The sequence below is a fragment of the Rhinolophus sinicus genome, chromosome 2 (genome assembly GCF_057876585.1).
Source record: "Rhinolophus sinicus isolate RSI-liver-muscle chromosome 2, RSI-T2T, whole genome shotgun sequence".
NCBI lineage: Eukaryota > Metazoa > Chordata > Mammalia > Chiroptera > Rhinolophidae > Rhinolophus > Rhinolophus sinicus.
Window position 1 is genome coordinate 72,058,931 of NC_142502.1, and position 288,358 is coordinate 72,347,288.

Below are 288,358 nucleotides of genomic sequence, written 5' to 3' on the forward strand. Positions count from 1 at the left end.
GGAATACACTCTGTAAATTATGATATGTAAAGAGTTAAATTCCAGACTCTAGGCTACTTCCAAGGCCCACTACTATTTCAGTTGTGTTCACGAATTTTCTGCTAAAACAACTCTGGTTTATTTACTGTCCAACACATTTCCTGTCCTCTGTTTACTTTTTTTTCAACTTGTCATTTTGAGTCTTGTGCTTAGAATGCTCACTCCTAGTCCTTTAAAGTCTTCCTCCTCTAGAAATTCTTCAGGTACCCCTTCAACATACTTGCTTTCTCCCTCCCATGAATTCCCAACAGTTCTTATTGTTGGGAGACGTTTCTCCACGGGTCACTCATGTTTCTGCATGTCTTTTGAGCAGACACTTACTGCTTTTGTTCCAGATGATCTCTTCTAGGGTGCTTGTATACTAGCAGCCTTGGAACACAGAGATAATTCCTCCCTCCAGAGCAAAGGGCAAACTTGTTTACTGTCCACTATAACAAAGATAATGTTTCCTTTCAGGGCAAAAGTCAGGCAGGCTTACTGTCCTTATACAAGACTTGGGTTCCCCAAGCTCAGATTCCATTCCTATAATGCAACTCACTGCTTATGCAAAGGTCATTGGGCCCTCTCTGTGTCACGTTGTGGGAACTGGGGTTTGGGGAACAGGCCAAATGATGATACTCTGGCTACTGCTATTGCTGTAAGGAATAGAGACCTGTCTCTGGTTCATTGGGTGTTCTGCAAGCATCCATGAAACTGTAGCAGGTTAACTTGCTATCTTACAAGTAGGATAAAATTTCAGACCCTTCACGGTTCTTGACAACCATTATTATTGTTGTGATTATTATTTTGTTGTTATGGCCCCTAAATATGTTTCATAACAATCTCCTCTTTCCCCACCTTTTCCTTGTCATTGGTTTGTGGAATGATTGGTTTATAGAGAAATTGGTTTGTAGAGAAATTACCGTTTTTGTCTGTGGAATATTCTGAATGGTGGATTGAGCTGATTTCTTCCTGTGCTGTCATGTAGCTTGTTTCCATAGACCATATATTTCCTCTCAAATTATTTTTCACATTGGTCTTTTGGCTTTGAATCACACACTGTTTCCGTGCCTCTTTTGAATTATTAGACTTTTTCTTATGTTTATTTCTGGCCTCTGTTACTACATTTAACTGTTTTATGGACAGAGCTTCTTTAGATTTGCCTTTAAAAATAACCTCCCAACTTTCCTAAGGAACATCATGACTTGAGTAACAGATTTTGTTGAATGAATGTTCAAGATAAAAAATGGTTTAATGAGTCTGATTAGACAATGGTCATCCTTTTCCTTTTTATCCACCAGTGGGCGCACTTCACACTGGATTTAGGAGCATTCCAAAGTCTGGGATCTTATCTGCTTTGAATACGTGGGTGTTAGTTAGTGCTCCGTAAATGTAGCTGAATTAATTAGTAAGTGTATAAAAATGCATTATCGAGTAGAGGCTTGGTCTGGTTACACTTCATCCTACAGGAGCTCCAACTGAGACCCATGAAACCTCTTTTCATAGTTCCTATGACTATGATTTCATCATTACTGCATTTCAGTACACTAAGTAGTAAGTTTAAAGTTCAAGAACTAATCTTGAAAAATAAATTCTTATGAATTTTCATACTTTCCACCAACCTGAAAGGGTATGTCAGTGTACACATAGCAACTGTTGACACACAGAGCAGTGGCTTTACTAGAAATTCTGGACCTTGTGCTAGTTTGATAGTTACAAAATAAATAGGTTCCAAGTCCCCTGCAGTGCTAAGAATGACTTGAAAAGTACTGAATTTTATAGAAATGAAGGAAGAAATGGCAGAGGGTTGCTTTCTTAACTCTTAAGTGAAATTTCCTTTTATCTTTTATACTTTGCTCAAGGAAGTCGGAGGTAACTGAATAATCAGCTCCCAGCAGCAATGGACTTTCATTAAATCTAAATAGCTTATGCTAAGAAGATATTGTATTTAGATGCAGTTTTTTTTTTTGAAGCTTCATAGCTTCCCATGCAACCACAACTTTTCGAGGTCACATAAGATTTGAGCTAGCCACCTTGTGTAGTAGAATAAACATGACATAGTTATTGTTTTCTACCCTGAAGTTGATCCCACTCTGATGGGGGAGCTTGTATCAGTGCAGGTGAGAAGGTCTGGGTGAAGTGCCCACAAAGCCTGTGGGTGTCACTGAAATAGCCCTTTTTTGAAGAAGCAAAATCAGTCAAGACTGCAGCTGGAGGAGTGCAGTGCATCCCTCTTCCTTCCTTAGGTATGGTTTTGGTGTTCCACATTCCTCAGCTTTGCTAGTGCAGAGAGGGTAGTTGTCTACTTTTAATGTGAAAACATTTTGAAGGCATAATCTCTTGGGAGATTTAAGTGGCCCATGTGAAGTTGCTTCAGGTGCCCTACCTGTTACCTGACAGAGTTTGGAGGGCAAGGCCTCATCTTAACTATCTTTGTATCCCTGCTCTGAGCTTGGCACTGTACGGGGCACATAGAAGTTGTTCATTAAATGTGTTCTGATTTGCCTAGCGCACAGGGATCTAAAGGAGAGGATTCACATACCGTTTCTGACTCTTGCGGGTCACTGCCTCTCTGCTTCTGAGAATCAGTGCAGGTGGAGCACCGTCTCCTCCCTTCACACCCATATTCCAAAGCAATAGTGAGAGCTGTCTTCACCCAAGGTCCTTAAAGCCCATTCTGGGTACAGCCCACGTGCAGCCCCAACATTGGACAATCAGTGCACGTTCAGCCCAGGTTTCTTTTTCCCTCCTCCCCATAAGGTAAATCAGCAAGAACTCGCAGGGGAAACGCTCTCACCTGTCCTGAGGAACGCTGGCTAAACTTAACTTCAGGCAAATCAATAAGGAGGATGATTTTGCCTTTTTGGAGGTTGAGGGCGGTGCTGTAATCCGACCTTCTTCCTGAAATCAGCACCTCTTCCTTTGTCTACCCTTGACCAGAACCTCCCAGGAGCCTTGGGACAAGAATTTCTATAGGCGGCTAATTAACGGGCGCAAAAAAAAAAAAAAAAAAAAAAAGAAAAATGTTGATGCCACCGCCCCACTTGTTCTTCCATTCTGACACCTCTCAGGCAGTCCTGGAAATCAGATAAATGAATGACACACTTTTCAAAAACTTAACCTAAAACTGTTAACTTCTAGGCTCTACGTCTATAATTTTGACCCCGGATGTCAGGGCTCACGCTGACCACTAGGCTGCGCTGTGGGACAAGAAATCTGAAGCTCTGGAACCGCCAGGAACCCAGGAGTCGGAGGGAGAAGAGGTGGGAGTAGTAGCTGGAGAGAGTGGAGAGGGAGGTCCTGGGATATAACCTGAGTAATAAAAGACACAAAAATCAGTCAAGCTGAATAAATTCAACCAACTCTGCCTCAGTCGATAAACACCATTTATTTGGTGCAAACATTAAAGGATTCCAAGGGGTATTAAGAACTGGACGCACTACTGAAGGGCGCAGGTTAGAAGAGGGCTTACACGTTTTCTACCGGTTTGTTCGTTTATGGAACTAGGTGTTTAGCGTTAAGGGCTCAGGAGGACGAACAATGCAGACGTCACGCCGAGAGGCCCCCCGAGGCACCCCTTTGAATACTTTTGAGTTGCACTTGTGTCTCCTGGGAATGGATGTGCTTGGATTAGCTTGTGGATATGCGTCTGTGTACTCCCCTATCTGGGTGTCCCCTCTTTCCTTCTCCTCTCATCCTACTTTGGAAGTTCTGTGTAGGGATCCTTTTTCTGAGGGACACTGGTGGCCAGTGGTTTATATTACTTACATTCCTTTGCAGCGACTATTTTCAAATACATTCAATCTAAGTATGCGAGCGTGAATGCCGTGAGCAAGAGAGGATGGCCACGCGGGTCCCCAGCACGCTCGGCTCTGGGTTGCAGAGAAGCGCAAAGCACGTGGTTTCGGGGCCCGGGGTGGGTGTTGGGGGTGTGTGTGTTGGGATTAGGGTGGGTTGGGGATAGGTGGGGAGGGCAGACGCCTCTTCCACCCAGTCTGCGGCCTCCAGCCTCAGGACCAGGAAGCCTGCCACCGCGCTCGGCTGCTCCAGTCCGGGCTGAAAGATGCATTTGCAGCTCTCAGCCAAATAAACAGCAGAGAATTCTTTTTAAACCAAGAATACCAACATCCAGAGTTACAGTGCTTCCGAGTCAACAACACTGCCATCAGAAATTAAATAATAAAAAATATGCATAAAGAAAAAGCGGCGCGCACACGCGTACACCACCCGCTTCCCCCCCCTCCCCCACACTCTCACACCCCACACGGGCGAAATGTAAATCCCAGCTAGCCTGGGCTGGCGTGCAAGGCAGCAGTTGTCCTTTTCCAGACAGGGCCGTTTCAGGCCGCGGTGCCTGCCAGAGCGTCCGCGGGTGTGGCACATATTGTACTGGGTGCCCGGAGGGCTACTGCCTGGACTTCTCTGTTCTTGAGGCTGCCACCCGCTCACGTGCCTCTGTGAGAGGGGAGGAGAGTGGGGGTGCGGAGGCTGTCTCTCTACAGTCTGGGGTAGCGGCTCACTCGCACTGCGGTGATGACCGCACTGCGTTGTGCACCGCGGGTTATTCACGCCCAGGACGCGTTCGCACGCTGAGTTTGTGCCAGACACCCGTTTGTGAGAGTTTGAAGAGGAAAAAGCCTGTGCACTGTGTATGTGTGGGCTCTTTGTGCGAGCTGCCCAGCTAGACTTCGAGTGGGCAGTGTGTACTCGGGGAATGTGCAAAGGTGGCTTGTTCCATTTCTCTCCATTCCAGTCTTCTCTCTGGCTTTAGCTGGAGGCAGCTGCTCTGCAAGTTCTTGTTATGCTAAAAGCAAGTTAGGAGGCTATCACTCTTGGTGGAGGGAAGGCAAAGTTAGCAGACGTCAGATCAAATAGAGAAGAGAGGTTTACTTTGGCGGCAAGACCTCCACTTTATTGCAGGAGATTAATTCCAGTGAACGCTCCCGCGTTCCCCTCGGCGCCACCTCCTCCATCCCCGGTGGATTAATCTTGCAGGGGTAACCCCTGGGCTCCAAGAGGCCAAAAGGCGCAGGGCTTGTGCTGAGCGCACAGACGTGTGTAATCTGAACCTTTCCTGAAGCGCTTTTCTGATGCCACAGTGTACCTCGCACTTCCTCCCGTGCGTCTAGTACAATTTGGCAACCCTGATTGCCAGGCTTCCAGCTCTCGGCCAAGGGTAGAGCGGAGGGGGGAGGCGGCGGCAAAGAGAGATGATGCTGGCAGAATGTCAGCCCCAGATTTGGCCTCCAGCTCCCCAGCAGCGGGGGGGAAAACTTAAACCCTTCGTTGCCTTGACCCCACGGGGCTTCAAGGGCAGAGCTTTTGTCCGAACCCTCCACTCGGGGCCAGGGTTTGCTCTGGCCGGGGTGAGAAATGTCTACAGTGGATGGAACTTGTTCCTGAGCGCTTCGTGTTAGGATCCCTAGGTTTCACAGCGTTCGCCACCATCTCATTTGGCTCAAACTAAGCCTCCCAGTTCGGTCCCGAAACATCAGGGGAGAGAGACAGGACTGGGAAAGCCATCCCACCTCTGAGCCCCGAGCGGATGGCTGTCCGGGTTTCCAATCGTCGCTCGGAGATTGAAAAAGACAGAAGGCGCGCCGCGTGCACAGACAGTTAGTTAATGGAAACCCTGTAAATCGGTTTTAAGTGCACCCAGGACGAAGGGGGAGGAAGGTGTAGGTGGTGATGATGAGGGATGGGGGGCTAGGATGGGGTGGGTTCGGTCACACTTTTGCAGTTTTGAAAATGAGAGTCGCTTTCCTTCCTCCTATTGTTCTTAATTTAGAAAAATAAATTCATTAAAGAAAATCACACGAATAGGGAAACCCGAGCTCCCTAGCACGCCCCAAGCGGAGGAGTGCACGGCTTCCCTTGGCAGCGTACTCGGCTGCGGCTGTCCCCCTCCTGGCTTCCTCCGCCCCCCTTCCCTGTACCCCTCCCCCGCTCTCCGGCGGGGCTCTACTACCGCGATCGCCACCTCACGCCGAAGGAATGTTCGAAGTATGCACACGTTCCCAAAAGTAGACCTCCTTCACCGCCGGAGGAGCATACATCACCCCGTGGCAGCCGTCCACCTTCTCAGGCGTTTCGTAACCGAGTAAACTGAGAGCTGGGAACAGCCCTCTATTAAGTAGCCCGGGGCACGGAGCCTCTTCCCACTCGACTAAGGCGAGCCGCCCCAGACGCGTCCGCGCGCTGGCAGCTGCGGTCCCCGGCCGTCTCCATCCGTTGGGCTGCTCTTGCCTCTCGTCCTGGGATCCATCTTTTTCTCCTCCTTCTCCTCTCCGGTGGCCCTGCTGCAGCCCATCTCCCGGCAACTGCCAGGTGCTCCTGGAGCGCAGCGCCAATTGCCGGGACGTGCCGGGGTCGCACAGAGCGCCAGCTTCTACTACGCCGGGAAGCCGCAGCCGCCGCCGCTACCTGGATCACAGCCGCCTCAGGTCCGTCCGGCTTCTAGACCCTTTACTTCACCCCATCCCTCCCAAAGACCACTAGGGAAACTTGCTTCTAGCCGCTTCCTTGCTCCGCCCTAAGCAATTAAGGATCCCGGGCGAGGACCGTTTGGACTTGTAAGTGTGGAGATGTGTCTGAGATTTGCCAGGTGTACTGGAGTTTTGTGATTCATTTGTATCTTTGAGGGAGACTAAACTGTAGCTTTTCTTAAGAGCTGATGCAGGCGGCTGTGTGAGCGTAAAATCATCCCGTTCAATGTTTCTGTATGCAGGGGAATTTCATCTATAGATGCGGTCGATTTCAGTGAAGGATGCGCCCGGTTTTGTGGCCACTGGTCCTTCATTGTCTCGCGACTGTAGCTTTGCGGGTGGTGCAGTAGTGCAGCGCCCGCGCAGGGAAGGTATTTTTGTGACGCATGGTGCGGAATTCTTTGGAGGGCCGGCTGAGTGCTCTGCAGCTCGTCTGGGCTGCGCGGGTGTGTGTGGCATCTCGAGACAGATTCCTGGTGGAGTGTTCTGGCTCGTTCCTCTGCTTTACAAAGCATCCGAGATGGCGGGTTAATCGAGCTCTGGGGGATTCAATTCTGGCGGACTTTCTCTAGCTTCTGGAGAAAGCTTCCTCTCTCGACTTCTTCGCGTGTGCACTAGTCGAGGCCCTGATCGAGGTCGGTGGAACCTCTTAGGTAGTTTCCATCCCAAATCCTAGAAAGCATAGGGATCAGAGAGTGGGGGCGCCAGGTTCATTTACCGCACCGAAACCCGCAGCCAAGGAACAGAAGTACTGCAAATCGAGCATCCTCAGGGACCCTCCGGTGTCCATTTCGGGGCTTTCTGGGACCCCCGTCCCCCACTTCAACCCGCACTATGTGGCCTTCTAAAGTATGCTGGTATGCTGGGGGGTGAGATGGAGCGGGAAAGGAAATGAGAGCTGAACTCGCTCTTGGCCAACTAATACTAAGGCCGCGGATGGTTAGGAGAGGAGGTAGGTGACGAGTGCAGGATCTAGAGGGACCCCGTGGGGTGGAGGGTAGTCATTTCCCTTTTTAACTTTAAGTTAAGGAATTGGCCTCTTCCATAAGGGTGGTGAGGGGGAGAGCTGGCGGAAGGAGACGAATCCCTTAAGACTCCCATCCAACTTCCCCCTTAGCCTCCCCCCCCCCCCCCCCCGCAACTGACTCATTTTCATTCATGAGGGTGAAGTGAGGGAATTCTCGCTGCCACGTAGGGGCGGCCGCTTTCAGACATTTATGTCTGAGAATGCTCAATGAAGTGTTGCTAAGCATTCAGATAAATGTTTTGGCTAAAAGGAGAGAAAACTTAAAAACAAACAAACAAAACAAACATATGGATGGAATGCCTGGCTGACTGGATGAACTAATTCAATGTTCAGATACCCGGACACGACATGATTCATTGTTGCCGCTGAATCAGGAAACCGATAGGTGGCGCTCTAGACCCAGACAAAAGCGCTTCTACTGTTCAGGCTTTTGTGGAGACTGGAGGATTTAAAAAATACCTGCACACAGCTTTTCGGTGGGTAGATTGTCAGCCTTTAACTTTTCGCGAGCACGACTGCCAACAGAATTGGAAATTATTATAGCGAAGTTAAGGCCGGATGATGGGAACAATAGGCCCTCTAACCTCTATTTTTCACGGATATAGAAGAGGGTTAGAAATGTCAAATAGTTGTTAATTAGGAAGAAAGAAATTGCTAGAGCCCCTTGGATCTCCAAAGCAGTGCCAAAATTTTAATCTTGGCTTCATAAAAAAGAGCTCCGGGCAAATTTGGCACATCTGCTCATCAGACATTTAAAATGCAATTTACACTTAGGCTGAGGAAAGCTGCCCTAATACATTGTGCCAATAATTTGGAAAGACATGGTTGGAGCTTGTCAGGTTATTTTCTCAAAGAGGGCTCAACCTTTGGCTCATGTTTGGATTCCCCAGAACGACTCCGTTTTTCATGAGGCCTAGTCTGTTGCCTTACAACAATTTATGTACCCCAGAGCAACTCTCTTTTTATGTTTTACCTCTGGCAGCTTCCCAGTTCAGTTCATTGCGAGCAGCTTTTGTCTCTGGATTGGACCTTAGAATATTTTAGAAGATTCCCTTTTGCCAACGTGGATTAAGAACCTACTATGTGCTGGGAACTGCAAAAAGTGAATAAGACGCTGTGTCTAGAATTAATAATCTAGATACAGAGTCAGGAAAAATGAGAATAGAACATATTCTCTTATGGAGCCACAAACCTGCAATCTTCTGGGATAAATGGACAATTAAATGAAAAGATGAATTGTTACTGAGAATTTTAATAAGAAATATCTTGGGGAAACAGACAAGAGTGTTTTGTCTCTTCTATTGCTTGTCCCTTTTTCATTAAATATTTTAGAGCTGTTTTCCCCTCACTTTGGGTAAAGGATTTATCAGATGTGAAGACAACACAGCTAGCCTCAGGGTCAGATTTCAGTTGGGCCTTACATATTTCTGTATAACCCATTTCAGACCTAAAGAGCTGCATATTTGTAGGCAGAACAAAATGAAGAAAAAAGAGAATAAAAGAGGTTTATTATACTTTTCCAAATTACCCTGAGACCACTAAAGTACAGTTACAGAAAGAATTCAGCAGCTAGGAAAAAGTGGCCGGCCAAATAAAATCCCCAGCTGGAAGAGACATTTAGTCCAGTCAGGGATAAAATGACCTCTGAATTAGCCATCACCCAGGCAGGATGAAGTCATGTAGGGCCTGGTAAGGCCTTCACCCTGGATACTAAGCAGGATCAGCCTCCAGGAAAACAGGACCCTCTTTAAACTTGAACTCCCTCTTAGTGCCATGGTTAAACTGCTATAGATGAACTTGACTTCCACTGCCCCACAATAGGCCCATTATATGTGGGCTGGGCCCTGTGGTTTTCAAGGAAGATCTGGTTGGGCCCTGGTCCGCGACCAGGCTTTAGTTCTAACCTGGTTGCAGGCTTGCCTGGACGCGGCTCTGATGCGGTTACTGCTTCCTTCCGCAGATCTCTTCATGTGGCTGTGAGCTCGGAGGCCGAGGCCCAACATGCGGACCAGGCTTTCCCCGGCGCTTGCCGTCCTGGGCGTGGCCCTGCTCCTGTCTTTCATTGAGGCAGAAGGTAAAAAGCTCTTCCTTCCCCCTCTTCCAGTGACACCGCAGAATTGTAGGAAAAAAACAACAAACAAACAAAAACCCCCACCAAATCAACCTTGCCTCTATTGCTTGCTCTGTTTCTCCGCACTTCATGTTTTCTCCGGAGGTTTCTCTTCTGTAGAGAAACACTCCCTTCTCCAGAGGTTTGTCCGTTTCCCAGCTCTCAGGTCGCGCTCTTTCATCTTCTGCTTAATTCATTGCGTACAGTGCTGTATGGTCTCCTTGCGCTTGTCTCTGCGGTGTGCTGTCCACACTGCCACCGACGCTGCCGCCTTCCAAGAGGACCAGCTGTCCAAGAGGGGGCGACGGCTACTCGCACCTCTACGAACAGGATACCTCCGGGTGACACTCAGGAGTCCTGGTGAGCTGGCGGGCTAGCTCGTGTGGCTGGTAACCATCTGGCTCGGGGCTGCGACCTCGGTGACTGCACGAAATAAAAGACTCTAACAGCGCTGGCTCTGCGCGTCTGTGTGTTTTGTGGGAAGCTCAGTCGGCCAGGCGGACGGTGTAGACAAATGAGGTAGCAGCCAAACCGCCCAGGGAATGGGTGGCGAAGCAGAGATCCGGGACCTCGGGTTTGTTCGCGTGACCCAGGGTTGCCGCTGTCTCTGTTGGGTTCGCGGGGCTCGGAGGCGCGGTGGCCCAGGCCCAGCCCAGCGCAGACAGGCTGGGTATGGGCCAAAGATCCCAACCCAGGAAGCAGGGAGCAGCCAGACAAGCCCAGCATCACCTTCCCTTCCTTCCTTGCCTCCAACATCAGACCTGAACCCTGAGCAGGTCAGGGGCTGGGAGATGGGTAGTTGTGACCGCAACGTCTGCAGAGTGGCTCAATGTCATCCCACCCTCTGGAAATTGAAGGATTTTTGCTAGATTTTCAATGTCACTTCTTTTTCTTGTGAGCACTTAATGACTTAATTTCTAAGTATTTACTAAACAAGCCATTTCTATATGTGAACCCATTGGAGACCCGACAAACTAGATTTATTGTTCTGCAAGGTAAATGGGGTAATACCCTAACAGACATCTTCCCCCCCCCTCCCCCAGTAAAGAAATACCCCTATGGAGTTAAGGGAGAAAAGAAATAGTTCTGCATGCGATGGATGCCTGTGGAAGTTGGGGTGAAAGGTGGAGGGATGAGTACCTTTTTTTAGAGGTTGTGGGAAAATAATGCTGTTTCATGACAACACCGAGATTTTCGAAACCTTTCTATTGTGTTTGATTTTCTATTTCAAGATTGCGGGTACAAAACATTAAGATTAGGAAAAGCAGAGAGTCTCTAAAATGTATGGCATGTTTAGAAAAGTGACAGAAACTTGCTGGCTCTTCTTATATGATTAATATTTTGTGAATGTAGAAACTTTTCAGAGTGGCCTGTGTGAAGGAATGTTCAGATGAGGTGGCCTTTAATGCTCCTTCCTCTGTCGTTGATAGGAAGGAATTTTATTTGAGGAGCTGTGGAAGCCCAACGGAAGATATTTTTAGATAGTTCACTGAAGTGGCCTGTTGACTGCTTGTTAAGAAAATAGTTATTTGAAAATCAGTAAGATTTGAGAATTCTTAAGAAAAGAATTAGATTGGAAATGATGTAAGTGGAAAAAAGTCAATTCTGAATTGGACCATGGCTGGTTAGCAAAGTAAAATTAAAAAGAACATTTTACTATCTACGTTACTGGTTATTTCCATATTTTACACATTTTATCTTTTTAATTTGTATTTATTTCCACATTATAGCTCTTTCTTTTGCTTTCTTAAGCTATGTCTTTTATTGTCTCTCATCCTCTTACATCAGCATTTAATAATTATATGTTAATAGGATTTCTTTTTTGGCCTTATTCTCTAGTTCGGAACTGTCAAATAGAAATATAGATATTATGAGCCACTATTGCAAGCCACGAATGTAAGTTAAAATTTTCTGGTTGTCACATTAAAAAAGGAAAGAAAAACAGTAGAAATTAATCTTTATAATATATTTTACTTGACCCAATATGTCCTAATAATATATCCTAATATGACCCAATAATATCACAATACTATCATTTCAGTATGTAGTGAATATAAAAATTATTAGTGAGATGTTTTACATTTTTTGTACTAAGTCTTTGAAGCTCAGTGTGGTTTTTATGCTCACAGCACATTTCATTTTGGACTGGCCACAGTTCAAGTACTTGATAGCCACATGTGGCTGATGGCAATAGCACAGCTTGGGTGTTAACTACCAACTAAATGGTCTCAGGAGCCTGTGAAGCGCTAACAAAATTTGTGACCAAGGCCTTTCTGGGTACAATGGGCTGGAAACAGAATTTCTTTGAACTATTTCTTTTGAAGGCATTTCAGAATTTTAGCTTGTACTGCTGTTTCCTGCTATATCATTTTAGTTTTAGTTCTAAAGTAGCCATAGTTACTTTTCTTTCCTTTTTGCAGTTCATATTTGTACTCTTGTATCCATATTGTTTTCCAACCAGTTTCTATTTACTTATTTACTTATTTTTTTATATGTTGAAAAGCCAATATATTTTTTTGATATTATTTAAAACATCTTGGCATTCACTTTTTGCATTTCTCCTTTTTTATAGTGGTACCACCTTTATCTTGTTGTTTTTCTTCTACTTACTTATACAAGAAACTTAATCTTTCATATTATAGTAGTTTGTCCTATAGAAATAGGGTGAAAATAATTTTTTTTTGTCTTTAGTATTTGTAATTTTTAGCCACAGCATAGACTTTGTTAACCTTGTCACTTGGCCAGTGCTCTATATGATCTAGAATTATAATATACAATACATAACTGGATATTATCAATTCATCAGTGATTTGAGGCCATAAGCTTTAATTATCTTGTCTTTAGGTTAAGAGGCTAATTAACATACATTTCTATAATCCTATGTCAAACTTCAGACTAGAGGAGAATTTACAGATCATTTATTTGAATTCTCTCCTTTTCCGCATGAGAAAATGAGGAGCAGAGAGGCTGAACAATTCAGTCAACTAATGTGGTTACTTAGCAACAAGGCTCAGCTAAGACCAAGGTCTTCTAGTTCTGATTTAGTGCTAGTTTGCCCATACTGTGCATCTTTCTTGCTTGAAAACTGGTCAACCCAGTCAGTTTAATGAGAGAACACATTTTATAATGTGTAGAAATAATCCATTACTTGTCTGAAATATTAACTTTTCAATTGGTTATTTTTGGTATCTCACAAACACAAATGAAATGAATATATCACGGCAAAGATCATTACATTTATACTAGCTTTGAATGGAATTTAAATCAATGCCTATTGGATATAGTAAAACCACTCTTTGCACACTGCTGAAATTTTCTACCATTAAGGTGCTATCCTTTTCAGTGTTGTTATCACAAAGATTGTACTAAAGGTCTTACTGGTTCATCAAGATGATATTTTAGTAGTATGTTCTAAGTTTTTATTTACCTTTAACATATTTTGTATACTAACCCAAACTTATTAGACTATTCTCCTCTCACCTGTCCATCCATCCATCCATCCATCCATCCATCCATCCATCCATCCATCCATTTATCTCTGCATAGTTGGTAAATTCTTGGACCTACCTTTCTTTTGGGTGCCATGATGAAAAAAATTGTTTTTTAAATGATGTATCAAAATAGACACTTTAGTTTTAAAATTGCTTGAACAAGTGCATAAAATTAATATGCCAAATTCTGGTTCTGAATGGGCGATATCTGAATGCCATATATTTGTTACTGACGAAGCATCACATAATTTTTTTTTTAATAGAGTAGAGAAACATATACAGATATTAATAGTCAACTATGTAAAAATATTGGTTTCTAAAGTTAATCTCTCACTCAAATATTTCTTATTCTTTACATTTAACTGATTGTGGCAGAAAACTGCATGCACTGAGTCAGACGATGGGATCAAAGTTTTGTTGCTTATTAGCTGTGTTAACCCCTCTGAATTTCACAGACTGATCTGTGAAACTGGAATAATACGGCCTACTATGCTAGGTTGTTATGGGAAGAAAAAGAGAATTATAAGTGATTTAGGGAACATAAAATGCTGTTTGTGACAACACAATGGCAGTTGTGAATTACTTTTATGTAAAAGAAAAGATTTTCAAAATTGATAAAAATACATTTCGCATTGATTTAAGTCAACAGGGCTCCATACTCATATCTACTTTGTTATCTTTTTTCATGAAACAAACAAAAAATGTATAAATAGAATGATGATCCTCAAAGTCTTTATACGTGATGGATGAAAGTGGCAAAAAAAAACACGTGGACTGGGCTCTATGTTGTACATATGCTGGTCAGCCATTCTTTCCTTCTTTTGATTCCCAAGTACCACATCTGAGTTTCTATGAACATCTTACAATCCTCTGAAATGTTAAAGACTTTTCCCAACAGTCAATTTTTCAGTTTTTCTGGAATCCTGGTCATTTGGAAATCAACAAGGTGGGCCGCTGCTGCCTTTCAGCAGTTTTAACCTAATGTCTGCTGCTTCAGGTCAATTTCCTTACAAGGTTGGTGGTACTGTTTTTCCATGTACTGATTTTTTTTTTTAAAGCATGCTCAGGCCAGTTGTGTCTGCCTTTGCATTAAATTTGTCCTGAGCCATTTGCTACTGGAACAATATTTTATAATGATATTCTTAATACTTATTGTCCTATTAACATTTGTTGCATGCTTGTTACACTAAGTGATGATGACAGCTAAACCTTGCAATATGGGTACAGACAGCCGAATGTTGAATAATTCAACTATGCATGTAGATTAATAGTCTAATCTCACTGCCTGTGTATGGATAGTAAGAAAATAACCTTCATTACATTACTAGTATATCCAATAAAAAAATAAAAAGCCATCTCCTATAGTTGTAAGCAGCAGTTTATTAATATTAAAGCAAATGTTTGCTTAGTTTGTTTTATTTCCATTAAAACATATTAATATTACATAAGTCTCTAACCCCAGTTAAATTCTATGACTCATGTCTCAAAGCTACTGCTGTGTTTCAATTGACCTCTGTGAAAATCGACAAAGAGATATTAATCTCTCAAAACAGATGTGAAAATTCTGACTCACAAGGAATACTTTCAGACTTAGACACTTAAGAAGAGTATGGCTGAAAGTTTTACTTTATTGACCTGCTTCAGAGTAATAATTTTTAATGCACCGACCATGCACTGACAGTGAGTCAGTACAATGCTGCATGATGAGGCATGAACATTGCAGAGAGAATATCATTATAAAATATTTCTAAAACGTCTTTGTGTAATGACTATTGTACATGGAGGCTTTTGTTCATTGTAGGAAACTAAAAACAAGTCAACATTTCATTGACACATGCATGATGCTGTACAGTTTTGTATGTAAACTCTTTCTGTACTTTTCGATTATTCCTTTCATTGACTTCTCCAAGTTTTTATGCGCAGTCATGTCTCCAGATCGCTGATCCTTCTTCACTGTTTTCTTTAAGTTCTGTAAATAAATGTCCATAAATATACATTGATGTTGTCTTTTCATAATTAACCATTGTTTTGTAAAGGACCATACTGGCATTTTAATTTAAAATGCCATTTCTAGTATGGAGTATACCTGCTGCAAAGGAAAAGAACAGTGTTGGTTTACGCCTTGCAAACATATAGCAAATTGGTGTAAACAAGCAGAATATTCATTTGATAAACATCTCTTTATTACTGTTCACATATTTCTAAATTATTAACACCTTTATTACTATTTGAGTATTTGTTTATATGAATATGAATATATATTAAGTATATATTTCCTTGTGAAACTACCACAGTGCTAAGTTTCCCATGATTCTTCCTTTTCATTGAAATACATTTTCATTTCTGCCACAGATTGAGATTTATCAAACAAAAACTAGTAGCAAAACTTCAATGCAGAGAATGAACCAAAACCATCATTAGTTCTTTTCCACATTATGGAAAAAAAGTATTATGTTAATGTTCTAAATGAACTTCTATGGTTGTAAGCAGGTTGTGATTTGGCATGCTTATTCAAAATGCACTCAGCATGTATTGAAATTCTTTTAATTGCTATGTGAATTGTTTGCATATGTGGTTATTACATGTGATTTCATTGTACTTGTATGTACTTGTATCAAAATATGTTTCTATTATGCTTGATTTTGCTGGCCATTCTTGGATGACCTAGCAACTCAAGAATCAAAAGTGTTTTGTGCTGTCTTCTGTAATATGTATACTCTCTGATGTTTTGTCATATCTTGTCAGCTTTTAGTTTTATTCTTATCCAACAAGATATTTTTTATATTTGTTGGAAACAAATTTATGCAAAGACAATTTTAGTAAGCTTTGCTCAACATATTATTTATTAATAAAATTGACCATTTCCTGATGTTGGAAAATGTGACTGATACCAATTCTCTTTTTTGCAGTTGATCCACCTTCAGACTTGAATTTTAAAATTGTAGATGAAAATACTGTTCATATGTCATGGGCAAGATCAGTGGATCCAATTGTGGGTTACAGAATAACAGTGGACCCTACGACGGGTAAGTTTGTTTCTAGGAACTTCAAAGATGGTATAATCCACTTTTCTCCCTTCCTTTCATTTCATTATGAGGAAACTGAGATTTTGAAAACCTGAGGGACTTAGTTAATGTCACCAGATATTTGGTGGAGTTAGGTCTCCAGGTTTCCAGCCTAGTACCCACTGTTACATTTTTAGTGTTGAGCTTTATTAACATGGTTTGTTATGCTAAGCTGTTGTTATTTAAAAATGGACTTTTTTTTTTACCTGATCAGAATATTGCTGGTAATCTTTGATTTTATAAAATAGATTTCTTACTTCTTGAACTACGTAATATTTCTGACATGTAAAGTGTCAAGTGATGAAGTTGTTATGTCTTACCCTGTATTCTACATACTTCAGTACTCAGGAAACATTGTTCTGGGATAATGGTGTGCTACCGTGATGAAAGACAAGAATTTACTTTGGCTACGTGGATTCTGTAGATCCCAAGCTAAGAGTCTTTGAAAAACTTGTTTTGGTTGTTCTCAAGAGTCGTCTTTAGTATTCAGGATGTTGCCCAAGTGTGGAGAACTAATCTCTGTTGATTAACTTTTAGTTCTAACATGAAATGGGAAAATAACCATTTTTATTAACACTGGCCAAGTGGTAGGAAGAAGTCTTAATAGGCTGATAGTAGAGATGAATGATGTTAACATAACTTATCATTAGAGCTGTGTTTAAATATTTATGGCCTTTAAAAATTCCAATGATTTTAAATGCTGATTTATCAGGGAATTGGGAAGCTATTTTTAAATATGATACGAGAACTTAAAAAGGGGTCAAGAATTTACTTTTTCAATTTTGAATCTTTTCTCTTCATATATATTTGCAGTCAAGTAATTCATACATTCCAAAGCAGAAAAGCAATTGAAAAAAAGTCCATTCCATTTCCAGGTGTTGGAAATTCCTCATTCATGTACTCCCTAAACTGGCACTGGGACCATTCAACCCAACAGAACTCTGGTGTCTTGCTGTCCTGTCCCATGGGGGCCCTGGGTGGGTGTGCAATGCTCTACATGTAAACCAAGAGCATTGCTCAGAGTTCTATTATATCTGTAAACTTTTTGATTATTCATGTTTTGATGAAAATTTAATATAATTTAAAATCTTAACAGGGGATGGCTGGTTAGCTCAGTTTGTTAGACCGAGGTGCTAATAACACCAAGGTTGCCAGTTTCATCCCCACATTGGCCGTTGTGAGCTGTGCCCTCCTTAAAAAAAAAATCTTAACAGGCACTTAGTCCTTAGGAACAACTGTGTTTCCTGGTTGACTTGAGATTTAGCACAATCTGCCAGGAAGTATATAATTGTTAATATAGAAGTAAACATTCTGTCCATTGTACCTTGAAATGTTTCCTACCTAGTTAAGTGAGCATGGTTACCCATTAAAGTGTGCACCCATCTGAGTATGGAGGATGCATTGCTTCTGCACCAATTGTTTCCCAGTAGAGGTAATTGTAGCCTATGGGGTTTATTTTCCTGGAGCTGCTTTTCATCCCTTTTCTTTTTCTTTGTTCTCCTTTAATACCTAATTTTAAATTAAATCATTTTCTGTTTTATGTCTCATTTATAAAACAAAAAATTTTTTTTGACCTACCATTAAGTCTTTAAAAGCAATAAGAGATTTTTGGTTTGACAATCCGGTATTTGATTTATTTATTTATTTAAAATTAGAGTTGACATTCAATATTATTTTATATTAATTTAAGGTGTACAACTTAGTGGTTAGACATTTATGTAATTTAAGAAATGATTCCTCCTGATTAGTCTAGTACCCATCTGGCACTATACATAGTTATTACAATATTTTTGACTATATTCCTTTTGCTGTACTTTCTGGCATATCTTTAATCTAGAAGGATCCTTGAGTCCTCGAACAACTATTGAATGTGATTGTGACAAGCAAAGGCATCGCCAGTCCATTTACTGAATTTTTAGACTTCAGAGTTTTGGTTTTGAAGGACAGTAAAACAATGTTTGTGGACGTTCTGAAAAATAATGTATATTGAAGTTCCTAGATTTTGACTGTATCTGGGAATTACATTATATTATGTTATATGTCAAAATATTTTATTGCACTCATATTTTCCTTTTCATATTTCCAGATGGGCCCACTAAAGAATTTACTCTTGCAGCTAGTACCACTGAAACTTTATTATCAGACCTCACACCTGAAATAGAATATGTGGTGACAATCACTTCATATGATGAAGTAGAAGAAAGTGTACCAGTTATAGGCCAACTAACAAGTAAGCACACATATAAAGTACTTTTGTTCTTTTTATTTTTGCAGATGATTCTTCCAACCTTCAGACTTAATCTGTTATTACGCAGGGTTAGTTTGTATCAGTATTAACTGTTCTTTTTAGAATAGTCATTTTTATGATCCTAGTTATTAGTGGATGTGAATAATTCATTCCTGATTTATAGCCCTGATCTCTGGAAGCAGCATGAATATTATGAATGAAAACTATTAAAAACATTAAACTTTGCTAGGCAACAATGTTAATGTCTTTTTGAAATGTATGTAAAATCTCACTGAAAAGAATTTATTTGCAAGGAAATGCTTATTTGGCTGTATTCTGTGATGATGCATTTGGAAAACAGTGGTGAAAGACAATATATTTGTTTTCTTTTAAGGAAGTATTTGTAAAGGTTCATGTCCTTTTGTAGTAATCAGGTTTTGACTTCAGTTCAAACAGGTGGTCCAACACAGCCAGGGGAGAAGAAACCTGAAAAACCAGAGATACAAAGTCAGTATTCCTTTAATATTTTTCTTAGATTTGTAGAAGTCATAAATGTAATACGAAGATGTTCTAATTATATACATAGTTTGATCTTATTCCCACATTATTTCCTATAAGCTTTATCGAAAAGAAGTATAGACAATATAATTGTAATGTATGACTTAGCAGTTATAATACCTGTGTTCTGACATGCTAACCAATTTTTCACTTTATTTACTAAATATTCTATTTACTAGGAGTGTTTTGAATCTGTGTGTGTCCACATTTTCATGCAGTATTTTGACAGTTGGTTAAAAACAAACCTCATCACTGGATTTAACTCATACCTCAAAGACAAACTGATAGAAATAGGTGGTAGCGTAGGGATATAGGAGAAAGCTAACGCTGGGACACAGGGAGATGCTCTTATAGTGTTTTAAGCAATTCAATTATCATAAAAATACATTTGCAGGTCTGTGTATATGTTATGCTCATATCTAGCATATTTACATGGCCTTAGTTGATGGCAGTTGTAGCCTTTTTCATTCTCTGTAAGACATCACTGGTATGTTGATACATTTGTAATCAAATGAAAGCAATTTTATTTAGTCTACGTTTTGCAGTTTCTCGCCTCCTTTTGTCTTATACTGCATTGTCTGATTTAGTGGAATGGACCCTTAAAGGGTTTCTTGGGCTTCTAATTTTGCCACCTTGTAAAAGTTAGATTTATGACCCAGGATGACAATAAAAAGATCATGAACACAAAGTCTCCTTTATCTGGAATTTTTCTCTCCAGATCACTGTTTCTCATTCTTTCTGATGTCTAATAAACTGAAATGAAGTTTATAGCATGCAGTTATAATGCTAACATTTTCCCTGAACCATCAATATTTATTCTAGATCAAAGCATTATGCCAAATATTGACTTTTCAATAGACTTAAATTGGCCCATTAAACAGTGTGCAAAATTATTTAGGCATGCAACTTGTATTTTGCTTGCAAAATTTTCCAGGACCCTTTCCTCCTCTTCCTAGCCAAATACTTCTTTTATTATCCACTAACTGACTGCAAGGACAAAAACATCTTTAGAAAATACACTCAGTGTTGCTTTATGAATACAGATTTTCATGAAAACCAACCTGTTGCCCCAAACACAGAGTGAAAGGAAAATATTATATAGTTATAAAAGCGAGTCATTGCATTTTAGTAATTTAAGGAAACCATGTCTATTTTTACTTTTGAATTAAAATGTCTTTCCCCCTCTTTGTTTCGTAAAAGGAGGTTTTAGTTATCAAATATAAATACATTGGTAATTAGGACAACAAGATATTCTGGCTATTTTGCATCATACTTATGCTTGTTTTTACTTCTGTTAGAGTTCATTAACCTTCTAGACTAATCCAGTGCAACCTTATACTGTAAAATGCAGGAGAATGTTAAAAGATTTGTTCATTTCTTCCACTCAACTGCATTTGCTTGAACAGTACAGTGATTGTTTTGTGTTTATTTACTGCTAAATACCAAGGAATAAAAACACTTTGCTTACATTTCTTTTTTATGCTTGCCAGATGTTTTATATAATTTTTACTCGGAAAAAGAGTAAGAATGTAGTTTATAAAAATAGGTTGATAGGATAAATACTTGGGACACATGATCTTGAAGATTTGGTCATCTATCTCTTCTTGCATAATGTTTTATGTGGCAATTTAAAGACATAGTTCCATAAATATGTTTTCATGAAGGCACTGAAAATCTTCTAATACAATTTTACATTCTTTTGTTCATGCCTGTTGTGGGTGAAGAACAGTATGAATATGTTTTAATGAACAAAATGATTTAAAGAGCCAACCTGTTTGCAGTGTTAATTTGTATTCCTCAATGGTGGAGATTTAATAATGCATCATTTAAAAATGTATTTCAGAATGCTCTGTCAGTGCCTGGACTGATTTAGTGTTCCTCGTGGATGGCTCATGGAGTGTGGGAAGAAATAATTTCAAGTACATTTTAGACTTTATTGCTGCTCTTGTGTCTGCTTTTGATGTCGGGGAAGAGAAGACAAGGGTTGGAGTCGTTCAGTACAGCTCTGACACCAGGACTGAATTTAACTTAAACCAGTACTTCCAGAGGGATGAGCTTCTTGCTGCAATTAAAAAAATCCCATACAAAGGTGGCAACACAATGACAGGTATGTTTTACAACTTTTGTTATTGTTTTAAATAAATGAAATACCTGTTTGGGAAAGAAATTAAGCATTGCACAATTATCCTATGTTAAATAATTTTGAAATTAATCACATAGTCTTTGACTTTGGCGAAACTGTGGAGTGTGGAGTGAATGAATATAGTTGTTTCTTTTCTCTTCAGGGGATGCTGTTGATTACTTAATTAAGAATACCTTCACGGAATCTGCTGGAGCAAGGGTTGGTTTTCCTAAAGTGGCAATTATTATTACCGATGGCAAATCTCAGGATGAAGTGGAAATTCCAGCGAGAGAGCTTCGTGGTATTGGAGTTGAAGTTTTCTCTTTGGGTAGGTCAGATTTGGTTGTTTTCATTTTAGGACTTTTCAATACTTAACGTTTAGGAAGATGAAGGGTTGGGTCCTCAGGGAAGGCCACTATTAGAAGTGTTATTGCAATTTACATGTCGCATCAAGCCAAATCATCTTTGAGTAAAAATTCAGCTTCTCTAGTCTCATGAAACTCCCTTAGTAATGCATTAAATGAGGTCGTATTCACGTTCTTTGCCAGCCCTCTACTTTTCTAAGAGTGCTGGGCCAATGATTCTAATAAAGATTCTCCTTGTATTATCATTAAGTGTTTTTTATGTGTTTCCTATATTATGTAATCCTTGAAGAATTCAGAGGGCTCCAGCTCATTCAAGACTCTGGAAGAAAAAAGTATTATCTTTACAGATAGCAGGGACAAATGATGGCATAGTTGTGATGAGGGCTCACTCTGTTTTACTAACCATGTGTTTTCCTCTCTGGCTGGCCACTTTATGTGAAATTATAAAATGCTTCTGTCATTTGAACAGTTGTACATTCGTTATGAAGCAAAGCAATTCTGGTTTATGACTGAATAAGGATTTGAAACTGTCTTCACTTGTGAATGACTGAGAAAACAAAGAACTTACCCAATTTAGCATGTTTCCCTTTTCATTATCTGCTTTTTTATTTTGTTTTTAAGGCATTAAAGCTGCAGATGCAAAAGAACTCAAACAAATTGCCTCCACACCTTCACTAAACCATGTTTTCAATGTAGCCAACTTTGATGCAATTGTGGATATTCAGAATGAGATCATCTCCCAGGTGTGCTCAGGTGTTGATGAACAACTTGGTGAATTGGTTAGTGGAGAAGAAGGTGAGTGGACTGTTGAGTGTTCCATGTGTTAGCCTTTTCCATTATTTGATAGCATTATAACTTCATAGGTGTCCTAAGAGTAGACACATTTACTCAACCATATACTCTAGTGATTCTTTAACTGTATACTCTACTTGTATTATTTTTTAGTGACAAAGCTTGTTGATATCATTTGTACAGTTTTTCCCCCTTATTTAATAATAAGATACTTATATCATTGTAAAGTTCTTAAAAATCTTTTTTGGACAAGTTTCACTTGCTCTTTTTCTCAAAGACCATTTTGTGCATGTTGAGTGTTTGTCCATAATCATGCCTTTTTCTGGCTGTGTCTTGCTTTAATTATCTTACACTCTGATTTAAACATTGACAGCCTTGAAAGACATTTATTTTAGCAACTTAAACTAATAACAACACTTTCTATTAAATGGTGAAGAAAAAGGGTTTTCTATCATCATACTCTGTATAATGTTTTCAAAGCGATCCTGCCACATCTGGAAAATTTTCCAATTTTTATCAGTTATTGTTTCTAAATACATGGTAGAGAGAAAAGACATTTCAGGAGACATTTATTTCATGAGCATCCTTTTGGGCATTAAAAAGTCACAATTTCCATGATTGTTCTCTTCTTAGCCTGAGAATTGATAGGTGATTAAAGATTACATCTTCAATCACATATGTGATTCTTTAATCTCCAAACCTCAAGTATTTTGGCAGTGTTCATTGGCCCTAATTCTGTTTCAGAACTCCTTCTTACTTCATGGGCTCCAAATCTTTTTCTTGGCTTTACTGCCTAATGTAGGATTTTTTGATTGGTATTACTACAAAACCCACCCCACCCCACTTTTCTCTAGTTAACCTTTCTTTATTCAGTATTTTACTGTTATTTTTTAAAAAGATTTTCATTAAAAAATATAGCTAACATACAATGTTATACCAGTTTCAGGTGTACACCATAGTTGCTCAACATTTATATACCTAAAGAAGTGATCACCATAAGTCCAGCAACCACGTGACACCTACCACACTATCACACTATTATTGCCTATATTCCCTGTGCTGTACATTACATCCCCATGACTTATTTGTTTTATACCTGGAAATTTGAACCTCTTATTTTCCTTCACCTTCCCCCACCCCCCTTTTAAAATTTTTCAATTACAGTTAACATTCAATATTATTTTATGTTAATTTCAGGTGTACAGCATAGTGGTTAGATATTTGTATAATTTAAGCAGTGATCCCCCTGGCACTATACATAATTATTACCATATTATTGACTATATTCACTATGCTTTACTTTACATCCCTGTGACTATTTTGTAACTACCAACTTGTACTTCTCAATCCCTTCAACTTTTTCACCCCGTCCCCTAACCCCCTCCCAACAATCACCCTAACAAATCTAGCACCCATGTGACATCATACATAGTTATTATAATAGTATTGACTATATTCCTTATGCTATACACTGTATCCTATGACTACCCTATGACTACTTTGTAACAACCAATTTGTACTTCTTAATCCCTTCCCCTTTTTTACCCTCTCTCTCAATCTCCCTCCCATCTGGCAAACATCAAAATGTTCTCTGTATGTATAAGTGTCTTTCTGTTTTGTTTGTTTGTTTATTTTGATCTTTAGAGTCCACATATAAGCCAGATCACATTGCATCTGTCTTTCACTGTTTAATATACTCCACTAAGCATAATACTCTCTATTTCCTAGAGTACTTTGTTTAGTGGAGTATATTGTGTCTAGAGTATTGTGCCATATTGTGCCATGCTGCCACAGATGTCAAGAGCCCATTCCCTTCCCTGGCTGAGCAATATTCTATTGTATACATGTACCACCTCCTCTTTATCCATTCTTCTATCGACAGACACCCAGGCTGCCTCAGCATCTTGACCATTGTAAACAATGTTGCAATGAAAATATGGATGCACACATCCCTTCGAAGTGGTGTTTTGGGTTCTTTGGATAAATATCCAGTAGTGGGATTACTGGGTCCTTCTTTGTCTCTTGTTTTAAAGTCTATTATGTCTGATATAAGTATTGTTACCCCAGCTTTTTTTTTTTTCCATTTCCATTCTCATGAAATAACTTTTTCCATCCCTTTACTTTCAGTCTGTGTGTGTCTTTCAATCTGAAATGAGTTTCCTGTAGGCAACATATGTAAGGGTTTTGCTTTCTTATCAATTCAGCCACCCTATGTTTTGATTGGAGCATTCAATCCATTTATATTTAAAGTAATTATTGATAGGTATGCAGTTATTGCCATTTTATTTTTCATATTTTTAATTTTTTTTTCTGTCTTAAAGAAGTCCCTCTAACATTCCTTTGTAACATTGGTTTTGTGGTTATTAACTACTTTAACTATTTCTTGTCTGAGAAGCTCTTTACCTGCGCAATTCTAAATGATAGCTTTGCAGGGTAGAGTACCCTTGGTTATAGGGCTTTGCTTTTCATCACTTTGAATATTTCATGCCAATCCTTTCTGGCCTGCAAAGTTCCTGTTGAGAAATCAGCTAAGGATCTTATGGGAGGTTTACAAGTTGGCTTTTTCTTGCTGATTTTAGGATTATCTCTTTGTCTTTAACTTTTTCCATTTTAATTATAATGTGTCTTGGTGTGGGACTCTTCCTGTTCAGTTTGGGTTCATCCTGTTTGGGACTCTCTGAACTTCCTGGGCTTGTATGTCTATTTCTTTCACCAAGTTAGGTAAGTTTTCAGTCACTATTTCTTCAAATAGGTTCTCAATCCCTTGCTTTCTGTTTTCTCTTTCGGGTACCCATATGATGCGAATGTTGTCACATTTGATGTTGTCCCAGAGATCTCTTAAACTATCCTCATATTTTTGGATTCTTTTTTCCTTTTGCTGTTCTGATTGAGTGTTTTCTGTTATGTTGTCTTCCAAATCACTGATTTGATCCTCTGCTTCATCTAGTCTGCTGGTGATTCCTTCTAGTGCATTTATTTCTGTTATTGTATCCTTCACTTCTGACTTGTCCTTTGTTATGTTTTCTATGTCTTTTTTTGTTAAAGTTCTCACTAAGTTCCTTGAGCATCCTTATAACCATTGTTTTGAACTCTGTCTCTGGTAGGTTGCTTGCCTCCATTTCATTTAGTTCTTTTTCTAGAGTTTCCTCCTGTTCTTTCATTTAGGATATATTTCTTTGTTTCCTCATTTTGGCCGCCTTTATTTTGTTTGTTTGTTTCTGGGTTACGTCTCCCAGTCTTGCTAGGTGGCCTTATGTAGTAGGTGCCCATGGAGCCCATTCTCCTTGGTCACCTGCACTGGGTGCTCCAAGAGTGTCCCTTGTGTGGGTTGTGTGTGCCCTCCTGTTATACTTGAACCTTGATTGCTATTGGCACATCAGGGGGTGGGATTGACCCTCAGGCTGACTGGCTGTGGGGTTTAGCCACATGCACTGTTTATGGGCTGCGGTGCAGGGGGCTTTACTTATGGAGTGGGATTTGCCCCAGTGGGCTCTGGTGCCTCCAGAGACCACCCTCTGTGTATGCCACTAGTGGGGCTAATTGGGTGGTGCTCTGCTCTGGTTTGAAACCAACCTCCAAGTTTGTTGGTTCTGGGACCTCTTGGGAAGGGCTCCAGTACAGGTCCAGGTCAGTCACTGCCTGTGACTGGCCGAGTAGTACCTCATCAGATCTACAAAGCAATCCATGGTTGGTCATTGCCTGTGCTGGTCCTGGAGACACATGGGAGAGGCCATGTTGTCAATCAAGGATGGCTGTCACCAGTACCGGGTTTGGGATAGCTCCAGTAGCTCCACAAAAAGCCTGGACACTCCAAGGCCTGCTGTCAGCTGCAAGCTGCCAGGTCCCATAAGGTTCAGCTGCAGATAAAACCTCCTGTTGTAAGGAGTTGGGTGTGTGTGTGGGGGGTCTCAGTGAGTCACCAGGGTGGAGCAAGTGGAGCTCACCAGAAAAATTCAGATTCAGATTGTCCATGGGTGTAGGGAGGGTTCAACATGGGAAAGATTGCGCCCGCCTGCTGGCTGCATGGGAGGAGGACTTTCATGGGAGAAGGACCCCACACAGGGAAAATGGCAACTGTCCCTCCAGTCATCTTACTGAAGCCACAGAACTCAGTTTTTCCCCGTATGTCTCTGACACCCCTCGAGTCACTGTCCCTCTGCTGCAGCCCCGTGTTAGTGAGTCTGTGTGGGTGCTTTAAGAGGATGTCTGGGTTTCTTGCAGCCTTCTGTCCCACCCCAATGGTCTGAATCTCCACTGTTTCTAACAGCCAGATGTTGTGGGGGCTCCTCTTCCCAGTACCAGTACTCCTGGCTAGGGAGCCTGGTGTAAGGCTGGGGTCCCTTGCTCCTCTGTGAGAAACATCTGTGGCCAAGATATCCCTCCCAATTTCCATCCACCAAGATGAGGTTTGTGGCCAGCCCCTTTCACGTCTCTGCCCCTCCTACCAGTCTTGACATGGCTTCTTCTTTATATCCTTAGCTATAAAACTTCTGTTCAGGTAGACTTCAGATGGTTCTCCAGATTGGTTGTTTTATAATTTAGTTGTAATTTTAATGTATTCATGGGATGAGGCAAGCACAGCATTTATCTACTCTGCCATCTTGGATCTACTCAGTCTTTTAAAGCATTCAAATTCTTTATCTACACTGGGATGTGTGTACAACAGATACTAAACTTTTGTGCTGCCACTGTTTGAACATTTGGAGTTTGGGGCATGGGGATGCTTTGCAGGTATTGACACTGTTCTTCACAGCGTTCTCTCTTTTGCTGGCTTTTGCCTACAACTTCTGTTCCCTGTACTATTTCCAAATCACTGAAAAGGTTTGGCTGAGCATCCAGCTGGCACATCCATTGCTTCCCTCCCACTACTTCTTTAGACATCATTGTTATGTGCTACATCTGATTGCTTCTCTGAGGGGATGATGAGGAAACCTGTACTTATTTTATCACCCACTTCTTGCAGGCTGACATAAAAAAATAGAACTATATCTTCTGGGAAATTGATTCCATTGACAAATGTAAAATTTTGAAGATTTTTTCTGAAATATCTTAAAATTGTTTTCTGTTAAGTACATGGTTATATTCTACATTGAATAAAGATAGACTATTTTTAGATTTCAATATTTGCTCATTGTAAATCATTGTTTCACCTCTCTTTGGTGGCATTATGAACATTGTTGAACTCTTTTTTTCTTACCTTGAAATAAGTGGGAATAAAATGATTTAAAATTAGAAAAAAACCTGTCATTTTGGAATTACTGAATTCTTTAGCCTTCTTGGCATATTAAAAAGTGTCTTTTAAATATTGTATTTTTATTCTTGTAGTATTATTAAAAGAGAAAAAGTTTCTAAAGAATTGAGTAACTCAATGATTTGACAAATATTTATCAAGTGCCTACTTTAGTACCTGAGAATAAAGGCAATGAGTAAAATACTAAAACCAGAATGGAAATCTTGGTCCCAGAGAAGAATTAGGCCTCAGATGTCCTATTACTCATATCTTCCAAGGACTTTCTTTTTTCCTACACGTCTCAGCTCCCTAAAGGAAAATTTGGCACTTAGTTTCTTTTTGTTTCATGGGTACACGTCGAAGTGGAAGATTAGGGTTTGACAACTCTCTGATGAATTCATTATTAATTTGAATAAAGACAATTGAAGGTCCAAACCTAAAAACCTCATTACTAGGGTTGCATCTTGTTGTTTTAAATCACTGTTCTGCTTGTTACTTTTCAGTTATTGAACCTCCTTCAAATTTGATTGCCACGGAAGTTTCATCAAAATACATTAAGTTAAGTTGGACTCCATCTCCTAGCCCGGTGACTGGCTATAAAGTCCTCCTTACACCAATGACCACCGGCAGCCGACAGCATGCTCTGAGTGTGGGGCCTCAGACGACCACACTCAGTGTTCGTGACCTCTCAGCAGACACAGAATACCAGATCAGTATTTTTGCCATGAAGGGATTGACATCCAGTGAACCTGTTTCAATAATGGAGAAGACTCAGCCAATGAAAGTTCAAGTGGGTAAGTTAATAGGTGTATCATTGGGTTTGGAATATGTGAAGGTCCATTTTATAGTATGTGTTACTGGTTCAGATTTAGTTTTAAACAAAATATTTGCAATAGTTTTCTTTAAAGAAGCATGCTTCCTAAGAAAACCAAATAGCTATATTTCAATGATGAATGTATAGTTGTTGAATCTTAATGGGCCTTCTTTCTTTTTACAGAATGCTCACGTGGTGTGGATATAAAAGCTGATATTGTGTTTTTGGTTGATGGTTCCTATAGCATCGGGATTGCCAACTTTGTTAAAGTGAGAGCCTTTTTGGAAGTTCTCATAAAAAGTTTTGAGATTTCACCAAATAGGGTACAGATAAGTCTTGTTCAGTACAGCCGGGATCCTCATACTGAATTCACTTTGGAAAAATTCACCAAAGTTGAAGATATAATTGAAGCAATAAACACCTTCCCCTACAGAGGAGGATCTACAAACACTGGAAAAGCAATGACTTATGTCAGAGAGAAAATATTTGTGCCTAGCAAGGGCTCAAGAAGCAATGTCCCAAAGGTCATGATTCTTATCACTGATGGGAAATCTTCAGATGCTTTCAGAGATCCTGCTATAAAACTCAGGAATTCAGATGTTGAAATCTTTGCAGTTGGTGTGAAAGATGCTGTTCGCTCAGAATTAGAAGCCATTGCCTCTCCTCCTGCTGAAACCCATGTGTTTACAGTGGAAGATTTTGATGCTTTTCAGAGGATATCTTTTGAACTCACACAGTCCATCTGCCTTAGAATTGAGCAAGAATTGGCAGCTATAAAGAAAAAAGGTTAGTAGTCTTTGTAGAGTAAAAGTTATCTCTTCACAAACAAAGAATTTCTAGTTCTAAAATTGTGGCTAGTATGTTTCTTCAGTTCTTTTTATATATAGGAAAAAGTAACTTTCCTATGTTATTGAAAGCTATGAAACTTAGATTATTTAGCTCTGAGATAAAACTTTCTCCTAGACATTTTTGCTTTACAGCGTCATGAGCTGTTTCTGATATGAGATCTTCAAGCAGGGCTAGGAACCAGCTTTATCACACTTATTTGTCATATGCAACTGTGCAACCATTAATGGAGTGCTTACTGTGTGCTGGATGCTGAGCCAGGTCCTTTGAATCAAAGGCAACTAGAACATAATCCTGGACCTTTGAATTCTCTTATGTATTCCCTTTCCGGGATCATTTTTGGGCATCATTCCTTACATCTGGAATTCCTTATCCTTCTTTTTATTTTGATTTTATTTGTCCAAATTCTTTTTTTCAACATTCAGTTACACATCTCATCTTTTTCATCAAGACTTTTTTATTATTCTGGTGCTATAACACTTACCACTTTCAGTCATTTGGCATTCATATATACTGCTTTGTTTTGTTAATAACTTCATACTATCTTGTCTCTTCAATTCCATTGTATGTCCCCTGAGGACCAGCTGTATGCCTTAAACATTGTCTCTTCCTATGTCTTAGTTTAATACATATTCTTTGGTTAGGAAAAATTCCTTAATTATTACTTTGAAATACCTGTCTACCACCAAAGATTAATATCCGATTGTTGGGGATGAATGGGAACATTTTGATAGTTCATTTTAGGTCTGTTACTATTTAAAATTCCAGTTGTAGGCAGGACCATTCCATTACTACTTTGTCTTAAGAAGCTCAAAATTCAAATTCAATTTTAGTTAGGCACTTAAACAACATAACTTAGTATTATGAATGGTCAAGACAAATGATCAGGACCTCCTTGTAGGGCTGTAATTGAGAGGCCGTCTCTCAATGGTCATGTGCGGAATATTTACTCAGTACATTGGTCTCGATGACCACTCTCCCAAATGACTGTAAGTCATTTCAGAAACATGTAGTCATTCAGTCTATTTTTGCTTTACAGATCTAAAAATTTAAACTATGTCCTTCTTTTTTTTCAAATAGCATATGTGCCTCCAAGCGATCTTAGTTTTTCTGAGGTGACTTCTTACAGTTTCAAAACCAACTGGTCACCCGCTGGAGAAAATGTTTTTTCCTACCACATCACCTATAAGGAAGCTACTGGGGATGATGAGGTCACAGTGGTGGAGCCAGCGTCCAGCACCAGTGTCATTCTCAACAACCTGAAGCCAGAGACCCTGTACTTGGTCAATGTGACTGCGGAGTACGAGGACGGCTTCAGCATTCCCGTAGCTGGAGAGGAGACCACTGAAGAAGGTGTGATGAGGTTTCTGCCACCGTTTTCCCAAAACTAGCAATTTATTGTAGAACAAAGTTGCCATTTAGTTTATCCATGTTCAGTATGTGTCAGAATATCCTTTCTTCTTACTGTTGAATGATATTTCATTGTATGTATATTACATGCTGTGTTTATCCATTCACTCGTGGATGGATACTTGGGTTGCTTCCACCCTTTTGCTATTGTAAATAATGGGTGTACACATTTTGCCAAATGTTTTAAGCAGTATTTGTTTAGATGTGTTCTCTTTTCTGGACAGAGTAGAATACTTTCTGATCCATTTCACTACATTTGACATGAACCTGGTTAGGAGGACTAAGACCCGGCAGTTATTCTTTAAGATAAATATAGTGAATATTATGAGATGTCAACGGTTCTTTGTTTTTACTGGGGATAAGAGAAGAGGCTGAAACAGCACTGAGAAATTCAAGATAACTACAAGAAATATTTACTGACAGGGAAGGTACATATTGGCATACCTTGCTGATAAAGGCTTTTTTCTCTGAAATACTTTTTTAAATAAGATTGATTTTTCCTTTTATGCATGGTTTAGGTATATTTTTACCCGAAGATCAGAAAATAAACTAAATGGCCTAAGGTGTCTTCATCTTATGATTTTTGTGATTGTATAACCTAGAAGTCTATCTTTAGGTATTTCTCATTTTCTGATAACTTCTCTGTAATGCCTACATTGCTGCTTCATGAGCCTGGCCCTTTTGCTTCAGCATTTTGGGATGGGGGTGGGAATATGTCTCAAGAAGAAATTTAAGTCTGAAGGGTTTTTTGGGTAGAGGTAACTACATTCATATACACTCTGGTTTTTGGTTATTGAGCTACCATGATAGAATTTGGTAATATCTTTCCAATTCGATTTGTCTGTAGTGAAATCTGGGATTTAATTTTCTTTAATCAATAAGGAAGTTTCTGATTCAATACCTTTATTAAACTAGCAATTATAGCGCTCCTGCCATGTGTCAGGTACTAAGACAATTGTTTTCCATGAATTATCTCATTTAACCACTTCAATGATCCCTTAAGTAGTCACAGTTTTACCGCAGGATAATCTGAGGCTCCAAATTACACATTTATTAAGTTTCAGAGCCAGTATTCAAACCCGTCAGTTTTTTTTGCCTCATTTGTTTTGACTAATTTAGTCTTTCATTATCATATAAAATGAATCATGGGTGCAAGTCTGCCCACTACCATTTCTTTCTTTCCTTGAGAGATATAATTGCTTTCTCCCTGGAGTGATCTATTGATGAGTTGGATATTTAGGTAAACTTTTAATTGTATGCGAGGGGCATGCAGGCATATTGCAGTGCAATCTACCCCAGTAGATTGAAAAGATAATAACCTTTAGTTCATTTTCTGAATGTGTTGTCCCTATGGACAAATTTCCTATTAAACAAATAGGTCATTTAAACATGTTTACTAACCACGAAGCCAAATGATATTCTCATTTGGATTTAATCAAAATTTTATTTAAGACTCACATGAGTCTATGGGTGTTACCCACATTGCAATTTAGCCTCAAGATTTAGACCTCACTTGCATTCATTAATTACCTATAATGTGTTTGGTCCAACACATGTATGGCCTAATTATCTCCAACTCAAATGACTACATAGATAAAAAGTTAGTTGTGGGACTGACTGGATAAGACAGTTCATTCAAGAGGGTAAATATGGTAGACCTGGGTGTTAGGTATTATTTTCTTACTTTCCTGAAAAAAATCTAGTAAGAGTGAAAGCCTTGGTTACTTATATTTGAAGAATCAAGTTGTTTTTATTCTTGAATTTTATATCAATATGAATTAACCATTTGATAGACTATTTATGATTCTAAAAGTTTACTGTTACATACTTATTTACTCAATTAAAAACTATCAATACTTAATCTCTTTCTGGATATTTTACTGTTTGCTGTTTTAGAATCTGGTTAATGTCTGGCTAAATGAATGCAGTAACCAGGATGTTTGTCAAAAAACTGCATGGGTTTATTTAGAGAAATGCTATAATTTAGTGATCAAAATCTAGTTTTGTGTTTGTCATATAAAATCAACTTTTTTTTTTTTTTAATTTTAGTAAAAGGAGCACCTCGAAACCTAAAAGTGACAGATGAGACTACAGATAGCTTTAAAATTACCTGGACTCAAGCTCCAGGGAGAGTTTTAAGGTACCGCATTATATATAGACCAGTTGCTGGTGGAGAAAGCAAAGAAGTTACTACTCCAGCCAATCAGAGGAGGAGAACGTTGGAGAACCTGACTCCAGACACAAAATATGAAGTCTCTGTAATTCCTGAATATTTCTCAGGACCTGGCTCTCCGTTGACTGGAAATGCAGCCACTGAGGAAGGTAGCAGAAATATGCTGATCATATGGCAACAACCAAAATCTTAGACTGTAAGGGAGACTTTGGACAACTATCCAGATACTACAAGCCGTGAGACATTTGGTCTCAATTATCTGAGTCATTTTAGACTGTAGTCCTTTCAGACTTGAGTTACTCAAATTTTTGACTTGCTTATGACAGCATTTATTTGTGTCAATAGAACCTGAATGCTATGGTTTGGTCTAAATATTCTTTTAAAAATAATGTTATTAAATATTCTAATATAAATTTAAGGATACCTAGGGATTAAAAAATCAAATTACTCTGCACCATTGAAACAGATTATATATTACTTCTTCAGGAAGATTTTAAAATATTAGCCTGTTTTTAATTTAAATGGTTTGGTTAGGCTCCTAGGATAGATTCTGATATTTGTGGCAAATTATTATTTAATATGTTATTCATTGAGAAAATTAAGATATTCATATCTTTCATTTTATTCCCTATTTTCAAAGTTTTAAAAAATATAACAATAATAGCAGCATATTAGCAATAATGAACAGTTATTGAGCACCTATTTGTTTCAGGTTCTGTGCAAAGAGCTTTTCATATAGTGTCTCATTTAATCCCTGCATAGAGTCTATGCAGTTATTATTATTCCATTTAACAAAGAAATTGAGGGTAAGCAAACTACATAACAACTCAGACACATGTTGCTAATGAATGGTGAACCTGTTTGTGGACTTTGTTGTCCTTGTGCATTCATAAGAAATGCTCATTTTAGCTGAGCCTGCATCACTACTTCCCTCTCGCTGTAGTCTAGCTAATTAGACTTTCCTACACAGACCCTTCCTGTTTTCACCTGCTTTCTTTCTGCTCGCTTCCCATTGGGAAGTCACTACTTCCCTTTTTTTCTTTCTCTTTGGGGATCTAGGGTTCTTTGTGCTGGGCACCAAAAAAGACCCAGTAACGCTTCATCTTTCTGTTTTCTGGAGTAAACGTGGCTGGCTGTTACGTGCCCAGTGGAGAGCGTCGTAGGGTTGGCTGCCTTGAGATCCTTTAGAGATGACATGGCCACTCTATCAGGAAAGTCAGGAAACGCCAAATGTCATAGTTGCAAAGGGATGGGCAGCCCGAGTTTTACCCAAGCCTAGGCCTCACATAGGCTGTTTCCTCTCTGACATATTTTTTCTACGAACAGCATTATTTTTATAATCTGTCATTTTATTACATCAGTGTATTTCCTGGCCCTTACATTTAGATGTTCTTAGCATTGTGCCAATAAACCCTTTTTATTGAAAATTTCTTACAGGAGTTAATATCTACATTGTGATAGTAATCAATGTATGGGCATTTTATAGTGCTTTGTTCCACTTTTAGAGAAAACCTTGTAGGTTTTTACATGACAGATTCTCACATGAAAGGTTTTAACTGTGTAAACACAGGAGAACAATTGGATGTCTTTTGCTTTCTTTCTTCTGACATATAAGGCCCAACTTAGAAATGTTTAAACTCTGTTGGCTACTTAACATTTACAATGGTCATAATATCACCCAGGACATACATTTCATTTCAAACACAGATATGCATATAAAACAATGAAGTGTTTTTCAAGTCATTTTATTAAATAATGAGTTTTTTTGTTTTCTGTTTTTTTTTAATGAAGTTAGAGGGAACCCAAGAGACTTAAGAGTTTCTGACCCTACAACATCAACTATGAAATTATCTTGGAGTGCAGCACCAGGAAAAGTGAAACAGTATCTCATCACATATACCCCAGTGGCAGGAGGTGAAACTCAAGAGGTCACTGTCAGAGGAGATACAACCAATACCATGCTGAGAGGATTAAATGAAGGGACACAATATGCCTTATCTGTGACGGCCTTGTATGCGTCTGGGGCTGGAGACGCCCTTTTTGGAGAAGGAACAACACTTGAAGGTAATTACTGTCATATTTTATAGAAATCTCTGAACCTGTTGGTGATTGCATTTAGGGAGCTTAAAATGTTTTCAGAGAATGAAATCTAGAAATGTGCAATACTTTCTCTTATAAGAAATTTGTATTGAAAAATAAGTAACTATAAAACTGCCTCTTATTATGAGATGTAGAATGTGAGCAACTGAAACATTTAACTTGACTAGGGAGAAGTGTATTGGGGAGCTCAGTGCATAATAAGGCCCTAGAAATATGTCTATAATGTCATGAGTCGGTTAAGCGGAGAATAGGTGTGTGACACTCCGAGTGGGAAGGGACGTTGGGAAACACCTGTGGATGAAAAGGGTTTGAATTGCCCAAGGTAACAACAGCTGCTTCCATCACCCAGGAGGGCATAGGAACCCTATTTTGACTCTGTGTCTCTTCACTCACCATGCATAAAAACATTCATAACAGCTTGAGAAATATGAGAATCCAAGTTTCCATTTGTTTGTTTTCCAAATAACCGCCAAAATTCAGTTCCGTATTAAAAGTTCAAAGTTAATGCAGTACTTAGTAAGAACCACCAACAAGACTGGAGCCTTTCCTTGGTTCTCTAGAGTTCATTATCAGAAGACTTCACATCTTTTTGGATCTTTTGAAACATAATGGCAGCTTAGAGTTACCTCACCACAACTATAAAGTAAGTCATGTAAGAGAGAGAAAATACAAATTTAACTTAACCACAATGAGAATGGAATATAATATGAAAAAGAAATACTGGTGGATGGTTACAGTGATGAGTTAGTACCATAGTTGGGGGCCTAAATGGAAAATCAGGCATAGCTGTCCTCTTATTATCACCATCTTTCATATGACTTATTTTAAATGACCATAGGAAGAAAATGAATCTGAAATATCTTTTGTGATGTGAAGTCACAGTGATATTAGAAAAAATATCCATCAAATTAGGTGGATCCAGGAGTTTGGAAGATTACAGATGATTTAATTAGCAGGGACAAGGCCTACAGCAGGCAGTTTTGGATAAAACTTCAAAACGTAGTCAAGAATTAACAACAAATAAATAAAATCATTCTAATTAAAATTCTATCTCTAATAGTGATCTAGGAGTTTAATTCCAATAGTCCATGAAATTTATTTTTAGAAGAGGATTTAAATGAAAGATTAAGCACCTGTATGTAAAATACTGATTACCAGAAGGGTCCTGGTTTGGCTACTTAGCCATGTGACCTTGAAATAAATAATTCCTTAACCTCTCTGAACCTCAGTTTACCCATCTATAAAGAGGGGATGACTATTGTTACTCCTTCCCCCCAGACCTACTGTGGAGATCAAATGGGAGAATGCAATTAACACTTGTACTATATGTCTATAAAATTTATCAAAAGGAAATAACATTAACTTTAGAACTGATATCAAAACATAAAGCTTTTGTAAGTATTTCAGAGATATTGATTGGCTACACTAAAGTTGTGAAAATAATTAGAGGTAGAAATGGAAATTGCCTTAATCACAGAGATATAATCCAAACAATAAAAGCATGTGATCTTTATATCTGGAGCAAAATCTAAAATTTCTGAGAAGTTTGTACTTTTCTTTTGACGTTTTGAAGTTTTCTTTCTCATGTGCTTTCCTCAATCTTTCAACATAGATTGTTCATAGGATTATTTTGAGAATAAACTTTTGAGCTTTTATTTTTTTATAGAATAGTTGTATATTATTTATACTTGTAAAAATTTCTACCTTATAAGGAATATCTTGGAAATTGTTTAACTCCTACTTGTATCTTTCAACCCTCTGTTTTTTCTTACTTTCAAAAATATATTAATACACAATCAAAATCTTCTTGATTCTAAAACTTATGGAATTTTTGCTAAGAATGATGTATAAATAATCTTTAGAAAACAAAATACACATTTTAAATGAACAGGAAACACATTCTCTTGGGCTGTGAATTTTTTTCTATGCTAGCTGTACAGTTAAATTGTTTATAATTTTGTAGCTTCGCACAAGTGGTATAGAACATCTATCAACTTGTGTGCTTGTGTGAGTGTGTGCTCTCACATGTATTTGATCAGAAGTTACCTCTAAGAGAGATACATGGGTAGTAAAATAAATTTTGAAAATAACTTCTCATTTCCTGAGAAGGAGAGCTAGATGATTTACAAGTTTACTTTAAAAATAGAGTTAATTCATAACTACATTGTAATTATAATTTTATTTTTCTGTTTACACCAAGCTCTTTACTATGGTGAAGGGTTACATGAAATGCTGCCAGCCTGATTTTATTAACATATTTATCCCATTGCATCATGTGTGGTAAACTTGACAAATATGTGAAAGCATAGTTGTGACTAAATTAAAATAAGAGAAGATTTTTGCCCCTGGTTATTCCATTTCATTTTATTGTATTAACTCAGCCAAACCCACATACCATATACAGGAATAGGATATGATGGTAAATGCAGGGAATGGAAAGCCCAGAAACAGAGCCAGGCAACTGCTTTTGAGGGCTGCTGTTTTTCTAATCTGTTTTTCTCTTGGGAGTGGAGGTGGTAAGAGCCTACCTTAAAGGAATGTTTCTTCGATCCAGAGGCATGGCTTAGTGGGCAAAAGCATTCTGTAAGTTGAACATTTTATAGATTGCCTGAAGTGCATTCGATTCAATTCAAAAAGAATTGAAAAAATATTTAGTGTGGTCTACAACCATCCCTAACTTGAATCTGTTTTCTAGTGCCTTGTTGAAGTGCAGCCAATGATCAGAAAATTCCCCTGTCCCTGGAAGAGAGATTTATTAGCATTGGCATTGGGGAAGTTCATGGTTGGCTCTCGTACTTAATGAAATAGAATCACAAAGGCAGAGTTTATTACTATTTCAGATCCAAACTTCAGAGGAATCTGAGCACAAACCATTAGGGTTGATTTACATTGTTTTTTTTTTTTTCTCCTGTTGTTGTTGTTAAAGTAAATTTAATGTGATTACTAAAACACTGTTGTACATGGAAATGCACTTTACGTTTTTGTAGAACTTGTCACTGTTAGTGTTTAGAGAAAGGAAAACTGTTCTTATAAACCTTGAGATGAATAATGCCCATTTTAATTCAGAGTTTTACCACAAATGAATTAAAATTTCAGTTTGGGAATAATATGGTTCTTTTTATTTTTAATTAAAAATTTTTAAATTAAATTTACTGGAGTGACATTGGGTAATAAAATTATATAAGTTTCAAATGTACAATTCTGTAACACATCATCTATGTATTGCATTGTGTGTTCACCATCCAAAGTCAAATCTCCTTCCATCACCATATATGGGATGCTCTTTACCCTCTTCGGACTCTCTCCCTCCGTGCTTATCCTCTGGTAACCACTGAACTATTGTACGTGTCTATGAGTTTTTGCTTGTTTGTTTGTCTTGTACTTGTTTATTCTTTCAGTTTTATATCCTATATATGAGTGAAATCATATGGTTCTTGACTCTTTCTGACTTATTTTGATGCTTTTTAATTTTGAGTGTTGTTTTTGGCTATAGAAAAGATGACTTCAGAATTTCCTTTGTTTCAGTTGCTATAGCAACCTGCCAATGTCCTAGACATGAATGGCTTCCTGTACATCAAACCAAGCTAACTCAGCTGACATTTTGTTACAATGAGGTTTTTAGCACATCAAGGAATTCTTCTGCATGCTGTTGAGTAACATGGGGCCTCTCCAAGATGGACTAAACAAGGCTTCTATGTTTTCCTAGATTTATTGCTGTCATATAATTTGAAAAATCATGCATTCTGGGTATAACAACTCTGATGTTTCCAGGGAACTTTAGCACAATCACCAAACAGTAATTAATATTTCCTTTTCTGTGAATTAATGACTCATCATAAAAAAATCTAAATCAAATTGAACAGGTAATAATTATGAAATAAACCTCACACAGGCCTTGAGGTCGAAGGCTGATTTAGTTGTTAAGAGGTTTTTAAGAAATACGTATTGCCTAAGGTGATTAACTTATCAGTAGTGAACTTTGTCCTTTTGAATGGTGGCTCTAATTCATTGGTAGTAAATCAAGTGTGTTTCCATATGAACATTATCCAGAAGCAGGTCTTCTGTATTCTGCTATGGAAAGTTGGATGACTTTTTAGCTGAGCTCTAACGGAAAAGACAAATTGATTTAGAAGAGGGTTTACATTACATTTTCAATTTAACTTCTATTTTTGAAAGTGGTATGTGAAACTCAATGAAAACTGGCTGGAACAATCTATAAGATGAAACACAGTTTCATTTCATTATGATTAATTTTTCAGTTATCATCATTGGCTAATTTCTATTATAATTATATTTGAATTGGACGATGATTTGCTTTTCAGAAAGCAAATGGAAAAGGGCTAAGGAGACGTAGGAAAGTTACTTAAATGAGGCATTAATTCTTTGGCCTCATATGTGGAAAAAAGTAGAAATCAACCCCTTGTGGATGTTCAGCTCATGAGAAATGCACCTGTCTGAGTCACATCCCGCAGCAGCAGCACAAAGATGCATGCCAGCAGGCACGAGAAAAATGCCTTTTGAACACATGTGAATACGTTTTATAATCGGAGTGGAAATGTATAAACATTAAAAAAAACTGGTGAATTTTGCATGTTTAAATTTATGACAGAAAAGCATTATTATTCCTTATATCTGTACTGGTACTATACCGAGGAGAATAGGGTAGAAGGGAAAACTTTTGAGAAGAAGTCAAAGGAATAAAGATGAAGGCATACCATCACTAAAGAAGAGGACTTATTTGAAATGATTGCCAGAAATTCTGTTATCAGAGATAAAAGTAATATACAAAGCACAGACATATAGTCCAGAACCATGAGATTAAATATTATTAAAAACAATGTCACTTCGGTAAAAAAACTGAACAAGCCAAAACATCATAAAACATACATTTGTATCTTGTGGCAGAGGGAAAGGAGGACCTCAAGGAGGGAGGGAGCCTTTGCTAGAGCAGAAGTGGATCCAGGTTCAGGGAAATGAAATGACAAAATTGCAAAAAATCTACTGGAGCTGATTTTTGTTCACTGCCGCCATTGCTTTGCCTTTCCTGGAGAGAGGCTACAGGCTGGTCTTCTGACATCTTTCCTTTCTTATTCCTCTCTTTCCTCTTCCCTCTCAGGTATGCTAACAAGAGACTTTCCCAAACCCCATCTAACCAAACCAAGCCATATAATCTCTTCCTGCAGTTACTGATGTCTGAAGTTTCTTAGATTGAGAACAAAGCCTACAATTCAATATATTAAACCAAACCAAATGCTTGGCTGGGTAACACTTGGATTGAACCTCAGTCACAGGAAAATGTGATCAACTCTTGAATAAGAAGCATGTGTAGAGAACCATTTCTTTTTTAGACAGGCTGCAGGGGAGTCGAGAGCACTGAACATCCCACATGTGTTTAGGATGGAAAGGATGTGATGAGAAGCTTCAAACAACTTCTTACTTCTCTGAGGGTCAGCCTTTCGCCTAGTCTAAAGGGTGATTTGTCGTGCACGGCCACAGACCCAAACAATATATAAACCATCCAGCAGTCCTACATAGCATCACTGTGTTCAACAGTTTTGAAGGGTTTTGCTTTCACCACACCTGTCTTTAGTTTGAAGGAGCCCCATTTCAGAGAAAAAGCAAGTATGAGGATTCCTTCAGACATTAAGCAAGCACACCTTCAAAATAAATGCCTCTCGAGGCCTCAGAGAGAAGCAGCAGGAAGAAGGGAAAAGAAATGAGAAGAAAATAAAGAATTGTAGAGCCTTTAGAATCACAGAAGAGATTTAAACAATTTAGAAAGCATCAGTGCTGAGGCATATCTCCAGATATTCCAGTTGAATTGATCTGGGCATGGTCTAGTCTTTGTCTCTGCAGGTGATTCTATATATCCGACTAGGTCCAGTCCAGTTATTTTGCTGCTGAGGGCCCCAGGGCCTCAGGAGGTGATATAGATTGCTGGTGACCTGCTCAGCTTGTTGCACATCTAATTCCAAGACCAGCTGGGCCACTTGGCAGCCTGCCAATTATATCATAGGGTACAATCCACTAGCTTCATCTTTTGATTTAATACTTGGCCAAGCCAAGATTCCATTTAAGAAAAAAAACAAAACTTCAAGGGTTATAGGATCTATTAAAATTTACTTGTCATGATTATATCATATTTTCAAAATCCCTGGGACTCATGCAACAGCTAGAATACCCAACCCTCCTCCTTTTTTCAGAAAAAAAGTTTCTCAATTGTTTGACAATAGTATAAACTTAATATTTAGGCATAATTTTATCAAACTGGATGATTGACATAGAAGCCCATTAGAGTGGTTTATCTTTTCAATTTTGGCTACTGGATTGAGGTGTCTTTCTTCTGTTTTGGATTCCTTATTTCTTTGTCATTATCATGGAATGTTGCAATGCCAGTGTCTGCAAGTCATGCGTTTATGTGACACAGGCAGAAACTACAGTTCTTTGAGCCTTTTTTGTTTGAGTAGTAGGGAACTTAGCGTTCACTCAACTTAGTGTTGTTATGCCATTAATTAGAACTCAGGAATATCTTTCAGTTGATATTTTATTTGTATCTTTACAGATTCTTTTCAGGACATTGATAAACATTACAAAGATCTTTATTGCAATTTTACTAGTATTTTGTTCTTACTTCATAAGTCTTGAGAGTGTTAAAATAATTGATTGAAATTCATGGGAAATTCATGTCTAGTGATCTGGGCTCCTTTTGTTTGGAGCCCAGAAATGTTTTTGTGGATGTATTTTTGCTTCAAACACAGTTCTCTTCCTATTATTTTTCTCACAGCAAAATCACTAGCCTGTGTTTGTGACATTGATAGCTGTTGTCATGGAAATAAACAATGTCACAAATGCAGTGCTGTAGAAAGTAGAAAGGAAAACAGGCTGAGAAGCACAACCTTTGAGGAGACTAGAAGTTAAAATATTGTTTGTACATTACTCCAGTGTTAATTTGGAAGATAATGCCCACATTCTCCTAACTTTATTTTTGTCTTATATATTTTTTGGAATGTCATTAATGCAGTTGTTTTTTTAGCTCATTTAAATACAAAGTCAGTTTTAAGTACAATTATTTCACACCAGCTGTTTCTAACTGCAATTTAGGTAATTTAGGAGAAAAGAAGCCTAGGAAAAAAGGCTGCATTTCAAGCAATAGAAATATGTGTGCACATGTAAAACTTAGAGACCATTTGTGGGGGTATCAATGATCAATCAATCAATCGATCAATCAATAAAAAAGCAACGAAATCAAACCAAACCATAGAAACAATTTGTTTGTATTCCAGCAAGTAGAGAAAATATAAAGATGTGTGGCCATTTAAGTAGCAAATACAGGTAAAGAAGAGCTTTAGTTGAGAATTAGTCTCAAGCACTTAGGGAAAAAAAGTCAACATGTTCTTGAAAATAAGTATTCTTGGTTACAGTGAAATATGTAACTAATTTCCCTCTAGAGATGAAATGTCTTGTCAGCAGTTAGAGTTATTTATAATGGATTAGAATTTTCCATTTGGGCTTGGGGTCTGGTAGGATGCCCAGCTCCTGTTTTGTTTATTTTTCCCCTCTAAATTCTAGCATGTATGATAGGTTTTTGTTCACCCAGATATCTTTTTCATTTGTTGTTATCTTTACTTTTTGTACTGAAATTTAATTGTTTAATTATGAGTATCTTTAAGGTATTCATTTTTTTCTTTGATTCAAGTAAAATAATAGCCTTCAAAATTCTTGTAACAGCATTGTATATCATTCGCTTGAATATATAATTACTGGTAAAATGTATGCTGTAGAAGCAGATAGTTTTATATTTATGTCACACTGTGGCATAAACCCTAGTAAAGGTGGCCAATATAAAGTGACCTGTATATTTAACTTACATTTAAATTATGGAAAGTGAGGGTTTTATTGGAAGGCATCTGTGCCTCCTATTAAGTTGAGGTTTCTATATTTTTCCACTTGGGTTGTATTTTTTTTTTTTTTTTTTGTATGAAAGAGCCAAAATTTAGTAGCAGACATTTTCAATCAGCTAAAACAAGTAGTGTTTTATTTTGATGACTAATCGCTTTTAAGCTTTCCAGAAGAATTGGTGGTTTTTGGTTTCATTAGGGGTAAGCTGTATTGAAAGTTTGCACTTCTACTTTTTTAACTGATTGAACAAATAAAGTTTCCACCAAAAAATGATTGTTGGAATTGAGATTTGTAAGTGATAGGAAATTGTTGAAGTTATTGTAAATCATACATTAAAATTGAGCTTATTTAAATTAGATCAGAGAGGAAAATATGACGGTAAAGAAATAAAGATCTTTGTGAACAATGGGCTATGTCATAAGGTGGACTGAAATGTCGTAACATTTTTGGATTTAGATGCATTTTTTTCTTTGGAAATTTTCTGTTAGGTGTATAATCCTTCATTCTTGGATGTTGTGCTTGCGCGGAAGTACCTTACAATCTGACTGGATATATAGGGGGCAGGGTGATAGACTGGAAGCAGATATAACTCTAAAGTTTTATTCCATCAATCTGTTCCACTGACAGAACAGGACAGAGAACTCAGAAAGAAGAAATGAGCAACTTTAGACAAGCTGAATTTGAGTCCAGCAAGTTAGGATGTCTCCCAGGAAGTAGGGATATTTACATATCTAGTAGACATTAGACAATGATTCTCCTTTAATTTCTATTCTAGAACGTGGTTCACCTCGGGATTTAATTACTAAAGATATCACTGACACATCAGTTGGGGCTTATTGGACGTCTGCTCCAGGAATGGTTCGTGGTTACAGGGTCTCGTGGAAATCGCTTTATGATGACGTTGAGGCTGGAGAGAAAAGTCTTCCTGGAGATGCAATTCATACTGTGATAGAAAATCTGCAGCCGGAGACCAAATACAAACTTTCAGTATTTGCAGTTTACAGCAGTGGAGAAGGAGAACCTTTGAATGGAGAAGCCACAACTGAATGTAGGTAACATTACAAGTGTGTTTGGGTGTGTATTGGTGCTACGTAACTCAAGTGACATGAAGCTGAACCACTTGCAGTTTTTTTGATATGATCATCGAGTACTAAAACATTAGGACCTATAAAAAATGTGGTTTAAATTCAGGTTTGTTTAGTATCTAAAGTTTTTAACAAATTGTGAAATATTGAATTCCTTCCCACTATCTATTTCCCTCTCTCTCTCTCACTCTCAGAATGATCAACTAGATAAGAAACTGAACTAATAAATAGATCAGGAGCCATGAAGACAAAGAGAATTTGGCACATTTATAGCTGTGTGACCTTCAGCAAATTACTTAATGTTTGAGCCTCAGTGTCCTAATTTGTAGAATGCAGTCTCTTACAGTTCTGAGGATTGAAATAACAATGTGCAAAGTACCAAGCATAGTGCCTCGCCACTGACAGATAACTGATAAGTGATAGTGGCTATTGAGACTATGATTTTTATACACTAATTCTAGATTCTTTACTTTATTCCGACTGTAGTTGGTAAGGTTAAATCAAAAGTCTCAATTTTCTGGTGGCAATGATTTACCTTAATCTTATTAATATTCTTCTTTGTAAATGATTTTGAATGATGTATCATCATTCATTATTAGCTGTCTGGTGAAATATATGTCAACATTTCTTAATTATCTTTCCTAAAAAGTCATTTGTTAATCATGGGCATTTCTCAAAATTTATAAGAGAAAAATGTATTCCTTCTGTTTTGGGAAAAATTTTAGGAAAAGAAGACAGAATAGGGAATCCTTGCATTTTCTTTTATTAGAAAGAAGTGGAGGAATTGGGTGATTTTTCTGGCAATGAACAATTTCAATTAAGTCCTATGTCTTGATTTTAAGTTATCCTTAAAATCTTTTCATCTGAGTTGTCTGAAGAAGTCATCTTTTCTTTTTAATCACTGGAAAACTCAGTTGGCTATGACTAAGCTTAAATTTGTGTCAAAATCAATGATATTGAAAAAAAAATCAAAATCCTTATAGGAAATTTAAATACATGAAAAGACATATTTCTCAAATATGCATATGATTGGTTTACATAGTATTAATAGTAAATGAAATCTTCTGTCTGAATAATATATTCAGATGTTTAAGAAGTTGGCAGAAATTCATCTCTATTTCTGGCAGAAGTTCATTTGCTATAGAGAGAAGTAATGTTGTAAACTTAGGCCAGATATGACACATATAACTAAATTTATTTGTAGGAGTAAAGATACAATTTATGTGGCTGAGAAATTATAAAAGTATATGTATTTAGAGTAAAGGGACGCTTGTTCAAAAACTCTCCTCCACTGAGTCTTCTTCTAAATAGACTGAGTCTTCTGATATTTATTTAGAATTGTAAATTTCTACAAAGGATGTTTTAGCCAAAAGCAAGTATGTAAGCAGAAATCCTAAATAATCTTTCAGTTCTAAGTAGCTGGGCTTCTAACAAATTTTCAGTGGCTAATTGATTCATTTAAAGGTGTGTGAACAGAAAGGCCTCTTTTGAACTAGGAGCAGATTAGGCAGGAATGAAACATACATTTTTTAGAGTATAGGCAAACTGCTCAAACATCTAAGCAAATGTGAGAGAAGCCAGGAACTTTTCTTTGTTCTAGTACCATTTCGTTGTTGTGTTTTACTTTGCTTTCTCTGTGGAAAGTAAAGCAGTTTAGAAAGTACTTTGAGCAAGCTGAGTCAGATGTGGTATTTAGGTGGTGGATGAATACTAAAGTGTGGATAACTGGGCAGAGTCACTAGGTCAGGCTGTTAGAGTTTCTGATAAACGTCCAAGGGGACATTTTGTAAATATTTTCAGGATCGCTTTCAACTCAGAGACATGTTATGCAGACTGCTGATAGTATGAAAACCGTGAACTGTGGCTACAAAGCCAGCAGATGAGAAACTTTCTATTGGCCCTCCAATTTATGGCAGCTGGTTTAGCAGAGGTACAGTGGGTGTTGGAAAGCATTTTGTGAGAGTTCCTAAAACATGGAAAGAACTTACAATGTGAGTGTTACAGCATTTTATATCATGTGGCATGCTTATCAATGAAGTTAAAAAGCTTGCTTTCTACTTGTGGGAAGCCAACAAGGCTTTTAAAAATTTCGCCCTAAAATCCAGAGTTTTTCTTTAAGACTAGGATAAGGTATATTGTACCTTATTTAACTTCAATTCCTTTATCTAAAGAATCAAAGGCAGGAATATAATTGAAATCTTTGAAGCACTTCAAGGTATGAAGTACAACATTTGACTGTTTATTAACATATTTAGTTTGGGAATATTTTAAAGTTTGGGATGCCATTCTTTTGGGAACATAGGTTTCTTTTCAGACCAACACTTATAAGATTTAAATGGTAATTTTCCTCAATTCTGAATTGTGTGAAATTCGGAATTTTGTGTAAGAAGTGTCTTCTTCCACTGAATAAAAATTTAAGATAGAAACAAGAGATCAGAAATCATTTAGCACAATATTTTTTAGAAACGTATTAGATACACATCAAATTATTCGATATTTGTGAACATTTGTAATAATACAAATAAATTGTTCTGTATACCATTCTTTTCCATACTATCTTCAAAACCCTACATAAAGTCTTTACATCTTTTGTTTGAAAATATACATATATTTGTTTTCTTTTAATAGTTCACTCACCTGGAGAATAGTAATAGATAATTGAAGATTAATCTGAATAAATTTTAATATTTCCAGAAAGTAAGAGACTTGGCTGAGAATTCTTTTAGCTTTTTTAAACCCTAAAATAAAAAAAACCGAACCAATTTATTCTTAGTTGAAATTATACTTTTACATTTCTCAGAAACATAACTCATAATCATACATTGAATTTCTTTACCTATTTTATTATTCTCATTTTTGTCCTCTATACATAATGTATCTTTTGTTTATATGGCTACTTTCAAGAGTTTCTTTTTAACAATGATTTCAAAGCAATTTACTTAAGGTATGTTTTGGTGTAGTTTGCTTTGTTTCCTGTGCATACAGTTCATTGAGCTTCTTGGATCTGTGGGTTTATACTTTTGTAAAATTTAAAAATATTTAGGCCATTAGTTATTTAAATATTTTATTTATTACACACCCACTTTCTTCAGGTACTCCAATTATATGTACATTAGTCTTCTTGAGGTTATCACATTGCTCACTGTTGTACTGTTCTGTTTTTCAATCTTATTTTCTTGGGTTTCATTTTGGGTAGTTTCTACTATCATGTCATCAAGTTCACTAATCTCATTTCTACAATTTCTAATCTGCTGTTAATGCCACTCTGCATTTTTCAGCTACAGAAGTTTTGAGTCTTTTGTATGTTCTATGTCTTTACTTACCATGCTTAATATTTCTTCTATCATCATTAGCATATGAAATATAATTTTAATATCCATTTTGAGTAATTCAGTTATATATGTTATTTCTAATTCTGTTTTTATTTGTTGATTTTTGTTCTTATTATGGATTTTCTTAGTCAATTCCAACTACCATAACAAGATACCATTGACTGTAGGCTTAAAGAAGAGAAATTAATTTTCTCAAAGTTTTGGAGATTGGAAGTTCAAGATCAAAGTTCTGTCAGAATTTGGTTTCTGGTGAGACTCTCTTCCTGGCTTGCAGATGACAATCTTTTGCTATGTCCTTACATGGCCTTTTCTTGGTCTATGTTTGCAGGGAGGGAGATAGAGATAGAGATAGAGAGATAGAGAGGGAGAGAGAGAGACAGAGAGAGAGGGAGAGGGAGAGGGAGAGGGAGAGGGAGAGAGAGAATGAGAGGGAGCACTCTGGCATCTTCTCTTTCTCTTACAAATCCTATCAGACTAGGGCCCTACCCTTATGACCTCATTTAATCTTAATTACCTCTCCAAAGGTTCTATTTCCAAATATCATCCCATTAAAGCTATAATATATGCATTTTGGGGAGACACAATCATTCAGTCTATAACATGGGTCATATTTTTTTCCTTCTTTGAATACCTGGTAATTTTTATTAGATGCCAGACATAGTGTATTTTACTTTTTTGGGTGCCAGATATTTTTATATTCTTATAAACATTCCTAAGCTTTGTTCTGGAAGCAGTTAAGTTACTTAAAAATAGTTTGATCTTTTTGAAGCTTTCTTTTATGCTCTATTAAAGTCAGACTTGAGAAACTTTTAGTTTAGGCCTAATTTTGCCCTATTACTGAGAAAATAACCTCCTGAGTACATCATGCTCTGAGAATTTTGAGGTTTTCTGCTTTGGTTAGGGGGAACATTTCTGGCCCTGCGGGAAGTCACAATTGCTCTCTCTCTTCCTTTTGGGTGGTTCTTTCCCTGGTTTCCAGTAGTTTTCTCATATGCGGTCAGACAAGTTCGCAAACTCATCCTAGGAAAAGTGCTACATATTTGTTGCTGAATATCATTATGATCACCTTCAAATTACTCCCCTTGGGAAGTTATGCACCAACGCCAGTGCCTAGTCTACCCTTCAAAGAAATTTTGGAACTCTTTCTGGAATGGCCATCAGAGCTGTCATCGTATTATCCTGGATGTCCTGAATGTCATCAAAATGTCTTCCTTTTAGTATTTCCTTTATCTTTGGGTAAAGAAAGAAGTCATTGGGAGCCAGATCAGGTGAGTAGGGAGGGTGTTCCAATACAGTTATTTGTTTACTGGCTAAAACCTCCCTCACAAACAGTGCTGTGTGAGCTGGTGCATTTTTGTGATGCAAGAGCCATGAATTGTTGGTGAAAAGTTCAGGTCATTTTTGTCTAACTTTTACATGCAGCCTTTTCAGCACTTCCAAATAGTAAACTTGGTTAACTGTCTGTCCAGTTGGTACAAACTCATAATGGGTAATCCCTCTGATATCAAAAAAGGTTAGCAACATTGTTACAACAAGTTTGCCAACTTATTTGTCAGACCCCATATCTATGTACTGATTAGTACTGGGTTGAAGCCTCAAGGAGGACTTTTTGGAGCTTCTTCTCTGCACCCGTATAACACCATCTCCTCTACAGTTCTCCGCTTTGCAAGTTCTAGGTGCCTTGGGCTCTCCAGACTTACAAAACTACCTCCTCAAATAAGGAAGACTACCAGGCTCCATAGGGGTCCCTCCTTGCTGTACTGAGGTTGGAAACCCTCTCCAGCAATAAGCTAGGGCAATCATAACGCGCACATTCGTTTGCTTCCCATCTCTCAGGGATCACTGTTCTGTGCTGCTTGATGTCTAATGTCTGAAAAATGTTTATCTGTATATGTACATTTTAGTTTTCTCAGATTTTTGGTTGCTTCAAGTGGTCCCTGCCCATTTGAACACGAACATTTCTCTTAGAATCAAGAAAGATTCTTTGCAGTGTTTCTTTCAGCTTAGTTTCTTCCTATAGAAAATGCTGATGGATTTTGAAGGCTAAGATTATTGAACTGAACGAAATGATCCTGCTTATAAATCCTAATTATGTATAAGAAAAGGGATATGTTGGCTATTTGTGGATATTTGATGACCTGTTTCTGATATAATTATTAATAATTGTGAAATATTAGTAAAAGATAATTTAATAAATAATATTGATTACATATTATTAAACACTTTTTACATATAGTGCTTCCTAAAACACTCAGTGTTTACCAATTTATCTTTAGAGCCCTTGAGATATTTTTATGTGTTAAAGTTCCCTACTCCTTTGATTTCATAGTCTCACATGTTCGTGGCAATCACAAAAAATAGTGTGAACTATAGTCATTCTGGCTAGTCCTTTGTACCTTTTTGTGAAAAGATCCAAGTGATACTTCTGATCTCACATTCATGACTTTTAGTATTCCCCACAGCATGATTGCTGCAGGAATTCTTTACAGATGGTAACATAATAAAAATTCTAAAAATTTATCTCCAGAAATGGATATTTTCTTTACTAAGATCTCTAGAATGCAAATAGGAAATCCGCAATATGAACTTCTATTTTTTATTTACTAGCCAGTTAAAGAAAAACATCTTACTGTGATCTCCCTGAGATTAAGCTCACACGCCATCATGAATTTACGGGCGATCACGATGCTATGCAAGAGAATAGTGTACATATTTAAGAAACCACAGATAGTTTCTTTTCACATGAGTGGGGATATGTATATTTTCTTTCAACATGGTAAACCATCCTTTTATCTAACAGTATCACAAGATTCAAAAACCTTGAAAGTGGATGAAGAAACAGAAAACACAATGAGAGTTACCTGGAAACCAGCACCGGGGAAAGTCATCAACTATCGTGTTGTATATCGGCCCCGTGGGGGAGGAAGACAAATGGTTGCTAAAGTGCCACCCACAGTTACCTCAACAGTGTTAAAGCGACTTAAACCCCAGACCACATATGACATCACAGTTCTTCCAATTTACAAGACAGGAGAAGGAAAGCTTAGGCAAGGATCAGGAACAACAGGTACAAAATAATTTTTTTGGGGGAAAGTATGTCATATTTTAAAGGGAGACTTTAATACATCTACTTTATTTGTAAATGTCTAAAATTAATTCTGCAGTAAATTAAATTAGAATAATTAAATAGGATGCCTAATTAGCATATTATTTTTGCCAGTCTAGTTCCTGGTAAAATGATTGTACATATTAATATTCTAATGCTAATCTAATCTTCTGAACTGTGAGAATTATTTACACCTCCACTTGGGTAGCATTCTACTAATCAGGATTTTTATTGGGTAATATATGTCGTGCTACCAGACTTAATCTTTTTATAAATACACATTTTGAAGTGTTATGTTTGTGATGATTCTCATGTATGTGACTTAGATATTTCTAATTTATTATTGTAGGGGCTAATAAAAAACAAAACCCAAAGCGTAATCTTATGGATAATACTTTAACATCTTTTTATCTTACAGCTTCTCGATTTAAGTCACCCAGAAACCTCAAAACATCTGACCCAACCATGTCAAGCTTCCGAGTGACTTGGGAGCCTGCCCCTGGGGAAGTGAAGGGTTATAAAGTTACATTCCACCCTACAGGGGATGACAGAAGACTGGGGGAGTTAGTGGTTGGACCATATGACAATACAGTTGTTTTGGAGGAACTTAGGTAGGAACGAACTATATTTGGTTTGTGTTTAAAGATTGACTAACTTATGTGAATCAATAGGCCTTACACAAATAATCAGTTATGTGTCTGTTTGCCAGCAGAGTTTTTAAAATCAGTTGAAGTTGCCTTCTTATTCTTAATGCTGCTAAAGTTAAGGATTCAGAATCTAGCATCAGAATTTAGGCCTATGCAGATTTTTAAAAAATGTTTTAAAGATTTTTGTTATTAAGTGGTCAGGAATGTCATTTTTTTCAATAACACCCTGACTTAAAAAAATTAACATCCATATTACATGATTTTACCAAAAGCAGCTTGTTCCTAGCCAGCCCTGTGGAATTGTGGGGTATCCTATGCCTTCTGGAAAGGCCCAGGTGACTCACGCTAGGATTCCAAGTGTGAATCCTCTTCCAGGGTGGGCCATGGGAGAGAAAAGGCAGAACTTTGTGCTTGGTGCCAGCTGGCAGGATTGGGGAAGGGTGGGCTGATTAAAAGTCTTGCTTCAGGCTGTGCAGTGGAAAACAAGGAAATTTGAGTTTGAACAGCACCCTACATTCATTACAGTAAAAAGAATGGCTTACTGTGCAATGCCTTTTGGACAGTTCGTTTGTTTCAACCATTCGTTTAATGATATTGAAATCTGTATAAATGCTTGCTATTTACTTTTATCAGAATAAGGAGGATGAAATTTGTTGAACCTACCATGTGCCGAGCATTGTGCTCAAAGCTTTATGTTACCTTGCAAGGTACAACATTTACATTATTTTCTTATAGACCATTGCTTAGCAGCAGTAAGAATAAAGAGCCTGATCTTTCCCTGACATGCTCAGTGACATGGAGACGATTCTGCATCTGATGGAAAGTCAAGACAGAAACTGGCTCTGTGAAGCCCTAGTATTCTCTAGAATGCTTGCTGGCTAGTTTCCCTTAATGCCTCACTTGTAAGCTTAAACTACAATGAAACAGAACTTATTTTTCTTCTCTTGTAATGTTATACATTATAACTTCCTTTGTGTGAAAGTTTATAAATTAACAAAGCAAAAAACAAAGCAAAAAATGATACCATTTGAGCCAATTATACGTACAGACTATATATTTTAACATTTCAGGGCAGGTACCACGTATAAAGTGAATGTTTTTGGAATGTTTGATGGAGGAGAAAGTTCACCACTTGTTGGACAAGAAATGACAACCCTTTCTGACACAACTGTAATGCCAATTTTATCTTCTGGTAAGAAATTGAGTTACATTTACCTAGGAGACCTTAATATTATGAAACTACTTTAAATATGAGTTGTTAGGTTAATCATGCAGTGAAAAACGACTATAAAAACTTAATAAAATTTATTTAAATAATTTATATGCTTAAATTTTTTTAAAAATATCCAGCTAAGCATACTTTTGACAATATATTTTTAAGGCTTTTCTTATCAGCATTGCATTGATTACACAGTACTGTATTATTTAAAGATGAATTTTTACAATAGGTAGATAATATGTATACATTTTCTCTCTTTTTTATGACTAAAATGAAGTTTTGTTTTGTTAAAGTAATGGCAGAAATAATTTACTTGGGCTGAGCAGCAGAGTTGCATTACATAAATAGGTGGGCAACCACAACTTGGGAAGCAAAATGGTGACATAAATCTTAAGTTCTTTTGCTCCTGCTATGATTACAACTTTGATGTACACGAAGCTAGTTTTGAACATTTTTACAAGTTTAAGTTGTGGATAGAATTTATTTCTAAATGTTTTCCATTACTAATTGCTAAAAAAGAGTAGGTGTAGGCAGAGCAAGAGCAGGCTTGCAAAGACTTAGGTGTTTGGAGCAGTATCTGGGAATCCTCAATCCTGATTTAATATGTAATACACGAATGATGCCTTTGTTGTGTGATGAGCATCACATAATTTTTCTCCATGAATTTCTTTTTTTTGTAACATAAAGATCAAATGCTAGCATGGCAACAGCTTGGAAAATTCATAACTGGTAACATACGCTTCTGGGAAATGCAGCATTTGAAAATATGGATGTAGATAAAATAAAGTGTCAAATCTTGCTGTTTTGCATTAATGTTTTATTGTTTCTCCTATGATGATATTAACTGACTTATATTTTTATTTTGTAGCCTGTGCACTGAGGATATTGGGATTGTTCTCTCTTTCCAAAGCACCCTAGCTTTGTGTCAATGTTTGTGCTTGTTGTCTCTATAGCTCTCAATTTGTATATTTGTTTGCATACTTTTTCCAAATTGTCTTCCTTCTCTCTTGATTTTTAAATGTGCAGACTTCACCATCTGTATTTACATAATTGTTATACACAATAGATGATTAAGTAGTTTATAACTAAATAATATAATAGCTATCAGGTTTTAAAACATGCATTTTTACTTTGAAAGGGTCTAATTTTAAGAGTCATGTGTCTGATCCTTCATAATTTATGTAATAGTTACCCAGGAGTTTAATTATTTTAAAAGATATTTTTGGCTCACTAAAACCTTTTCTAGCTTACACATTTTATCAGTTCCTCTCATACTTGTCTGCTAATGACCACTGAATATTACAAAAAAAACAAACAAACCCACAAATCTAGTTGTTAGATCACATTAAAATTTTATTAAAATTATTAATGCCTTATAGTTAGATGGCTGTACATTCTCACTTATTTATTTCAGCCCTTGGGTTTGTGAGCCGATTCAAACTTATAGTGATGGTTTTATTTAACTCTTCAGGGTCTATGACTGTGGCCAGGAAATTTAGTCAAAGATGAAGGAAAGATTTGCCACTGAAATAATCATTGGAGGAATTGATGATATTTATGACTGTTATTTGAGATTAACAAATCATATGGACATATTTTCAGAGTCTTGAAGTCCAAAGCTACAGAACTCAAATAGTTAGGCAACAGTGAGCATCTAGGGATGGCAGAGGCATGGCTAGGAAGTAACACTGCTAAGAACTTGCTGCTTACTCTGCCCTGTCTCACAATTGTCATGTCAGGGATGGAGTGCATCACCAGAGCTGAAGCAGACATTGTGTTGCTGGTGGATGGATCATGGAGCATCGGCCGGGCAAATTTTAGAACAGTGAGGAATTTCATTTCTCGTATTGTGGAAATCTTTGATATTGGCCCTAACAGAGTACAAATTGGTAGGTCTGACAACATTGAAGACATTTAGACATTTTTATTATGCTCTTTTATATACGCTAATGCCAATGGTGTTACTTTAGGCCTTGTTCAGTATAGCGGGGACCCCAGAACGGAGTGGCAGTTAAATACTCATAAAGACAAGAAGAGCTTGCTGCAAGCTGTGGCAAACTTACCATACAAGGGAGGCAATACTCTCACAGGTGAGGAAGGATGGTCTGGTGCAATTTCATTTCCTGCTTTTGGTCAAACTTTGTAGCTAAATACTGATGTGATTGATTCTCTTTTAAAAATCCCCTAGGCATGGCTTTGAATTTCCTTCGCCAACAGAGCTTCAGAACCCAAGCTGGCATGAGGTCTAGAGCTCGAAAAATTGGTGTTCTTATCACTGATGGAAAGTCACAGGATGATGTTGAGGGGCCTTCGAGGAAACTTAAGGATGAAAGCGTAGAGCTGTTTGCTATTGGTAAGTACTGAAAAGGCTAGTAATGTTCCCTGCATTACAAAAGGTGAGGATAGTTTTGTAGTTAAAAATATTTTCTGAAGTGTGAAAAAAAACCAAATTTTTCCTATCACATAATTTGTCAACATGATATGCCAGAAAGTTAATTCATTTTCTCCTTTTTTCCTTGTAATGAGACAAAATGACATGTCTTCTTGGAAGAAGGTAATGGATCAAGAGGGCAAATTTGCTATTAGTAGGATTCAGGAAAATTCCTGTTTGGTTTCCCATGGCACCATGTTCATTTTTGATATCCATTATTTTACTTTCCAGAAAGAACACTGAAGAGACACTTTTTGGTGGGAAATTGGTGCTAGAAGCATATAGAAGAAGACAATTCAAAGTAGCCTTTGGTTTATATTATTTTTTATTTGTTTCTATTTTGTAAGTAAAGATAGGTAATCATTTTATTATTGAGGAAAATCATGTGTTCTAGCTAACATTGAACATATAAGGGTAGCCCGTAAAATATTTGCTTCATTCCATTGTTTTTCTTCTGAGAAGTGCTTTTAATTTCTATATATCCATTTTTCTGAGGTATTAAAAACGCTGATGAGATTGAATTAAAGGTGATTGCAACGGATCCTGATGAAATCCATGCATACAACGTGGCAGACTTTGAGTCACTAGCCAAGATTGTGGGTGACCTCACCCTTAACTTGTGCAACAGTGTCAAAGGTCCAGGTAAGGGTAGCCCAGAATGTTCACCCTCAGCACTGTTGATATTTTGGGCCAGATCATTCTTTTTTGGATGGGGGAGGTGACTCTTTTGTGCACTGTGGGATGTTTAGTAGCATTCTTGGGATCTGCCCACTGGATGCCAGTAGCATCCCCTGATTTATGACAACTAAAAATATCTTCAGAATTTTCCAAATGTCTGCTGTGGAGAATACTGCCCCTAACTGAGAATTATTGGTTTAGTCCCTGATTTTTTTTTCTGATGGCATCAAACTAGAAATGACTTCTAGCTTATTGGAGGATACTTTTAGTTTATATGTGCCTGCACACCACACTCACTCACACACACACACGCACACACGCACGCATGCACACACGCACGTATAAATGGAGGCTGGAGAAGAGAAAGAGAGATGCTTTTCTATATATATATATATATATATATATATATATATATATATATATATATTCACTCGTATAAAGCCTCTTAGACTATAAAGCCTATTAGACTTTTGTTTTCTAAAGTTTGTTAACTTTTTTTTGTGATTAGGAATGAAAGAGGGTTTTTTTTTTTTTTTTTTTTTTTTTTTTAAAGATTTTATTGGGGAAGGGGAACAGAACTGTATTGGGGAACAGTGTGTACTTCCAGGACTTTTTTCCAAGTCAATCTTAGTTGTTCTTTCAATCTTAGTTGTGGAGGGTGCCGTTCAGCTTCAAGTTGTTGTCCTTTCAGTCTTAGTTGTGGAGGGTGCAGCTCAGCTCCAGGTCCAGTTGCCGTTGCTAGTTGCAGGGGCATAGCCCACCATCCCTTGTGGGATTCAAGGAATCAAACTGGTAACCTTGTGGTTGAGAGCCTGCACTCCAACCATCTGAGCCATCCAGGAGCTCAGTGGCAGCTCAGCTCAAGGTGCCGTGTTCAATCTTAGTTGCAGGGGGCGGAGCCCACCATCCCTTGCAGGACTCCAGGAATTGAACTGGCAACCTTGTGGTTGAGAGCCCCAGTGGCCCATATGGGAATGGAACCGGCAGCCTTTGGAGTTAGGAGCATGGAGATCTTCCTGCCTGAGCCACCGGGCCGGCCCCGAAAGAGGGGTCTTATATCTGATTTGTTTTGTCTCAACTATAGATGACCAAATTTAATACTTTGCACTTGTAACCCTTAAATATTCAGAGAAATTACAATTTTAGAGTTTAGACTTTTAGAAATGACACAATCTTCTTCACCTGTGAGGAAACTGAGATTTAGGGAAGTTAAATTACTTACTCAGAGTCAGATGGTTAAAGATGTTTTTTAGAGGTCTTTGAAAAAAGTAGCTACTGATAAGTAATTAAAATTTAGAAATAAAATGATGGAACTGAATTTGTAGCGACAAAGGGTAGTACAGCATGGTTACTATCTATAAAAATAAGAGGACAAAACACCGTAAGCACCAAAATGAAAGGTTTTTGAAAATTAATGACAAAATTTAATTATCATTATAATATGATAAAAGTTTCTTTTAAGTACTTATAGATTATGGAAAAGACTGTCTTTTCTTAATTTATTCTGGTTTTGGAAAAATTGGAATGAACTTAACAAATAATGTGGTAGAAATGTTTCACATGCTTTGCGTACTGGGGATGCATTTATTTGACTGCTCCTTCTTGAGTTTCTCTCTCCAAACTTTTGCAGATTTTCTTTTTTGGATTTTGAACAACAGACTGACCTTTTCCCTAGAGAAATAGGCCAGCCAGGAAGCCAGAATTTGTAGGCTTCTGGCTCTGGATTAGCTGAGAGAGTTGTAGTTTTATTTAGTTGGAGAGAACTTTGAGTGGGGATGAAAACATCTTTTATTTATTTTCCTTTATTTTTTTATTTTTCATCAGCTATGTAATAGTTGCATTCATTCTGGTTTCCCAGACAGTTAAATTGCTTGATAATTTTGTAGGTTTGATTATGACCCAAGTATAATAAAGGTTAGGATACTAAGAATGGAAATCCTTTCCCCAACTTTGGCTTACAAAGAAAGTAGGAAGAATTTATATGAGAATGATTTGCCATGCTTGTCGAGTCACTGGATTAATTTTCTTTCCATTTTTATTTGGACATCTTTCTAGTGGTCATACTGAACTTAATAATTTCATTTTCATTGATATTTATTCTAGGTCTTCTGTGTTAGTCATTTCACCTATCTCTACCTACAGAGAGCACAATCACAGACAGTATGATACTACCAAATTTTTAAAAACTTATTTGTTTTTCCTCTCCCTCGAGTACAAAAGTGGTTAGCTTCTCTTACCACTGACCTAGATTCTGTAGGGGAACTTATCATGAATAAGGTGCCAATTCTGTTCTCACAGGGTGCAAACTATAGTTAGGGAGATAAGCTATGAATATAAATAATCAAAATGATAATTAGTGCAGTGAACTTAGGTGGTGCCAGCAGTGATAGAGACAGTGGAATTGTCAGGTCCCAAATCCTTATTTATTGATTATTAATTAGTATTTACATTGATTATAAATTATTACATTTATTAGATTATAAATTGATTACAAGCAAGAGAGAAGAGAAAGTATCCAAATAATGATTCAGAGGTTTTGAGTCTAGGTGACTGGTAAACTGGTGGTCCCATAAGAAAGAATGGGATCAAGTTTTAATGAAATACAATGAACTCAGGTTTGAATTTTCTGAGGCTGAAAAACCCTTTGGCCACCCATTCAGAGAGGTCTTATGGGCAATGGGCCACTATACTGATTTACTGCAGTGACTTCATGTGTGAAAGAATGTGTGTACAATCTTAATATGGAAAGTAATACTGTTTCAATGTAATTTCAAACTTCATCACCTTGATGTAATAATGAAAAAAGTGTATGTACTTTATTTCCATATGTAGGTGACTTGGAAGCACCTTCTAACCTAGTTATTTCTGAGAGAACCCATCGTTCTTTTAGAGTGAGCTGGACACCTCCTACTGACAGTGTGGATAGATATAAAGTGGAATACTACCCAGTTTCTGGAGGGAAACGCCAAGAAGTGAGTAGACAACCTACAACCCACTCCTTCTTGATGTTGAGATTGGGTCCTCCTCATTAGGGCTCTGAGAAAAATGTTGGGTTAAGAGAGCAAGAGGGATACAGAGCACTACAGAACTGAGTCAACAATATGCTTTTTATTCCTTGCTAGGCAAGCACTTCCATTTGGTCTTAATTAAAGGCAAAGCACTTTGCTTGGATTCTTATGGTTTCTAAGAATTGAAGAATACCAATATGATTTTTAATTAAAACTTAATTATAGGATGCTTGATTTGTTCATTAGTTCATAGTAGAATCATAAAGTTGTAAGGGAAGAAGAAGATGATCTAGTTTTACCCACTCCTTTTACAAATAAGGAAGCAACAGCTGCGAGAATAAATTATATGACTTGTTCAAGATCTCACTGTAATCTGGTAGTATCTAAAAACAAAAGACAATGGCTTCATTGAAATATAATTTCTAAGTCATTGTAGTTAACTGCTTGGTAATTGTAGTAGAAAAGGGGAAAGTGATTATAACATAAGTTGTTATTATTTTTAAATATTCCTCCCTTAGTTTTATGTGAGCCGACTGGAAAGTAGCACAGTACTGAAAAATCTGAAGCCTGAAACTGAATATGATGTGAATGTGTATTCTGTGGTAGAAGATGAATATAGCGAGCCTCTGAAGGGCACAGAAAAAACCTGTAAGTCAAGATTAAAACAAAGTCTTCTTGTTTTGTTTTTTAAGATAAAGAGATGACAGCCCATGTGGGATTTTGTCAGTCTCCCAAATCATTCATTTATTCAATACTCACTCAACAAATATTTACCGAATGCATTCTTTGTGCAGGTGCTCAATAAATACTCAATGGTTTTCTGCTCTTACTGGCTATTCCTGCCATCATCATGGGACCCCACTGGTGGAATGAGTCGTCATAGCCACAGATAACTTAGAGAGAAAAGTACTTTTCATAGAGTTATTCATGTCTTAAGGAAAAGTGCCATGTGGGGAGTGGAACTAAGATTAGGAAGAGGAGCTGTGCAGAGATGATCTATTTCAGTTCTGTTGATGGCCAGATCTTTCTGCTGTAAATGAGGTTTCCCATATTTTTCTGGCCTTGGACCTCTGGTCTTTACTAGAGAAGTTCTACGGCTTTGACTTTGAATAGAGCTTTTAGGAGAGATGTTCCTCGCTTCTATCCCCGGTAGTATTTCTGAGGCCCTATGAAAATACTCTTTCCTTCTCCTATGTTCTTGGCTGGGCTCCAGGAGGAAAGGAGGCCACTTATAAGAGAAAGGAGTGAGTATCATTCTCTCCAAGGCAAGAATTGATCCTACTTACTGCTCAGTTCCTCAGGTCTTTATCTCTTCTCTCATTTCCCTTCATATTAGACAACAGGAGGTGGGAAGGTGGGAAATAAAGTATTTCATAATAGGCAGGATTCAGCTGATAATTCCTTAAACCTTTAAACTCGATTTCTGGACAGAAAATAGAAAGCTATATGGGTGTTGAGTGAAAAGGAGGCTGCAAACCAACCTTTTACTCTGTCACATGGGCTTGACTGCAGAAAGCCCGTAAATTGCCTACGTTCCAGATATTTATGTGTGGCACTCTCAGTTAAAAACATTTTTAAAAGAAAGAGGAAATAAAATACTGTGTTGATTACTTATCTATGAAATTCTGTGATTGAAGAATGAAAATAGTCAAATAGAGATGTTTCAGAAAAAGAGATTGAAATCTCAGGAAGTGGGTATGTATTTTGGCTTCCATATAGACTCACTGGAATCTCATTTGAAATTTAAACTTTTTCTCCCTATCAAATAGTTGTAACATACAGCCCTGAATATGAGGTAGCAACAAACAATGGGCTTGGGTTTTTGCAGGAAGAGGAAAGGATTATAGTAACTCTCACTGATTTTTCACAGCAACCTCTTCTCTATTCAGCATATACAAATATAAATAACTAAGTAGAAAACAACAATTAAAAAATGAGTAGAATGAAAAGAATTAGACTGATATCTGCTTTTATATTCCAACAGTGCCTGTCCCTGTAGTCAGCCTGAATATTTATGACATTGGCCCTACCACCATGCACGTGCAGTGGCAGCCAGTGGGAGGGGCTACTGGCTACACCTTGTCATATGAACCCATCAATGCCACAAAACCGACAAAACCCAAAGAGGTGGGAGACATTTGTTTCTTTTTCCTTGGATCTTCCAGAGACTTTACAGTTTAGCGTCCTCATTAAAATGTAGTTATTATGAACTCATTTATACATTTATACACAAAACAGAAAAATAGGAAATTAGATTTGTGACCTGTGACACATTTTAGAAAACATTGGCATGAAAAAGGAAATGCAGTTCAGAGAAATGATAAATAAAATTCGTGTTATAATCTAGTGGTTACAAGTGGGCTGTAATTGGCTGTCCCTAATTACTGGAAACATTTGATTTGAACATCTCATTTCCTCTTCGCTTGTCCATATGCAGATGCGTGTGGGGCCCACGGTGAACGACGTGCAGCTGACTGACCTCTTTCCCAACACTGAGTATATAGTCAAGGTCCAGGCCGCCCTGCATGACATCACTAGTGACCCTGTCACTGCTCGGGAAGTCACCTGTAAGACATCGCAAGCTTTCTTTCTTTCCTTGTTGCTACAAACATAACATTATTGGAACTTTTCTTTTACCTAATGATGCTAACAATGATTTGATAATATGTGCATAAGTTGCAGGGTTACTTATAGCAATCAAATTTGAGAATTAAGATTAATTCTAGACTTATGACAGCACCTTAAATTGATTTTAGGATTTGCATTTTTTTTTTCCACATTTAACATGCCTGATATTGAGAGGTATCTTACAATCCATGTTATCCTACAACTGTTCTTGGCCAGATGTCAATCAGGGCATAGAACATAAAATAGTGGCACATTTAACAACTGATCTTGTTGGAGGGATCTCCAGCATTGATGTAGGGTATACAGCATTGGTGAGAAGGGAAGTTGGCTGAGTGTGATTTTGGAGGAAAATATTAGGTTTAAGATCAAGATGTTCCAAGTTCCTGTTGAAATAGTAACTCTATAGCACATATGAATAAGTCTGTTTCAATTAAATGAATCAATCAGTTAAGTCAATTCAAAAACATATTGATCAACTATTATACTCCAGTCACGATGCTAAGCGTTGGGAAAGCACCGATAAATAATACAAAGCAGGGTAAAGTTTATGGATTCCTTTGTGGTTTGCATGTCTCTTGTGTGTGTTGATCAGCCCCCTTTGTGTTTCCTGTTTGTTTCACTAGCATTTAGGTATTTTTGCTTAAAAAGTGACAATGACTGCACTTAGGATACTTGCCTTTCCTAGCTGGTAGTTTGGTCTCATGCTGTTGAGGTGGGCATGCTGAGATAGATGACTTGCCTTAAATTTGGTGAGTCTCAGCTCACAATTCTAAGGAAATGAAGAAGTTGGCAGAAATCTTCAAGGGGGAAAGGGGACTGAGACAGAAGCATGATGGGGCAGAAAAGAGAAAGAACGCTGCAAGGTGGAACAGTATAAATTCATGAACAACAAATAATCATCTTTTATATGTTAGAACCTGTCTGGCATTGTTGGCTAGTGGCAGGTGGAAAGAGTGCGGAGCCATCCAGGGATGGAGACGTGTTCTGAGAGTGCTGGGAGAGAAGATCCATAGTGGGATGAAAGATAAAATGTGGTTACGGATTTGGATATAGGGCTGGACTGCAACAGAGGAGGAAGGAAACACAGAGAGATGCAGAGAGATGAAAACATTGAAGGGATGGAGGTGCAGAAACATGGAGTTAGAGAGAGAGACTCAGAAAGACAGATGTACAGAGTTGAAATGAGAGACAAAGGAAATTGGTCAAATGGGCAGCTAGAAAGAGTGAAATGTATCTCATGCAACAAAAGAAAACCTCTTCATTAGTTATCCTTCTCTCTGTTCTTTTTTAGGTAAAGCTTTGTTTGGCTTGTTAAAAATTTATGATTTTTATTTTCTTCTTTTTTGTTGTTAAATTTATTGGGGTAACATTGGTTAGTAAAATTATATAGGTTTCAAGTGTACAATTCCGTAATACATCACTTATATATTGTAATGTATGCTTACCACCCAGAGTCAGTTCTCCACCTAAAGTGAAATCCCCTTCCATCACCACATATTTGACCCTCCTTATCCTCCTATAACATCCTTCTGCCACTCACCCTCTGGTAACCACTAAACTGTTTTCTGTGTCTATGAGTTTTTGTTTGTTTGTCTTGTTCATTTGTTGCCTTCAGTTTTATATCCCACGTATGAGTGACATCATATGTTTCTCAATATTTTCTGTCTGTCTTATTTTGCTCAGCATGATAATCTCAAGATCCATCCACGTTGTTGCAAATGGTAGTATTTCAGCTTTTATTATGGCTGAATAATGTTCCATTGTATATATGTACCACATGTTCTTTATCCAATCATCTACTGACCAACACATTTTTATTATCTTCTAACCATTTAGGCTTCTGTAAATTTTCTTATAGACTTATTGGATGGTTAAATTTTGTCGATCTTCATTCTTCACTCTCATAACCATTTTTTCCCCAATCATATTCTTAGGGACACTTACCTCTATTGATTTTGTTTACTGTCTTAACCAATTTAAATATATGGTAAAGAAACATGAGTAATACATTTATGGTAGATTATGATTTATTATAGCTCAATAGCAAGTAAGAGCATATGTAAATAGAGTGAAAGAAGTTAACATAAATGAGAAGTAGAGTTGTCATAAAAATTTTAATTTATCCTATTTTTAAAAAACCTTCTTGGCTTTTTAAAGTCAACTGGTAGACTTTACCTGGTAGAATCATAGTACTTTTATCATCATAACCATTTTTTTTTAGTTATTTGCTGCACACCTTTAAGTTTTCTCCAAACAACTTCTTGAAAGTTTGTGTGGATTCTTTAGAGCTTTGTGGTTGAGAATCACATCTGGACCTAATTTCTCATGCATCTCCAGTGCCTTTACCCAAACCTCAAGATTTGAAACTCAGGGATGTAACCCATAGCACCATGAATGTCATTTGGGATCCTGCACCTGGAAAAGTTCGTAAATATATTGTTCGCTACAGAGCACCAGAAGAGGGTATCAAAGAGGTAGGTTGGAGATTAGAGTGAGTTTGAAATTATTCATTTTCCTGTAGGTTTAATACAAAAAGAAACTAAACACGTATAGTTGATAGCATGTTTTGAATGCTGTCAGTTTATTAATATAGTGTTGAAACTTTGTTATATTCATAAAGCATTTTTTGAATATCAATAATATATTGGACTGTCTTGAATTTAGTTTAAAAATGTTTTGCTGTATGATAATAATCTCAAAAACATCATCCCTTAGGTGTAGAATCTAGATGGTATTTTCTTTTCATCCAGACGCTTTATATGATGCTCTGCAGTCCATGAATTATTAAAAAATATCAATTATGTTTCTAAAAATAAAAGCTAGCAAGGGGATGTGGAGGAGTTTGTCAGATAATAGGAAGATAGGATAGTTGAAAGGGACAGAAAGAAGGGACGAATATGTTGTTAGAGGAATGTCCCTTCAACAGTGAATATTTGTGAGATGATACTGGGGTGGAGAGTTGTTTCCATTACAACCTAATTCAAAGTGAGAGTAAATTGAGGGGCTTCACCAGTGAATGGGTTTAAAACTTGTGTATGTTTGGGGGTCATTAATATCATCTTAGGGGCATTTTTAGAATATAGAAATAGTTCCTCTAAGCACCCAGTTACTGACTATGTTGGTCATTTGGATTATACAAAAGATAATTTATACATGTGTACACATTCATTTTATTCTGGGTTTAAATTTCAAAACAGGTACAATGACTAGTGGGTCTCACAGGGTTCTTGTGAATAGCAAATGAGATAATGCACAGGAGAGCATTTCTGAAAAGAATACGGCAGTGCTACAAAGGGGGAAAACAGGTGAAAAACGATTAAGTTGTTTGAATCCAGAGGCAGTCATCATTTACCAAACAATAGTGCCCCGTATGGCTCTAGTACATACTTTTTTTTTCCTGTTCAGAAACATATAAACTGTCTTCAGTTCCTGGACTCTATGCAAATTGGAAAACATTGCTTATTTCTGGTGCCATCTTGTGTTGAGAGGTACAATAAACAACAGACAGATGTCACAACTAAACCCTTTGTAAAAATAGTTCCACTGCTCTGTTTTAGGTAGAAGTGGACAAGTCACGGACCAACATGCATCTCAAAGAGCTCGTCTCACAAACCCTGTACACAGTCAGTGTTTCTGCCGTGTATGATGAAGGAGAATCTCCCCCAGTGACTGCTCAAGAAACTACCCGTGAGTTGTGCAAATGCTTAATTGGTAGTTGAGAAACAATACTACATGCACGCATAAGTAACCTTACTGGGTCATTTTGTTTCTTAATGCTATTTTTTTTTGTCAGTGTTTAATATGTTTGGATTGATAGATTGTTTTTCACTTATTTTCTTCCCCTCTTCTACTTTTATGTCCATTTCTTTTATAATATTTTCTATCCTCCTGTTATTCTACCAGCCACTGTCACTAATTCATCTTCTAGATGCTTAACTGGTAGGTGTGTGGGGTAGGGTGGGGTGGGGTGGGGTGGGGTGGGGTGGGGGGAAGAAAGTACACTCGTGGTGTAGGTTGGATATTTTCTCTGGAAAAGTTGCATTAGTTATCAAATATTTTTTGACATCTCACTATAGGTAAATGACTATCAGGGGTAACAAAATATAAGTATCTTTGCTCTCGATAGTTTATGATTTCATTGTGGAGATAAGACAATGAATTAAGAATACATGGGATCATGTAAGGAAGGTGAGGTATATGGCACTCAGATTGTATGCTGTTGGATTTCAGAGGAAGGGCAGACTTCCACAGTGGAAAGGTAGGGAGATGCAGAGCAACCTGCCTTGCCCCTCCTTCCCTGCTCCATTCTGTTGCCTCTTTGAGGGACTTCAGTTTCTCTCCCTCTCATGGTACTTCCATAGCATTCAACTCAATTATGTTTGCCTCTTGGTCTTTTTTTTTAAAGAAATCTATTCTACTTTCTCCTCGCTCCCTACTAATGTAGGCAGAGACATATTTATTTTGTTCAATTTTGTATCTCCAGTGCCTGACACTGCACTCAGCCCATAATATCCTAGTTAAATAGTAGTTAAGAAATCGAGGTCTAGAGCCAGCAGGATTCCAGAGAAATATAATGGGAGCCACATATGTAATTCCAAATGTTCTAGTAGCCACAATACAAAAGGTAAAAAGAGACAGATCAAGTTAATTTTAAAAATGTGTTTTGTTGAACCCAATATATCTAAAAGATTATTATTTCAACATGCATCAGTATAATTTTTAAAGAGATAGTTCACTTTTTTCATCATAATTCTTTGAAATCCAGTGTGTATTAATTTTACACTGACAGTGTATCTTAGTTTGGACTTGCCACATTTCAATAGCCACATGTAGCTAGTGCTCGCATAGTGGGCAGCACAGGTGTAGAGAATTTAAATGATTTGACTAACCTCATCCAGTAAGCTAGCGGTGGGATCAGACCATGGCCTGGAACTTTTAATTCCTGTCCAGTAACTCCATCAGCAGAGGCTCAAAAGCTTCCCCATTAGTGCTCAGCTGTCTGTACATCTTGTCAAATGTCACAGCCTGTGCCTTAACATCAGGCAGTATCCACGTCTGCTATTTTCTTACCATGTGACATCTCTTAGCAATTTCAGTTGCCTTCTTGACCTCAGGACTTTCCCGGTAAGGGTAGTGGTTAGAGATAAAAATTGATACATATGAGTAGACTGACAGCTTTACATAAACATAACGTGCAGTAAAGAGAAAAAGAAGTCGAGGGAAAAAAGGCTAGTGAAAGCCGGTAATTTAGTATACTAAATTCATACTTTCAATATATGTTTTTAATTCTTAAGATTTCCTGATAACTTTTAGATACACCCAGAGTTCATCTTTAACAGATGGTTTGATGGCAGTTGTGCTTGTGAAAGTGGTATTATATCTCAATGAGCTTTTTCATTGTAATTATAAGAAACAACTTTTTGATGGCTCTAGGTATTGTGTAGTTGGCTTTGGTTACCAGGAGATAAAGAAATGCTTAACAATGAAAGCTCAAAACTGGTGGCAGACACTTCCAGCTGCTTGTGCTGCAAACTAGAGTGCCTGTGTAATGGAGGACCTTTTAATTGGGATTTCAGCAGTCATCAGCACTCCGGGGTTATTCCTCTCTCTGGGTAGAGTCAGTACAGTCTGTTTCACATTGTGTTTAAGTTTAGTGAGTATAGGAAAAGCTTACGCATGGATCACTTAGATTATAACATTTCATGGACCATTGAAGGTTCATGCACTCTCCGATATTACATGCCAAAGTTTCTGCTTAGTGTACTGCTGCGTGAAAGAGTCTGTGATTTTCATTAGATTTTCAAAAAGTTTGAGATGCAAAATGATTAGGAACCACTGAGTTAGAAAAGTATTACTAATGGTACCTTTTTAAAAAATACATCACCATTTTAATAGAACATAAATAATCCCCTCTTATAGCCATACAGAGCTTCCCGCTTTCAGAGCTCTTATTTATCTTTCAAATGAGCTGATTTGGTGACATATTTGGTTCTGAGCAATGTTTTCAGCCAGCTTCTCCATGTCCATTAAAATAAAACAAGGCAGTTGTATTATTACTAACTTTGTAGATCACATTAAAGAACTTAATCCTGCCTTTTCTTATGATAGGCAAGGTGCCGGCACCAAAAAACCTGAAGATTACTGAAGTAACACCAGAGAGTTTCAGAGGAACTTGGGATCATGGAGCTTCCGATGTTTCTCTCTACAGAATAACCTGGGCACCTTCTGGAAGCTCGGATAAGATGGAGGTAGTGTTAACTCTCATTCTTTCTTTTTTCCCCCTTTGTTTTCTTTCTTTTTTAAAAAAAATCCCATTTAATTATAGAAAATCTTTTTGAAATATGTATTAACTCTGTTGTCAGAAAAGCATCCTTTCCTACGAGTGACATTTGAGCTCATGGCATGAATCAAAGCAGGAGAAACATCTGAGTAAATAATGTCAGCAAACTGCCATTGAGTATATGATGTATGTGGTGACTTAATTTCGTGTGGGTTTGTTTTTTTCTTTCTCTTTTCCTAAGACCATTTTAAATGGAGATGAAAATAGTTTGGTGTTTGAAAACCTGAACCCAAACACTCTCTATGAAATTTCTATCACTGGCATCTATCCTGATGAGTCAGAAAGCGATGACCTGACTGGCAGTGAGCGCACACGTAGGTGTTCATCCTTCAGGACATAGTTATTTTAAAATTAATTTAAAAAATAGAGCTTTAGCTATATTAGTAATATTCTCCCAAATTCTCTCTATTTTTCTAGTGCGTTTGGTACCCTTAACAACACAAGGTAAGAATTTAATTTGCTGAATTATATGAATGTCCAGATAATGAATGAATAGATGAATGAATGAATGAAAGAAAAATACCACAAAATCTGTTGCAAACAGGCCTTCTGCTTTTAAATTGTAAGGTGTTGATTGGAACCTTTTAAAAACAGGCCTTCTTTTCTTGAAAAACTTTGCTTTGCTGCTATTTGTTAGAGTCATTTAAGACTTGATAACCATGATTTATCATGGGTCTAATTTAGTGCTAAACCTATAAGTATATGGTTCTATTGATTTCCTTGGGAACAGTGCATATTTTGGAGGGAGGCCTTGTTCCACATTCTTATTCTGTTTCTCAACATTCTTCTTTCAGCTCCAAAAAGCGGGCCACGGAACCTTCAGGTGTACAATGCAACATCTAACAGCCTGACGGTTAAGTGGGATCCTGCTAGTGGGCGTGTGCAGAAATACAGAATCACTTACCAGCCTTCAACAGGCGAAGGCAATGAACAAACGGTAATTTGTTTTGAAAAAACTATTAGACCAATTCTACCCTTTCCTCTTCAAAATTCTTCACTGCAGTATTTGGTTAGTCATACTTATTATTTTGAGAGATGTAAGATTTACTATATTGGATGGAATTATTTGACTCCATCCCTGATGGAAACTCAGTAGATGTCCTCATGGGAGACAAGAGTTGCTCTTCATGGTTGTCTCACAGCATCAGGAAAGTGTCTCAACGTGTCCACATTTCCCTTAAAAAGCTATCACAATTGGATTATCCACGAAGATATCTAGATTTTTGAGTCTATTTAAATTTTCAATCTATATCTCCCTAGCTTAATCAGTGCTGAAAAGTTCCTAAATTTCCATTATTTGATTTTCTTTTGTTCGTTTTTTGCATGACATAGGGTATCTCCTAGATCTGGTGTTTTCAGATATGGGCACCTGTTATCGTAATTCATACTTTTTTAAAATTCTTTTTATATTTACTCAAATAGAATTTTGTGAGAAATACAGTAGGACTGTAAACTCAGCCTTCATCTATTGTATCTTCTCTGTTTTTCCTTTTTTAACAGAGCCCTTGTCTATTCACCTTGCTTAGTTTAGTTGTCTGTCTTTGAACTTTTTCCAGCTTTGCTTTTATGAAATGTGTGTCTACAACTACACACATTATCTTAGCTCAGGAAGCACCATGATTTTAACACAGATGAGGTGATGCTTTCTGATTTGTATCAAATACTTCTTTTGGAGAGGTTGATTTTTTTTTGCGGGCGGGGGGGTCCATTATAATTCCTCACATAGCCTTAGAGAGATATGAGTCATTAACCTTTAATCATTTGACTAGCTGAGCGCCAGCAAATCAGTCACACATCTTACGCTGAACCAGAAACCCTCCCACCCCCAGTGAGACTTTTCAGTTGGCCTTTCGCGGTTTCCATAGAACCAGACTTAGGTAGTTTAATGTATTTGGATTGAAAATTCGTGTATTTTACTTGAATAGGTTATCAACAGTAAATTAAATACCAACTGTAATAAACTGGCTTCTATATAAAATAAGCAAGACACATTTAATGGATTGATATTTTAATGTCAGAAGTAGATCTCTTTGTCTGTGCCAGACCAGATTTAGGTAAAACTATAAAACAGGCTAAACTTCACCGTGATACTGACCCTCCAACTGCTGTCCTGAATCTCTGTTACTGTTTCTCAACTATTTGTTGTAATTAGATGGAGTCTCATAAAATTATCCTCTGGAAAGTATGAGTTGATAATCCCTCTAGGTTTCTTATTCTTAGGGATCTTTGCATTTCAATGCTAGTCCAGAAATAAAGTAATGAATCACTGATGCCAGAATTATCTTGGAGCTCTGGACAGAAGTAGGCAGACATCCCTCTGCTTACTCATAAGGCTAATTCTATTAAGTGGCTACTTTTGGATTCGCTAAGTATCAAACTGATACTTTTCTTTCATAGCCTCAAATTTTAAATTTATTAAAATTAGCCACTGTAGTTTAATTTGCTGACATTGAGAATGGCTACAGTGATTCGCTGAGATTTTCCCTGGAACTCAGGCTGCTTGAGAGGATGGGTGTGAAGTGGGAAACATCTGGACTATGCTCGTGCACCCAGCCATCCACATGTGTACTCATTGTGGGCAGCATGCCTTTTTCATGCGATTTTAATTAGTGTGGGAGAAACATCTGAATTTGGTAAGCTGTTAACAAATCATACAAATTTTCTTTCAGCAAGATAGCTAGATGACCTTAAGCAATGAATACAATACTTAAAACTCTGTAATTAGAAGAAATTTAAAAAGCATCGTACCACAAGGGTGGGATCATGGAGATGGCTGGGAACCCCTGCCTGATTGTGTCCTGGCAAAAGGTCTGGTCACGTAGTTTACAAAGCTAATACTGTTAGAGTGGCAGTGTTTGGGGGAAACACCAAAAGCTTTAGATCTTTTGCTGAATCATTTTAATGTGTTTCTAAAGCAAATGAAAAACATCTGTAAAAAAGTAAGAAGTTCCTTTGCTATCTTCAAGTTCCTTTGTAGCTCCCTTATGATTAATGCCTTTTTGGGAAGAGATCTGTGAAATGTGTTATGGATGAAATTTGGCAGTGCTGGAGGTGAGCAAATGGAAATAGTTTTTTGAGGTCACCAGCTTAAGGCTTAGAATCCTTTTTGTGATTCAAGGTGCATAATTTACATTTAAAATGATACCATAAGATAGATAGCTTTTAAACCTTCACTGCAGTACGTGTTTCCAGACCTTGGCAAGGATCTCAAATGGCTTCCCTGCCTAAAGAGCTTTTTCTAATAGTGAGATGGAGAGAACAAGGTTAACACTTATTCCTGTTTTACTCAAGACCACGATAGGGGGAAGACAGAACAGTGTGGTCCTGCAGAAACTGAAGCCCGACACTCCTTACACAATCACTGTATCCTCCCTGTATCCTGATGGTGAAGGAGGTCGGATGACCGGAAGAGGCAAGACCAGTAAGTGAACCCAGACTCCTGTATCTTCTTTAATAATTACCACTGGAACAGCATCACGTCCTTATCTGGAAACACAGTGACTCAGAGTTTTGCTAATCTTTTAAAATGCATTTAAAAAATGATATTAATTGTTTTTAATATCCTTGCTTGGAGTTAGTCAACTGTCTCTGTGGAGAAAGACATTTATTACTTTTTAGGATAAAAAAAGCTCTGGGGCCAAACTATCTCATGGAGAAATGAGATGTGTACCAGATTACCACAGACATTCTTTCATTTATTCACTACTTCAACAAATATTTGTTGGGTACCCATTATGGGGTGCCTGCTACGTTCCAGGATTCCTGGGAGATATCAGTGAGCCTGTGTTTCGTGTGTGCTTGCTTAAGATCATACTGTGATGTGATTTCTGCACATTCCAGAACCTCTGAATACTGTGAAGAACCTAAGAGTGTATGACCCTTCTACCAGCACCTTGAATGTTCGCTGGGACCATGCAGAGGGAAATCCTCGTCAGTACAAGCTCTTCTACACACAAACAGCAGGTGGTCCAGAGGAACTGGTAACTATTTCCTGTAGTGAAAAATGAATGTTTGTTTAAACGTAGTGAAATGATTTAAAAGTGGAGCTAAAGGAGTTAACCAATTTATTTTAGCACTGAAGAAGTTCATATTCATTTAATAGAACTTGACAGTGGGTAATAGATTGGAATCTTAGTGTCTGTGTGATAAGGGGATTGAGGAGGGTTAGGGCTGGGGGAAGTAACCATTCCAGGAAGTTCTAAAAGAGAAGCCTAGGGTGAGTGTAGCGGTCTAGAGAAGTCATTATAACCCTGTAACAGTTTATATGAAGGCACATCATTATATTCCAATATTGCAGAGCTTGCTTCTTGACTTGGTCTTGAGTTAGTATTTTGAGTATTTTATTGTTTGAAGTATTATTTCTCTTACATGTTTTTCAAATCAAGTACTTTATATCTTATTAAATCTTTAGGTACCAATCCCTGGGAATACCAATTATGCCATTCTTAGGAATCTGCAGCCAGATACCCCATACACTGTTACAGTAGTTCCTGTTTATACTGATGGTGATGGAGGACGCACATCAGATACTGCAAGGACATGTAAGTAAGAAGGCACAAAAATCTAATTTTTTCATTAAAATTTTTGCTTTTCATTATAAAGGTCATACAGACCCATTAAAGATAATTTGGAAAATTCAGAATGATAGAATAAAAGCATACAATTACCCATAATTCACTCCCAAACACCGTCAACTGTTACTATTTTAGAGTAGGAGATAAAAAAAAAAAATATAATGACATTTGTCTTCTGAAATGATAATTTTAAGATTTATAAATGTGTATATACAATCATTAGTATTCTCTTTCACTAACAAAAATTCACTGAGCTTTGCTTTGTGCTTTATACATTTGTGGGAAACAGTGTTGTGTAATGGGCTTTTTTTCCCCCCAATCTTGCATTTGTAATGGGCTTTTATAGTGTGAATTGTTGAAATTTGTTCATCACATTGCTTGATTGCACATTTCTCTGTTTTCTGAAGGAGTGCTTTTTGGCATTAAAAATCTCTGTGCTTTCATTTGCCGTTAACATCTTTAAAACCAGTTTACAGCGGTTTTTTGTAGTACTGCTTAAAGGCTTTTGTGCATACTTATAAATATTTCTTTGGCTTTAGAAATATGCTTGCTGATGGCTAAACAGAAGCAACTATGGATGGCTTTTTTTGCTAAAAGATTAGTGACCTAGAAAGATGTTATTGGCTAAACTAGAGTTTGGAGTTAATATGTGGGTTTAATTTGTTTTTCAAAGTCCCTATTGGGGCAGTTAATTGAGAACTGAGGATCTTATTTCTCCCTCCTTTTGCTTTTAATTTTAATCAGCGAAGACGTTCAGTAGCTATTTGTTGAATGAAGAAGGAGTGAATGAAAGAATGAATGATTGAAGCTGGCTGACTGAATTAGATGGGCTCATAGCTACTTTTACTTAGAAGACAGACATTGTAAAATTCCTCCTCTCTATCTCTCCGTTACCTATGTTGGAAAGCTGAACCTTCTTTTCCAGTTCATTTTATCTCTTATCTGTTGTCCCTTTATGGCCAACTTTATTACTACTTTTACTAGCTTGTTTTTATTGGCAATAACTTTGTTTCCATACAGACAAAGGCTATAATTGGCTAACATTGAGTAAATTTGGACTTGGAGACTTTAAATCTGCTTTTGTATGTAGATAATTAGAAGTTTAAGGAGGGCAGTATTTTACCCTTTTACAGAGTGTAAGTTCTGAAGAAGTGATAGCAAAAGCTAACATGTGTAAACAGACTTACGAAATACGTGTTGGCTTTTCCTTCCTCAGTGGTGAGAGGACTGGCAAGAGACATCCAAGTGTACAATCCGACGCCAAACAGCCTAGATGTTCGCTGGGACCCTGCCCCTGGGCCTGTGCAGCAGTATCGCATTGTGTATTCTCCTGTGGCTGGCACGAGACCCTCGGAATCTGTAAGTAATTTTGTCATCTTAGAGCTCAGCAATTGAATTTCATACATTCTACTGTTCCTCCTGCCATGGCTGCTGGCCCAGAACAATAAGCCAGTTGTTGGTGTGGCACCGAGTCTCAGAAACTTCATTTCCTGATAAATGTAAGCTCATGTTTATGTCATGTTGGGGAGCCTGTGAAAATGCAAACCACAAACATGCCAGAGTATAATGATTAAATGATTGCTTTTGATGAATTAAGGCAGGTGTATTAACTATAAGATTAGTCAGCAAAATTGAATTTGGGGAAATGCAAATTAGCCTATATGAGTTAAAAACCCCAGTAATAAATGCAAATTATTGCTAAACCTTGTTAATATGGGCTTTTGTTATAAAGTACAAATGTCTTTATTGTGAAACTGTCTTAGAGTATCCCTTCACTGGCTTTTAGAAATGGCCCAATTTATCTTCAATTCATAGTACCATTCAGTTTTGTAAGTAGATTAGTAATTTAGTAATCAGAAATTACTAATTTGAATAAGGACAGTATCAGAATACCTAAAGAAAAGTAAATTTATAGATTAACCTTATTTATAAGTCTTCATAAAAATGAATAATGGTGATGGATGAAGAAAGACAAATGATGGACAATACACGTGTTCTGTAAGAATATTGATTTGCACGTCCCTGTGTATGGTAGGACATATTCAGACAACGTTGCCCTTATCCATTGCATAAAACTGCTCTCTATTTTAATACAAAAACCTCTCCACCATCATTGTAGAAGTCTCTTCTATGTGTATTTAATATTCAGGATGTTCTTTGGGTAACTATCAGGAGCCCTGGATGTTATATTTGAGAATCTTTACAATAAACAGAAATGTGAGATAATTGAAGCTACTAAGGTCAAGTGTGAACTAACATTTTTTTGGAGAGGACATTTCTAAGGATAAATTGCATCTAATGGTGTGGGCTGGGCATATCTCATGATGAAGCACAGTAGTTGGCTTCTGGCATGTCTGGGCTCAGCCTTTTATTATCAAAGTTATTATGCTGACTAATAAAAGACTTGGTAAGCATTTGGGTTGTCAGCAGACAGAATTTGGCATTTCCTCCCCTCCAGATTGTGGTGCCAGGAAATACCCGCACGGTGCACCTGGAGCGGCTGATTCCAGACACACCCTATTCCGTGAACATCGTGGCTCTCTACTCAGACGGAGAGGGGAATCCCAGCCCCACCCAGGGCCGAACGCGTGAGGCAGAAATCCTTTCTCCACCCCCTTCCCTTGTAACTGAATTGGCAGGGCTTCTCTGAGTGAGTGAAGAGGGTGAGGTGGGTGGTGAGTGAGAGGTGGTGAGAGCTTTCTCCATCTTTGTGCAGGGGAGGGGAGGCCTGGGCATGTGGTTCTTTCTGTCTGGGCTCCTCCACATTCACACTCCAGGCTAAGGCTTTGGATCCATGACTGCCTTTTGTGCTGAGTGATCTTCATTTGGTCATTTTCTCATCGAGGACCTAAGTTAAGGAGGGATTTTTTTCCCTCCTTTTTCTGCCCTTCAATGAATCTTCTCACCAAATGGGTACTTTGAAAACGTGAGGACTGGCCTCTATTTTTCATTAAACAGGAAGTGGTTAAAATACTCCCTTTCTTTCCTTATTTGTACGTTTAGTTTGAAACCTAGCTATACGCCCCTGGAAGTTCAGCATGTAACTGTAGCTCTGAAATGTAGCACTTCCGACTCGTTATGTTTTCACATTAAAACCATAAAAGATGTGTATTTTATCACAAGGAGTAAGCAACCTAGTGAATGGTGAAACATCGGCAAGTCCTTTCCTTAATCTGACCTGAGTAAAATTCTTTTATACCCCTCCGTCCACCCCCATATCTGTCATGCTCACAGGCAGGCAAATAACTCTATTGTATTTTATTTATTTAGTACCACGAAGTGGACCAAGAAATCTGAGAGTCTTTGGGGAGACAACCAATAGCCTGTCTGTGGCCTGGGATCATGCTGACGGGCCAGTTCAGCAATACAGGATCATTTATTCTCCCACTGTTGGTGACCCAATTGATGAATATGTGAGTCTGATTCTCATTTATTTGAGCATTTGATAATTTCCAACCTGGTTGGAGAGTGAAATTAAGCTTTCTTCTCGAAGAGGGCGATGGGATTAGAGCTGAGTCCTTGACCCCTGTGTGAAAGTTACATTCTATATGACTTCCTCTGACATGACATTGGGACCACTGGGATGTGCCTCCTATGGGCTTCCACACTACAGAGAATCAGTGTCTTTGGGGCTCATTTCTATTCCAAAGACAAATTTAAAACTACCTTATCCCATGAAATGCATATTTCTAATCATCTAATTACACCATAGGAATTAAGTCTAGTGAAACATGATACCAACTATTCTGAGCTACCTAAATTCATGTTCAAATGCTGTGACTATTTAAATCTTACGCTTTCTTTAAATCTATTTTGTTTACAAGGTCTTCCTTAAATACGCCAGTGCTGATTGATCTCTCTTTTCTCTAAATTTAACATTTTTCAGTACATATTGTTTTTGGAATATACGTACTCTAATATTAGGTTCAAACTTTTTGAGTGTCATATTATGTCTCTTTAGAACCAGATTCAAGTTTTCATGTAGCTTTCTCATAGCTTTTACTATGCATATCCATTTGTTATGGATGGAAAAACTCAGCCCTTTCTTTAAAGTTTAGTGATTAATTGATGTGATAGTTTAGTGGAAGATTACACAAAATGTTGATTGTAAATAGTTAGGCCTGGTTTGCAACAATTTTGCCACATACGTCCTCTTTGATCATTTTCTTTCCATTATCCATATGTTATAAAATATTTAATCTACTTGAACGTGATATATTAAGCTTTAATTCAAGCCCCCATTTTATTAATCAGAAACACATGCAACTGCCACTTAGTGTTTCTGATCAAAAAGAGATAAGCCAAATTGCCACACTTAGTTTGCCAAAGCAAAGCTCATGCTTTAGTGTTTGTTCAGCCTTCCCATGTACAAACGTGCATTTTCCCTTCACTTTCTGAAAACAGTAAAGATATAATTTCTTCCCCTAAGTCACCATTTGTAATCAAGGGACTCTAACTGGAAATCACTGACGTAAGTGATTCACACTGTTTATAGAAGTAAAGCTTAGGATTGAAAGAGAGATTTAGAAATCTATCTGATTCATTTACTCTTCATGGAGGTAGTTAAATGTATTTTCCATTTCTTCTTTTTCATCTTTTCCACCTAATTAGTATCAGCCAAACTGATACTCTTGAGGGCAGAAACCCTCACCAATGTATTCCCAGTAGCTAGTACCATGCCTGGCTCGCAGTGGGTACTTGGTACATACTTGTTGAAGGAATACAGAAAAATGTAACATGGACCAATGAGAGATGAAGGGAACATACTACCAGGCACTGTGGTACTCAGTAATACATACCGAGGCGTTGTACGTATTATTGCCCTTCAACCTCACAATTTCCTTCAGAGATGCTAAGTCATCAGTCTGGTAAATGGCTAATCTGGGATTTGAGCCCAGATCCGTCTGACTCTAAAACCATTTTCCCACACTGCACACAGGCAGCGTAGACGGTTTGCTTTGCCATGAACATTGTGCAACAACAAAGAAAATACAAAGAAAACATACTGTTTATGGGAATACATGCAACAATATTGTCTTTTGATCTGGAAGTCCTCTAGCCCATAGTAAATTTATAATTTAACTTCCCCAACAGACCACAGTCCCAGGCAGAAGAAACAATGTAATACTGCAGCCCCTGCAATCTGATACTCCGTATAAAATTACTGTTATTGCTGTTTACGAAGATGGAGATGGCAGCCATCTAACAGGAAATGGAAGAACTGGTAAATGTCTTATCCCTTTTATAACCTTTAAATTTGGCCTTTACCAATGCATTTCAAATACCACATTAGCACTGCATTAACATTTATATTAGACGTTTAATTTCATCAAAATGATATGAAAACAGAATTCGTCTTTTAAAAAGGTCCACTAAAAGAAGAAAAAGGAGACAAAAATCTGCATATTTTGCTTTGCTTGAGGTCATTTATTTCTCCTTTGGAAAAACCATTGCTTATTCTATGAATGATACTTCAGTTTGTGTGGTATCAGCTAAGGTTGTAGCTAATAACTCAGTCAATTTAGTATCAGCAAAAACAACTCCGTCACGATAGAAACTTAAGTCATAAATAAAAAAGATGATTAGCATTTATCTTCTGTGTTTACAAATGTAGCTTTTTTAAAAAATATTTTTTTGTGTTGTACCAAGTAATTGATGAAGAATTGCCAGTTTTCCGGCTGCCCTTTCAAGCCTACATTGGTGGCAATTTCTCATGGTCTAGAGCAAAGGTTCTCCAGTTTGGTTGCTCATTGAAATCACAGGAGAAGCTTTAAAAATTGCTATGCCTGGGTGCCACCCGCTGATATACTGATGTAACTGGTCTGAGGTGTGGCCTGGACCTGCTGATGTTCTAATCCAAGGTTGAGAGGCACTGCTTTAGCATAAAGGGATGCTAGGCAATAGATCTGGTTTCTGTTACAGGCAAATATTGGCATTCCTCTTTTCCACTTTATTCAGCAAAACTCCACTTAACTAATGATTTCAGGATCCTTACTATATTCAGTTGCCCAAACTCTTTTTGTGCTTAAATGATCTTGACAACAGTACAGAATTTGGGAGAGGTAACATTCAAAGCTCTTAAGAGAAAAGCAGGACTAGAGTTGTTTCAGCTCTGTCTCTCAAGGCCAGGAATATTTATATTTACTGGCACCTGTTGTCTATAGGACTCAGTCAATGGAGACTCAGCTGAGTGATTTAATTTGAAATCAAGATGATTTAATTTCACAACTTCCCACTTTTTACTTTCCCTTAGGTTTTAGAATATACTTTGGTACTTTTCTGGGGAAATGGCATATTTCAGAATTTTGTACTTATCAAAATATATACAAAAATCTTTCCTAAATATTGAATTTTCGAGGAAGGCCCAAAGTCATTTTTAGTTTCTCTTATGAAACAAATTTTCAAGTTGAATTCCTTATTTGTGTAATAGTACAAATTCTAACTCAGCAACTACTTAACATGCTACTTAACAGCACTGATTTTCAGGGTGTGGAGTTGGAGGCAGTACCTGTGGAGGCTTGAGGATTTATTCTTGGTTTTATGGGTGGAGAGCAGAATGGTGTTGGGAAAGAACATTGTTTCTGTCACTAGCTGGCTGTGTGGTCTTGGGCAAATCGTACCTTATTTATATGATCAGGTAGTTGGACTAGATAGTCTCTCAATTGCTTGTTGGCTCTTACAATCTTTAAACAGTCTAAAAGTGGTATGAGATTTCTTAGTTTCTGTAATTCTGCGTCATACAACATAACCATCTCTGGAAACCACCAGTTCCTGAGTCCACTTGAGTTGAGTTGCAGTTTGAATTTGGAAAACTGCTAAGTTTTCTGTTGAACATTTTAATACCTTTTGTTTTCTGGATAAGGAAATTATGGAATATTAATAGATATTTTTCATGGGGTTGCACTATCAATACTTATAATCATACTCATCAAGTTCTGTGCTTTCCCTGTGTGTCAATGAAAGGTCAGTAATGTTTGCCAATATTTATTTGCAGTGGGACTACTTCCGCCTCAGAACATACACATCTCTGATGAATGGTATACACGATTCAGGGTATCCTGGGATCCTTCACCCTCTCCAGTTCTTGGATATAAAATTGTGTATAAGCCAGTGGGTAAGGAAGTACCTTTATCATCAAGGAAATGCATTGGAGAGCTATTTGCATACGAGGGTTTCTTTGTTGCACCCCCCCGTGATTAGATTGTCCTGATAGTTCAGTTATCACATCAAGTCCTCTCTGACCAGAGGTAATGTTCTGGAAATATCATTTTAAATAAGTGGTCTGAAGTATCATTGTTACTGTGGGTGTAGATGACATTCTCATTAATTTGCATGACTAAAATTTTGACCTGATCCATAAAATTGCACACACCCAAGGTGTTTGTGTTCAGACATCCTATGTATTATCATGATTATGAAATAATGCATATTTAATCAATGTAAAAGTCTGTGTTTTTCCCATTATGTCAAGCTATTATACCATTTTGGGCATAAGCATTTTAGTTTATTCATAAGAGGCTTACTTTCAACTTCTCGTTGGTATTTTCACCTAAATGAATATCACCTTGATTAAATTATTTGCTATCTTTGTTTCTATGTTCTGTCTATATGCTTAGCAAAATGGATGAAAAATACTCTGTACCAAGTGTACTAGGGTATCTGCCATGGACCCAGGAAGGAAGGATGTGAACTTTCTTAAATTTTCCTAGAAATTTCTCCTAGAAAAAAATAAAGGAGAAAGGGCAAGAGAAAGGAAAGATGAGCCTGTGTAAGAAATGGAGACAAAATTGAAGGAAGAGGAGGTGTTCGTAACTGAGGACCTTTAGTCACTAAACTCACGGAATGAGGTCCAAGATAGATGTTCTTATATAATCTCTACAACACATTGAAAAATTTTAATTGAGCACCTACTTTGTGCAGAGTACTGTGCTGGCAAAGTGGGGCTTAGAGAAGGGGTTTGAGAATGTACGGTAGTTGATTATATGATTGATTTAGTCATTAAAGAAACATTGATTATACACCTGCTACGTTCTAGGTACTATGCTATGCCTTGAGAACCAGAGGGTAAAAAATCCAGTCTCTGATTACAGTTTCGTATTCACCGTATAATGCAGCATGTGCTACAGTGAGCAAGTGCATTAGGGTTTTTGGAATTAATAGTGTTCATACTATCATTTGAGTATAAGTTAAGGCATTTCACTTTAAGAAAAATTTGAGACGAGTGGTAGCATATTTCTGTGTATTTTTGTGATTGCTATTGAAGGTTCCAGTGAGCCCATGGAAGTCTTTGTTGGAGAAGTGACATCATACACATTACACAATCTCAATCCCAGCACCACCTATGACGTGAATGTTTATGCTCAGTATGATTCTGGACTCAGTGTCCCCCTGACGGATCAAGGCACTACATGTGAGTTATGTATTTTTGCATAGTTGTAAGAAAAAGTGTAGTACAAAGTACCAGGTTAGCCTGTTCTAATTTTATTTCTTCTTAGCATATGCATGTTTTCTCAACATTAAGTAGGTTGCCCTTTTGTGTCCAGCTAAATAAATACATAAGTAATATAATTGAGTATACAAAAATGTATATGATGAGGTGTGTTTAGTCCACATGAAATATTATATTTTGAATTTTGAAAGATAAAAATTATAGGAATTACAATCTCATTCATGAATGATCTGTAAAATTAAAGTTGGGATGCTATATAGTTTTTCTTGACATTTGATATTAAAGCATATATTACCTAAATATGTTGATTTAATTGAAAGTTTTTATGGAAGTGCTATAATTACTGATTCAGCCCAGATAGAGTTTGTTGTCACGAAGTACTGTAGTAATGATTTAAGGGCTTAGAAGATAGCTCTTCAGAAAAATTTTTTATTATTTTCCATGAAACATCATTGACATTTGTAGTGTTGAGAGGGACTATGTGGAATTGTTTCTCCTTGAAAATCAGTGATAGAAAGGGAGTGCTGTTTGGCTGTACCCATTTCCATGTATGTTTAATGTATATTTCTTATAAGGAAACATAGCAAGATTTTAGACTTTTTTTTTCAGCCATAGTGGAAGTTTTAAAATTGTGTTATGATTAAAAGTATGCTTTTTTTTGTCCTTTATTTACAAAGTAAATCTATATCTTTCTTTCTTTGTTTTGTAGTGTATTTAAATGTGACAGATCTGAAAACTTACCAGGTTGGGTGGGATACATTCTGTGTTAGATGGTCACCTCATCGGGCAGCTACCTCCTACAGGCTAAAACTAAGCCCTGCAGATGGTACGTGTGCAAAACAAACAAACAAACAAACAAACAAACAAACAAACAAACAACCCCCAAAAAACTGGAGTATTATAGCAGCAACATTTTAAACTTCAATAAAGAAGATGCCATTTTGTTTATAAAATTATGTATAAAAATGTCTTTAAATGCAACCGAAGTTTTATTTTCCTTTGTTGTCATAATCAGGAACCAGAGGACAAGAAATCACAGTGCGTGGATCAGAAACCAGTCACTGCTTCACTGGCCTTACACCAGACACTGATTATGACATCACTGTTTTTGTGCAGACACCAAACCTTGAGGGACCAGGTGTCCCTGTCAAAGAACATACCAGTAAGTTTTGAGGAATCTGCAAAGTCTGTAAGGCTTCAGAGTAGAATGCTCTGGGTGTGGGAGACCTCAGTGGCTCCTGTGGAGGCACTTCTCCCTAGGGGCAGCAGTAATGATGTAATGATGTCTGGTTCTTGAAGGTTGGAGTCTGTGGCTGGTTCAGGATCTTTATCTGTAGCAAATCCATGTTGCCCCTGTTACAGAGTTGGTGTTATCTTAAGGAAAGAGCTAAAGGAGAGAGATGTGGCTTTAGCTGAGAAGGTGATATGCATCGATATTAGTGACTCTTACTCATTTGCCCTTATCTGAAGGCCTTATGTTCACCCTCTGAATCTAGGTTTTGCTTTATGCAGTTGTAGTCAATGTTGAATGACTTCCAATGATACCAAATTTGGATAAAATAGAATTCCCAGTATGTCTCTGCCAATGAGACTTTATTTGTTATCAACGATTTAAATCACTCTTAAAATTTACTTTCTGTAATATGAAATGTGCACATGTTGTGTTTTTCTAATTATGATTTTTAAATTCTAGCCCTAAAACCAACAGAAGCCCCTACAGAGCCACCCACACCTCCTCCTCCTCCCACAATTCCACCCGCCCGGGATGGTAAGTACAGCTGATTTGACAATACATTCAGCTGAGACGGATTTATAGCCTTCTCTTACTTATGAAATTTATACAGCATTTACAATTGATATAGAACATTTCTGATGTATTATTCTTGTTGAAGAGTTTTTAGGTTAAAAGAAAAGATTACCAGTAATTTGTCCTTCTTCCCATACCAGGCACAATTTGGTGTGAATAAAATCTGTGATAAACTACTCTAGCTGTTTAGTTGGAACTCTGTTTCCTCAATCTTGCGGATTAATGTAAAGTGATACCTTACACAGTCCCTGGTGGGCATTTCTTTCTGTGGGCTGCTGGCATCAGTAGGCGCTGTGAACCTTTTTGGCTGTATCTGCAAGCTAGCTGGCCCCTGGGCCTTTGGCTTTGGAATTCTTGGCTTCTGGCCTGAGAAGTGCCTTCAATTACACAAAACTAAAACACTTCTATTTGCTGAAGTTGGAGACATAATTGTCACTTGCAGTGAACTGGTGAAAAGACATACTGGGTTATTAAGGCTGGTCTCTGAGTAATTTGGGGCAATTCTCTGCGCCTTATCAAATTAAGTTTAATCTAATTAACTACTGGTTTGTTCTTTTCCCACATTCTGTTTCCAGTGTGTAACTAAAAGCATTTCAGATTTTAAAAGTATTTTTCTTTTATCTTAGAAGGCTGTCGAAAAATTAAAAGTATATTATTACAGAGTAAAATAATAAAGGGTTTTTAAAAATTAGACTGCTGAAAGAAATGTAGCAAATAATCTTGGCTTAAAAACATGTTGAGTTTTTTTTTTAAATAGACTTTATTTTTTTTAGAACAGTTTTAGTTCCATAGCAAAATTGAGAAATTAGAGTGTTTCCATATATATCCCACACCCTCACATGCACAGCTTCCCCCAGTTTTAACATCCCCTATCAGAGTGGCACATTTGTTACAACACGTGAGCCTATGCTGATATATCATTATCACCCAAAGTCCACAGTTTACATTCTGGTTTCCGCCTAGTGTTGTACATTCCACAGGATAAGTTTTTATATACTAAAATCTTGTTAAAGTTTTCCTTGTAGAATTTTTTTCAGCCTCCCAGTTTGAAGATTCAAATTAAAGATATTGATTTTATTCAATCCCTTTGTTCCCGCCATAGGATTCCTAATTGGCCTAATTTAAAACGAAAAGACACCTTTTTTGCACCAAATATTTGATAATTATATACAACTTCTCCAAATCCACTGATAGCTGTTCTTAAGTTCTGAATGTCATTGCTTTACCTTTGATTTCCTCCCCATTTATTATTTGAAGCTACTCAGAAAGTTCCATGAGGAAAGAGCATACATTTACATATGGAATTAAGCAGATGAAGTAATTCCAGAGTGAAAATTGAGGACCAGTTAGACTGGTGCCTCTCACACTTTATTGCTCATAGGAATCAACTGGGCATCTTGTTATTGCTGATTCTGATTTAGGAACTCTGGGCTAGGGCCCAGGATTCTGCGTTTCTAAGAAGGGGATGCTATGCTGCTGAACCACATTTTGAGTAGCAAGGTGTTGGACTGCATTTCTGTTAAGTAATTTTACTTGAATGAAGGAAGTCATGAGATTTTGGGTTTCCTCTGTTTTTTTGTTTTTTTTTCTTCCTAGTATGCAAAGGGGCCAAGGCAGATATTGTATTCTTGACTGATGCTTCCTGGAGTATCGGGGATGATAATTTTAACAAAGTTGTCAAGTTTATCTTCAATACGGTGGGAGCCTTTGATGAAGTCAATCCTGCTGGAATTCAGGTGAGTGTCGTTTTATCGGTGGCTGTTCACTTGTCATGTCTTGCTGTTTCCTTCAAATTCCTCTTTTTAAGTAGAAAGACTTTTCGGTACAAATTACGTTTTGACTCTTATTTGCTATTTTCATTACACATGTATTTTTGGGAAGGAGTTGGGCATCACTGATAAATAAACATAAGACTAAATATTCCTCTCAGTACTCTCTTTGGCTAGAAGATATTCCTGTTGGAGAATTTAGGGGATTCTGATGCCTACTTCCAGCTTAAAACTCTGACAATGGTACATTTCCATCTAAGGTCATCTAACGTTCTGGAAATTAAATGCATTGTGAATGTCACACTCTGTTCAGTCAGAGGATTCAGTGATGAATGGTGACTGGGGTGGGTGTGTGGAACCCTGCTGACCCCTCTGTCATGGCATTGCAGGTATTACCTTGACCAGAAGAACGGCCATTATTGACTCAAAGGGTATTTCATTTGTTTCCCTAAAATAACTGCCAACGATCTTGTGGAATTACTCCAAAAGAATTTGTTTTATTACAGTAGGAACCTAGAGAAGTTTATCTTCCTATGAGGGGCCTCAAAAAAAACTCGTCATTTAGCCGTAACTATCTATAAAACTGAGAATCTCCTCCACTAATCTTAATGTATGTGTGAACTGAGCACTCAGGTCCAGTCGCTTGAAACTATTTTGGGGGGGGTCTTCCTAGACCCCTCCAAGACCCTGATTAGTTATTATTAGCTATTTCTTGCCTTCTGCAACCTTGAAGGCCCACTTCCAATCCCAGCTTTTCTAGAGCGGTTTCTTTGATGGCTTTAGGCATTCCTTGCTCCTGAAGGATTTTTATCTGTATTACTGTTACAGCAAGTATCACTGTATATTGTCATCATTTGTGCAATTCTCTTTTGTCTAAACCATTGACTCCTTATGGCAAGACTGTATTGTGTTAGTATTCTTTTGAATTCTCTTTGTTCCTTCCCCATTCCTTTTGGTGAATTTTCTTTATTTTGGCATCTTAGACACATTATGAAAATAAGAGATTTTGACATAAATCACAAATAATTTCATAAACAAATCATGTCTTCTTTTATGGGAGTGCTTTATGGAATATACTAAATTTCAAAATCCCAAATAACCTTGTGGATGTTGTTCTAACCTAAGAAGAGTAAAAAATCAGGCTAGTTATATTCTCAATTTGATATCAACCACTAAGTCATGTTTTCATCCTTTTAGAAATTTAAGATGTCTATTAAAAAACAAAAATTGCGATCGTATTTTATTAATGTAGATGAGCCAGCTACTTTGTATAAATGATTACTAGTCCTTAAAACAATGCTAGAAAGTATAGTTATCTCCATTTTACTGATGAGGAGACCAAAGCCCAGAAATACCGTGTTTCCCATGAAAATAAGACCTAGCTGGACAATCAGCTCTAATGCGTCTTTTGGAGCAAAAATTAATCTAAGACTCGGTCTTATATTATATTATGTTAGATAAGACCGGGTCTTATAGTAAAATAAGAGCAGGTCTTATATTAATTTTTGCTCCAAAAGGCTCATTAGAGCTGATTGTCCGGCTTGGTCTTATTTTTGGGGAAACACGGTATTGGGAAATTACCCAATGTCACAGGGCTATTAATTGGCAGAGCTCAGATTTCAGTCCAATTAATCTTGACTACAAAGTCTGTACTGTTTCCACTAAATCACACTACCACTAAATCTGTGATGAGTACTGATTATCACACATGCGACATTTTTATATTACCCTAAAGATTGGATGTAGTTGGTGAGAAGGAGCAATTGACTGAGAACCAAATGTTTAGTCAACATTTGAGTTCAAGATGGTGTGTTCTCATTTCTAATTCTGGAAACTCACTGTTCCCCAGTTTTACCTATCCCTTCCTATATTCTAGAGAATGGCACCATATGCGTACCATGTATTTACATTTTAATATCAATTATTGTCAATTTCATTAACGGTTAGAAATTAGAGAATTTAATGAGAACTTAATTTACTTACTCAGTGTTATGATACTAGCTATAAAGAGCTTATACTATTCTGTCAGGTCTGAGATGCTTCTTTTTCCCATTCTGCAGCTAGAGGACTCATGGAAAAGTTGAAATATAAAAAGAGATGACTTACCTTCACTGCCAAACCACATTTTCTTTCAGGTCTCATTTGTGCAGTACAGTGATGAGGTCAAGTCTGAGTTCAAGCTGAACACGTACAATGACAAGGCCCTAGCCCTTGGGGCCCTCCAGAATATTAGGTACAGAGGAGGAAACACAAGAACAGGTACAGTTAATTGGAGGACACGTAGACCTTCACTCTCCCAAGCATTTGGAGTGGTAGAACTGAGTGTACCATCTCACTCTAATATTCAAATGCTTATCAGTTGGGTGTGACTAACAGCATTTGGATAATTTGCACTGAGGTGATACTAAAATATTCCATACTCTGTAGGTAAGGCTCTCACATTTATCAAGGAAAAGGTCTTGACCTGGGAGAGTGGCATGAGGAAGAATGTCCCCAAGGTGCTGGTTGTGGTCACAGATGGTCGGTCACAGGACGAGGTCAAGAAGGCAGCTTTCGTCATCCAGCAGTCAGGTAAGCCCAAGCATGAATTTGATGTCTCGTGATTGTACTCATTATTTTAACAGTTTTAAATGTTCAGGAATGATTGCAAAACACCCCAAATTACTGATTTCATTTTCTTGTTCCTGTATAATCTGTACTCTCTACCCTCATAATGTTAGTTTATGTTTAATTACGGAATGGTTGGTAATTGCTCAAAAATACTATGGTGTAGTCTTTGTATAAGATATGACCCAGGGGCTGTCAAAGAGCAAACTAAATTTCCCCTCGATGGCTGGAAGGCCACAGAATTCAATGATGGATGATCCCAGAGCTGGCTTCCTGCCATAGCAGAAGTGAGTCTTGATGCTGGTTCCTATGTAAGGAGAGACATAGGGAGGCGTTTACTTGAGCACAGCCTTGCAGATGCAGGCCCTAAGCAGACTGCTGGAAGGTACACTGCAAAGGAGGAGTAGCCAGGCCTCAGGGAGACGTCTCTAGGGGAGATCTTGGCCACCAAACGTCCTGAAAGCTGCAGGCAACACTGCCCTTTGGATTAGTTATTTAGAATTATTGGAGATGAAACTCGGTCTTTCCAGTACTTACATTACTCCCCACCCCTCACGCCCAGTCAAGGTCCAAGGTGTACATATTCTAGGGAGAATTCTATGCAATGCATTATCTATTGTAGTATTGTGGAGTACTTTGTTCCAGGGAATTGCACTGATCTTTTAATAAATAATTGCCGTTATGTTATGTACTTTGAGCAGATTTCCCTGTATTTTGTGCTCCTAGCTGATTGAAGTTTGGGATTATGAATGCTTACTCCTCAAGTTACCATATTTATATATAACTAATTCCTTATACAGTTTATTTTTTTACAGTCAAATTAAGCTTTTGGAGTGAAAACTTTATTTGTATTAACCTAAATAAATGAAAGTTTATTGCCAGTAGGAGTTGTAGATTCCATTTTAAAAGTGAACAAAATGCTGCCTTTGAGCCTGAGTTTGTTGAAAAAATCAGAATCAAATTTTAAAATGAGCCCATTCTTGGTTTCTGAGTCACATCAGCCTAAAATGTAAATGGTGCCTAAGAGAGATGCTGAATTCCTGGGTATATTAGGACTGTGGATCTCTGTCAGGAAATGTGCGCCATGGTAACTAAGTCTTTCTGCTATTAAAATGTTTGAATTGTTAGGATTTTATTCTAGCAAATCCAATTAACTGAATTTTATAAGCCAGAGAGTAGGATGACCTGGAAAAAGTACAGATTCATGAAAGAGAGTTTACGTCAATTAAAAGGACTTGATGCATATGCCGAGAAAATGCGGCATCATTGCTGACAAGATTTCATTTTGAGTTGTTTAAACAGTGAAAGACAGAAGAAGGGCTGTGTTGTGGAATTCATTCTGTGACACTGCTCTGCAGGGTTCAGCGTCTTCGTCGTTGGTGTAGCTGATGTTGAGTACAACGAGCTTGCCAACATAGCCAGCAAACCCAGTGAGCGGCACGTGTTTATTGTGGATGACTTCGAATCTTTCGAGAAGATCGAGGACAACCTCATTACATTTGTTTGTGAAACTGCCACGTCAAGTAAGTCATGATCCACATGGATCTACAGTCTCACTTGTTGTGAAAAAAAAACTTAGTAGGTCATTCCCTCTCCTTATGGGATCAAGTCTGTGCATAAATAGATCCTGGGAAATCACTTGAGGACCTGATGAATCATTGTTCCTATTGAGATCACGCTAAGTGTGTGCTTGTCAGAAGTCCATTTTTAGCCTTGTTGAAGATGTAATATATTCCTTGTATGGAAATAAAGTGTTTTAGTGTGTCCTTTTCCCACCATCCTGATGCCTGTGACATTCGAGTAAATTAATGTTCAGCCTAGGAATGCATTTATAGAAACATTTCTGTGAGATGAAGGTTTTCCCTATTAGTAATCAATTGGTATTTGTTCTGTCAACATCTGTGCTTCAGGGAGCAATGAAAAAACTGACTTGTGCATGTGTGCGCCATAGAAATTCATTGGTTCTCATTTGTTTTTTGGGGTGTAAATTTTTCTTGTTATAACAAGATCTCAAGTTCAACTTTTAAAATACAGTGAAGGACAAAAGATTGGTTATTTGTCAATTTATCCTCTTCCTGATCCTTTAGCACCGATTCTTGGGGTATTAAGTTTGGGAGACAGTTATGTGGCTAGTCTAGACTCCCCATCCTAAGCATGGCTATGCTTTACAAGTGTTATATTTTCACCTTTTAGACATTATATTAAAAGCTCAGAACTCTGGTGAGAGGTGGCAGTAGTAGACAAATGTCAGTGGTTTACTCTGAAAACTGACCTGAAAGCTCAGCACTGGTGAAAGTGGGTAGGGAACTACAGTTATAGTTCCTGCCATCCCAGCTGGTCCTGAAAGCCCTCTTTGGTTTCCTGAGCTTTCGGGTACACTGTCACTGACTGTCACTGTTACATGAAGTTTGGTAGGTAGTCTGAGGCTTGGGGGCTTGGTAGAAAAGAGGGTTGACTAGGGACAAACGTCTCCTGCTTTTACATAAATCTAAAATTCCCTGGGTGAAAAGTTCTTTATTAAAGAATATCTGAATTTTTTTTCACTTTAATTCTTTTTTATTGTTCTTCAGAACATTGTAAAATTCCAATTGGGCTGGAGAATATTCAGAAAACACTGTTTGTAGTGGTCAATAGTTTAATTTCTCCTGTATGCAAGAAGTTTTTATAAATGTATGAACAATTTCATTACTTGATATACATACAGTGCTGCTTTCTGTACATGTACAATGTTTGCATATCATGCTGGTGAATCATACTTAAAGAACATTGTATATTACAGGTTGTCCTCTCATTTATTTGGATGGCTACACCTCACCAGGTAAGCATTTATACCCTTGGGCTAATTTATTTCAGGATTTAAACAATAAAATAATTGAAATAGCCTAGTTGCAACATTTTCTTTTCTTTTCTGATGTAAAGGTTTTAAGATGCTTGAAGCATACAACCTGACAGAAAAGAATTTTGCATCTGTACAAGGAGTCTCTTTGGAGTCAGGGTCTTTTCCCAGCTACGCATCGTACAGGCTTCAGAAGAATGCCTTTGTAAATCAGCCTACAGTGTAAGTGTACCAACAAAAGCTTCTGTTTCTTATAATGGGCCAGACTCTCTTCTGAGGCTCTCAGAATCTTTGCTGCCTTCTCAGAATCCTAGAATTTCAGAATTGTCAGAAGATTCCTTATGTATGGCTTTGCTTAATTTCCTTCAATATACTTGGATTAAGTATCTTCAATCAGGTCACACATGAGACTAGGACTCAAGCCTTGGCCTTTTCAGAACTAAGAACCTCAACTGATTCTGCAATATTATGGCTACTGACCCTTTTGAATTTAAGGCTAAGATCGTAGTTATACTTTTTCTAAGGGAGGTTGTTTGCACAGGAAGGCAGCTTGTTATTTTGAACATTTCTCCCCCCTAGTGCAGAGGACTGGATGAAATAAGTGCAAAATGAGAGCAGCATTCTTTTCAGTGCTTCAGACCTTCAGAAGGTGAAAGACCGCAGCAGTTTTGCTTGTCCATGTTCAGACAGGCAGTGGGTTAGATTGCTCTGGCAGTCTGTTGGGTAGCTGCAGATTTCGTTGTTTTACTTCATGAAAGTTTGCACCTGGTATGATAACCAAAACATGTACTTCTTATTCATTAGAATGAAAACATTTTAGTCTTGAGAAATATGTGTTTGGCAACTTGTGGAGAGAAAAGAACAAGAAGAAATAAAGCTTTCAGTAACTTAGGACAGGGTCAGAAAATGCTGTCTGAAATTTGAAATGCTTCGGGAAAGCTGACGGAAAATTCAGACTAAAACAAAAATGAATTTATTTTAAGGACGCAGAGATCATATTGTTGTAGTTTGACCACACTGTAAGTTCCTAACTCTTTTATGGTTAACCACGTTGGTTCGCAGTTTTAGGTTTTTCAGTGAACCTTAATACCCAGTGTTTAATCCTCACTTGTCTCAAGATACGATACCTACATTTTAACTAACAACAGCCTATAGTCTGCTCAAGAGTCAGAATTTATGGCTGAAAGAAGCATAAATGCAATTATTTTTTTCATAAGCATTCATTGAGGAAGAAGGAGAAAAATGGACAAGGTTAGACATGAATTAATATGGAGAAGATATTATTTTTAATATGGTATATTATGAAGATAGTAGTGTTTTTTAACATGAAGAAAACATCACAGCAGCTTGCCCAGAACATATGTTTTAAGAAGCAAGGCAGCATTGCATTCCAGAAGTACCAGTGGCATGGTACAAGGACATGAAATCTCAAGAGAAATTCTGTGCCCTATGTCAAAATTCGTGAACAAATAGCTCCTAAGAGTTGATTATCAGGGCCTTTTTCCTACCTTCAGATAAAGTGTTATTAAGTGGTCTCAGACAGAAAACCATCAATTCTGCTTCAAAGATACTCCCTGAATAATTGACTCAAACCTGGAAGAACACATGGAACCACATTTTTTTGTCTTACAGACTTAGAGCCAAGAAACATTTCCTTTTAATTGAATCATATCCCTTTATCACCTCTAAACGTTTGCACATGTACATGTCCTTAACATTTATTACTGGTTTTATTTTTGGGAACATGTGAGTTTCTGGAGATTATTTGATTTATTTTATTTCAAGGGAGGAATTTGGAAGTGTAAAAGCTATTAGAGATACAGAGGGAGAAATTAAAACCATCTTATTTATGATCTCATACCCCTGACATTGGAAATTAAGTATATTTAGTAAGATTTATTTTCTTTAAATTAGATCCATAGATATAATGTTTATCACTCTAAAGTTATAATATAGTTTTATAATCATTTGTGTGTCTAGAAAACATTAGTTATTAACAGTAGGATAAAAGACCATTTGGCAATTTTCCAGACTTTGTGACTTTATCAGATATAAATATTCTATTACTACTTACATAATTGGCCTTTAGTGTTCTTTTGATGTTTTTCGTGAAATTTTCCTTTCTTTTATGGAAGCAGTTTATTATAAATGACTTCTAATACTGCCCATAATGAGATTCTGGTCCAAAGATTTAAAATACTCTCTATTTCTTGTGAGAAATCCTTATTAAGTAATTAATTTACTTATTTTGTATTAACTAACAGAGATCTACACCCAAATGGACTCCCTCCTTCGTACACGATTATATTATTATTCAGACTTCTCCCAGAAACTCCCAGTGACCCTTTTGCAATTTGGCAAATTACAGACAGAGACTACAAACCACAAGTTGGAGTGATAGCAGACCGTAAGGATTTTTATCTTATTTTAAGGCACAAACATACATATTTTTTATTGTGTTTTCTATTTCCTTCTCTTTTCTCTTTAAGAGCCTTCTAAATATATATACATACATACATACATATATATGTATGTATTTACTTGATATATGCTTTTATGTTTAAAGTTTTAAAAATATAACATATTAGTAAATATTCTAATTACATTTTATCTCAACTGAAATTATTGTATTTTTTAGAAACCTCTCCAACAAGAATTATATGTTAATACTTTCAATATAAGATATACCATGCATATGATTTAATAGCAACTGTGTGTTAATTACAGCTTCTAGCAAGACATTATCATTCTTTAACAAGGATACAAGAGGTGAAGTGCAGACTGTTGCATTTGACACAGAAGAAGTGAAGACATTATTTTATGGAAGTTTTCATAAGGTAAAAAATAAGCTTATCTGGTTATTTATAGAAAAAAGAATATGACAAAACTTTAAATTAATTTATTTTATTATTTATTAAAATGTCATGTGAAATTGGTAGAAACATAGGCTATGTCTTTTGAAAAACAAACTATTTACTTCCTCATGACTATTTTGTAACATAAGGAAAATAGTCAGTAATATCGTAATAACTATGTATAGTTTCAAGAAGGTACTAAATTTATTGGGGGGATCACTTTGTAATTTATATAAATGTCTAACCACTATACTGTATGCCTGAGACTAATCTAATATTGAATGTCAACTATAATTGAAAAAAATGTATAATAATCTAGAAAAACTAGATTAAAAACAAAATCTTAGAGAATTTCATTAACCCAAATAAGAAAATTTAAAATAAAACAATAATTTTATTAATCAAGAGAGAACTATTTTTAACATTTTGATATACTTTGAATGCTAATATCTTTTCAAAATTTGAGTTATGTAGCATATACTATATTGTATGCCTATTTTTTCTACCTACCATTTATTGTGAACCCTTACATGATTTTGTTTCAAAAGCTTAATTTTTGTGGATTGTATTTTAATTGATAGTACTATTTTATAGAGACAAGTAAGCTTGCTTGTTTATTATAAAGTTACAAATATCCCAGTCTAAAACTTATCATCTACCAAAATAATTGTTTATGAGATTAATTTTCACATGAACATACATGAATTCTCTGAAAAATCTTATTAAAAGTTCTAGGATGCATTCTGAGGGTATTGTCTATTTTTGTTGATTTTAATTTTTTGTATGTCAACATCCAAGGCTAATAAAGAGTTTCTATCAGGTTTTTAAAAGACAATGAATTGACAAATAAAAATATTGAAATTTGGAACATTAGAAATTAAGAGAGCAATGTAGGTTAGCAATGGACTTTTTAATGATATTTCTTTATTGATTAAGTTAAAGGAGAAATATCACTTATTGCACAAGTGATCTAAAATTTTTCCAAGATGGCACTAAGAAAGTTAGTCCCCATACATAGAAGACAAATATTTCTAGTTCACTCTGATTCTCAAATGAAAATGGAAGGACTTTTCTGCATTTGAGTAGGGTTAGCTGTATTTCTTGCTGATTCTCTTCCTGAGAATCTTGGTTTCTTTCTGGAATGTGTTTCTTATTCATTAATCAGATTCTTGCTAAGGATAGCCAGGAACTCTTCTCATGGAGCTCAAAGAGGCTGCAATGTACACATTAGTAAGTAGCAAAGGAACAATGAAGGAAAAACAAAGATTGTTAATTATAATCGCATATCCACTTAATAGTTTATAGATGTTTATGGTGAAGGGTGATAAAATAAATACCTCATTGGGAAAGCAAATTCTAATTTGACAAATATTAGCTTCAATCGCTCCTTATCCAATGTTGAATCTGGCAAAATTCATATGGACTTTTTTGGCTCCTTAATACACCTATTAAACTTACATTTGAATAAATTACTCTAAAAGACTACTTCATTTTTCCTTCCATACCCACTGAAGATACTAGAAATTTAGTTTTCTGTTAGCCAACTGATAACCATTTGGGACTATTATTTTTTTAATTTTCAAACTTTCATCAAATGCTTCATTTTACTTGAGCAAAAAAAAAAAAAGGCAGTGTTTTGCAGAGGTCTATGGTGACAGTCATTAATTATTGCGAATCAAGATATTTTTTGACATTTCCTCCCTTATTTGCTTTTATAGAGAGGTATGTATATTCTTAGCTTTTATACAGTGCCTCTTCTTTATCCTTTTCTCAAGCTCTGTTCTCTCCTCAAATTCTCTACCTTTTTTTTTAAACCATGACATGTTTCTTTTATTAGTTTCTCCTCTACTTTTTTATTGTATTCTTTCCCCCCTCCATTCTTCCATCCCATTCTTTTCACACACTCTCATTTATACCATCAATTAAAGTACCAACTTCAATCACTATTGGCTATTTGTATTCTTTATTGATCCAAGGATACAAACACTCATCTTTCATTTTCCATGTAATTTGGTAACTGAAATCCTTCAATCTTTTGGGTAATGAGTAATACTCGGATAGCAGGAAATTAGGGAAAATGACATGTAGGGAGCTCTTGGAAGAGAGGGGATAAGCTAAAAGAGTTTAAGGAAGGAATGGCAGATAGCTGTTGCTTTTTGAGAATTTGCTTGAAAAGCTTTTTGTGTCTCCAGTCTATTGATGGATGACATAGATCCAAGTGAGAAGTTTCTATTAAGAGAAAAAAGGAGAATAGATGAAAAATGAAGCTTTAGGGAAGGACAGAACTTGGGATGGGAGCTGAGTTGACAATGTTCCATTTCTTTCTACTCGTCTGTGACCAACAATGTTTCACAGTTGGGAAATAGTCCCTAAATATGTGGGACATAGGTCTACAGATGAAGAGCCCACTCTAAAATGTAATTATGTATGTATTTAAAATACAGTAAAACATATGGAAGAAATTGTAGCAAAATGTGTTTTTAGCATGTGCTTCTTTATGGTTGGCAATTAGTGACTAGTGTATTTGGAATAATTTTGTTACAAATTAAAAGTTTTGAGTTTGAAATAATTTTTCTGGATATTGATTTTTCAAATATTTTGTAATATTTGCCTCTGAGATTGTTTATACAAGAGCTAACAAATAAATTTTAGTTCTTACTAGATAATACATATCTTAGGGATGCTTGTATGATGGTCTTCTTGAATTCAGTATTAGATGATTGTGCTGGGGGAGTATAAAGTTTATTGTTAGCAAGCTATGATCACTTTTATAGAAATACAACATATTATTCATATTAATCATTTATAGATACACTAAATTAATGTTTTGGTGGTCATTTTCTGAGAAAAACACTTACTGTTTAAAAATTTCTGTAGACATTGTCCTTATGCTATTGATGCAAAGTATTTAAGGGAATTTCTGTTCCTTTTAACTTGGAGTCAAACTTTTCAGAATAATCATGAAGTGCTTACTTGACTATTTGTGCTGTGACAAATGGAAAATATCAACATAACTATAAACTCAAAGATTACCCACAACCATTCTTCACATTGTTGAAATTCAGATGTTTTATTATCTGTACTAATAAATTTCTTAAGATTCTGAATGTGCTCAATATCAGATAAAAAAACAACAACAAATCAACACAAGGATTCTTTACTTGTAAGGAAACTGAATCTTGAATCTACTGATTTCCAGAGCTGAGTCTCTTTAGAAGATATGAGCTAGTTCTTAACTATGTTAGTTAGGTATCTACATGATGTGCAAGTTCTTTTGACTGAAATTAGGAAATAAATTAAAATTTAATTTAGCAAAATCAGTGCAAGACATTTGAGGCTCCTTTGTACTGACTATAATAATATATTAATGGTTTATTAACTTTTATTTGAATTAGCTCTTAATAGTTTACAGAGTCCCCTCATCTACTACTTATTTCTGGACATCTCAGTAAGAGTACATGGTAGGAATAAGAAATCAGGCATGTACATGTGGATGAAGAAAACTGAGACCCGGAGAGGTTAAGTGGGTCATTTGATTGGAAATGGCTAATAAATGACACGAATGTTTTGCAGCTTGATCTTGGATTTTTAGTCTAAAACTCTAGATTTGGAATGAGAATAGCTTAAATAATACATTTTAAAACCCCTGATCTGAAATATGCAGAAGTCAGACAATTTTTTGGTGGTAGATAATTTATAATGGAAACATATGATCTTTGTAGGTTCATATTGTTGTGACCTCAAAAAGTGTTAAGATTTACATCGACTGCTATGAAATTATAGAAAAAGACATCAAAGAAGCTGGAAATATTACAACCGATGGTTATGAAATTCTTGGAAAACTACTTAAAGGGGAGAGGAAATCAGCCACAGTAAGTAACACATTTTTATTTTTCTTGGTTCCTTGTGTTAAGATTGAAACAGCGTTTTAAAAATAATCTGTTCGTTTTTTTCTCAGTGAGTTTTAAATTGTTAAATTCCTTGGTCAAATTGAAACATTGGAAAAGTTACATTGAGAGAATATGCTACTGACAGGATATAATAGTGCATTTTATTGCTAAAAACAAAATAAGATGTCAAGGCATCGGAGAACATCATGTGGTCATCTTGAAACAGGACTAAATGGGAGAATACAATACAAATCGTTGCCAAGATAATCAGTGAGATCTTAATTCATGTTTTTGTTCAAAGATAGTGACTTAATACAAATTTGGGCAGTCAGGATATGAAGCGTTTGTGGACACTGGCTCTGACCATCACTAGAGCCCACACGCTCTCACGGAGGAGTCATCATCCGTCTGTCTCACAGGCAAGATCAATGTAGTAGGGCAGCCAACTGACTGTATTACTCACAGATTTCACTGGCTCATGCTTGAGGCGGGAGCATGCCAACCCTATTTACAAGGCTATCTAGTAATACAATTTTAAATCGAGGGTTTTCACTGTAACAGGCTAATTAAGTTCATATTAAATGTCAATCGATAATAATATTGTTCTAAAAGCAAGTCTGCCATCTTTTACTTCTATGATTTTTTAAAATTACATTTATTTAACTTAGCTTTTCTCCCATAGACAGAATTTTCTTCTCCTACATGCCAAAGTGAAATTTTTGTTCCACAATGTAAAAATAATAAACGCAAATTTAATGTAATTGTGATTAAAATCCAGACCTTTTATTTAATGGATTTGATATTTAAACAGAACAACTATATATTGGGGTTATAAAAGAATTGCTCTAGCTAAACAATCTTTTTCTTTTTTTGAAAAGAGGTTTAATTTTAAAATGTAGAAAGATAGAAAGTACATACAATTGGCCCTCCTTATCTACGGATTTTGCATTTGCAGATTCAACCACCCATGGATCAAAAATAATAGAAAAAAAATTCCAGAAAGTTGATCTCTACCCAATACGGTATATCAACTATTTACATAGCATTTACATTGAACTAGGTATTAGTAATCAAAAGATGATTTAAAGTATACAAGAATTTGGGCATAGGTTATATGTAACTATTGTCATTTTATGTAAGGGACTTGAGCATCTGTGGTATCTGCAGGGGATCCTGGAATTGATTCCCAGGGATACCAAAGGATGATTGTACTATATTGAAATAGTTAAGCTGAAGGTAATCATAAAAAGTATTAGTCAGCCCCTAGGTAAGAATTTATAAAAAGAGGAGCATCAATTTTAGAATAAGTAAGGAATTAGTTTGTTGTTGTTATTTTTCTACAAGGGTAGACTCTTAAGAGTTGATTTAAATGTGTGTAGTCTTCAAACTCTTAATGAAATAAATTTTTAAATAAAGAAAATGTAAAAAACCCAAAAAAACAAAACTCAATCAAACATTTCATTTTAGCCAAGGAAGTGAATCAGAAGTGGGAATTTCAGGTATGCCTTTACTTTATTGTCTTTTTCTCTTAGGCATAGGTTTTCATGTTCTTTCCTTATGAAGTAAGGATCACATTGTTCTCAAGGGCTTGTACCCTTGAGACAGGCTTTGTGAAAGGTTGGCAAAGGATAAAATGCAGAAACATTAATTTGAATGTTTCTCATGCATCTTTCACTGATGTTGCTGTTGGTTGTTTGCAGTTCCAAATCCAGAATTTTGATATCGTCTGCAGTCCAGTGTGGACCAGTAGAGACAGATGCTGTGATATTCCCTCTAAGGTAAGTACAATGGAATGGAATCCTGTCTGGGTTTTACTAGTCCCCAAGGAATAAGGGAAGCGGATGTGGATGGTCTGGGAGAGGAATTAGCACTTAGCAACTGCGTCTCCAGGATGCATGATTATGTGTGAGCGCTGCAGCTACCACAGCTAAGGCCAGCCACCCTTCCCTTGGAAGTCAGGAATGCACAAGACACATCTGGAAGTTCTCTTTAAGGGCCAGTGTGGTTACGCATAGACAGAAAAGTCCTGTTGAGTCAGCATGTTTGGTAAACCCACTGATTGTAAATCCTTCCTATTGTTTGTAAAGTCTCAGCATTTTACACAACAAGCCATCACATCTCTGGATATCTAAGGTTTATGGTAGCAATAGTCAAATTTGTTTTTGAGATGATGGCTCTCCCCCATAGTATCTGTGCAAGTGGTGGTAGTTACAATGTGGAATGCTGATGATGAATTTAAAGCTTTGGGCAAGCAATGGACTGCACACATCCACAGGATGAGTATGCCTTTTTTAGTCAACAAATATTCATTGAGGACCTATTATAAGCCAGACACTCTTTTGTGTGCTAGGGTTCCAGCAGGGAAAAGCGGATATTCTAGTGGGAAGGCAGCGGGAGAGAAAGAATTAGCAAGTAGATATAGACTATGTTATAGAGTGAAAAGTCCTCAGATGAAAAACAAACCAGGATACAGGGATAGATAGCCAGGTGAGTACCATCAGCCCTCAGTGATAAGGTGAGGTTTAAGCAGAGACCTGAGGAGTGAAGGAGCAAACTATGTGGATAATGGAGAAAGAACTTTCCAGCCATGGGGAACTGCAAATGCAAAGGCCCTAAGGCTACAATGTACTCTAAATATCTGAGAAACATCCAGTAGGTCAGTGAGGCTGGATCAGAGAGAATGGGGTGGGGAAGGGTAGGCAATGAGAAGGCCAAGGTGGTGAGGTTCTGGTTTGAAGAGCTTGGAAAACCTTGCAGGCCATGAAAAGGATTTTAGGTTTTATTCTGAGTGAAACAGGCATTGATAGCTGAGATACTCAGCATTTCCCTAACACTGGCTTAGAGAAAATTAGATGATATTACCAGTGGTCCAAAACTACCAGGGGTAGTTTTGTAAACATTTATTTGTTATGTGAGTTTTCCTAAAGTAAAACATAAAATAAAGATGCAAAGGAGCAAAGCAAGATTCAACATAAGACTATTTGTAATGATAGCTAAAAATTATTTCTACAAGTTGGGAAACAGATTTCCTTGTGTATATAAGATAAATGGGGGTAGGGAAAGGAAGTTGTTCTTTTACCCTCAGCTCATAGGTGAATATTCTTTCGAAATTTCAGAGAGATGAAGCAAAATGTCCCGCTCTTCCAAATGCTTGCACATGTACACAGGACAGCGTTGGGCCTCCAGGCCCACCAGGCCCTGCGGTAAGGAAACTGAAACAGTCCTAGTTTTTCATGTTACATCTTTGGGTAACCATTCTTTTGCATAATGCTTCCAGCCATCTGTGTTTTCTAGGACAGAGCAAGCCAAATGGCAAAGCATTTTTGTGGTATGTTTTGAGATCTGAAATGGAGTAAATCAAGAAAAAAATCTGAACACGTTTGAGCACATTTCTCCAGCCATGCAGGAATGAGTGACATGGGCTTAGTAGTCAAGATCTTTTCTCTTAAAGATGTGAATCTGGGTTTCCTCCTGTAGTCACATAAGTTTTGAAAATTCCTTACATCTCCTGAAAACTTCTTGTATGTATGTTATGGAGCCACGGGTGAGAGGCTGACCCAAGAACAACTTGTTTAGAATGTAGGCTATGTGTACCTTATGAATAGCCATATCATGAGAATAACGTATAAAGAAGATAGTTTACATATGTCGTGATATCATAAACACTGGTTGAAAGTATTGAGGTTTGGAATAACTTGAGTGAGAAGACTGTGAGTAGGTCTATTCCTTGGGGCGGGTGTGGGGGGGAACCAAAAAAGTTTAAGGTAAACCATTAACATTGCAGTGATAGAGCTCATTAATAATGTGGAACCTTTTGATTTAGTTAATACAACATCTGACCTGGGCTGGTTTTGCAGAACGTAAGTGATACCTCTAAGCAACATTGGCCTCTTTTAAGAAAATGGTTAGTTAACATAGAAATGGCTCAGATATCCTCAAAACACCAAATCTTACTATCTGTGGGTCATAGCAAATAATGTAAATTGATTTTAGGTTAATTATAAACCAGCTCCTGATACACAGAATCAAAATGTCACTGGAATTGCCATAATGTTTTTTATTAATAGTGATTTACCTGACTTATATTTTTAATCATAAAATTATCCTGACTGTGACTTAGATGTGTTTGAGAAACAGAGATTTTAACTGTAAGATAATATTATTGGATGCCACTGTCATATTTATTTTTTCTTTGTTCAGTGGTCTCTGAATTCCTGTTACTAAACTACATATTCTCAGATTCTGAGAGATACTCTTCATTTTGCATATTATTTTTCCTGAAGAATGCATTCATATAATTCCAAAACTTATTTTTCTCTTTACTGTATTTAAGTAATGCTTGCTTTTTCCAATAAACATCAAATTTTCAAGTGAACTTCAAATTTTGCTAACAATAAAGTTCGGAATGTAAAAATGAGACACTTAGAATGTACAAAGTTTTGAAATTCTCTTTCCCCAGATATTTGTATGATATGAAATATTTACTTCAATATTTTGTAAGTAACTGGAGAAGTACTGATTGTCTGGAGAATGTACTGCTTCTTGAAGCAATTTTATGTATCAACTTCTTACTACTTTCCTTACATTTACCCTAAATTGTGCTTTTACTATGTATTTTAGGGAGGACCTGGTGCTAAAGGTCCCAGAGGTGAAAGAGGTATCAGTGGGGCAATTGTAAGTATATTTTAGAGTGCATTTAAATTTTCATCTGGTTGTTCAAATTTTGGCTAAGGGGAATGTGACCTTGAGCAAGTTGTTTCAAGTTTAGTGTACCTTAGGCAATGTGATTACCTCTGCCCTGTCTCTGGATGTCAAAATGATGGATCAGAGAAAGAAATGTATGAAGCATCTCACTGCTGTAGGACTTGCACGTGGGAAATCTGCAGAAGAACCTGAGGGCTCTGCTGCAACATGGGGACGCTGAGGGGGTGACATGGCCATGAATCAGAAGACCCTACAGGGAGCAGAGAGTCCTGCTGGAAAGCTGGAGAGGGTTGGGAACAGTTCTGTGGCTCTGTTTTTCACCTGTCTCAGAGAGCTGTATGGCTACATATGCATTCTCTGGGGGTCACTGGCCCCAACTACTTGTTCCACACTGGTCTTCCATAAAATGACTCAAGCTTCTGAGGAGCAATATATTATGAAGTTAATGTGTTGCTTTTGTCCTAATATCACTAATGACAAGCTAGCTCAGTTAGGAAAGGGTGCGGCTGGGATGCTAACCCAGATCTGTCTGCCTCCAAGTTTGTGCCTTTTCCACCTACATACGTTGCAAAGAAACTCCAGCGTAGACTATTGACTCAGTGGATATCTGTTCTTTCCTTGCTTGATTTGTATATATGTTGGTTCCAGAAATAAGCCAAAGTCTAAGAGAAATCAGGACTAGCTTAAAATAAATCAAATCTGATGAAATTTGAGCTTTGATTTCATGAATATAGTAGATAAATTTATGAATAGATTATGTTCAATAAAGTATTTTACTTTAAACAATCTACTTCTAATAGGACTTTTGGAAATTTAAGTGTTCTTTTGAATTTATTGCACTTTCCAATTGTTCTTTTAATGTGTAGTAAAAGAAAGAAAGGAATGGCTTTAATAAATACTTTTATAGATATATAGATTCTAAAATGTTTGTAAAGATTCTATGATTAGTGTCTCAGAATTATGAAGACAAGTTTCTGACTGGGTGTTAAGCACTGGATGAGCGTTATGTGACTTGTGGTTGTTTCTCTCTTGTGTATTTTAGGGGCCCCCTGGACCTCGTGGAGATACAGGTCCTCCAGGCCCCCAGGGTCCTCCAGGTCCCCAGGGACCCAATGGACTCTCTATTCCGGGAGAACAAGTAAGGACAAAGGCTTTCTGTATTAAGTGAGGATGTTGGATTAACACTGAGTTTAACTGGAACATTTTTTACTATGTTTTGCCAAACGAATGTTTTCTCAGAGATCTCAACAAAGTGAGTCATTGCGATGACTTCCTACGATGACTATAATTTCAGATATGTAAATAGTATATATAATAATATGAAACTGTGTAGAAAAAAATTATTGCTACCTATTTGACCTTTACAATTTTTTTCATAAGTAGTACATATATCCTTCAGCATCCTGAAAACTTTGCAATTGCTTTCAGTAGCAGCCCTGGAGTCCTTTTCTAATATTTATGACCTCAAGGCAAGCTTGTGTTATATACCTCATCTAAGTTATTACTTCTTTTAAAATTTTTTAAATAAAATGTTTGCTTTCTGTTCCAAATGCTAATTTGAAGTTATATAAGGTATTTTACCTTTTAAAGCTCATATTTTAACTTTTTTTCTATATCTCAAGGTAAAACAAATACCGTGTATGAATGAGAATATGATAACTGAATAGTTCTTAAATTTAATTCTAAATTTACTTTTAAGGTGCCATAATAGAGGACAGATACATTTTTCTTGGCAGTGAAAGGAAAAAAACACACGTATATTTGATATAGCTACAAATGAATCATGTGAAGGAATAGGGCTTTCTTGCTCAAAAGAGTTGATGCATCTACTGTCCAAATGAAATTTTAGGGGCTTTTACAAAACGCCTGGGAACTGTTTTCCCATTGCTTTCTCTAGGGTCGCCAAGGGATGAAAGGTGATGCTGGAGAGCCAGGACTTCCGGGCCGAACAGTGAGTTGTTCTTGAAATTGCCTTTTCCTTTACTTGTCAAGTGTTTGAAAAGTTCATTTGTAGTGCTTCAAAAGCTGAACCACGGTTAAGCAGCAAAGGAGAAAAAGTCTGGCTATGTGCTTCACATTATTTTTATTTCATACTATGGTCTTATTCATCATGTCTGTGCTTTGTCTGGTCAGGTATCTGAATGTTGATTGATCATATACAGTATGGTTGGCACTGTTCTTGGTTCTGCTTTTCTGTGTCTTTTCAGAGCACCCTGAAGTTTCCTCCCTCCCTCCCTCCCTCCCTCCCTCCCTCCCTCCCTCCCTCTTTTCTTTCCCTTCCTCCTTTCCTCCCCTCCTCCCTTCCTCTTTCTTTCTTTCTTTTTCTTTCTTTCTTTCTTTCTTTCTTTCTTTCTTTCTTTCTTTCTTTCTTTCTTTCTTTCTTTCTTTCTTTCTTTCTTTCTTTCTTTCTTTCTTTCTTTCCCTTCCTTCCTTCCTTCCTTCCTTCCTTCCTTCCTTCCTTCCTTCCTTCCTTCCTTCCTTCCTTCCTTTCCTTTCCTTTCCTTTCCTTTCGTTCTTTCTTTCACATTTAGAAAATAACTGTATCTGTTCCAGCAGAGGAATTATATTATAGTATTCTACTTTTTAAAATTTTTTTATTGGCTTCAGGCACAGAAGATAAAGTAATACTTAGACGTTAGTATTCCACTTTTTTGTTTCTTTTCATGTAGGGAACCCAAGGCCTACCTGGCCCACCAGGACCAATGGGACCTCCAGGAGACAGAGTAAGTTTTTTTGGGCGAACTATAACAATGTTGGAAATGATATCATATTGCTGCCCACTAATTAAAGACCCTTTACAATTTGTTTGTATGGCTGGAAAGTAGAGTTCACATATCTTGTGGAAGGCTGAAAAACTACTATCAGTGGGCCACCCAATATCAGATCAATCTCAGGGTCTATGAAATAAAATGGTGGGACTTTAGAAGAACCGTTGAAATTTTAATTTTGGGAATTTTTTTTTAATTTTATCAGATTTAGAAAAAGTAGTCCATAAAAGGAGTTTTACCTGATTGGAAAGAGATGTAAGAATCCTAGCAAATTGTTTTAAATCATAAAATTAACATCTCTGTTATGATACAGCTTTTATGTAACTCTGAGAGTAGTCTTTATTTCTAGGGCACTGTCCACGAAGTCAGGCCATCCTCTCTACACCTTTAAATACCACTTCCAGGACTTGATGATGAGATAGACAACTGGTACTTAGTAGGGATTTTGCTCATTTGTGACAGCTTTCAGGTTTGCTCTTGACTTATTATGAAAACAGTGCAGGAAATCCAATCTTTTTCCAGGACAAGTAAATGAGAAGCACAGTGAACCTGGCCTCTCTGTTCTATTCAATTTATAGAAATATATGGTTTCATTGGAGACCATTAATGCTTTGATAGAGATTGTAGAGTTGCTCAGAACGAAGGAAATTTTCAGCATCTTGTGGTTCAGATCTGAGAGTAATCTCTATTCTGACTAATCAAAAGTTAAAATATTTGATTAGCAGCAGAATCTGAGCGGGTCAATGCTGCAATAGCTATCATTAAAAACATTGATTTGTTAACCGTAATACCTCCGAGACACTGCTGGGCAGAAGAGGGAAGCCATTCAGATTGAGTAAAGGTTTTCCCAGATAATACCAAAGGGTGGATGATATGCTAATGAATTTTATTTGCTCCTATGCCTACTTTTGAGTTTGGGAGAGAGAGAGATCAAAGAAAAAAACGCTATTCTCTGGGAGTCTGGAACCTAGAGGCGACACACACACACACACACACACACACACACACACACACACATTTTTCTGACTCTTTTGACTCTTTTGTTTTTTTTTTAATTCTTATTTCACAATAAAGACACTAATGCAGATTGTAAGGGTGATGAGTCAGTCTATTTAATAGACAACAAAACAAAAAATACCACAACCAAGAAGTATTGATGGGCTGACTTACTTGCTGCTGCTACTACTGAAGCCTTATTGGGTCCATCACATCCACCCAGTGTGGGATTCATGCAGACATGGTGGGTCACCAGTGCAAGTCCCATCAACATGCTCTCTTTGAACTAGCAGTCAGGCAGCCACCACCATCATTAGTGCTTCTCTGAAAAATGAGTGAGTGGGGACGATTATGCTTTTCCACTCTCAAATTTGAATCGGAGAATCCAACTTTGTGGTGAGGCTGTCCAGGTCTTTCAGGCTGAGGGTGAGGAGACTTTTTAGGAAATCATTCCCATCTTTCCCTCATAACCTTTTACACCTACCCACCACTTGGTTTCCTACCACTAGTGCTGAAAGTAGGGTGCATGGCTGATGGAACATAATTTTAGAAAGTTAGGTAGATTTTAGGTACAGATAACTTAGCTGGAAAAGGAGAGAGAGAGAGAGAGAGAGAGAGAGAGAGAGAGAGAGAGAGAGAGAGAGAGAGAAAGAAAAACTGCGGTGGAAGAGAAGAGAAGAAAGCTCAGGAGAGCAAGCCCAAGGACCACGGTGGGGAAGTAAGATTGTTACCAAGGTGGAGTCGGTAGGAACAGAATGCATGCATTGTCTTCAACATAGATGATTTTCAAAATGAGTCACAGCTTTGGGGAATGTTAGAAAATAACAAAAGAACTGCATGTACAGGTATCTAATACATGTGCATCTGTGAAGACAACCGTAGGATTCCTCAGCCACTCTCACATAGGGGGAAGCAGCAATAACTACTGCAGCTTTGAAAATAGAGAATAAAATTATAGCATAAAGTTCTGCAGATGACTCAGTGAGTAGTCCTTCTGAGGACACCAGAATAAAACCCTCACCCCAACTTAAATATATATTTCTCCTAAAAGAAAGTGGTTGATCAGACCTAAGTGTCCATTGATAGATGAACGGATAAAGAAAATGTGAGATATATATATATATATATTGCTATTCAACCTTTAAAAAGAAGGAAATCTGTAACTTGTGACAACATGGATGAACCTGGAGGACATTATGCTAAGTGAAATAAGCCAAGCACAAAAAGACAAGTACTGCATGATCTCACTCATGTATCGAATTTTTAAAATGTTGAACTCATGGAAGAGTAGAATGGTGGTTGCCAGGGGCAGAGGGGAAAGGACAATGAAGAGATATTGGTCAAGTGTACAAAGTTTCACTTATGCAGGATGAATAAGTTCTGGAGATCTAATATACTGCATAGTAACTATAGTTGATAACACTATATTGTATACTTGAAATTTGTTAATAGAGTAGATCTTAAATGCTCTCAGCACACTCAAAAAGTGATAACTATGTGAGGTGATGGGTATGATTATGATATGGTGATTATCTTGATTGTGGTAATTATTTCATAATGTATACATATATCAAAACATCACCATGTACACCACAAATATATACGCTTTTTGTCAATTATGTTTCAGTAAAGCTTCAAAAAAAGGAAAATGTTCTGAAGGAGGATTATTCAGAAATATGATAGTTATCTAAAAAGGAAAAAAGAAAAAAATAAGAATGTCTTACATAGCAGTTGGAGAGATTTAGATGGAAGAAATACAATTCAAACTGTCCAAACAATACTACCAGTACATTTTTGCTTCTTAAGTGGCTTTCAGAAGCAATGTTGATGTTACATCAGATGAACTTGGAGTCTGTTTTTTATTAAGTAGGCTTAGATCTTCCAGAAAACAGTCTGAAATTTTTATCTAAGTTACTGAAAAAAAAAAAAAAATTTCTTTTTTTTTTGGGGGTGGAATATTTCTAATGATTTTAAGGCAATAATTTAAACTTCCTGTTGTGAAATCAGTGGAAGTGTGGATACTTAATGCAGGCAGTGATCCAAATGTTCTTGATTTTTGCTAGAATCCAAGAATATGGATAAAATTATCACTCTTATTCTTTGCAGAAAATGAGACAAAAATCTCCTTTGACAGAGGAATGCAACAACCATAAAAAATGATCTGACTCACAAATCCTCGGCTGGGTTTCAGAGACCTGCTGTTGGGATGAATGTTAACTGGGTAGCACAGTGACTCATTCCAAGCAGAGGTCATTTGGCACTGTATGGAGATGGGGCAGGACAGCCAAGGAGTGAGCTTGTGGGGAGATGCGCTGTGCTCCTGGGACAGATTTCTGCTTCCTAGTCTGATGTGGCTCTGGTTTTTCCTGTGAGATGAGAAGAAGTAAGATGGGCCACTAAAAAAATTAACTGCAGATTGAGGATTTCCTTTGTTTCCAGTGGAAAATGATTAAGACAGCATCGCCTCATTTTTGGGGAGGGAGGAGAGGAATTCCCTAGGATTGGAGACATCAGTAGTCCTGCCCTTGCTTAGAGAATGAAGAAGGGAGTTTTCTAAACAGGTGGTTGGCCTCTCCTTCATCTCTTATGAGACCACGTGCTTTTCTTAGCAATATTTCTCTTATTGCACTTGGATCCTTCCTGTGCCAGTTGTGGACATTGACTTTTCAGTAGAAAGGGTTAGTCTTCCTTCGGACTTCTTCACACTCTTACAAAAGCAAAAGTTAGTACGTATGTTCATGAAAGAAATGCCTTCTTTGGAGATTAGTTTGTCTTAAAATGGTTTTATTTATAACTACTTTATATTATAACTATATAAATGAGTGAGTATAGAAATTAATTATTCAGTACAAGGTGTAAGTTAAATTGGAAATCACTTCTTTTGGTCTATTTGTCTTTATAATGAAAGGTTACCCGCAAACAGCAAATTGGGTTAAATCCTTTACCCTTCACACTTAGCAACCTGTTTTGTGTCTTTCCTTTTCACTTGGTCGTTATGTCACTAATCCATAATTAATTTTGTTTTTTACAATAGGGCTTTACTGGAAAAGATGGTACAATGGGACCCAGGGGTCCACCAGGGCCACCGGTAAGAATGGAATGGTTACATTGTTATCCCCTTCCCCCATTTTTCTAGAGAAGAGCCTGTAAACCTGGCCTTTGAGATAATTCCATTTGTGCTGTGGGTTATGCCATTGGGGTTGCTGTTTATTTTTATTTTCCTAAATCAAAATACACTGGGGAAAACATACATGTTAAAATACCCCACAGCACATGTGGAACATATATAGGTATTAAACATAAATAAGATTATTTTAACATATTCTCTTGAATCTTCATATCATGCCATAGAACATCAAGAGCATTCATCACCTCAAAGAATTTAAAATACAGTTTTTCTGTTTAATCAAGTTATATTTAAAAAGTAGGAAAATATCCTTAAGTAACTTGGTCAGTAGTTGGTTAGTGCCTCAGTTCCTCCCATCCCCACATTGGCTGGTGAAATTTTATGACTTCACTGGTTACTTCCTGTTCTACAATTTTAAGAATCTGTGGCCTATGATATTTGCACTTTATGGATATTTATTGCTGAACAGCTATCAGTCATTCTGAAGAAGTAAATTTTACCCAAGTATGTCTTCGGATTAAGATCTTTGGGGAAAATACTAAAGCCAATGGTTTTGAAAGTGTCATCTGTATACCTGTGTCCGAGTGAGATCACAATTAAATTCTTTGAGGTGATGAATGCTCTTCATGTTTTATGGCATGATATGAAGATTCAAGAGAATATGTTAAAATAATCTTATGTATGTCTAATACCTATATATGTTCTCAGGTAAAGGGGAGTGAAAATGTATAGTAAATTTCCACTTAAGTTTTTATTACTGAGCTGAAAATTTGCATAATTGATGAAGTAAAGGATTAGTTATTTTATCAAATCTGATGATTCTATTTTAAGGAAATTTTAGGCTTTAGAACATAATGTATTGAAAAATATGGCTAAAATGTCTTGAAGGTGTGTTAAAAGAAACAAGGAGTAATTCCTATGGTTTTGATGAGGTGAAGGGTGCTGATATGACAGAAGAGAGTGGAAGTATGGAGAATGCACCAAAGAAAAAGTGAATTTTTAGGCTGAGAGTGCAATTTCCATCAGACAAGGGAAGACTCCGCCATGATGGTGCCCAATTTAGCACAAAACTGGCTACCTTAATTTTTTCCCCAGCCAAAGTTTTCACTCCTGTCTTTTGATAGCTTGTCTGGTTATGTAATAGAAATAAACTGAAAAACAGGAATTGCTTTCTGCAGATTCATTTTGTAATCAATTTACTGGGATCACTATCTGTGAATTGTGAAACTGATTATATATATGTAAATATTTTTCAAATAGTCTCAAACTCTATTTTAGAACTATATAGTTCATAAACATTGAATAGGAATTTTCAAGATTTTATTCCCTAGATGTTAACTTAAAATTTGGTTTTACTCTTTCTTAATATGTGATTATGTGCTGTCTCATTGAAAAGCTTTTAAAGCTGGCCACGCTTTGTTAGTTTACTTTAGATGGGATTTTTCTTTCATCATAACATTCCCTTTCCTGACCTATGTGTTGTAGGGAAGCCCAGGCTCTCCAGGAGTCACAGGACCAAGTGGGAAACCAGGAAAGCCCGGAGACCACGGCAGGCCCGTAAGTGGACAGCTTGCATGTCTAGAGTTATTTACTTGTGGCCATCAATAATGAGGAGATGGAAAGGCTTTTGGCATATTTACTTATGTTATATCTGTTGTAATGCGTTCAAAGCTTTTGTTGAAACTCTACTAAACCCATGGTTTTAACTTGGTACTAATTCTAAAGTTTTTCTCTCTTAGAGTTAGGACATTTTGGGATGAAAACTGTGGTCATAGGACTTCTTTAAAAGGAGAGTGGGATTATGAGCCAAGACACATGTTTCTGCACTGTATAAACACTCAAAGCTGGGTCAGCAGAATGATTCTTTTTATGTAGGAGTGGTATGCTGCTCACCATAGAAAAATACATGATGGTGGTGTGTGGCACTTCCGTGTGTCATGTGCAGATATTAACCCTTTGGTAGTATCATCAGCCAAGCCGCTTGGTCTTTTCCTTTCCTTAAGGTTGCTAAGAACATAGTCCCGAAATTAAAAGGATTGATCTAATCTGCTATTTTACTTTTTTATACTGCCCTGCTCCAACTTACATCCAGTTCAACTTCCTTTTAGTTAGGTGTTTTGGTGAAAATAATAGATATCTGGTATTTTAGAATTAGTATTTCCAAAACTGAATTTGAAGTTCCTAAAATATCCAGAAGTATTTGTAATGAATGTTGGGCTTCATATTCTTTACAAGTTACTCCTTATTTTTTACGGATGAGGTGTGAATTTATTTTAAGCAGCTTTTGGGTCTGAATAGAATTCTGAAATATGAAAATTTATCTTAAAGATAATTAAGTCCAACTTTTAGCAGTGACACACATCTCTCAGGGCTGTTTTCTGAACTGAACTTCTCTTTTCTTAAGTATTGTCCTAGTTACATAAACACAAGTTAAAAAAAATTAATGTCAAACAAACCTAGGATATAATCTTTATGTGACATGGCTTGCCTCCCATGTTTACATAAAATTAAGCAAGCAGCATAAAGATTAAAGGACTCCTGATATATTTTATAATCTGTGTACCCTGCCTTTATTACTCTCTTTTCCTCAATGAATCATGGCAGAAACTTCACAAGAGAAGATAAAAATACATGGAATTTTTCTACCTATATAGAATTCTATTTTGTTTTACTATGCGCAAAATAAGAGTATCATGTAAGAATACTACTGATGTAATAATTGATATCTATAGCTAAAAACCTAGAAGAAACTTCTACTTCCTTGATTTGAAATGTGATCTTTAGATTTGGCAATAAATATGATTTCTATAAACCATGGATATTAGAACAACCTCACAGAGGCAATAAATTAAAAAACACCCCAAGAACAATCTCAAAGTAGCAGTCAAAGTGAAAAAAAAAAATCCCTGAAATTTACAAAAGGCTCCAAATTCAATAATAATAGTGTTTTCATGAGTCTAGTACTTTTGGCAAAGGGAGAGTCAAATTCCAGTTTTTCTTATGATTATAATTTGGTAACATTTATTTGGGCCTTTATTGACCCTCTTTTTTTCCCTTTATCTTATCCTTCTATGGTGGCAAATTGCCTCTCCTTTTCTTCTGTATTCTATCTTACCTTTAATTTCTAAAATCCAAACTAGCAGATAGGTGTATAAAGGTCTTAGCAGAGAGCTTGGCTCAATCCTGATTAGCTTATGACATTAGTACTATAACCAGGTGATGGTATCTTTTTGCCAGCTTACAACACCTGAAGTTGTATAGTGGATATTTTCAAGAACTGCTTGTGAAATATTTTATTCATTTACTCAACACCTACTTGTATGGTGCCTAAGTGTGCTAGTCGGTGTTTTAGAATCTGGAGATACAACAATAAACAAGACAAAGTCCTTGCTCTCACGGAGATTCTAGTGTGGGTTATAGACCACAAACATGTAAATAAGTAATATAGTTTCTGGTGATGATGAATGACATGAAGAAAAAGAAACAGACTAAGGGGTTAGAGAGTAATTGTGGTGGTGGGGAGATGACTATTTTAGATAACAGTAGTTAGAACCTGTGTGCAGTGGTGACATTGGAATGAAGCTGTTTGAAGAGCTGTGGGAAGAGGATGTTAGGCTGCGGGGACAGCATGAATAAAAGCCCTGAGTGAGCAATGAGTCTGGCGTGTGAGAGAAACAGCAGAGAGGCCTGGCTGGGTGCTTGAAATCACGAGAGTGACTGGAAGAGAAATGGAAGAGGTCGGATAGCTGTGGACCATCTAGCCAATGATAAGGAATTCTTTTATTCTGAGTGTCATGGGGGTCTTTTGCAGCCAAAAGAGAGTGATGTGATCAAATGCTCCTTTTAAAAATATCACTCTGGCTTCTGTGTGGAGAATAGACTCTAAAGGGGCAAAACAGGAAGCAAAAGTCCAGTTGGGAGGATATTGCAGTAGTTCAGGCAAAAGTCTTGGAGCCTATGAGGCATGACTTGGTTTGGGAATGATCTGAACATTAGATTTATCAATGGTTTAGATCTTCCTTCTGTGATAGCAGTTGTTAGCCTGGATATACATTGCTAAAAGACAAAAACTTCTTACACTATAAGGGAAACTACTTCTAAGATTCTCTCATGGCCACTGAGAAGCTTGATAGAGTAGGAACAAATATTCTGTAGTTGTGTTTAGATGTAGGACCACCATTTGGACTGAATTATTTAATATTGGAGACATATGTTTCCTTTTATACTCAATGCACAAAAAAAAAAAAAAGGAAGAAGTTAGAGATATATGTTTATTTAGGGAATTGACAAAAAGCCCAGTGGTTCTTACTAGAACTGAACCAAGATTAACCTCATGGACAATCTGCAATAACCAGCTGAGTTAACCAGCCAGAGTGATGTAAAAGAAAATATAATGGTACCAAGGGCATTTTTTATATACATTTTAGTTCCAGGACTATATTGTGAATAGTATCATAAAATGTATGCATAGTACATAACTTCTAAATTATGATCATAAAATTCACATCTCAGCACTATTTTGGAGGACATGTGCTTCAGAGAGAGTGGGGTGGGAGGGGGAATTAGATTTCTTTTTACAGAGAAGCAAAAGGTGAGTAACACGGATATAAATGTGATGTGTCATTTTGCTAATTCATTAGAAAACAGACCTTGCTGTCTTTTCTCATGTCCATTTATGAATTGTTTTTTAGACCATGTTTGTCAGTTTCTAATGTGTAAAATTCCTGTATTTTAGGGTCCATCTGGATTGAAAGGAGAGAAAGGCGATAGAGTATGTATTTCTTAAAATTTGATTTACATTTATTTTTTTGTGGTAAACATTGAAGTCTGAAACTATAGAAATAATATGCTAATGATTCTCATTGATTTAATTAACAAGGGAGACATTGCTTCCCAGAACATGATGCGGGCAGTTGCAAGACAAGTCTGTGAACAATTGATCAGTGGTAAAATTTCTTTTCTTTTTAATGTATGAATGCTTTTTAATTAATTGTAGGAAAATGCAGAGTTTGAGTAATTAAGTTTCTAAGATATATGTTTCTGTTTCATTTTTGATGATCTCTTATTGGTATACATTATCAATTTTATACCCAGTTAGATAAGGCTAGTAATATTTTAATGTTTTTCATTAAGATAAAATTATTACTCAAGGTAAAATTATACCTGTTATCTTTATATTTGGTCTGATACAAAATCATATTTTTAAAGGGCTTTTCAGTTTCCATGTTGTAGGATTTTTAGTGATCTTCATCTGTGTATATATGGAAGCAGCAAACATTGGCTCTTTTAAGTTATGAACTTTAAGGTATTCTATGACTTTAAGGAAGGAACCCACCAAGATTAACTTGATCATAGAAAGTCCCTTTTGGTGGGGACATTTGTATTGCCTCCTTATTTTTCACAGACTCTTTCTTCTTATTCCATGAAGCCAATTAAGTAATAAAGCTCAGTGCCTGCAAACCAAGTGTGGCCTTAAATTCAGGGTTCCCACTTTCAGAAGTCTTAATCAGTGTTTCTTGGAATGTGCTCCTGAGAGCACGTGCTTTAAAATCACCTGTATTGCTCGTTAGATAGGAGGGTTCCTGGGCCATACTCTAAACATAGTAAAGCGTTGTCTTTAGAGATGAGGCTCAGGAATCTGTATTTTTCAACATTATCTCAGGCAATTCCAATGTACACTAAAGCCTAATTATCAAGAACAGAAATGTACACCTGAAGCCTATGTAATTTTACTAACCACCATCACCCCAATAAATTGAATAAAAAAGGTTCTCTTTATTTTTAATTAAAGCTTATTGGGGTGACAATTGTTAGTGAAGTTACATAGATTTCAAGCGTACAATTCTGTGATACATCATCTATATATTACATTGTGTGTTCAACACCCAGAGTCAGTTCTCTTTCTGTCACCATATATTTGATCCCTTTCGAGTGACATCATCTGGTGAACCTCAGAACTTTCTATCCCAGCCATATTAAACTTTTACAACTCTTTGATGTTTATAGTAATGCTAGTGGCTTACTTGGTCAGTATTTTGTGGAGACAATTGTTTATCAGGGATCATTTTGTCCTTGGTGACTGGAGTGTTTTATTTTATTTGTAGGGTTATAATTAGAATGTTTCCTGGAGGGGGAGGAATAGAGGTGGATTTCACTAAACACTAAGAGCAAACAGTTTCACCCTCTCATTCTTCCCTTATTGAGTTTCTTACCAACAAGTCTTTTTCTATTTGTAGGTCAGATGAACAGATTCAATCAGATGCTGAATCAGATTCCGAATGATTACCACTCCAGTCGCAACCAGCCAGGCCCACCTGGTCCCCCAGGCCCCCCAGGCAGCGCAGGAACCAGAGGAGAACCAGGACCTGGGGGGCGACCAGGTTTCCCAGGCACACCAGGGATGCAGGGACCCCCAGGAGAACGAGGTAGGCATTTCTGGTTGCTGCATAGGGATAAAGGAAAGAATCTGCAAGTGTAGGAGCTGGGGCAGGTTGAAAAGCATGTGGAAGATTGAACTTGGCAAACTTTAGTCTTGTTTGGACAGTCCACGAATGTGTTTTCTTCTTTAGGGGGCCACAAGCCATAGAGATCCATATGTTAGAAAGCAGGAAGATTTTGTCAGGAGATATCAGTAAAGATAATACCATTTTCTGGTGGTGGTGGTTGTTCATGGGAAAAGCTATATCTTGGCCAACTAAATTCAGGCACTAAAATCTTATTAATTGTTTAACTGGCCAGAGTTGGGCAGCAACTGAAGGTACTTAAGCAGCCCTACAGTTTTAGATCCAATTTTTTTTGGTTCCTTTATTCAGGGTCTGGCACTGGTTTTGTGTGTTTGTTTGGCTTTAATTTTGTAGTAGATAAGTGTAATTGAAGGAAAAAAAGAAAAATAAGATTATCTGATTCCAGATGTTTTAGGACTCTGGGTACTCGGCTTTGGTTGAAGTAGTAGTCAGCATTCTTCAGAAAACTTAGATATTTCTATAATTCTGTTGGTGTGGATGCTGCACTAATAGGGCTACTGAAGATAAGAGAGCTTTAAGATGTTTTTTCAATGAGTTGTAACTATTTATTCAGGATTTCTGTTTCTAATAATTGTTTCTAAAAAATTGTATTAGACATGTTCGTTTGCTTCAAATAATTTTTCCCCTGACTTGTAGCCAGATTATTTCTTGACCATGAATCTGGAATTACACAAATGTCTAGAAAGAATTTGGCTTACAGAGTGAACTTCTGTGAAAAATTAGGTTCTGCTTTCACTAAGGGAAATTAATTAATTGAATCAAGTATTATCAGTTAAAATAAAAACTGTATGTTTCCAGATAATTTTCCTCTTGAGCTTTATCTTTTCATCCTGCCTTAGGTTTGCCGGGAGAGAAAGGTGAAAGGGGTATTGGGTCTCCAGGAGCACGAGGGCCGCCGGGTCCCCCAGGTAGGTCTCTAGTACATCGAACAATGAAAGGTATAACTACTGAGAGGGCACACAAGCTTCTCTTGTTAGCTTCAGGCATGTCTACCATCATGGAAAATATTTTAGCAAGAAGTTCCACTTGTATAACCTCCTCATTTTTATGTTCTCTTTACTCAAAACATGTTTGAATGTGTTCTGTTAAACATTCACTGTAACTTTAACGCATGAAGGTATGAGTTTCAGTTGACACAGAAGGTTGCTGTTTTCTTTTTCATGAAGTTCCTCTTTGTTTTGTTTAGTCTCATAGCTTTCAAGGACAGTGTCCTTTCCTGTTTCATCTAGTATTCTTCAAGATGTTAGTAGATTGAAAAAAAAAATATTATTCTAACTAAAAAGCCTGACACCTCACAAGATTTCACTTACAGGTTCTTTACTGATGCTGTGGAAAGAAATAATGGTTATGCAGCTGCTTTATACATTTCCTTTACTATATTGAAAACAAATTTTTTTCTTCATTGTAAGGTCTATGGGGCTCTTGCAACCAAGGTCAGCCCTAGTGGTTACATATTTACATTTATGTTAACCACAAATATCACTTGATCCAGAAATAACATTGCTTACATAGTCTGGAGGTGTGGAGCAGGCACTTAGCGTGTTTTCCTGGCAGTCCAATGCGCTAATATAGCCATTTTCATCAGGAAGTCTTATCTGTCTGAGAGAAGGAGCAAACCAGGGAACACATTGATCTTTAGTTTGGCTTAATTCTTGCTAAAGCAGTTTCCGTTGAAAAAAATCATTAAATTAGTTGGAGTTCTGGTATTAACTCTTGATGACTCACTGGAACCAGAAAGTTCCATGCTGGTTCATATTGGTGATTTCTAAAGAAAATATTTTCTTACCATACACTAGTGAATTGTCTAGTCTTGAGGCAGTGGAGGTACCTCAAGTATTGTTTACTGACTCAGGGGAAGTATTTAACAAGAGGGGAAATTTTTGTTCCAACCCTTTACTAGGTCCACAAGGAGAATCCAGAACAGGTCCACCAGGGTCCACAGGTTCAAGAGGTCCCCCTGGCCCTCCAGGTCGCCCTGGAAACTCAGGTATCCGAGGACCCCCAGGTCCTCCTGGATACTGTGACTCGTCCCAGTGCGCCAGCATCCCATACAATGGGCAAGGCTATCCAGGTATGTTGTTGCCATTGTAGGAACTCAAATTCACCTGAATTAAAGAACATTCATGGAAATGAAGTTCCTTAGGATTGAAGGAACATTAATTTAAGGATTTGTTGAAAGTATCAGTTCTTTCAGTTGTGTGTTTTGACTATGTAGTGATATAGTTCTCTCTCAAAGCGTAAAATATTATTTCACTGTCAGGAGTTGAGTAATTATTTTCTCTCCCTTCCAATATTTCTTCATTTACCAAATAACATCATAAAACTCTCCATATTTCTTTTGGATGTTCAAAGAATGCTATACCAATTGACGTTTTTTTTTCTTTTTTTTTTTTCCCCCTAACCTAAAGGTTGGGAACATGGATTTGTTTAATACAATTGTAGAATACTAAGAATATATGTACATAAAAATTTGTTTTGGGCATCTAATGTATAGGCAAATTATTTGATAACATGGTGCAGACAACTGAAAATAATTCAGTGTCTCACACTGTTCATTGAATTAGTATTTATAAAACCTGGTACCTAATTTTAAAAAAAGAGTTAGTAGTGAAATTCTAGTGTTTTCAATTCTCTTATCTCTGATTTTGGGGAACGTGGGGACAGGGGACAATTGCTGATCTGGAATAAGGAAGCCATGCAGTGGTCAGCGGTGTCCTTTTCATCAGCACACCCTCAAGCATCTTGCAAGTTTCAAAATGATACTGCTGTTTGATATGGTTGGCTACTAGCAAATAGTGCATGAGTAGTTGAATATCTAAATATCTATATATCTATATATTTATGTGAATACTTACATATGACCAAAAGTAATAATGAATCTTAATGTGAATTTCTCATGCAACCCACTCACAAAATTATAATTTAATGCTTTATAAATGAAATTTAAGTTACCTCTGCCTTATGATATGTGTGAATAACTGGAAATATATGGATATATATATATGTATATATACTTTAACCATTACATACTTAGATGGATGTGTAAATATATTTTTTGCATAGTAATTCAACTTTTAAAAACTATCATCTTTGACCTGTTTCAGGTTCCGGCTAACAAATTTTCTAAGTCGCCAGTGCTGCTTACAGTTTGAATACATGAAAATCCTGTTTCTGAGATGTTTGCGCACATGCTTATTAGGAAATGAGTCTGTATGGAAATCTCACCACAGATATGGTTAACGAACCGGGTCAACATCATAAAGGAGGGTGGAGACTCTTTATACTAACTTGAATGAGACAAAAAACAGTGGTGTTAATTTATAAGCCTGATGCATTTCAGTAATAATGTAGAAAAATATTATTTAAAAAAAAAGTTCAAACACACAGCCATGAGAAGCCTCAGTTGTGAAAGAGGCGCATAATAAAACTACTAACCAGCGGACATGATGCCATTTTGAGAAAAAGAATTAACCTGGTTAAAGAGAAATGTCTTATGTAAATAATAAACTAATTGTGGCTTGTAAATGATTTGTATGTGATCCTGTCCACTAAAATAACTTAACAACCCTACAATAAGCTTCTGCATCAAAGCCTGCTGCTTGCTCTGTGCCGGAATAACACCGAATGGAATCTCCTCCTCTCTTGCTTGTTAGCGATGTGTCTGATTCAGGGCATGTGTCTCATGATTATTATTTTTTGTACATGAACTCTCATCTGGGTTTTGTAATTGCAATTTTCAAACCAAAGTTTTATAATCACTTTTTTTCTTCCTGTTTCGCTGTAGTCACTGGTGTTCCTCACCCACCAGCTGTAACTCAGTCTGTGGGAGAGACAGCCACAGAAAAATGTCATGTACTGTATATTACCTGGTGATAGTTGATTTTCACCTCCAGAGTTAAGTTTCTAGGAGTCAACAAAACTTCCCCTCACCTCCTCATCTTTCCAAACTGTTCTTTGAATTGAGGAGTTCGAAGTCATGAACAGTTACTTGGGGATTTGCGAAAATCCTACCTAGGTTCTACGTTTACAGTTCTTTGGCCCAGTCTCTGACCTTTCCCAGGTATTTGTGCAATGATTGTATTTACTGCTGGATCTTTGAAGGTATTTTTTTTTTTAAGTGCCATTCATTACATTATTTGAGCATCACCAAATTCTCACTGCAAATGGAAGTAATCAGCACATTGTAATTTATCTATTTATAGTTATGAGATTATTAAGACTGGAGTGCTATCACCTCAGGTGATGATTTAGCTTTTGCTGTGTGTGTATCTACCAAATCATGCCATAACTGTAATGTTGAATCGGACAGAGCCATACGTGCCCGAGGGCGGGGCCTACCTGCCTGAGCGCGAGCCCTTCATCGTGCCAGTGGAGCCGGAGCGGACAGACGAGTACGAAGATTACGGAGCCGATGAGCCTGCGGACGAGCATCCTCCCCACGTGCGCTGGCGGCGCGCCCTGCCCCACGGCCCAGGGCAGTGAACCTGAGACTGCGCCCTGCGCGGCCAGGCTCGGGGGAGGTGTTGGGATTCTCATTTACAGGTCAGATAGAGCAGTGTGCGTCTTATCTGCGATGTTTCTTCCGGCGTTGCTTCATCCAAGAGTACCCTTTCTGACTGTAGAGAACCTTGTTTCTGCAGGAAGCCTAGCGCGCTGCACGCATTCTGTAGACATCTTGCCTTTGCCCTTGAAAAGCTTGCAAAATACTTCATTCACAAAAGCTGCAAGGAGAGAACGTGCCTTGTGCCTTTAGTTTGTACAGCGGGCAGCCTCAGTGAAACTCTTAGGTTAAGCAGTAAGTCCTGGAACCCAGAACTACTGTATATTTCCAGAGGGCAGTTTATCGTTTCCAATACCTATTTGCAATTCAATTACACCACGATTCAAGTAATTCCCCTCCTAAAACCAAAAAGGAGGGAAAAGTCAACTCCGTTGCAATTATTTATCTTCCTCTTCTATTTTCTGTTATACATTATGGCATAGAATGCTCTTATACATCTCCTTTAACAACCACAAACCTTAAACCATGTAGCTGAAATTATTGTATCAACTGGATACAGTTCCATATTGCCTTAAACCTCCTTTTAGACACACTAACATTTATGCCAAATTGCAGATTATTCTGCAGAGATGGAATTGCATGTTTGTGTTGTATATTTAGTATGAACTTTTTTTTCAGAACATAATGTTTCTTAGTTATCAAAAGCAGTTGGAAATGTTTGCAAGACTATGAACATAGAATTGCTGCTTTTATATTTTAACTGCAGATTGTGAATTTCACTGCCTTATATTATTTATTTCTGAAACAAAAGAGGCATTTTTCAATAAAACTACTGAAAATTTGACATGGTCTGTGTTTTCTTTGAATGGCCTTTTAGACTGTTTAGGCAGTTGTTACAACAAACAAGTTTATATCCTTGGATACAGTTACAAATCTTGCTAACATATTAAATTATGCTAAATAACTTTAGATTTTTAATGATATGGTGAAGTCATAGAAAGAGAGTGGTGAGAACCTTTAAAAGCCAAGCTGATTCCAAAAGCTTTATTAGGAATGTAGAGGATGTGTGGGTTGGTGGAAAAAACAACTAGGTATCCTAGGAGACCCCAAACAACCAAATAACCTTTAACTACCCACATGATTTTGTATGCATTTAATCACTTTCCTATACCATACTTTATCCAATAGCATGTTTAATTGCAAAATGGGAAGTTCCTTAATGGAAATTTTTACATTTACTGATACTGTGTTTCCCTGAAAATAAGACTGGGTCTTATATTAATTTTTGCTCCAAAAGATGCATTAGGGCTTATGTTCAGAGAATATCATCCTGAAAAATCATGCTAAGGCTTATTTTCTGGTTAGGTCTTATTTTCGGGGAAACACGGTACCTTCCTTTTGCACTTTCACGAATGCCAATAATATCATTCTAAGTGTCAAAGAAAACAATGTAAATGTTGATTTGAAAGAACAAACATCAATTGAAGAGAGAGAGGTAGTGATAGAGATTTTCTGCAAAGCAAAACATCTAAGTTAAATACATCCTGGAGACGGAGATCAAAAGGAATAGACAATAAATGAATCTCCTGTGTTCGCAAGGTTTCAAGCAGATTGCTAAATTCACAGCATTCACCTGTAATTCCCAATATGTACACTCTTCAAGGTGGAAGACACCACTGCGAGCTTCCCAGTCCAATTACTTACTTCACATAGGGAAAAAAAACAGGCTGAGCTAATTAGTATCACGACAAGACAAAAACCCTAGGTCTTGTGGTTCTTAACCCTGTTTTATCACCAGATACTCTCCTCTCCACCCCTCCCTCTGTCTTCCTGGGGACACCTACTCCCTGAGCATGCACTTTCAAACCTCCATGTTCTATGAATTCATTTTAATTAATTTATGGTTCATTTGTGTTTCTGATGCTCCTTGACAAAGAGCTGCTGTATCAGGAGCATGAAGGTGGGTTCAGTACCTCGTCACTGACCCAGCTGTGGCCCAAGGCGACATGGGTCTGAGGCACAAAAGAATTCCAGCTTCTCTCACTGCTTAGGTATGGATTAGATTCTTGATGTTTACTACTTTCTAGTCTATGCTGGGAGGTGAGATGAGGGGCCAAGGCATTCCTAACCAGGGGATAAGCACAAAATTAACCAAGTGAGATACATTGTGATTTTTATTTTCATAGTCTATTTTCTCCTTAATTACGTTTGCTGAATCTTACATTAAAATCATTTTTGTAATCCCTGATTGAGTGCATATTGACAAGTGATAGGGAGAAAAGACCAGATAGTGTCGTTTTGAAAACTAATGGTAAAACCTCACAAAATGAAATATGTAAGTGCTGGTTTAAATATTCAAAGTTTTGTTGGTGGAATACACAACAACTTGAAACACTTTTCCTAGCTCTTTACATTTGGGGAAGCATTATAAGAAATTCATTATTTATAATTTATATTTGAAGCTAGGGCTCTTATTGTTAAGACACTAGCTTGAAATACCTGTGGGAAGAGGTTGTAGCTTCTAATGAGGGCTATAATAAGAAAGGTTTCAAAATTTTAAAATAGCACTTAAATAGATCATTATTTCTGAGTAGTTTTATAGAATATCTTGTACAATGCATTAACAATTTGGCAAGTTTAAAAGGTGGTTGCATATATATTTTCTCAGATTTTTGAGTGTCTAATTTTGAGTCTGTAAAGAATTATGTTGCCTATGCAGTTGCTCAAACATATTTTTTTGTACAAATAAAGTCAATGTAATTGTTCCTGAGTGTTTATTATTTTATTGTATCCATTGCACTGTATTTGGCACATGAGATTATTCCTCATTTGGTTTTAGTTATAACTTCTCCACAATAAAAGGGGTTTGGATTATACTATCCTCATGTGGTCTGCGTGCCTTGTAAAGAGTAGCCAATTATACAAAGAATAGCTGCGGTAAATCTTTTATTTTCAAAGGCAATCCTTTATATACAAATTAATTAACCCCTATATCACCTTATATTTGTCCTTAGAAAATGAATTTAGATATGAATGTCTAAGTGAACCTTTATTAACTTTTTCACTCTGAGATCCAGGCTGCTGAAGGCTATTGGAAAAAAATCATGTGAACTTGCTTTCAGGGAAAGACCTACCATATATGCTGGTCACTTACAGACCTTGTCTCCATCACTGATCTCTTGCCTGGTTCCATAGCAGTACATCCAACTGGAGGATTAGATAATGTGACTGACAGAAAGTCACAAAATAACAGTGGCTTAAGCAAGGAGAAATCTCTATTTCTCATATAAGAAGTCAAAGTCGCAGGCTTTTTCCATTTTGCTGCTCTGCTTTTTGTGGTTTACCTTACCTAAGTTAAACTTACGGTCCACGATGGTTAGTAGAGCTCTAGCTATTATGTTCATATTTCCCCTGCAGGAAGGAGGAAAGAGTGAAGAAAAACCCACTACTCCTTTTAAGGACATTTCCTGGAAGTTGCAAACACAACTTATAACAACAAATTTGGATTACCTACCATTAGCCAGAACTTAGTCATTTGGCTACATCTAGCTCCAAGTGTGAAATGTTCTCTTGATTTTGGGCGGCCACGTGTCAAACTAAAATCAGCTACTCTATTACATGTGAGTGGGAAAATGCATGCTGGGGGTCTACCCAAGGCTTTAGTATTTGACACAATGTACAAATCTGAACCTGTCTCCCCACAAACCTGATTTTCCTCCAATGTCCCTAACAACCACTAAGTTCCTCAGGCTAGAAATTTGAGAGTCATTGTAAACTCTCTTTTCACTTCTTACATTCAGTCAGTCAAGTCTAGCTGATTGAGCTCCTACATATATCATAATCATCCTGTTGTTACTCCCTAGTTTCAGACTCTTGGGATTTCTTGTCATGGCTATAACAGCATTCTCTTAAATGGTCTCCTTTCCCATAGCCTTGGCGCCCCCTCAAATGAGTCATCCACACAAATGATTTATCTAAACTCAACCCAGCCCATATCATGTCCCCTGCTCAAAGTTCTTCAGGTGGTATACAGATTTCTCTGCAAGTCTTGACTCTGTGTGTCAATTCCCTATTCTTCTTTTATCACCAACCCTTCCACTGGACCACCTGAAATTCCCACTCCATTCTTAACGAACTTCCCCAAATCCTTAACTTCTTTAGTGAACAACCCCATCACCTCCTGGCATGACCCTGAAGACACTAAAGAGACTGTTTATGCCTCCCAGATTTGGTGGGTGGGGACATGTCCTCCTCACTTCTTAGCACTGTTTCCAGACCAGCAATCCTTCCTTCTATAAAAAGCCTTCATTGTTTAGGCTCATACCCAACTCCCTATCACCATCATCTATTTACCTCATGGTCACTCCCCCCCATTCAGAGGCTTTAGTTATCTACCCTAATCATCCATGTTGGATAACAAATATAACATTATCCCAGTTATTCAAAATTCTTATCATCAAAGGCTTTTTCTTTTACTCAACCTCAGCTACACAGTCTCTCCAAGGTCTTACCTTGGACTTGTATCAAATTGATACTACTTTCAAATCAATAATTTAGACCCTCATTCTTCTTGGATTTCCAGCTCACCTACTCAAGTACCCCCACTGCAACTGTTTTCAGCTCCATTATGACACTCAATGCAGTGAACCTTTGATGTCCTTCCCATCTATCAGCCGCTCCTTGTCTTCAATTCCTTCCTTATACAGTTTGGATTCCATGTCTTGGTAACATACCTAGTTTATTGAATATCCTCAACTCCAAGGAGTGCAAAACCAGTTTTCTTTAAAAAAATTTTTTTATACTTAATTAATTAATTTTGATATTCAATAATATTTTATATTAATTTTAGGTGTACAGCATAGTGGTTAGACATTTATATAATTTAAGAAGCGATCCCCCTGACTAGTCTAGTACCCACCTGGCACTATACATAGGTATTACCATATTGTTGACTATATTTCCTATGCTTTACTTTACATCCCCATGACTATTCTGTAACTACCAATTCATATATCTGAATGCCTTCACCTTTTCACCCTGCCCCCAACCTCCCTCCCATCTTTCATCCTGATAAATCGAGCACCCATCTTACACTATACAGTTATTACAATGTTATTGACTATATTCCTAATGCTATACCTTATATCCCTATGACTACTGTGTAACAACCAGTTTGTACTTCTTAATCCCTTCCCCTTTTTCATTTACCCCCAAACCCTCACCCATCTGCCAACCATCAAAATGTTCTTTGTATCTATGAGTTTGTTTCTGTATTGTTTGTTTATTTCATTCTTTAGATTCCACTTATAAGGGAAATCACATTGCACCTGTCTTTCTCCGACATATTCCACTCAGCACAATAGCCTCCAGTTCCATCCATGCTACTGCAGATGGCAAGAACCCAAATCCATTCCCATCGATGGCTGAGCAGTATTCTATTGTATGTATGTACCTCCTACTCTTTATCCATTCTTCCATTGACGGACACCCAGGCTGCCTCCACATCTTCGCCATTGTAAACAATGCTGCAATGAATATATGGATGCACACATCCCCTCGAAGCAGCATTTTGGGTTTCTTCAGATAAATACCTCAAGTGGGATAGCTGGGTCTTTCTTTCTCTCTTGTTATAGACTTTGTTTTAAAGTCTATTTTGTCTGCTTTAAGTACTGCCACCCCAGCATTTTTTAATCCATTTCCATTTTCATGAATTATCTTTTTCCACCCCTTTACTTTCAGTATGTGTATGTCTCTCTATCTGAAGTGACTCTCTTATAGGTAGCATATGTAAGTGTCCTGTTTTTTTTTTTTTTTTTTAAATCCATTCCGCCACCACCCTATATTTTGATTGGAACATTTAATCTATTTACATTTAAGGTAATTATTGATAGATATGTAACTACTGCCATTTTATTATTCATGTTTTTATCCTTTTTTCATCTTATAAAGTCCTTCTAAAATTCCTTGTAATACAAGTTTGGTGGTGATAAACTCCTCTAGCTTTTTTGTTTTTTTTTTTTTTTGGTCTGGGAAACCCTTTACCTGTCTTTCGATTCTAAATGATAGCTTTGTTGGGTAGAGTAATCTTGGTTGTAGGTCCTTGCTTTTCCTTACTTCGAATATTTTGTGCCAAACACTTCTGGCCTGCAAAGTTTCTATTGAGAAATCAGGTGATTATGGGAGCTCCCTTATACCTGCTTTTCTCTGGCAGCTTTTAAAATTCTTTCTTTGTCTTTAAACTTTGGCATTTTAATTATGATGTGTCTTGCTGTGGGACTGTTTGGGTCCATCTTGTTTGGGACTCTTCATGCTTCCTGGCTTGTATATCTATTTCCTTTGCCAGGCTAGTGGTGTTTCCCATCATTATTTGTTCAAATAAGTTTTCAATTTCTTGCTCTCTCTCTTCTCCTTCTGATACCCCTATTATGTGAATGTTGGTATGATAGATTTTTGTCCCAGAGGTCCCTTAAACTATCCTCCTTTTTTTTACAATTCTTTTTTCTTTTTGCTATTCTAACTGTTTTTTTCCCCCCTACCTTATCTTCTAAATCACTGATTCAGACATCTGCTTCATCTAATCTGCTGTTGATCCTCTTTAATGTATTCTTCATTTCAGTTATTACATTCTTTATTTCTGACTGGTTCGTTTTTATGTTTTCTATCTCCATTTTTATGTTTCTCATCTCTTTGTTGAAGTTCTCCCTGAGATAACTGAACATCCTTATAACCAGTGTTTGGAACTCTGCATCTGGTAGATTGCTTGTCTTCATTTGGTTTAGTTCTTTTTCTGGAGATTTGTTCTGTTCTTCCATTTGGGTTGTGTTTCTTCGTCTCATTATTTTGGCTGTCTCCCTGTGTTTGTTTCTAGGTATTAGGTTCAGCTACTATGCCTTCTGGTCTTAGTAGAGTGGCCTTATAAAGTAGGTGTCCTGTGGGAACCAGTGGTGCAGTCTCCCTGGTCACCCGAGACAGGTGCTGCAGATGTGCTCCTTGTATGGGTTGTGTGTGTCCCCATATTGTAGTTGAGCCTTTTTACACATCAGTGGGAGGGGCTGTACCTTGGCCTGATAGATTATGAGGACTGGCCATGACTACAGTGGAGGAGCTGTGGTGCAAGGGCTGATGCTACAGAGCAGGGTTCACTTTAATGGGTCTCTGGTGCCTGCCCAGTCTTCCCTTTTGGTGTGTCATCGTTGGATGTGGCCCAGTGATGCTCAGGCTCAGTCTGAAGCTGGCTTCTGGGTGTGCCAATCTTGGGAGCCTCCCGGGAGGGGACCTGCTGCAAACCAAGGTCAGCTGCAACCTGTACTCTGCCTGGGGCCACCTGATATGAACCACAAATCAATATACAGATGGCTGCCACCTGTGCTGGGCTTGGAAGTACCTCAAGAGGCCAATCTACGAACTGAGGCCAGCTGTTGTTAAATCCTGGCTTAGGACTGCTCAGCCAGAGGTACAGGGCACGTCAAAGCCAGACGCTGCTTCTTTGGGTGTTTGGGTTTCATGAATCTTTGAGAGATCTTAGGAATAAAAGCATAAGCTAAGACAATTTGTTTGTAGGGAAAAGCCACTGGAAGCAGCTTGGGTGTGCCCAAAAGTTGAGAGGGGTGTGGTCTTAGGAATCACTAGGGTCGAGCAGATGAAGGTGATAGTTTGATGGAGACTCAGAGCATCTGTGTGCATTTGTGTGCAGGGAGTGGGAGGGCTCAGCAGAGAAACAATGGCTTCACCAGCTTCTGGGTCCTGGAGAAAGCTTCCCCTCCAGCCCTTGCCCTGAAACCAGGTGATTCCGTTCATCCTGTACGTCCTGGCACCTTTCGAACTGCTGCCCCAGTGCTGGAGCTCAGAGTGAGTGAATCCATCAGCAAGTAAGTCAATGCATGGTCCCTTTAAGAGGAACGCCTGGGAGTGCAGTCACCTCTGTCTCATTCAGCCACATTCTCTGCTAGTTTTCACAGTCATAAATTATGGGGACTTCTCTCCCGAGCACTGAAACCCTGGACTGGGGAAGGGCTGGGACCCCTCACTACTCTGGGGGTGAGGAGACCTCCACACTTGAGATATCCCTCCCGATTTTTAACGGTCACAGGCAGGAGTGGGACCAGCCTGTTCTGTGTCTCTGCCCCTTCTACTAGTCTCGAGGTGGCTTCCTTTGTATGTCTGTAGTTATAGGGCTTCAGTTCAGCTAGACTTCAAATGATTCTCAATGATGGCTGTTCCGTATTTCAGTTGTAATTGATGTGGTTCTGTGAGGAGGTAAGCACTATGTTTACCTACTCTGCCATCTTGACTGTAAAATCTAGTTTTATTTTTATTTTTTTAGTCATTGCCTTCAGTTATGTTCTGTATATATCTATAGATCTATATCTGTATATATCTATATATATCTATCTGTGTGTATATATATATATATATATATATATATATATATATATATATATATATTCCTTAGCATACCTCAGATATGTCCCATTGCTTTTAGGTCATTTCAAACATGTATACTCCAAGCCAGTCCCATGCAATTTTAATCCACTTGAAAAATTTAATTTCAAATCCAATTTTATACTAATTTTTCTTTCTATCTTAAAGTCAGAACTTAGACTTGGGAATTGTACTGTAGACATAATGTGTCAGATGACTCACTCAGCTCCTTCAGAGTTCAGATAGGGGAAGAGGACTAGAGAAAAAGGAGGTGAAGGTTTTTTCCACTTAACATGAGCCACTATAATTCTCTTTTGAATGTCAATGCCTACTGGGTGGCAGGTGCCCAAATGCTGCTCCTCTTGTTGGGTGCTTGTGTATATTTTTCAGAGGGACTTGCAGGGGTCCTATCCACTGCCCAGTTATCTGCAAAATGGCCTCCCCCAGGTCCCACTGAAATTTGCCCCTATGCACTACTTTGCAGCTATTTGCTACTCAGGTCTTCTCCCCCAACCTGAAGTCTTAGGAAGGATTTCAGTAAGATGGCTCAAGTTTGGCTACTTTCTAAGTGTTCATTTGACCACAGGAGACTCAAACATCCTTGTCAAGCCAAATGAAAGAAGAAAGTCCACCCCCGCAAATGTCTCTCTTTCTTTTTTGTCTTGCCGGCTCCCATTCATTTTTCCCCAGTCCAGCACATGCAAGTTAGGTCAGCAGGTCTGTTGTGTCATAGATGTCCATCCATGGAGTACCATGCCCTTCTTGAAGACACCTTGTAATCTCTGGATGGTTTCTTTTAGAGCTGCTCTCACGTGGCTCCCTGGGTGAAGGTTTGAAGCATTCTTTTTATAACGAGAGGTGAAAGCCACAACGCTGTGCCCTACAGTAATGATTACCTGCTTCAGTGGCTGTTTTTGGTTCTTTCTTATGCAAGTATGGGCTGCTTGGGGGTGATAACTTGGATAACAGAGCTAGTTCTACCAAGTATTAGAAGTCCTGGGGGAATGTGCTCTATGGCTTTTTAGAATGTGGGTGGTACTTAATGGTTATTTTTATCTTTATGGTCATTTGTCCACTTCTGAGTCAAAAAGAAAAGTCCCATTTAACATCTTATTATCCAAATGAGCCAGACTCCCTTGCTCCCTCATCCTTTGGTCACAGCTATGTATTAAAACCCTACCTTTGGATTATACCAACTGTTTGTAATCTCCGTGACTGTACCCAGGTTATTGAGCATAGTTAGAGAAAATCACCCATCGGGGCAGATTGTTATGTGTATAAGCCTGTTAGGACCAGTCTCACCTTGCCTGTCATTACTACTGTAATTTGACATATTCTCAACTTTTTCTAAAAATTTCCCAACTCCAACCCTGTACCTTATCCTGATCATGAGATTTCTTGCTAATTCTCATAGAAGCAACTATTTCCTACAGGAATAAGAAGCCAGACTGGATTCTCACCTTTCTACCACAGGGTTACAAAGCCACATATATCTGGATCCATCCTCTCCTCCTATTTTATTTCTTCTTCTTGAACTCTGGGTTCCTTATTATTCCTTCCACCAATATTGGATTAGACTTCTATTAATGTTGGAAATGGTGCTGAGGTTCTATGGTGAACATAAGAGAACATAGACAAAGTCGCTTTCCTCATGGGGGCTCACACTGTTAGTGATAAACAGACAACAAATAAATAGGCAAAGCATACAGTCAGAGGGTGATACGTGTTATGGAGGAAAATAAAGCAGAGCTGAAGGATAGAATGCTGAGTGTAAATGGTGTGTGCACTAGTTTCAATAGAGTGGTAAGGAAATGCTTATTTAAGCAGAGAACTGAATGAACGGTGGCTGAAAATATGAAGTTCAAATATGACTGCTAATTGTGTAATCTGTATGCTTCATAATTATATAGATTACCAGCCATATTCCTAGAGCAGTAGTTCTTGACTTTGTCTACACACTGAAATCACTGGGAACTTTAAAAAAAATCCTCAAGTTTGAATCTCACCCTCATAAATTCAGGTTAATAGGACTAGGATGAGATCTGCTGATAAGGATATTAAAAAGCTCCCTAGGTAATTTATTAAGTACAGGTAGGAAGCCAAACTACTGTCTAGAGATTCTGATTCAGCATGTTGGAAATGGAGGCCCAAGAATACGTATATTTTAAATATTTTCTTCAGGTGAGCCATATGATAAACCAGGATGGGCAACTTGTACACGCTCTCTCTTTGACTTTGGATATCATTTTTATGCCCAAACTATATTTCTAACCCAGGCCACTCTTCTGATCCTTTAGGCAGGTGTGTCCAACTGCTCTAGTATATCTTCAATTCCATATTTTACAGGCATTTCAAATTTAATGTGAACAAAATGAAATCCCTCACCCTCCTTTCCATACTAGCTTTTTTGTTTTTGTTTTTAACAAGTTTCTTGTTTTTGTGAGCAGTACAACCAATGTCTCAATTGCTTAACTCAGAAGTTTCCCTCAATTCCTGTGAACCATCAATCACTAAATCTTTTTGATACTATCTCCTAAGCATCTTTCAACTGTTCACCTCTTTGTATCTCCACTGCCCCTCTCTTTTTCTAAGCTCCATTGTCTTGTCTGGATTTCTCAGAGGTCTTCTCTCTGGTCTCATTCCAGTCACTCTTTCTTCCCTCTAATCCATTTTTCTTACAGCTTAACAGCCAAAATGAGTGTTAAAATCACAAATCGGGCCATATACTGCATTTATTAAAATCTGTTAGTGGGGTTTAGTTCAGAAACCTCATCAAGACCCTTATGCCATCAAGGATTTGGCCTTTTCCCACTTTTTGACATCACATACCTCACTTATTTCAGTTGATTTTCCCCAACTACACTTGACTTCCGGCTGTACCACTTGTTAATCCTAAGCCTTAACAGGTGCTATTTCCTTTGTCTAGAACACACTGTCTTAATTTGGTCACATACTATTTATCCTTTAATTTGATGCTGAAATAATCACTTCCTTTGGGATACCTGTCCTGTCACTTCCAAAGTTTAATGTGCATGAATACCATGTACTTCCCTTTTATACCTTCTATCATTCCAGCAATTTCGTACTCAATGGTTGCCTGCCCTACTGGATGACAAGTTTCTCTAAGGGCAGGGACCATATTTATTTTGTTCACTCCTGTGTTTCTAGCAGCCACCAAAGTGCTGGTATTTAGGTGGTGTTCAGTAAATATTTGTTGGATGAATAATTTCAAGTGAAACAAACTCTTTGCCTTGATACACCAGACTCTATTTAAAACATCAAAATACTGTATAAAGATTGAATAATTCATGTGTGATTGAACTTCTTCATGTTCACTTTGTTGCAGAGCTGGGGGTGATGCCACTGGGAATTTTTTACACTCTATAGGAGCCACCAATGACAGGAAAGTTTGAGTTTCCTTATTTTGGGCTGTTATACATTTATATTTCTTTTCATGGTACTGTCCTATTGTTGGAGGAAGTCTTTGAGAAGATGTGACTGCCAGTTGACTCACAACCTGAACCCAATTGGAGGAGGCTCCTAACCCCCTCCTGTCCTTAGAATCTACATTCCACACACTACTCCCACACTAGGCGCTATTTCCAGGACACAGCCTTGACAGAGTAAGGAGTGGTTGAGACCATCTGAACGGTATATGTGTCTGAACCCAGTTAAGGCTTCTCTATAAACTTTTAAGATCCTGGTGAACAGTTAAGGAGACCTACTAATCTTGCAGCTGTCCACGACAAACCTAATAAGAAAGTTCACTTGTTTATTCATCTTGCCATCTCCTAATCTACAGTGGTCTGCTTCTTTCTTCAGTCTCTCCTTGCCCTCTGTGTATGAGAGCCAGTTTCAAATTTCACCTGGGAAGCTCTTGAGATTTTGAATCAACAATTGGTGAGCCAGCTAGGACAGTGGAGAAATGGGTGTTGGAAAACAGTCACCTGCACGGGAAATCCCACATTGCCTATCGATGGCTGTGAGGTAGGGGTGGTTCATATATTAAATATTCGCGGACTGCTGCATGAGTACAGGATGCTCAGAAAAGCTGGCTGGCTTGACACACTTGTTTAAGGAATTACACATACCTGCAGCAAAGAAGGGACAGGAATGATGCCACGGCGGGCTGACCTCTACTGTGGGCAGTTCGGCTGGCCACTTATGCCCAAGTAGAAGTTAAAGCTCAAGTTATAAAGTTGGAAGAAAAGCTGAGGTGAGAAAACAATGTGTGGTTGCTTACTACTCTGCTAGCTTCAGGCTCGCAGATGAGGTGGGAGAGCAAGACAATGAGGTGGAGAACTTGGTGTGCCACTTTGCAAAGCTAAGAGGGAGTAGTACACTGCTGTGGATTAAGGTCTGGAGCACTGTGACAAAGGCTGCTTGGGATGCTAAGAGGTGGAATCCCTGGGAAAGTGACGAGGACAAAGAGGAGGATGTTGTGGTGATTGACAGTGAAACAGACCAAACTCCCTGAGGTGTCTGACTCCTAATACAAAGGAAAGCCAAAGCACAGCAACAGCAACCCCAGCTAGTGGGACAGCTTTCAATCCAAGAAACATTCACGAAGAGAGAGTATACACCCACTGAGCTTATTGATATATGAGTATCTGCTAGAGCAAAAGGCCAAGGAGAGTATCCAGGTATGGTTAGTACAGATTTTGGATATGGGGGTGGGGGTGGGTGATGACATTTCTGTGGGCAGGAAGCAAAGAAAATGAGCAATGTCACTGCCTGGCAGCATTGCCCCTGCCTGGCAGCATTATGCCAGCCAACCCAGAAGTCCAGCTCTGGGCGAGGAGGGGCTGGATAGAAAAGAATTCACAGAGCCTGGGGTTCTGCTGGGAAGAGAAGGTCCACAACTGTCAGGCACTATTGGCCTAATTCAGCCCTAGGCAGTAACTCAAACCAGACAGGGAATTCCCAGGATGCAACATAGAATTCCCTGCAGGGGCAGGACGAGGGGTAAAAAACAACATAATAATTAGACATTTACATCCCTCACAAAGTGATACCCTGCCCCCCTGCCAAGCTACTACCACTCTGACATCTTATGTAGCTGTTACAATACCATTGACTATCTTCCCTATGCTGTACTTTACATTCAGTAACTATATATACTGGGGGTGCCAAAAAATGTACACATTTTAAGAGATGTTATCTATGTATTACTTTTTGAAGTTGAATTGAATTAAGGTAGCAATGTGTAGTATGACGTTTGCTCAAAAGATGGCGTTAATCAAATGCTAGCGTTATTCATTGTATTACAATTTTAATACAGTTTTAACCTTTCTTAAAATGTGTATACATTTTTTTGGCTCTCTCTCTCTCTCTCTCTCTCTCTCTCTATATATATATATATATATATATATATATATATATACACACACACACATATGTATATATATATATTTAATTATTGTTGACATTCAATGTTATTCTACTTCAGCTTCAGGTGTATAGTGCAGTGTCAGACATCTACACAGTCTACAAAGTGATCCCCTTTCCCCCCATAAGTCCAATACCCATCTGGCTCCCTGCATAATCTTTACATTATTGATTATTATTTTCCATATTGTATTTTATATCCCCATGACTATATTGTGACTACTAGTTTATACTTTCTAGTCCTTTCACCTTCTCTCCCATCCCATCACCTTCCCATCTAGCACCCGTCATTTTTTTTTGTCTGTATCACTGAGTCTATTTCTGTTTAGTTTGCTCGTTTATTCTGTTCTGTAGATTCCACAGATAAGTGAAATCATACATTATTTATCTTTCTCAGCCTGACTTATTTCCCTTAGCATAATATTCTCTAGGTCCACCCATGTTGTTGGGCCTTGGATGTTATTACTACCTCCCAAGTTACTGCCTGTACCATATCCAAGTAGAATGTTGTATATTCATATCTGATGAGTCTGCTAATGTGTCTGTCATCTTTATTAAATCACATGAGGGCACAAGTGAATGCCCTAAGTCAGGGGTGTCCAAACTTTTTTCATAGTTTTTTACCAAGGGCCATATGCGGTAAAATACACAAACAGCTGGGCCACTCACTCGAGGTGAAGTACGTATTGCCTCACCTGGTTTATTTAAGTAAACTAAACATATTTTTGGAATTTGCTGTGGGACAATTAACAATGGATTGTGGGCCGCAGTTGGCCTGCGGGCTGCAGTTTGGACACCCCTGCCCTAAGTGATCAGACCCCCAACCTAGGGGTCTTAATAAATCAATGGTTCAGATCATGGGTCTCTATGTGGAAAAAGTGATACAAATTTTGGGAATTATTAATTGTCTCTTGTACGTGCCCATATTTTTGCTGTGGCATCTGCCTCCAATACAACCAGACAGTTACCAAATTAAGCACCTCCATGCTAGTGAACCTCATTGCTGAACTCTCAGCACACATTATGGAAGAGGGGGGCACATGAGACTGTAAAAACAGGTCCCCAGGATAGAATGTTGGAGGTCATCACGAGAACATGACCTACGGTCAACCTGTGAGCTGGACCTGGGCAATTGGAGGCTCCTCACCTCCTCCCCTGTCCTTGGAATGTGCTCTCTGCCCACCATTCTTACACTAAGAACTGTTTCAAGAACACAGCCTTCAGAGAGTAAGAGGTTGTTGAGACCACCTGGGCTGAATATGTGACTTAACCCAGTTAAGGCCTCTATATTAACTTCTAAGAATCTAGTGGGTGGGTGTAGAGATTTACTGTCTTGTGACTGTTGGAGACAAGCCTCATAAGTAAATTCACTTGCTTATTAAACCTGCCACCTACCAATTTGGAGTGGACTGCTGCTTTCTTTGGTCTCTCCTTGCCCTCCATGTATGGCATCAGTTTCAAATTTCACCTGGGGAACTCGGAGGTAGCAAACCAGCACCCATACTTATGAATTCAAGGCAACGTGACCAACGCAGAGTAGATAATTGGCGAGACATTAGGAAATATTTCATGTTATCTTCTCCAAGGTTCATAACTGGAAAGTAAGATAGAGTTCGCTTCAAAGTCTCATTGAGTTGTTAATGAAAAAAGCCTTGAGTGTTCAGGAAATGCCACAGAGAAGAAAGGACTTTTTCTTTTCTTGAAAGAGCTTTTGCCCAAGCCATTCCTCCAAGAGTCAACACTTGAAAGGATGGCTAAATGGAGTTTGTTATAAAATTGAATTTGTTGCAAATGTATGAGATAGGTCTGGTGAGAACTGTTGTCAGTCATTAGAGCTTTTTTTTTTTGAGATTTTTATTAAAATATGACTAACATACTATATTATGGTAGTTCTTAGGTGTACACAGTAGTTTTTCAACATTTATATACTTAAAGAAGTGATCACCGTGATAAGTCCAGCAACCATCTGACGCCATACCACGCTATCACAGTATTATTGACTATATTGCCTATGCTGTACACTACATCCCCACGACTCATTTTTTATACATGGAAATTTGAATCTCTATTTCACCTCAACTTTTCTTCCTCTTTTTTCATTTACAGTTGACATTCAATATTATTTTATATTAATTTCAGGAATATAGTATAGTAGTTAGACATTTCTGCAATTTAAGAAGTGATCCCTCTGACTGGTCTAGTACCCACCTAGCGCTATACATAGTTATTACCATATTATTGACTATATTCCCTGTGCTTGACTTTATATTCCCATGACTATTTTGTAAAAATGAATTTGTACTTTTAATGCCTTCACTATTTTCCCCCTGTTCCCTAACCCCCCATCCCATCTATCACCCTGATGAATCTAGTGTCTATCCATCTAACACTACACATAGTTATTACAATATTATTGACTATATTCCTTACTCTATACCCTACATCCCCATGACTACTTTGTAACAACAAATTTGTACTTCTTAATGCCTTCTCTTTTTCTCCCATCTCCCCAAGCCCCCTTTTATATGGCAACCATCAAAATGTTCTCTGTATCTATGAGTTTGTTTCTGTTTTGTTTGCTTATTTTGTTCTTTAGATTCCACATGTAAGTGTAATCATACTGCATCTTTCTTTCTCTGTCTGACATACTTCACTCAGCACAGTACCCTCCAGGTCCATCCATGCCATCACAGATGGCAAGAACCCATTCCCTTCTGTGGCCAAGCAAAATTCCATTGCATATATGTACCACCTCCTCTTTATTTATTCATCAATTGATGGACACCCAGGCTCTCTCCACATCTTAGCCATTGTAAACAATGCTGCAATGAACATATGGATTCACATGTTCCCTTGACATTAGTGTTTTGGGTTTCTTTGGATAAATACCCTGAAGTGGGATTACTGGGTCTTTGTCTCTTGTTATAGCCTTTGTCTTAAAGTCTGTTTTATCTGGTATAAGTATTGCTACTTCAGAATTTTTTTTTCCATTTTTATGAAATATTATTTTCCCCATCCCTTTACTTTCAATCAGTGTGTGTCTTTCGATCTGAAGTGAGTCTTTTGCAGGTAGCATATGTAAGGGTCTTGTTTTTTTAATCTATTCAGTCCTTTAATGTCTTTTGATTGGAGCATTTAATCCATTTACATTTAGAGTAATTGTTTATAGCTATGTAGTTATTGCTATTTTATTCATATATTTTTATCTTTTTCCATCTTAAGCATTCCTTCTAAGATTCCTTGTAATTCTGGTTTGGTGTTGGTGAACTCCTTTCACTTTTTCTTGTGGCAGGTTTTTCTTATCTTCCAAATTGTTGATTCAATCTTCAATTTTATCAGTTCTGCTCAAGATAACTTCTAATAATATTATAAAATATTTTCCATGGGTATTTTAAAAACAGTGTATAAAACAGACATGTAAGTTATTTTGTGCCTGGCATGGTGCTAAGTGCCTCCACTTACACATCTTTCAAGTATTGTTATCCCTATTGTTTAGATGAGAAAAAAGTTTCAAAAAATGAAACTATGCAAAGTCATACAGCTAGGAAAGAGAGGAGGTTTCCACTCTTTGCTTTCTCCTACACTATGTTGTCCTTACTGTTTACTTTTGATAATGCAAGCATAATCCTGTCTACAAATTATGCTCTAGTTAAGAGTGCAAATCTTGCTCTCAGATAAACCTGGGTTTCAACCCTGGTGCAGATGCTGTATAACTGCGATCTTAAGAAGTTTCTTTACCTCTCTGATTCCAAAGTTCTCAAAACTTGGGCTTCATAGCTACCTCTAGGGTTGTGGGACTATTAATGCCAATATTTTTGACCATTTAAAAAGGTTAATTCAGATACGAATCCTTTGAAAAGAAATTAGAGACTTCCCCAGTAGTTATTTCAGCCCATGAAAAGGTTGTTCCAGTTCACTTTCCAGCTGAAGCTTTTTTACTTTGTCTTCAGTTTTCATTCCATCATTTCAAGTTTTAACACTTGTTTCTCTGTTCACATTTTAATAGCTTACAGTTCTTATATTTTCATTCTTATCAGTAGAGTGAGAGATAATAATTATGTGAACATACCTAGCACACTGGTCACCAAATAAATGCTCTCTGCTTTTGCCATCCAGTAGCTCTAGTAAATTGGTCTTAATGTAGTGACTGGTTTCTCAGTGTTTGTTGGGGATCATGATAGGCTTATATGCAAGTTTTAGTAAGGATCTTATGCCACAGGAATTTAATGTTCTTTGCTTTGACTTAACCAAAGAGAAGAATGTGGAGGAGAAAAATGGAAGGGATGCATGAAACAGGAAAGCTCCGGGAATAGTTTTTTTTTTTTTTTTTACATCTATTTGAATTTGTTAATGAGCATAGTTCCACAATTTTTAAAGGTATTGGAATTATGTCTTTCTTAAACAGCATTGTATTCATAGGTTGTGGAGCCAAGGGTTACATTTTAAGAATAAAATACTAAAGGAAAACAGTCCACCTGGGGACTGACAGTGAAGTAGTGTAAAAGAAAGACTCTGGAGCTAGGAAGACCTGGATGTGAGTGTAGACTTTCCTACTTACTAGCTGCTTTGGGAAAGTAACTCAACTTCTCTGAGCTTTACTTGTATAATCTATAAAATGAGTATAATACCTCTATTGCAATGTTGTATTACAGATAATTAGAGAAAATACATGTATAAACACTTGATATATAGTGATTGATTTTTAATTTAGTGAAAATTCCTAAAAGGATAGAATTGTTGTTTTCTATATTTGGTACTGGGATTATTTTCATATTCTGTCATTCATTATAATGATCGGGATACCAGAAAGCTATATAGATAGAACGTACCAGAAAAAAGCATAGCTTTTCTCAAAAACATTCTTTATACTATGTCTAAATTATGGCTGATTGGAATTTCCGCCTTACTCCTCAAGTTAATCAGCTATTTAGCCAAGTTATCTTTGTCATGGCCTACTTTTTAGCATAGATCTATCTCAAATCTAGAGGACTATTAGTGAAACTAATAACTATTTTTAGAATTGATGGAAAGATTAGATGCCATCATGTTAGTAAAGGCATGTGTTCAAGAAGTGATTGGTATTGTTACTAGTGAAAATACCTTATAAGCCTATAAATTCATATAATGGCACCAAGGTGTAAATTACATTTACTATCCAAACTGGATACAGTCCAATTGCTTACTAGGGGCTTTATCTTGGGTATTTTGAGCGCTTCCTCACATTGGGCTGGCCATTAAGTGAATTGTTGGCTGAATTATTCCTTGAATATCTAGCATATCTAATGTGCAAATGTTCTGATCTTCAGATGAAAAAAAATATATCTAGAAAACCACTTCAACAAATTTAGAGCTTAATAATCTATTTATGAACAAAATGAATGCTTCTTGGCCTTCTCCTCAACCACTTAAAACATTCCACTCTTTTAGAATTGGATAAAAGGTAATAACACATGTTAACCAAGAGTCAAAACACCCTTTGATATACTGTAGCATGTGGCTGGGTGAGGCGGGCACTCAGCTGTCCTGGGACACAGGAGCTTCAAATGGATTTTGTTTGGAGTTTTGATTCTTGTAGGCAGGCAGCCATAAACCACTGAGTACTTTCCATATGAAATCCGAAGTTTGTTCCTGGCACTTGTGGATAGGGAGAAACTTCCTAAAAAATCTGGCCCAACTTCTCATTAAATCATTTGTCACTAGTGCCCTTAAAATGACTGGGCATTCATATACTAATTCTTCAATGAAGTCTTATTAAAGAGATTACTAAAATTGCGTGTGATACACTATCTGATCAAATGGTTGGTGATCAATGCATCTTTTGGATTGATTTATGACCAAAAGAGGGAACTGTGGAGAAGAAAAATGGGCTTCTGTGGAAAGTAACCTCACAGGGTGATCTGATTATAAATTCCTAACTGAGAGGTCATGGTGGATAGTCATAACCCAGGCCTATGACTTTTTAGTAAAAGGTTTATCTTTGTCTTAAGCAAGCCCTGTCCATTGTTTCTGTACATCTAAGTTAACACATTTTTACAACCTCCTGATGAAAGGAGATTTGACTTAGGGTGGTAAACACACAATGGAATATACAGATGATATATTATAGAATTGTACACTTGAAACCTATATAATTTTATCAACCAATTTGACACCAGTAAATTTAATAAAAATGTGCTAAAAATATAAAGATGAAATAAGCATATCAAGATAAACAGAAACTGAGATTATTCATGGCTAGCAGACCCACCTTATAAAAAATACTAAAAGAAGTTCTTCAGGTTAAAAGTAAATATTGCCAGACAATAATTCAAATCCTCATGAAAAAATAAAAAGCATTGGAAACAGTAATTATATAATTATAATATAACTAATAATTATCTAATTATAAATGTAAGTATGTAACTATAATTTATAATTACGTAATTATAAAAACAGTACAAATAATTTAATTTATGAATTGTAATTATGTAATTATAAAAGATGGTACAAAGGAGAAGAAATGAGTATTTCTTTTAACTGATTTAAAAAGCAATTGTGTAATATGATATGTATATAATTGCATTGTTAGGCCTATAATATATAGAAACGTAATAATTTGACAATAACAGCACAAAGTTTGTAGGTGGGGCTATATTGAAGTAAGGAAATTACATCAAATTTTAACTCGAATTCAGAAGAACAAATGAAGAGAACAAAAATGGTACATAAGAATGTTGATATAAGTAATTATAATTACCTTTCTCTCTCCTACCAGTTTCTTTAAAAGATATAATATTATGTAAAGTAATACTTTATAGCAAAGAATTGTCTTTTAGTTATGTATATATATATATATATATATATATATATATATATATATATATATATCATAGATCTCGCTCTCTCTCTCTCTCTATATATATATATATAGAGAGAGAGCTATACAAGAATATATGTTTCTATATCTCATTGAAATTAAGCTATTATAAATATGAAGTAGATTCTGATAAGTGAAGATGTATATGGTAATCCCTAGGGCAATTACTAAGAACAAAACCCCCCAAAAATGGTGAAAATAATCATTAAATACATTAAAATATTGCTAGAAAATACACAGTTAATGTAAAAGGAAGCAGTAAAGGGCGAAATAGAGGAAGAAAAAGTCATGAGACATATAGAAAACAAAAAGTTGAAAGACAGACATAAATCCACTGATATCAAAATAACATTAAATGTGAATGAATAAAAACAATATAATCAATTCACAAATTTCAAACTGGATAAAAAAATACAAGATTCCACTATATGCTGTCTACATGAGACATACTTTAGATCAAACTACATGAAAAGAAAAACAAAACATTATAGACAAATATCTTTATAAATGTAGAAGTCAAAATCTTCAACAAAATACTATCAAACCAAATTCAGTGGCACATAAAAATAATTATATACATTATGACCAACTGGGATTTATCCTAGTAATGCAGGGATGATTTAACAATTGAAAATCAATTAATGTAATATAACATAGGAATAGAACAAGGAACCAAAAACCACACAATCAACTCCATATACTAAGAAAAAACATTTGACAAAACCCAGTACTACTTCAGGATAAAAACATTCAACTGACTTGGAGTAGAAAGAAATGTACTTAACTTCATAAAGGAATCTACAAAAAAACCCTCACAGCAAAAATCAAACTTAATGGTTATAGGCTGAATGCTTTTCCCTTAACATCAGGAAAAGGCAAAGATGATCACTCTTGACACTTCTATTCACATTGTCCTGGAGATTCTAGGTAGGGAAATTAGACAAGAAAAAGAAATAAAAGACTTCCAGTTTGGACAGGAAGAAGTAAAACTGTATGTTTGCAGATGACATAATGTTATGTATGGAAAATCCTAAGGAATTCACTAAAGAAAGCATGAGAACTGATAAATGAAATGAGCAAGATACAGGATCAATTTACAAAAATCAACTTGAATTTCTCTACACCAGCAATGAACAATCTAAAAATTCAATTGAGAAAAAAATTCCACTTACGACAGCATCAAAAAGAATAAAATAGGAATAAATTTAGCAAAAGAAGTACAAAACTTGTACTCTGAAACAAACAAACAAAAAATGTTGAGATGTTGAGAGAAAATATAGAGATTCTAATTAAACAGAGAAACAGTCCACATTCATGGGTTTGAAAACAATATTGTTAAGATGGCAATACTTCTCAGATTGATATACAGACTAAACAAAATTTTTATCAATATCCTAACTGGATTCTTTGCTGAAATTGACAAACTGCTTCTAAAATTAATATGAAGTTTCAAGGAAGCTAGAATAACTAAGACAATCTTGGAAAAGAATTCAAATTTGGAGGACCCAAAGTTCCCAATTTCAAAACTTACTACAAAGCTACAGTATTCAAGACAGTGTGGTACAGGGATAAAGATAGACATATAAAACAATGGAATGAAATGGATATTCCATAAATAAACCCTTACATTTATGTTGACTTGATTTTTGACAAGGGTATCCAGACAATTAAGTGGGGGGAAAAATAGTTTTTTCAATAAATGGTACTGACACTCTTGGACATCCACATGCAAAAGAATGAAAAAAATCTCCTTCCAAGCACCATATACACAAATTAACTTAAAATAGATCATCTACTTAATTGTAAGAGGTAAAATTATAAACTTCTTAGAAGTAAATATAGGAGTAAATCTCTAACCTTGCTTTATGTAAAACCTTGTTAGACGTGAGCACAAGCAAGAAAATAAAAAGTAGACAAATTGGAGTTCATCAAAATGGAAAACTTTTGTGCTTTAAAGGATACCATTAAGAAAGCAAAGTGCCAACCCACAATATTGGGTAAATTATTTGCAAATCATATATCTGATAAGGGTATTCTTGATATTTACATAAAGAACTCTTGTAACTCATTAATAAAAAGACATATAATCTGACTTAAAAATGGGCATAGGATATTAATCAATGGACATTTCTCCAAAGAATGTACAAAAATGGCCAATAAGCATATGACTCTGTGCTCAATATCATTATTCATCAGGGAAATGCAAATCAAAACCACAATGGGATACCACTTCACACCCATTAAAATGGTTATAATAAAAAAGAGATAAGTGTGTTAGCAAGGATGTGGGGAAAGTAGAACCATCATACACTGTAAACAGAGAATGTAAAATGGTACAATTTCTTTGGAAATATACCTCAAAATATATCTTACATTACATGAATTTAGTATTACTAAATATAGTACAAAACAATGAATTGTGCACATTAAATGGGCAAATTATGTCTCAGTAAAACTGTTCTGTTAAAAAGAATAATAAAAAAGGAAGCCAGCAGCTGGGCCTGGTTGAGACACAGAGGTTATCCCAGAATTCTACGGCGAGACAGGAAAAGTAGGGGAAAAGCTGAGTACAGGTTATAAACTCAGGGGACTTGATGTCAAAGACTTTTCTTTTGAAAAGGTGCTTGGCTTGCTTCTTTGTATGTCTGTCTTTGATTATCATTTATATTCAAGTCTATTTTGTGTGTGTGAGTGAGGGCGGCGGATAACACTTTAGTTGTTATTAATGATTTATACTACAGGGCAAATTAATTATGGAAAAAGGTTTGATTAGGGACATTGGGAACAACCTATGAAGGTACCAGATACCGTGAAAAAAAGAATAGAATTGTAAAGGGCTGAGAAAAGAAATGTTAGAAGAACCAGAAGCCAGACTTGTTAAGATCACAGCTCAACTTAGACCTCTCTCCTTTGGTTTTTGTAAACATGAATTCCACAGGTAAAAGTCCCATACTATATGGGTCAGACTGGCCAAGAAAGACTTTGTCCCGCTTTTTTGAGGGCTCTTGAGGCCAACAGCTGATATATGGTACAGACCGGATATATGTATGTGACCCATTCTAGACCAAATTATGGAAAGCCACGGGCTTTCTGTCTGGGATGTTGGGAATACTTGCAGGAGAAAATTGGGCTATCAAAATATAATCTAGATATCTTCAGCCTGAATGCTCTCCACCTGTCTGGCCTAAGTACTCCAGGTTACTAATGATCAATTATCGGGGGTAACATTTTCTCTGAAGGATGGTAGTGTGTAGATGTTTGAAAATTCAAGCTTAATATACTCATTCTGTTAGTGACATGGATTACAGACAATGAAGCTCCGTGGTCCTTTTGGTTGTAGAAATATGCAGGAGATCAAATGAGAAAGCACTGTTAGAGATATGGGGTAGACAATGTTACTAAACAGTGCTGTAGACCAGTAGGATAAAAAGAGATGAGGAAGGGGTAATATATTCTTTAATGTGATACAAGGGCACTTTCAATTCTTAGAGCAGTGGAGCTAGGGCTGCATTTGAATGACTGACTGTGAGTGCTGAGGGAAAGTGTTAGCTCACCAGTTGGGATGCCTTGTGTTGATCACACATTCTGACCTCTCTCCAGCTTTGTCTATGGAGCCTCTCATGAGAAAGAACATTAAAAATTCTCATGTGGTCTACGTAGACTCTCCTGAGGAGGCTCATACTGCACTTCAGAAAGCACATGGCTAAGTAACATGAATTTCCTGATGCTACGTGATTGGTTGGACAGAGACTAAAAGTATTTGAAGTCATATGCTCTTTTTATATGTAAAATTACACAAGGATGAAATTTCAATTTAAGTATTAAGATGACTCTTTTAAATGGGGATAATTCATATCTTTAGTGGTATGAATTACACCTTTAAAAATAGAATCATTAATTCACAAATGTGTCTAATTAAAGTGTGCTGGTTATTCTCCTTTTTTCTGCCCTTCAGCCCTAACCCTTAGATCCATTCTGCACTCTAGGCCTCTGGAAGCTGATGCCTTAGGAAGAAATCACTTGGGGTCTCCTCCAGGCTGGCTTTGGGAAGGGTTCAAACAGTAAGAAGAACCAGCAGGAGATGAGAGGGAAGAGGAGACAATGTCTTAACTCTGGCAGTAGCTGCTTCCTACCACACTATACCTTCTGCTGAGTATCTTCCTCCCTCAGCTCCACTGAACTCTGACAAAAATAAACATTTATGTTTTCTCCCTGAGTCTTTTCAGTGCTGGAGGTAGCGCCTTTCCATTAGCAAGTTCCCATTGCTAGTTTCTGGATGCTTTACCATTCTTAGTTTATTTTCTTAACTTGCTCACACCTTTGTAAATCATCTCTTTATTAAAATCTTATCATTTGAGCCCTTTGGGAGAAATTTATATTCTTTTGGGATTCTGACTGATACATAGGGGACAAGATGTAAGAAAAAACACTGGATTGGAATTAAAATTGGACTGGTTACTAACTGATTCAGTGATCTTTGGGGAAAATGCTTTAGCTTTTCCGAGGCTCTATTTCACCTTGTGTAATAAAGACAGGATATTATCCTCTGACTCTAAACCAAACACTGCATAAAAGGCTGAAAGTGAAAGTGCAAATTTGGATTGGATAACAAGCCTCATCATTTTTAGATAGTGGAAACATACAAGTACAAACAAGCTGAATTGGAAACCATCTCAGGCACTGTGGGGAAATTTTATCTTGGTAAGAGAAGAATACTAAGAAAAGATTCTGTCTCAAGCCACACATAATCTAAGACTGGATTTCCTGTGGATAAGGAAAACTGATGCAGTGGCACAGGAAGTTGGAGAGAACTGGAATTGCAAGGAATTCATGCAAAAAAAGGGCAGCCTTTTCCTTGTCTCCAAATCCTATAAGTAAGGAGAACTAAGTCACTGAAGAGATATCATTGAATTGCCATCAATGCTTAACAACATGTGCTGAGAATTTCAGCCTGAAGATTCCAACGTTCCTGTGGACTCTAGATTTAGAATGCTCTAGGTGCAATTCTAGGTCCAGTGTCTTCATTCCGTTCTTAGATTTGAAAGAGAAAGTAGCAGCATGGGTTGGATGACAAGCTCTGTCATTTTCAGGTAGTAGAAATCAGTTTACACTTTGCCACTCCTAATGAACACTGTTTTTAACTTAACCTTTGTCATTTCCAGTTTTCTGAAAGCACAAAAAAGAATGTTTAAAAACAGCTGTTGCTTTTTTTTTTTCCCCCCACAAAGTAGGTAAATTTTCAATAAAACCAAACTTATGCATTAGGCTTATAGAGTTCCGCTTTCCTGGAGGGCTCTACTGTGCTATTAGAACTTTTTCAGAAGGCTAGTTACTAAAATGTCAAATGTGGGGATAAATAAGAGAGTATGGAGGGAAAGTAGCAGAGAAAAAAATGAAGAAATTCGTTGAGAGAAGAAATGTATTTGGAAAGAGACGTTGAGAGATAACTTTTGTTCAAATGGGAAGAGGAATGGTGGCTATAATAGGTTAGCTTATTGACTAAATGTACAAGGAAGGAAAATTATTTGAGTGATATTTTGAGAACTTTTTATTGAATGTTTAATTTGGAAGTAAAACCTCTAAAAGAAATGCTAAAGATGGTGATTCACAAAAACACGATATTCACGTAAATATTAGATGAACACATTTATGAAGAGGTTCAATGACAATTGTGTAACATAATTTGATAAATTTTGAAAATATAAATAAGTGGAACAATACCCACCACTTGATTTCATTGCTTTCATTCATCATGAAAAGGAAAAAAAAAAGTCAATTGAGACAAGCATAGGTATTCTCATTAAAAGCAAGAACAATCATTTCATTGATGTCTGTGATTGGAATAGCTTCTCTAGGTATGCGAATCCTTTAGCTTTCAGAGATAAGGGACATTCCCTCTTACTCTAATGCTGTATAGATTCCTTTTTGAAGTTCTTCCAGCTTTCATCAGTTATGTTTGTTTTTATATGAGTTATTTTTTTCCCCAGTCAGCATTGTCTGCACGTTAAGGTTCCAAGGAATCCTTACTTCAAGAACAGCTTGAATCAATTCAGCTTTGGCACATCAAGAACTAAATGTCTCATTCTATTAGTATGTCATCTTTTGGCATGTATACTATCATTATTCATGCCACTTAATTCTGTGTTCATCTTCTTTTCTCTTGTTGCCGTATCCATAACTTGCGTTCCCTCTCTCCAAAAACACCAAGAAATTATCTTGGGAAAACCAATAGAAGGCCTAATTTTTAGTGCAGAAACCACCAAAATCTGGGGCTGTAAGGAAGAAAAGTATAAGGGAGGAACTCAAAAGAAGAGATTAATGGATTAGTTCTCTGACTTCTGATGAATATTATTAAGATATTAATCTTTTTTGATATTTATCATAGATTATAAGGAAATTCAAGTGGTTCATTATCTTCATAAAACACTAGAATAAAATAGCTCTATTAAACTGTAAACTATAAATAATTTCTGATTATTCTGGTGCTATAGCTGTCTATACAGAAATGATATGGAATAGTCATGAAAGTTGATTTGAAATTAATTTCTTGAATACCTCAGTGCCTTAGAAGCTTATAGTTTCCAAAACCTTTAAATAATGAGTTTAATTATGATTTTCAAATGGATTTTTACTTAGAAAAATTTGATGTCACCCACTGACAGTGATAACTCCTTCAACATTTTAGCTGTAAGTGAGCAGAAGTAGTCAGCAATAGTGGCTTCCAATATAATACATAATACAGTCCAATACACAGTTAACCGAAAGTCAAATTGTACCCATCACATACCTGGGGTGCCAAAAAAATGTATACACATTTTTAAGAGATGTTAACACTTTGGTCAATGTTGCTCAAGCAGTATTTCTCCATAATCAGAAGTGTCTGGATGCTGATAGTAACCACTTTGAGCACCTCTTGTAATTGCAGAAGTCAAACGTGACTTGTATTCATCTTTTGTTATCAGTATATAGTAATACAGTTTTTGCCTTTCTTAAAATGTGTATACATTTTTTTTTAGCACCCTCTGTATATATGATGTTGAGTATTTCTCTTGATGTTTCATTGGTGTTAATCACATTCCCATTAAAATTCTAATGATTCATCAATTCAAAGTAGATTAACAAAGACAGAGTTTAGGCTTCCCTAAAAAAGACCATAAGTGAAACTTGAGATGAAACTTAGGCTCATTTTGTAGGTGGCAAGAGGTACCAAAGAGACACTACCTTTGGAATTTTACTACTTTCTCAGATAAGAACATTGCAACATAAGCAAGCGATTTTAGTTTCCTGGAGGAAAGGCATTGCTGGCTGATGGAGCGACTTGTAAAACGATGTGAAGGAACGTGGGGTGAGGGAAGGAGTGACTGGGCACAGGACTGGGTTTGGAGAAGGAAACAGGAACCAGATGGTGGAGAAAAGGTCTTGAGGTCAAGCCAAGAAACTCAACATTTATCTTGAAGATGAGCATGGAGGTGATGCAGAGAGGATGAGGGATATTTTCTCCAAGTGTGACATGATCAGAAGTGCCTGTTTAGTTAATCCAGGCTTTTCTCTGGCATAGCTCAGTCTCACAGTCACTCTGGAATTCTCCCCTCCAGTCACTCACTGGTAAGCAGAGAGGCAGCCATGAGCTAGCAGGGAGAGAAAGGGACTGGTGGCAGCAGGTTACTCAGTTCCTTTCTTGCTTGGCGGATGACTATTTTGTTGAGTTTAAAGGGCAAAACTAAACTTGTTTATAAAATATTTATTAGGTGACCTGTCAACAACATATTTGTACAGAGTCAGTAGACCAGAGAGCAATAGCTCTTCCTCATTGTGCATATTTTTGCCCTTTGCTGCATTTAAGACACATTTCCTAGCCAATTCTGACTAAATGGAAACTCAAATCTTATAATTCTCAAAAGAAATATTATATTGTGATCAATGATCTCCTCATTCTCATTTTTCATTAGGATTATGTAGATGGAGACCCAGGACTCTCTTGAGCATGCAACTCTGCTCATTATTCAAATGGACAATCATTCTTCTAAACCAGTCTTACCCTCAAGGAAGGAGGAAGGAGAAGCGAGAACACAGGAGATTCAGCTCCTGCCCCAGGCAGTGTGTCCTTATTTGAGAATATATCAAGATTTCCAAACAGGATTGTTTTCCCCGTGATTGATATTTTTAGATTATACTGAAAAATAAGAGAAGTAATCTGAAAAACAATCAAACAAAAGAGCTTCTCAATCTACACTAATGGAAAGCCACATTATAGACGTTTGTTATTATTAAAACATACAGTAGATACTCAAACATTTTCAAATAAATGATTGAGCAAGTATCCTCCTGTGAACTGAATGACTTATAGACATGTGATGTTCCAATGTAAAGACTAAACTACTTGAACGTGTCTCTTTGTGGGATTTTCACAGTTTTGACCAGGTTTTGTTTTGTTTTGCCTGCTTCTGTTTGCTTGATAGTGAGGATTTGAAATCTGAGGCTTTCCAAGTGCAATTTATCAGTCTTGAGCCTGTTATTTTAATAGAGCCCACTTAAAATATGTTTTTATTATTAATTTATTCAGAGGCACTCTGTCAGCCTCTTTTGTTAAACCCATGAAGTAAGATAACCCCCTGACATTTACATGTTTTTAGTTTATAGTACAGGATAATTTCTTAGAAAACATGAAACTAACATCATTTGTTGCATAACTCAAATAGTAGCCAGTTAGCTATCTAATCCCTTTATCTGAATAAATTTCCAGAGTTCTCAAATGTGGCACAATTTATGAGTTCCTATCTGCTTGTAAATATATTTAGATTTCCCCCTTTAAAAATCATGCCTTTATACACTTTATCTCTTTCCTCCCTTTCACTGCCAAACTTCTTGAAAAATGAGCCTGTCTGCTGCTTCCATCTCCTCACCACCAATTTAAAACATAATTCCATGGAATCTTTCCCGCATCCCCATGACTCTGCTCAAGTGGCCCTTGCAAGGTCACTAATGATCACTGTGTACAAAGAATCTTTTTTTTTTTATACTATTCCTTTTGATGTTTGCTGCACGTGAGGTTAGACAATTAAGTTCACGAACATATCCTGGAAAAATTGCTACGTACCCCATTGCTGAATATCACTACAGTCTCCTTTGAAGTACTCCCCTTGGGAAGCTATGCAGCGATGCCAGCACCTAGTCCATCCTTCAAAGCAATTTTGGAACTCTTTTTCTGGAATGGCCATCAGACCTGTCGTTCTATTATCCTCGATGTCCTGAATGTCATCAAAATGTCTTCCTTTCAGTATTTCCTTTATCTTTGGGTAAAGAAAGAAGTCATTGGTGGGCTAGATCAGGTGAGTAGGGAGGATGTTCCAATGCAGTTGTTTGTTTACTGGCTAAAACCTCCCTCACAGACAGTGCTGTGTGAGCTGGTGCATTGTCGTGATGCAAGAGCCATGAATTGTTGTCAAAAAGTTCAGGTCACCTAACTTTTCCACGCAGCCTTTTCAGCACTTCCAAATAGTAAACTTGGTTAACTGTCCAGGAGGTACAAATTCGTAATGAATAATCCTTGTGATATCAAAAAAAATTAGCAACATCATTGCAACAAGTTCGTGAATTTAATTATCAGGCCTTGTAAAACACTTTTAGCCTCCCACTCTTTCTTAAAACTCTCTTCCTGTGCTTGTTTCTCATGATATTAACAGGCTCTAGTATTGTTACTTGAATGGCTGCTCTCTCTTGCCTGATGGTTCCACTCCCCCTTGTTTCCTAATTATGTAGGTACCTGCAGGGGTTTCTTGCCTGCCCTGCTTCCTTTTTTATTCTTCTTGTCCTAACACTCGATTTTCCTTCAGATAATCAATTTCCATGTCATTCTCAACCCATGTAGTCCCAGAGGGACTAACCCAATTTCTTGGTTCCAGGACCCAGCATTTGTCCCCAAGCTCTACAATCAGCATATTCCATCCCTTTCCTCTGCCCTCCCTCACTCCCCCACTCCACACTACCACAGTGATTGACTGAGGAATGGCTTTGTGACCTAAACTGAGTCAATCAGTGTCAGCCCCAGAACATTTGCTAGAACTAGTGGGAAGGAAAGCATTTTATCTCTGGCAATTTTGACCTCTTAAAGTAGTATAAGTCTAGAACTGCAAGTGATAATTGTATCTCTACAAAGGGAAATGAGGTAGGCATCCATCTACGAGGAAGGGAGGGAGGATGGGCTGTCAGAACCCAAGCAAGGTGAGGAGTGCCTCCATGCAGGGGGACAGGGGCAGTGGGACTGTGGTGCAGGATGTCAGGGCCAAGCATGTGCTCGGGGCTGCAGTTGCTCAGAGAGAGGTGTTTGAGCCAAGTGGTGAGGTTTAAGTTTGTGTTACCTTTGCTTAAATATAATTTATTTAATTGCACATTCATATAATTTAAATTTTAATAATTTCAACAATGGATTCATCCATCTATCCCTCTATCCCTCTATCCATCTATCCATCTATCTATTTATCTATCATCAATTGATTCCAGCACACCAATACCTCTAGTTTGAGTATACATTAATGTTTCTTGGCTGAATTATTTAATACTCTGATGGCTGCCAAATGGCAATTTTTTTATAATTCAATTGTTCCTTCTACACTCATTAGTTGACCTTATAACCTTAAAGAACACCTTGCTTTCTTGTTTGTTTATTTATTTATATATTTAAAATATGAGCTCACTGATACCTATTTTTATTAAATAGATTATAATCCTTTAATGATATAATTTATTTTGGTGCTCAAACTGTCCACAATTTGGCCAGTGGGAGGTCCTTTAGGATGGCATCTGTTACCTTTAGTCATGTCTCAATTCTTTCAAGATTTTCTTTTAGGATTTTTAGTTGCCTCCTGGGGCAAGGAGATTATTCTTTGTATGTATACATTTTGTCTCAATCCCCTGTGTAGATAACTATTCTTTTATTGCCATTGCCACCTGCAACATGGACATCTTCCTCATTTTACTTGGGTCCTTGCAGCCCACTCTGAACACACAGTATCTTCGTCTGCTTGGGCTGCTGTCCCAGTCCCCATTCATAATGCCCTCCTCAGACTGAGGGGTGTATAGATCAAGGGTAGAGCATCTGTCTGCATAATGCCCTCATCACCCTGCTCTGGCTCTGGCATCCACCCCACTCCACCTCAACTCCCTCTGTGTGGACTTGGTTGTTATGTGTTTTATACCTTTATGTATTGCTCAGCTCAACTTTGTTGTTATTTTGTTGAGGAATTTTGCATGTATGTCAGGAGTTGGCAAATTCCATAAAGGGCCATATAGTAAATGTCGTTGACTTGTGGACCACACACTTTCTGTTGCATCTGCAACTCTTCAACTCTACCATAGCAAATGAATGGATGTGGTTGTGTTCCAATATAACTTATTTATAGACAGCCAGCCCACAGACTATAGTTTGCTGATTCTTGGTCTATGTGCAATAGATCTGTTGTTTTGGTCCATAGTTTTCTTGTAATGTCTCTATTTTGGTATCAGCAATACTGGCTTCACAACATGAATTAAGAAGTGTTCCCTCCTCTTTTATCTTTTGGAAGGGATTGTGCAGAATTAGTGTTATTTCTTTCTTTAACATTTGGTAAAATTCACCAGTGAAACCATTTGAGCTTGGGGTTCTCCACTGGCCAACTCTCCTTCACAAACTGGGCTCTAGAGACCAGGAGCTCATAGGCAGGAGGGATGCCTGGTGAAACCTCCATAGCGAATCCTTCTCTGACTTTTTTTTTACCAAGTAACTGACTACCAAAAGAGAATTATTTTCTTCTTTTGGTATAGTGTGAACTTTTCTTTTAAATACCTAGATGAAAGTTTGAGCCATTTAGTATAAGATATAAGCCAAGGAGTTTCATTTTTCTAAATTAAAAACATGTAGGAAAGGAGTTCAGAAACTATATCTATCATCTATCTATCTTTCATCTATCTATCTATCTATCATCTATCTATCTATCTATCTATCTATCTATCTATCTATCTATCTATCTATCTATCATCTATCTATCTATCTATCTATCTATCTATCTATCTATCTATCTATCTATCTATCTATCTATCTATCATCAAAATGTTGCAAACCCTAGCAAGCAGACTTATAAAAGATATTCTGGTATACTTTTAATTATAGAGGTAATAATGTATATGATACTCTTAGGTTAACATCTGAACTTAACCATATGTTAAAATCTTATAGTGACAACTCATCTCACAGTCATGAGTCCTGGATGTCAGTTGAGATTACTCTTGAAATATTCTGACGAAAGGAAAGGAAGCCCAGGCCCTTTGTATAATGCCTAAAGTCTGCCAATAGTATACACAGAAAAATGAGCCTTCCTTGACATATGGAATGATTATTGGCACAAGTGGAGACCATCACAATTCTCTTACCTACATGCAGCCAGCAATGCATAGTTGACATTCTGGAAACAAGTAATGCTTAAAATATGTGCACATGCCCTGTAATAATCTTAAGAACATCCATCTTTCTTACTTAATGTTTCTTTCCAATAAACTTTATCTCTAGTTCAGGTGTTGTAATGAAAGCAGCTGAAGAATTGGGGATACAGGTTTATGTTGAACCTGCAGATATGTATGCTTGTAGTATATTTGGGTCTTACAAATAGGTTAGAAGAAGCCAAGTCTAAAATAAATGATCTTTTTGTTCTTGGAAAGGATGTATTTCCCAGCAGTGAATGAATCTTTGTCCTCTGACCTCATGCCAAAGGCATGCTTGTGCCATTCAGTTTGTGATTGAATGAGCTGTTTCTGTTCTATGAATTATACCAAAAGATACTGTGTGCTTCCTTAGTTTTAAACCATCATCATCTTAGCCTGCTACAGGCATAGAGTTGTAAGAAGATACTGGGTATCTTCCTTTCGTTCTTTCAGAATCACTATCCTTCATTCTCTACACTGCTCTATGGCAAGCAGGTTGACCTTTGGGGATTACATCAATAGTCTCTCTTGCTCTCTGGTTATGTGCTGCATTTAGCCAATGGGGAGGCCCCCCTCCTTGTGGGTTCTCAGTTGGCTGATTGTCCTTCAGTTGAGTGTTAAAGCTTCTATAAGATGGTCTTCTCCACACAGGTCTCCCTTGGTTACTATTGCCTCCCCTTCTCTCTTAAGGTATGCGAGTGATAACTAGGATGACTAGCCCTGAGGCCCCTGTGGTTCCCCTACACCCTGCCCACATTTCTGTACATTGTCCTTTCCTAGACATATTTTCTTTACTTGAGCATACCATCTGTTTCTTGCTGGTATCTAGACCGATACAGAAAGATCATTCCAACAAGTTTCTTTTCAATCTTTTTTATCTCTCTGATGCCTTGCCATAATGTTTAAGTTGACTTCCATAAATTTAAATCAATTAATCAGAAAATTCCCTTGGGCAATTAAAAAAAACTTGTATTTCCAGTAGTCATTTAGTTTTGTGTATCTGCAAAGTTAATTGAATACAGGCTGGTTAAATCTTGTTGCCCTAAGATTCTGTTCTGTAAGTTTTCAGTGTTCTCTTCATCTATGGCTGTACATATACCTTAATTCCATGTTTTATACTCACATCTAAATAGAATGAACTTGTCTCCTTAAAGATTGTCCCTCCAGAAGAATTAAAACATTGGAGGAAGAATCCTCCAATGTTCTTTGTGTCAAAAATATAGGTTATATCTAATGAAGCTTCAGTAAGTGTGATGCTTATTTTTAAGAACAGGGTAAAAACAGCAGTTACAATGAAACATTTCTCTGCATCTTACGCATCTGATGGAGTCTCTTGTCTAAGAGACTTACTGCATGTTGGTTTACTCAGAGCCACATGGTACTGACTGACCATCTTTTCCCCATCCTGTTGCTCTGGTACTTGGGATAATGTCTCTTACCACTGCAAATCACTTCTAAATGTGTTTGCCGCTGGTTTGCTCCTGGGGAGTGGATTCAAAGTGTCTGTTGATGCCTCATATTCTCAGTGTCCTATGGGAGTACTACTGTTTCTATTCTTATAGTGTTTAATTGCTCATTTATCACAGCCCTATTGCTATAGGATTTAGGTAATGGAGTCAAAACTCATTGCCTGACAGATGGCTCATTGTGCTATTTTTTAATTATTTAAAGATTTTTAATAAAATATATCTAACATACAATATATTAGTTTCAGGTATACACAATAGTTATTCAACATTTATGCACCTAAAGAAGTGATAACCATAAGTCCAGCTACTATTGGACACCGTACTATGCTATCACAATATTATTGACTATTTTCCCTATGTTGTACACTACATGCCCATGACTTACCTGTTTTATACCTGAAAACTTGAACCCCTTATTCTCCTCCATATTTTTCCCCTTTTTAAAATATTTTGATTATAGTTGACATTCAATATTTGATATTAATTTCAGGTATACAGCATAATGGTTAGACATTTATGTAATTTAAGAAGTGATTCCCCCAGACTAGTCTAGTACCCATCTGGCACTATACACAGTTATTACCATATTATTGACTATATTCCCTGTGCTTTACTTTACATTCCCATAACTATTTTGTAACTACCAATTTGTACTTCTTAATGCCTTCAGTTTTCCACCCTGTCCCCCAGGCCCCCTCTGAACTACCACCCCAAGAAATCTAGTACCCATCTGATATCATATGTAGTTATTACAATATTATTGACTATATTCCTTATGCTATACCCTACATCCCCATGACTACTTTGAAACAACCAATTTGTTCTTCCTAATCCCTTCCCCCTTTTCACCCATTCCCTAACCCTCCTCCTGTCTAACAACCATCAAAATGTTCTCTATTTGAATATGTATGAGTTTGTTTCTGTTTTGTTTGTTCATTTATTTTGTTATTTAGATTCCACATATAAGCAAAATCACATTGTATATGTTTTTCACTGTCTGACATACTCCACTCAGCACGGTACCCTTCAGGTCCATCCATGCCACCGCAGATGGCAAGAACCCATTCTTTTCCATGGCCAAGTAATATATATATCACGTACTCTTTATCCATTCATCCATCAACAGACACCCAGGCTGCCTTCACATCGTGGCCATTGTAAACAATGCTGCAATGAACATATTGATGCACAAATCCCCTCGAAGTAGTGTTTTGGGTTTCTTTGGGTAATTACCCAGAATTGGGATTACTGGGTCCTTCTTTGTCACTTGTTATAGGCTTTGTTTTAAAGTGTATTTTGTCTGGTGTAAGTATTGCTATCAGTTTAGCAGGCTTCTGGTGCCTGCCCTGTCTGCCCTTTGTGTGTGTCATCATTGGAGGTGGCTGGGTGATGCTCTGGCCCAGTCTGAAGCTGGCCACTGGGACTGCCATCCCTGGGGCCTCCTGGGAGGGGAGGCCAAGTTCAGCTGTAGTCTGTTCTCTGCCTGGGGCCACCTGGCATGAGCCACAAAACAACCCAGAGACAGCCTCCACCTACGTTATGCTTAGAGGGGCCTTCAGCGGCCAAGTCAGAAACCAAGGCCAGCTGTTGCTAGTGCCAGACTTAGGGCTTCTCGGCCAGAGGTATGGAACATGCTGAAGCCAGATGCTGCTTGTTTGCATTTTGTGAACCTTTGAGAGATTTTAACAAAGTCCGCTGCATTAGCCAAAGGAGGTTATTTATACGAAAAAGCCACTAGAAATGGCTTGTGTGTGCCCAAAACTTAGGTGGGGTGTGGTCAAGGAATCACTAGGGTGGGGCAGATGAAAGGTGATAACCAGTTTGATGGAGATTCAGATATAGCATCTGCAGGTGTGCAGGGAAGAGGGAGGGCTCAACACAGAATCAATGGCTTCCTCCAGCTCCTTTGTCCTGGAGAAAGCTGCCCCTCCAGCTCTCACCCCGAAGCCAGAAACTGTTTTTCTCTGTATGCCCTTGGCGACTTTTGAGTTGCTGTCCCAGCGCTGGAGCTCAGAGCAAGTGATTTCATTGGTAGGTAAGTCTGTGTGTAGTCCTTTTAAGAGGGGCGCCTGAGAGTACGGCTGCCTTTCCTCTTGCTCGGATACAATCCCTGCTGCATTTTACAGCCAGAAGTTATGGGGACTTCTCTTCCTGGCACTGAAACCTAGGCTGGGGAGCGACCTTTCACTCCTCTGGGGTAGACCTCTGTAGCCGAGATATCTCCCCAATTTTTAATGGTCACACGTAGGTGTGGGACTAGCCCTTTCCACGTCTCTGCCCCTTCTACCAGTCTCAAGATGGCTTCTTCTGTATGTTCGTAATTGTAAGGTTTTGGTTTAGCTAGATTTCAGGAGATTCCCAATAATGGTTGTTATATAATGTTAGTTGTAATAATGTTAGTTGTAACTGATGTGGTCCTGAGAGGAGGTGAGCACAGCATTTGAATACTTCACCATCTTGACCAGAAATTGTTCATGGCTCATTGTTCTTGAAACAACATGTCCTCCCTAAGAATGAGTGGATCTTTTGGAACATTTGTGACCCTGTCTACGAGCGGATCCCTGGCCATTCTGTTTCACTAGGCCTAAGGGCTTTCTGAGGTAGACCATGTTCAAATTGGGACCTCTGCTTCTCTATAGAATGGCAACGTACCCTCCCTAATGGCCAAGACAGTTCCTGGCTGTATATCTTTGTATAGGTTACATAAAGTCCTTAACTTTAGCTTCTTCATTTGTAAAATGGTGCCTATATTAATAACTACCTTATGGAATTGTGATAATGTATGTGAAGCACTTATCACAGTGTCTGACACAAGGTAAGACTTCAAAAAATGTTAGTGATATATTTTTAACATAACAAAATGCTTACATTTTTGAAAATTTTGCCTATTCTTTAGAAAGTAAAACTATATGAGTATTTGTGTATAAAGATCTTTTCAGGTTACTACATATCAATTAAATCTATTCTTTTCAGTAGCTATAAAATGTGCCATAGATTCTATAGTGTGATTTTATGACAGTTTATCCAGCTCTTCCTCTATTAGTTGGTGAGGATGTAGGTTAGCAGTTTTTACTACTACAAACTGTGCTGCAGAAAACATTCATGAACATTCACTTTTAGGTACTAGTCATCTTATTTCTGGTTATAGAAGTTTAGATATGGACTTACTGGATCAAAGGTTACACACATTTGTAGTTTTGATAGATGTGTCAAATCACTTTCTAGAAATGTATCAACTCATATTCCCACCACCCGTGTATGAGAGCCCCTGACAGTACTGGGTATTATCAATCCTAATTGTGATTCATCTGGTGAGTAAAAAATGGCTTCTCGTTACCATTTCTTTTTTACATTTTCAAGACTACCAATGAACTTGAATACTTTTTATATGTTTATTAGTCATTAATTTTTTTTCCTTCTGCATTCTATCACTTATCTGCCCAGCTTTCTAATGGGCAGTTTGAGAGGATTTTTGTTAATAGACATTTGCCAATGGTTAGTTATAAGAGTTGCAAATATTATTTTCCAGTGAGAAAGTGCAAACTTTATCATAGAGACATTTTGCATTTTAAAGAAGTCAAATTTGTCAATCTTCTTTTTTGAGAATTCTGCATTTATATTCTTTTTGATGGTTTATACATATCTTCTGCGATCTATATCTATATCTATATCTATATCTATATCTATATCTATATCTATATCTATATATAATTAGATCCTTAAATATGTGACAACATGGTTGAAACTTGAGGACATTATGCTAAGTTAAATAAGCTAATCATGGAAGGACAAATACTGCATGATTCCACCTATATGAGGTTTCTAAAATAGTCAAACTTGTAGAAGCAAAAAATAAAGTGGTAGTTGCCAGGGGCTGGGAAGATGGGGAAATGAGAGTTGCTAAGATGTACAAATTTTCAATTATGCAAGATGAATAAATTCTAGAATTGAGATACAACATTATGCCTAAAGATAACAATAGCATAGTGTACACTTAAAAATCTCTTAAGATCTCATGCTGAGTGTTCTTATCAAAATAAGATTAAAAAAACCTTAAAACACATAACACACACATGATTTGATCTTTAATCCATTTGAAATTTACGTAAAAGGCATGACTTTGTTTTTTCTAAATGGGTGGCAATTGTACCAGTACCATTAAAAAATCCATCCATTAAAACCGAAATGCTACTTTGTTTTATGTTAAGATTTCTTTGGGCTTTCTACTAATTCCACTTATTTATATGTCTATTTTAACAAAATGTTAATAAAATATTGTTTTAATCATAGTAACTTTATAGTCAGTTTTAATATTGTGTAGGGTAATCTTCCTTAATTGTCTCTTCCCCTTCAAAACTCCTCTTTTCTTTTAAACACTTCTTGACAATTTTCACTGATTTATTCATTCATACACATTTTAGTCACGTGAAGTATATAGTTACTTTAATCGATTCCAAATAAAACCCTATTGAGATTCCAATTGGAATTTCCTTAAATCTGTATTTTATTTTGAGATAAAATTATCATTATGATGATAATAAATCTTCCCAACAGGAATATAATATGTCCTTCTCTCTGTTGCTCAGTCAAATCTTGTTTTCAAACCTTAAATCGTCCCTATGAAGTTACTGTAGTATATTGGTATGACATGGAAATACATACAGAAAATTCATAATTTTTTTTTGTTAATTATAAATATTAGAAAGAAGGATTGATATGATTTTTCCCAGGATGTTGTGGTTTGGAGATTGTTAGATGATCGTGTGCCTGCACTGTCACCTAGTTAACTAAGTTGTAAGACTTTTCAAAGTAATAGACCAGAAATGGAATTCATTTATCTGGAAAAATGCTTGCATCTCTGATTCCAATGCTAATTTTGCCTAAGGATTATAGAACACCAACTTTTGATGTGTGTTTGTTGGAAGAAGAGTGAATTTCTTCCATATTAGTTCTCTTTCAATAAGGTTTTTTCTTTTCTGGTTGAAATAATTTATTAAAAAGCAGCATGTTCTATTTATTTACCAGTTAATATTACTTTGGGTACAAAGAGTTTTTCCTGCAACTACTTACAGTAATTTTTTTTTGAAGTTTGGATTTAAAGATCAAAAGTGAATTATAGTACTTCACGGAACACTTACACTTCTGATCACATTCATTTCTTCATCAGAGTTTTAGAGGGAAGCGTGGCTGCAATATAGAATGGTGACAGTTCTTATAACCAGGAAAGGAAATTCTCTTGTGAGAGTTATTATTGTGCATAGATTTATTTGATCTTTTCTTCTCTGCAGTTGTAAGATGGGGAGAGATTTTTGAGCACTCAGGTTTGTGGAGAAGCATCCATGATGCTTCTCTTTATGTCAATTTATGAGTCCTCACCTAAATTGTGTACATCCCAGGCCTTTATAAAGGATTCCTGAGGAAGCATTCTTCACGATTAGTAGACAGATGGACTTTTGTTGCCTTTTGCATTTATGTTTTTTTTCAGGGGTGTGTGGAACACAGTGCACATATAGAGTTTTATGGAATAATTTAAACAGCATGAGGGTAGTGCTCAGACCTTCCCAGTTATGGGACCTCATTTATTGCAACAGCAACAGTAACCATCACTTTCATTGAAAACTCATTTTCTGCTCTCCCTGGTCATGAGTTTGTCAGCATCTTTATTAATGCCACCGTAATGCTCCCCCCACTCCTTTTTTTAAGTCTTAAATAATTGAAGACTAAAGTTGGTGGGGAATCTCTATTAAATTAAAATAGTTGTTTTATGAAACTGAGAACTTAGACCGTTTTGTGGAGTCCTTACGGAATTCTTTATAGATTTATGCAAGGCAAAAACCAGTTCAAGACATTTGTTTCTACTTTCTTCTGGGAGACTATTTACTTTATATTCTTAATATTAATGATATTCATGGATTAGAGTGCCAAGCCTCATTTTTCATAGACAAGTACCTTTATGAAAAGCATATCTTAAATTTATATTTTCTATTGAATAATACTTAAAGAAGTATTTGGATCTGATTTTAGTTAGGAAGCTCAGAGATTTCATAGGTTCAAGTCATCAGCAATCTGAAGAAGATCCAGACTCAAAGGTTTTAAAATAAAGTTGCTAAAATTAGAAACATACCGTATTTTGCCGTGTATAATGCACTCCCGTGTATAATGCGTAACCACGTTTTTGGCCCAAACTTTCAGGGGGAAAACAATCGTTCATTTTAATTTTTTAATTCAAATTTTTATTTGTTTATGTTTAGGAACGTTTTTGTATTATAAAGGAATTTTAGCATTTATTTATTTATTATTACACTTCTAACTCATAAGCATAAATAAAAGGATTAAAAACATCTATATAGATACGGAATTAATACTACTTATGTATAATGTGCATCCTTACTTTTCCTTCACAAAATTGGGCAAAAACGTGCACCTTATACATGGCAAAATACGGCAGTACCAGTTAACTCAGGTTTCCACTGTGACTTATATAATTGATGAAAGAAATATCAGTTGTCTTAGTCCAGTAGATAGAGAGAGTGCCCCTAGTAGAAATTTAAACACTTCCCCCTAGTGCCTATCCATCTGTGTTAAGAATTTATGCAAATTTCATGTAATAATTCCAAGCCACTTCACCAAGAGACAAGAGAGTTTCCCTCCTCTCAATGTTGTCAGGCATAGTGAGCTGCTATTCTGAAACCAAATAATACATGACATAAGGGTATTTCCCACGATGATTGGCTTGTTTTATTATCTGAAGTTAAACCCTTTCATATGCCTCCCAAGATGCTGACTGGCTCAGAAGCACATGAAGTAAATGCGTATAACAAATCCCTTATTTTGAACATGAGCAGGGAACATATAGTTTTTATTAGTAGAAAAATCTGATTTTCTTTATCTGATTAAACAAAGGTTCCAAGAGATTTATATATTCATGGTTTGGACGGATACTAAATGTTTAGCCTTCTCAGGACACCCTCATGTCTTTCTCTGGCCCTAAGGACCAGATAATCCACTGGTTCCTAGTCTCTGACCTGGGCGCTGGTATTACTAGGCTGCAGTGAATTGAGTCTACTCAGTCTTTCAGCATATAATGTAAACTTGCGCAAATACAAACACTAATTTTAAAGAAGACTTAGTCTCCATATCTAAAAAGGAAAAATGTGTCCAATAAAAATTGTTCCAGGCATATAAGTAAACATTCCTCTCATATCCATCTTTCCCCTATAGCTCAACCCATCACCCACCAAGCAGGGAAAGATTTTATTCAGATGTGGCCACTGAGTGAACCAAAAGTGAACACCTGACACATGTGTGTTCCGAGAGCAAAGAGCTGTGATGACACATAGCTGATCTTATCTGATCAGATTTCATTTTGTAAAACTTAGAAATAAGGGACATAGAATGAAGCAGACAGTTGGGGTTGAGGAGATTACAGGATGAGCAGTGGAGCTGGTGACCGTATTGTGCCACTTGTCTGACTAGAGTATTAGAAAGCTAAGGAAGCATTTGAGGATATCAGAGAGGAGTGACCATCAGCCCCAAAAGGGGGCATGAGGGCTTTCAAGACCTTACTCCCAGGCTTTTATGGTACCTGGAAGTGCCTGCTATCCCCCAGATTTGTGAGAGCCCCTCATCATTTTAACATGACTTAGTTTGAGCAATTTCTGTTTCTTGCGACCATAAGAGCCTCAATTAAAGCAAAGATAAAGACATAATTATAAAATCCCAAAGATTTGGCAGGTGGACTTATAAAAGCATTATGCTTTAGAAAGATTGATCCCTGGTTTCATACCTGGGTTCAAGCTCTGGTACTGTTACCAACAGAATAGCCTCTAGAAAGAACTTAAGTTTTTTGGGTCACAGTTTGTTTATCTGCAAAGTAGAGGAAGGGAAAAGAGGATTGAATGGCACATCTGTGAATTCCCCTTGAGTTTTAGCATTCTTGGGATCTACTGATTTTGTTGAATTTTTTTTTTTTTAAACTTTTATTTATTTAAGTGTGTTTTTCCAGGACCCATTAGCTGAAAGTCAAGTAGTTGTTTCAATCTAGTTGTGGAGGGCGCAGCTCACAGTGGCCCACGTTGGGATCGAACTGGCAACCTTGTTGTTAAGAGCATCATGCTCTAACCAACTGAGCTAAATGGCCTCCCCCATGAATTTTAACTGGGTAAATTGTTTGGTTTCTGTAAGTTCTGTAGAGTAGAGAAAGGAAAGTAAATGTCAGGGAATCGTGCAGGACCAGGAGTAGAGGCTTCCGGTTTGAAGATCTAAAGATCCTCCGTCTATTTTGCATATGACACCTGGAAGACATGGTCATCTGAAAAAGCTATAGTGTTCCTTTCCCTTTCGTACTGGTTCCAAATCAGAGGAGCGACAGGCTGGAAGAAGAAATGGAAGTTCTTGTATGCTTCAGTTACCCAGTGTGGGAGCCCCTTCTCTGGGATTTGGAAATTTCCATTCAGAGTATCTTGTATTCTCTGATGGTAGTAGACTAAACTATTTTCCTGCCAGTAAAGAAACTGGAAGGGGAGTGGATATCTTATCTGATCATCTCTGGCTAGAATGGCCTTATGGAGACTTAAGAATACTTAACAGGGAGGGATGCTGGGGGAGTCTTTTGTTGCCCTCACTGTTCAGATTTTAAACTTGAAATACCATCAGTGATGGTAATCACAGGCCTCTAGACACTAGTGTCTCAAGACTTTTAATTTAAAATTAAAATTCTCCCTGGACATGGACTAGTAGCAAGTTTTCCCTTCCCTCTAGGAGAGATTACCCTTGATTCTCCAGATGAGCCCAATCTTATCACAAGAATCTTTAAAAGCAGAGAAGTTTTCAATGTTGTAGTCAGAATAAGAGGGAGATGTGACTGTGGAAGAACGGTGAGACACACACAATGTTGTGGGCCTTGAAAATGGAGAAGGGGACCATGAACCAAGAAATGGAAGCAATCTCTTGGGCTGGAGAGAGGAAAGAAAATGGATTCTCCCCCAGAGCCTTTAAAAAGTAATGCTGTCCTGTTAATACCTCAATTTTAGCCCAGTGAGACCTGTGTTGGACTGCTAACCCACAGAACTATATGATAATAAATTTGCATTTTAAGCCTCTAAGTTTGTGGTAATTTCTTAGAGCAGTAATCAAAACCAGTGTTGTGTACATGACTATGAGTACTGCCGTGTCTACCTTTTCTCTAGAATTACAGTCTTCATTCCTGATGATCAAAGTCAAGTTGGCAACCATTTGTGAGTTGTAGTTTGGAACTCTTTCTACTGAACCAGAAGTTAGAAGGTCAAAGTGGAAAGAAGACCAGGTCAGAAGTTGAGATATATGGGTTCAGGTTCAGGCTCTGCACTTGGTAATTATGTAATCTGGAATGAGTCACTTAAACCCTCTGGCTCCAGTGTCCTGAATTCTACCATGAGGTGTTTGGACTGCCATAACCTCTAATTCCTTTCAGTGCTGGCCCTTGATGATTTCTCTGAGTGCCTGCCTCACACTGAGAGTCAACGTTAATGGGAGAGCTATCTGACATGGCCTTATCCATTAGGAAATGAAGTTTTATGGAAGGTTCCATGAGTAAGAGTTCTGTGTGATATACTTAATTTTCAAATGTAGTTTTGCTTGTTTGGTGAAAGATAGGTGTTTAAATGTATTTTTCAAAGGGAAATATTTTATCCTAAATTTTATGATTCCTCAGTATGAGCACTATTTAGGATGTGAGGGAGGGTAGATAAAATCCAGGACCCAAAACTTCCAGTTTAATTTTCAGCGGAACATTAATTATCTATTTTACAGTATTGCAGGTAAGAATTAATTGATCCTACAACCACTTTTCATTATAAATACAAATTCTTTGATAATGTATCTTTTTCTTATTTTTTCCACAAGAGTTTTGCCTTTCTTGTTTGTGTAGTAATTCTTCTTTTCCCTCAGAAGATTCTGTACTGTGTTTTTGACATGATATTTACTTTATCTGCCTCACTACATTTATTTACATTTATAAAAGTTTATTTATATTTTTGATTCATTTGATTACTTTAGTAACTTTTTTACTTATGGATTTTTAAAAACCTTCAAACAAAACTTAAACCTTCCTTAAGGTTTTTAAAGTTGTTTTGCTAATAATAAGATCTGTTAAATGGTTACTGGTTTATTATATGTTGAATGGCTTTGTTGCTGAGGTAGAGAAAGATCTGTTTCAATTTTGAAGTATTTTGACGCCAGTTACAAAACCTTTACTTTGGAAATTCTTGTTCTCCTTTGTTGTCAGCAAATGACCATCAGGAGACTGAACACATTATAGAACAATCTCATTTTAATAATTATTTTTGATCTGAAAATTGAAAATTTGTATGAAATATATAAAACATACTAGAATATCAGAGTTGGAAGGAACTCTAGTTATTATGATGATTATTATTATAGACATTTATTTCATGCCCTTTTGAGTAAAATGTTTTAAAATAAGCTTTTATTTTATGTAAAATAAAATATTATTTTATTTTATTTTGAGTAAAATGTTTAAAATAAGCTGTATTAAAATAAGCTTTTTTATTGTATCCAAATAATAAAAACAGCTGTAAGGGAGTTTATATTTTATAGCCCTTTTTGAACTTAGATTTTAGATTGCAAGTACGTCATGGTGACCCCAGGTCTAAAACACACCATTCACTTTACCATTTAGGGATTGACACAGCAGTGGAAAGAACACTGGCATTGGGCCCAAAGGCTGGGATATATGCCCTGGTGTTAACTCTTACTAGCTGTGAAATCTTATGTAAGTTCTTTCATTTCTCTGGTCTTTAGTATTCTTATAGTCTAAGTAAGTCTATTGATAACCAGCTTAGAACCTCATCAGTAATAAACTATTTAGATAAAAAATATCTAAAATGTAACAGTCATTCAACAAATCATTGTTTTTGTAAAATTCCATTTGATTCTGAAAGTATGATGCTTGTAAAGCATTCTTTAATAAAAGTCTGAGGGTTGTTCATGGCATACATTATAATTTGTGAGGCTTAATGCTTTATGTCCCAAGATGTCCGGGATGTTAGAATATATACTTGAGTAATAGATTACCTCACCTGCATTGCAGGCACAGTGCTAATAGTGAGATAATTTATGTAAACATATTACAGATATGATGCTACTACAATATTTGCTAGAAATCTTAGATCTACCTTTATTGTCTATTGGTACCAAGTGCATAGAAATTTGTGACATGAATTTTTGTATTTGCTTCAATCCTGAGTCTGTTCTTTTCTTTCTCCTTTCTCTTTTATTTCCAATTTATGTTATCTTGCTTTAGTTCATATAATTGTGTTTAATGCCATCACTCTGTTTTATAACAAGGTGGAATACTAACACAGAAATATATAGAGTGGGTGCCAAATAAATGTATACACATTTTAATAAAGGAAAAAACTGTATTAAAATTGTAATACTCAATATATACCGATAAAAAAAGATGAATGCAACTCATGTGTATACATTTTTTTCGCATCCCCGGGATGTATATATACACATATGTGTGTATATGTACACACATATTAATATTGTTACTACTCTTTTTAAAATTATATGTAAAGAAAAAGGGGGTGAGTGTTAGAATTCTGTCTAATTTGTACATGGTGTACTTTGATTGTCCTGACCTGTTGGGTATAAGGGTTTTATGATTAAGAATTTAATTTGGGCCTCTGGCTGGAAAATTTTGCCTTAGAACCATTGCATGCCTAATTTATGAAAGATTGAGTCAATATCACCAAAGTTTATTTATGTATATTTACAAAAACTGTTTGAAACATATTATACTTTAAATTAAACCAATTAATGTTTAATTGCTTGGATGACGATTTTCAATTTTCTAACTATGTGAATGAGGAAACTTGACCCAACAGACCTACCTGCGATCTTTGCAGCTCTCCCAGGCAAAACATAATTTTAGAGCTTTTTGCTCATTTGTGTCTGGAATATATTGCTACAGAGAGCCCAGGGATCTTATTGAGGCCCAGGTTTCTTCAGGGCCACTGTTTTAGGAGATACCATATGTGGATGAACAATATATCAGTTTTAGTTTAATATTAAACCGGTTTATGGTTTTGGCCCTGATGATACTTTTCAGATATCTGTTAGACCCAAAGCTTCATGCTGAGTGGCTTTTCTCTTCCTGACCATCTTTCCTGTGTGCATTCAGTTTGTGACAGCGTGATGCTCGCGAAGATTGTTTTCTGGACTCAGAACTATTATAGAGCATTAGTACTTATGCTATATTAGAATTTTAGTTCTTAGCAATCACACAGTAAAATAGAATCTACAATACAATCTCATGGAATCAAAGAATAGAGTTCAGTGTTAAAAGCACAATGACATGTATCAAGTCCTTTGCCTTCAAGGTATTGCCAGATACCAAGCACGTGTATTCTATTTATTTGAAGCTAATTTAATGATTTGCATTGGTTTGTAAAAAATTAGTTTAGTTACTGACTTCTTCATGTGTGGAATACTTTGGGTTATAATTACTGAAAAATACATAAGTTATACCAGATCAACCAATATTTGTGTCTGATATAGGGAGAAAATATAGAAAAAATATTTATTTAAATTTTAATATTTACTTGTTTTCCTTAGATGTAACTAAAATTCTAACATGCTAAAAATCTCTGTGGTCAAATCAATTAATTATTAATGTAGAAATAGAAAATAAGCAGAAGGAATGAAGCAGATAGAGCAGAAAATATTTCATATATATATATATATATATATATATATATATATATATGAGATTAACATGTGATAAAGTTGGTATTTTAGTTCAGTGGGAAATGAGTACTTAGTTATTAAATGGTGCCATTACATAATTGGTTAGTCATATGGAGAAAAATAAAATTGAACCCTCATCTTGCAGTACACACAAATATAAATCCAAGATGGATTAGCAACTAAACAAAAATTGCAAGAAAACCTGGCAGACTAGATAATGTTGTCCAGAGGCAAAGGAAAACTTCTTGACTAAAACTGGTTGAGAAAATATAAAATAAAATAATATATGGAGTTATTGATTATGCAAAAAATCAAGAACTGTTCTAGAATTGTGCTACTGTATTTCATTTTGACTTTTGGGTTTAATCCAGGGTCAATTGATTGAGCTCCTGGGAAAACACACCACGTTTGAATTCAGCCCCCAGTAGAGCAAAATTGGTGGCTAAATGCCCAAGAAAATGTTCCAAAAGAGTGACACATACTAAAAGACACAACTTTAATCACTTTAACTATATGGAAAGGAAAAGTCATTGAAGTACAATTGTTTATCTTCAAAGGAAGATAAAACTACCTCTTTGACCAATTGTGAGGATTGATGTTAATAGAAATGAAATACAGCGATTGATGAATAGTGTGTACTAATTAACTGATAGCTAATATTTTCATTCCTGCTAGTTACTATAAGGAGATAGACAGATGTTTGCTAACAAGTTCTTTGAGTCCCCCAATCTTGTGCCACTGAAAGCCTGTTAATGAAAAGGGGACACATATAAAGAATAATGATATATCTTTGGGCCCCAAAATATGTAAGCAAGATTCCCTTATACTGTATTTTAAAGGAATACCCAGAATCACTGTGTGACACAAAGTCTTGTGCAGTTTTTGTGGCCTGTTTTGGATGTGGGGAAATGGTAGTATTTGTGGGAGAGGTAGACAAAGAGATTCAATGATCAAGTTTGAGGATTTACTATCCCTGACTCTTTCTGATTTTCTTCCACTGTTGTCTAAACTCTTTTCTCTTCCTTAACAACATCTTTCGTTGAAATAACTCTTCACCTAGGTCCACATCTATCTTCATCCACCTGTGGCCTCAATTTCTGGACCCCCCCCCCCACACACAAGTTAACATATATGCAGTGAAGTCATTCATAAGTTTTTAAGCTTCAATAAAAATATTTATGAAAATAAATTGGCAACTCAAAAGTAATTTGTTTTGTCTTGTTTTTCTTAAACATAAACTACTTAACAAACCAACAGAATCTACCTGATCTGATATTTTGTAAGAGTACATCTTATTTACTTTAATCTTATAAGAAAAATATAAGCCAATGTAAGCACACTTTTGTTGGTAGGAAATCCTTTAAAAACTATGGGTTTTGGTTTCTTTCATTTCCCCCACTTACCATGCCACCTATTACATTGTCCCATTGGCTGCATGCTAATTAACCTGGAGACTGCATTAAAACAACATATCCTAAATGTTCATGGGACTCAGAGCTTTATGAACACGTTCATTCTATGGGTTGGAAAAACTGCCTGAAGACTATAAATGCATAGCCAATTTAATCAATTCCAAGAAAGCCAGTATCCACAGAGAGGGCAGAATTCATAAAATTTATTTTTAAAAAAATCTCCAATAGATGCTGACCTGATATGGCAGGTTTCAAGTATTAATTTCCCCAATCCTCTTGTCCCCAAAGCAATGAGCTCTCCATCACTAGAAATATTCAAGCAGAGAACAAATAGTGATGCCAGGAATATAACAGATCTCTTGAAATATGTGTGTGAAAGCATTTTGAATCTGTCAGATACCAAGCAAAGAAGTATTTAAGAACATGAACTTAACTTCACTGTACTATTTCATCTACCAGGGTCTTTCCTAGGTCTAAGATTCAATATTTGAGACTTGAGCCTTTTTTTCTTCTTAATATAGATAACTAAAAGTACTTTCTGTCCATAATGTCAGCCAACTCTACTTCCTAACTAGCTCTTATGCTTCAAATATTAAAATATCAAAATATGTGTGTCAGGTCCAATGAAAATACTTGAAATTTTAAGGAGATATTGGAAGTCCTTTGGGATGCATAAATGAACAGGATGACTAAGTTTATTTGTAACCTCCAATTTGGCTAAATGTCCAGGCAAATTCAATTCCTACGTATAAAGTGAAATTTTAGTAGATAAATGTCCTCTTATGGGTTCAGTTATTTATAAAATTTCTTTTTTTTTGTATAGTAGGAGTAATAAGTAAGAAAATGTTTTTTATGAAAGTTGAGATGATATGACAATAACAGTTAACATTCATATAGTAAACGGTTACTCTTTGCAAAGTACTGTTCTTAAGGACTTTGCAGGCCTCACTTCACTAATTTCTACAACGTACCTGTGAAATTATGAATTTGATCATCTCTGTTTTGTTGATGAGAAAACTGAAGCACAGAGAAATGAAACAACTTACCTAAGGCCACTTGGAAAGGGTGTAGTCTAGATTCAAATGCAGCTATTCTTGATCTAGAGTCGGTGGTTTTTTTACCACCACACCATGTGTCTCCTACACAATTCAAACTCAGAAACACTTGGGTTCAAATTCTGGCAAGATCCTGCATTAACTGAGTCACCCTGGAAACCAGGTCTTAGTTTTGTTATCTGTAAGATAGGCACAATAATTCTTATCCTACTGGGTTGCTGTAAAGATTAAATGAGAGAATCTACATAAAGGAACAGCAAGGTGCCCGGCACAAAATAAATGGTTAACAAATGCCAGTTATTTCTCTTTCCCTAATGCATTGGTGTTAAAACAAATTATGAAAAAAACAAAAACACCCTTTTGCTCCAAATGTGATCTTTGTAAAACCTAATTAAAATATTTAATAGCAAATGGCTTACTCATTCACTATATCCTTTAAGATTACAGTAAAGATAAATTAGTTACCTGTGAGTATAGAAAATTATCTAATATTTTTCTCTCTCCTCTCCCCTCATCTCCCCTCCTGTCTTTTAGCCTCCCCTCCCCTTCCGTCCTTTCCCTTCCGCACCTCCCCTTCCCTTCTCTTTCCCTTTGCTTGCTATGGCTTAATAGTGATGTTTTTGTGAAAGGGTGGGGGTGTGACTGGGGCTGAGGCAGAAACAGCTGAATTTGTGGGGTTTTTTGGAATTTTAATTATAAGTCCAAGAATGCTCCTTTGATTAAACTTTGTTATAAATTTTCTTGAAAAGATCTTTGTTTACTGACTCCTAAATGAGGAATTATATAATACAGAGTCCATATCTTGTAAGAAGCTAAACCTCCAGTAAAAATTACTCTAAGAAAAAAATCATATATAAATGCTTTTGTGGTGAAACTGGCACATAGGGGAGGGATCTTCTTAGACAAACATCACTGAGTTATGCTCCTGCAGCAATAACTGGGTTTGTGTGTTTAGAGGAAGGGTTCAGGCATCTCTGATATCTAAATCTGAGGGCTGTGAGTAGGAAAAAGTGCAATTAACTTAAAACCACATTCCTCCATCTGTTGAGTCCCTCAGTGTCAGACTCGGAATACGCCAAGGTTGTGTGGTGAAAGGGGCAAACAACAGATCGTTGAAAAATGTGCCCTTCTCCTTCCACTGCTGTCCTTTAGAATAGTTTGGCTTGAACATCTTTAACATATCATACACTTATCTGGTATTGGATACATGGAAAAAGTCAGTGTCGTGCTTTGTGAGTCGTTGGCTGTGGTTTGGCAGGACATGTGCATGAGTTCCCAGGCCACTTAAACCCACGTGAGTAATGGTAACTGAACCCCTTTTCCATTTCCCACCCCTACACGTGTCTGTAGAAGAAAAAGACTAAACAAAATGTTCTTTTTTTATCCTAAATGAAAACAAATAGAAGAATGAGTGGGAGAAAGATCTGGTCAAATTTACTGTAAATGCCTCCAGAAAGAGTCCCTGTCACAGTAAGTGAGAAATCCTTTGTTCTTGTTTCTGAAATACCAGTAAACTCCGTGAGTAATTAATGTGTAAGTTCCTCTCAATATAAATGAAGTTCTTACTGGGTGACTCCTACCTTCCCCTTGCTGCAATAAGTGCTTTGGGTCAACTGCGGTGTGAGGCCTGTCCTCAAAGAACTTGCAATTTTCTTTTTAATTATTTTTAAAACATTTTATATTTGTCTTCTGGATAAACATAACAGAAGCAACACAAGTGTTTGTATCTGTACCCCTTCAGAACACTACTAAAATAATGATAAAGGAATAAAACAGATGGAAACCCAAAGGGATGAAGAGACAGAGGGAGAAGATTACTCAGCATGTGACAGATATCGTTCTTTTCAAAGCTAGAAGTTAGATAAAGGATTTGTAACTGATTTAAATGAACAATGCAGCTGAAAGTGCCTACAGGAGGGATGCCACAGGAAAACAAGCTTTCCTTGCAGAGCCTACAAAGGTTCAGAAGTCGGAGGCACGAAGTGCTGCAAAAGCCATGGGACTTAAAAACAGGAATGTTAATTTAATATTTGTGTAGGAAGCAAACTTGTAGGTCTTTGTTTCTTCTTGGAGCACTGGTGAGTGCTTCTCCTCTGCTAGTGCAGAAAGTTGGAGATTTCTTTCTTTGGAGACATTTGTTAAAAGAAAAATTAAAGTGAACAAGCATTGCTAAGAGAGCCACTTGAATTAGAGTCGGGAGGTTACTAGGGAAGTGGGTGTATGCACATTTTAGGCCTCACTTCTCAGAACTACTGTTAAATTGCTAAACCTGCTGCTAATTCAGCTCAAGGCTGATCCATAAACATCCTAGAGCCATAAACATCCTGGAATAACAACTGCTGCCCAGACACATAGGGACTTTACCTCCCACTTGTAGTTTTCACCTCCCTCATTTGCATATGGGAACTAATGAACTCCTGTTACCCTAGTCTACAATCCTTCATTTGCGTGAAAGAATTACGTTGTTTCCTGGTTTTTGCCTTTATAAGCCCTACCTTTCTTTGTTCTCGCTGGAGAACAATTTAGGTTGCTACCTGAATCTGTACCTCCTGGGCCACAGCTCTTTTTGCTCAAATAAGTTCTTTCCATTCTTTATTACAGTCTAAAATTAATTTTAGTTTACACATTACACCAGATTATGTCTTGATTTAAGGAGACAGGGGAGGAGGAATGAGTTGCTGGGCTGAAAAAGGGAATCAAGTGAAGTATTATACTGGATGGTGAGCCCCACTGCTTCCAACTGTCTACCCCAAGAATTCTTCTCAGGCATACCCTTCCCAGGCAGGAGGTGGGGAATCTTTTCAGGAGAAACCTAAAGGACCTTGGCATTCTGATGTTTGGAGGAACCTCAGTAAGAAATCTGTCTTGTTGCCTATCACCGTATGATGAAGCCTTCCAATTGACAGCTCCCTTTCTCCCTCTACCCGTCATATTCCCTCTTTTTTACCGCCCCCTGAGTGGAGAATGTCCAATCATCCTTGCTTAGCCTCACTGTTAGACATGAACTGATATACAAGTGTCACTAGAAAATATTCGATAAAAATCTCCTTCATTAAATAAGACTATAATAAATGAACAACAAAAAATATTATGAAGGGAATGGAAAAAACTTTTAAAAATCCCTATAGTTAATATCCTCAGAGAGATAAAAATCACTGCATATGTAGTATTAGAATAAGATGCTATAAAGTATAATATTGAGAAGGAAAAACTTATGGGTATTAAAAATATACCCTAAATTAAAATTAAATAGGTGATATTAAAACATGTCTAAGAAAGCAAAATAACACATAGAAAGGAAGACAAGACAACAAGATATTTTAAAAAATTGAGTCTCAGTGTAGGTTCTTTCTATGTGTTCTTTGGAGGGCAACATTCATTTAAGAGAAATTATATACAGAGGACTAGAAAATTGGAAAAAAAAAATCAAATAATTAATACCAGGACATAGGTTTCCAGGCTAAAGGACATGGCAAGTGTCCAGAATTAAACAAAATGAAACAAAACGAAACAAACCCACACCAAGGTTTATCAGGAAATAGAAGATTGGTTGGTAAAATATCATATTTCAAGCGAGGGTTAGGAATGTCATAGACTGCTCAGAGAAACTGTGAGTTAGAAAAAAAATGGAGGAATACTTTCAAAATTATGAGGGAAAATTATATACTCTGTAGAAATTATAGTACTCGTTGTTCAAAGTCTTGAAAAATCATACATCCTGTGCCCTTTCCTATAGAACCAAGAGAGAATGTAAAAGTATGGAACCAAGAAAACTTAAAAGACAATGGATTCTCAGAATGTTGGCCAAGCGAAATCTGAAGGTGACAGTTATTCCTGTGAATAATTATTTACACAGTCATAATAATATAAGCATTCATTATTATTTTAACCAAAAATGTGATGTATAAGGGAATAGGGAGAGGTAAAGTAAGTCTATTATTATTGGTGGTGCTAGGAGTGGTGGTTGTGGTACAATAGAATCCCGACTTACCATAATAGGAAACAGTATTTAAAATTCATAAACCAAGGAATAGTAGTAGAAGCATGTTATTGAGTGTTACTGAATTGACCACCATAAAATTTGCTAAAAGCATGAAATTAGTTGCTTCTGTGGAATAGAATTGGTTTCAGTAAGGATGAGGCAGGATCTCTTTTCTATAGCTTTTTAGGGCTATTGAAGTATTTTTTAGCTATGCGCCTGCATGAAGTAAAAAAAATAAATAAATAAATTCAAACAATTTAATGTCTTTTTATTACATCCATCAGGAGAGGCTAGGTTATGCTGCAGTAACGAACAACTCCAAAATGTTTGCAGCTTAATGCAAGAAGAGTTATGTGTATGTCTCATGTCCAACATGAGTCAGCAGAAGTTTCTGTAGTCACTTACAAACCCTGGGATGGAGGCTTTGTGTCAGCTGTACTTCACAATCATTGTGGCAGTGGAAAGGTAATTCTGGAGTTTTCTAACTGGCAATTAAATGTCCTGACCCAGAAATGCCATGTATTATTTCAGCTCACAGCTTATTGGTCAGAGCTAGGTACATGGCCCTGTGCAAACAAAAATGGCAGGAAATTCATGTTTCTTGTGCACAAAAGGTGAGGAGAATTGCATATCAGTGAGCAAAATGACCATCACATGCATTTTTCCATTTTGCGTTAGTCTTCGTTCACCTCTCTCATTCCCAATTTTTACCTCCCCAACCAACAATCAGTGTTAATCCAGCAAATGTCTTTCTACTCTTTACGTTTTTGTAAAAATGCAGCAATTCTGTCTGTGTATGTTACTTGGTAACTTGCTTTTCTTATTTAGCAATATGCTGTGAGTATTCTCTAAGGTAAAAGTATTTTGAAAGTATTTTGATCTAACTAACTGTACATAATATAGCATGAAAGTACCACAATTCATTTACTCAATCTCCTACTGATAGACAGTGAGGAAGTTTATATATTTCTGTTACAGCAAATAGAACAACAATGAACATTCTTCTTTATTTTTTAATTGGGGAATATTGGGAAACAGTGTGTTTCTCCATGGCCCATCAGCTCCAAATCATTGTCCTTCAATCTAGTTGTGGAGGGCGCAGCTCAGGTCCAAGTGCAGTTGCCATTTTCAGTCTTAGTTACAGAGGGCACAGCCCACCATCCCATTAGGGAATTGAACCGGCAACCTTGTTATTGAGAGCTGGTGCTCTAACCAACTGAGCCAACTGGTCGCCTCTCCAGAAACTCAGCAGCAGCTCCTTGTCTTCAATCTAGTTGTGGAGGGCGCAGCTCACTCATCCATGTGGGAGTCAAACCTGCAACTCTGTTGTTCAGAGCTCACGTTCTAACCAACTGAGCCATCCGGCTGCCCCAACAATGAACATTCTTGTACATATATCTTTCTATATTAGAACTATATTCTTTTCAGGTGAGTCCCATAAATGGGATTGTTGTGCAAAGAATGTGTTTTTAAATTTTAATAGTTATCACTAAATTATTTTTATTTAAGATTGGAGCAATTTACATTTTCACTAGCAAAAATCAGATTGTCCACATACCAGCATTCTCACCAGCTCTATGTAATTCTTATTTTTTTTTTCCGTTTTCTAAATTGATGGCTTACAATTTAATTAAAAAGATACAACAAATGTACTTTAAATGATTGGTGATTAATAGGATATGTAGACAAGAGAAATATTAAGTGTAAAGGCAGTAAGAGAACTTCTCAAGAGGCAGACAGCTCCTGAGCTACAAGGAAGTCAAAGAATATTCAGAGCAGGAGAACAACACAAACAACCTCCTAGAGGAAGGGATGCTGCTGCCAAATTTACTGAACAGCAAGATAGGCTTGAGTAAAGTGGAAATACATGCTGGACAATGGGGAGAAATAACGGTGGGCTGGTAGGATGGGAGAGGATTGTACTAGGTATTATGATAAGGGAGAAAAATTTAGACCTGAAATGGGAAGAAAGAGTCAGCTAGGATAGATTTCCCCATAAAAAAGTGACATAAGAGAAAGAAGAGCTTAAAAAGCATTTTGGCAGAAGGCTGTAGGTAGATTGAACAGAAAAGAGCTAAGATGCTATTCTAACAATATAGGTATAACAAGGGTTTTAAATGCCCTAACTCACGCTTCCTTGCATTCAGCAAACAAGATTATGCTAAAAGAAAGAAGACAGTAACATAGAGTTAAACTGTAGTTTTTATTTGTTTGCTTTAAAATTCTTGAACTCTTGCCAGAATGGAAAAAAAAAAAAAAAAAAAAAAAAAGCCAGAAATGTGAGAGAAACAAGGGCTATAAGTAAAAGTAAAGGAATGAATGAGATTAATTCAGTACATGCGATGTAAGAAGAAAGCAACTTTAAACAGTAAAAGGCAACACATAATTTGGCAAGGATATTTTTGTATAAACACAGCTGCCAGAGAACTGGGGATCTCAGAGTAAAACTATCTCCTAAGATGAGTAACATAACGCACAGCTACCACGTGAAGGTATAATGTGGGTTATAGTTTTTTCTAACACAGTTTCGTTGAGCAGTCTATGCCATTCCTAGCCCAACCTTGATATACTCTTGGCATATGAATGCAATGTTGCTATAATTTCTTCATAATATGAATTGTTTAGATGGCCTTTTATTGTATATCTATTGTGGCTTTTGTTTTAGACCATGTGAAATAGAAATGATCTTTTTAGAATGTGGAGTGAGACTAGAAAAACTAATATATGATCATCATATAAGCTAATAGGAGAAGATAGGAAGCAGATGTTGCACAGAATTTGTTTGTAAAGATGTGTACTATACATATAGATCCATGCACACAAATTCTTTTTCTGTGCCAATGAAGTAGCCAAGTTACTCTCTGGCCAATAAAGTTTGAGCAAATTTAAAAACCAAATAACAATAAAACAGGTTGCATTTTCTTTTCTTTTTTTTAATACTGAAATACAACTAATGACTTTCTGGAAATTCTTTTATTTTTCTATATCTCTTTTTTCAACAATACAGGAAGAACCATTTTGGCCCGTAGTCTTTTCATTCTTGAGTGACACTGGATTCTTGGAATAGAATAATGAACAATTAGTTTTAATAGGTAATTCTGAAGGGATTTCTTTGAACACTTTATTGCATTTTTTTTCTTGGAAATGGTAATATAATTTTTGTGATGATTGCTTCTGGCTTTCATTTCTCCAGACTGGTTTTTGTCTACCAGCTTATTGTTTCCTCTTTGCATGCTGTTGGATATTACTTATCTATGTGTAATGTGGCAAGTCGTCTTTTTTCTTGCACAGCACACATCCTTTGAGTCACACACTCCTTCAACATGTAGCATGCACACTCTTACCTTATTTCCTCCTTCTGTGTTAGTGTAAGATATGAAAGATTTAGTATATGTCATACTGGTGCAGTTCTGTTGTTCGATCAACTCATAATCCTATTTCTGACAGTGGCATCAAAGGAAATTTTGTGGAAATTCATGCTTCTCTTCATGACACCAAAATGAAAAGGTGAGAAATTTAACATCCATAGTAAAGTTTCCCATAATATATTGGTTTTTAATATTGCTCCCTATAATTATCCATAGCTTTATGTGGATGGCTTTACATAAACTGCATAAGTAAACTATGTAAAAAAGAGAAAAAGGACAAAATAGGAATTTAATTTACTTTTGCATCTCACTTTCAGTTTTGCATTCCAGAGTTAAAGTGACTAATTTTTTTTTTTTTTTGAATAGTTAATTTTAGGTAGGAACTCATTGGGCATTTTAGGGGAATATATTGTGATGAAATGTCTGGAGTGGGCAAGAATTTGCTTTCTAAAGTGATTTCCTACCTCCTAGGTTGGTTCTTCTCAAACTATTGGCGGTAGAGAACTAGACTTTCCCCCATCTATGTACACTAATATCTTTTTAAAATTCAAGGGAAACTCATAATAAAGAAACCAAAAGACATAAAACTTATAAGTCCCCCTTTTATAGTAGATTTAACAATGGTAAAATGACTCTGTCAAGTTGCTGTAAAGGTTTATAAATGCCCATCTCAAGTTCAGTATGAATTCTATGACAGACAGCAGCAAAGAGCTCAGAAACAAGCACCAGACCATAGTGGACCACACCTTGAGGAGAACAGTCTCTGACATTACTGCCCATCAGTATTTCATTTTCCCAGAAAAGAGATTTTCCACGGTGTGGAGCAAAGCATTATTAATGGAACAAAATTAATGAAAAAGAAAAGAAAGAAACATAATATACTTAGCTGCGAAATGTGCATACTTCTCAAAGCACCTATATTGACTTGAGCAACTAAAGACTCATGGGGTGTGAAGGCCTCGCTAAAGCCAACCACAAACTCTCTAAAAAACGATAGAATATGCTGTGGAATGTGATTTCTTAAGTGCCTTCATCATCTAAGGAGATGGATAAAATTATAGTTAACCAAACTACTCTCTGTAGTTTTCAAAAGAAAGTCCATGATAAGCCAGCTGGTAGTTGAAGGTGAGACCATAAGAAACAAAGGAAGACAGAGTTGTTCTGTGCAGTACAGTGTCATCACTTGTTGCGTCTCAGAACTTGTATACGAATCCAAGCCCTGTCACTTACTGGTTCTGTGAAACTGAAGATGTTACTTCTCTAAGACTCAGTTTCCTTATATAGAAAATAGGATTGCTACTAGGAGGATTAAAAGTATGGTGCTCAGTATATATTACTATTATTATTATTATTAATAAAATTGATTTCATATGTCAACAATGTCACTATAAACTCTAAGGGTGTGGGCTAAGTGTACATTTAAGTACATTTACTTTATATTACAAACGACAATATTTCCCAAAATCTTGCACAGAAGATTAGTTATGCTCCACACAAAAAGAGTTCCATAGCCTAATACATTTTGGAAACCCTGCATGTGTTGAGATTTACAAGACATTATGTTATTATATTAAGGACTCTGGGAAATCAGGCATAAGTAAACCTGCGAACTTTTATTTAGCAACTTCTTCCTAAGCCTGTTTGGTCACACAGTGTTTTCAAGAAAAATATAATAGCTAATGAGAATTAACATACATTAGATACTCATTGTGTGTCAGGTACTAATAGAATACTTAGCTTATTTAATACCAAGGTATCCTTGGTATTTCCGTTTTACAAGGGAGGTTTAAGGTTACACAATCCAAGGGGGAGGGGGAGGTGTGGGAAGCAATTATTTGGTCTCTGGGGACCACATGCTTAACTGTTTTATTATCTATTCTTTTCCTGGGATTTAGCATTTTTGGTAGTACTTTAGGAAATGCTGGTTTTGAACACCATTTTGTACAGGCTGGTGTACTCACAGTGATTTGTACACACTATGTTGTTCACATATCTATACCTTTCTTTACACCATGCCATTCATTTTTATTTCCCTTCTGAAATTTTATATCTTATCTAAGACCCTAGTCTAATTACATATCCTTTTCCATGTAGTCTTCCTTGGAATTTCAGCCACTTTCTCTACATTCTTAGGCACTGAATTCGTACTTCATTATTGGACACACATCTTACAGAATGTTGAATATATCATTTATTTGAATCTTGTCTTCTTAAATGGCATGTAGATCTTTGAAGATGGGAATTACTTTATGCTGGAAATTCTAAGAGCATAACAAATGTATGTTGGTTAGCATACATTTTTTTGGCATGTTTTTACTTCTAGAGCTGTTTCAAGTTTACTTGGTATGAGTCCCAAGTTGCTAATAGGAAGAAATGAATTTCATTTGAAGCTCTAACGATAACCATACAAATTGGAAAGGATTACCTTTGCTCTTTCATGTAAGTGAATGATTCACAAGTTCAACTAAAAATAACACTTTTGTAGTTGTAAATTATAGAAAATGATTAAGTATGTAATCTTTAAACTGACAGTAAATAGCATGAAATATATTCTAGAGAACAAAGTGACAGAATATATTTATTAAAGTCATATTTCATTTGCCTCCTAGTTTAATTATGAGGGTGACTTATTACCCAGCTGGATTGGAGAAGATTTGGTGACAAATTAAAACTATTTTAAAATAGTATTATGGGGCTTGAAAAGTTCTTGAAAGGACTTATTCTCCCCTACTTAGAAATATGCCACTATAAACTGCAGAGAGATTAGAATCCATGTTTTTGTAGAATTGGTCATGGCCCAAACAAGTGTAACCTTTTGTAGAATAGAAAATACTCAAGCCTTTCTCTATCTCTTACTTCCATCTCAAAATATCTGTTATTTGGACATTGAGAAATATGTGTATGATAGTGGAATTTTTATTAAAATAATTAAAAATATTCTGTAGAATTAAAAGAAAATTACTGCAAAAGCAGAAGTGTAAAGCAATGAAAACTATTCTAAAATACAGAGCATAGAAGTATTTTTAATAAAAACTGTTGTACACACTGGTGGAACTAGGACAAACTGAGAAACCAAATTAGTGAGTTGCTCTGAATTCTTGATAAAAGAATTTACCATGGAAAGTCACTCTTGGGGTTACATTTGCTGTGACCTCAATACTTCCCAGTCATCACATGACCTGCTCAGCTCCAAATTCCATCTGACAGATGTGGGCATCACAACATTTAACTCAGTTGTAGCCCAAACCAATTTGTTGACACTGCTCAGAGTCTGAGTATGATGTGTGCAGGGTTTTCTTGACGCTCCCAGTGCCAGACACTAGAGATGTAGAGGTGGACTGTGGCTGCTGCCTGGTCAGCCTCCGAGTCAGTGGAGAGACACAAAGCACATGAAGATGAGTGCTGGGATGGTGCACTCCAGGTGCTAGGGTTGCCGTGGGGGGAAGGACCAGAGCAAACTGCCAAAGGAGTTAGCATTGGAGGCGGAGAAGAGCAAGTGCAGATGGGTAGGGCATCTTAGGGGGGAAGCAGCACTTGCTAAGGCACCAGAATATGAAAAATGTGAGCTTGAGGAAAGAACAAGGTATAGATGGGTGAGTAGTTGGCTGGGAGTATTAATCAAAAGATAAAGTTACTGATGTTTACTAGGTCCTATATTATTGTTTTAACCATTTGTTTCTTCTGTTTTCAATAGTAATTATTCTGAGTCTCCCATAAATTAATGCAATGCCTGGGAAGGAAAGAGAGATTTCTACTGTCAGTCACAGACAAGTATTTGTTGGATACTGACCAGACTTTGTGCACAGTGTCAGGTTAAACTCAGGTCATTTGACAGGACGTTCCATGCAGTGGTATTAAGTAAACCTCTATGTAACTCCTGCCTTTGTCCTTTTCTTTTTTTACAGTTAAGATATGAGGCTTCTATTACTGTTTAAATAGGTTTTTTTTATAAGTAACTAAAGAAATTTGCTGATAACATACCACGCATATATTTTTTCATTTAGTTTTGTAATTTTTTTTATTTGGAATACTCTTTTGATTCCCAGAGTAGGAAATATTTATAATTTTAGGATATCTTTTGTCACCCACTTCCATCATCATAATACCTCTTACAAAATTTATAACAGTTCAGACTTGATAAGCTAATGCCTTACTTTGGCTATTTAAGTATGATGGATGATAGAGACACTTACACTATATCTATTTCAGAAATGTAGGTAAAATCATATTTTGAAAAGTCACAAGATATTGTAAAAGCATAAGGGAAACAAGATGTTTAACAGGTTCCTAGTTTGATTACTTTAGTGTTGTGGAAGCCACTTTCCATTTGGCTGTTTTGTAAATCTAGATTTTTATCCCCCAGTTGCATCAAATGGATGGTGCATATCCCAGTTAAAGAGAATCTAAGAGATTTCTCATGATAGTATATCATCCGATAACTTTTAGATAAAAATAAAAGTAAATTTTAAGTGAGGCTGTCAGTGAAATGTGAATTAACTTCACATTATCTAAAATAAATGTAATGGAAATTATTGCTCATTTACAGGTTTATTGCTATGAAATTCACAAAAGACTTAAGCATATCAACCCTAATGGAAGGATTTATTAAGGAAGTGCAGTTATCAAAATGTAGTGAACAGTATTTTAGCCAAAAAGATTTTACATATTCAAAATCTCAAGAATTAAAGCACAGGAGAATCTGATTTATCTAGATACTAACTTTTAGCATGTCAGAGTTACTGGCTTCAGTTTAATCCAAAGTTCCTGTCTTTAATATAAGTAAGTTTTCCAGCACTTACGTGGGAAGCATGTGTTTGCCAATGTAAATTAATGCCCACTGTTGAGAATGGAGCCAAGCAGGATAAAAGGATTGAGAAAGTGTGAACTCCTTCAATTCAACCTAATAGTTGGCTAAATCTGACTTAATCAACTCTTGTATTTATACTACCATTCCACAAAATGTTAATTGAAAGCCTGTAGGCAAAAATGGAACTACTTATTGCAAATCCATTTGGCAATTGTTAAATATAACTCACTAACTTTCACATTGACATTTTTCTTCCTGTTCTCCTGTTCCCTTGGAAATATTCAACATGGTCCCTGGCTCTCTCATTCTCATCAACCTTGCCTGTTCTGCAACTGATACATTTGCAATATCTAAAAAATGTTATAATTGAAAAGATATTTTAAAAAAAATTCACCAGTACGATATGTTTGCTAGCTGGAGTGAATTTTTTGAAAGTGTTGGTCATTCACATAATTAATTCAAAGACTGATAGTATTCCATTTATTAAACTAAATGGACTCTAAACAGAACAATCTTCTCCCTCCTCCCACCCCAGGGATATATGCCAATCCAATGGCCTCTCTCACTATCATTTTTCTCAAACAGAATTTTCATCCTTGTTTGCCAAATCAGTTGCAAAGTTTGGAACACTGCGTGTACATTAAAAAAATTTATTTCACCGTGACATCTGTTGATTTGGATATGATCCTTTCTGGCAGGATATGAGATCTCTTTGCTCAGAAAGGATTCTAGACTTTTTAATCTCCCAATGATGTTATAAACTTCTCAATAGACACTTTATGCATATTTGGCAGCTATGATTTTAAAAAGTGGAGTGAATAGCAAAAAACAGGAATTCAGATTAATAGAGTTCTTGGGTGATCCTAAAAATAATGCATTTGCAGAACATTTTATATGAGACAACAGTTTGGTAGTAAACTTTTTGAGAAAAGGTGAAACAACTTTTCCTTCACAGATCTGCCAGTGAATTACTCTCTACTCTAAAGTCAACCATAGGGGTACACATCTAAATCACTACTAAATGAATGCAAGTGTTTCTGTGAATCAGAACTAATTAATACCTATTCCCAAATCAACTCCCTGGGATAATTTCTGCCAAAAGCACCTCCATTTTGATCAAGCAGGGAATGATTTTTAGGGAAGCAGGTCTATACATTTTGTTTTAACAGTGTTATTGAACTATAATTGATATACAATAAACTGTAGATACTTAAAGTATACAATTTGAAGTTTTGACATATGTATACACCCGAGAAATCATCACTACAATTAAAATAATGAACATTATCCATCATCCCCATAAATTTTCTTGTGTAATTCTATAATCCCTTCCTCTTGATCTTTCTCAACCCCCTTTTCCAACTAATCACTGATTTGCTTTCTGTCACTATAGATTAGTTTTCTTCTAGAGTTCTATATACGTGGAATCATACAATATGTACTCTTTTGGTCTTTTTTCTTCATTCAGAATATTTTGAAATTTTGCCTTCTTAGGTACTGGATATTTTTGTATGCCTGTAAATATTCTTGAATTTTGTTCTGGGATGCAGTTAAAATACTTGTAAGCAGTTTGATTCTTTTATGCTTGGCTTTTCAGATTTCTTAATGGGACCAGTCCAGAGATAGTAATTATTCTTTGCCACTGAGGCAAGACCCCTCTGATTACTCTACCCAAAGGCCCCACGAATTATGTGGTTTTTCTGTCTTTCTGGTATGACCAGACACTATTCTCAATCCTGTGTGAGCACTGACTGTGTCTCTCTGTAATCACCGTTGATGGCTCTTTGCCTGGTTTAAGGTCATTTCTTCACATGAGTGTACGGATCAGTTGTCTGATAAATACTCAAGGGGGAAACTCCACTGTAGATCTCTGGAGTTCTTACGGTCAGCACTGTCCTGCAAACTCTAGCCACTTTGGTGTATTTGACTTTCAGATCCATCTCTTCAACTCAGGGAATCCTCCAGGCTCCGTTTGGATTCTGTCTGCCTGCACTGCTGCTGGGAAACAAGTCAGACAAAAAGTCGAGAACCATATAATTTCACTGATATGTGGTATATAAAACTGAAAACAACAAAGGAATAAAACAAACAAATGAAGAAACAAAAACTCATAGACACAGACAATAGTTTAATAGTTACCAGAGGATAAGGTGGGAAGGGTGTGGTAGATGAGGGTAAACGGGGTCTAATATATGGTGATGGAAGGAGAACTGACTCTGAGTGGTGAACACACAATGTGATATATAGACATTGTATTACAGAATTGTACACCTGAAACCTATGTAACTTTACTAACAATTGTCACTCCAATAAACTTTAATTAAAAAAAACAAAGAAGTCAGCTCAGCAGTTGACTTGTCTGGTATATTTCCAGTATCTCATGGATTATTGTCCTTTATTGTCTGATTAGACATTGTTTTGAAAACTGCTGTTTCAAATATTTTGTTTGGGCATTTTATTAATTTTAGCAGGAGAGTTAATCCAGTTCCTTTTACATTTTCTAAATATCTCAACCAGATGTGACTTCCTTACTTCTGGAATCCTCCCAGCACCTTGTATCTCTCTATGACACTGCCGTGTGCCTCTCTTTATTACAATTATGAATGCAATTATTTTATTCTCCCCAGGAGATTTCCAGCTCCTTGAGAATAGAGACTACTATAATGCTTGTCTTTGTTTTCTTTCTTTGCTACAAGTGGTTGTCATCTATGTTGAATTGTATTAATGTAAAAGACACTTTGACTCTAAAGATGAGGATTTAACCAGTTGTTACTTCAGAAAGTGACTTTTTTGTTTAAACTCAATAATCCCAAATAAATACTTAGATTATCAGCAATGGCATTTTTTTTCTTTCATAAAATGGTGGCATAATGAAAGCTGTTATATTTATTATATGTATAAAATAGTTTTTCCTATGATAAATGATCTATAGCAGCTAAATTCTGGGCATTTCCCAGAACTGTTATGATTGTTAGAAGTTAAACTGCTTTAAAAAATGTTACAATTATCAGTTAGATTTGCCATAAGGGGCTTTATTTGTCTGATAAGTATATTGATATTATCTTTCACTGATTTACAATAAGAAAAGTGACCAGAGTTATGCTATATGGTTATATCACAAGGCTCAGTTTATTGATATCCTTCATGATGTAATTTTTTGGAAGTGCTTGTCTGTCCTTTGCCAAACTCTGTGTGTGATTTTTTTTAACATCTTTATTAAATTTATGTATCTCTGGTCTATTTCCCAGGATGTGTATTATTATTATTATTATAGGAGAGGCTGGGGATGGTAGGTAAACCTAGATCTCAATGCAGTTCCATTTTGAAGTCCTGACTCTGTCACTTAATCATGAAGAGACTTTGGAAAAATTAATTAGAATATATGATTCTTATTTCTTCATTTAAAAAATAAGGATTATAAGTCCTTCACAAGTTTTCTGTGAGATTTTAAAGAGAACATGTTTGTAAAAGTGTTTTGTAAATTGTAAGGCATTAAACAAATACTAGTTCCTATTATTTTCTCAAGATTTCTGTACCTTGTTTAGAGCTTGAGTACAGCGGTCTGCAGCGCTGGGTCTGTTTGCCTCAGTGTTCATCTGAATCAACCCACTGGGAAGTGGGGAGGATGTGACTGCAACTTGGTTCTATTATTCTAGCAACTATTAAGTTCCTGAATTCAGAGTAAATGCTCATGTTTCAGTAATTTATTCATTGAAAAGTATTTATTGCACAACCATTATGGCCCAGGTCCTGTTGTGGTGCTTGGGATAAATCGATAGATAAAACAACAATCTCTGCCCTCACAGGGCTACCATTTTGGAGAGGAAGGAACAACAATAAATAATGGATATAAATAAGTAAATTAGGTAGTTTTTTGGAGGTAGCAATTGCCATAAAAGAAGATAAAAGCATAGAGGATAATGGAGGATCAGGAGTGTCAGATATGGTGGGTGTTGCAACTTTGAATAAGGCCTCATAGAGAAAGTGACAATTAAGCAAAGACGTAATGGCTGTGGGGGTGTTTGGGCAGAGGATGTCAGAAACATAGACGAGGTGGTGCAAATATGCTAAGGTGGGAGTATTCAGAAGAAGAGGTGAGAGGTTAGGGAGTGTGGAAGGAGGGGGCAGATCTCATGGGCCTGTAGCCATTGTAAGGATTGCAGCTTTCCCTCGGAGTGAGGAGGAAGCCATGGAAGGTTCTGAGCAGTGTGATATGACTTGATGTTTCAAAGGAAGTTCTGGCTTTGGCTGAAATATCTGTAATAAGCACATCAATGGCTTATTAAATTGAAACCACTTTGAAATTTTAATTTTTAGCACAGCAGTTTGGTTTAATAATGTTGAATAATTGATTGTCAGAGTTTTCAAACTAAAGGTTTTCATCTCTATGTTTAGTCATATATCAGTGCCATTTTACAGGAAGGCTTGTGGTTGATGTTATTATTCTAGCCAGATCTCAGGAGTGAAGGCAGGCCTGGCGTTGGCCTATTGGACCAGAAGACAGAGTGTGGTGCCTCCCTGGTGTGGCAGGTTTATCAGTTTCTGATTCTGCCTTATGATGTATGTTGTGAGATAGAGCCAGAAAATGTCCAGAAAATGCAGCCAAGTGTTTGGCTCACTCTTGACATTGGAAAGGGAGATTTTTATTTATTTATTTTTTTTTTACTTACTCTCCTCCAAGAGTGTGAACTTGTTTTCTGCAGCCAAAACAAACAAGCTTAAAACTGATGATAACTATCATACCCAACCAAAAAAGAGGGGGGTTATCTGAGGCAAAAAAAAAATGGCTTTGGCATGGCTACTGGTTCTGCCTGTCCAACATACCTAATTAACTGCAAAGATAGTCTTGCAAGCCATGGAGATTCTCTCTCTCTCTGTCTCTCTCTTTCCAGTGTTAATTTGGGTGTGGGCAAAATAACTCCACATGGAAGACCCAAATAATGGGGAGAGATTGCAGGGGCCTGCATGTACATGCAAAGCCCTGGGGTGTGGGGAACCACCCTGTCTAGTGCAGATGGAGCACACATCCTGCTGAGAATGAGCAACAACATATTTTGGCACAAACATTAGCCACGTCTCTGCACTGAGTGTTATTGATACCCACTGACATCCTATTTTTTCTAAAGACAATATACATACATACATAGTCCTATTTCATGATTTTAATCAGAAAGATTATTATTTCTTCATCCCTGCAATGGGGTGTAATTAAGAGTAATAGATTTTTACATTAAATGTTTGGGTGTGGGCAAAATAACTCCACATGGAAGAATTAAACTGTAGGTAATTTTTAAATATGAACACCTTGAGTAGGGCTGAATATGATCCCTAAAGAAGATCAAGATGTCACTGGGCCTTCTACTCTAACAGGCATTTAAAATAGTGGTCAAGATCTAACAGTCTCAGACCATTCAAGTGTCACTTTCAAGCTTGATACCAAAGTGCTGACATAGGGGCATCATTTAAGGCTTTGCAAGGACCATTGGAAACTTTCTATTTGTAAAGCTGTTAAGTAATGTATCATTGCAAATAACCACCATGCTGGCATTTTCAAAGTAAACTTTTGATTGACACATAAAAGACGTAAATAAAAGTGCACAATTTTATAGAGCATAGCTGGAAGAATTTTCTCAAAGTACATACAAGTATATTCATATAACCACTACCTGTATAAAGATATCGACCATTGCAACTCTTTTTTGCCCATTTCCAATAAGCGAACTGCTATTCTGATATGTAACCCCATTGATTAGTTTTACTTGTTTGGGAGATTTTTACAAATGGAAACATACATTACATACTTTTTTATGTTTTAAAGGTTCATCCATGTTATTGTGTATGAGAATTGTTCATTTTTCTCACTGTTGACTAGTATTCTATTGTATGAATATCCCACACTTTATTGATCTGTTCTCCTGTTGATGGACATTTTTTCCCCAGTATTTGCCTGTTTTTAATAGTGCTACTCTTTACATTTTAATACATGTTTTTTGATGCACATAAGTATGCATTTCTGAGAAGCATTATACTGAGTGGTGAAATGACCAGTTCATAGGATATGCTGATGTTCAGCTTTAGTAAGTATGACCAAAGATTAAGTATGTATTTACACATTCCATCATTCTTTCCTTACTGCATTTCCATGTTTCAATCTGGATTTTCCTTTTGTCTGAAGAACTATATTTATAACTTTTTTTCTTAATGCTTCTAGCAAATAGTTCTTTCAGTTTTTGTTTATCTGGAAACATCTTTATTTTATCTTCACTTGAAAATTCTTGGTATAGAATTCTTAAAGAGTTCTTTTCTTTTTTTTCTGGAATTTTAAAGGTGGGATTGTTTTTCTTTTTTCTTTTTTTCTTTTTTACAGTTTCCATCCTTTCTGTTTGGAGGAGGGAGGTCAGTCCTATTGTTGCTCCATGAAATATTTTTTGGTATAGTTTATTATAAGATTTTTTTGTCTTTGGTTTTCATTAATTTTATGCTGAATAACTGTGCCTATGTGTAGTTTTCTTTGTATATAGCTTGCTTGCATTTCTTGAACTTCTTGAATCTGTGGCTTGCATTTGTCATTAGTTTTGGAAAATTCTCACACATTATCTCTCAGTGAATCACTTGATGAATGTAGTTTTATTAGTTTCATTTCAATTTGGATAACTTTATTTTGTTTCTTGCCTAATTGCCTTGGTTAGAAATTCTAGCACAATACTGAATAGAAGTAGTGAAAGGGAATACCTTGATTTTTTCCTCATCTTATGGGCAGAGTATTCAGTCCTTCACTATTAAGTGCTACGTTAGTTGTAGTTTTCATAGATGCCTTTTATCAGGTTGAGGAAGTGTCCTTCTATTCCTAGTTTGTTGAGTGTTTTTGTCATAAAAGAGTGTTGGATTTTTTTCAAAGGCTTTTTCTGTACCTATTCAAATGACCATATGGTATTTGTATTTTATTCTACTAATTTGCTATATTACATTAATTAGATTTTGAACAACTTTGCATTCTTGGAATAAATCTTACTTGATTATGGTGTATAATCCTTCTTACAGTTTGCTACATTCAGTTTGCTGGATTTCATTTTTCCATATATGTTCATAAGTGCTATTACTCTGTCGTTATTTATTTTTTCTTGTTATATTTTTGTCTGGTTTTGACATCAGGGTAATACACTGTCATACAATGAATTAGAAACTATTCTTTTCTCTTCCATTTTATGGAAGTGTTTGTGAAGGATTTGTATTGATTCTTCTTTAAATTTTTAGTAAAATTTACCTGGGAAGCTATTAGGGCCTGGGATTTTCTTTCTGGGGAGTTTTAAAATTAATAATGGGATCTCTCTAATTATAATAGGTCTATTCAGATTTTCTATTTTTTCTTCACTAAAATTTGGTAATTATGTATTTTTAGAAATTCTTACATTTCATCTAAGTTACCTAATCTCTTGGTGTACAGTTATTTACAAGATTCCATTATAATTTTTCCCCAAATGTCTGTAGTAATGTCCTTGTTAATAGAAGATTTTAGTAATTTGAAACTTCTTTTTTTCTTAGTTAACCTAAATCAGATCAATACTCTCTATATATTTTTTTTGCCCTATTCTCTCTCCCTTACCTCTCAGGGACTCAAATGACACATATGTAGACATTCACTATGGTCCATATGTTTCACATTCCATTCTGTATTTTCTATATTTTCTCTTTCTGTTTATGTTTAGAAATATTCTACTGATATTTTAATTCATGATTTCTTTCTCTAATTATGGCCATTCTATAGGTTTAATTCACTTACTGTGTCCCTAACTTAGTTATTTTTAAGTTCTAGAATTTCCATTTTATCTTTCTTACAGATTCCAATTTTTATGTCTAAAGATTCCATTATCATCTATTTTCTTAAAGACATTAATCACAATTATTTTAAGTTTTTGTCTGATAACTCAAAAATCTGCATCACCTGTGATTTTGTGTGTGTGTGTTTTTTGTTTGTTTGTTTGTTTTAGTCTGTTTGTACTCTTGATCCTGATTCTTGGGAGCACTGATGATTTTTTTCTTTTCTTTTTTTTAAATTAAAGTTTATTGGAGTGACAATTGTTAGTAAAGTTACATAGATTTCAGCTGTACAATTCTGTATTACATCAGCTATAAATTACATTGTGTGTTCAACACCCAGAGTCAGTTCTCCTTCCATCACTATATATTTGACCCCCTTTACCCTCATCTACCTTCCCCCTTCCCCCTTCCTCTCTGGTAACCACTAAACTATTGTCTGTGTCTATGAGTTTTTGTTTCTCATTTGTTTGTCTTGTTCTATTGTTGTTTTTGGATAATTTTTGATTGAATGCCCTACCCTATAAATATAATAGAGATTTGGCAAATATTATCTTATACCTCACAAAAAGACTTAGTCTATTCTCTGATAGGCAATCAGAAGAGAGGTAAACCTCCTCAATGCAATCCAGGAGTGTGCTTTCTTGATTTTGGGTCATTAAGTATGACAATGCATTTAAGAAATAGAACATGTTATTTTCAATACAGTAAGTTTTGAATTTTAAGATACAACCTAGAAAATGAATCTTTAAAGATTTTTACTTCAGTATCTGTGGCTGTACAAAAGTTAACTCAATGAAGGATCAACAGAAAAAAAAATTTAAGCCATGGGGTGCTATGCACTGGAATACTGCAGACTGTGTTGTTCATTGCTCCTCAGAGAGGTGGCACTTAGCAGACAGCTTCTCACAAGAGTAAATGCTAACTAAAGCTTGGTCATTAAATTAAACTTCAAAGGTGTTTGTTTTGAGGATAATAGTATCTAATTTCCAGGATTGTCATAAAGGCTAATTGTGGGACCAAACAAGCCTGTTGTAAAGGCTAATTGTGGGACCAAGCTAATTGTGGGGCCAAACAATGCCCTATTAAAACTTTATTTTTATTTCATGTTTATAAATATGTGTTAAGCAGTTTTGTAAAAATACAGGTTGGCATACTCTTCCCTTCCCCCCATTCCCCTTTTGTCCTCCTGCCCAACATACATACATACACACATCCATTGTTGCCTGTTCCCTTGTTACTTTAGGCTCTGGGCACCAGTTATCCCTATCCCTTTATCTAACATATCTATCCTACTGGTAGTTCAACTTATTCTAATATTTGATTATTCAACATTATGGCTGTCCTATCTTATATGATACTTACATTTATTTTTAATTCAGCATAAATCTCTTGTAAGTTCTTATGTAAATCATCAGCCTGAATGATACTTGAGAAGATAGGGCAGTTTATATTAAGTAAAGTCAAAGTTTATCAAAACAAATTACAAATCACTACTGATTTCCTAGCAATTTTAGATCAGCAACACTAGCTTTGAAATGGGAGACTGATTAGCCCAAGGCATTACACTTGGAGACAAAGAGACTTTAAATATGGCCTCAAGGCCTCTCATGTTATTTAATGTAAGAATTGCAATTGCACCATGAGAGGACATTTTTCTTCTGTAAGCTTACTTTTTTACATTAAACATAACTAATTTTCTTCCCCTTCTTTTGCAAATAAAATGGAAGCTTATTGAATTTAATTAAATACTATCATATCTTTCTTTTTTGTTTCTTAAATCTCAGGATTGTTTATTAGAGCATCTTTAAACAGAGAGAAGCAAACCACTCAAAAAAAAAGCCAAAATCTTTGCTTTCTTCTATCAAACACAGGGTTATTTTCAAGGTTAAGCAGTGTCAATGTTTTTAGATGAAAACAATCCCTTTGGAATATGAATCCCTAAGTTTTCCTAATGAGAAAGCACTTTACCAAGTTGGTGGAGAATGCTGACATTTAGATTGCATATGCATAGTTAGTCACTACGTTTAGACTGGATTAATTTAAGGGAAGAGAAATTTTAACTGCACTAGCCAATGAAGTTAAAGAAGTGACTTGGCAAGGTCTAAACATGCATGATATCCAGAAGAGCATTTGTTAGTGCTATATTATGGTTAAAGAAGTGCATTCTTGACAATATTGCTGTGAATGTAAAATTTTTTCTCTTTAAGAAATCGCTTGAGGCCTCTCCTTTGGATTGCCACCAACCTGAGATAGCTGTATATTTTCAGTAAATAACCATTGTTTTCCTTCTTTCCAAGAAGGAACTGTCTCTTAAATATGTTTTCCTTGCAAGAGAAAGATTTCGTTTCTGAATATCAACTTGAAAAATGAGTAGGAATCACTATTTTGTGCACTTTACACTTAATAAATTTTGCTAAGTTAAAAATAATAGTTAATATAAACACAGTTCAACTTATTTTCACAGGACCAGTGAACAAACTGAGTATAGTTTGTTAGTTAGTTTGACGAAGAGAAAGAAATAGTTTCCTTATTCAATTAAGGTTTATGACTGAAGGGCTGAAAAACCAGGGAGAAACCTGTTTGGTTAAATTTCATTGAAAACTTAGAGATCCTCCTGTTGATAATTAGTTATTCACGTCTTTCCAATATATATGAGTAGGTTGGGAAGCAGCAAGCTCAGTATGATGTTTTGAAACATGACACTTTTTTGAGCAGTGTATTCAACATGATCCTAGTTCAGGGTGGTTTGTTCTTCAGCAAACCCACAATTAGGAAGATATCGGTGCCCACCACAACCTTATCACCAGAAAAAGAATGCTTACTAGAAACCAGGAGGTCACTTTGAAAGTTTTATGGCCATCTGGAATCAAAGACTTGCAGTTCCTACATATGTTTTGGAAATTCAGTATGGGAATCGATTCTGTCCCTGGGAAAGTAAAAGCACAGCGAGCTGTAGATTTGAAACAATAAAATGCCATTAATGCCCTACAAGGCACCAAAACATACTCTAAAGCTAGTCACTAAAAGTTTACTTTATTAGTACCAAAATCAATAAATAGATCAATGGACAAAATAGAAAACATGAATGTAGACCTTAGTAGATAGAGGAATTCATGTATTATCCATAATACTGGTCCTCCATATCAGTAATAAAAAGCACTGATGGATTATATGTCAATAAAATTGCACTGTGATTATTGGGTAATATTTGGAAAATATAAAGGTGGCATTTTACGTCAGTGTATACACCAAATTCCAGCTGGATTAAAGAGTTAAATATAAAATATAAACCTATGTTAAAAAAATGAAAATATTCATCTGATTTAGAAAAGTGGAAATCTTTCTAAGAATAAAATCCATAAAGAAGTGGCAAATATTTAAACTACATTAACATTCTGATGTACAAAGTTAACCATACAAAATTTTAGCTATCCAAGAATGTAAAATACCATTAAAGCTAACAGACAAATAAATGTGACAGAAGGGTTAATAGCTCTACAAGGAAAGTTATTAAAATCATTAACAAAAATAAAATTTCAATAAAATAATGGTCAAACAACATAAAGACATGAAATGTAAATGGGCTATCATGGATTCTAAAAGGTTCAAATTCATTACTAAGTAAACATGAAATTAAAAATGGGATTCATAACGCATGTATCACATGGAAAATGGAACTAAGATTATTGGTGAGAGTAGGCCCAAGGATATTGGTCTCATCCCATGTCAGTGGCAGGAGTGTCAGTTATTAATAACTCCTGGAAAAGAACATAGTAATGTGTGCTTCCTGATGAGGAGCATTTTAACACTAATCATTCCAGGAATCTGTTCTTAAAAAATTGTCAGACTTAGCGTCAAATGCTAATGGACAAGGAGATTCTTTTTGCAGCAGCAAATAAACTACAAAAATCTCTACATAAATGTCCAACAAAAATAAGATTATCAAATCAAATAAATTGAATATTATAAAATTATTATAAATTATGTTTATAATAGAAAATTTTAAAGACATGGGAAATATCTATGATATGATATTGAATGAGAATGACAGGAGAGAAAGTTTATATAGAGTATGCTATAAATTTTGTAAAGATTTATATGTGCATGTTTGTGTGCACACACATGTGTATGGAAAAAAAATTGTTGGAAATATATTAAAGTGTCAATAGTACCTTTATCTAGGTGGTAGAATTATGGAGATTTTAATTTTTGTGTTTTATACTTTGTATTTTTTAGTTTTCACATGAAGTTTGATATAGTTTTTTTTTTAACTAGAAAAAATACCATTTTAAAGTTAAATGTCAGAATTTACTTTAGTAATGAGAACAGTTTACTTGGAATTTTTGACCTTACAGTGTCTCATGATGAGCTATGTAAAACTGACTAATGTCTTGATTAATATCTCTGACTCAAACATTTAATACATTCCTTACAAGTTTTAGCAAGTAGGTGATATCCTTGCTCTTCTCTGTCCACATCTAGCTCTTTACCCTTAAGATGTGGCAAGAATAGTGCAATAATGGATTTCTTCAAGTAAGTGGAGCAATGCAAAAAAATAATAAAATAAAAATCAGTCACCCCAGTAGGATTTGTCACCTTTTTTTATTCTTGGCTAGATACTGATGATTAGAAATAGAGAAGTTGGCCAGAAGGTGACAAGCAACATTTATCCTCTCAAAGGGGAGAACTAATGAACTGGTGTGATTAGGGAACTAAATCTATGAACGTTCTCTTTCTCCCTTTAACCCCCATTGTATTTTTACCCTCCCATGCACTGTCAGCTCTCCTGAGCTGATCTGCACATATGTCCTGATTTCCTTACCACTCACTCAACCTCTTTACCTCCAGCACTGTTATTCACGTCGTGCCCATTCCACTCTCAAAAATATCAGTGCCCAGATTCAAATGGCCTTGCTTCAGTTTTCTGTCTCTTGACTTCTCCCAAACATGCTAAACCAATCACCAATCCCCTTTACTTTGAAACAGTCTCTACCCTTGCCCCTGTGACACTGTATCATCCCCATTAATGATGGGTACGTTTCAGGATTTCATTGACTCTATGTACTTTGGTCTTTGTGGTCTTTGGGCTGGGGGAGAGTAATATTCTCTTATTTGAGCTAATACTTCCATAAAGGCTGTTAGTGTACGATTTTCTTTCTCAGATAGCATATCCCAGGTGCTGTGTGCTTAGCTGGGAACTTAGCAGATGATGATGATGATGATAGTGATGGTGATGAAGAGTACCAACCTTCCAAGTGTCTTAGATGGATTAACCAATTTTATTTCCCTCAAAATCCTACGTAGTAGATACTATTATTCCCCTCACTTTGCCAATGAGGAAACTGAGGCATAGAGAGTTTAAATAACTTGCCCAGATGTGGAGTTAGTAAGAGACAGAGCCAAGATTCAAACCCAAGAAATCTGTGCCCTTAACATTGTTGTAATACTGTCCATGCCCTTAAGCCAATATACACTTGAGTGGGGGAATCAGAAAACTAAGAAAAACTACAACTCAGACTGGAGATTGTTATTACAAGATCTTTATCCAAAGATCCTAGAAGCACAAAGGAATTCTGGGGGCACAGGAGTAGCCTCCTGGAGTTGAGTTTTCAACATGAAGATAGGGAAAAGGCAGAGGTGAATATATCAGGCAGACACTTATGCATGTGCAAAGAAATGCACATGATGTGAGAAGAAAGCATTGTATTTTTGAGGAATTGCATGTCATTTTTTTCCTCTGTGGTGGATTCTCCAAAGTGGCAGGATAGGAACTGATAGATAGATAGTGGCCAGATAATACAAAACATGAAAACCATGCTTAAAATGCTGGCTGTTTTTCTTTTTCTCTTTTCTTTCTTTCTTTCTTTCTTTCTTTCTTTCTTTCTTTCTTTCTTTCTTTCTTTCTCTCTCTCTCTCTCTCTCTCTCTCTCTCTCTCTCTCTCTCTCTCTCTCTCTCTCTCTCTCTCTCTCTTTCTTTCCCTTCCTTCCTTCCTTCCTTCCTTCCTTCCTTCCTTCCTTCCTTCCTTCCTTCCTTCCTTCTTTCCTTCCTTCCTTTCTTTTTTTTATCTGTTTATCAATCTGTCTATTTATTTACATTTATTAGGGTGACATTGGTTGGTAGAATTATATAGGTTTCAAATGTACAATTCTATAATGCATTATCTGTATATTGCACTGTATGTTTCTACCCAAAGTCAAATCTCTTTTTGTCACCATGTATTTGACCCCTTTTACCATTTTCAACTTCCCCCCATGTCCCCCTTACCCTCTGGTAACCACTAAACTGTTTTCTGTGTCTAAGAGTTTTGTTTGTTTGTCTTGTTCATTTGTTGCTTTCAGTTTTATATCCCTCAAGGAGTGAAATCATATGGTTCTCGACTTTTTCTGTCTGACTTATTTCCCTTAGCATGATAATCACAAGATCCATCCATGTTGTCACAAATGGCAGTATTTCATTTTTTCTTATGGCTGAGTAATATTCCATTGTATATATGTACCACATCTTCTTTATCCAATCACCTACCAAAGGACACCAGTTGTTTCCATGTCTTGGCCACCATGAATAATGCTGCAGTGAGCGTAGGGGTACATATATCTTTACGGGTAAATATTTTCAGATTTTTTGGGTAGATACCCAAAAGAGGGATTTCTGGGTGATAGAGTAATTCTATTCTTAATTTTTGAGTAACCTCCTTACTGTTAACGATAGTGGCTGTACCAATGTACATCTCCTCCAGCAGTGTATGAGGGTTCCTTTAGTCTACAACCTCTCCAATACATGTTATTACATTTCTAGTTGATAGTTGCCATTCTGACAGGTGTGAGGTGGTATCTCTTTGTGGTTTTGATTTGTATTTCCCTAATAGCTAGTGAAGTTGAACATTTTTTCATACATTTGTTGGCTACTGGTTTGTCTTGTGTTCAGGTCTGTTCAGGTCCTCCACCCATTTTTTAATTGGATTGTTTTTTGTTGTTGTTGTTGTTGTTGTTGAGTTGTCTGAGTTCTTTATATATTTTGGATTTTAGCCCCTTATTGGAGATGTTCTTTGCAAATATCTTCTCTCATTTAGTTGGTTGCCTCTTTGTTTTATTGATGTTTTCTTTTGTTGTGCAGAAGCTTTTTAGTTTGATATAGTCCCATTCATTTATTTTTGCTTTTGCTTTCCTTGCCTTTGAGATCAAATTCATAAAATCCTCTCTGAACCCAAAGTCCATAAGTTTATTACCTATACTTTCTCCCATGTAATTTATTGTTTCAGGTCTTATGCTTAGGTCTTTGATCCATTTTCAGTTAATTTTAATATATGATGACAGCAGTTTTGCACATGGCTTTCCAATTTTCCCAGCACCATTTATTGAAGAAGCTTTCTTTTCTGCATTGTATGATTTTGGATCTTTTGTCGAAAATTACCTGTGTGTGTGTATATATATGATGACATACATATATATATATATATATATATATATATATATATATATATGTATATATATACATATGTATATATATATGTATATATATATATATACATATGTATACATATACATATATATATATATATATATATATATATATATATATATATATATGGGTTTATTTCTGAGTTCTCCATTCTGTTCCATTTCTGTTTGTCAGTTTTCTGCCAATACCATGCTTTTTTGATTACTGTCATGTTGGAGTATAAATTGAAGTCAGGGAGGGTGAGCCCTCTGGCATTGTTCTTTTTTCTCAGGGTTGCTTTTGCTATTCAGGGTCTTTTGTGATTCCATACAAATCTGATGATTTTGTTGTTGTTATTCTATGTCTCGAAAAACACCATTGGGATTTTGAGGGGAATTGCATTTAAATTTGTATATTGCTTTGGGTAGTATGGCCATTTTAACTGTGTTGATTTTTCTAATTCATGAACATGGGATATCTTTCCATTTCTCTGTGTCTTCTTCAATTTCTTTTAATAATGTCTTATAGTTTTCAGTATATAGGTCCTGCATATCCTTTGTTAAGTTTACTTCTAGGTATTTCATTCTTGTTGCAGTTGCAAAAGGATTTTTTTAAAAAATTTTATTTTCCTGAAATTTCATTATTAGTGTATTAAGCTGCAATGGATTTTTGTACATTGATTTTGTACCCTCAGATTTACTGTATTTTTTTTATTGTTTCTAATAGTTGTTTGGTGGAGTCTTTACGGTTTTCTATATAAAGAATCATTTCATCTGCAAAAAATGACAATTTGACATCTTCATTCCCTATTTGGATGTCTTTTATTTCTTTTTCTTGCCTGATCGCTCTGGCTAGAACTTCTAATACTGTGTTGAATAACAATGGTCAGTGGGGGTATTCTTGTTTTGTTCCTGATCACAGAGGAAAAACTTTTAGTTTTTCACCATTACGTATGTATTAACTGAGGGTTTGTCATATATATACTTTGTTATATTGAGGAATTTTCCTTTTATACCCATTTTATTAGTGTTTTAACCATAAATGAATAGTATATTTTGTTAAATGTTTTTTCTGTACCTATTGATATGATCATGTGATTATTATCCTTTCCTTTATTTATGTGGTGTGTCACATTGATTGATTTATATATGTTGAGTGTTGAATCATCCTTGAGCCCCTTGAATGAACCCCACTTGATTGTGATATATAATCTTTTTAATGTATCATTGCATTTGATTTGCTAGTGTTTTGTTTAGGATTTTTGTGTCTGTATTCATCAGAAGTATTGGTGTGTAGTTTTCTTTTTGTGTGTGTTATCCTTATCAGGTTTTGATATCAGGGTCATGTTGGCCTCATAAAATGAATTAGGGAGTATTGTCTCTTCTTCAATTTTTTGGAAGAGTTTGAATAGGACAGGTATTAGATGCTCTTTGAATTTTTGGTAGAATTCATTAGTGAAGCCATCTGGTCCTGGACTTTTGCTTTTGGGGATGGCTGTCTTTCTGAAAGTGATGAGGTGCCATTGATGAATTTTAAAATGGTTGCATACGTGATCAGCCTTTTATTTTATAAAGATCACCCTGGAAGCAATACCGAGGGTAGAACAAATAGCTTACAGAGTGGGTAATTCAGATGACAGATGAGAGGGATGCAATCAAGTTATCTGTATTTAGGAAAGAAGGGAGGATCAGACACGAGCTTTAGAAGGTAGAATCCACAAAAGGGTATTTGATTATGTATGAAGAAGGATTAAAGGGAAGAATAGTCGTTAAGGATGACTTATTCTGCAGGCTTGTGTGGAAAGTGATCCCAATTCCTAAAATAAGGAATAGAGTAGGGCTAGCAGGTCTATTGATAAAGATGAGGAATTCAGTTTTTGAAATGGTGAGTTGTAGTCAATTACTGAGTAGATGATTAAAGAGGAAGCAGCAAATATAAGTCTTGAGATAGGATGAGAAGTTAGGGAATACAGGTGAGGGAGTCCTGAATATATGAAGAATAGTAGGTGAGATTATCTTGGGGATGTGCAGACCAAAAAGTGGCCAGGCAATGGATATTTAAAGAATAAAGAGAGGCAAGAGAAAGCAGGGAAGGGGTCAAAGAAAAAAAAGTGCTAGAAAAATTTGTGTGTAGTTTTATTAACTCTCTCAAAATTCATAAAGAGCTGACTAGTCTCCGTTTACTTAAAATAAGTCTAAATTCCATGAATTTCTGTTGGGAAAGTGCGTGAGAGAAAGAAGAGCTAGAGGTGACGAATTTGATTTTATTTGCCGACTCTTATTTTCTAAATGACAAAGAAAAGGCTGTTCTCAAAGAATAAACAAACAAACAAAAAATCTACTCTGTGATGTGCAGTGGTTTTGCTTGACTGACCACTGGAGAGAGAACTAAAAATGAAAAAATAAACAATGGGCTTGTGTGAAATGAGGATGACAGTTTGGGAGAGAAACTTGGCTACTTTTTATGTTTGATGCTATGCTTCCAAAATATCTTTCCTTTAATAACTTTTCTAAAGATTTTGCTGTTAGAATTATAGAATCATATGATATAACAGTTCCACTTCAAAGTATCCACTGAAGAGAAATGAAAATATATGTCTATACAAAGGCTTGGAATATGAATGTTCATAGCAGCATTATTCATAATATCCCAAAACTGGAAAAATATCCAAGTGTTCATCAACTAGTGAATGGATATGTAAAATGTGATATGTCCATACAATATTTTTGGGAATAAATAGAAACCCACTGATATGTGCTATAGCATGCATGGACCACAAAAAATACGTTAAAAGAAAGAAGCCAGACACAAAGACGATATATTGCCTGATTCCACTTAAACAAAATTTCTAGAAAAGGCAGAAGTCAAAGCAGTGGTTCCCTGAGACTAGGTTGCAAACAGGGATTTACTGCAAATCAGCTGAAGGAACTTTTTAGGGTGATGGAAATGTTCTAAAACTCTGTAAATCCATTACAAAAATCAATGACCTGTACACTAATAATGGGTGAATTTTATAGTAGGTAAATTCTACCTCAATAAAGTTTTACGTACCATAAAAATCATAGAATCATTATGTATGGCTGAAAAAGATCATTTATCCAACTCTTATTTTGTTTCATATTCTTCCAGTATTTTCCGTCTTGCTATTCCTAGTTATTTCTAGTTGCCCCTCTTACTTCACTGACAAGTTTCTACCCTTGGTGACTTTTATTTAACTTGTCTAGGAGACAAAATGAATCATAGACACTTACGGAGAAGTTGAAATATTATTGTAGTATGTAGTCAGTCACCTTTCCAAGTGAGTAATTATAGATTTGTTTGAATTTAATCTCCAATTCTGCCTACAGGATATTTGAAATCACAAAAATTAATTTTTGAAGCTTGAGGAAGAACTTTTTATTTTGGATAGAGGTTTATGCTTCCTGTTGATTTTCTTACTTCCTGTCTTGGTGTAAATCCCAAAATTGGTGACTCCCTAGGAAACTCAACAATTTTTGCAGTATGTTTCTCTCTGATTTTCCTTTATAGAAAACTATACTATACCACATTTCAAAACTATACTACATTTCATTTTTGAAATGTAACATTTTTTTTGTGTGTGAATCTTACAAGTATAAATTGTCAAAGATAAGGTCCTTGAACATCCTATGTATTGTCCCATTCTTTCATTTTACCTGTCAGTTTCACAGTTTGTTAATATTAGAGATAGAAACAGAGTCCAACTGTTGGTATAAAATTCGTAATGTGGAAACAACCAAAATGTCCTTCAATAGATGAATGGATAAAGAAGTTGTGGTATATATACACAATGGAATACTATTTGGCGGTAAGAAAAGATGATATAGGAACATTTGTGACAACGTGGATGGATCTTGAGAGTATGATGCTAAGCAATATAAGTCAGACAGAAAAAGCAGAGAGCCATATGATTTCACTGATACGTGGTATATAAACCAAAAACAACAAAAGACCAAGACAAGCAAATGAGAAACAAAAACTCATAGACACAGACAATAGTTTAGTGGTTACCAGAGGGTAAGGGGGGGTGAGGGAGTGGGAGATGAGGGTAAGGGGGGTCAAATATATGGTGATGGAAGGAGCACTGACTCTGGGTGGTGAACACACAATGGGATTTATAGATGATGTAATACAGAATTGTACACCTGAAATCTATGTAACTTGACTAACAATTGTCACCCCAATAAATTAAAAAAAGAAAAATTCCTAACTGGTTTATGATATTCTTTAAAGATTTTATTCTACTGTGTTTCCCTGAAAATCAGACCTAACCAGGAAATAAGCCCTAACATGATTTTTCAGGGTGACATCCCCTGAACATAAGCCCTAATGCATCTTTTGGAGTAAAAATTGATATAAGACCCGGTCTTAGTTTCGGGAAAACATGGTAGTTATCTAATAATCACTACTTTTAAGCTCTTCTCTGAGAGTCAGATCTGTTTATCCAATTTCCAACTAGAAATATTCACTGGTTGATTCATGGACACCTCTCCTTCCAAGGGTCTAAAATTGAAGTCATTATATATTCTTTCTTAAAGTGGCTAAACATTTAATTTCATGTGCTCTCTTGGTATTCAAATGACAACTCTACTATGTGTTAATTTTGTGACTTTGCACATGTAATTTAGCTTTTAGAAGCCTTAGTTTTCTTATTTATTAAATGAGCTTTATAATACTTTCATTATAATACTTTCATTGGTTTGTGGTAACTATCAAGAGAGGTAATTCATTAAGGTACTTTGTACCTGTTTCAACAATCATAAGTACTCAATTAATTTAGCAATTTTCTCCTTTGTTTCCTCTATCCGTAAATGTTATCAGATTTTACCTCATTATTTAAGAGACCACCTCCTGTCTGTTATTCTTTACTTCCTAAATAGCATCAAATTCTCCTGTGAGAGAGAGAGAGAGAGAGAGAGAGAGAGAGAGAGAGAGAGAGAGAGATCAGAAAAAAGAGGTATAATCAAGGGCAATGAAGGATAAATGAAGAGTTGAGGGCTATAGAATATAAGTCTCTGGAGTCTAGGTGTGTAGTCATAGGAAAGGGGACTATGGAAAGTGTTGCTGGAGGTTATGAGATAGAAGTAAACATTGTGAGATAGAAGTAAAGATTTGAATTATTTAATTTGTTTAAATAGTCATATTGCCCCACAACTGAGCTCCACATGTCTAGAACTTTATTAGGGTTGTAGTTATATACATTTTTAATTAAAATTGAGTACAAAAGGAAAGAGTGCCAAAAGTAGGTAATAGTTATCAATTTTTTTCTATACTTGACTTAAAAATTTAAGAAATGTTTGATTGCCAAAAGCATTTGATTGCCAAACTAATTCTAACAAGATGAAGTACTCTTGCCACCCAATAGTAGACCACTTTAAGAAGAAAGACGATGTATTGTGATTTAAAATTATTTTACATTTTTAAAAATAAAAATATTAAGAATTTTGGAATGTATTTCCTATCTCTATGCGTGAATGTGTGTGTGCGTGTGTATGTGTGTGTATACCATCACACACACTAAAGTAAGATCACAGTGGTCACATTATTGTGTCATCTGCTTTTTTCATTTAACAAAAAAATATGAGCATTTTATCATATTAAATATTTTCAAGATGTTATTTCTCATGGATGAATATGGATGTATTTGAGCCATTTTTTTAGGTTAACTACTTCATGTTTTCTCTCAAATCATCACAATTTTGAATTAAGACAAAAATGGTTTTTAAAAATTCAAACTTTTTCTATCTTTCTGGCTTCTCTGACATTTTATAGACGTCATGTACGTTATTCATGATAAGATGTCTATTTTTTGTGTGATGATAAGCACAATTTATTCGATTGTAAGAAAAATTAATTAATTTGGTATAAAATTGTAGGGTAAGCCCATATGACTCAAAAGAAAGTCTGAATTGTAGATTATTTGAAAAAAATTTAGTTTCATTTATAATAACCATATATAAGTAAAATTAGAATAATAAAAATGTAGTTTATAATTATTAAAGAATCTAGTGACAAAAAGAGTAAGGGATAATATGGAATCAATTCTGGCAAAGGGTGGTTGGAGTGGTAACACCCACATCCTGCTTATTGTGCACTGATGTCCAGTTTTGGTGATGTCTGTGGGGTGAGCTTGGGCCCAGTGTTGCCTGTGGTACCTTCATCTTCATCAGAGTCGTTCTGTGCTGTGATCTGAGGTGTTGTTCCTGGCTGTGTACCTTCCCTTCCTGGTTTTCAGTCTTCTTATTTATTTATTTGTTTGTTTGTTTATCTATCTATCTATTTATTTATTTATTTATTTATTTATTTATTTATTTATTTATTTTCAGGTGTACCTCATGAAAGTGTTAGAAAGATATTAATTTTGTCTACTTTTTGAGTTTGCTCAGGGAAGGGTTGACAGCTGGTTATGCAAACTTCATCAGGGCACTCTATAGGCATCACGCATGGGCCCATCCCTTTGTGGAAAGTATAGGGACTGGAGGTGGTGAGGCCTGGTTGGGAACTGATGCTGCACAATTTGTTGTAGTTAGCCTACTCAACTGGTTCAAATAGAAAACACATTCTCATGCTTTTAAAGAGAGGAAGGCTCTAGGCTACAGAACTGAACTGTATAATTCAGGTGCCAGGTCAGTCTTAGTCTTTGGAAGGAGGGTCCATGTAGACTATGCCTTCTACACCACAGATTACTCAATAATTACAGCTTGTAACTTGTTGCATTCTCTACCACAGAGCAAGGGGATCTCTTGTTGCCAAATTGTCCAGAAGGGTTCACCCACAGTCCTGACAGGTGTTTTTATTCCACTTTCAAACTTCTTTGAAAAGCCCTTGGCACGAAAAAGTTCTTGGCATGCAAGCTTAACCCTAAGGGAGTTCCAAATTGCTGAAAGCCTTTGCTTTGGCTAATAACATTTCTCTACCTCTTTCATTACCAACCTCCTCCCTCTGTTTCCAGGAATTTCTTATTTTGAGAGGTCTCAAACTGGCTCACACCATCTGAACACGGTACCTTTGAAGATTTTAGAGGCTGATACCGTATATCCTCTCTTCCTACTTTCATATTAAATATTTGCCTTCCTCTCAGACTCAGGTTCCTCCTTGCCCTTGGTCAGTCTATAACTACATTTCTGTGGAATAAAGAAATTAATAGGATTTTCTCATCACATCAGTTTTGGGGCATTCATTTTTGGTTTTGTTCTTGTCTTTGTTTTTACAAGTCTCTTGCTCACCTATACGCCGCTGTTCCTTTCCTGCCAGTCACTTCTTTGTTTCTCGCTTCCTTCCTTTCCTTGCCTTCTGCATCCTTACCACTCTTCAGGGTGGTAGGAAGGGATTGTATTCACCTTGTTCTCTTTTGTTGATTATGGTGTTTACAGTTCCATTAAATAAAATCACAAACACAAGACAAAATTCCTAGTAGAAATTCTTATAACCATGAACAACAATGATCTCAGTACAACTTGTGTACAATGGAAGTTCACTGCTGAATCATGAAATATCTTGCGTTGGAGGGGACTTTTTGAGGGCCATGCTCTACATCAAGGCAGACTCTCACCTACTTCATCCCACAGAGATTCTTTGCCAATGGGAAGTTTGTAACCTTTTCTTTCATATCTTAATGATGCCTCTTAAGAAATTCTGCCTTTTGTTTAAAATGCGTATAGATGATATGAACTGACAAGTTGTCAAATCCTTTTCTCTTCATTTCAGAGGATAGTTTGACACTGAAATAGACAGGGAATTCCAGATTCAATATCCTGGTCAAATCTCAGAGGTTGGGTTCTTGAAAACTTCTCAGGCCTACTTTGAGCAAACTCTGTTCTGAACCTTAATATCAAGATGATCTTAGAACTGGCCAGCCTACAGAGGGTTTTATGCTGTGTGCAAAAATTGGGATTTAACTTGTGGAATTTGACCTCAGTAAATATTTCTAAAGCTGGAATAGAATTTGAGTAATTTCTGGGGATGGAAAAATATCTCCCTTTCCTCAAAATCACTTTGGTATTAGATTACCATGAAAGTCCTTTTCCCCCTCTGTATTCAGGGAAACTAGACAACATTCTCCTTTTAATAGCTATTGAGGTGCATAGTGGGTGAAATAAAATTGAGAAACTAACTGACATGTAACTCTTATTGTTCATGGGCAAAAAAGGCATTGCATGCAGGGCCAAATCTAGGCAATTCCTGAGGAGACAATATATGTGTTTTTATTTTTTTTTAATCTCCTTGTCTGTTCCCTATCCTATCTTCATTAGTATTCTTTAATACTAATCCCCATAGTCTGCATGTACTCAGCATTCTTAGATGTTTTCCCTATTAAATATTTGCATTTAGCAGGAGATGAAAAATGCATTCACACTATATTGGCACTTTCAGGACTATTCATACCAAGGCTTACTAAATAAAATCAATTGTGAAATTTTATGTGAAATTTCAATCAATTGGTGATATGAGAGAGAGAGAGTACCATATAGTGGACTCTACTCCATGGAAATTATACTGTATGGGAACTTGGAACATAATTTTTGACCTGAAATTTACTATATTCACTAGTTGTTATGTGATGACAGAGCAAAATATTTGAAATAGAGGTTGTCATGAAAAAATCAAGAGTAAAGATCATCCCACACTGGAGAAGTCATCCATCATATCTCCATTTATCTGTAGAGATATATGTACCCCTGTCTTCATTGCAGCATTATTCATAGTGGCCAAGATGTGGAAACAACCAAAGTTTCCTTTGACAGATGACTGGAAAAAGATGTGGTACATATATACAATGGAACATTACTCTGACAACAAGAAAAGATGAAATACTGCCATTTGTGACATCATGGATCTTGAGACTATCATGCTAAGTGAAATCTCAGAATTTATTCTGAGACAGAAAGTCAGACAGAAAAAGTCGAGAACTATATGACTTTACTGATATGTGGGATACAATACTGAAAGCAATAAATTCTGCTTTTTCTTTAGTAATTCTGAGTCTAAATCCTGCCTAACATGAATTCTTGTGTTTTTATTTTATTTTATTAATTGGCTGTTAGTAAACAATTAATTTAGACTACCAATATCAACTCTAGCAATTGGCCCAACATAAATTACATTGATGGGAAAGCTAACACATTGTTAAATATTCTTAGAAGTCAATTTTACTTCAGTAATACTCATAATATAAGCCCATGTAAGTGGACTTCAGGATATAATTACTGGATTTATTTGAAAATCATTTCCAACAAATACAATAAAACACCAGTTCTCTGTAATTGCTTTTATGGGCTGCCTTCTGACGTGGAGGTACATGGGAAGGAATGAAAGTGAAGTCAGTATGCACTTCCACCCTGGAACAATTGCAACTTTTCTCAAGTGTTTATAGAAGTGACCATTTATAAGACTATTCTACAGGAAACATGATAAAATAAATCTGTTGGAAAGGTGGACTTTTCAAAATAAATTTTGAGGCAAGAGCCCTTTTCTTAGCTTAAATAGTTGGAATTTCTTTTTTAACACCGTTTGTTCTTCTCTAACATGTAATCCTACTTTTTATTATACAATACCTTTTTCTTCTCAAGGAGAAAAATCTATGTCCACATTAATAGCAGGTATATAACAGGTATTTTTTTCATAGGACTACTCTAACATATTGTCCTTGAGAGTAGGGAAGGCAAATCTTCAATATCTTTCACAGTACTTGGTCCAGGCTAGATATTCCATAAATCTTGGTTTAATGAAAAGAAGAAAAAAAAACAAATGAATGGCCAATTTGAATGACAACAAAGGTATTTTGCTTTGAAAAGGAGCACAAACTTTTGGTTGAAAATGACATTTGCCTAAAAGCCCTTTATGGAATATCTTTCAACTTCTTCCAAAATAGTTTAAAAGATAAAAATGAAGTAAAAATCGAAACAAAATCCAAATGTAACTCTTAAGGACAACCTGCTGCAGATTCTTGGAGAAAACCAAAGACAATAAGATTGCCACTATCTGGATTGATAAGAACACAACTATGAATCTAGCTTAGCTGTATTTTGCCTAATATAACAACAACAGCAACAAAAAACACCATATACCTGAAATAATGGAAGTCATCTCCCTTACTTGTTTCAGGTTTAGGCCCAGGTGGTGAATCAGCTAGAAAACCAGGCAAGCAAACCTTCTACTCATGTTTTTGGAGGAGCATAATACTGTTCTTCTACTCCCATTTTTCCTCCATATTAAAACAAACAAACAAACAAACAAACAAACAAAAAAACAAGATCACTAAAATGACGAGTGTCTCTGGAGGTCAACTCTCCAGAAGACTACCAGAAAACATGCTTATCAATCAAAACTATACTTTTAGACCTAATACAATAAAGAAGAACACTACCTTTATTATCTTAAAAGAGTCTTAGAAGAAGGAAGTCAAGGAAGGATTTTTATAGGGTGTTAGTATCCAGTATCAAGTGGCTTAAAGCTGGTCTTTCAAGGTGGGGGATATATTGGGATTGAGCAAAATTTATGGCATAAAAGTTTAGGATTGGTGAATTCAGTGGAGTGAGGGTCTTGAGTGAGTCTCAATAAGCAGGGTGTTTGCCTAAATTTTTATTTTTTTAAAAAATAAATTGGTTTGCAGGAATTTACTGAAGCAATCAATGAAATTATTGATTTATATTCCTATCTTCCTTTAATAACGTCCTGGAATACATAGTTAAGGCATGTTGATACTCCATTCTGATAGTTAAGCTTTGTGGATACAAGTGGCCTCAGCTTTCACAGGTTAGGAAGCCGGGAGAGATAGGTGGGTGATCATTGCACCCTGGGACATTTAAAACTAAGGTTGATGGAGTAGAAATAGGAAGAGTCCTGGTTTCAGTGAAGACTGTACATTATACATGCACATAGTCTGTTAGGAATATCAGACATCTAGAGAGCGGGATTTGAAGATGATCTCATGTAAGTTTAGCTGTCCTTCATGAAGGTCTCAAAGACACTGGGAATTGGATTAGAAACTGACATAGGAACCTGCTCCTCCACAGTGAGTCTCAGATGGAATTTTGACTGGCATCCAACTGAAGAATAAGCAGGGCCAAGGAGCTGCTATTTCCCTAGTCTTTTGGAAACAGCAGGTCTTTATAGGAATCTCCTTTTTTGAGGATAAGTACACAGAACAAAACTTACGTAGGGCCAATAAAAATACAATAGGAGAGTGGAAAAAGAACACCATTTGTAGCATAATGCTCAAAATGATTTACCTTGGAAATCAGAGAACAGTTTTATATGCTCTTTGGCATCCTTGGTAGGGTGCACGATGACCTGACCACCATGAGATAGGAGCAGAAAATTATAAGTATTAAGCTCAGATAAAAGGGAAAGAGCATAAGTAAAGGGAGAAGAAGTGAAGATAAAGGGGAGGGGAGAAGAAAATAATTAAAGCTAATAGTCCAATGACATTTTTTTTTTTTTTAAACAGGTTGACCTTGTTGGAGAATAAACAAAGTTTTGAGTTGTGTTACAGGATTTATGACTTTAGAAGCAATTTTTGTTTTAAACATGTCAGAGCAGAGACAGAGAGCTGCTATTTCAAGCACTGGGACTAACAGAGTAGTGTATGTGGAGCTGGCAGAAACAAGGACACAGTTTTGGGGAGGAAAATGAAAATTACATTGTTTTTGTCACCAGTTTTTGAATAGCAAGAATCACATAAAAAATACATTTCATGGTTCTTTATATCTATGAAAGCATTTAGAAGTTTACAGAGCAGATGTGTAAAAACAGGCCTTTATATTAATTAAGAATTTGATAACAATGTAGTTCTTATTTCTTTATGTTGAATAGTAGGAAAACACAGCAGAAAATATCAGTAACATTGGAGCATAGTTAGAAAATAGTCCTTAGATTAGCTCCCTGGGTCATATGTATTCTGTATCTTCTAGCTTATCTCACCAACTAAGAGAAGATATGTACAACATATTGCTGGAATTAAAAAAAAAAAATTCCCTCAGATATAGATGAATGGTTTCAGGTTTTATTGTTTTATTTTGTTTTGTTTTTTTGTTTAATTGAAGCTGATTTTCTTTTGAAACGGAGACTCATATTCTGGTTTGAGGTCTTTTCTTCCTCAAAATGAAAGCTCTACAGCCTCTAATTTAGATAAGTATAAGAAGTTCTGAAACTTTCAGCAAAGTAATTGAATTGAAAAGAACTAACTAACATAAAGTTAAATATAAATAATTACATAAACGTAAATACAAAATATAAGGGAACATTTCTTGATGAGATTGTGAAATGAAGCTGCCTTGTAAAATCTCCTTGCTCCAATTCATAATGAAATAAACAACAACTAAGTAAAAATTACTAGGGGAAAATAGTCCATGGCAGCAATCAAAACCAGAAAGAAAAAAAAAAAAAAACAGAAAGGGACAAAACTCAGTCTTCAAAAAGTTACATTTAAAGAAAGAAACATGATTCTGGAATGGTAGGGCTTTTAAACCCACCAACACTATACAATCCCGAGATTTCTATTTAATATTCCTCAATTGAAAGAGAAGCAACCTGAGTAGGGCACCTTAAATTTTTAAGTGGTAAGATTTTAAATGAGAAATAGCAACCCAATTTTACTTTGTTATATATTACTGCAGATTTCTTTCCTTTGTGGCTATATACTATCTGGAAAACAGCTATTATTTTCGTATACCCTCTAATACAAACCACTAAAATATGCAGATTATTTATTATCTGTACTTATTATTATCTAATTGTTAATCTGCATTTTGAATAATAAAGAGGAATATGGCTAATACTTTCCACATATCAATTGAGGGAGCCTGGTTCATGCTGGGTTCTATAGGACTGTTGTCTTCCTCTAGATTATTGATTTCCAACTAGGAGTGAGTGTTTTATTCATTTATTTTTTAAAATTAAAGTTTATTGGGGTGACAATTGTTAGTAAAGTTACATAGATTTCAGGAGTACAATTCTGTAATACATCATCTATAAATCCCATTGTGTGTTCACCACTCAGAGTCTGTTCTCCTTCAATCACCATATATTTGATCCCCTTTACCCTCATTTACCACCCGTCTCCCCCCTTACCCTCTGATAACCACTAAACTATTGTCTGAGAAACTGTGCAGGGAGTCCTTTGTGGGGTTACAGTTTTTCAATTTGTTGTAAATTCCAGGGGACATTTCCAGAGGCTCACCTCATGCCGCCATTTTGATGATGACTCGTCGGGAATTGGAGTGTTTTAAATCACTTCTCATGATATAAAAAATACAGCTATCCCTTACTTCTGTCCGCTATCTTCCCGTCAACTGGAATTGGGAGATATATATATGCATATATTTTGCATATATATATAAATATATATGCATATATTTTAATTTCCACAAAAGATTCTGATACGCATGCTCTGTTAAACATCCCTTTAAAATGATATTTGTTCAGTGAAAAAGTAGAGTCTACTACCTCGAACTCTATGTCCAAAGAAGAGTTATAAGTGGCCAACAGGTACATGAAAACATGCTCAAGTTTACCAATCATCAGGGAAATGCAAATCAAAATCTCAATAAGATATCACCCCACATCTCTTAGAATGACTTTTAGCAAAGACAAGAAATAACGTATTCGTGAGGGAGCCCTTGTGTTCTGTTGATGGGAATGTAAATTGGGACAGCCACTATTGAAAACAGTATAAAGTTTCCTCAAAAAATTAAAAATAAAACTATTATATGACTCAGAAATCCCAACTCTGGGTATTTACCTGAAGAAAATGAAAACACTAACTCAAAAAGATACCCCCCATGTTCATAGCAGCATTATGTATAATAACCAAGACATGGAAAAAACCTAAGTGTCCATTGATGGATGAACGGATAAAAAAAATTGTTTATATACACACACACACACACATACACATACACATATCATATACAATGAAATATTATACAGCCATTAAAAAATGAGGGAATCCTACCATTTGTGGCAACATGGATGGACCTTAAAGGCATTATGCTAAGGGAAATGAGTCAGACAGAGAAAGACAAATACTGTATGACCTCACATATATCTGGAATCTAAAAATATTCCCAACAAACAAGCTACAACAGTTTTGACCCTACACCCAAAACTTATAGAAAAAGAAATCAGACTTGCCATTACCAAAGGTGGAGGTTGGGGGGAGGGGAAATTGGAAGAGGGTAGTAAAAAAGTACAAACTGCCAGTTGTAAGATAAATAAATATATAACATGATGGCTATAGCTAACACTGCTATATGATATATAGGAAAGTTGTTAAGAGAATCAATTGTAAGGCTATCATTACAAGAAGAATTTTCTTTTATTTTTTAAATTGTATCTATATGAGAAGATGAATGTTAGCCCGACCTATTGTAATCTTTCACAGTATGTCAAACCATCATGCTGCATACCTTAAACTTATACAGTGATGTATGTCAGTTATTTCTTAGTAAAACTGAAAAAAAATTAAAATAATTTTTCCATGGTTAAATAAATTTGGAACAAGGTGAAATAATTTTCTTTTTTACAGAATTATACACAGATTTCAATATACTATTGTGATGGTGAAATTCCAAACAGGACTATTTTATAAGCAAAGTCTGGAAACAATTAAAAAAGGGCCATACTGGATTCTTTATAATGAATATTTCAATGCAGTCCAAACATTTTATCCTCAGGTTCATCAGGAAGATAGTAATCTATTAAATCTGGCTACAATATGCCAGATCACATTACATCAGAATAACAAATGGTTAGTCACTTTGTGATTTTACTAAGGAAAAGCTGAAAGGAAAAGCTGAATAATATGCATTATTATTTTTAGTGCATATTTGTTTGTTGTTTGGTTTCCCATTTTTCCATTCCTTTTGCACTAGAACCTGGAATTCTTTGTGGGGAATAATGATCATTTGTGACCTCAATGTAAAATGTTTCCCAGTTTTTCCCTTTTACTATAATAGTCAAGGGGGTCATCTATTCAACTTGGCCTGGGTAGATTCAGTGTGTGGGCGTGAGACCCACACTGTGCCAACTGAACACTTATCTCCAGGACTTTAGAGTATGCTATGATGAGAGGAAGGGGACAGCTAGAGTTCAGATCTGGGATATCATTTTATTCTCCAAAGATTCTAGAATATTTATTTATTTATTTATTTATTTATTTATTTATTTATTTATTTTTTAATTGAAGTTTATTGGGATGACAATGGTTAGTAAAGTTACATAGGTTTCAAGTGCACAATTCTGTAATACATCCTCTATATATCACATTGTGTGTTCATCACCCAGAGTCAGTTCTCCTTCTGTCACTATATATTTGATCCCATTTCTCCTCATCTACCACCCCTCTGCCCCCTTACCCTCTGGTAACCACTAAACTATTGTCTATGTCTATGAATTTTTGTTTGTTTGTCTTGTTCCTTTGTTGCTTTATATCCTACGTATCAGTGAAATCATATGGTTCTCGACTTTCTGTTTGATTTATTTCACTTAGTATAATAATCTCAGGATCCATCCATGCTGTCACAAATGGCACTATTTCATCTTTTCTTATGGCAGAATAGTATTCCATCTAGAATATTTTTTAACGATCACCATGTTAGAAATTTGAGTAGGAGTATTATTAGTAGAAATTCACAGTTATTTTTTGAGATGAGGGTTGGTTACCCTACTGATGTTACTGGGAAAGTTAAGTGGTTCTCGCTAGCACATTTTATCCTTCTCTCCCAAGTTAAAAACCAAGCCAACATAGTTAATGGTTGAAAGAGGACAAATTCAAGAATGTGTAGAAAGAGATTAAAACATTGAAGGTCTTGCCAAAAGCTTATTTAGTGCAACAAATATTTGTCCAGCACCTATCCTCTGTGCTTGGCACTCTATCACATAAATTATTTAAAACTAAAGGGTTTTTTCTTTTTATTAATTACAGTTTATTGGGGTGACAATGGTTACTAAAGTTACAAAGGTTTCAGGTGTACAATTTTGTAATACATCATCTATACATCACATTGTGTGTTCACCACCCAGAGTCAGTTCTCCTTTCATCACCATATATTTGAACCCTTTTATAACTCATCTACCACTCCCCGCCCCTCTTATGCTCCGGTAAGCACTAAATTATTATCTGCATCTGTGAGTTTTTGTTTCTTCATTTGTTTGTCTTGTTCCTTTGTTGTTTTCAGTTTTATATCCCACATATCAGTGAAATCATATGGTTCTCGAATATTTCTATCTTACTTATTTTGCTTAGCACTGTAATCTCAAGATCCATCAATATTGTTGCAAATGGCACTATTTCATCTTTTCTTACTGCCAAATAGTATTCCATTGTTTATATATACCACATCTTCTTTATCCAATCATCTATTGAAGGACATTTTGGTTGTTTCCATGTCTTGGCCACCATAAATAAAGCTACAATGAACATCGAAGCACATATATCTTTATGGATAAATGTTTTCAGATTCTTTGTGTAGATATCCAAGAGAAGGATTGCTGGGTCATATGGTAATTCTATTCTTAATTATTTGAGGAATATCCACACTGCCTTCCATAGTGGCTGCACCAACCTGCATTCCCACCAACAGTGTATGAAGGTTCTTTTTTATCCACAGCCTCTCCAACACTTGTTACTAATTGTCTTGTTGATGATAGCCATTCTAACTGGTGTGAGGTGATATTTCATTGTGGTTTTTATTTGCATTTTTCTGACGATTAGTGATGTTGAGCATTTTTTCATACTCTATTGGTCATTTGTATGTCCTCTTTTGAGAAATTTCTATTGTACTATAGGACCAACAATAATTAAAACAGCATGGTATTGGCAGAAAAACAGACACATAGACCAATGGAATAGAATTGTGAACCCAGAAATAAACCCACATAAATATGGACAGATAATTTTTGACAAAGAAGCAAAAAACATACAATGGAGAAAAGACAGCCTCATCAATAAATGGTGCTGGGAGAATTGGAAAGCCATGTGCAAAAGAATGAAACTAGACTGCTAGCTGTCACCATGCACCAAAATTAACTCAAAATGAATCAAAGACCTAAACATAACACCTGTAACAATAAACTGCATAGAAGAAAACATAGGTACTAAACATACAGACCTTGGGTTCAAAGAGCATTTTATGAATTTGACTTCAAAGCAAGGGATGTAAAAGCTGAAATAAAACTAAAGGGTTTTTAATTTTTTAAAAACAATCTGTCTTACTCATTTAGTTTCTAGGTCGGGAAGATTAAGTATTTTCTATAAGTTTGCATAGCTGGTTAGTGAAGGGCGAGGACTAAAACTCAGATACACTGATGCCTGATTCAAGGCTGCTTCCTCTTCTCCCATTAGACTCTCCATGAAAGGTTGCTCTGAAGGGGGTGGATGTCCTCAGTATACAGTGAAGGCAATGGAGAAGCAGTGGCAAGATGGATGAAAAGAAGGACTTGCCAGTGAAGGCTATCAGACGCTCCTCTAAATTATTATATCTCTTCTTTGGGATGATTATAGATAAATACTATTTTTATAGTATTTATTATAGATAAATACTATATTATAGATAAATATATATTTTGGAATCTATTTGCAAGTAGCTGGTTGTTTGTTGTATTCAAATTTAGAAAACAAAAGCATTGCCCTTGCGCTCAGGAATGCTGACCCTGCCCTCTGACTTTGGGAAGTCAGTCTGAACTGAGTCTGCTTGTCGAAAGAGCAGCTGCACCAAAATGCAGGAAGATGCTCCAGGAGCTCAACCTGTGTGGCCAGACTGCCTGAGTTCAAATTCTGATTCTGTCACTTACTAGTTTCATGACTATGAGCATGTTACTTAACACTTTTTCCTCAGTGTCTATTTAAAAATGAGGATAATGAAAGTGTCCAGCTTGTTTGATTTTAGTGAGGATTAAATGAGTAGTAACTACTGAACTGTTAGTATAATGTAAGTATTAGATCTTATTATTATTTGATGCCTGCTAAAGTCTTTTCAAGTTTAAAAATGTATGTCCATAATTCAGTGTTATACATATGTATTGGAGTCATTGGCTAAAATCTACGAAAAAGACACCTACAAAGGGGGCGAGTCAATTTAGATATATTCAAGACATCTTTTTTGCATGTCCAGTATGTACCTGGCATGGCTCTGGATGGATTAGGTGACTTTTAGCCTAGAGTTTGGAAGGACAACTTAAGTAACTTTGTCCTTTGGTTAATGATGCTCATGTTTCTTTTTATTTTCACTCTAAAAAAATATCTGTGGAAGAATAGAAATATGAAAAATTAGATCTGTGTTCTCAAATTCAAACACAAATATCAGGGCAGTGTTGAAGTCAAGGGAGAGATCAATAATCTCTAGGGGAATCTGAGAAGTCTACTTACGGTAGATGTCTTTCTTATCACAAATTACCTTCTATTTCCGTGGAAAAAAGCAGACAGAGTCATCTGTCTGACACAGATTGGGTTTTGAGAACATGTAAGTTGTCTTAGACAGCATAACGTGAACATAAATTCTGTCTGAACTCCACTCCCTAATCTGGATTGGAAGTCAGGAAGTGTTAAATAACATGATTTTCTCAGCCCTGTGCTAGTTAATCTTTGCTGGCTGAGCTGGCACATTAGCCATCTTGATGAAAATTAGTTATTGTACACACTGAAAACGCCTTTGCTTGTGCCAGGAATGTGGAGTGATACACAGGGATTACTGCTAACAGTTCTGTCTTGGAATAATAATGGGCTCCTGATTTTTTAGGCTTCCTTTAAATGGAAGCTTATTTTTGTTTTCAATTTTAGCTCTAATTTTCTTTGTCCAGAACCAATTGTTCCTCTCAGATGTTTAGGTTTTTTTTTTAATTAACCTTGACAGACTCCAACATAACACTTTGACTAAGCTTGAGTCATGAGACTGTGGTGCCACCCTAAGTTTTGGTTGTCCCTGAGGCCTTTGGCAGCACCCCTTTAGATATGAATACCATTTGTAGTTTGCCTACATTTTAACAAAACCTTCTTGCTGGAATCAGCATTGCTCCTTCCAAGTTGCGTCTTGCCCAAGAAGGCAATGCCCATAAATGCCACCATATGAGCATATCTTGCAAAACTTCTGTCTTTGGTTTTGTTCACAGATGCTGATGAAGAGATGCTTTCCCTAAAAACTCAGGTTATTCAGGCTCAGCTGCATCTTTACCCAAGTTGAAGCTTGTTTTAGAAAAAATGTTAAAGTTACTTTTAGCAAATACAGGGGAAAATGTTTATGTAAATAAAAATAGTGAGATAGTTTAATTTTAAGAAAAATGTCAGACACATTTTCCTTGAACACCGTATTTTGTCATGGAGAATGTGCACCCACATTTTTGGCCCAAACATTCAGGGAGAAAAAAACTTTTGTTTCAATTTTTTAATTCAAATTTTTATTTGTTTATATATAGGTACTTGTTTTTTTTTGTATTATAAAGGAATTTTAGCTTTAATTTTTTAACAGATTATGATACAAGAAATTTTATGTAACAAATAATTACAAAACACAAGAAGAGATACAAGGTTAAAAATTTTTATGTACTGGTAACAAATTTATGATATTTATGCATCATAGAATGCCAAGAACTCTTCGTCGTTACAAGTTTGTTATAAGTTCAACAAAACCGATTATCCTATTCCAGGGTATTATTTTGCATATGGATGTCTTTATTGATTTCTAGAGTTACACTTTTAATTCATAAGTATAAATAAAAGAATTAAAAACATTTATATAGGTACAGAATTAGTACTACCCATATATAATGTGCATCCTTATTTTTCTACCCATTATATTTATTGCATATAATGTGCAATAAAGTGCACATTATACACAGCAAAATATGGTAATATCCCTACTTTCCTCCTGTCTTGAAATGATACCACTACTACAGTCATGCACTGCTTAATGACTGGGATACATTCTGAGAAATGAGACATCAGGCAATTTTGTCATTTAGCAAACTTCATAGAGGGCACTTACACAAACCTAGATGGTATAGTCTACCACACACCTAGGATGCGTGGTATAACCTACTGCTCATAGGCTATAAGCCTGTACCGCATGTTACTTATAAAATAACACAAGATTAAATCAAACACAGGAAACAATGATGCAATCAAGAGACATAAGCAGATGTATGAGGCTGCTGCTGGCACAATACAGCATTCTGTTTTATAGCAAACTTTTTTTAATAAGTAGAAAGAGTGCACTCTAAAATGAAGATAAAAAGTGTAGTATAGTAAATACATAAACCAGTAACATAGTTATTTATTATAATTATCAAGCATTATGTACTGTATATAATTGTATGTGCTACACATCTATACAACTGGCAGTGTACAGTCACCACAAACATGTGAGGAATGTGTTGTACCAGGACTTTTCGATGGCTACAGTGTCACCAGATAACAGGAATTTTCAGCTCCATTACAATCTTATGGGACCACTGTTGTGTTTGCAGTCTGTCTTTGATCAAAATGTTATGTGACACATGACTGTACTGAAACATCACTATTTTTACACAAACACAGTATTTAAGGATGTGGACATATGCTGAACATCGAGTGAGGGGTGGGGATGCTAGTCTATAATAATCTTAACCTGCCCAGCTGTCTATCAATCCATACCTTCCGCATCTCTGTATCTCCCTCTATCCCCTTGCCTCATGGAACAGCTGCTCTTTGCTGGGGAACTTCTAGGGGAGTGTATCAGTACAGAAATGCATACTCTCTAATACCTGAGAAGTGAGTAGGGGGACAGAATCAGCCCAAATCTACCCATGTGACTGGAAAAACAATTCCAGACAATGTTGACAACAACATTTTCATGACAAATCAGTTAAACTGATGGTAATCTATTTATTTTTAAGATCCCTAAATTTGATTTTCTGTTAAGCTTTTCCTCTTATTTTAAAAAAAATTTCTATTAAATTTATTGGGGTAACATTTGTTAGCAAAATTATATAGGTTTCAAGCATACAATTCTATAATATATCATCTATGTACTACTTTGTGTGTTCAGCACCCAGAATCAGTTCCTCCATCACCAGATATTTGACCCCTCTTACTCTCTTTAACCACACCTTCTCCCCCTTACCCTCTGGTAACCACTAAACTGTTGTTTGTGTCTATGAGCTTTTGTTTGTTTGTCTTGCTTGTTTGTTACTTTCAGTTTTATATCCCACATATGAATGAAGTCATATTGTTCTCGACTTTTTCTGACTTATTTCCCTTAGCTTGATAATCTCAAGATCCATCAATGTTGTTGTAAATGGCAGTATTTCATCTTTTCTTATGGCTGAGTAGTATTCCATCATATATAAGCACAACAGCTTCTTTATCCAGTCATCTGTCAAAGGACACTTTGGTTGTTTCCATGTCTTGGCCACTGTTAATAATGCTATAATGAACATAAAGGTACATATACCTTTATGGATAAATGTATTCAGATTTTTTTGGTAGATACCCAGGAGAGGGACTACTGGGTCATATGGTAATTTAGTCTTAATTTTTTAAGAAACCTCCATGTTGTTTTTCATAGTGGTTGTACCACAGGCAGTGTATGAGCGTTCCTCTTATTTTCAAATTGAAAAAGATTGTATTATGCATTCTAACTGTAAAATAATACATGTAAAAATCCCAATATTAGAGAAAAATACTAAAACAAAGTAAAAGTTACCCAAATCCCAGTACCCAGAGATAATCCTCCTGCTATTTTGGTGAATATCCTTCTAAATGGTTTTCCATGCTAGAGTTCTCAAATTGTGCTCCACAGAACCCTGGATCAGATTATATATTATTTTTTAATGAAAAGAGTTTAGTAATAAATTAGCTCTGAGAAATGATAGGTTAAACAAGGTTAAGCATGTTTCTCTGTTGTAGATATCTTCAGAAACTTTAATATCTGAATTGTGCTATGAGAACAACTAAGAAAGTGTTATTATGCAGTATTTCTCAACCTTATGAATCTAGAATTCCTTTTTGGGAAACAAAACCAAAAAATCTGGAAAAATGCTGTTCTTTGAGCACTTACTCATACATTAATACACTTTGTATAAAACAAAACTAAAGCCAGTCTTTATACTGTTTTTATGTAAACTCAGCGATGTATGAACATGAACCCATATTCATGAGTAGAAATCTATTCATTTTCTAGAAGATTTTCATTAAAATATAGCTAACATACAATATTATATTAGTTTCAGGTGTACATAGTTATTCAACATTTATGTACCTAAACAAATGATCACCATGAGAAGTCCAGCAACCATCTGACACTGTACCATGCTAACACAATATTATTGACTATATTCCCTATGCTATACATTATATCCCATGACTTGTTTTATACCTGGAAATTTGAATCTTTCCCCCCACTTTTTAAATTTTACAATTACAGTTGACATCAATATTATTTTATATTAATTTCAGGTGTATAGCAGTTAGACATTTACATAATTTAAGAGGTGATCCCTCTGACTAGTCTAGTACCCACTTGGCACTACACATAGTTATTACCATATTATTTACTGTATTCCTTATGCTTTACATACCCATGACTATTGTAACTACCAATTTGTACTTTTTAATGCCTTCACCTTTTTAACCCTGATCCCAAACGCCCTCCCATCTAACACCCCAATAAAACCAGTACCCATATGACACCATACATAGTTATTTCAATATTATCGACTATTCCTTATGATATACCCTACATCCCCATGACTACTGTGTAACAAGCAATTTGTACTTCTTAATCCCTCCTCTTTTTTCACCCACCCCTTAAATCCCCTCCCATCTGGCAACCATCAAAATATCTGTATCTATGAGTTTCTTTCTGTTTTGTTTGTTTATTTATTTTGTTCTTGAGATTCCACACATAAAGGAAATCACATTGCATCTGTCTTTGTCCGTCTGACATAGTCCACTCAACCCAATTCCTTCCAGGTCCATCCATGCCATCGCAGATGGCAAGAACCCATTCTCTTCTGTGGCTGAGCAATATATATATATTAATATATATATATATATATATATATATATATATATATATATTAATATATATATATATATATATATATATATAAGCTACTCTTTGTCCACTCATCTATTGACAGAAACACAGGCTGTCTCCACATCTAACCATTGTAAACAATGCTACAATGAACATATGGATACACACGTCCCATTGAAGTAGTGTTTTGGGTTTCTTCGGATAAATACCCAGAAGTGGGATTACCAGATCCTTTATCTCTTCTTCTAGCCTTTGTTTTAAAGTCTATTTTTTCTGGTATAAGTACTGGTATTCCAGCTTTTTTTGTTTGTTTCCATTTTCATGAAATATCTTTTTCCTATTTTTTTATTTCAATCTGTGTGTGTCTTTCAATCTAAAGTGAGTCTCTTATAGTCAGCATATGTATCATAAACAGAGTGGGAACAGTTTTCTTATCCATTCAGCTCTCCCATGTCTTTTGATTGGAGCATTTAATCTATTACATTTAAAGTAATTGTAGATACATATGTAGTTATTGTCATTTTATTATTCATATTTTTTTTATTATTTTTCTCTTTAAAAAGTCCCCCTGACACTCCTTGTAATACTGGTTTGGTGGTGATGAACTCCTTTAGCTTTTCCTGTCCTTCAATTCTAAAGCTTTTTTTCTGTCCTTCAATTCTAAATGATCGCCTTGCTGTGTAGAGTAATCTTGGTTGTAGGTCCTTGATTTTTATCACTTTGAATATTTTTCTGCCAATCCTTTCTGGCCTTCAAAGTTTCTGTTGAGAAATCAGCTGATAGTCTTATGGGAGCTTCCTTGTAGGTAACTAACTGCTTTTCTCTTGCTGCTTTTAAGATTCTTTCTTTTTCTTCAAGTTTTGGCATTTTAATTATGATGTGTCTTGGTGCTGATCTGTTTGGGTTCATCTTGTTTGGCATTCTCTCTACTTCCTGGGTTCTAATATCCATTTCCTTTTCTGGTTTAAGAAAGTTTTCCACCATTATTTCTACAATTAAGTTTCCGATTCCTTTCTATCTCTCTTCTTCTTTTGGTACCCCTATAATACAAATGTTAGCTTGATGTTGTCCCAGAGGCCCCCTAAACCCACCTCATTTTTATGGATTATTTTTTCTTTTTGCTTTTCTGATTGGTTGTTTTCTGCTACCTTATCTTCTAAATTGCTGCTTCATTTAATCTACTGTTGATTCACTCTAACGTATTCTTCATTTCAGTTATTGTATTTTTAACTTCTGACTGGTTCTTTTTTATGATTTTTGTCTCCATTTTTATGTTTCTATCATTGTTGAAGTTCTTCCTGAGATCATTGAACATCCTTATATCCAATGTTTTGAACTATGCATCTGGTAGATTGCTTGTCTCTATTTTGTTTAGTTCTTTTTCTGGAGCCTTGTTCTGTTCTTTTATTTGGGACATGTTTCTTTGTCTCCCTATTTTGCTGCCTCCCTTTGTTTGTTTCTATGTATTTGGTAGGCTTGCTAAACCTCCTGGTCTTATTGGCCTTATGTTGTCAGTGTCTCGTGGGACCCAGTGGCACAGTCTCTCTGGTCACCTGAGTCTGATGCTCCAGGTGTGTCCCTTGTGTGGGCTGTGTGTGCCCTCCTGTTGTAGTTGAGCCTTGGTTGCTGTTTGCATGTCAGCAGAGGGACTGAACCTCAGGCTGATTAATTTTAAGGACTGGTCATCACTACAGTGGTGGAGCTGTGGTGCAGGAGCTGATCCTACAGATCAAGATTCACTTTAGCAGGGCTCTTGTGCTTGTCCAGTCTGCCCTTTGGGTGTGTCATCATTGGAGGTGGCTGGGTGATGCTCTGGCTTGGTCTGAAGCTTGGTCTGAAGGTGTGAAAGTCCTGGGGCCTCCTGGGAGGGAACCCACTACAGGTCAATTTTAGCCACAGCCTGTGCCCAGCCATCTAGCAAGATCCACAAAGTAATCTGCCGATGGCCGTCACCAACACTGGGTTTGGAGATGCCTCAAGAGGCCAAGCTGCGAAGTGAGGCTGGATGTCATTAGTTCCAGGCTTAGAGATACTCAACTAGAGGTATAGGACATGCCAAAGCTAGATGCTGCTTGCTTAGGTTTTCTGAACCTTTGAGAGATTTTAGGAAAGTTCAAAATATGATCCGACAGACCATTTGTGCAGAAAAGCCACCAAGTGGTCTAGGTGTGTGGGGCAGTGTCTCCAAGATATACCAGGGTGGGGAGAATTAACAGTGTTAACTAGGTTGATGGAGAATTGGATATGGCAATTGCTTACATCTGCATGCTGGGAGGGGGAGGGTGCAACAAAGAAACAATGGATTCTGCCAGCACTTCTTTCTGGGAGAAAGCTGCCCCTCTAGCCCTCACCCTGCAGCTATACAACTTAGGTCCTCCTCCTGTGTCCCTGGAATCTTTTGAGCTGCTGCCCCAGTGCTGGAGCTCAGAATGAGTGTGAGTGTCAGTGAGTACATCTGTGTGCATACCCTTTAAAGCATGACCTGGGACTGCAGCTACCCTCCATCTAACCCAGCCAAAATCTCTGCTGATTATTATAGCTAGAAGTTGTGAAAACCAACTTCCTGGCACTGGAATTTTGGGCTAGGGAGTCTGGTGTGGGGCTGGGACCTCTCACTCCTCTGTGGGGACTTCCACAGCCTAGATATCCCTCTCAATTTTTAATCATCAAATGTGGGTGTGGGGCCAGCATTTCCACCACTCCCGCCAGTCTCCAGGTGGCTTCTTCTGTATGTTCTTTTTTTAGGTTTTGGTTTTGCTAAACTTTAGATGATTCTCAATGATGGTTGTTCTGTACATCATTGTACATCATTTGGTTGTAATTTTGATGTAGTTTAGAAAGGAAGTAAGCACAGCATTTACCTAATCCTCCATCTTGACCTCCTACCCATTATTTTTAATGGCTGTATCATTCCATTTTACACATGTACTATGTTCTACTTAACCAAATTCTCTATTAGTGAGCACTGGGGTATAAAGCCAAAATAAAGACACACATACTAATTTTACAAAAATATTTGCAGAAAATATAATGAAATCAATAAGCCAAAAGATAAACATATCATTAAGAATATATACAAGAAAACAGACAATTCATAGAAAAAATATACTAATATAAACATGAAATTATGTTCAACCTTACATCATGCAATTAAAAACATTGAATTATAATGCTTTATTAATGCAAGTAATCGAAAAACTAACAAACTCAGTATTAGTGAGGGTTTGAGAAAATACACTTTTTTCCCATTAGTGAAAAATGTAAATTGGTGCCACCTTTCTTGGTGGTAGGTTATGTACTTATTAAAGTCTTTAATGAGCATAACCTTGGAGCCAGCAGGTCCACTGTAGATACTTTTTGGCTGTAAAAGCACTATTACCTTTTACAAACTATCCCTCGTTTAGGTCTTGTTGTGGGCTGCACACTGCGGTAGACTTGTGGACAAGACAAATCTCTGTTCTCTACTTTTACTCAAGAAGTTCACCAAGAAACCACTAGATTTTTCATCAAAACTTTTGAATACCCAGTAATAATAATGCATTTCTCTACAATCATGATTAAAACACTGAAATTAATCAAGCTCTTTCTAAACAGAAATACTTTCTACTTTCAGTAGTGATTGAAAGAAAGTTTATATTCCCAGACGCTCCTGGCAGGGCTAGCATTTGTTCCTAGTAATACACTAGCATTGGTACCATTGGATATCCTTTAGTGAGTGCAAGGTAATGAAGACAGATTTCAGAAATCAGGTTTTATATCTGGAGACACACTGGCTATCTTTTCCATCTTGCACACAATTACACTTCTATTTCCATCATGTTTCCCTACCTTAGTCACTGAACAATAGCTTTTTCTCCAGTAAAATAAATTCTGGTATAGAGGGAGAAGTCAATTGGATAAATAAGATAAACCCATTTAGCTGGAGGATCCTTGAAGGAATGGGTTGTATTGTACTCACCATGTTATCCCCAGTACCAAGGGCTTATTGTCCAGTTTACTGGGTGGACTCAGTAAACATTTGTGACTCCAGTTGTGGGAGAACCTCATGAAAAGTAATGTTGAACTTAGGGCTTTGAAAGTGAGTTCTAGATGGAAAGCCTAATCATGATATCCACCCCATAGTACTCTTTAAATGCAATTTCTTAGATATAAATGTAAAATCACCAATAGCGAGAGTAGAAACTTCATGGCCAAATGGAAATTTAGCTAAATGAGAATTGTAAAGATCAAGTATTTGGAAATGATCTTGTCTCAAAATCAGACCAGATCATTAAGATGGAGTATCAAAAAATAGATGATTCCATAGATATGGAAATAAAATGGAAGGAGAAGGAAAGGGGATGCGAACATATGTGTTAAGTACCTTAAGTATATCTAGTGGCTTTATGTTTATATTGCTCCTAATTCTCTCTACAATGCTGCAAGATTGCTGTTATTGTGCTTATTTTACAGATGAGGGCAAAGTGGGTCTAACAGTTTAAATAATTTGCTAAGTATTACCCTGCTTGTACATGGAATTAATTGAAAATAAAGTCTGTTTTTCTTGTTACAAGGAAAGACCTACTAAAGATAGAAAATCAATGGAACAGCATCAGAACAATCAGTTTGATAAACTAGGACAGTAGTTATCAAACTTTAGTGTATATCAGAATCACTTGAGAGCTTGTTAAAACCAGCTTTCTGTGCCCCACCTCTAGAGTTTTTGAGTCAGTAGGGCTGGCCTGGGGCCAGATAATCTGCATATTTAACAAGTTCCCAGGTGCCGCTGTTGCTGCTGCTAGTCTTGGAACCATCCTTTGAGAACCACTGGAATTTGATTATTATCATTTGTATTGATTTTATAGAAGTATTTGAAAAATAGTTTTATAATATCCTTTTGGTCAAAATCTTTCTAGGATTAATCCAGACTTAATTTATTAATTCAACAAACAATTCATTCAACAAACTGTTCACTCAACAAATAGAATAATGCTGGAGACAGACTATAAAATTACAGGTTGAAACCTGCTCCCAACCAATAAACTGTTATTTAATAGAAATTAGACAACTGATCATAATGTCAATAAATGGTTAACAAGAAAAAAAGGCTGTAAAAAATCCTAAGGTTACCTCAGGATACATTAATATAGGTCTAACATTACAATTATGGGAAGGAAACCCATTGTCTTATGTGTTGCAGAGAATGTCTGGGTTGAGAAGTTTAATTATGGCTGCCAGTTAGGAGAGTAGAAGAGAGTCTGGGTGTCGAGAGTTTAGCTAAGCTGCTCCATGATATTGCTGTCTTGGCTCCATTTTGTTTGGCAAAGTGGTCTGCAAGGGTCCTAAACTGACACTCGCCACTTCTCCCCACCCCATCCCCTTGCAAGTTCATGCCCTAGGTAGCCCACAAAGTCACAAGTAAATGTATATTCCTGATATGCTTCTCCAATGGCCTCGTGATAAACAGTCTCCCCCCTCCTACCACCCCAGGGCCTTTCTCTTGTGTGCCACTTACATAAGACCCCTGAGGAGGTTACCAAAACCCCACTCTTTTTGGTTTGAAACAATCAATCTAGGAGGCCCAGGAACTCCAAAGCACTCCACCATGGACCCTAATGAAGGTACGTGCCCAGATGCTGCCATATTCTCTGCCTTCTCCTGGCCTTGATCTCCCTGAGTGGCCCCTTGCGTTGTGCCGTGTACCTCCTCTAGGACCTATGAGTAATAAGCTTCTCTATTTCAATTTCCCTTATGGTATTTTATTGAACAGGGCTCACCATCTGACACCCCAGGCCTCTACTTAGCAAATGTTAATCTAACAAAATCACAAAACAGGGGTAGTGTGAGGTCTATAACTGTCACATGAAATGCCAAGACATAGGAAAGATTTCCTGGCTGAAAATATTCGGTGCTGGACGAGCAGTATAGCAATGGTGAGGAATTGTACTAAATATACTCTCTCTGCTTCTGACCTGAGATTCAGTTCAAGTTATAAGGTAAAGAGACATAAGCCATTATTATGCTACAACACAGGAGGTATCAAATGCTATAACAGGGCTTATTAAAAATGTGCCAGGAGAGAACAGGGAGGGAGTAGATAAAAGCATCAGGATCTGGCAAGGTCTCACAATGATGTTGATCTGAGGTGGGTCATGAAAAATAGTAGAACTTCAAAATGTAGAATTTAAATTTGTTCAATTCCACCAACCTTTGTGGGACATTCATTGCTTGTGGGGCTAGGCACCTGGGATACAAAGATAAATAAGACACGGTCCCTCTTCTCCAGAGTGCCCAGATGCTGGAAATAGGGTGGTGAGAAGAAAGCAGGAGTGGGCCCCAGGTCTCACAAGGTTCACAGTATAACGGAGAGAAATTTGCAGTGTAGTGGGATAGAAATTTTGGAAGAGGATGGAAAGGGACTGCAGGGAAAGAGCATGAACTGTAACATGAGCATGGTTGTGACATGCAGGAGGCCTTCTCTGTGACTGAGTAGTGGATGGAATTTATGAGAATAAAGACTGAACGAATGCAGTGGGAGATTGCATGGGAGAGTAACAATGTAAGTGAATCAAGCGCACCTGTCTGGTGAAGTTTAAGCCTAATTATTTGGGTACCAAGATTTATATAAATGATGTTGGAGATTGGGGGTGACATGATCCAATCTGTGTTTTGGGAGGATAACTGATGATTAAGGATAGATTTAAGAAATAAGAGTTTGGATTGAGGAAATTAGATGAGAGGACATTGATAGAGATCTTGTGAAAGATGAATGGTTTTGTTTCATCATATTAAGAAGTTCAAAGATGAACCCAGGTTAAATAATTTTAAAGGGAAAATATACATGGTGTATACTTAAAAATATTCCACATAGTCATTTCTTTCTGTCCTCCCTCCCTTTCATATCTGTTTGTTTCTATTCTTCCCTTTCCTTCCCTCCCTTCCCCTCCCCTACCCACCACTCGCCTCCTTTCCCCTCCCCTCCTCTCCTCTGCTTTCCTCTCCTCTCTCTCATTCCCTCTTTCTTACAAACTGTTTGGGTTGATGTTTTTAAATCCAGGAAAATATTCTTTTGTTAAAATCAGTAGAGAGCATTTGTGTTTGGCTGAAAAATTCCAAGGGCCAAACTGCTAAATTGTATCTTTTAATGATCAGTTGGAAAAACCCAAATCTATATCTTTATGTCATTCATTATGATTTGGACTACAGGACAAGGGAAAACATTACATATTTTTATGTTTTCCTTTTTGGTTTGCTGCATGTTAAAATTAGTTTCTTATTAAGCCCTACTTTTAATATAATGTTATTCTAGTTCTATGCTGAAGGTATGCTACTAGGCCAGTGAGTTTTCTATACTATTACTGGTTATATGCTTATCTTATACCAGTACCCTTTCCTTTGAGTTTGTGGAGATGAGGGGAAACAGGTTGAGTGAGCATAGGCTAAACAGTTTTTAAACCAATACCATTCTTGATTTCAAATAAGGCAATAGAATGCCACTAAGAAATAAATGTAAAATGTTCCACCTAGTGAGTAGTTAGGCTAAGGAGTTAAATAGCAAAGGCATACAAAATAAATAAAATAAAATAGGTAACACTTTGCTTTCACTTATCTCAGAACTAAACTGCTTTGAAAAAAATTTTTGTTAGCTAATTCTCTTATTTTGATTACATTGCATCAATTAAAAAAAGAAGAGAGGAGAATCTACTTAACTTCTTGATAATGAACATATGATAGTCATTAAATCTGTAATACAATTTGTTTTGTAGAGAGGGTTGTTTTTTATAGGAATAAGTGTTGAATTTCATTGGAGTGTTTTTTTGTTTTGTTTTGTTTTGTTTATTTATTTTTATTTTTTTATTGGGGAAGGGGAACAGGACTTTATTGGTGACAGTGTGTACTTCCAGGCCTTTTTTCCAAGTCAAGATTGTCTTTTCAATCTTAGTTGTGGAGGATGCCGTTCAGCTTCAAGTTGTTGTCCTTTTAGTCTTAGTTGTGGAGGGCACAGCTTAGCTCCAGGTCCAGTTGCCATTTTCTAGTTGCAGGGGACACTGCCCACCATCCCTTACGGGAGTCGAACCAGGAACCTTGTGGTTGAGAGGACACATTCCAACCAATTGAGCCATCCTGGAGTGCAGCGGCAGCTCAGCTCAAGGTGCCGTGTTCAATCTTAGTTGCAGGGGGCGCTGCCCACCATCCCTTGTGGGAGTCGAGGAATCGAACTGGCAACCTTGTGGTTGAGAGCCCACTGGCCCATGTGGGAATCGAAACGGCAGCCTTCAGAGTTAGCATGGAGCTCTAACTGCCTGAGCCACCGGGCCCGCCTAGAGAGGGTTCTTGATGTGGTTTCTGAGTTATTTTTTGAAGGGATTCCATTTATTAAAAAGGGATTTTCAATGGTTATGGATCCAGGCAGCATTTTTTTGTACATAAGGTTGGTCAGATTACTTTCACTAATTTTAAAATCAGCAAGTTAGATCATAGAACTTCCTTTCTTCTTTCCTTCTTTCCTTCCTTCTTTCCTTCTTTTCCTCCCTCCCTCCCTCCTTCCCTCCCTTCCTTCCTCCTTTCCTTCCTTCCAGTGTTATAAAGCTAACTATTGTTTCTAAAATAAATAAAATCTAGGGATAGGAGTTAAGTAATATTTTTTGTTAGGTGTTAGGATAGGAGCATGTGATAATTATTGAGGGGCCAAAGGTTTGACATTTAGCAACTGAAAAACAAGGATACATTTTACTGTCATGTAGTAGTACTGGGTGGTGTAACTCTAGCCCTTAATGCCAGTCCTAGAAATGCTATTTCTGACTGAAGGAAGATACAGATTTGTGAGAAGATACAAATAGGTGAGTAAGAAATTAGATTCACTTAAATGATCTCAACTAAGACCTGTCTAGGAGTCTCCACTCTTTGAACTCATAGCATATTAGCATATTCGATTTCATTGATTTTTTTGGAACATCTCCTTTTCCTAGGTCACATAAGAATCCAGAAGGCTTAAAAGGGCTGTGAGAGCGCCTGTATCTCTGTCCTCCTGAGTGGTTGCTGATGCCTCATTTACCAGGCCAGCATAGGCTGATGTAATCTGTGGTGCCCCAGTTCCTGGGCCAACGTGAATGCAAAGTCCTGGCCTAGGCTGAGAGCTTTAGTGTCTGAGGCTCATCTTCTACTGCACAGTCTTACATTCTGAAATACTTCTCTGGAGTTCTGGCACTGTGTGGAAAGTAGCTCCCCAATCTCTTTTGGATTCCCTCAGACCCTATCTCCTTCCTAGCTTCTGGGAATCTCTTGTTTCTCTTATGACTCTCAAGACAATGTCTTTTTTCTCCCACTCTCCTTTTGGGATATGTAGGACAATCTTTAATAGTACAGATTTCTATGAAAGATAAGAGCCTTTAAAGCTAAGTCCAAGAAAATACTAAAAGTCTCGCTACTTGCTTGGCATGTTATAAAAGACCTTAAGTGGCTGCCTTACTCTGGTCACGCAATACAAGGCTTCCTGGTCTGGATTGGTTTGGTCTGTTATGACTGCCCAGGGCTTCCACGTTACACAGCTTAGGACACCATTCCTATCAGAGTCTGCACACATGGCGCCCCCTGGAGTTGGGCAGTGCCGAGCCAGTATGGCTGCTTACAGCAATGTACCTCAGGGTTGCCAATGCAGAATATCCTGGCAAACATGATGGGTTGCAGAACTAATCCTGAATTTTGCCAACTCCATCCACCACTCCCTCATACTCCTGCTCCTTCCAGCACGTGACTTTTGCTTATTTCCTTATGTTTGCTTTTATCCACTTTTGCTGGTCGTTTATCTGACTCCATTCTTCTGGCTTTCTGAGATTGAGTTTCCCTTTGAAACAACATTTCAAAACTTTAAAAATATATGCAGTGAATTAGTGTTTTAGACAACATTTGGCGATGTGTAGATACAACTCATGCCAAAATAGTTTATTTGATAGATGTTTCTCAAAGTAAGTATGACATCAGTTACTTTAAAGCAGAAGGCTTGCTTCACACATTTGTTAAAGTTTCAACATCTAATGGCATTATTTTTAATATGAATGGAATGCCAAAGTTGTGTTCCAGACTAAAATCTCAAACAAATGACACAGAAGATCTGTGAAATTCCTGATGCAGTGTCATAATATTTTGTTTATTGGTTATATTTTAAGTAAATAAAATGAAATATTTTCCCAAATCAAAGCATACACATTAAATTCCAAGCAAATGAAATGAATTGATAAAAATTGATGTCCAAAAAGTATTTATTTGAGGCCTGTGATGTGCCTAATGCTGTTTTAAGTGCCCAAGAATGCAGGGAAGACATAGAATTGTTTCTGCATCTTTAAATCTAGATGGACAAACTGTGCTTAAAAAATAATTCAAGAACAATATAAGAAATAAAAAATTCCTTTTGATAGGTAATAATACTGAGTATAATACTAACTAGATTATAGTTTAAATTAGAGAAGTGTAAGTCCTGGTGGCACCAACAAACAAAAAATATCAAAGAATAACTTTTCCACTGTACAGATATATTTGAAGTCTTTCTGGGGGTCTGAAAAATGTACACTGATTCTGAGTAGGCTTTGATAAACTAAGGGTACCATTGGTCATGATGGGAGGTAGTAACTCCCAACTCAGACCAAATGCGCAGCCGGGAAGACATTCTGTCCTGGCAGGAAAAATGAGAGGAGAGCTGAAACAATACGGTACTTTCCAGGATCAACAAAGGTCTGCATAAATTGTAGAAGTTATGGAAGAACAAGACAGAATTACGAAAAGATCAAACAGAAAAGAATTGTAAACCATCTTGTCTCTATGACTCACTTGGGAGTGAAACTTCTATCACATGAGCTATTTCCTAAGGTCTTTGAACTCGAGTCCATTTACCTCTCAAACCTGTGTTCCTATGTCTTTTATTTTCCTGTGAATGACCCCTGGTGGTATTGTTAGGAGGGTAACATAATGGAATGGCTCCAGGCTCTTCTAGGAGACAGAAGACATTAGGGAACCCAGGTAGAACAGGGAGATTCAAACTGCAATGGCTCAAAAATGCTGCTGGTCTCAAAGACAACTGGGGCTGGTGGCAAGCAGGGGCTGCTGGAGAGTACCTACAGGTCTCAACGGACCTCCCTGCTAATCAGCTTTCACCATCTGTTGTTATAAGGTCAAGAGGAGCCAGAAGTCCAGTTGTTTGTGTCATAATATCTGTCACATTTAAAATACTGATATTTAATTCTTTAAAAATATGAAATAGTGTGTAAGCCAATAAAACATATTTCTAGTTAGTAATTGGCTTGTGGGTCCACAGGTTACAAAATCTGAGATGGTGTGCCTGCTGAGCAGCCCATCCTACTCTGAGGTTTCTGCCTTTCTTTTTACCAGAGAAAGCCTTTAGGGAGAAAAGAGTTATCTTTCTTTGTACTTTTTTTGACTTCTAGAAGGAGAGTGGAGTGATTCACGAGACAGAGAATGGCAAGTGGTTAAAGGTTCAGAAACTGTATGGTTCTCAATCACAGAAGCTCTGAACAGCCATTTGATCTTGTTGCGAATCCTCATGTGGTTGATAGTCATCAAGAGTGTCAGTCTTTTACCCAGAGGTGGGCTTTTTTGTACCCTAGGATTTCAGTGTAACTGGTGTAACTAGGACTAGGCAGACAGTGAGTGCTCAAGGAACACTTAAATGTTGACTAAAACATTTAGTGTAGATTTTACCATATGTAGTGGCCAATTTTGATTATTTTTTAACCTAAAAAAGTCAAATTTATAGTTTTGTGATTGGTCCAAAGTCAACCTCCTTCCTCAGATACTAATGCAGATAAACATGATTGGCTTTGGGCAGATTTTGTAAAATTATCAGAACTTGTTTTTGGGGAAATTTAACATGATGAATAAAAGTGTGAACTATGGAGCTAGACTGCCTAGGTTTGAAAAATGGCTCTGCCATTTTCTCACTGATTTGCCTCAGTCTCCTCATTTGTACAATGGGTCAAAAAGTAGAACCAACCTATTGACATTGTGAAGATCAAAGGAATTTTTGCATGTGACGCTTAAAAGCATGCTGGGCACATAGTAAGCTGTTAGTAAATGAAAGCTGTTGTTTCTTTCCCTTTCTCCACTTCTCATGATCTGATTGCTTAGGAATCCTCTCCTGCTACACCTTATCCAGTCTAGCTTTCTCTTGACAGCACTTTAAAGTGACCCCTATTCATGTTCTTATCCAAATTTCTTTCTCATCAACTCTTATCTTAGTTGTCAAAGAAATGCCATTGAATAAATTATACCTGACACAAGTTTAGTTGGTGACTGTCCCCCGTGACATTTGCACTTAAAATGAAACACTTGAAGAAGCAATCTTTTGTTTCCCAAACTTGCTTAATGGCAAAAAACACCCAAAACACCCTCCGCATCCCATCCTTGGAGTTCTAGTTTAGTTGGTTGGTCCAGGATAGGAATCTATATTCTTAATAACTACCTCAACAATTATTATTTTCAGTCAAGTTTGCAAAAAATTCCTTTAAGCCAAATAACTCAATTTCTGATGATGACATGTCATCCTCTATGATTGGCTTGTTTTCTTGTTCTTTCTCAGGGGTAGTCTGTATATGCACTTCTAATGGCCCCTAAATCACAAATATGGGCCACTCTCTTGTACGTCCACACAGCTAAACTGAGATCTTAATTTTGAAATTAACTGTGGAACTCTAAACATTTTAAGTTACTCTGTGATAAAGTCTACAAGGAGAAGATCTTGCTTGTAGTCATTGCTCATAGAAATACTCTTCAGACCACTGCTGCTGAAAGTGAGGAGAAGCAGTAACATTTGCTTCACCTGGACACTTGCTAGCCATGAACCATCTCAGGCCCCACCCTGGACCTCATAAATCAGAATCCGAACTTTAATAGCATCCTAGGGTGACTCACATGTATATTAAAATTTGAGAGGCACTGCTTCAGAGCATGAGAAGACCTTGCTGATAAACATTGAATTTACTCAATATAACTTAGTTGGCCGTGAAATTAAATTTTTTCTCTTCTGTATTCTTGATGCTCTCTTTTAAAATAAGGTAATTCGGTGTTTTACATTCGGACAGTATCATTTTAGATGAAAATTAAAACATCCTATATATATTATTAACTATAAAGAGTCTCTCCTATATCTTAAAATGACCCCCACTTATGTAATACATTAAAAATTACACTTTAATAAAAAAATAACCATGTGATGACCACTAGCATTAGCTTACCAAAAGTGCACAGCCTGACTTCCACACATGGCAACTTATAGATAAACCACATTAGCATGATCTATTTTGATATATCTGTGGTTTCTTTGTAGACTGTGTCTTAGCCACCACTCTGACATTTTAATGAAAAGTTACAGAGAAAAACTAAACCTAATTCAGATTAATGACATTTATTTACTCAGTAATATCCATTGTTTCATGTTTAACAGGGAGAGAAGTTGACATTTAAAAACTAATCAAGCTGACTTAGACATGGGTCATGGAAATTAAAATGTCTTTTGGTCTTCTTAATCTTTATCTCTTATCCCACCCTTCCTCCAGCCCTCTCACATAACACGTCCCACATATAATAGTTGCCTATTTAATATTTGTTAAATTGAATAGAATTGAGCTTCATTCATGGACTCTCTCTGTATGTTCTTAGTCTCATGTCAGTCTTTTCAGTCATGCCTATGTATACATATAAGCTATTATAGTCTATATAATGTAATATAATATAATGTTGTGGTTCACACCATCTTTAAATGTGAAAGAGTGTCTCGGCTCTCTCTGGACACTCATTAAACACTCACTGGAGATTACATTGTTTTAACAGAGTATGTTTCTTTGAGGAGAAACATGAGCAGGCCATGTTTATGTGAATTTTTAGACAATTTTTAGTCTATTTTGATGCGCACCAACCTCAAAGTGACTCAGATAAAATGTATTATTTCACATAGCAAAAAGAGGCTACTGACTCAGTGTGCAGAGCGTGTGTTTTTTACTGGAAAGGTAGTCTTTTTGGAGAGTCATTTGCACTTTCCAATGGAACATATCTTGGGAGAGGGTTTTACTTATCGGGAATCTCAGGGTTTAAATAAAGGCAACCATAAATTACTGGTATTGTTGTCTCACTTTTGACAACCATGACCTCTTTTTCTACCCACATTTATAAGTCAGATCTATACAGTTTATTTAAAATAAGACTTTAGTTAATATAATCAACAACCTAGAAATCGAATTGTTACTGCTTCTTAAAATTGAAATGGACTTGGGAGTATCTTTGTCATCAGAATATTGTTGGTATGACTCTATTATAATATGCAAAATAAGGTGAGGTACAAAGCAAAGCATACAGTTAATGCAAGTTGGGAATGTACATAGCATGATATCAAGTATATAAATATAAATATTGTTTTATTTTATGACAGCCATACCATTTTTCATAGCTTTTCATTGCCATATGTGCCTGTGTTTTTTTTAAAAATATCTTCTCTTTTAAATTCAAACAGGTTTGAAATTTTAAACACCTAGGGGAAGGGTTTTCTTGAAAATGTATTAATTTCACGGTAATTTATTGTACTTTTATAATACCTTATATTTAAAAACCAAATCACCTATATATTCCAACACAAAGAGAGCAGATTCAAGTTCATTGTGCAGTGAAATGCCAAAACCAGCTGTTTTTACAATGATCCTGGGCATTTAGTTTCTAAGGGCATACAAAAGTATTAGAGAAAATTTTTTTTAAATTGAAAATTCTGATAAAATTGTTTCCATATTTTTCTCATTAGGAATAAAATGTGATGCATACATTATTATGTTATGTTAAACTACAAGCTTAATTTTTTTTTTTTAGTTAAAGAATGTTACACATGGTAATGCGAGGCTGAGAACCCCTTATGAATTAATTGTCAGATCTACTGCCTCTTCTGCATGGAGCCTATATCTGTGCTGTCAGATTTAGTAGCCACTAAATATAGGGGTTATTGAACACTCAAAGTGTGGCTACTAAGACTAAAATGATGAATTTTTAATGTCATTTAATGTCATTTAATTAAAGTTAAATAGTCACATTTAAATTAAAGTTAAATTAAAGTTTAAATAGTCACATGTGGGTAGTGGTAGTAAGCTTGATAAGTACAACTACATACAGTAAAAAAGGAAGAGAATTCTAGTTCCTGGGAAACTATCTCTGGCATTTTTTATGACTGGAATTTTGTCAGTAGATTGCCATATTCCAGAAATTGGGGTTAGGCTTTCAGATTTTTCTAGACTAAACAGCTAATTTAGATCAAATTTGAAGCACAGTTTGTGAGGAGGAGTGGTATGTATGTTCCCTCAAGTACTTCACTTCTAGGATTGCTAAAGTTGTTACATGGATATTTCCCTTCCAAGTTTTCTGGTTTTCCAAGAAGTTCACCCCAAATTATGCATTAGGGAGAGCAACTTTGGTGTGAGCTTCTCAATCCTCTTGATTCCATTCCACTCACCACTTCTCTCAAGTAACATCTTCCCTGAGTTACTCATTTGGGAAAAGGAGGGATGGCCAGGATTGCAATCATATCCTATATCTTTTTATTCAGTTTCTAGAGATTGAAGGGCAATGTGATTTCCATTTATGCTGGCAGTGACTAAGAGGTGAAGCCACAAGCACTTTGCAAAGTATAAAAGCTGAAGTCTCTTCCGATAAAAGTAAGCGATGTAACAGAAGTCTGAAGAGCCAACTTAGTTCTTGAATAAAATGTATGTACCAGTGCTGGGAAAAGACATGTTTGTTGCTGTAATTAAGCTTAGAAGACATGAGAGTAAAGAATTTGACTATGCAATGTATTGGTGCAGGGAATCTTATGAAGAGCCATTTCAACACTTTAAATAATAATGAAATTTGTCCAGACAGGATAAACGACTTGACTCAGATCACATGTGTATGGGAAGAGAACGTTAGTCCACACTCTGAGTCAACAGTTAGGCCGGTGGTTTTGACTTGAGACAATGTTTCTTACTTATCTAATACTCTGTAGAGGAAGCCATTTACTATTGTTTCTGAGGTAAACCTCAAAGACATTAGTGGAGAGCCGATCATAAGCAGGAATGTCTCTTATCTTCTTTCCTCAGTGCTATCCCCAGAAGAGAAATTCCCCAAGCAAGTCTTCAAGTATGAGCTTTTTAGCTACTCATAATAACCTATAATTTTAAGCCTTTTAAGGTCATTCTGGGAGAGAGGTTTAAGATGAGAGTGTTCTTTTTCCTTTTGAAAAAAGAAACCTCTGGTTTTCCAAACATTTCATAAACCTCTGGAACTCTTTGCAGTGAGCCAGAAATGGAAAAAGTAACTGGAACTTCTTGGGAAAAATTAGTAGTAGCTGTTGAAAAGAGCATTTTTCAGTAATCCAGACAGCAAGGAAGTTCGGACATTGCTGAATAGGCAGTGTGGCCAGAAATGACCAGACTTAGGGAATTGCTGGTCAGGTAACCTACTATAGAAGTAGTTGGGTTGTGTTAATTGCCTAGGATCACCATAACAAAATACCATAAACTGGGTGACTTAAAACAATGGAAATTTATTCTCTCATAGTTCTGGAAGCCAGAAGTCCAGAACCAAAGTGTCGGCAGAGGCTCTCTCTGAAGCCTCCAGGACAGAGTATATCCCAGGCTTCTTTCAGCTTCTGGTGTTGCAGGCAGTTGTAGGTGTTCTTTGGCTTGCAGATGCACAGGACAAGCTCTACCTCTGTGGTCACATGGCATTCTCTCCTGTAGTGGTTTCTCTCTTTTTCAGCAGGTATCAGTCTAATTCAGATGTACTCCCCTACACAGCGACTTCTAGCCCGTCCAGATATAGGCATCCAAATACCCTTAAATGCTGGAATTCCCTCATGGTTTGACTATTCATTACTCTGATCCTGCAAACCTGTGTGTTTCCAAGGAAGTTCTCTGACACTGGAGAGTTAGCAATATGAAACAAAGTTTAAAATCTATTAACAGCTCTGTGAACCTGGTATGTTAGTATATTTGACCTTTTTTTTTTTTTTTTTTTTTTTTTTTTGAAAGCCAACAAAATTCCATGTGAGCAAAGATGGAACATGAGATATCAGTGATTTCTTCCACATTTCTAATACCTTTCAGCTATAAGAGGTACAGAGTTCCATCTAAAAGAAATTTTACATCTTTGTTTATGATAGTTAGTTTCATCGAATGTGTCTCTTAAAAGGAAAACCAGAGATACATTTTACTGGGTCCCTTCATCAACTTTTCCTTGGCTCCTCTGCCCCTCTCCCATCATTAGCTTTGTTTTCAGTTCTTGAAAGAGGCCTTTGTTTTATCTGCACTTGAGTTGATGGATCATGTTTATCTAGAGCTTCTCTATACATAATCACAATCTTGGGGGAAAGCTTCATGAGTGTGGTTTGGTTTAAACATTTATAGGGAGGCATATAGACAGCTAATATGAATGAGGGACCATATGTGAAATTTTAAAATTCAGGTGAATAACATAAAACAAGTGGAAATGTGTTTCTTGTGAATATAATCATTGGGTCAAACTTGAGTGTTAATATATTATCAGATTATTGTATAATGTTCTTGAAGTAGGCAGGAAATAAAGTAGCTATTTGTTCTGAGACGAAAGTTCTTACAAAAGATAGGCTACCATTTGCATTTTCTTCTCAAAAACTTACCAAAATCAGGATAGCATTAGCCACTGTTTTTAATTTTTACAACTATGTAAGTTCCATCACATGAGAACTTTCTTAGAACAAGCATCATAAATTATAGATTATTTTTTTAAAAAGTGTCCAGCTAATTTCCCTGCCTCTTTTCCCAAAGTAGAGCTATGCTCAGGCCTAAACATAGTCCAGTTTCTAAGCCAACAGTGACCTGGCATGGCGGATCTTCTTTTTGGCGAGAACTGAGTTAAAATGTTTTGGGAATAGCACTAGCTAAGCCAGGCCTTTGCAACCGGGGGCCCTGGTGCCTTGTTAATTCTTACTCTCCTTTTCCCAGGGAGTTTGATCCTCTTCTCTGAAACTCCAGTCCTGGTTGGGGCCCAACTATGAATGCAACCACCTCCCAGGACCAACATGTCACTAACTTTCCTGTTGCTAGTTTGTGTCAATCAATCACTGCTGCTGTTCCGCCAGCTAGTTTGAAATTCTTGCTGCCATCGCTTCTGTGAACCACACTTAAACATGTTTTGACACTGCCATGCACTGACAGGTTGCCTCTCCTTCTTTTCCTTCACTTCCTTAACTTTCCCAAATCAGCTTCTCAGATAACAAATGCCACCCTCCTGCCCTCCAGAGTTTTCACATATCTGGCTCTGTTCCTGGGGGGGAGGGGACTGAGGTCTGGCCACTGCAGAGTTTGTGTAAGGAAATTAGGATGGTAATTTGATTGGAAGGGGTGATGTCTGAGATTTGCTGTGAAGCTGCATTTGTGAACAGACACACGATTTCCTTCACATTGAACATGTATTTCAGGTGACCTTAGGGGGATGCTGAAGGAGGTTTTGAGCCGGGGGTTTAAGTCCTCCCAGAGAATCCCTTTGTGCTGCTGTTAAACCTAAACATTTCTTTCTTGTTTACTAGGAAATATTTCTTTTGTCTCAAGAAATGGTAGAAAAAAATACATGATACATGGTAGAAAAAAATAACTAACATTGTTTGTTTCTTTTTTTAAAACAATATAATCATATTAACACTTGACCGGTGGCCCTTAATAGCTTAATCCAAAAAAAACTACTAATTTTGGTTACTTTAGATAGTGTGGCATGTCAAAGGTGGGGGCAGTACTCTTGGTAACTCACAATACTTGAATCAAGATGTGGCTGGCTTCTCTAATTTTATGCGTGAGTTCATCCAAATAACGAGAACAAAGTTCTTACTTTTATGTCACTTTTCACCTAAAATCCCAAGTGTAGTCTTTTGGTATCTAGGACAGTAAACGTCCTCTTGAATATGAACATTTCCTTTGTGTTTCAATTTCTCCATCAGAGCAAGGTCCTTATTATTGAAATCTTTTTATAAAATTCCAATTCAAGCCATTTATTTTTCTTACTCTTTTCTTGACTGTTTTTCTATTGGGTCTTTTTTTTTTATTCTACAACAACTCACACTTCTGTGTGACTACTTGCTGAGAACACGGAGACAGTGAGGGAACAAGAAAACAGTTCTTTTAGGGAGGAAAAAACCCCATATCTGAAATTAAGATAAGCTTAAGGAAGATTTTCAGTAGAAGTCAGGACATCAGAATAATAGTAGGAACTATTACTAAAGTAGTATTCTCATTGTTTTTTTTTCGTTCTTTTTTTAGTGGGGTCACTGATTATGGCTAAGATCCTTAGGCTGACGCACTTTCCTCAGCAGGTGTGAGATCACAGGTAGTTTGTAGCTGGTTTGAGAGTCTAACTTAGACAAAAGAGTCAGGAACAAAAATGGCAGATTATCAGCTTCCAAAGTTATAGCTTGATGTTGCCTTGAATAATCACCTTTACTGTGGTTTTGAGTGATAAGACAAAAGATTCCAGATTTGCCTTCTACTTACTTCAAAATGGACAGCACACCTTCCTAAACTGCATCCTTAAGGAAATTAAAAAACAAAAACTCTTCAACCTAGAAAATCCACTTTTCATATGCTATAAATTATGACTCAGAACACTTTTTGTTACTCAGTTTTCCAGTTGTTTTAAAATGAAAAATGATTTATTTGCTTCCTATGCCAGGCATATATTATGAAAAGTAAAAGCTTTCGTCTTCTATTTCACACAATATCACTATATTACTAAATACCTAGAGAAAAATAATCAGAGCTGTTTCTTCAGTCTGGATCCCGGGAGAAAGACAATGTGGAGTAGGCCTGTGATAGACAGGTAGAATGCGTGAAAACTAGCTGTGTTGCTGCGAATCATTAGGGTTTATTGTCACAGGGTTTAATGCAGGATCAGTGGGAGCGTATGCGCACGTGTGTGTACATGTGTATATGCTTATGTACAGGTACTGGATGATAAAACTTCTCCCTTTCCTCATGCCATGCATTCCCATTTCTCCCTATAATTTTCTTCTGTTTAGAGTAGTGAGTGGGCAAGGAAGAATGGCCAAGCTGGGAGCTGGTTTCATCCATTTCTAGTTTGGTGAGGAGGACAAGGAGAACAATACTTTGTTTTTCTTTAATAATTAGGAATGAAATGAATATAATTGCCTTTGTAAATCTGTCTAGCATATGACTTCACGTTGTTATATGTACGTGCTAAATGATAGGTATGATTGAATCATCGTGAATAAAAGAACATTAAAACTTTTTTCCAGGGAGCTTAGCTATGAGAGAGGGAGTAAGTCTATGAAACACTGACCCTTATGCATAAACATGTCTATTGAGTATGCAGATGGAATGCAGAACTAAAGATGACCAGGTCACACATCGATTTACCAGGTAGATTGTATTATTCAACAGATTCCTATGCTTTTCTAGTAGCTGGATACCTGCCCCTTGAACTGCATATCGTGGATGATACTCATTTTTTATTGTGTTACTTATTGTGAGTATTTTCATTAAAATTCATTCTGATAGTAGAATGGAAGATTTTGCATTGTTGAAGAGATTTCATGAATCAGCGATAAGAAAGGGATGTTTGGGGTGAGAAAAATCAGGGCAGGTGTGGTTTTCCCCTGAAATAACAGAAAGGGGCCCAACTGTCTGTTCTATGTATGTATGAATGAGTTGTTCTGAATCCACTATGGATAAACTTCATGAGGACGCTGAGTGTGATTTGCTAAAAAGAGCATGGGATTTGGAATTCAGAGATACTTCAATGCAGGTTCCCCACCAAAAGAGAATTTGAGATGAAGATTGGTGTGTAGGCAGTTTATTAAAGAGCATTCTTGAGAATAATAGCCATAGAAGGGAAGGAAAAAAAGGAGGCAGAAGGAAGAAATTGAGTTCTGATGCAGCCTCAATGAAGACCTCAGCTGACAATGAAGGAAGTTCTTATGATATGATGGCCTTTCTGAACTGTCTTGAGATAGAGGAGAGGACCAAGCCTTTATATCCCCATATTAATTAGTCATTGTATTTGGGCCACCTTGGAAGATGTGTGACTTTGGGTAAGGCACTGAGTGCAACTGCTGTTTTTTATTTTATTTGTTTTGGAAGCCAGAAGCCTTAAATTCCCATAAACTATAAATAAATGCTGTATCAAATGAAACATGAAGAGAGAGAAGCCTATAAATAGAAAAGTGTCCCTTAATGCTTTGTTCTTTTTTAAAAATTAAATTTATTAGGGTGACATTGGTTATAAAATTATATAGGTTTGAAGTGTATAGTTCTATAATACATCATCTGAATACTGCATTGTGCGCTCACCACCCAGAATCAGTTCCCTTTCCATCACCATATATGTGCCCCCCTTTACACTCTATTACTACCCACCTCTTCCCTTATCTTTTGGTAACCACTAAACTGTTGTCTGTGTCTATGGTTTTTGTTTGTTTGTTTGCCTTGTTCATTTGTTGCTTTTAGTCTTATGTCCCACATATGAGTGAAAACATATCGTTTCAACTCTTTCTGTCTGACTTATTTCGCTTAGCATAATAATCTCAGAATCCATCCATGTTGTTGCAAATGGCAGTATTTCATCTTTTCTTATGGCCAAGTAATATTCCATTGTTTATATGTATACATCTTCTGTATCCAATCATCTATCAAAGGACACTGGTTATTCCCATGTCTTGGCCACTGTGAATAATGCTGCAATGAACATAGGGATACATATAACATTATGGATAAATGTTTTGAGATTTTGGGGGTAGATACCCAGAAGAGGGATTGCTGGGTCATATAGTAATTCTATTCTTAAGTTTTGAAGAACCTCCATACTGCTTTTCATAGTGGCTACACCAGTTTACATTCCCACCATCAGTTTATGAGTGTTCCTTTTTCTGCATAACCTCTCCAATGCTTGTTATCACTTGTCTTACTGATAATAGCCATTTAACAGGTGTGAGGTGGTATCTCATTGTGGTTTTAATTTGCATTTCCATAATAGCTAGTGAAGTTGAAGACTTTTTCTTATTTCTGTTGGCCATTTGCATGTCTTCTTGGAAGAAGTGTCTGCTCAGGTCTTCTGCCCATTTTTCAATTGTATTGTTTGTTTTATTGTTGTTGAGTTGTATGAGTTCTTTATGAATTTTGGATAGCCCCTTATTGAAGGTGTTTTTTGCAGTTATGTTCTTCCATTTGGTTTGTTGCCTCTTTGTTTTGTTGATGGTTTCTTTTGCTGTGCAGAACCTTTTTAGTTTGATAGGATCCCATTCATTTATTTTTGCTTTTACTTCTCTTGCCTTTGAGGATAAGAATCATACGATCATACCAATAGAGAAAGAAAAAGCATTTGACAAGATACAGCATCCATTTATGATTAAAACACTTAATAAAATGGTTATAGAAGGAAAGTACCTCAACATAATAAAGGCCATATATGACAAATCCTCAGTTAATATCATACTTAATGGTGAAAAACTGAAGGTTTTCCCTCATGAGCAGGAACAAAAGAGGGATGCCCCCTACCACCACTGTTATTCAGCATAGTATTGGAAGTCCTACTCAGGCAAAAGAAGAAAATAAATAGCATCCAAATGTGAAGAAATTATGTTGTCACTTTTGCAGATGACATGTTATATAGAAAACCCTAAAGACTCCACCAAAAAGCTATTAGAAACTATCAAAAAATACAATAAAGTTGCAGATTACAAAATCAATGTGCAAAACTTCATTTCATTTCTACAGTATATATTAACAATGAAATTTCAGAAAAAGAAATGAAAAAATAAATTCCCTTTGCAATTACAACATAAAGCATAAAATACTTAGGAAGACACTTAATGAAGGATATTTAGGACGCCTGCACTAAAAACTGTAAGACATTATTAAAAGAAATCAAAGAAGAAACAAAGAAATGGAAAGACATTCCGTGCTCATGGATTGGAAGAATCAACATAGTTAAAATGGCCACATTACCCAAAGCAACATACAGATTTAATGCAATACCCATCAAAATCCCAATGACATTTTTTCAAGAAATAGAAAAAGAAATCAGATTTGTATAGAATCACAAAAGACACTGATAGCCAAAGCAATCCTAAGAAAAAAGAGCAAGGTTGGAGCTATCACACTCCCTGACTTTATACTACAAAGTGATAATAATCAAAACAGCATGGTGTTGGCAGAAAAACAGACACACAGACCAGTGGAACAGAATCAAGAACCCAGAAATAAATTCATATGTATATATATATAATTTCGACAAAGGAGCCAAATTTATACAATGCAGAAAAGAAAGCCTCTTCACTAAATGGTACTGGGAAAATTGGAAAGTCACATGCAAAATAATGAAACTAGACTGCTATGTGTCACCATGTACCAAGATTAGCTCAAAATGGATCAAAGACATAAACATAAGGCCTGAAACAATAAATTGCATAGAAGAAAGCATCGGCACTAAACTTATGGACCTTGGGTTCAGATAGGATTTTATAAACGCTATTGTTCTTATGTTACGCAGACTAGCAGGCAGAGCTACTGCATTGCACAGCTCCAAGGGGTTCATAGTTTATCATATAGTTCATGTGAAAATTGCCCATATGAATAACACTCCTTAGATCTGTGCAGTGAACAATCTATGCAGCCAGATGCTGTGCGCTAATATGAAGTGGAAGTTAGAATTTAGGAATATAAATTAATGTAACTTTCTGAAATTTAGCAGAATTGCCTTTTGTAACTTGTCACATCTGACTGACTAATGACCCAGGCTATAGACTTGGCTTGTTTCTTCTTTTTCTCATCTGGTATCATTTGTTTTATATCATTGTCTTTGTCTTCTGGTTTTAATTTCAATCACTTTCTTTTGTAGCCAATCCTAAAATATTTGATGTCTGAGAATCACATTTTAAATAATAAAGACAGAATAATCGGCTTTCCTTTGGTGGTTGAAGTTCTTTAACTCTTTTTCTTTTGTAATTCTATGTAAAACCTGTGACATTGATTGAAACAGCTGATTACATAAATGGGATGCTCTCTCCAGCAGATATGGATTCCACCTCTACACCTGCAGAGGGGAGGAAACAGTCCCGAGAGTCAACATAATAAAACATCAGGTTGTCCTTGTGTTCTCACATCTAAATTATCTGAGGGAAGTGAGGAAGAACAGTTATTCTAGGCAAGTGCCCTGTTATAGTGAGGACCCAACTTCCATAATCTTAACTGGAGATGCTTCACTTCTCTTCTCAACATGAATTTCTAGCAAAGTACAATATCTTTTTGGGGGTTCTGGTTTTGGGGTTGGCGGGCTAAAAAATGCAATGTAATTTCACCTACTCCTCCCACCCTCAGATCTAGGATTCTTCTCATGTGCCAGAAAAACCTGGGCTTATATAAGTCTTAGAGTCTTTTAGAGGAATTTAGTAAACTAGCCACTGAAAATGCAACTTGTCAGAAAAAGAAAACAAAATCGGGACTTTATCAACCAAAACCAGTATTTAGAGTTTTGCTGAAAATCAGTTAGATAAAATTTAAGAGTACCCATTGAGATATGGCTCAAAATTTCAGAGAAAAATACTGTTATATGAAACATTTTGGAAGGCTTTGGAAGCTCACAATGTGCACAGGATTGGCCAGTCAGGGACTCATCGCATTCTGTTTTCCATCTTGTTGAAATTACTACATGCTCAACTGCAGGTTCAGAGTTGGACCTACATTGCATCATACTTGGGCTTTTGACCCAACAGTGCCCAGTTGCAGTTTGGCCATTGTCTAATGAGGTGGCTTGGCATGAAGCACTGTCCAATTGCAGGAGCAGCTAATTAACTAAGGTCATAGAACAAGAAGAAAACAATGAGAGTTAAGCAGACATACAGAAAGAGATTTAGCAGGTATCTGGGGCATTGCAGTTCTCATTTGACCACAAGTATCCTTGGTTGAAGTGAAAGTAAGGAGCCTCTGTTTGTCATAGGTAGCTGACTTACACTTGACCTTACATGTAGGCCACCATGCTCACAGGGTTCTCAGAGTAAAGAGATCTGACCACTGATGCTGGTTTCATCACCTTTTGTAAGAAAGACCACAATACCTGCCTTATTATGTAAAAATATTAACCAGCCAAGCTAATGGATACTAAAGAATGACTGTGGAAAAAGAAAAGATAAGGTTGCGATAACCTCGGGAGTAAAGGTTTTCTCTCTCTATGCTTTGTCTTTTCTGGAGACTTCTGCCTTCATCCAAATTAAAACAAGGCCCTAATCTGAACAAATGCTAGCTAGTTAATGCAAAAATGAATGACTGAGGTTACTTGTAAGCATGACCTGGATTTTAGGCACACAAACGCTTTTAAATCCTGAACAATTGCATGAACAAGCTTATTTTAAAGTTGAACAGACAGGCTGACAGCAGAAAATCTTGAGACATTAAGCAAAGGAGCTCCTGAAATTTGTAAGTACATCCATTTTAAGAAGGAGGGTGTGCCTGCATGCATTTTTGGCAGCTGTGGTTCTGTGGCGAGGTGAAAGTATTTAGACTAACCACGAATGGGAAAGAGCTGATAATTTAGGGCAGAGCACAGTGCATTCAATTCAGCACACAGGGAATAAGATGATACGATATAAAGCAAACTGTGTCCCTGTGCTCTTATGGATCTAGTATACTAGCAAACTGGAAAAATTATCTCCTCTGTTTGTATAAGCATGCCACTGATATTCCTCATCACAAGGTACATTCCAACCGTTTACATTTCATGCTTCTTGGAAAACAAAATCTCAGACTGCCTGGAAGGCTTTGCTACTTTTTGACATTACTGCCAGCATTTCATTAGAACCATATTTAGTTGAATACCTTCAGAGGAATTTTATATACAAAAAAAAATGAACCCTGAACTAAATCTTATGTTGATCTACTTTGACAAATAATGGTTAACTTGAAAGAGAAGCAAAATTCTTTGAAGGTAACATTATTTGTTGACTCAGTATTTACCTATATAATGTACTAAAAATAACTGTGTTGCAAAATAATGACTGACTAAAAGCTTTACATGGTGCCACATGGACACATTTTAAAGGCTCAAGAGGAAAACTCTCTAAGACAGCATGAAATCTGATTCCTCATGCTGTCACAGGGCCAAACACTAGTGGTAAGAGGTTTGGCCTTGGTGAGACCATTGTATATACATCAAATTCATTCTTTAACAACACCAATAATTTGTAGTTTTTAGTTGCTTTTGTGGTTGTTTGTTAGGTCCTGGGAACCTTAAAAAAACGAAGTGGTACAGAGCCAAAAAGGGGGAAAACTGTATTTAGAATCAATCAATTGATGGAAAGAAATCTGTCACACCACTTGGCTGGTAATAACAGACAGACTTATTAATAGGTTGAAGAAGGGATTTTATCACAAGTAAGTACAAGAGTAAGCTCTGAAAAGGATTCGATGCAGCAGTATCAACTGCTTAATGCAGCTCTTCATGAGATAAAGAAAAAACTAAATTTGAATCTATTTTAAATATATTTAACTCTAAGAGCATCCAAGTTCCCCCAATCCTGACTAATCACAGGGAGGAATCACAGAATGAAGCCTCTTTTGTCAAGTTGGCTTAGTCAGTAAAAGGCAGGAAAAAAATACTGAATTTGACCAGTTGCTGATTATGTATACTAACAATTTTAATTGAATTCAGCATTTTAAATTTATATAGAGTATTATAAGTTCTTTAATAATAAGTATATAATTTATGAAACTTAAATATGCCTCATACAATTTTATTTACCAGATGAACTTGTCCAGAAGTCACTTTTCATGGACAATTTTATGTAAATATTGTTTTGTGCCAGCTTAAACTTTTTTTTTTTAAGATTTTTTTATTTTATTTTATTTTATTGGGGAAGGGGTACAGGACTTTATTGGGGGAACAGTGTGTACTTCCAGGACTTTTTTCCAAGTCAAGTTGTTGTCCTTTCAATCTTAGTTGTGGAGGGTGCCGTTCAGCTTCAAGTTGTTTTCCTTTCAGTCTTAGTTGTGGAGGGCACAGCGCAGCTCCAGTTGCTATTTTCTAGTTGCAGGGTCACTGCCCACCATCCCTTGCGGGAGTCGAGGAATTGAACTGGCAACCTTTGTGCTTGAGAGGACGTGCTCCAACCAACTGAGCCATCCGGGAGCTCAGAGGCAGCTCAGCTCAAGGTGCCGTGTTCAATCTTAGTTGCAGGGGGCGCTGCCCACCATCCCTTGCGGGACTCGAGGAATTGAACTGGTAACCTTACTGGCCCATGTGGGAATCGAACCGGCAGCCTTTGGAGTTAGGAGCATGGAGCTCTAACCGCCTGAGCCACCGGGCCAGCCCAGCTTAAGCTTTTATATAGTTCAAAATTATAGTGTAAAAAATAATATTTAAAACCATTGCGATTATGGATATAACAAAACAAAGTCCAGCTTCACTTTTTAATAGTTTTAGATATTTTTATAAGAGAAATGGATATCATAAAACTCATTGTATCCCTGGCACATACATAAACAGGCACTATAATTTGGAGACATCCATAATTACTCTATATTTTGGGATTCTTTTTCAAAATTAAATCTAATTTTGTCTTCCTGAAACATATTATGCCACGTTGATATATGGAAACCTAAATGAAAATGGTCAGGGGTAGATTTTCCTCCTGTGGTAGTTTGGGGTAATTTACAACATGCAAGACTCTCCCACGTTCTGCATCTGTACCTGCGCTGTGCACCAGACACCCCCACAATAATCACATAGCACGGCTGTCCTTTGTCCTTGAATATTCACCTCCCTCTACCTGGAGGTCCTTGGATTTCCATTCCTACGTCTCATCTTCATCCCTCTTTTCTCCACCTCCCATTCTCACTCTTCTTCTCCTATTGCTTCTCACCTTTCTCTTCTCCTTCTTTTCTTTCCCTCCTCCTCCTCCTTCTCTATAAGCACTGAGCTATCTCAGCAAACCATTAGTATGTGGGGACAACACAGCAAGATAAAATTATCCCAAAAGATGGGGGCGGGGGGTAAGAATGTGGAGAACAGAAAAGTATTTGAAGTTCTTTTGGCATTGGAGAGGTGGGGAAGCAGGTGTGACTAGAACATCACAGTGGGGGAAACAAGAAAGTAGTTGGTATCCTGTTTTTAAACAATCGTAGTGACATATGTGTTTGATTAAGGGAGAAAGGAAAGAGACCGTAACCATTAAGGAAATGGAAAAATACACCAGAGCCTTTAATCTAATGTGGCAGAAAGAGGAATGAGCAGCAATTCAATCAAATTAACAAAACTGAGGGGAAGAAAAATAGGGAAAAAAACAATGTAGACAAGTAGTAAAAAATGGAATAAAGTCAACATTAGACTTTCTGTTAAATGTGAATGGACTGAATTCATCCATTAAAAGTCAGAAATTACTACTTTAAGTTAAAGAACAAAATTCAAATAGATTAGTTTACAAAGAAGTGCATAGTAAGAGTCAAAATTAGCTCACTCATCCTTCCTTCCTTCTTTCCTTCTTTCCTTCCTTCCTTCCTTCCTTCCTTCCTTCCTTCCTTCCTTCCTTCCTTCTTTCCTGCCTTCCTGTCTTCCTTCCATCCAATAAAAGGGTTGGGTGACATAAGAAACGCAAACCAAAAGAAAACTGGAATGATGATATTAATATCACATACAATGAAATGTAAGGTTAATACCACTTAGAACAGGCATATTGTATAGTTGTATAGTGATATAAATCTAATTTGATGAAGATTTGTTATAAAATGACATATGTCAAACAGCACAGTGACAAAATACACAACCAAAAGCTGTTAGAAATGCAAGGAAAACCTCATGCAAGTAGTGTGATAATGAAAGATTTTTGAATATATAGCTCTCTCAAAAATAGATTGATTCAGTAGGCCCCCAAAAAGTATTTCTTCAGCAAACTTGATTTACTTGATGTATGGATCTCACATTCTTCAAACAGAGAATGTATTTTTTTTCAATTATGAAAGTAGAAAATAACTGATCATATACTTGGCCGCAAGAAATCCTTACTAAATTATAAAAAAAGGAGACTTTAAAGGACATATAAACTGTTATATTAGAAGTAAATAATAAAATAAAGATCCCATCAAAAACTTAAAATACTGATATGATACCTGAACTTAATGACATAGAAAACAAAAATTATTAAAAAGATAAATAAGTCCAAAAGTAGGTTCTTTGAAAGAGAATTACGCATTTCCACTGAGCTTCACCTAAGTATCTGACAAGATCAGCTCTAGCAAAGACAAACAAACAAACAAACAAGCAAAAAGAAATGGTTCACTCAAATTAAGATAATTTCAGTATGGTTTGCAAAAGATACTGTTTACTAACACAAGGAATGGGGTAGGAAAAACAAAAGGAGTAACATCATATCTTCAGGTAGTAACAGCAGAGTTATCATCACCACTTGTTCCTGAAGAGACATGAAGGGGAAGCCATAACCAGAAATTGGAAGGAGAGAGTTGTACAGAGAAGCCTTCAGGGTTGCAGGGACAAGTCAAAGCCAGCCTGAAATGACCCTGTGGGAGGGAGGCAGGGGAATATATACCCCAGCTTCAGTCTACTCTCTCCTATCTCCTGCTGAAATTCCCTATTGGTGAACACAACTGGAAGCCAGAGGGCCCTGGAATTCACTGATATGGTCCACACAGGTCAGCCTCTTGGGGCACAGGAGAGGGTAGAGAAGGGTGGAGAGTTTATCCGGAGGGGCATGCTAATGTAACAGCACATTATCAGATTCAAAGTGTAAGTTCTCAATCTCAAGTAATACCTCTTACATGTCATACCCTGGGGAATTGTTGATTGTCACCTAAATATCTGAGACATACATTATAGATAATAGTCAATAAATTTTGATTTATAATATTGATGGATTTTCCTTACAGGAAAAAGGAAAAAAATGAATGATTTTGTTTCATCATCAAGTTGAGAAAGTTGTTAAAGTACAATTATAATTTGTTATTGTCAAGAGCATAACTTGCTTAAAGTTTTGGAATAATACAGATATTTCAATTAGAGGATCTCAAGAACCTATTTAAAAACCCTTAGTCTTAATAATCTGTGTTCAATCTATAGTAACACATACAAGTGTGCTACTCAGAGGAACCATGATTGGAATTTTATTTTGATCAAATAAAAATTGTCCCCATCTGGTGAAGAGGGGAACACAGCAGCTTTTATGGTGACTTCTTCTATTTCACTAGTCAACTCATAGTATTGGCTTGGCTACTATGTGGTTTTATAGTCACATTGATGTGGCATTAAAGAAACCCAAGTGTGAAGCACCAATCAGTGCTCTAACCAATATTAATTAGCACTGCGGCTTGACATTTTAGGCTGCTATAGACATGTTAGAATGGCTTTTTCACCCATGTCAAAGAAATTCAATTTTTCTCAACTACTGCAGGGTAGTGGGTCTTTGAGCAGAATTAAATGAAAGAAAAAGAAGAAATATAAGTTTATCTGCCTCGCTGTTATTCACATGTGCATTCTATCCTTCTTTTTGATTCCACCATACCAGACAGGACTACATGAATTATTAATCCTCAAAAAACTGTGATTTCTAGGATTAGTTGACTGGGGCACCGCAACACTGTTCAAACCCTTATATGTCAGTAATAACACTCAAAACACCAGGATATGGAGGAGGTTGGGATGTGTCCTATTCCTTTGATTTCCTGGCCTCTCTCCTTTTTATAACTCTTTGAAGTCTTCATGACTTACATTGGTAGCTTTGGTAATAACTTCATCTGTGATGTTAAGTCATAAAATAATAAAAAATAAAAGATGAAAGAAATCTCAGGGATAAGGTAGTACAAACTAATTTTAAAGATTAAAAAAAAACGAGATTCAGAGACTTATTAATTGGATAGAGGACACAGTCATTAATGGTCAGAATGTTAGAATTCAGCTCAAAATGTTAGAACACTGGGAACAAACCCAAACTGGGAAAATACTTCTTGGTATCTAATGAATAGCTTTTTACATAATTCCATAATGACTCATAAATAAAAACTGTTACTTATAGAAAAAATTTATACCAATCTGAAAAAATATATCTAAGAAAACACAAATAAACAAAAATCAAAAGAGATAAATAGGGCAGGATAGTGCTGTTAAAAATTATATGTATTCTTACTTTATATGTAATGTAACCCATAATTATATGTCAGAAAAAGGGACGTTAATTATAATTTTTATTATAACTTAAAATTAGGGTGCTTATTTAATCACACAATCATCTAGTGTTTGAAAGATGGTAGATAATATATTTCTTTCAAAATTTCTTATAGCTATTGAGAGTAAGGAGAAAACCTTATTTCAAGCATATTTTCTTTTGTAGACAATAGTTAAACATTTTGCTTTAAGTAAAAGAATGGTTAGACTCATGGAATCCCGGAATTGGAAGAGCATATAGAGATTTCAAGTCTAACTTCCTACCCAAAAATAGCAATCTCTTCTGCAGTGTATCTGAGAAGCAGTCCTGTGGTCTCTGCTTGCATATTTCCAGTAATAAGAAACACACTATTTGTGAAGCAGCACTTTTTACCAAGATGTCATCAAATTCTTCCACATGGAGCATATAAGTCAACCACCCCATCCTTATAACTTCACCTCAATGGTATCAGTTCTCTCTAAAGCAAGGGGGAAAAAGTTTTGTTTTTTTTTTTTTTTTGGTAGTCATTGCACAAATATTTAGAGATTGTAACTCTATCTAATTCTAAGTGTTATATTCAATTGCACCAGCATTTCAAGTTTCTTCAGTTGTTTCATATGAAGCATGGCTTTGACATTACCAGCCATTTTAGTACTTCCTCTGAATATAGTGATTTGTCAATTTACCCCTAGAAATTGATGTTCACATGATGATTGTGAGTCCCAACATTTTCTTGCATATTCCAGGTGTTGCTTACCAGGTGAAGTAGGGTTGGTCTCTTGTGTTCTTAGACCAGGACATCAAGCTTCCAGTATAGTCCTGGTTCATGTTGAGCTTGAGCATCAATAATAAAAAATCCCAGATCTTTTCAATAGGAACCTTGGCAAAACCATCTCCCTGATCCTGTCCTGGTGAAATTTGGTTGATTAAACTTAGATGCCGAACTCTACATTTTCCCTGCTAAATTTTTTCATGGTTTGTTCCTAGTGTTTTAGAATTTTGAGCTGACATAGACAAGTGACAAAGCTTGGTGGGCAATATGGAGCTTAGCCAAGGTAAGGATAGACCCTGGTATGGTATGTAGTGAAAACTCCAGTCCCTAGAGAGTGGGCTTGGGCGGGGAGAACATCCTAGCCTTTATAGGATTGCACTGTTAAGAATACAAAGGTATCAAAAGGAAAGTGAGACAGACGGGGGAAAGTGAAAAGTTTCCTAAGACAAAGTCCATTGATTTGCAGTTTTGTCTAGACCTGGATAGGAATTGGGCATTTTAAAATTATGTATACTGGTATTTTATTATATAGAACCCATCATTTATGCTAAACAATGTCATAGGGGTAAATTAGCAGTGAACTAGTCAAAAAATCTGTTATTCTGATTTAAAGTTTTTGGAGCAGTGTTTTTCAAACTCAGCACTATTGATATTTTGGATAGAAAAATTCTTTGTTGTGGAAAGTTAGCCATTGAATTATATACTGTTTAACAACATCCCTGGTCTCTACCTACTAAATGCCAGTAGCACCCCTACTCCAGTAGGGACAACAAAAATATAACAGATGTTGCCAAATGTCCTCTGGGGTAAAAAAATTTCCCTTGGTTGAAAACAACTGGTTTAATTGAGTAATTAATAAACTATATTCATCATGACAAAACACACTGTTAAATTTGTTGTTAAATCGCCAACAGCAAACATTAGTTTTAGGAAGCATGAGCATTAATAACATGTCCCATGATCATTTTTGTGCATAGTCTATATAAGGGGTTGTTTATGGTTTGCCCAGTGTCTTTATACTATTAGAAATACTTCATGGATTTTTCTTCGTAAAATCTTCAAAATATTAATTCATTTACTAGTTCATTAAGTAAATATTTCCTGAGCTGAAAATATGTTCCTACAACAATTATACACACAGTAATAAATAAGACAGATAAATATTCCTACCTTCATATGTTAATGTGTGTGTGTGTGTGTGTGTGTGCGCGCGCGCACATGCAATACACATGCACGCGCACGTGCACACATGTATTCTGGAAGTAAGGATAAAGAAACAAGGAAAATTAAGAAAAAATCATATAGTGCTATGAAATCATTGAAGTGCTAGGAAGAAAACCAAAATAGGGTAATGAATAGAATTCAGAGGGCATGTATGCTATTATAAATTGGTGTAGAGGACAGCCTGTTTGATGAAATGATGTTTGAACAGAAAACTGAATGATATGAAAGAATGAGCAATGAAAGATCTTGGGAAAGAATATTTAATGCAGAGAAAAAGTATTATTGTGGGCAGAATTTTGTTCCTTCCAAATTCATATGTTGAGGTCTTCGCACTCAGCACTTCAGAATATGACTGTCTTTGGAGGTAGGGCCTGCAAAGAGGCAATTAAGGTAAATGAGGTCATATGGATGGTCTCTAATCCAATATGACTAGTGTCTGTATAAGAAGAGGGGATTTGGACACAGACAGAGACAGAGCCAGCCATGTGAGGACGTAAAGAGGAGAAGCAAGTCAAAGGCAGAGGCCTCAGAAGAAACCACACCTGCTGGTACCTTCCTCTTGTACCTTTAGCATCCAGGAGTATGTGAAGGTAAATTTCTGTTGTTTAAGCCATCCAGACTATAGTATTTTGTTATGACAGCTCTGGCAAACTAATACAAGCATGTCAACTGTAGACAGCTTGATATGTTTGATGAACAACAGGTAGTCAGAATGAAAGAAGGGGAGAATGGTAGGAGGTAGAATTGGAAAGAAAGACAAGGGTCAGATCATGTGGTGATAGAATTTTGTTCTTAGGAAATGTGAGCAGGTTTTTGAGTGGGGGATTGACATAAGTGATTTATATTTAAAGAAGGGCAATATGACTGCAGCATGAAACACTGACTGTGGAGAACTAGAGCGGAAGCAGGAGATTGGCTAACAGGCAAGTGCAGTAGCACACATGAGATGAAAATGTGGTTTGGACCCAGATGCTGGTCGTGGAGTAGGTGAGAACTGGTTGGATTCAGGTTACGTTCTGAGGGTAGAGCCAACAGAAGTACTATGAAGAAAAGAGAATCTAATATGAATCCTATGTTTCGCACTGAAGTAAAAGAGCTAATGATAGTTGTGTTTTCTGAGGTGGGCAAACTTGAAGGAAGAATTATCCTGACTCTCGAAGAGAGGTTACTGTTTTCTTTTTCTTTTTTTAAAGATTTTTATTAAAGACACAGCTAACATACAATATTCTATCAGTTTCAGGGGTACACCATAGTTATTCAATATTTTATTCCGAAAGAGGTGATTACAATGATAAGTCCAGAAACCATCTGACACTGTACTATGCTACCACAATATTAATGACTATATTCTCTATGCTGTACATTACATCTCCTTGACTTATTTGTTTTATACCTGGAAATTTATTCCCCTTCACTTTTCCCCCCTTTTTAAATTTTTCAATTTCAATTGACGTTCAATATTTGTTTATATTAATTTCAATTGTACAGCATATTAGTTAGACATTTATATAATTTAGGAAGTGATCCCCCTGACTAGTCTAGTACCCACCTGGCACTATACAAAGCTATTACCATATTATTGACTATATTCCCTATTCTTTACATCCCTGTGACTATTTTGTAACTACCAATTTGTACTTCTTAATTCCTTCACCTTTTTCATGCTTCCCCCAACCAACTCGCATTCATCACCTCAACAAATCTAGCACCCCTCTGATATCATACATAGCTGTTACAATATTATTGACTATATTCCTTATGCTATACCCTACATCCCTATAACAACAAATTTGTACTTCTTAATCCCTTCCCCCTTTTAACCCACACTCCCAAACCCCCTCCCATCTAGCAACCATCAAAATGTTTTTGGTACCTATGAATTTGTTTCTCTTGTTTTTTGGTTATTTTGTTACTTAGATTCCATGTATAAATGAAATCACATTGCATCTTATCAGGTAGATCACTACATAGACTGTGTAGATGCATACACATACTCCTCTCAGCATACTCCTCTCAGCATACTCCTCTCAGCACAATACTCTCTAGGTCCATCCACACCACCACAGATGGCAAGAACCCATTCCCTTCCCTGGCCGAGCAATATTCCATTGTGTATATGTACCACCTCCTCTTCCATTCTTCCTTCGATTGATACCCAAGTTGCCTCCACATCTTGGCCATTGTAAAAAATGCTGCAATGAACATATGGATACACAGGTCAAAGTAGCATTTTGGATTTCCTCAGGTAAATACCCAGAAGTGGGATTACTGGGTCCTTCTTTCTCTCATTATAGCCTTTGTTTTGAAGTTTATTTTGTCTGGTATAAGTATTGCTACCCCTGTTTTTTTGTTTGTTTGTTTCTTTTCATTTCCATTTTTAAGAAATAACTTTTTCCATCCCTTTACTTTCTGTCTGTGTGTGTCTTTCAATTTGTAAGTCTCTTGTAGGCAGCATACGTAACTTTTTTTTTATTAGTTTCAGGTGTACGAAGCAACATAATAGACATTTATGCTCCTCACAAAGTGTTAACACCCCCAACAAACTACCACTCTGATATTGTATATAGCAATTACAATACCATTGACTATTTCTCCTATGCTGTACTCCACATCCCATGATTATATACATGTTTAAATATAGTTGATATTCAATATTATTCTACTTCAGCTTCAGGTGTATAGCGCAGTGGTCAGGCATCTACACAGTCTATGTAGTGATCTGCCTAATAAGTCCAGTGACCACCTGACACCTAACATGATCTTTACAACAGTGTTGATTATATTCCCCATACTGTATTTCATATCCCCGTGACTATATTGTGACTACTAATTTGTACTTTTTAATCCCTTCACCTTTTCCCCCCTCCCCATTCCTCTCCCATCTAGCAACCATTAGTTTTTTCCCCCCTGTATCTCTGAGTCTATTTCTGTTTTGTTTGCTTGTTTATTCTGTTCTTTAAATTCCACATATAAGTGAGATTGTATAGTATTTTTCTTTCTCAGTTTGACTTATTTCACTTAGCACAATATCCTCCAGTTCCATCTATGTTGTTGCTAATGGTATGATTTCATTTTTTTTTTTTTTTTTTTTTATGGACGAGCAATACTCCATTGTATAAATGCACCACAGTTTCTTTATCCAGTCGTCTATTGATGGGCATTATGGTTGTTTCCATATCTTGGCTATTGTGAATAGTACTGCAATAAACATAGGGGTGGATATATTTTTTCAAATTAGTGTTTTGGATTTCTTTGGATAGGACCTAGGAGTGGAATTGTTGGGTCATAAGGTAGCTCCATTTTCATTTTTTTGAGATATCTCCATACTATTTTCACAGTGGCTATACCAATCTGCAATCCCACCAACAACACACAAGGGTTCCCTTTTCTGCCCATCCTCTCCTACGTGTTTGCTAATTTCTTGATGATAGCCATTCTGACAGGAGTAAAGTGGCATCCTATTGTGTTTTTTATTTGCATTTCTCTAATGATTAGTGACTTTGAGCATTTTATCATATGCTTCTTGGCCATCTGTATGTCCTCTTTAGAGAAATGTCTCTTCACGTCCTCTGCCCATTTTTTAATTGAGTTGTTTGTTTTTTTGGTGTTGAGTTGTATGAGCTTTTAAATAAATTTTGGATATTAACACCTTATCAGATGTGTCATTGGCAAATATCTTCTGCCATTTAGTAGGATGCCTTCTTGTTTTATTGATGGTTTCCTTTGTTGTGAAAAATCTTTTTAGTTTGATGTAACGGTTTTGTTTTCTTATCCATTCAGCTCTCCTATGTCTTTTGATTAGAGCATTTAATCCATCCATTTACATTGAAAGTAATTATTGATACATATGTAGTTATTGCCATTTTATTATTCATATTTTTACTTTTTTTCCCCCTATCTTAAAGAAGTCCCTCTAACATTCCTTGTCATACTGGTTTGGTGATGAGGAACTCCTTTAGCTTTTTCTTGTCTGGGAAGATTTTTATCTGTCCTTTGATTTTCAATGCTAGCCTTGCTGGGTAGAGTACCCTTGGTTGTAGGTTCTTACTTTTCATCACATTGAATATTCTGTGCCAATCCCTTCTGGCCTGCGAAGTTTCTATTGAGAAATCAGCTGACAATCTTATGGGGGCTCCCTTATAAGTTAAGAGTTTCCTTTTTCTTGCTGCTTTTAGGATTCTCTCTTTGTCTTTAACCTGTACCATTTTAATTATAATGTATCTTGGTGCGGGCCTGTTTGGGTTCATCTTGTTTGGGACTCTCTGCGCTTCCTGGACTTGTATGTCTATTTCCTTCACCAGGTTAGGAAAGTTTTCAGTCATTATTTCTTCAACTAGGTTCTCAATCTCTTGCTTTCTCTCTTCTCCTCCTAGTATCCCTGTGATGTGAATGTTGTTACACTTGATGTTTTTCCAGAGGTCTCTCAAATTATCTTCATTTTTTTTGGATCCTTTTTTCTTTCTGCTGTTCCAGTTGGGTGTTTTCTTCTACCTTGTCTTCCAAATCACTGATTCAATCCTCTGCTTCATCTAGTTTGCTGGTGATTCCTTCTAGTGCATTCTTCATTTCAGTTATTGTATTCCTCACTTCTGATTTGTTCTTTGTATGGTCTTTTTAATCCTTGCTATCTCTCTTTTGAAGTTTTCACTAAATTCCTTAAGCATCCTTATAACCATTGTTTTGAACTCTGTCTCTGGTATGTTGCTTGTCTCCATTTCATTTAGTTCTTTCTCTGGAGTTTTTCCTATTCTTTAATATAGGACATATTTGTTTCCTCATTTTGGCTGCCTTTCTGTGCTTGTTTCTATGTATTTGGCAGATATACTATGTCTCCCAGTCTTGGCCAGGTGGCCTTATGTAGTATGTGCCCTGTGGGGCCCACTGGCGCAATCTCCCTGGTCACCTGCACCAGGTGTTTCAAGAATGTCCTTTGTGTGGACTATGTGTGCTCTCCTCTTATAGTTGAGCCTTGATTGCTATTTGCATGTCAGTGATGGAATTGGCCCTCAGACTGTGGAGTTTGGCCATGTCCACTGCTGATAGGCTGCTGTGTGGGGGAGGGTGGGTTTTACCCCACCCCAATGGGCTCTGCTGCCTGTTGAAACTGCCCTTTGTGTGTGCCACTTGTAGGGCTAACTGGCTGGTGCTCTGCTGTGGTCTGAAGCTCACCTCCAAGTATGTTGGTTCTGGGATCTCATGGGAGGGGCTGTGGTGCAGGCCTAGGTCACCCACTGCATGTCACCAGCTGGAGACTACCTGCTAGGAGCTATAAATCTATCCATGGTTGTTTTCTCCCTGTGCTAATGTTGGAGTCACATAGGAGAGGACACCCTGCAAACCGAGGATGGCTACCACCAATCCAGGCCTGGGGTAGCTCCACAGAAAGCCAGGACACCCTAGTCCTGCTGCTACCTGCTGGCTCCCTTAAGGTTCAGCCACTGATAAAGCCTCATGTTGTACTTGAGTTGGTTGAGGCAAGGTCTCAAAGAGTCACTAAATTGGAAAGAGTTATCATCACCAGGTTAATGTAGACTCTGGTTTGGTGTCAGTGCTGAGCCTGAAGCTACTCAGCAAAAGTATTAGAGAATATTGAGGCCAGTTGCTGCCCCCCTGAGGCCCAGGGACTGTATAGATTGCCAAGAAAGTATGCAGTGTGGGCAGGGGCTGGCTGCTTGCAAGAAAGTGTCTCTGGTATTGGGTGAATTGGGTAGGGTGGATTACCAGTGATTTAGCAGGGTGGAGCAGCGGAGCTCACCAGAGCAATCAGATTCAAATTTGGCCCTGTGGGGTCGAGCTCAACACGGGAAAGATGGAGCCCACTTGCTGGCTGCATGGGAGGAGAACCCCCATACAGGGAAGGTGGTGACTGTCCTCCAACCCTGCCCCAAAGCCACACACCTCAGTCTGCCCCCTGGATGCCTTTGATGCCCCCCAGTCACCGTCCCTCCACAGGAGCCCAGGGTGAGTGCCTGAGGGTGAGAGAGTCTATGTGTGGGGCATTTAAGAGGACATCTCAGTTTCCTTCAGCCTTCCATCCCACCTGGATTGTCAGAATACCCACTGTTTTTCACAGCCAGAAGTTGTGGGGGCTCCTCTTCTTGGCACCAGTACTCTGGGCTGGGGAAGCTAGTTCGGGGCTGAGGTCTCTAGTTTCTCTGGGAAGAACCTTGTGGCTGAGCTATCCCTCCCAGTTCTCAACTACCACATGGGGATGTCTGGGGCCAGCCTGTTTCGTGACTCCACTCCTCCTACAAGTCTTGACATGGCTTCTTCTTTATATCCTTAGTTATAAAACTCCTGTTCAGCCAGACTTCAGATGGTTCTCTAGGTGGATCATTCTATAATATAGTTGTAATTTTATTGTGATCACAAAAGGAAGCAAGCACTGTGTTTATCTGCTCTGCCATCTGGGATCTCTCCTAGGTTGCTGTTTTGTTATATACACCATGAAATACTATTTCTTTATTTGAAAAAAAAAATATAAGTGTAATATTTCTGCAAAAATGCAACCAATGTAGGAATATATGTAAACAAATTATCCCTTTGTAATCCCCTCAAATTGAACACTGTTAACAGCTCATGGTTCAGCTTTCCAGACCTTTTTAAAGGTATATTTGGTTTCTCTCTTTTAAATATTATTTATTTCTTTTTTTTCAGTTACAGTTGACATTAAGTATTATTTTATATTAGTTTCAGGTGTATAGTATAGTGGTTAGATGTTTATATAATTTATACAGTGATCCCCTGATTAGTCTAGAAACCACTTAGCTCTCTCTCTGTCTCTGTCTCTTTCTTTCTCTTTCTGTCTGTGTTCCAGCCACACACTTACACACACAAACATACATACATACACACACACACACACACACACACACACAACACACTTCTTAAAAACTGATTTCTATTATAATAATAAAGCAACAAAATACTCCCAAATCATAGAATGCAATGGAACACATATTTATATGCTTTTTTAAAAAAAATTTTAAGGGAGCCTCTTAGAATTGTATGTAGAAGGTCAGCTAGTGGGTGGTAAAACCACCACTTTGAGGAAAAGAGAGTGGTATTCTCAATGGCAGTAGCTGCTGTTATTCTGGGCTTCAGGTCCTAGATTTTTGTTTTCAGCTGGATTTGTGTTTTATTAAGCTGAATTTTGTTGAATGAATTTAAATCTTAAGTGTAATTATACAAGTGGATCTTTTGGGGAGGGGGGCAGGTGAAGAGTTATTAATACCAACCAATGGAATAATTTCTTAATTTTGTACTTGCTTAGTTTATTATTATTATTTTAAAGACACTAGGTCTTTATATATAGTGATCTATTTTTCCTGACATTTTTATATGATTAAACCAAATGTGAACAAAGCAATTCAAGAAACCAGATTTACTTGCTGAATTCACCAAGGCTTTAGATGAGAAAAACAGAAACGAACAGATTCCATATAAAACATGCAAAGGAAAGGACAAAATAAAGTTAAATTTTTCATCTGAAAGAGTTTAACAGATTAAATTTTTTAACCCACAGAGGTATCATAAAATGAGATAAAACAAAAAAATTATGTGTGTAGCTACTGTATTATTATGTATCATAGAAAAACATTGTAATGTGTTGTGTATGATTCTGAAACAAAGATTCTCAATCATAAACCAACTGATTCTCCATAACACACCATGACCTATTCTTTCTGGTTCTTCTTCTTCTCCATCCCCATACAACAAGAACTCTATCCTAGAACAAATGAGCTACACAGCACTCTCAAAGAGAACCTGCAAATTCAGAGGACCAAATTCAGCTCTGGGGGAAGGAAACATAGATAACATAACCTAAATGGGTGTTTGGAAAGAGAAAGGATGTATCTATTCCAGTCTCTGTGATAAGCCTTTAATGTTAACATCTCATTAGTCCTTACATCAACACTAATGAATGTTTTTATGGTCCCCCTTACCTACAGTTTGGTTTCACTTTCTTGTGGTCAGTAAGTTTAAGTTACTTGTGGTCAACCAAGGTCCAAAAATCTTAAGTAGAATGTGTCAGAAATAAACATGTGATAAGTTTTAAATTATATGCCATTCTGATTAGCATGATAAAATCTCACGCCATTCTGCTCTGTCCCACCTAGAACATGAGTCATCCCTTTGTCTAGCATATCCATGATGTATCGGTTATCTCAGTAGTAGTAAAATCCATTAATTTTCTCTGATCTGCTAATGATTTATTTTGTAAATAATTACAAAATGTGATAATTTATTGCTGTACATATATTTCTCTGTCCAAATGTTAAAATTGGCATATATTATAACACAGATTTTGAACTCTCCTTCATTTCCTCGTATTTACCTGATAGAATTTATCTGGGGCACAAATGAAGGTATTTATGCAGGTTAATTAAAATAAAAGATGGCCAAATTCCTAGTTTTTGTGGTATCATATTAAGCAATGAATAGTATTTATACTATATATTATTTCTGAATCTTACACTTTTACAGTACTTGTAAGTAATTTATATGAGTATATCCACTTTATTTTTCATAAATAACTTTGTCCTGGTTACAGAAAACTTTTTTCTACAAACAGGTTAGGTGCCAAATAGGAGTGTAATTTGGTTCTTGAATTCTAAAACTGGAAAACTTGGGGATGACATTTTTAAGGTATTGATTGAACTAATAAATTTTTGTCTTCTATAACTCCCAGTTCCAAGCAATTTAATAATTTCTTTATGAAGATCTTCAGTTGGCTGATTCAGATCATAAAATATTCCTACTTTAAAGGAAGGATAACTATTTGCCATAGACCGAGAAAAGCAGTCTTCTCTCTGGAAGAAGTAGGGTTAGATGTAGACAAAGTTCCACCCAGAAGGGAAGAGGAAGTAGGAAGCCAACTAGCATGTCCTAGGGGATTGTGGGAAGAGGAAGATGAAGATCAAATACATGATAAGATTTCTGACTGGCCCCAAATATCAGGGAACAAATTGCGCTGTTTAGTTTAAGAGAAAAACCTAATGCAGAGAAATACTAGATCATTCTCTTTTCGAAAACCTAGAAAGGGTGTGTCCCAGAGTGTGGCCTCAAAACAACATGGCGGGGGCAGAGTAGTGGTGCACATTAGTGCAGCAGTAGTGAAAAATAAGTCTGACTGGCAGTTCTCAAGCTGATTTTGGATTCTGTCATCATGGAAAGGTCCCAGAAATTCTGACATGTTCTCAGGAGGAAGTGGAATATATTATGCTTAAGAGTAGTTGGACTGGTGAACTGGCTAGAAGGGCTTATCATAATAGAGGCAAATGGATATTTCACAAAGACTAGAGAAAGGCAGATGTGTTGAGGCAGGGACTGAATAGAAGCCACAGGTAGACCTCTTAGGAGACCCACAGTGTAAGTGAAAGCTGATGTAAGGCTGAGTTAGCAAGTTGTGCAAATGAAAACACCAGCTGCCTGGACACCCAGTGACTAGGCTGATTAAAGAAAGCACATGGAGAGCAGAGGTCTGCAAAGACAGAGAACAAGGTAAGGACTGATGCACTTGGATTGTTGTCCCTCCCCCCAAAGAAGTCGTGTAAATCTTCTTTGCCTCCAGCTTCAACCCAGATTTATCTCAAAGGTGAGCATGAAGAGGGGACGAAATTTGAATGACTAAGCATTTATTGAAAAGAGACCGAGTAACAGAAAAGAGTCTCTTGTATTGGAAGATGTTGAGCTACCACTGATTTGTAAGTTTAAGATCTCACTCTCTTCCACCGCATATTGGGCACTTGTGAGGAAAGGTCGATAAATTTATTTGCTCATTTGTAAAGCAATGCAGTCTTGTAATTATCGTTGACAACATTTTTCAGGCATTGAAAAAAAATCAATCATTTTCCTAGGTTGGGACAACATTGAGGTATGTAGCCTCTTCCTCTAATGTGGTAGGAAGCGCTTTAGCAGCAGCAGTATTGGCATGTAATACCTTACCACATACTCTATTCTGCAGACGTTAAAGGGTCTTGAACACAGTGAATTATTCCTGGGTAGTGATAATTTGTGGGTTGTATAGCACTTTCATTGTGTTCCGTCTCTAAGTTTTTTCTTCCAGTCTTTAAGAAAAGTTGATGCTTACCCTCTAAATGTACATCAAAATGTCTTTGTGTTTGGCTTATTAGATTTTCTTGTCTTTGGTTAATTGGTTGATTCGTTAAGTTATTCCACAAATATTTACAAAACATGTGCCTGGCATGGTGAACAAAGCTGAAAAGTCAGACATGGTCTGTGTCCTTACAAAAGCCACATTTGGATTATTTGAATTGTTGTCACTGTACAGGCCTGGCACACTCTCTCATGCAAAGTTTGTTCTTTATTCTCCACAAGTATTCCCATTGTCAAACCACTCATCCTTTATGTGCATACAACATTTGTTATTTTTCTCCACTTTCCATTTTTAATTTTTTTCTGCTTTTATTTCCCTTGTAGTTTTATGCCCTTTAAGGGCACTTTCAACTTTTTCCCTAAGGATCTATTTTTATGAGTGTGTATAAACTTTTAGAAAGTATTTTTTAATTAAAAAAATGTTTCATAGAGAAAGCTCTATTGAAAGTGTTATAATTTCAAATCCACTTATAACATGTAATTTTGAAGATTTCAGAAAATTTTATGAAAAACTTAAAAATATGACCATAATGAAAAAATTTTCTTAAAAGACACTATAGTACAATTTTGGAGATGAAAATATGTATCAAGACTAATTATCGCACTTGTTATTTTTTAATGTTCAGCTAATCATAATTTTTTCTGTTTTGTTTTATATATTTTTAATTTTTATTTAAATAATTATTTTGAAAATAATTTTTGAATAAAACTGTTTCATAGTTTTACCAATATAATAAAACTAATTGTTAGTTAATAAATAAATATTTCAGAATTCATACAATTATAATGATTTTTAATGTGTTTGCTCATGCTCAGATATATCCTGGTTGACAAATATAAACATCTTATTTTAGTAGCTGCGTGACCTTGAAAAGAATCATTTAACTTCATTAACCTTTAATTTCCTCATCTACAAAATGAGAAAGATGTTATATTTCTCAAAGTTAAGTATGAGGGATAAATATAATAATGTATATAAAGTACTACTCATAGTCTAGCAATATTAATATTATAATAGTTGTTTAAAAGAGACTAGAATCAAATAGATAATCAACAAGTATTTAAAGAATACTTTCTACTTGCCTAACACTATACTAGGTATTATGACAAATGCAGGAATAAAACAACTTCATACAACATACTAAAGGAAATACCACATATACCATGAAAAATATAAGAAAATGATTATATGTGGCAGGTAATAGTTTTAAATGCTTATCGGCATGATTGCAGAAGTAGAAAAGGAGTTAGAGATAGGCGAGAATACCGTGAGCTGGTATCGTCATCTAGTTTTTACAACATGTCTAATATTATGTAAGAAGCTGGTAATACAAGAAGACAGAGTTCTTATTCTCAAGAAGCTGAGAATCTCTTGAATCAAAGAAGGCTTTCCTTGTGAGATGAGAGGCACTATTTTGGGCAAAAGAGTAGAGCATTACATGGCAGGGAGTAAACATTTTAGGTGGAGTGAGCTTTGCTGATGTGGGTGACTGGCGTAGCTGGGCAGAGAGAATGTTAGAGAGTGCTGGGAAGTAGGGCTGGGTGAGCAAAGAGAAATTCTACAATAAAGACACCTGCGATTGCTTTGTGAGCATGGCATCAGTGTGTTGCCTGGCATAAAAGTATTTTTTCTAAGTCCTGTTAGGTTGCTAAGTTGTTCATTATTAGCTTTATAATTCTTACATTCCTCCTATATTACACTGAAATCAAACAATATGGACTTCAATCCTTTTAACACTTGTTCCTGTATCAATCAGATCTCAATCATGTGGAAGGATGGAATTAAGAGCTACACTGTGGTGTGGAGTACTCATGTGCATAGATGTTCTCAAGCATTTGATGCAGAAAGACATTCTATACCACTATAGCATATTAGATACCACTTCCTAATTTTATAGGAGGAAGCAGAGAGGTCTAACAGTTGCCTAAGATCACACTGAGTGTGAGGAGGGCTGGAACCCAAATTCCAGTCTCCTGAAACCTGGCAGTGACTTTTCCACTAGACCATTACCTCAGGAATAGGCCCCGAGGGACACTCATTCTGGAAAGTGTTAATTGGGGTTTCCAGAACAAAGGGTTCTGGGGAGGAAAATACTGCATGTTAAATCCTTTTCTTGAAGATCCAAATTTCATAATAACACATTAAAAACTTAGAGGAGTTCCAATAGTAAAAATAGAAACTTATTTAATAATGTTGAATTGTTAAAATGACATATTTGCAGCGGAAGACTTTTCTTTGTGCACCTTTCCTCTAATGGGCAGTTATGTTCTTTTAACACCACTTTGGGATGACCTCACTACCCTTTATCCTCATTTCTCAAATTACGGTAGCCCTGTGCGGTTTGCTGGGTGCAGTTAAGGTGAGGAAGACCAGAATGGTTTTGGAGAAGAAAAGTTAAATGGCTTCACAACAGGACGTTACCCATGCTTGTGTTTGAAGCAATAACTGGAACCTCTGTTTTATTGAGTGTCACCAGACAGATGAGGCATATAGTGGGTTGAAATATGAGATAAGTGTAGCTTATTTCTTTCTCATTTACTGAAAGCAGCATGGCTAGAAGTTAAGAGCTTGTATTTGGTGTCAACTAGTCTTGTTCTTCTCCAGCTATGCCATTAAACAATTCTGTGGTCTTGGGGAAATCGTTTCAGCTCTTTGAGCCTCCTCTTCCCCATCTGTAGAATGGGGATAATAATTCTAAACCTCAGAATTGTTGTAAGGATGAAATGCTGTAAAATAGACTATACAGCATGTCACATCTAATGCATAATATAAGTGTTTAAGATTCTTAGCAGAATTTTTGGCACATCTTATGTGCTTGTGCTCAGTAAATGTAGGCATCTGAGTACCAAGTGACAGCTTCCACTTACTGCGTATATGTGACAGGCATGTATGATGTGCCTTTACACATATAAACATATAATACACACGTGTATATAAACGTGCTTTATATTTTGTTTATTAGCTGTAGTAGCTGTCATTAGTAAAAGTCCTTGTGTGCCATGTGCTGTGCCAAGGGCTTTTATGAATTGTCTAATTTAATCTTGACAATAATCATGACAGGTTGGTTCTGTTAGTATTTCCATTTTACAGAGAAGAGAACTGAGGCGCAGAAAGGTTAAGCATACCCAAGGTTACATAGTGGCAGAGTGAGGCTTTGAACCCAGCCAAACATTATGCTCTCCTACCTCTGTAATAAAGACAAAAGTTTGCTTAATTTAAAATTTTAGGTTTCTATTTTTTGTGTTATACATATAAGCAGAGTATAAAACAAATGAAGTTCAGGGATTGTTTTAACATTCTTAAAACAATACTAAAATTGATTTAAGAATTTTTAAAAAGACCATTCTATAACCCTCCACACATAATTTTCATATACTCCCTTCTAGCCTTTGTGCAAAAATATATTGTTCCATAATTGTAATCAATGTTGTGTTCTTATCAATAAATCATAATGGCCTTAAAATTTCATTTTAGTTTTCATAGTTATCATTTTTAATACCTTCATAATATTTCATCAAGATAGCATAACATAATTTGCCCAGTCGTTCCTCCTTGTGACATTTTGATCTTTCTCAGCCTTCCAATTATCTGCACACATAATCTAGGGTCAATTTTAATGCAAAACACAAAACAAAACAAAACACAACCTTTAATTATCCATACTATTTGTCCATTTTGAAATCAGTATTTCTTTAATGAACTGCACTTGGGATTCCTGTTGTAGTGTATCTCTATCCTTTGAAAAGGCTACTTCATATTTCTGGAGTTTTTAAAGTCTGGCTGAAGTTGCATATAGCATGTGACCCTTTCTTAGGGGACATGGGATAGCCTGTTCACATAAGCATCTCCCTTGGATATTATCATCACACATCGTTCACGTTTGGAAATAGAGCAGTGAGAGAGAAAATCATGCCAAATTTCTATTGCAGAGAAACACATTTCCTATTATTAGTCACCCCTTGAAATAAGTTACACAGTCAACCACTCTGTTAAAACTAACTTCCGTGATTGTTTACATGTTGTCTGTTGTTTTCCTCTTCTGGTTATTCTTTCAGTTATACTTGGAGTGTTGCAATTAATAAAATGATATCCTCTGATTTTTCACTCAAAAGATATCTGTTATGCCTCTGCAAGTTCTGGATCCCAAAACCACTTTTTCCCCCTAATTGAATCCACCTGCAATAAAATTACAAGTTTCATTCTCCTTACTGCCTTCATTGTTATAGGTTTTGACAGAACATGAGATATTTATACTCGTTTTAGTCACTGGACATTTTTTTTTCTTCAGTTATAGAATACATATAGAATGATTTGGCTGCAGTACAATTAGCCATCTAACTTTTAGCTACTGAACAATGACACATTATCTACTTTTGGATCACATTCATATTAGAAATAAAAGTTTATTGAAGTTTAAAAACACTCCCCCGCCCCATAGTGAAACATACACTAAATTCAGTATTACAATTTATCCCAACAGTGCAGAGTCTGCTTAGGAAATGGTTCATTTTTTCAGAGTATACCGAAAGGTTAAGTTTTGTGTACCTTTCTTGGAGGGCCAAGTACAGCTTGCATATATTTGCAACTACGGGAAATGATCACTACACAAGCTTCATGTTTTAAAATGGAAAAGAAAAAAGCAATAGCTCTCAAAAGACTCCTTTAAGAAGGGATGAAATTTTGAGACTTGAATATTTTCTTAAATATTTGGCCTCATGATATATTTACATTAGGAACCCACTGTTTTCTTTGAGCCCTCAAACTTTTATTTTAAGACCTATATCATTCTAAAGCTATAGTTAACTGCTGAAGGATGGAATTTTACAGGAAGGGCTGTGGACAGGGTGCAGGCAGAGGAAAGCATATGTTTTCACACTTTAAGTTGTTAGGGGAAAAAGGGTATTTGAGCATAAATTGGCATTAGAAGGCAGGAAAATCTTCGTTGGTAGGAAAAAAAAAAAGTCTACTCTATTGAACCACAATATTTGCATCCTTCAAAATCATGTACAATTTTTCTTTTTTTTTCATGTTTCACATTTTTAAACAAACTTGGAGGAAATGTTGGGAAGAAAGGGATCTTGTGATCCCGGATTGAAGCTGGATTTCCATAACCATTTTCTTTTTCCATTGTGGTGCCAGTGCTGCAATATCCATTCTAGCTGAGGAAAGTACAATTAGAGCTCATCCTTAAAATCTCCCCCACCAGCCATTTCCACTGAAACATCTTGCTGCCATCTGAAACTTACTTAATGTTCTACTCTCTTTTTGCTGTCCCCTAAAACCATTCCCTCTCCTACATTTTCTATATTAATCTCATCATCATTTTCTCATCCCTCAAACATGAAAACTTGAAACTAATTTTGACTTCCTCTCCCTCCCCTCCAATGAGTCATCGAGTCCTACTGATTTAACTTTTATTCTATCTTTCCCATGTATCTGATCCTTCTTGGCCATCCCCACAGTCCCTAACTACACCATGCCTTGGAAGCAGCACACATCTCACCCAGAATGGCTTTTGGAGTTAGACGACCTGGGATCACATCCTAACTGTGTCACTTAACAGCTTGGGTAACTAAAATAGGGCTGGTACACCATCTTATAGGATTGGGGTAACTGTGGAAAATAATGTACATAAAACACAATGTTTGACACAAACTAGCCTCTATAAATAAAAGTTACGATTATCTACCACCTTCCTTCTTGCTGCTCCCATCCCCTCCAAATTCACTATCACCAAGCTAGTATAATTAGAACATCTGCAGCATACTATCCCCACCTCCTGGACTCCCGAGTACTCACTGGCATCCAAAGCCTGACTCTATAAGCTACCTGGTCAGCATTCTCTCTCTCTGCATACTTGAACATTGCACTTCAGCCAATGAGGTATTTTATAGTCTACAGAAACTGGTTTGTGTTTCTCTGTCTTTCATGCTCTCCTGGTCTGACGCACACTGCCCTGTTGACCTGGAGTACCTTCTCTCCAGAAATCCTTTCTACCTACCCAAATCCTGTAAACTCTTCAGGATAAGATCAAATTCAATTACCTCTGCAAGTTACCCCTAACCATGACAGATGCGTGTAATTTTGTCATTTTCTGAACTCCAGGAGTTCTTAATGGCAGTTATTAACTTTTTCGGAAGTTAATCACCTCATGTCTTATGACATGGTTTTCCTTATTACTCTGAACTTTTATTGATATGTATTATTGCTATTTAACCTTTCACATATTCATTTCTTAGCCCTTTCATTATTTTTTGTTTTTAATTCCTTAGAGGAATAGAGCACATGTTTTACTCTGTAGTGTCTGTCGTAGTTTCTGGCACTTAGTAAATTTTACTAAATAATGGGTGATTTAAGAGAATACAGTGATTTATGTCTCACATTATGATATTTCATGTTAATATCTGGGACATAATACTTGGAAAAACCAAACAAATTCTTGTGCATTTACCTGAATGTTTGGCATCACATAAACAGAACAGGAGAGTAAACATGCTCATTCTTGAACATAAAGAAAACTGATTCACATATTTTTATATGTGCATTAAAAGAATGTCTGAGGAATGGGGATTTGCACAATTCTTGAAAATCAGAGTAGAAATATATATTCTAATTTTTCACTTTGTTCTGCGATTTTCTGAAGCCATGTTTGAAGTACTGTATTTTGCCATGTATAATGTGCTCCCATGTATAATGCACACCCACATTTTTGGCCCAAACATTCAGGGAAAAAAATCTTTTGTTTTAATTTTTTAATTCAAATTTTTATTTTTTTTGTATTTTAGCATTTATCTTTTAACATGTTATAGTACAAGACATTTTATGTAATAAATAATTACAAAACACAAGAACAGATACAAGGTACAAGTAATTTTATGTACTGGTAACAAGTTACGCCTCATAGAAGGCCAAGAACTCTTCGTTGTTGCAAGTTCGTCGTAAGTTCAACAAAACCAATTATCGTATTCCAGGGTATTATTTTGCATATGCATTTTGTTATTGATTTCTAGAGTGACAATTTTAACTCATAAGCATAAATAAAAGAATTAAAAACATTTACATATTTACGGAATTAGTACTACCCATGTATAATGTGCATCCTTATTTTTCCCTCACAAATTTGGTAGAAAAGTGCACATTATACACGGCAAAATACAGTATCTAGTTTTCCTACACTGTCATATATATATATTTCATTAACATAGTTTACTAACATAGTATTAACATAGTTAAAGAAACTCTAATTGGTTTGAGTCCTCCCTTAATATAAAAACTTGGTAGACATGATGGGGATAAGTTACATTTTATATATTATCACATTCTTTGGTTTGTTTGAATTGAAGTTGGGGGAAACAATCACTTTCAGAAACCAAACCCTCTGCCTGGTGCTCAGCTGGCCACCAATTGGGTATGGTACATGTGGGTGTGTAGAGGTGTGTATTCTCACTCTAGGATTCGGACCCTTGAACAACTCTGTATTAGAAAGCAGAATGAGGTTAATGATGTATTACTTTTGTTTCATTTATTATTTTAGTGGGAAATACAAGAAATTAAAATCAAAATTGAATAATAAAAACTAAACTATGTATTTAATTATATGACTCTCTATGAATAGTTATACAAACTTGTTCAAACTGTTCCTAAACAACTTGTTTTTGTATATTCATTTAAGCTTTAGTGTGAACTCTTACTCTCGTTTTTGATAGACACTTATCATAAATGTCTACGAATGGATCCTTTTCCCTGATTTTATTTTTTATAACCTTGAATCAGAGCATATTTTTTGAATTATGTGTTTGTCATGCTTGGCGGTTCATTCCATGTTTGGCCATTCCTAAGCTTCTGTAATTCCTTTGAGGGCTCCAAAAGGTCATTGCGAGACCTGACCTCCAGCTAGGTGAACTGCTTTTTTCTCTCTCCAGATGTTTTGCAGTTCAAACTTTTATAGCTGTAGTCCGTATACAAGTCATATATGAAAAGTGTCAAATATCGTTGTTCAGCAGTGAAATTAGGATCCTTTCAACTTGGAGGGAAATGTTAACAGAGTGCAACTGTGTCCTGCCAATGTTTCTCCTGGCGAGCTGGCTCTGAGAAAACTGTTTTCCCTTTAGCCATCTGTGCTTCCATAAACAATCTGCAGTGGTTTCTTCTGCTAACTCAAATTCTAGCAGCTGGATTCCCGTCTTAGCTCCTTTTGATGTTGTGACACCAGTAGCAGCACACTCATGAATCTTCGTGCTTCCTTCTCCTTTTAGGGATTATATCACCAAAGATGTTAAGTAATTCACATGAGTCTCCCACATGGGGATTCTGCAATGCATGTGCTAAAGCAGGCCAATTGGCGTTTGATGAGAAAATGGAATAGACTATTTCAAGCATCAACTTCAAGTGTCCATGTTTCTTTTCTATTTGAAAACAAGTAAATTCTCCTATCTATTTAACATTTAAAAAAAAAAATCTGTTGAGAAGTCTATCCCCACTACCTGTCAATGTTGCTTATTTCCAGTACCACGCACTTTAGCTCAGAGGATTCATTTCAAAGAAAGTGATCTCATAAATAAACATCTAACTTTATTAGGTATTTGTCAAGCTAAACTTTCCTAATAAGTCTTTAGATGTACAATTAGTTAATGTATATGTGTATATATTATATATCATTATAGCGTGTGTATCTTCATAGAACACAACCACATTTTTTGTTACTGTTTAAATTCATTTAACGAACAAATATTTTGCTTTTAAAAAGAATCAAGTCTTTAAAAATTAAGGAATTTTTCAGAATATATTAGATTTATTCTTTTACAATTTAAGAGTTAAAAACAAATCTACAATAGCGATTTCTTTATTAACATTTCCTTGCAAAAATTGTGTTGTAAAGTCTATAAAACACTTCTTTAAAGAAAAGACAAATATCAGACAGTAAGATATCATATAAACGAAAAGGAAATTGCAAAATACCTTCCAGAGAGATTTGTAAGCAGTTGAATTGGCAACCTGATAGTTGAAAACTAAGCAGAAGACCAAGAGAGAACATGATGATCTTACAAAAAAAAAGTATTCAATGCCTAAATAATTTCAAAAAATATGCCTATAAACATTAAATCTTTTGAACAGTAAATAATTGTTTATTATGATACAAAATACCTGAGTTTAACAAAACATTCAAGTGATCGATCAATATTTTCTCTTTTCATTGACAACCTTTGTTGATTTTTGTAGGATAAAGATATTAAAAATGAGCTTGGCTATCAGTCTTAAACTCTTTAATATTCAGATGCTTTTGCTTTCCTGCAGAATTACATTATTAAACTCAGGAAGAAATATTTTTTCTGAATTCAATCAGAATAAAATAATAAACTGTTTCCCATGATGAAATAAACTATTCTTAAATTCCTATGAAATATCAATGAATTAATGAATTTTTATAAATAACATTGAGCACCCAATATATCATTCCAAGAACAAATTTGCACTAACTAAAAGCTCCATGTGGTCTGTATCTACCTTGTTCTTTATTGTGGCCACAGTGCCAACATGGTAGGCATTCAGTGAATGGATGGAAAAAAGTGAACGAGTATTTGTTTATGTTTGAATTCATTACACTTAAGTGGCATTTTAGGAGATACCCAGGCTAAGAATCTGAAATTCCAGTTCTGCCACTTGGCCAATTGAATGGCCTTGAGTGAAGCACCTGACACCTGCTGTTTTCCTTAGTCATAAAATGAAAGGGTTTGAGTAGATGGCTTTTAAATTCCTTGCAGCATTATTCCACATCATTTCATTTATGCAATAAATATTTATCCAACACTTTGATGACACCATGTAAAAGTGATTTACACCATGCTTCTGTAGTTTACAATATAAGTTAGAGGAACAGAGAGGAAAAAAGTATTTTGGCCCAGAGGAACTGAAAGACTTTCTGTGGTAGGAGTGTACTAGATGAGGGAGAAACAGTACAGAGAGCAGCAGGAGAGGAAGAAGAGACACAAACGAGGAGGCTCTTGCAGTGGTCCACAGGAGGGAGTGTGGAGGCTCAGACTAGGGTGGAACAGTGGACCTGCTGAAAGTGAATGAGTATGAAATATGTTTTAAGCTGGCACTAATTGGGATGGATTTTTTTTTTTTTTTTTTTTTTTTTTTTTTTTTTTTTTTTTTTTTTATGAAGAATGAGTAATCAGGCACTTTCAAGAGTGATTCTCAGAATTCCTGCTTGAACAGCTGGGTTATGGGGGTGGCATTGGCTAGGGTAAAGAACATGGGTGGAGGAGGAGACTTGTGTCTATTCAGTTTGATTTTTGAACACCAAGTGGAAGTATTAAGGAGACACTTGGATGCATGGAGAGCTCAGAATTGATTCTAGGATATAAATATAAATTTCGAAGTTATCAGAATATATAAATATAGGTATTTAATTTATGAGACTGAAAGTAAAAAACAGCAACTATACCGTACATTGAGCAGCTCCAATACCATTTGTTTCAAGAGGTACATAACGCCATCTGACCCATTAGAATAACTCTTTTAGTTGAAGTCATATACCAACTAGTCACAACTAGGCTAGATGTTTTAGTGTCAAAATTACGAAGATATTTTGTGTCTTCTTTATCCATATTTTCCAAATATTACAAAAAATATTTTTGTATGAAAGCAGCCTTTGATTAGAGACATTTATCCAATATATGTATTTAGATTTGAGTTTGTTCCATGAAACTCAGATTGGAGAAAAGTCACATTTTAATACTTTTTGATATTCAAACATAACCTGGCTTCTAAGTAAGCTCCATGATTTATTGGTTGTAAATGTAACCTTAGTTTTGCTTTTCTTAGAATGTTTCGTTTTGCTAGACGCCTTGGCAAAAGATCCAGGGGGTTAACTGGTCAGAAAACTTGGGTAAGGACCCTCTGAGCTCTTCACTTTCTCATGGTTGACTGCTCAAGACAACCACCTCTTCATGGAACAGTGAGAAACTCTCTCTGCCTTAAAGAAAGCCATCTAGGATTTAATACTGAACAGAAGTTTGGGCTGATTTTTCAGTCTCTAACATACTGTTCACGTCTCCTCAGCTTCAGAATCTCAAAAATTTGACTAACGAAGTCTGTCTTTCATGCTTTAACCCTCTTTCTATTTCTACTTAGGTCTCTGGGAGAGGAGGAGACCTAAGGCTTTGAGTGGCCCAGGCCATTCCATGAGAGGCTGGTGCTGCCAAGTCCCAGCCAATCCCCTTTCAAGTGTATGTCCATTATCAGGGGTAATTTCAGGTGTTTTCTCTTCCCTAACTAGATCAGAGACTCGTTTCTGGTGGGACCAAGGCCTTCTCTCTCCCCAACTATTTGTTTTTTACAAGATCCTCCAGGTCTGCCTTTGATTTTATGGAAATCCCATGCTTTCAACTTTATATTGGCGAGTGCAGCCTGCCACACAATATCTACCTTCTCTGCAAGCAAAGCTAAAAGACGGGTAGATGCATTTCTCTAACCTCTTACACGCATCTCTGAGTCCTCCTAGTACGGTTTTGTAGTGTGTTCAGCCTCACTGTGGGCTCAGACCTCCTGCAAATTCTTGTACCTTTGCTTGTTACTCAATCAGTTACATACGGGTAGCAGGCAGGTGGATGGCCTGCCCATTTGCAGGTAGAGCACTCTTATCTTGCCAGTGTGTTTTGGGAGGGGCCTCAGGAAAGGTGTTGACACCATCCCAAAAGCTGACTAAGCAGTTGATTGAGCTTTCACCTGCTCGGACAATGTCTTGTCTATTCCAGCTGGTTGGGGACTAGGCCAGTTCCCCTGAAATCATCCATTTGACAGCTGTTCTTCAAATTTTGGATGTGAGTCATCACTGTCTCCCTCCGCTCTTAACTTTATTAGCATCAGTAGTTGAAAGAAGATGAGAGCAGTGTTAGAGTTTAGTCAGACTGATGTTGGAGGAAAGCAAGTCACCAAAATTTCCCTGCTATACTTGTTTTGAAGAGACCATCCACATTTCCTGAGTCTAAAGATACCCTGGACAGACCCTTCAAATCAGTCCATTGTTATAGTCTGTATGTTCACAGACACCTTTTCAACCAGCATCCTGGTGGTTTCCCAAAAAACTGACATGCTCTGATTTCTGGTATTCAACACATCCAAAAGTCTGTTTTGATTACTGAGATATTCATTCACAGTTACTAAAGCACTAATGGGTGGGAATGCTATTCTTGGAAAATAAACTCAGTTATTGGTAATTTACTTTTTGCATTAAAGAGAATAAAACCTTCCCCCACTGCCTGCTCCAATATATTAACTGATGTGTGTTTAGGATGGTGTGTTTAGGTGTGGGGACATAGGAGTGTTTTCATATCCCAGGACTCTGGCATTTAGGTCACCACGTACACTTCTTACTTAGGAAAAGGTTTCCTGCTTGGAAATTCAGGGTCTGAGATAGGGACTTTAAAAATAAATTTCTACACTTTTTTATTTTTGGTATTTCTCTAGTAATGACAGAGGAATCCATCTCTTGGTAAATTCTTAAGATTGTACTCTTTTTTCTTTCCTAAACTTTTTGACCTATCACTCAATACTTTCTTAGGAGATTTAAATCATTCTATACAAACTTTCAAACTCAGTTCTATCACAGTATTTCCCACATTCATCTTTTTCAGAGCTCACATCTATCTTTGTACAACAGTTCTCCAACAGGGTCACAGCTGTAACTGGTTTCTTGAACAGTCTGAACTCAGTGGGGAATGAATACAAAACCATTCTGTTTTTCTCCAGTCACTGACTAGAACCATGCTCAGATGAATTTCTCTTTCCTGTAACTCGGACAACATCTTGGACAGATTAAAATTGGAGTCTCTTTTGATAATTTAAAACTCTGCTCTCCTTTCTGATTGAAACTTTAACTCCTCCTTCTCTCAGAAGATCAAAAATGGGAGTGTGAAAGGTCTGCTCTTTCATTTCTCTATCACTTAATGGGGAAAGAAGCTGAGACTCAACTACCTCTGGGATAACTGTTCTTCTCTCAGAAAAAGCAGTCTACGGCGGTCAGTAGAGCTGCTCACAAGTGTTTCTATTCTCCTTGGCACATGAAGGAGTTACATTTCCCCACTCCCTCTATACTTTCATTATGACAGATTGAGGAAAATGGGAATGTGGGGAATCCCACATTTTCAAAGCTTCTACGTGGAAGTGACTTATTTCACTTCAAGTCAGTTTTTATTGGCCAAAGCGAGCAGCCCTAATCACCACAATTTACCTTTCTAGTCCCCAAAGACTTGGCAAACTCTTATGCAAAATTCCATCCAATATTGCATCCAGCCCCAAGTCCAGAATCTCTAAGTGATACTCCATAGTCTCTTTACTAGGTCTGGACAAAGCTCCTTTTAGTTTGAACTTCTATGAATGTAACAGACAAATTATATATCTCCCATATACCCTTTATACATATAACACTGGAAGAGAGATAGGACAACCAAAATAAACATTCCCATCTAGAAAGAAGGAAGAACAGGAGACACAAAGCTGCTACAGGTCCATAGAAATTTGGAAATCCATCTAGGTGTTCCCTGACGGTGAGAAATTGTTCTTTGATTAGACTTCAGTTCCGCTTATTGGGAGAGCTCCCTGGTCCACTGCTCCCATGGTTCTTGAATCTGTTGCTCTAGAGGATTTTTCTTTTGCCAGTACTCATTTACTTAACTAAAACAGACACTGGAACATTTGCCTGCTATTTAATACTAAGCAGTTTTATTAATCTATTGTATAACTGTGGAAATCAGAAACCTAAGATAATTTTAAGTCTTGAACAGTCAGACCTTGTTCAGTTCAGATATGTTGTTTCTTTGGTAGTATAACTCTGTTGAAAACATAGCAAGCACCATATCTATTAGATTCTATTCAGTTCTATGTGCCAATAACCACACATAGTTTATTTTTAGACATACTAATGCATTTTGCTAAAGTTCTCCTGTCTCCACCTTGAATTAATTAAGAGCCTACCAGGCTTTGTTTGTTTTGTTTTATTTTGTTTTTCTCCCTAAGCTCTTTCTCCAATTGGAAGAAATAAATGAGTATTAAACCTTTAGTTGTCCCTTGTTCTTCTTGTCTCCTTTATCTTTCAATTTGTAACAAGTTTGAAAGCCACACTCTTGATTTTATCCTTGATGAGTTCTAATTGATCTTTATCATTCTAAGGCATCATAAGTTTTATTTTACAAGTTGAGAAAGGAGAATTATTTGCATTATTTGTGGGTTTTAGCTATTCCATTTTATTTGCTTTTACTTCTTCCTGAAGCCAGCCAATTCTTTTTTGAACTCATCTCTTTCTCATAATACAGTAGTCCTCCCCACTTATCTGTGGTTTTATTTTCCCTGGTTTCAGTTACCCACAGTCAACCTTAGTCTGAAAATATTAAATGCAAAATTCCAGAAATAAGCAATTCATAAATTTTAAATTGTACCATTCCAAGTAGCATGATGAAATCTTGCACTGTCCTGCTACGTCCCTCCCAGCACATGAATACCCTTTGTCCAGCTTATCCATGCTTATATGATACCTTCCTATTAGTCCCTTAGTAGCCATCTTGGGTATCAGATCATCTGTTGAAGTATCACAGTGCTTGTGTTCAAATAACAATTATTTTACTTAATAATGGCCACAAAGTGCAAGAGTAGTGGTGCTGCAATTTAGGTATGCCAAAGAAAATCCATAAAGTGCTTATTGCTGTGTTTCCCCCAAAATGAGACCTGGCCGAACAATCAGCTCTAATGCGTCTTTTGGAGTAAAAATTAATGTAAGACTCGGTCTTATTTTACTATAAGACTGGGTCTATATAATATAATATAATATAGTATAGTATAGTATAGTATAGCATAGCATAGCATAGCATAGCATAGCATAGCATAGCATAGCATAGCATAGTGTAATATAATATAATATAGTATAATACCGGGTCTTATATTAATTTTTGCTCCAAAAGACGCATTAGAGCTGATTGTCTGGCTAGGTCTTATTTTCGGGGAAGCACAGTACTATTGTCAGAAGGTAGTAGCCCAACACTAAGTCACAATGCCTAGGTCATTCACCGCACTTTACCTCATCACATAAGTATGTATTGTATCACCTCACATTACAAGGGTGAGTACAGGACAATAAAATATTTTGAGAAAGACCACATTCACATAACTTTTATTACAGTACATTGTTATAATTGTTCTATTTTATTGTTAGTTATTGTTGTTAATCTCTAACTATGCCTATTTTATAAGTTAAACTTTATCATAAGTATGTATGTATAAGAAAAAACAGAGCATATGTAAGGTTTCGTACTATCTGCAGTTTCAGGCATCCATTGGTGTCTTAGAATATATCCCCGATGGATAACGGGATTACTGTACCTTATCAAATGAAATCAACAGCAACCAGCACACAACAGTAACAATGTTTTCTGATCTTCTTCATTAAAGCTACAGGTTCTTTGTATATTTTATTTTACTTCTAGGCTACTTCAGGCATATTCTAGCTAGTACTACCTAGCATTTTCTTACTGATACAGAAATTAGTGCTCAATGCTTTACCAAAATTATCATTGGTAAATAGCATTAATCATCATCCTTCCAGCTTCCAATAACAGCTTCCTCTTCTTTCTGCCCACTATCTGATTACTAGACAGTGTTATGTATTTATGGTTGTATGTTCTATATCATGATTGCATCTCACATTGGGTACTAATTTCTATATCAGTAAGAATATGCTAGGTAGTACTAGCTAGAATATGCTATAGTAACAAACATCCCTACAACTTCAGTAGCTTAACCCAACGAAGTTTATTTCTTGCTCCAGCTACGTGTCTAATACAGGATATTTTGCTCCTTGTGGTGGCTCAAGGCCTCAGGGTGATGGAGACTCCAGCTGATGGAGGCTCCATATCAATAGATTTATTTAGCTTATTTAGCTACAGCTGGTTAATTGGCTACACCTAAGTTCAAATTGGATGGGGAAGTATAATACTACCAGATGCCTGGAAAGAAAACTAGAATGTTTGTGAAAAACCCTAGTGAATATTATAAGCATTGTAGCAATATAGTAATTGGTTCTAGCATTTAACAGTTCAATTTGTCCATCTGTGCTGCAGATGTGGAATGCACAAGAATTCTTAGCAATCCTTATACTTCCCCCAAGTCTGTTTGTTCCATATTCTTCCCAATTCACTTAACAGAAATTCCATTTGCTCAGTTTTTTCCATCAAAAATCTTATAATTTTTCATGTTTCTCTTTCTTTCACACACAACATCCATTCTAATAGTAAATCCGATTGGTTTTGTCTTCAAAACATATTCTTAATATTACCAGGTCTCTCCGTTCTCACTTCTAACATTTAACCCTAAGCTGCTATTGTTGTTTACCTCCTAATTGGTTGCCCTATTTCTACACCTTAAACCTGTTAATTATTCTCAACACATTTATTATCATAATATTTAAAAACATTTCTATAAAAGTATAGATAACATATAATATTTTATTAGTTTCAGGTGTACACCATAGTTATTCAACATTTATATACATCAAGAAGTGATCACCATGATAAATCTAGCAACCATCTGACACATTACCAAGCTATCACAATATTATTGACTATATTTCCTATGTTATTGACTATATTCCCTATTGGGAACGTACATTACTTTCCCAAGACTTATTTGTTTTATACCTGGAAACTTGAACCTCTTATTCTCCTTCCCCTTTTAAAATTCTTCAATTACAGTTGACATTCAATATTATTTTGTATTAATTTCAGGTGTATAGCATAGTGGTTAGACATTTGTATAATTTAGGAAGCGATGCTCCTATCTAGCCTAGTACTCCCCGGCACTATACATATTAATAGCTATTACTATATTATTGACTATGTTGCCTATGTTTTATTTACATCCCCATGATTATTTTGTAACTACCAATTTATATTTTTTAATGCCCTCACTTTTTTTCACCCTACCCCCCAAACACCCTTCCATCTATCACCCCAACAAAACTAATGCCCATCTGACACCATACATAGTTATTATGTGTTATTGACTATAATCCTTTTGCTATACCCTACACCCCCATTACTAATTTGTAACAATCAATTTATACTTAATCCCTTCCCCCTTTTAGCCACCCCAAAAACCCCTCCCATCTGGCAGCCATCATAATGTTCTCTGTATCTATGAGTTTGTTTCTGTTTCATTTGTTTGTTTATTTTGTTCTTTAGAATCCACTTATAAGTGAAATCGTATGACATTTGTCTTTCTCCGTCTGACTGTACAATATCCTCTAGGTCCATCCACGTTGTTGCAGATGGCAAGATTTCATTCTCCTTTTATGACTGAGTATTAATCCATTGTATATATCTACTACCTCTTCTTTATCCACCCATCTGTACAGGGACACCCAGGTTTACTTCTTTTTTTTTTAAATTTACTTTTTAAATTTATTGGGGTGACAATTGTTAGTAAAATTACATAGATTTCAGGGTGTACAATTCTGTATTACATCATCTATAAATCCCATGTGTGTTCACCACCCAGAGTCAGTTCTCCTTCCATCACCATATATTTGATCCCCCTTACCCTCATCTCCCTTCCCCCACCCCCCTTACCCTCTGGTAACCACTAAACTATTGTCTGTGTCTATGAGTTTTTGCTTCTCATTTGTTTGTCTTGTTCTTTTGTTGTTTTTGGTTTATATACCACATATCAGTGAAATCACATGGTTCTCTGCTTTTTCTGTCTGACTTATTTTGCTCAGCATTACACTCTTAAGATCCATCCATGTTGTCACAAATGTTCCTATATCATCTTTTCTTACCGCCGAATAGTATTCCGTTGTGTATATATACCACAACTTCTTTAGCCATTCATCTATCGAAAGACATTTTGGTTGTTTCCATGTCTTGGCCACCGTAAACAAAGCCGCAATGAACATTGGAGCACACGTGTCTATATGAAACTTAAAAGCTTCTGCACAGCAAAAGAAACCATCGATAAAATAAAGAGGCAACCAACTGAATGGGAGAAGATTTTTGCAAACAGTGCCTCTGATAAGGGGCTAATATCCAAAATATACAAGGAACTCATGCAACTCAACAACAAGAAAACAAACCACCCAGTTGAAAAATGGGCAGAGGACCTGCAGAGACATTCTCCAAAGAGGACATACAAATGGCAAATAGACATATGAAAAAATGCTCAACATCACTAATCATCAGAGAAATGCAAATAAAAACCACAGTGAGATATCACCTCACCCCAGTTAGAATGGCTATCATCAACAAGACAAATAGTAACAAGTGTTGGAGAGGTTGTGGAGAAAAAGGAACCCTCATACACTGTTGGTGATAATGCAGACTGGTACAGCCGTTATGGAAGGCAGTGTGGAGGTTCCTCAAAAAATTACGAATAGAATTACCATATGACCCAGCAATCCCTCTCCTGGGTATCTACCCAAAAAATCAGGTTTACTTCTTATCCTGGCTGTTATAAACAATGCTCCAATGAACAGATGCATGCACATGTCACCTTGAAGTACTGTTTTGGGTTTCTTTAAATACCCAGAAATGGAATTACTAGGTCCTTCTTTGTCTCTGTTACAGCCTTTGTTTTAAAGTCTATTTTGTCTGATATAAATATTGCTACCCCTGCATTTTTTGTTTTGTTTTGTGTTGTTTCCATTTTCATGAAATGCTGCTTTCTCATACCTTTACTTTCAGTCTCTGTGTGCCTTTCAATCTGAAGTGAGTCTCTTGTAGGCAGCATATGTATGGTTCTTGTTTACTTATACATTCAGTCACCCTATCTCTTGATTTGAGCATTTAACCTATCTATATTTAAAGTAATTGTTGATAGATATGTAGTTGTTGCCATTTTATTATTGATATATTTGATTTTTTTTTTTTTTTTTTTTTTTTTTTTTTCATCTTAAAGAAGTCCCTCGAAGATTCCTCGTAATGCTGGTTTGGTGGATATGACCTCTAGCTTTTTTTTGTCTACAAGTTCTTTATCTGTCCTTCAATTCTAAATGATAGCTCTGCTGGACTAAGAGTACTATTGGTTGTAGATTCTTGCTTTTTTTCATCACTTTGAATATTTTGTGCCAATCCCTTTGAGCCTGTAAAGTTTCTGTTGAGAAATCAGTTGACAGTCTTCTGGGAACTCCCTTGTAGTAACTAACTGCTTTTCTCTTGCTGCTTTTAAGATTCTTTCCTTTTCCTTAAGCTTTGGCATTTTTATTATAATCTGTCTTGGTGTGGGCCTGTTTAGGTTCATCTTGTTTGGGCCAGTCTGTGCTTCCTGGGCTTGAATATCTATTTCCTTTGCCAAGTTAGGGAAGTTTCCATCATTATTTATTCAAATGGGTTTTTAATTCCTTGCTGTATCTCTTCTCCTTTTGGTGTTCCTATAATGTAAATGTTGGGGTATGCTTGATGTTATCTCAAAGGCCCCTTAAACCCTCCTCATTTTTTGGATATTTTTTGTTTGCTACTCTGATTGGATATTTTCTGTTACCTTATCTTCCAAAGGACTGATTCAATCCTCCATTTATCTAATCTACTGCTGATTCCTACTAATGTAGTCTTTATCTCAATTATTGTATTCTTTATTTCTGACTGATTTTTGTTTCGGTTTTCTATCTCCATTTTTATGTTTCCTATCTCTTTGTTGAAGTTCTGCCTAAGTTCATTGAGCATCCTTATAACCAGTGTTTTGAACTCTTCATCTGGTAGATTGCTTATCTCTGTTTTGTTTAGTTCTTTTTCTGGAGCTTTGTTCTGTTCTTTTATTTGGGACATGTTTCTTTGTCTCCCTATTTTGGCTGCCTCCCTTTGTTTGTTTCTATATATCTCGTAGGGCTGCTATGGCTCCTTGTCTTTGCAGAGTGGCCTTATGGAGTAAGTGTCCTCCGGGTCCCAATGGCACAGTCTCCCAGGTTATCTGAGCCATGTGCTCCAAGTGTCTCCATTTTGTGGGTTGTATGTACCCTCCTGTTGTAGTTGAGCCTTGGTTGCTGTTTGCATGTCAATGGGAGGGATTGACTCATGGGCTTATTTGTTGTGAGAACTGGCCATGACTAGAGTGAAGAAGTTGTGGTGTAGGGGCTGACCCTACAGAGCAGGATCTGCCTCAGCAGAGCTCTGGTGCCTGCCCATTGTGCCCTTTAGGTGTGTCATGCTTGGAGGTGGCTGGGTGATGTTCTGGCTCAGTTTAAAGCTGGCCAATTGGTGTGCAAGTCTTGTGTCCTCTTGGGAGGAGACCCACTTCCACTGCAAGCCAAATTCAGCTGCTTGGGGCCACCTGTCATTGGTCACAAAGCAAACCATAGATGGTTGCTACCCACACTGGGCTTGGAGGTGCCTTGAGAGGCCAAGCTGCAAACCAAGGTTGGCTGTCGCTAGTGCCGGGCGTAGGCCTGCTCAGTCAGAGGTATAGGACATGCCAATGCTAGATGCTGCTTGATTGGGTTTTGTGAACTTTTGTGAGATTTTAGGAAACAATGTAGCATGAGCCAAGGCAGGCCGTTTGTACAGAAAAGCCACTGGAAGTGGCTTGTTAGCGCTCAAAATTTGGGTGGGGTGGGGTGTTAGAATCACCAGGTGGATTGAAGAAATGGTGTTAGCCAGGTTGATGGAAACTCAGGTATGGAACCCACCTGCATCTCCACACTGTAATGGTGGGGGCTCACAAAAGAAACAATAGTTTTCACCGACTCCTCTGTCTTAGAGAAAGCTGTCCTTCCAGCCTTGCCCTGAAGCCAGACAACTCAGTCCCTCCCTGTGTGTACCTGGTGACTTTCAAGCTGCTACTCCAATGCTGGATCTCAGAGCAAGTGAGTCCATCAGCATGTAAATGAGTGCATGGGCTCTTTAAGAGGAGCACCTGGAAACGTATCAACTCTCTGTCTCACTCAGCCACAATTTGCTGGTTTTTACAAACAGAAGTTATGGGCACTTCTCCCTCGAGCACTGAAACCCTGGTCTGAGGAGCCTGGGAGTGACCACTGCAGTTGAGATATCCCTTTCTATTCTTAATCGCCACACCTGGGTATGGGACCAGCCTATTCCATATTTCGTCCCCTCCTTCCAGTTTGAGGTTGCTTCTCCTGTATGTCTTTAGACATAGGGCTTCAGTTCAGCTAGATTTTCCGTGATTCTCAAAGATTGTTATTCTGTGGTTTAGTTGTAATTTTGACATGGTCATGAGAAGATATAAGTACAGAGTTTACCTACTCCGCCATTTTGACTGGAAAATCTATCATCTATCATCATATTTTTTAATGTGTAAAACATATCATATAATTCCTTTGCTCAAAACCCTCCAAAAGCTTCCATTTCATTGCCTGATCTAATTCCCCACATTCTTCTACCCCCTCACATCCTTTTCTTTTACCCTTACCCCCTTGCTCACTCTGTTTCAACCATATTTTCCTTACTGTCTCTTAAACATGCAATCACGTTCTGTTCATTTTTTTTTCTCCCATAGAGCCAATGACTCACTCCCCTCCTTCAGTTATTTGCCCAAATGCCTTTTTGTTAGTAAAGCTTTTGCTGACCAACGTGTTAAAATTGTCACATATTTAACTCTCTCCCTTTTTTGCTCTGTTTTTACTTCAATTATCCCTAACTAATATTTAAAATTTTTTTACTCATTTATTTTATTTTCTCTATTCACTAGAATATCAAATTCAAAGGAGCAAATGGGCTTCTGTCTTACTTTTCACCTCCCTCCCTCTCTCCTTTCTTTCTATCTTCCTTCTTTTCTTCTTTTCTTCCTTCCTTCCTTTCTTCCTTCCTTCCTTCCTTCCTTCCTTCCTTCCTTCCTTCCTTCCTTCCTTCCTTCCTTCCTTCCTATTTTGCTTTTTTCTTTCTTATTTTCTGTTTTTCTTCTTCTTTTCCCTGTTGTTGTCATTGTTCTTTTCCTTCATCAGCATCATTATTGTTATTTTTCTATAAAATCTTTTTACATTGCTGTCTCTAGTGCTTAAACAGAACAGTGCTTGGTATGTCAGGGAAGCACGGATGAATAGAATAATATTAGTTCATGAAGAGACAAATCGATCCATGGAACCAAACTGAGTGTTCACGTGGAAGTTTTCTATAAAGTGAAGGTGGCAATTCATGTCAGTGAAGAAAATATGGTTTTGCCATAACTGGATAGCCATCTATAAAAATATAAAGTTGAATTCCTTATGAATTTTGAGCTTACGCCAAAGTAGATCACTGACACATACAAAATATAAATTTTGAAAAATGAGAACAACACTAAAATAAATAATTGGAACATGGGGATATATTTCTGAGCATGATGGGAAATCCAGAAGCTATAAAATAAAAGATTAATAAATGCAGTTTGCCACTTGAATTTATGCAATTCATTTACATGAAATTTATATATATAATATATAAATATATATAAATTTCATGTAAATGAATATATATGTGTGTGTGTGTGTGTATATATATATATATATATATATATATATATATATATATATATAAACTTCTGCACAGCAAAGAAAACCATCAATGAAATGAAAAGGCCACCTATAGAATGGGAGATAATATTTGCAAATATATATCCAATGAGGCATTAATATCCAAAATATATAAAGAAATACAAATCAATAGCAAAACCCCAGATAATCCAATTAAAAATGGGAACGTAAAAAGAATAGACATTTTTCCAAAGAAGTCATACAAATGACCAATAGGTACATTAAAAGGTGCTCAACATCACTAATTAGGGAAATGTATATCAAAGCTACAGTGAGATATCACCTCACATCCCGTACAATGGCTGTTATAAAAAAGACAAGACATAGGGACCAGCCCGGTGGCTCAGGTGGTTGGAGCTCCGTGCTCCTAACTCCAAAGGTTGCCGGTTCGATTCCCACATGGGCCAGTGGGTGATCAACAACAAGGTTGCCAGTTCAATCCCTCGAGTCCCACAAGGGATGGTAGGCAGCGCCCCCTGCAACTAAGACTGAGCACAGCACCTGAGCTGAGCTGCCGCTGAGCTCCCAGATGGCCCAGTTGGTTGGAGCGCGTCCTCTCAACCACAAGGTTGCAAGTTCGATTCCTTGACTCCTGCAATGGATGGTGGGCTGCGCCCCCTGCAACTAGCAATGGCAACTGGCCCTGGAGCTGAGCTGCGCCCTCCACAACTAAGACTGAAAGGACAACTTGAAGCTGAATGGCACCGTCCACAACTAAGATTGAAAGGACAACTTGACTTGGAAAAGAATCCTGGAAGTACACACTGTTCCCCAATAAAATCCTATATTTTTTTTTTTTTTAAAAAGACAAGGCATAACAAGTGTTGAAGAAAATGTGGAGAAAAGGGAATCTTGTACACTATTTGTTGAAATGTAAATTGGTACAACTATATGGAAAGCAATATGAAGGTTCCTCAAAAAATATAAAGTAGACCTACTATTCAATCTGGCAATTCCACTTCTGGGTATTTATCCAAAGGAAATGAAAACAGAATGTCAAAAAGATAACTGCATTCCCATGTTCATTACAGCATTATTCACGATAGCCAAGATATGGAAACAACTTAAGTGTCCACCAACATGTGAATGGATAAAGAGGATGTAAGATATATATATATATATATCTCAAACAAGAGTAAAACTGATAGAAACAGAGAGTAGAAAAGTGGTTGCCAGGGGCAGGGGGTGGGGGAAATAGGGAGAGAATGGTAAAAGGATACAAATTTTCAGCTATCAGATAAATAAGGTCTGAGGATCTAATGTGAAGTATAGTAACTATAGTTGGTAACACTGCATCATATTAAAAACAAAATAAAATCTGATCTTTTCTAAAAAAACACAAAAAACACATGAATTAATGTTTTTTTCCTGGAACACTGTTATTTATTTATTTATTTATTTATTCATAAATTATTTTTATTTTTCAATTTATTTTTCAATTACAGTTGACATACAATGTTATATTAGTCTCAGGTACACAATATAGTGATTAGACATTTATATAACTTATGAAGTGATCACTCTGATAAGTCTAGCACCCATCTGATATCTGGAATATTATTTTGAGTTACTTATTCATGCATTCATTCACCAAATTTTTTTTTTAAATTAGAGCCAGCCTCTGATTAGGTCCTGGGTACATACGAGGTCTGACATTAAGTTCGCGAACTTGTTGCAAAGATATTGCTAATCTTTTTTTTGATATCAGAGGGTTTATTCATTATGAATTTGTACCAACTGGACAGCTAACCAAGTTTTATATTTGGAACTGCTGGAAAGGCTGCATGAAAAAGTTAGATGACCTGACCTTTCCACCAACAATTCATGGCTCTTGCATCATGACAATGCACCAGCTCACACAGCACTGTCTGTGAGGGAGTTTTTAGCCAGCAAACAAATAACTGTATTGGAACACCCTCCCTACTCACCTGGTCTGGCCCTCAGTGAGTTCTTTTTTACCCAAAGATAAAGGAAATATTGAAAAGAAGACATTTTGATGACATTCAGGACATCAAGAGTAATAAGACTAGAGCTCTGATGGCCATTCCAGAAAAAGAGTTCCAAAATTGCTTTGAAGGGTGGACTAGGCACTGGCATCAGCACATAGCTTCCCAAGGCGAGTACTTCAAAGGTGACTATGTACAGCAATGATGTACATAGCACTTTTTCGAGATGAGTTCACGAACTTAATTGTCCGACCTAGTATCTATGAACAAAATAGACAAAATCTCTGCCATGGGGGAACTGAAACATTTATTGACTATACAGTATGTACCAAACACTGTGTTGAGGCTGTGAAGATGTACATAGTTTCTGCATTCAAATTATTTTTTAAGAAACAGATACAAAATGTAATCACACCGAAGAAATGTTACATGCTATTATAGCTCTAGAAAGAGGAGTGGTTTTGGAAAAAAAATGTATATGGCAAATGTACCATAAAAAGTCAAAACAAATAACATGCCAGAAAAAAGATATTTCAAATTCATAAGATAGTTAATGGGTTAATTTCCTTACTGTATGAAGCGCTCTTACGAATCAGTAAAAACAGTTCAGGGAAAAAGCAAACAAACAACAACAGCAACAAAAACACAAAGAAAGTGACCAGAGAGAGAATGAAATAAAAGTGGCTCTGAAACATATGAAAAGAAAAATCATTATCTCACTGCTAATACTTCAATAAAAGAAAATGAGGACTTCAATGAAATACAATTTTTAAAACCACAATACTGGCAGAAATAACTTATTTTAAACACCTGGTGTTTCACTAATGGGGTAAAGTTTTAATTCTAGAAGAAAGGATGAACACCAGATTAAAAAGAAAGCTCTATCATAAACTATAAAGACAAATAAAATCTCATTAGGAATCTGTTAAGTATTTTCTGTTAGCTCTATATTTACCTCCCAAACACTTGTCCCTTAAAATATTCTGAGATGTTCTACATTTGGATAATCAATGATGGGGTTCATTCTGCTATGCTGAGCTGATTGTTGGATTGACTGCTTAGTCCGTGTAGAGTTGTCCCTGGATTTTTGACATTTTCGTAGAAGATCAATGAGAAGATTTTGTTTTATTTCTCACTGGGAACACATTTACTGAGAGAAAACCCTTGTTTAGTTTGCTTTTCATAGATATAACCACTACCAGTATCATACTGTTGTGGAAACCATGGATATAAGAATATAGAGATGCCCCATGCAGTGCTGGGGTCCCACCAAGGGAGGGCAGCCTCTCTGTAAGGGACATGGCTGTAGTACTCAATTCTTCTTCTTAACACCCTCTGCAGCAGTGTCTGCTTCCGGCAGGATTTTGGACATGGATTTATTTTACTATCTGTGGCAGCTGAGCTCTAGAGCACTTGCTCAAAAGGAAAGACAACAAACTAATACAGTACTTCCTCTTGGGGTTCTGGAGGGAGGAAGAAGGACATTTAAAGCAACTGAACAGGGTGCTTAGCTATTTGGCACAATGCTTTTAGATCCTTTTACATCCTTCCCTTCCTCTCTGTTCTCTTCTGCTTCAGATTCATCCAGGGTACCCCACTAAGGCCTCTTGCATTGTCCAGTCTGGAAATACTTTTCCCACGCACTGGAATTGAAAGAACTTTCTGTTAGGTAGGACTAGGTTTTAAGAATGGACAATAGGAAGATATGTAGAGAGAATAGGGCTGTAGGGGAAGTGAAAC

At 36.6% G+C, this 288,358-nt stretch overlaps 1 protein-coding gene across 3 annotated transcripts; it reads left to right on the forward strand.

The window, feature by feature from the left end:
• Positions 1–5,992: 5,992 nt before the first annotated feature.
• Positions 5,993–119,457, forward strand: COL12A1 (collagen type XII alpha 1 chain). 3 transcript variants are annotated; one of them, XM_088795601.1, is made up of 66 exons: positions 5,993–6,461; positions 9,491–9,604; positions 16,041–16,157; positions 18,283–18,426; positions 18,871–18,930; positions 20,825–21,088; positions 21,267–21,431; positions 22,090–22,263; positions 27,994–28,284; positions 28,488–29,090; positions 30,231–30,503; positions 32,610–32,882; positions 34,525–34,797; positions 43,508–43,780; positions 49,950–50,216; positions 50,674–50,866; positions 51,973–52,094; positions 53,861–54,010; positions 54,092–54,211; positions 54,310–54,474; positions 55,048–55,194; positions 58,063–58,202; positions 58,757–58,886; positions 60,223–60,365; positions 60,676–60,805; positions 63,204–63,340; positions 64,424–64,553; positions 66,975–67,114; positions 67,388–67,520; positions 67,624–67,650; positions 68,001–68,143; positions 70,498–70,627; positions 71,047–71,186; positions 71,618–71,747; positions 72,997–73,139; positions 74,239–74,368; positions 75,051–75,193; positions 76,875–77,004; positions 78,775–78,894; positions 80,044–80,190; positions 80,939–81,055; positions 81,245–81,391; positions 81,923–81,997; positions 83,633–83,772; positions 85,941–86,064; positions 86,233–86,376; positions 87,771–87,935; positions 89,192–89,230; positions 89,332–89,470; positions 91,513–91,655; positions 91,976–92,085; positions 95,826–95,975; positions 97,694–97,771; positions 99,110–99,196; positions 100,614–100,667; positions 101,740–101,835; positions 102,595–102,648; positions 103,367–103,420; positions 107,496–107,549; positions 109,074–109,145; positions 112,324–112,359; positions 112,468–112,534; positions 113,825–114,013; positions 114,952–115,020; positions 116,013–116,183; positions 117,217–119,457. In XM_088795601.1, the coding sequence occupies exons 2-66, from the start codon at positions 9,532–9,534 to the stop codon at positions 117,225–117,227; spliced, it is 9,198 nt and encodes a 3,065-aa protein (XP_088651727.1). In that variant the 5' UTR covers positions 5,993–6,461; positions 9,491–9,531; the 3' UTR covers positions 117,228–119,457. The 3 variants fall into 3 exon arrangements, with proteins under 3 accessions (XP_088651727.1, XP_088651726.1, XP_088651728.1); XM_088795600.1 differs by having other exon boundaries at positions 118,422–118,733; XM_088795602.1 differs by lacking the exons at positions 16,041–16,157; positions 18,283–18,426; positions 18,871–18,930; ... (10 more) ...; positions 50,674–50,866; positions 51,973–52,094 and having other exon boundaries at positions 6,005–6,461; positions 118,422–118,733.
• Positions 119,458–288,358: the final 168,901 nt, after the last annotated feature.

Coding starts and splice junctions, on each gene's coding strand:
- COL12A1 (XM_088795600.1), top strand. CDS start 9,532: ATGCGGACCAGGCTTTCCCCGGCGCTTGCCGTCCTGGGCGTGGCCCTG. Junction 58,887..60,222: donor GAAGGGCACAGAAAAAACCT/GTAAGTCAAGAT, acceptor ATATTCCAACAG/TGCCTGTCCCTGTAGTCAGC. Junction 71,187..71,617: donor CAGGTGGTCCAGAGGAACTG/GTAACTATTTCC, acceptor TTAAATCTTTAG/GTACCAATCCCTGGGAATAC.